Raw genomic sequence first — 254,926 nt, forward strand, 5'->3', positions numbered from 1 at the left:
TTACATAAGGCAAAGTATATTGGATAAGATTTTGTTCTGATTGTCATTTTCAATTTCTGAACCATTAACATCAAGAAGACAATTCGACTCTTATTTTTTTTCTTTAAGTCGAAAAAATAGATTTATAGAAAATATACTAAAATGGATATTAAATAAAAAGTAGTTTCTATTAATTTGAAAGTAGTCCGGTTATTTACACATCAAATGTTATACATTATTTTTGTGCTTTTCTGCGATAAATAGTTACATGTAGTTTATTAAAAAAATCATATTTACATAATGTACTATATATATTTTATAGTTTTCAATTAATTAATATTTAAAACATGAATTTAAAACAAATAATTAATCTATTAATCAGGTTCAATTGTATTTTGATTCTTCTAATTTAGTTTATGCGCGCATTTGGTTTCTTACTTTTTCCAAATTAATTAAGTCTATTTTTAAATAAATAAATATGATCTTGTTATCAATTTTCTTATATTTAAAACCTTCTAATTCTCTTTTTTTTATTCAAAATGATCATAAATTGAATAGTTTAAATTGTTTTTAACATTCTTTACTTAAAATTAACTAGCAACAACTAAAACATTTAATTTCGCTAAAAAAAACTTATTTCAAATTTATGACGTAGAAACTTTTAAAATTATTAATTCCATATCTCAAATTCATTATAAATTCCAAATATTTAAATACTTGAAAATCGACAACAAAATTAAATTTACTTAACTTTGAAATAAAGAACTTAATTAATTACTTGGAAAAACTTGGGAAATAAAAAACATATAAATTCCAAACTAATTAAAAGGATAAAAAACATAGCCAAACCTAATTAATTTAGGAATTTCAACTAGTTTTAGTAAAAGAAAAACTAAAATGGTGTATGCCATGCACAAAACATTTTAATAATGGAAATACTTAAAAATATCAATAATTGTTACAAAAGAAAATTGAATATAAACTAGTTCAGTATATACTTTTTCCAACCTGATGGGCGAAATTATTCTCATGAATTATCACGTGTTCAGCAAAACAGTTTGGTAGCAGAAACAGGGTAAACCAATATTTTTGGTCTCTAAAACATTGAGATTAATTAGTTGCATTCTTGAAAGATGTTCTTGTGTTTGTAAAGGATAAATAACAACATTTATCAATTTAATTATGTTTAGAGTCTGAATCGATATTAAAAATAAAATTAAATAATCAACCTTTTAATCTTTCAGAGACAAAATGATGTTAACATTTATTAATATTTTTTAAGAATTAATATAGTCAATACTAAAAATTTAAGCACAAAAGTATTATTTTCCTCGTTGGAAAAGGTTAAGAATATTACTAACGTATACTGTTGTCAAAAGACTGAAAACATTAGCTTCTGGTCATACTCACATAGTCATACCTGCTAACTCGTTTAAATATATACATATTTTGTTTGATTCTCCAATAAGTCCTTTGACTAAAAAAATTCTTAACCTCAAAATTAGTTCATACAAAAGGCACTTAATCGATTTCAAACTATATAATTTCCTGTTATTTTAAAATTAAAATTTATTTTGTTTGTAATTTTTAACAAAAAATAACATTTCAATATAAATTTAATGAATTTAATTTAAATACGCTATCCTAATTAATTATAACAATATAATATATATATATATATATATATAATAATCATGCAAGAAAATTAAACTTATACATACATAATATAAATTGATTTAAATATAAAGCTCTATCAAACTTTGGAATTTAAAGTTAACTTTATTCAAATAATTTCACTCAACTTTTAATTAAGCCAAACTTCTTTGAGCACATAGATCATATAATATAAAAGGATTATTCTAACTTAATGATTTTAAATTTGAGTTTCAAAATATATAGTTATATAGAGTTATCGTTTATAATGATATATTCAACTAAAATAAATAAATTTCCTTCAAAATATATATAACTTTTCAAAAGAAGAAAAAAAAGAAACATTTTTTTAAAAGGAAAAAAAGTTAAACCGTACGAGCAGGTACATTTTTTAGTTTGGAGACAGAAGCGAAAACCGAAAAGCCAAAAGCAGCCACATTTCATCGTGGGGTCCATTTGACCACAACTTTTCCACGTAAGAACATGGAAAGAAAGAAACACAAACACAAACACACATACACCTCCTTACGTAGAATAAATTAGGTTTGACTCTTTCTCACGTAACCATCATCTTTCACCACCCAACTCTTATATATCATTCAACTCCTTCAACCCCCTCTCTCTCTCTATCTTTCTATCAATTTTTTTTCTAAACTCATAATCTCATATTCATAAATTAATAACAAACCTTACTTGTCTCTCCCTCCTCTCTCTCTCTCTCTTTCCCTCTATTTTGCATAACCACACTCAAGCAAGCCTTTTGCAAAATGGGAAACTGCTTGAAGAACCAATCACCCACAAAGTACGATGGTGGTAGCGACGATGACAACGACGATTGGGATTTTCTGACAGGTGAGGAGGGGTCTTTTGTCACCACCAAGGCCGCCACCGCTGCCAAAACGGTGACGGAGGTGAAGATCAAGATCACGAAGAAGCAGCTAGAGGAGTTGTTGAGCAAAGTGGACGTGAGGGAGTTGAGGGTGGAGCAGGTTTTGTCCCAGTTGATGAACCATAGTAGTGGAGGGTTCCAATCACTTCAAAGACCATGGAGGCCTGCACTTCAGAGCATCCCTGAGGTCAATTGAACTAGCTAGCTAGCTTGCTTCTTCTATATATATATATATATATATATATATGCACATATATATGCAGCTTAATTAGGTTGTGTTAGTGGTTATTGAGTGCATGATGGAGTTGATGATGATGAAAAAGAGAATTGGCCTACTTGGTCAATCCTGATTCTTGCTTTCATGCAAGAGGGTTTGTGATTCTAGGTTGGGATTTTGAGGGTTAATTGTATGTTTATTGTATTTTGTAAACAAGGGTGCATGCAGTTTTTGTTCTTTGTACATACAAAACAAGGGAGTACCCTTTGTGCTACTTTGAGGCTTATTGTTGGTTAATTAATTTTCTTCCTCTCTTCCCTTTTTCTTTTATTTTTCTTCCTTTTTTAATTACATATTCTCATTTTGGAGTTCTCGGATGTCAATTCTAAAAAAAAGTTTCTTGGATGTCAAATTGTGTGAGGAAATGGACCTGTGAACGTTAAAAACCAACAATTTTATTTTGAACAAAACTTAGACACAACAATGTTGTTTGTACCTTTTCAAATTAGAATGGAAATCTCTTCAATTCATTAATTTGCATAATTATTTAATTTTTTTTATGGTGACTGATGTGCTGCATATGCTCCTCCTTGTGGTGGCCAGGGTGTGGCAAAGCTACCAATATTTCATCATCAGGTTGAATGGCATATGGATATGGACCCCCTTTGGGATCTGCTTTGACTATTTTGCATTAAAAATCTAAAAGCATTTAGAATTTTTAACTGATTTGGAGTTAATTATTCCCTAGCTAATTGCGCGTTTCTTGTCGAAATGTTGGATTACCAATACCCATCTAGCTAGATTGATGGATTTGATAAAGGCATAAAGCAAATTTACTTTAGTAACCTTTCTTTAATAATTAGCTGTAAAGTTTGTGAACTGCCATGCTCTTTAGAGATTCTCCAATCTATGGGAAAAGAAGAAGGAAGATAAAAATAATACACATGCTTTTGTTATTGTAATTGACTTGACCATGCATGCTTACCAAATTCGATTTTGGTTCCTAATAAATCTTGATACTCATTTTTAATTTAGACTTCCAACTAAGCTCTGTTATACATTTTTGTATAAACACTTATACAAGAGGATTGCAGTCATGGATCGAATTACGTGGCAGGGGTGTCATATTTTGTTGCTTATGCTTATGGGCAAATTAGCTATGCTGTATTGCTCTTGGCTTGGTATGATCATGTGGTTATCCAACGCCTCTATTTTTTTAATAAATTTTTTGTCCTTTTAAGAAAAAACTTACAAAACAAAAGAAGAAAAATAAAATAAAATAAAAATTATTCTATAAATTAAAATTAATCTATACATAGGTTAAATTTAGCATATAAAATATACTTTTTTTGTAAGTATAGAAAAATTCGTCCGATGAGAGGGCCTTACTCCTTGATACTTGATCATATAATTGTTTGAGCCTGCTGTTAGTCGTACATAATATCATTTTTTAATTGATTGATGACAATGAGTATTTATGCCTATTAAACTAATTATATCAAATTAAATCCTGTTTTGTTTTAATGAAATCCTTCCAAGTTCCAACTATCCTTTTGTAACATGACGTATCGTTTGTATGTTTCAAATGCTAGCTGTCTCATGATCAGGTGGTTTAGGTGGTCATAATTGATTTTCGGATTTCAACCTTGTGTATAGAAAAAAAAATCTGTAGTTTATTAGTTTGTGTGTGTATAGAAAAAAAATCTCCTGATCGAGAGGGAATTAGTCTTGCAATATTGTAAATGTTTCTAATTCAAACGGATCTATATCAACTCATCAATGAAAAAAATCTGTAGTTTAGACAAAAAATGCAAGCTATCTCTATCTTAACTTATCAATGAAAATAATAATAAGATGCCATTAATATAAAATTCCTTTCAAACATACCGTCACTCGTATTTCTGAATATACATGTATTATTATGTTTGAACTGGTTAAACATTCCACAACATTTTGAATAGTATATATATATATAAAAGTAAGAGAAATAGTAAGATATAAGATGTAGCTTGAGACGCGTGATAACACTTTTTTTAAGGATTTATTAACCTGGTAGATGTAATTTTGAAATTATAACATTCCTCAGAATATGATATATAAGTTATTCTGGACGAATCTAAATGACAAAACATCAAAGCTATAAATTAATTAATTCGTTAACACTGGTCAGATATATATGACTCGAGAGAAAGAGAAAGAAGTGTAAGCAACACCTATAAATATAATGCTTAGAGAATATATATATATATATATATATATATTATAGCCGAAATAACACAAGACTTGTTTTTGTAAAAGCTTTTGAAATCTCTTAACTATTAACGTAGCAGTAAACATAGAAAACGCATTCTTCTATTACGTACAAAGAAGCCTAAAAAGAGCATAAGTTTTTCCTCCCTTCTTCTTTGTTGTTCCTTTTGAATCTATATGTGCTCAGCTGCAACTCAAGACAAGATGACCTAAAATCGACCTCTAGTAGTTAGAGCTATGTTTAGAAACCCATTGCTTCCTCCCTCAACGTATGTTGAATCCAAGGTTTAAAAAAATAGTATTGTGATTTGTTGAGTTTTTTTGGACTCTCTCCTTATATAAAGTAAAGGCTCAAATGAAAAGACTTATTTTGTCTCATTTATTTAAATAAAAAGGCCCAAAAGAGTCTATTTTGAGAAAAAAAAAACTAGTTACAAATCATTAAGAGAGATGAGAAAAAATTATTGTTATTTTTGCACACCTACTGAGAATATCTTTTAGATTGCAACTGCGAATTCGCTCACCATTAGATCAGGATGATTTTTGGATAACAGGTTCTACACACGTGATACTTCAAATTGTTTGGTTGGATCATCAAAAAGATTTTTGGAGAGAGAGAGAAGTGTTTCACATTCTCTGTTCTATATTTTGGAGTTTTATCTTTTGGTGTTTATTGTACCAGCTGGGGTCTGTTTTGATTTGGCTGTTTGTAACACATTTCAGTGCATTTGTTGGAGACTCTCTTATATCTTTATTGATTATAATGAAATTATTTCTTAGTTCTGGGCGATTCGTATTTTTTACCTTTATATTGAAGGATTTTTCATGCTAAACAAATTGTGTTTCTTGTGTGTTTTTTTTTTTTAATTTCTATTTTGCATTCTATTTTTATTGGTACTTCTCACATGTTTTTGCAAGTTTGTGGAAAAATTTATTTTTGCTGTCTATTGCTCTGTTACATTAGAGAGTTTGTTATTGTGTTGACATGTTTTCCCCTCATTTAGACCATAAAATCAAGGTTTTTTAATTGCCCGTGATAGCAATACGATCGCAATTATGACCGCATCGGTCACATTTATCCATAATTTGCCATGACATTAGTAAATACGATGAAATCACAATATGACCACAGTGATATTTAGGATTAAAAAAAAAAGACTTCCTTCTGCAATCGTTGATTCCAACGACACATCGAACATGCATTGGTTTGTCTTACAAAAAATCTCTAACAAGCTTTGTTGGAAAAGAAAAAACATTTAAGTTTGCCACTGCATTAGAAGATTGGGCGAAGTGCTACGTTAATTAATAGTTAAGAGACTTGTTGTAACTTTGTATATGGTACTTGGATTAGGTACCTCAAGATACCAAGTCAGAATTGCATCTCCGGTGAGTAAAAACGTGTGATGAATAACTCAAAATTGTTTGTTAGAAAGGTTCATCTGGCAACTATATTTAAATTTGCTCACCAATGCTATCAAAATTTAATTGGTAATTGATCAACAAAGAATTATTATGTAATGTGTGGATTGGTATACATATACAATGTTGTTTGTTAATTTAAAGTCTATTCTTTGTCAAGAAGTCTTGTTTAATTGGTTGAACAAAGAGTATGAGTTATGGTAAAAAAAAAAATACAATCTATTCTTTTTGCTTATATTTATTTTTGATTGATTTCTAGGATAAAAAAAAATACAATTTGTCCTTTTTGCTTAAACTTACTATTATTCATTAAAGCTTGTTCCAACTAAAAAGGATATAAAATAAAGGATATATAAATATGTATAAAATAAAAGATTTGAAAAAAAATTCCCATAATATTTTGAGCAAATTATAGAAATGCCCATTTTGTTTTACTTAACTACATGAGCCACCCTCCTTTTTTCAAAATACAAGAAATTTCTTTAATTTTTTTGTTTTCATTACAATGGCACCTTTGTATCACAAACATCATTAACTTGGCTTGATCATGTGATGTGATTTTCAAGTATTTTTTTTTCCAAAACACCCCATCATCATTATCATTGCATTCTCTACTTTGTTGTGCTCCTTTCTTTTCCTTCTCTTCGTCGACACAACATTCCTCCTCTACCTCTTTGTCCTAAAGATTTGCCTTGCCTGGATCCAACTAAATCACATTAAAATTTGAACCAACTCAAGGCCATTCTTTACCTTTCATTCTTCTTCATCATGATGGCCAACTCAACTCCATCACTTGAGGTGACCATCGTATCAAGGCGCATGACTCCTCCTATCTATATTGGTAGGAACAATGGTAGTTAAGATTGACAATCTAGATCCAAACAACAAATAATACATGTGTAATATGTAGAAACATAAGAGTGCACATGTAATTGTCATGTGAGAATTTAAATGTAATTCAATTCTTAAAACTAAATGTAATGTAATTTAATATCATTATACGAAAGTTGTCAAAATAATATTTTCAAACGGAAGAAGAATGTCTTGTGTAAAACATATGAAATATTATTGTAATTTATTCTTATATTCTTTCATTTAAAATTTAATTATCACGATATTATTTTAAAATATAAAGCTAATCACGGTATATTATTTAAAAAAAATTAGTTATTAAAGTCTTGAAGGAGAAATAAATAACACTAACATTTTTTGACGCAATAAACAACTAAATTAGAATAATAGAATTGTTAATTATTCAGTCCTATCTTATCATATCTAACTAATCAAATAGGGCCTTAAGGACTATTTTCTTTTAATCCGTAGGGCCTTAGCCCTTAAGGACTATGTAGGGATTAGGAGAGAGAATAATAATCAAATACTTAATTGATGATTTAATGATTAATATTTAAATTACTAGCCAAAACGAAGCCGTTTGATGACTTAGAGTTTAACCTATGTCCCTGCCCGCTTTCGGCGCAAGACGCAGTCCCACACAACACTAGACGTTAGTGGCGGGTGCGAAGTGGCGCTCCAACCTCCCTCACTGCGCCGCACTCACTCCTCCGTCTTCCGCCGTCATCCATGGCGGAACCCGCCGCAGTTCCAAACTTGCAACCTAAAGTCAGCCACGAAGCGAAACTGAAAGAACTGCTCCACAGAATCACCTCGCTCGAGATAAAGCTATGCTCCGATGCCGCCAAAGAGTTCGCGAAGCTCCTCAGGTCCGAGACCGGCGCCGACCTCCTCCGAGAGTACGTGCGCGGCTCCCCGAAGTGCTCGGAGCTTCTCGAAGCGTGGAAGCTTCGCGAAGGCAAGCAGGGCATGCACTACGTCTTCGACCTAATCTCCGCCATTCTCAGCCACAGAGAAGGTAAGCACAACCCTAGCGACATCGAAAGCGTGAATATCACTAATGATTTGGATAAATTCGCGCGGTTACTTATTTCCGAACGGTTGAGTGATATCCACAAGGAGGTGAACAGCAAAGAGTGGCGGAGACAGAAGGCGGCGTTGTTACTCATGGCTTCGATTGCGCGGCGTGGCGCGAGCTTGGCGTCGGAGGTGGCGAAGAGCTTCGATTTCAAGCTCGCCGAGTTCGGGAGGATTGCGTCGGCGAACCGGAGAAGGAAGCCGGAGGCGAGGGTTGGGTTGTTGAGGAAGCCGTTTGTCGGATTTGCGATGTCGTTTTTGGAGGTCGGGAAGCCGTGGCTGTTGCGGTGGGTTTTGCAGCAGAGAGAGATGTATTCCGGCGTTCTGAGAGGGTTAGGGAGCGATGATGATGAAACTGTGGTGTTTGTGTTAACGGTGTTGAGAGATAGGGTTCTTGTTGAAGAGTCTCTGGTGCAGCCGTGGCTTCGGAGTGTTTTGTTTGGGAGTGCCACATTGGAGCAGTTGGTTGAGGTTTGTGCAAGGGAAGGTGGTGGTGATGCCGCTGAGGTGGCGTTTGGGGTGCTTTTTAGGGTTTGTACTGATCCTAGTAATGGTTTGATGCCGGACTCAAAAATGCGGTTGAAGGGTAATACGAAGAGAATCTTGGATCTCATGAAGAAGCTGCGGGTTACGGAGGTTCAGTATCATAAGGATTTGCTTTTGGCTATTGTTGAGGCCAAGGCTTCTTTTGGGTTGTCGTATTTGAAGGAGTTTCCTTACAACATTGATAATTTCAAGTCTTCTTCATGGTTAGTATTGTTTATGTGGATCTTTTTTGTTGTTGCTGTGGTAATGCTACTTTGTTGGCAATGCAATATTTGACACGCTTTTCAATACTCAACCATAAAAATTAGATGAAAACTGAAAATACATAGGCCAACCCTATAGTAGGAGGGGATTATTACATGGTCGGGATCACCCTGGTCTCAATCAACCTCCACATAACACGTAATCAAGTGTTATTAATTCTATCTCGTAAATTAAAATACTCGATTACGTGTGACTTAGCGATTGGTTGGAAACATGGACACGTTATGGTCTAGAACTATCTAATAATCTGATAACTTCTCCTAAAGTAGGGGGGCTAGCATGAGATTTTGCCCAATAATAATATTGACAGTATTAAAAAGAGTGAGTCAGAAGATGGTGTTGCAAGCAATTCTTTGATATGTATGTTTTTTTTTGTTATTTGATTCATTCTCCCTGTTTTCGGCTGGTGACTGATGTATTTGCAGGATTTCTGCAATATCTGTGGCAGCTCAGTTGGTTTCATTGGTGGGTAATGGCATTTCCAAAGAATCTGTCAATTTTCGATCAAATGGTCCGCACCTGTTTGACAATATGGATTTGCACAGTATTGTGAAGTGCTTGTTTCCTCGTCCATTCAGCAGATCATTGTTTAATAAGGGAATGCCTCACATTGAACCTTATGTGAAACATGGTACTCTAAGGCTTCTTCTGGAGTTACTGAAATTGCTGGACTCTATTTTTGGTGGTTTGAATCGTAATTCTAATACCAACAATCCATTCATGCAACATATGATGTCTATCAAGGACGAAATCCAGAATTATGTTCAAGCTTTTATTCCCGATCTGCAGGTTTTATTAAATCTACTTTCCTCTTTAGATGTCAATTCTGAAGCCTGTAACTCAAGTTTAAAGAGAAATGCATGCCATCATGAACATAATAGCAGCAGTAGGAAGAAGTTAAAACTTGACATTTCGGAGAGTGGTGATATAGATATAGTTGTTGCTGGGATAAGTTCTACTCCAGATATTGATTTAACTGGCAACAGTGGAACAGTTGATGGTGGACCAAGAGCAGATGCTTTGGATGATGAGGAGGATCTCATGAATAGCATAGGGGAAATTTGGGGCGTGGACCTTCGTTCAATGGAAATTAACACATTTGAAGATGTGGAATCATACTTGCTGTCTAAACTGCTTGATGCTCTCAGATATTACCGCGTATGTTCATTTTTTTATAATCTTAGTTTTATTGAACCTATTGGGTGTCATTAATACTGTTAAGTAATAGAAAAAATATCTCATGATCTAACCAAAAATAAATGCTTCTACTGAATTATTTTATTACTTAGTTCCTTTAGACAATTTTCTGTTTGTTTAGCATTTTTGCTATTTTTGTTATGTCTGGAATACTATGTTGTTGGATTAACTAAATTAAGGATGTCTTAAGCAAAGGTTTTGATGGTGGCTTGATCCTCAAGTTTCTATGATGATTGTAAAAGAGTGTTGTTTATTTCAAGAACTTCATTTGTCTCCATGCACTGGAAATCAATTTTTTCATTTGCTTTTGATCTATTACACTCAATGATTTAGAGACAAACTAGTTTTTGGTCTTTCACCTACCAATTTAAGCCATTTAAGTTACAAACTTTATCCATCAGAAACTGTAAACTTCATAGATATTGTCTTTATTCAGTTATTCTTTTTTCTGTGAGAAATTCCTAGTTGGTTTCTTGGCGACTAGCATCAACTTGTGCGTCCTCTTATGCATTTTTTGCTGAATGGTCCTGATTAAACCAGTTTAAGTTGTATTCCTTTGAAGACCTAATAAATTGCTACTGTCTAGGGGTAGTTGGCATGCCTTATAGTTATCTCATTTTCTTTCTAAAAAAAATGCATTTTGTTTTTAAAAAATAAACATTTCCTATGATGGTTTTGTTCTCTTAAATGCAATTTTATATTCTAGTCTTTTGCTCACTGTATTATAACCATTCTTGGTGCATCATTTGTTTTAATCGACTCGCTTATTTGAGCTCTTAGCTTTTTTATACATCTTTGTGGTGTTTAGCAATGCTTAATTTGATTCAGACAGACTCAGCATAACAATAGTAAACTTACTGTTTAAACTAGGTATGCGTTGGAATTTAGTTTTTCACTTTAAATGTCTGTGAAATTATATTTTTTGTGTTGACTTTACTCTACATCTATAATTCTACAGTCATTTTAGAAGTAGAAGAATAGTTGAATGTGAATTGAGGTAAAATCTCTTCTGTTGTGTGAAATGTACTTGTTGCATCTAAGGACGTGTCCCTAACCAATGGGTTAGCATCTTGCTAAACCATCCTAATGAAGGAGGGAAAGGAAATCTGTTGTAATTGTTACTTTGTTTTTATAGAAATTTATAGTTTTACTTAAGTAATTCAAATATATATGATGTTATCTTAAATTCCTTTTCTGTTTTTCTTGTGCAGCGGGCTCTGCCTTTTTCTTTGGATAATTCTTTTGAAACATTCAAGGGTCTTCTCAAAAGCCCATTGGAATTAACAAGTCATCTGCAGGTCTCAGTGTTGTCCTTGCTTGTGGAATACATTGAATGGTGTCCTGATGATGAAATTCCTATCAGAACTCCACCCATGTTGTACAAATACTTACAACCATTCATTAAATTGTTAATGTTTTCTCCATACAATGAAACAAGGGAACTGGCTTACAAGCTGGCCTTGGCAGCTATGTTCAGTACTGGTGCTTTTGATGGGAATCTTCACGAGATAGAAGCATGGTTTTTATTTTTACCAGGTTATCATGGAAAGAAACCCCCTGTCAAAATCTCGGAGGTTGATGTATTACAGAGTTTGACTCTATTTGTCATATCATTCTTTTGCGATGCTGTTTCTACACTTGGAAATAATTTGATTAAATATTGGGATATTCTTAAGAGTCATGCCCATTGTTTGGAAGGTGGTGAAGGTAATTAGTTCTATATTCTCTTATTTCAATTCTTTGTATACACTTCACTCTAAAATCACTTATATCATATACTGCTTATTTTCCATTTTGTTCTACTGCACAAGTTTTTGATCTGGCTCTATAAATTTCATATGATCAGCATAATGCATGAGCTCATTTTGTACGGTCATAGTATCCAGTTGGGGTGCTGTTTTTTTTTTTTTTGGCATTTCTTTGGAAATGTTACTATCTGGTATTGCCAAAATTGTTAGTAAGTTTTGGCTCGTTATTGCTGATTTAGTGGTTTTCCTTGCAGATTTATCACCTCAATTTAGCCCTTTTATCATATGTGTGCTAGAGAAGTGTCTAAAGGTGATCCGACCTAAAACAGGATCCTGCTCGTTGCCTAAAAAATCAATGGTATTATTATACACTTGCAATACAGTCAAGTATCTCTTGCAAACACAGGTACATAATACATCATTGTACATTTTTGCTTAATTTTGTTTGCAGTTTGTGTGCATCTAATGCTAGATCTGTGTTTCTGATAGGTCAACGCAGGATTGTTATCTGCTTTAGTTCATGCAGACTTGACAGAGAGACTTGGTGGAAGTTATGAATGTGATGAAGTCTTTCCTGAGTGGAAGCCACTGAAGGATTTATTGGACTTTGTGGAGAGCATATTACACCAAAGGAATTATTGCATTTTCTCTAAAAATGAAGAATCTGTCCTTCCTGATAGTTCTTTAGGAAGTGCGCTTGGTAGTGTAAATAGATTGTTGAATTGTGGGTCTGGTCATGGTATTGCTGAAACAACCATAGCTTTCATATCCTCCATTATATTGGAAGGCACCAATAAAATATTGACAAATCTGCCATCACATGTGGTCATACCACGTGACTTAGTTGGAGTTCCTTTCTCACTCTTATTATCAGTACTTTTTCTTGATTATAGTGTTCTTCACCATGCTTCTAAGTTGTGGCCTGTAATGTTTTATGCTGCCTTGGATATGGCCATGTCAGATCTTGGTATTGATGGTCAAAATGCAGCTCCTGTTGAGACTTCTGATCTTACATTGCATCCAGATTCTCTAACTTGTAGCCAACTTTTAGATGCTTCTGAAGTTGATGCTGTTACATTTAGTATCTTTCTAAAACAGGCGCCTTTCCATGTGATATTTCCTGCGATGATGTGTATGAATGGTCCTTACATATCAAAGCTATCTAAAATACAAGAGTTTTTACTGCATAAATTATCTGAGTCAAATGATAGCTTGCTCCTTACCAATCTGCAACTCATTCTGTTCTGGACTCATCGGATTCAGTTATGTTATGAAGTTAACCCAATAGCTGAAGTTGAACAACTTTTGAATCTGTGTGTTATACTTGTAGGGAGCTTGTTAGCTCAATTATTGGTTCCAGAAAGTGGTTCTGACTGGTCTATAAACTCTGCCTTTTATTCATTAAGACATAACATTCAAGAAGTGATTAAAACCATTTTTTGTCATCCTTGTGTTTTGATCTCATTATCCTTTTCTTTGGGAAGTTGTCAGAATCTTTCAAATGGAAATGTAGAGAATGATATCAATATGCTAAATGTAGTATCCAATGAGGGGTTTCACAACTTTGGTAATCCAGTTTTAAAGATATTAACAATGACTCTAGAGTCCATGTGGTCTTTATCTGGTGCCCACCTTTGTGTGTCAACAGCTGAAGATGTTGCTAATAATATTGTGAAGGCATTTAAACGCCTTCAACAAAAACTATTTCTGGATGTCAGAAACAGATTTGAGCTGTACATTCGTACTGAAGATGTGATGCCTCTTCTTCCAACATTGTATGCTTTACATTCTTTGCATCGATTTTTATCCCCTTTTCAGCTCCTTGAATTAGTGAATTGGATGTTCAGTAGAGATGAGTTTGATGATTTGCCAATTAAGAAATCCTCAATATTTGTTGGATGTTCCTTAGCTGCTGATGCTTTCAGTGCTTTATCCATTTATTTTCAGCAGTCAACTGAAAACAGGGCACCGTATGATTTGTTTTGGGAGATGGGTGAAAAGAATATGAAAGCTGATATTTTTGAGCAGATTTACCTCAAGGTAGTTGACTTTTCTGTATGTTATGAAATAGATAGTGCAGATAGATGCTTGCTTGAAGCTGTCAATCTCTTGTATAAGCAGAAACATTTGCAACAAGAAACGTTTCATCCTTTGCTGTTGGTCATGTGGAAAATTATAATGGTTACTCCATTGAAAGTGCTTTCCCATTGCATTTACAAGACTAATGCTAAGAAAGCTACGTTTTTACATATTCTTTCTGAATTGAGTTCCCTCCATTCGTTGATCTTTGGGCATTTATTTTTGGGTACAGTGAATAGAAGTTTACATCATGGTATTGGTGTGATGGAACATACCTTTGATCCTACTCTCTCAGAAGATCAGTTTTTGCTGCTTCTGCCGGCCTCTTTGTCATACTTCAGCTTAATTTCTAAGAGACTTAGAGAGCAGAGTCACAGAGATTTTGAACATTTACCTTACTTTTATTCAAAAATTCTCTTAAAAGGTTTCAGTCAGTGGAAGAGGTTTTCCTCAAAAGATATATTTCAGGAACAATATGGGGAATTCTTTCCATCATCTGCTCAAGAACTTCTGTGTCTTACTGATCTTAGTCTTCTTGGGAAATCAATTCATATGTTAAAGTATCACTTTGCTAATAATGGGGATATGATGAAACTGAAAAAGCGATTAAATCTATTCAAATCCATTTTCCCAAAATTTGATTCACATGATGATCTGATGAACTGTGATTGTCAAGTTATTGATAGTTATTCCCTGCGTCAGTCTTTGAACATCATCAATTGTGTTGTTGCAAAGATATCACTTTGTAAAATATTATTGTTTCATGAAGCAGGTGGGGATTTCAAAGATGTTGCTGTGAAAATGCAAAGCAAATTAGGTAGATGCAGGATACATTTCATAAATATTTTGGTGGATATTTGGCAGTTTATTGTTAAGAAATTTTCGTTAGCTTCTTATCAATGTAGAACTGCAAAAGGCACTAACATTTCATTGCTATATAATCACTTGGAGGGTTTTTTGTTGAAGAGTATTCTTGAATTGGCTGGAGAAATGCAAAATGATCTTATTCAATTGCAAGCCATTTCCTTCCTTGAGCAATTAATCAGATCTGCTCTTCTCTATAGGTTTGGTGATTTTACAACAATGAAAACTGTCCGGGTTATATTATCACAGCTTAGTGAGGGGAGGCTATCATATGATTTATATCTTCAGTTGTTGCTTGCTCATTCTCAGTTTGCTCCCACTCTCCATTCAGTGCGCAAACAAGCAGGTTCCCTTTTGAAGCCTGTATCCAGCATTCTGAAATGTCTTGTGATTCCTTCTCTTGATCATTGTGAAAATGATGTGAAACACAGAGGGCTAACGACTGAGCTCTCTAGTGGACCATTGGAAATTGTTAAAATACTTTGGATACTTTTATTGGTTAAGGCTCGTCAAATTGACTCAGATAATGGAAATGACATTGATGTAAATTTAAAAGAACTGCATGCACTGCTTCGTCATTCTTATGGTGCAACAGTCAACTGGATTGATTTGGAAATATACAATCTGATGCAACAGATTGAGTCTATGAGTGGCCTGCTGTCTCAAAATGCCAAGTTAGATTCAGAAACAATTGAAGAATGGTACAAAAGCCAGCATAGAGACAACTTTCCAATTGACCCTGACATATGCGTGTCAACAGTTCTCTATTTTCCGTATGATAGAACTTTCTCTGATGAGCTACCATCTATAAACAAGATTGAACCAGATACTCCTAGGAAAAAGGTTCAAGCACATTTTAAGCTACCTGCCTGAATCTGTGTTTCCTGTCTGTAGTTTTGTACCTGTTCTAGTTTATTTATCATTATGTTAACTAACTGCATAAAATCCTATACAGGTACTTTATTCTCATGTTGAAGATAAAGAACGTTATGATCCTGTATTTATATTGCGATTTTCAATTCATAGTCTCTCAAAGGCTTATGTAGCGCCTGTGGAGTTTGCTGGTTCAGGGTTGCTTGCGATTGCATTTGTTAGCTTGTCTTCCCCAGACCAAGGGATAAGAAGATTAGCGTATGGCACTCTTGATAAATTTAAGAATGCAGTAGAGGTTGGTAACATGTGTATCAGTTTATGTTTATTTTTTTATCATATAAAATTTCATTTTGGAAATACCAGATTATTTTCCATAACTCAAAATTTATTTATTTATTTCTATATTGTTGATACTTTTTTTATTCCCATATGGAGAGCTATTTTTTTTTTTAATGGAATAATCTGATTTGGGTTTGTGAAAATGGGTATGTTGGCTGTTCGTTTTCCCTGAGGCAGTTTCTCATGCTTCTTTTCAGATGTTTTGGCAAAAACAAGGATGTTTTTGTGAGGTCTTTTGTGTAATACTGTATTTTGTATGTTGACTGTTCAATTGGTCATTTTCCATGGGGCCGTTTCTCATGATTCATTTCTGATGTTTTAGCAAGAAAAAGAATGCTAAATATCTGCCAGTATGTTTTTTTGTTAATTCTCTATAGTATTACTGTAATTTGGTAAATTGGTTAGATAAAAATGTCAGTATTTTTATGGGTGTTTTATTTCTCTTTCATCTGCTTTGGGATTGAGTTGTGTTTATAGTGTCTCTTTGTTGTTTTGCTCATGTTATAGTGGGAAAACTTTTATTATTGATATGGAAAGAGATTAGACAACTTTGCTGTTTCTTTTTATTTTGTCCAAAAAATGCCTGTTGGGAAAGTTCAGCTAGAGAATCTTATGAGACTGTAAGGTTGTGGAAGCCTCTAAAACCGTTTGCAAGCCAGGGCCAAAGTGAATATTTGTTGAATTTTTGGGCTTGGACTTTTTCCTGGGGCTGATTTGTAGGGGTCAGTGCTCTCTGAATGAGGCATTATTAGAGAATATAATAGTGTATTGGATAGGATTCTATGGAATTCAAATATTATATCATATTAATGACTGCCTTTCTGTTTTTGTGTATATACATATTATTCCTTGTTCAAAGATTATGTTTGATTAGCAATCAAAATGTCTTACAGAAGTGCCAAAAGAGGAAGGATGTAATGGGACTTCGGCTTCTATTAAATTCTGTTCAAAACAGCATAGAAGAGCCATGGCAAAGAATCCCATCAGTTATTGCTTTATTTGCTGCAGAGGCATCTTGTGTATTGTTAGATCCGGCACATGATCATTATGCAGCTATAAGTACATTTTTTATACATTCATCTAAGTTGAATATGAGGGTATATATCTATGGCCTTGAAATTTCTTTCACAATTTGTTGACTTTTTTTAATGGAATTTTTTGCTTTTTATTGAAAAATCCATTTGCTTCAATTTTGTAGGTTATGTTTGATAACTTTTTTTGGAGTACCTCTGTCAATTTCAAAGCAGAGAGGTCTTGGATGCTTCGCCTAGTATATGCAGGGATGAACTCAGATGATGATGCTGCGATATATATCAGGAACTCTATCCTTGAGAAGCTAATGAGTTTTTACGTCTCTCCTCTTTCAGATTTTGAGTCTAAGAACCTGATTATTGAGGTAAATACACATACTTAAAATTTGTTTTTATTTTTTAAAGTCTATCCTACTTTAACTTATTGTTCTCTTATCAGCTTGAATGTTTCATAGCTGTGATGACATCCATGTCAAGGAGTTTCTGATTTTGAACCCAATGGTTTGAGATGTTGATGAAACATGCTTTTTTCCTATGTGTGATTCTCACTGTGACTACTCCTTTTTCCTCTACCAATATAACATTGGGCTATTTTATTTACTTTGCAGGTGATAAATAAATCTGTTAAATTGCATAAGATTACCCGTCATCTAGTGAAGCATTGTTCTTTATTTTCATGGTTTTCGTCTCTCATCTCCGTTGCCAGACAGAGGCTTAATGGAAATGAAAATAAACTTTTCTTGAAGCATGTGTTGGTAGCATTGAAGGTAAGTAAGCGCTTGATTCTCATTCGGTTTGTATTTCTTGTTGGATGCAGGAAGGTCCTCTTTGATTTTCCTTTGAAATGTGTTGGGGGTTTTCTAAAATTATGACTTGTCAGCCTGCATATTTTTTTAGCAAGATTGTTCATTGATCATTGTGCTGAAGAGGGTAAAAGAGAAGCAGTTTGATAATGATGGAATTATCAACACATGCACCTCTCTGACCCTCTACCTCTAGAGTTAAACCAAACTACTAGATCTCACAGCAATTCACATAACAGAGAGAAATTATCAATTCACAATGCACACACCAAAAGAAAGAGAGACTGTAGAATAAAGATTAGGATCTGAAGTGATATACCTCTCAGATCCCAGAGCTGCAGGTGCCAGGCCCCAGGCCATTACTCACAATTTCTGAATATCCCCCCTCCCAAATATTCCTTTTTCAATCATAGCTTCAGCTGCAACAGAATCTCCACTTTGCATAACTGCCTCCTCTGCCATGTGTCCCTCTTCTTCTCTTTCCTCTGTAGACTCTCCAAATCCTTGGCCCCATAATGTGTTGAGCCAAAAGCTGATCCCTCTGGTTTTATGCCCTATAAAATAATCCAAAAGTTTTTCTAAAAACAAAAATGAGGAAGTTCAAATCATAAAACAATAACTTGTCTTCTGTGATGTTAAATTGTATTTGTGAGCTAAAACTGATCACCTAAACTCCCACCTAATTTTCTTGGCATGCTTGATCATTTAGCACTTATCTGAAGGGTTACCTGTTATTGTCTACCTATGAGCTTGGATTAGCTTCAACACCATAAAGGTTATTACCTAAAATTGTTAGTCAAGCTGTCTTTTTGATTCCTTTGACCGGAATTATATATTTACTGATTTGCTAATGATATTTTAATGTAATGTTTATTAAATTTTGTAACCTTGTTTATGTTTGAGAAATGTCCATATTTATTAATTTATTTTTTAACTTTCAGTTTTCTTTTTCCTTTACACTGAGTACCCCTATTATTATTTAGGTTGTCAATGATGTTATTTCATCAGGAGGCATCTCCAAGTGGTTGCAAAATCATGGCCTTGAGCAGCTTATGGAGCTTTCATCCAATCTATTTAATTTCTTATTCCAGGATGCAACATTGACAAATGAAACTGTAGTACTAGTTAATCCTTTTCTACGAATGATAGCATCAGTGTTGAAATTATCTCAAAAAAGGAAAATATATCAGCCACATTTTACCCTATCAATTGAGGGCTTGTATCAGATGTACCAGGCTGGCAGTGTGTGTAATCAAGCCATAAAAAGCATTAAACCAGAGCTTGCACTTGAAGCCATACTTATGAATGCACCTCCTGTTTCCATTTTCATGATGGTACTTTCTTTGATCCCCTCATTTATTACTTTTTTTATTATTAAAACTTGATCACTGATACTCTATTGTATATTTTATTAAATTGAATTGTTCAAAGGCATACAATAAAATCTTGGCTTGCTTATATTTTTATTTGACTTTAGCTACACCAATGCAATTGATTTTCATGCAATGTATTGGTTATTTATTGTGAACTGACTATGATACCTGGAGATGAAAATAATAAACAATTCACTGTTCATGCTTCGTAGTGTTTAAAGTTGTACAAATGTTACATGATTATGTTTTGATTACACTTGCGCTGTATATAATAAATTATTTTACTCTATCGAAAGAGTTAACTTTGAAAATAATTTTGGCATTTGTAATTGCTGTGGGTTTTAGATTTGGCTTGTTTATTATGGTTTTTCTTACTTTACAATAAAGGTTCATTGCTGAGCAAAAAAAACAATAAAGGTTCATTCCTCCGAGAAATCCTGTTCATCAGGCTAAAGCTCTAATTCTGATTAAGCAATTACTTCCTCTATATTTTGACCAATTTGCTTATAATTATGGATTTAGGCAAATGAGTGGGTGGATCCTATCATGCAATGACTGTCATACAGATACAAATGCTTGCATTTGTTTGTTATATTGACTTTTTTTGAGTGGGTATGAATAACCACCTCATTTGTATGTACACAGAATCAGGAAAGGCTACAAAGCTTTCTTATCTGGGCAACTACAACTGCTTTACAGTCCGAGTCTTTACAAAGGCTGGGGTCCAATGAGTCTCAGTTCTCAAGAAATAATTCAAGGGAAGATTTTCGAGAGAACCCAGTAGTTTCAACATTTCTACGTTGGTTAACAGCATCAGTAATCAATGGGAAGCTCCATAAAAAATCTTATAATTGGGATTCAGAATTTGCTGAAACACACAACCTTGAATCCCTGCATTCTTTGCTGGTGCATGTTGAAAATACCTCTGGACAAAGAAATGATATTGATATTGGTGCTGAGGAGGTACTAGCTTCAACAATCTTCCATCTCCAACTGCGTCTTGGTGTCAATCATGAAGTGCTACCATCAGTTGTATGTGCTCTCTGTCTCCTGATGTTTGGTGCCTCTAAATTTGCAGGTATGCTCATACATTTAATTATGGTTTTCTGAATGCAATTATCGACACTCTTGCTTTTGGCCAGTTATTTATGCTTTTTATTTCATTCTATAGTCAGCAGAACTGATTTATTGAAAGACTACAACACACTAATATCATCATACAGTTCAAGGGTACGGTGTCCTCCTGAAGCTAATCCAACTTGGAGATGGTAATTTTTCTTGGTCTTCTAATTTCTCATCCTTTTCTTCTTTATATGGTCTGTAGTCATGATGTTAAATAAGGAAAACGTAATTTCTTAGCTTAATTTTATAATTCTTGGTCACTTCTAAATTTTTTTGGAGACTATGGGGGAACATTTTATGTGTCAGGCTCAAAGCACTTTAATTATATGGATTTTTTCTAACAAATTATTGGATTTGAGTTTCGATTATCAGCATCTGATCTGGTGAGTGGAATTGGGCGAAATTGATTCAGTAAAAAATTTGCCCACCTAAAATTAGCTTTGGTTTTTCTGTAGGTGAACTTAAATGAACTAGAATGTGTATTTTACTGCTATATCACAACGAAGTTTAATGGGATTTTAGTATTTATCTATGCTTAAAAAATTATCATATTGGACCGGTTTGTTGTTTAGGTCGTTTTATCAGCCATGGAAGGATGATTCTCTGGAGCTCACTGACTCGCAGAAGATGGAGGAATATCATGCTTGCCTAACTTTGTTAGTTATTATCTCTAATGTTCTTGGTGCAAAGAAATTAGAGTCGGCTAGTTTATCCCCTGTAGATTTAGAGAGATCTGGCTTATTCCAATGGGAAATAAGTTTACTAAGAAACTGAGTTTATACAAGAGTCGTTAGCTTTTTATTTTTTGTACGTTAGTAAGTGTACAGCTAGTGTCAAAGTATCGATATATTTGAAAATGCAAATTTTGCCAATGAAAACAGGCCATCTTTTATGTATTTGATGGCATTATATAAGTTAAATTAAAATTATGGTCCTTATATATACTAAAAGGTGTGCAGAAAAAATCAATCCGAACTGATCGAAAACTAAACTGAACTGAATCATTTTGAAAAAATCAAACCATTTTGGAGAAAAAACTAAACCGAATTACTTGAAAACAGTTTGGTTAATCGAACAATTTTTAAAGGTTTGGTTTGGTTCTTCACAAAAATCAATCCATATATGATAAAACATGGATAACTGAATTGAACATAACTTTTTTTTTTTTATATAAAAAATCACTTTATAAAATGGTTTGGTTAACAGAACCGCTTTTATAAAGTGAATAAAAAGTGGAAGGGTTTGGATTTTTAAAGAAATCCAATTTTTGCATAGCCTTAACTAGCATATTTTCGGTCAGGTGAATACACTGACCTGTCTATTTTTTGCAATTACATATTGGGTTGGTTACAACTTTATTAAATTACTTCATGGACAAAAACTCCTTTTTAGTCTCTTTTTATCTCTCTTCAATCTAGTTGTGGAAGGAAAATATTTATGCAGTGAGCAAGAGAATTTACATTGAAACATGTAGTAGAAATGGTTTTATTGGAGAGTTGACATCCAAACATGGTCCATGATAAAGTGAAACGGCATTACAAAAAGCTGCAAACCTTTCTCATAATTTCTTTCAGATTTAATGGAAACAAAATCTTATGAGAGAATATGGGAATTGGAGTCCTTTCCAGTGGGTTCGCTTTGTAAGGACATGAGCATCATCATCCAACAAGATACAAACAATCCAATTTGGTTGGATATGTCCCTCCCGTATTATTTACCTGAGTTTGTTGAAGACTCATATATACTATTAGAATGGTGCTCAAAGTGCGGCTATGCACTCAATTTCAATCTTGGCATCCATTGGCAAGCCAGCTACTTGATAGGTTGACCGAGCCGGGGGAGGTGAAGGGAAGTCTGAAACCATTTGAGCCATAATTAAATGATTATTGACACCAATACCAGCAAAAGTTTAAAAAGTATAAATTATAAAAATGGGTAAATTGTAGCACTAAACAAAGATCTTGTCACTCAAACAAGAGTAGAAGAGTGGATTTTCTTGCATTAATAATGTTTTATTTTTTCAAGATAAAACATAAACAAAGCCATCACAAGCCAACATATGAATCTTCAATTACAAAATCTAGAAGTTAACATATGGACCAAGGATTAATTTTTACAGTACAATAAAATTTATTATCAGAAGTGAAATTCATTGGTAAGTGGCAGTGTAGATTGTAGCACAATATAATTTATTTGTCTGCAATATTAAACAGATGGCTAATTACTGTTATCAAAAGAGATAACAAATAAAAAAAGTTTAGAATAGAGGTACTTGTCATTACAACTAGATAATCTATTGCTAGCTTTAAGCAAGAATGTGAGCTATTATTATTGTCAAGGAAACATCAAAATCACTACCATAGAACTCACATTTAGCATAGATCTCATTAACTTTCTTGAAGTCCTTCAAGTCAGCCAACCTGGAGGAAATAAGCAGTATATAGTCAGCTTGCCAGCACTCAATACAATTCAAAGTAAGGAAGAGCACATGATTCATACAAAATAGTTGTCTTAACAACTGATGAATAGCTGGCACCCCCAGATTTTAGGATCTCTCCCATATTTTTGAGAACCTGCAATGTGCAATTATTTTACAAATGTTGGTGACAAAATCAGCAAAGTGCCATTTTACAACAACGCAACAATATCAAGACACGTTACTAGCATATGTTACTGTAAAAGTAAGAGGAATTTAAATGCATCTACCAGCCAATGATTAATGCATCTACCAGTCAATGATTAATGACGTTCAAAGAATGTACTCAAGTTGCAAAAATTATCAACATTATCAGGCATATGTACCTGCTCTGTCTGATCTTCAACATTATCAGAGATGAACTTCCCTGTCTGCATTAGAGAGCAAAACATATATCAGGCAGCCAGAATAAATGCACAACTGCACACACGTACAGAAGAGTGAACTTCAGATGGAAGATATCAAACCTCAGGAATAAGGCCAAGAACACCTGACACAAACAGAAGGTTGTTGGCTTTGATTGCTTGAGAGTATGGCCCCAATGCCGCTGGGGCCTTTTCAGTTTGAACAGCTTCCTTTAAACCTGCAATCAATGAAAAAAATGATTGGCAGCATAAGATTTGGATAAAGATAAAGGAAAAAACAATTGGCAGCAGAAGATTTGGATAAAGATAAAGGAAAAAACAATTGGCAGCAGAAGATTTGGATAAAGATAAAAGAAAAAACAATTGGCAGCAGAAGATTTGGATAAAGATAAAAATAGAAATGCAAAGGTTTTTCATGAAAACAATATAATCTTTCTCCCTTTGCATCTCTCTGCCAAAATACAAAAGGCATCTCAACTAGGTCCAATACATTAGTTCAAACAAGCAGTAACCATACTAGTTTGCCAACAGAGAACATGAAAGTCTATCAAAGGGTAAATACACTTCAATGCAGTTAACTAGCTAAGCAATGCAGTACCCCCACTAAAAGATCCTATCACAGATTACCAAGTACAGTAAGTTTGTTAACTTTTACAATAACTATCATACTATAAGTCATATAAATGATGGTTTTTGATTCGTCTGACACTCAACAATATAAAATTGTGTTATACTGAAACATCTTGTTCTTTCAAGACATTGGAAAACAAAGAAATAGTGAATTTTCTCAAGATAATAATGTACTTACAAAATTCCATTTCAATTCATCCTATTTCATCATCATATCCTGGATGTGATATGGTTTCGAAGGATGAACTTGACAGTTCAAATGAGATTTCCATTGGTGTGCATCTAATAAGAATTGAACCTACGAATTCGCCATGGCTAAAGTGAGTCGGTGACTCATATCCTTTCTTTAAATAGAAATTCTGTCTTATGATCTAACTTTTTATTATATGCTAAGTTTAGATTTACTTTATACATTGTATATAGTCATGAAGTTCTAGTCAAACGTCAAAATTATAACCCAAGTGGTCAACTCGTTAGCAAGGTAAAACAACAATTTCAGCAACCAAATTGCAATTTCATATACGCTAAAAACTTTGGGGAACAAACAAAGCAATGCAACTACCATCTTCTCACACTAAATTGAATATTTTACTCACCCACAAAATTAAAAAGATAAAAAAAGATTTTTTTAAAAAAAACTGCAATAAATAAATTTCAGAAAAAAAACACGCATAGAGAAAATGATCGGAACTTACCGGTATCAGTAGAGAGGCTCATGCAAGCGAATGGCGCAGAGCGCTTAGACGAACAAGAGCGCAAAAGTGCAGCGCCGGCCACCGAGGCTCCGACTATTCCGGCGGCCCACGATGCCCGGCGGCGAAGAACGCCGGCGTTCATCGCCGGAATGTTGAAAGTCCTTGCAGCACAAAACGATGCCATCTCTCTCTCTCTTAGACACACACAAACACTGTCAGTGACTCACTGTCTGTGACATTATAAAAAATTCCCAAACACTGTCTGTGACTCATTGTGCTCTGCCTCGTAACATTGGTGAGATATCGGTTTTCCGAAACTACCCTTGCCATTCTCACACCCCTTTTCTCTATTCTTGCACTTTGAAGTTTGATTTATTTATTTATTTTTTAAATATTTCCAACGGAAACATGTTTTGCCTTTATAAATTCCAATTTTTTAAGTCATTCCTTGTAAGTTAAGGCAGGGAGTGTAAGTTGATATATATATCTATATATTTTGAATTATGTAAGTTGATACCTGATAACCATGTTTATTTTTTTGAGTAATGCAATACATAATAGAAATAAATTTTTATTATGTGGTAGGTTGAGGTAGGTTATCATTTTTCAATACATAATGAAAACATGTTTTATGTGTTAATTCTTTAATAAAAAAATTAAAATAAAAAAAAAACAAGTTTATATTGTATTATTTTAAAAAAAAAAGAACAAAAAAATATATTTTTATTATTAAACGAACAATAGGAATAAATTTCTGTTGTGTTATTTTTTTTATAGGATATGGATGAGAGAGAGACATCAAATTAAAATAACAAAAACAAGTTTCTATTGTATTATTTTTTTTAAAACAAAAATATATTTTTATTATAAAAGGAACAATAGGAATAAATTTCCGTTGTGTTATTTTTTTTTATAAGATATGGATGAGAGATAGACATTGCGGAAACAACCCTTCTACAAGGCTTTGTTATTCTCACGCCTCTTTTCTTTTAGTTCACACCAATACCTTTTTGTGTTTCTTTTGAAAAAAAAATGCTCTTAACGAAAACCTTTCTCCATTCTAAATTCAACACAATGAAAACATGTTTATGTTGTAATCAGGAAAGGAACCTGAAAAATTCATTAGTGAGGGGGCATGGAAAAAACTTAATACATGGTAAGGAAAATCAACAATGACTTTCTATGCATAGTTCTAATAAATTCAATACATGCATAAGTAAGTGCACATACAATACAAAGCTTTCCTTAACTTCTATTTTGTAGGAATGTGATACCAAATCTAATTCATGAAAGTTGTCTATGATTACATGTGACCCATAAGAAGTGCAACCAACATACATAGAGATGTTTGTAGAGTGATTTAGTTTGGTTTTTGCTTAAAAATATTCAAATTAAACATAAAAAATATATATGGTTTGATTCAATTTGAATGTAATATCAAATTCGAATCTAATCAAACTAATCCAATTTTCTACGGTGGGTGTTGTTGGTATGGGTTTTGTGATTTTTAATATTTTTAATTTTACCTTTATATGATTTTTTAAAAATATTTTTTAATTTATTTAACAAAAAATTAATGTAATTTATAATAGTACCTATATTCAGAAAATGGTTCAAGCATTTTTATTAAAGATTGTAATAAAAAGATGTCTATTTAATAATTAAGTGCAACTTTGGTTGTTCGTCTGACTTACTGTTCGTGCAAAAGGAAGGATGTGGATGTTTTTGCCAAAGTCCGTTTGCAAATGCAAATGATTACCCAAACATACCCTAACAATACCTCGTATTCAGAACTTGATTTTTGGCATTATAATAACCCAAACATTTAATAAAAAATTAGGCTTAAACATATTTAAAGCCTATAATAAATGATGGAATTTTGTTCTGAGTCCCTAATAATTTTTGTGTTGTTTTAAGTACATAATATATTAAATTTTTTATTTTTATTCCTTGGTGTGTTACCCAAATCTTGAATTTACATTAGGTGACAATTAACATAATGAAATGTGTTTCTCATAAATTAAAGTGCTCCTCATGAATTTGATTTTCTTTCAAAACTACCCTCACCATCTCCTTTTATATGTCAAAAATATCCCACCCTTCTCCTTTTATATATATATGACATATCTTTTAAGAGGAAACATATTATATGAGAGTGAAATGATTAAATTTGAATTATATAATCATATATAAAAAATTGAGATTTAATGTCAAAAAGTCACATGACTTCTTAAGGGGTCAAATGACATTAAATGATGATGATCAATATTTTAGTTATACGGATTAGATTTAATTTTCTCACTCTCATATAATATATATTTCTCTCATATGATATGTCCTGTATGTATATAAATGTAAAGATAAACATAAATATGTGATTAATTTTCTAGTCAAAATTCATTCTTAAAAAAAATATTCTAGTCAAAATGAAATAAAACTGAGTAATTAATAAGCCTTATCATGTTGAACCTTGCAACGGATAGAAATCATAATGACTAAACAAATTCATCTATAAATAACACAACATATAATATTATTGTTTTCCAAAAAAACAATAATATTGGACCTTGCCATTTGTGTGATCTAGAATGGCTTTTTTATATATATATATATAAATAAAAATGTGATTAATATTTTAGTCAAAATTCTTTCTTAAAAAAATATTCTAGTCAAAATGAACTAAAAGTGAGTAATTAATAAGCCTTATCTTATTGAACCTTACAAGATAGAAATCCTATTGACTAAACAAATTCATCTATAAATAATACAACATACAACATTATTCTTTTCCTAATAAATTCAATAATATTAGACCTTGCATTTGTGTGATCTAGAATGGCTAATTCAACTATCATTACTTTCAACATAATTCTCTTCTTTGTCCTCATTTCTCAAGGTATGAAACATAAATTTTTATAATTTATTGTTGATAACTTCTCTTATGCTGCATGATGATGTTAGGTTGCAGCCAATGCTCGTTGAAGGATCTCCATGTAGGCCAATTTCTATCAGGAAATATAGTGAACGGAATGCCAGAATGGAATGTGCTTGTCTCCAATTGGTGTCGATGTGTTCAAACAAATGTGATGTTGAATTGCACTGGATTTGAATCCATTGAACCAATAGACCCAAGACTTTTGAAGTTTCAACCATTGCAAGGTGTTTGTCTTGTTAATTCCGGAAAACCTATTGGAAAAGATGTTTTTGAATTCCAATATGCATGGGACGTTCCATTTCCATTTAGTCCCATTTCCTCAGTCATTTCTTGTTCTTAAATGTAAAACCAATGAGTTTTGGCTTTAGCTTAGCTTTGTTTACAAAGCTCGGTAATTCTTCAATAAAATGTGATTTTAAGTACGTTGAGTTTGCTTCACAATTCATTTATGTCATTTTATATTATCTAGAATACAATAACTTGCAACTCATGGGATTGGACCTAGAGGAAGCGGTTAATCTCCCATAAAGTGATGAATCAAGGTTTCAATCTCCAATAGTAGAAGTGTCCATATTTAATGTCCAACTATATTTTGTATAAAATTTCTTATAAAGGAGAAGACGCGTGGAAAAAAAATACAATAACTTGCATTAATAGATCTTGCTCTAAATACTATTAAGGCCACTTAAAACAAAAAAGAACTTTGCCTCCCTAATTATGCAATTTTGTCTACTAGTTTTCTATTAAACATTTAACAAATTTTATTAATTTGGCATTTGATGATGATGTATCAATAATTTGTTACCTTGGAGATATAAAATTGGTTGGATAGTGAACAAGAAAGAGAAGGAGAGAAAAGTAGCGGATTCGATCTTTTTACTAAAACAACTAACAAATTAATTATTAATATTTGTTGAAAAAAAATAATGAGTTACTTTTTTAACGATGGAATTACTAGATTTTATTAAGGCTGATAAACAACAAAAGGATGAGATACATCTTCCAAAATGATCTGGTCCAACTGAATAAGGACCTCCTCGATCAATCCAACAATTATCAAGATAAGGAAAAGCTAGTCATTATGAAATTAGTCGTTGCATAAGTAGTCGTTATAAAACTAATCGTTGCATAAGTAACTGTTATAAAACTAGTTATTGCAAAACTAGTCGTTGTATAATTTGCTATTTAATTTTTCAATTCTCATTCATTCTTGCACGTCTCCTTTAAACAATCTTCTTCTTTCACTCGTTTATGCAATCAATCATTCATACAATGAATCAAAATAATGACTTTGAAAGATTTTGGAAACAAATTGTTTATGGAACACTTGATGACGATAATGATGAACAAATCATGAGCTATTTACGTGCGACACAACAACAAGGGACCACATTTGTAAAGACCATACCAATACCACAAGTTCCTAAAATAAAATTATTTGTAAAATGTCAAGAAGCAGTTAGAAAGGATGTGGAACGAACATTTGATGTGCTTAAATCTCGATTCACAATTATATGTGGTCCATTGTATGCCTAAAATATGAATACAATGAATGATATAATGTTGACATGTATTATATTACATAACATGATTGTTGAAGACGAACGATATACATTTAATGGTAATGTCGATGTTGATTATGATCACGTAGATAATGACATTTCAAATGTTGAAGTGTCTCTTGGTTCTCTTCCTAACTTTGCTACGTACTTGCAAACAAGACCTGTTATGCATTCAAGAGGAATTCATCAACAACTTTAAACTCGCGGGACATACTTGGGAACTTATCGTCACAACAATAATGAAATTTAATTTTTCTTTGGCATTAATGTGTTGCATTTTTTATTATCAAATTATATATTTTTCATTTGCTTAACATTTAGTCATAAATAAAAATTAAATTTATGTTCATTTTCCTATTTCTAAATATTTATAAATTTTTCCTTTCATATTTTATTAAATTTAATTACTTAATTAATTATGTTTAATTTAATAAATATTTAAAAGTGAAGTCAATGTGAGACCTTTTACAAATTATCTAAGATTACAAAATGAGATTTACCACTAAAAAAAAATGAGAGAAATCTTAAATCTTACGTGGTGTGTTATGAGGTTCACAAAAAGGTGATCAAAGATTTCAATTTGATATCTACTAGTAAAAATACTCTAAGAAATGAGAGTGAAATAGTCATTATTTTTACTTAAAAAAAAGAGAAAATGTATGAAACTAAATCTATAAGAAGAGAGGTATTTTTTTATTATAAAAAAGTGATTAACATTCTAGTCAAAATTAATAAGCCTTAATGTTGAATGACCTTGCATATCAGCAGGGGCAGAATCATGGTTTATGGACAGGTGCCTCCGGTTAAAAAATATATATTGAACGTGTACTAATATAATATATCTTTCCACCTTCTTAATTTTTTACAAAAATAATTTTTAATTATATTTTATTTATATTTTAATTGAATTTTAGATTAGTCAAAATTTATTTTTCCTTGATAAATAGGGTTAAGATAAAAAAAAAAATGATCCCCTCTTCTCATCTTTTGCTTTCCTGATTCTCAGCACCATTTCAAACCTCCCAACAATTAAGTTTCTATAAGTTTTATCTATTAAAACTCAAAATACATAAAATAATAAATTGTATGTACTAAAAATGTTTAGCATACGTTACAATTTGAATGGCTTATTTACTTTTTATGGATATATGTTATAGATATACGTTTTTAATTATTATTACTTTTGTTTACATACGTTTTTAATTTTAATTGTTTATTTGCTTTTAAATTGCTTTTTCATTATAATATACTTTAGTGATTTTGTTTCAAATTGCTTTTAGTTCATTTTACCGATAATTCCATTTATTGTTAACTAAATTTTTTCAATATTTGGAATTTGGTAGATAAATTAATTTCTTTTTCATTCTTTAATTTTTTTTAATCTATTTTAGCTTACTCCTGTATAAAAAAATTCACTAAGAAAAAAATGAATAATGTTGATTTTTTATAAGATACAAAACATTTTATTTTTTTATTAAACTAATTTTAGATCATTATTAATAATAAAAATGAATCATTTTTTTATTATTTTGGTTATCATGTGTTTACTTTTTGCTCCCTTAATAACTTTTTCTGGTTCCGTTCTTGAATATATGACAGAAATCATATTGACCAAACAAGTTCATCTATAAACAACACAAACATACAACGTTATTCTTTTCTTAAATAAATTCAAGAACTGTACCTTGTATTTGTGTTATCTGAAATGACTAATTCAACTATCAAGATTTTCAACATAATACTCTTCTTTGTCCTCATTTCTCAAGGGGATGTTTCCTCTCAATGTATAAAACATAAAATCTCTATAAATCGTTTTTCTTAACTTCTATGCTTTATGATGTTAGGCTATAGCCAATGTTCATTAAAGGATATCCATGTAGGTCAATTTCAGTCCGAATATATAATGGAAGGAAAGAAAAAATGGACTGTGCTTGTCAGCAACTGGTGTGGATGTGTTCAAACAATTGTGATGTTGAATTGCACGGGATTTCAATCCTCCGAGCAAATAAACCCCTTACTTTTGAAGGTTTTACATGCAAGGTGTTTATCTTGTTAATGTTGGAAAACCTATTGGAAAAGGATATTGTCGTATTCAACTGTGCTTGGTACAATCTATTTCCATTTCATCCCATTTCCTCAAGTATATCTTGTGCTAAAGCTTGGTACAATCTATTGACGATTTGGGCTATAGCTTGGTTTACAAGCATTGTAATGCTTCAATAAATCGTTGATTTTAAGTATGTTGATTTTGCTTCTTGATTCCTTTGTCATTTTATGTTACCTCTAAATAACTTAACATTAATAGATCTTGCTATAATAAAAACTAAGGCGACCACCAGTTGAACAGTTGAATCGTCAATAAATTAATTGAAACACACCGTTTCACTTTATATATATATATATATATATATATATATATATATATATAATAATAATAATAATAATAATAATAAAATAAAAACAATTCTCCCTTTTGTTTTTAGAGAGTCCTCTCTTCCCCTCTCCTAATTTCTCTTTTTTTTTTCTTTCAATAATCCACCCTCATCTCTCAAAACCTTCCTCTTCTTTCCATTTTTTTTAATCTTTCAACCTTCCAATCATTTTTCTCCATTGTTCCAAAATTCATCAAGTTTATTGTATCCTTGTATCACTCTCAAGCATGGGAAACTGATTGAAGTAAAAGGAAACACTACTCATTTTCTTAAAATTTTTATTTGATCTCTTTAAGGAATGAGTATTTTATAACATAGTTTAATTTAGTTATGGATTATGTGAGAAGGGTTATAAAACTAAGTATTAGGGATTATTGTGATTTCCTCAAAATTCTATGTATGCTAAAGTTGAGAATTTTGTCTAATTTATTGTTCTTTTTATTTTAAATGCTTAAATCCTGTGAAAAATATGGTGGTTGATCCTCCCAACAGCATTGAAAGACATTAATTATATTTTTTTCTTGGTGTGAGTAACTAATCTATTTAGTGGAATTTTTAAATTCTTTAAAGAGAAACAAGTAAACTCTAAAATATATTCTTTTGTGATCTTTGAAATTCTATGAGTACTTGAGAATAAAGTGAGATGCTTATTTTTACTTGATTGAAATTTATTTTGAGATTTTCGGTGAGATATTTAAGAGTGAATATTGGATTATATTTTTATTTTATTTATTGTGAGTTTATGATTTATTGTCGTTCCTTACAACGAAGAGATAATGTAGAGCAAATACTCATAGGCTACAACGATGAAATAATGTAACATATGAGTCGAATACCCATAGTATATATATACTTTCTGTTTGCTCCAACGAAGAGATGATGTAACTATGAGTGTCCGTTTGTTGCAACGAAGAAATAATGTAGTCTATGTGTACATAGTGGAATGAAAGTTTGTTTATAAAATTAATATTCTTGAGTACAAGTTTATATGTAATTGTAAAAGTTTTCAAGGGAGTATACAATAGTTTCTAAAAGTAATTTGTATTTATTTCGCTTTTATTTAATGTCATTTAAATTCTTGTTGAATCTAAAGACTCATGTTATGTTGCATTTTCCTTTCTATTCGCTTTATATTTTATGCTCTCACTAAGTCTTTGTGACTTAGCCCTTATTTCATTTTATTTTTCTCATATACATAGATAGTGGGAGTAGGTGACTTCGTGGGATTTGCTAACTTGAATTTGTTTATCTTTTTAGTAAACCTCCATTATGTTTGATAAAGAGTATTTTTGTAACTCTAGTATAATACAGTTGTAAAAATAAGGGTAGTCATAGATATAAGAAAAATCACTTTATTTTGAAATTTTGATGATCTTATCTTATAGATATGCTTATGGTGTAATAATCATATTTTAAGACATCTTAATGATTAGTATGTATGACCAAAATCCCTATTAGTTAATATATATATATATATATATATATATATATATATATATATATATATATATGATATGTCTTTATAGGTTATTCAATACGAGATTTATTCTATTTTTGGGAGAAATTCTGCCAGATTTTGGGTTACTAGATAGTCCATAAATATTATTTTTTTATCATGTGTGCAGAGAGCAATACATAGATTTATAGATTTACCATATAAATTTTCCTATTTATAGATTTACCATATAAATTTTCCTATTCCATTAAAAATTATTGACTATTTGATTCTCATTATTTTAAAATTTCATTTTTTTTCCCTATTAGTCTTGCTATTGTGACTTTTTCTCTCTCTAGAAAATAATGCTTTCAAATCCTATACAGTAGAAAAATATGATACTTTCATTTGGTAAATATAATTCTCTTTTTTTTCAAAACGTAGAAAATTTCAATTATGCAAACACATGAGAATGATAGAATGCAGAGAGCAATATATATTTTTTCATAATTAGTTATTAGTTTGAAGATTTAATTGTATTTTTTATTCTTTCATGTAGCGTAATTGTGTACTTTCGATCTTCCCATTAATCTTTTTTCAAATATTTAACAAATTTTACTGTTATCACTCTAAATGATGATGTGTTAATATTGTGTTATTTAACACATTTTTTTTTTTTTGTGAATAAAGAGGGCTAACAGCCCAGAAAAAACTAAGGTCCACGTACGGGAAACATGGTAGACTGTATATCAGCCTGATGACATTATAAATAAAAGAAGGAACAACATCATAAACCTTGAAATCATCGAATAAACGTAAACCAAAATATAGAAGTGAGAAATTTCTCACTTGGTAAACAAATTTTTCACTTATATTATTTGGGTAATTTTTTAAGTTTTTCTAATAATTGGGATGAAAAACTCTGTGGTCTTTACTATAAAAATGGGGATTGGAATATTTATTCGTTCTTTTGTTTCCCAACTATGTATATTCGGAGAATGAAATGCATTATTTTTCATAGTATTTTGGAACAGAATAACTAGAAAAAATAAATTTATTAATTTAAGTTTTAATTAAAGGATTTGAAACATTTACTACACTCTTCTATTTATGTTTTACGCACATTTGGAGAATGAAGAAAAATATATATCAATACTAAGTTAATTGATAAATTAAATTTCTTAAAAAATCAATATATATGCAGTGTAAATTTTTATAAATTGAAAATCAAATTAAAAATTATTTTTATTAACTTTTTAAAAGTCAATAACTTTATCACTAATAGTGATAATTAGAGATTGAGTACAGTATTAAAAAACTAGTAACATTGTCAAATGTATATTTATTTATATTTATTCTTTTAAAAATATCACATGAAAATTTATTCTAAACACTATATTATATAATAGATAATAGATAACAGAAAAAAATAGATTATTAACAAATAATAACACTAGAATATTACGTGCCCAATTTTTTCTTTGAAAATGTTAAGCGATATCTCCAACTACAATTCAACTGCAAACTCATAAATCTGAAACAAAAATTCTACACATGGGGCATGATCCTTGTTGGACTAGCCATTTGTCTATGCAGACTGAGTGAAAAAAGTGGCCACATTTGGGAAGTGTCCTCACAAATTCCTCATACTCAAAATCCTGCAGAATATAATTTTAAGATAATGTGGTTAATTTCATTGTGTATGGCAAGGTAATGATAAACTAGTCACCAGAAATACCTGACCAAAAAATGAAGGAAAATTATATACTATACATGTGGGTATCTGTATGTTAAATTCAGAGTTTAGGAACATCTTAAATTTTTTTTTAACTTCTTTTGGTTCTTAAACTCGTGCATTTTCACAGGCTCAGAAAAAAAATTCTCACCTGGAAGCAAATTGAGCAGCATGAGTCGTTGTATAATTTGAACATTTTACTGGAATTAAATTGTTGAACAGGAAGCTTTTGAATGATATTCCAAGCCATCCCTTTGACTGTGATTCCCCTGACAATATCGTCATTGTAAATATCTGATTCTTCTCCGTAAGATGTTGCATGTGCACTGATCTGAAAAAAATAATTTAATCAAAGCTTTGTTATCATATCAAGAACTCTAATGGGGCCTACTGATTTGACATTTATATAAGTTTTGTCTACTTATCCTTACATGACATTGATAGGCTTGTGCAACAGCTGGACATATCCATTCCACAAATATCTTTCCATTTAATAAACTTCTCAACAGGGCAACCTACATATCAACATCAAATTTAAGAGTTCAGAAATGGGAGGATGTTATTGCTAGTTGGCATAAGCCTAAAACATTGATTCTATGATATATATTTTTAGGATTTTTTTGTAAGTTGTTATATTTAGAATATGTTGAGAAAATCTTTTTTTGTTATCTTCATTTCATGTTTCATAAATAATTTCTTAAGTATCACATATGTACTTTATTTAGACTTCATTTCAAGTTTCACTATATTCTAAAATGTTACTTTAATTATTGTAATTTTTAAAACATATCTTTGAGTCAAATATTTGCTTAAACAAACAAAATATGTAAGTAACTTTACCTCAGACCTAACTATTGAATCAGTAATATGCAGAAAGTAGAAACAACTAGAAAAGGCACAGATCAGAGAGCCCTTGGACTTAGACTAGTGAGTGATCAATAGCACAAATGAAAAGTGTGTGTAGCTACTAGCCATTGGTGAAATAATATGATATTATATGAATATATCCTATTGCCAAACCATGGAACTTGAATGAAGTATTACACCTTAGAAAGTGGCTCATCACAAGCAGCAATGTTTGGCAATTCTAGTGCTGCAATGGCCCCTGTGACAGCTCCTTTGCAAGCTCCATCAAGAAAACCAGCTCCTCTTGTATGGCCTTTGATAGCTCCTGCAATTATCCCCATTATGGACCCTCCTGTACCAAAGATCAAACATTACTACTTACAACACCATAGAATGTATTATTTTCCGATGTTTCTATGATAAAGGTTGCATGGAGGAGAAGGAGATCAAGAATGACACTAGAGGAAAACGGTTAAGGAGAATCTAACCATAAATAATATCTCTGAAGATTTAGTCTTTAATTGAGTCCAATAACATTGTGTGATCCATATAACCGAATTCACTTAATGAGATAAGACTTTTTTGTTGTTGTTGCAAGGATTGATGCTAAGCACTAATTATTATCTTATAAAGCAAGGTTGTAAGAATGATATAACTGAATGTTTGATTTAGACCTCAACTTACATGCCTAATTTATGAAGTGTGCAACATAATATAACAATGTGTTAGTTAGCCAGAATTCTCTGAATCAGTAATTTCTCAAGACAAAGGCTAAGATAGCTAGCAATTCAACACATTACCTAGTGCCAGAATGCAAGTAAATTCAGCAATAACAACTTTTATGAAAAGATCAACTGCATAACCGACACTGCCAGCTAAAACCCTCAAAGAAAAAACTTCCTTACACCATGTTGTTGCGCCCATTATCCCAGAAAACCACTTGGTCATAGTTGATGAAAGGATGAGATTGAGAAATACACACTTCAAATTGAAAAGATAAGAAAATGCTAGAGTTATATTGCCTTAAAAATAATGAAGCTACACGGTGGCAATTAAAGGGTGAGAGAAGACACGTTGATTAGCTTTCAAGAAGGTACATATTTGCTGCCAGAATCTGAGGACTATATATAGTATGTAACGGCAAAGCATTGATTACATTTATGCCCCTTTAATGAGTAGATGGAACATCCACATGGTTTTTGAGAAAAAGAGAGGTTACTGCAGGGAGCACTACAAAGTGATCTAGTTGAGCTTTAGTATTCAAAGGCCCACAGGCCCCTCAGTGAATATAGGGTGAGAATGTTAGTCCAATGAGTTAGTGAAAGTGAAGATATCTACAGACACTCCAAATTCCAAAAGCAATATATGCAAAAAGTTTATGAAATAATGTGCAAAGTGTCTTTGCTTACATGGCTCAAATGAGGCCGAGTAACATTCCTGACACCAACCATGAGATAGTTTCTGCATGGATGAGTCTAAAAATTCTACCACTCATGTGAGATTAGTGAGTTAATGACCTAAACTATGTTTGTTTTGCCATATATTTCACTGCACAAGTGACACATGAGATGCTTCTCAAGACGTTGGTGGGAGCTAAGGCACCGGTGAAACAAACATGCACTTAGATTTTCTACTTTTGGGTATAGAAAATCATGTGTTGTGCAAACATCTATTGATGTATTAGACTTCCTATGTGTTTGGATTTTCATTGGATTATCTAGAATTAGGTATGTGGTTTAAAATAAATATATTTATATGCTTGTTTTAATTTTGAAGAATTAATTCTCAATCCAAAAATTAATTTTGAGTTACAAACAATTATGAAATATTTTTTGTGTTTGATAAAAAATATTGTAGTGAATATTACTATTTATTTGCTTTTAAAATAAAAGTATCCAAACATAGCAAAATCAATTTCAACCAAAATTATACTAATGCACAGCCACACACTCCTTTCAAATTACAGATTCAAATAGTTTAACTTTTTCATGGGTCAGGTTCATGTCCCCTCCCTCCAATGCTCTTTGTATCTACCTCTCGAATAGTAGATGATTATTAGCGCTTGAAGTGTCTATAGTTAAGATTTCATTCACTGATGTGATGCTTTTGCCCTTCAATTTAGTCTCTCAACTCATAAGGAATTCGGATGTTTGAGCTGATATTCTAGTTATCAATATGATCACAATCAAGTATGAACCAATATAGCCACTAACAAATTAAGACATGTGAATTTACACTGTCATCAAGAACTTATTTGTGTGATTCGCAAATCTTTCAATATATAACTTGTTCTTCCCAACTATCATTGGGACAATAGAACTAACAAGCTTTTAAGTGAGAATCACCCATGAATTCACAAAGAAAAAAGAGAATGAAAAGATGCAAGGGAGAAAACTCTTAGAAAACCTTAAGAACTATTGATATTTACAACAAAGAAAAAGTAGCGTTCATAAAACAACTTGAGAAAGTCAAGGGGAGTAGGTGAGACCAAATCTAAAAGACCAGGTTAACAAGACCATACTTAATTAGTTGCTCAACTATATGAACCAAACTTACACTAATAGGACATAACACATACTTAATTAGTGCTGAACACAAATAGGGAACTGGGCTGTTTGAACTTTCTTGGGCCTGCCAAGTTGGGCTTGCTGGGTGCAGGCCTAAACACAGAAGTATAAAGTATAAACTATTCCATTAACTCCAAAAAAAACAACAATTAACATTTAAGCACTATGGGCAAAATAGCCGTTAGTTGATCTCTAAAGGGATCTACATCTAATAATTATTTTTCACTATTACCCTGAATTCTAAATCATGATGTGGAATGAAGTTTTGCCTATTAAACCAAGTTTTAGTACTTCACTGGACTCCCCAATTTCTCATTGGACTAATTGAGATTCAAAGTTCAAACCTGTTACATTGAATTTGTTGTGATTCTGTTGTTGTCAATAATTAAATCAATACCAGTTCGAGCTTAGCAAATGCCATCACATGGAGAAATTCAGCAATGCATGTTGGAATTGACTATTTTACTTTTTCCGGTTGTCATTTAATGTCATTTCTTTGTAATATTGGAAACTATGGAATTTCAGTGGCTAATTTTAGGTAGTTTCAACACTTAGGACACCACAGAGAAACAGGATGACAAAACAAGGGCGCTGGAAAGGTGGTTCCTCCTGGTGGATCAATAAAGAATAAGTGATTTAATTGCATTAAATGATGGGTAGATCCGTAGATACATGGCTTTATACTTTTTAGCCTAATAACGTGGGTTTCTCTGTTTATCTACTCTCAATTTATTTGATTTGCTAAAAATATCTTCTCTTCCTCTCAGATTACCTACTCTCAATTTTTTTTATTTAAGAAAAATACTAATGCAGACAAGGGTTAGGTCAGATGTCAATGAATGAAATAAGACTCTTTAGTTTTGACTCCCTTCAGCTAATTTGAATACTGTGTGAGATTTTGATATCTCTAAGTTTATTTTCACAAATTAGGAAAAATCAGTAAATAGATAAAAGATCATAATAATTTTATAAAATTAAACTCATTATTAATTGTCTTGTCTAGAAACAATGCAAGACAACAATAGTTCTAAAAAATGTTACGAGGGGTATATGTAAAAAAAATTAATATTTATTTTAAAATGTTAAAATGATACATATTTTTTCTTCTAACAAAATTTATAATGAAAGAAAGAGTATCAAAATCATTTCCTTTTTAAAGTTCCCTTAATTAAATCCATTATTTCATTAATGATGTGTTTGATTAGGTGCATCATGAGAGGAAGGAATCATAAAAGATAAAAAAAAAAATATATTTCAAATTCTTTTTATCATGATATTGATACGAAATTATTTCATTGAAAATAATAACAAATTTTTATTAGAGATCTTAAACATACATAAAATATATATTTTTCTCTCAACATAATTTATTAACCTAAGATTAAATTAGGATTCAAATTCTAGATTATTTGTTGAAGAACACAAATTCCTACCACTTCATCTGATCGTTATTGGTATTCTTTTTATCCGTTTGATTTATTGAATAAAATAAAGTAAGAGGATGGAAGACAAATAGTGAAACTATACATTGGTACAAAAATAGATAGAAAAGTAAAGGAAGGTTTTGATTTTTGTAAAAAGATCAAATTTGTCTTTAATTTTTTACACTTCTTTTTTTTAAGGATATTTATGTCAGACGTAAAAAAAAAGGATATTTATATCATTTTTCATATACATGTCTTTTCTTTTGTTTTACTTTTTATACAATTAAATAAGAGAAAAATAAATTTTTTAATCTTCATTCCTTTCATTTTATTTCTTATAGAACAACTTAAAAAATCTTTTAACTTTTTGTTTTTATTTCTTTCTTCCTCTTTCTTTTCCTACTATCTCTTCTTTAAACCAAACATACCCTAAGTCAACATAATGCTTTTGCTACTTATATTTATGTTTTAACATTTTCTTTTGGTTTCAAAACTATTGATATTTTACAAATTCAAAATATTATTATATTTTTTTTTACCTTTACCCCTTTTTAACTTAAATAAGGGTGTTTTGGAAAAAAATTGTTGATATGAGTGTTTAGATAAGTTTCCAAGTTTGAGTCTTATGCATAAAAAAAATATGATTAAAAGAGTAAACACACAAAGGTGATGAGATAAGTTTTTTGCCAAAAATTAATAATCAACAATGTCAATAAACACTTCACAACTATAATATTAAAAAAAAGGTCCAAAAATAATAATAGATTACTTCCCTTATATATTTTTAAATTTTTTTATCCGTTGAAATTAAACATGATATTAGAAGATTTATAACAATCACATATCCTGTTCAACCAATTGAATTAGACCCCTTGATAAATATTTCTTTCTCTATATACATATGATCCTTAAATTTGAATAGATATGAAATGAAGGTAGTATTATGCAAGAATAGCATTGTTAAGATCATGTTACAAATTAAAAAACGAGTTATACAATAAACTTAGGAGAAAAATTAAAAACAAAAAAAAATTGAAAATAAAAATAAAGTTAGAGGAATTATTTTATAATAAATCCCTAACCAAAATACGATGGGTTTTGATTAGAGCGTTCTAAACAATTTTTTTTATTACAAAAATATAATTATTTTTTACTAATTTCACAAAAGAATTTTTAATTTTATTTTTTGTCTCTAATAAATGACCAATTTTTTGTTTTTGTCCCCAATATATTTTTTTAATTTTTTGGTCCTAATAATTTTTTTTTATTTTTTTAGTTTCCATATTTATTTAGATAGCGCTTTAAAAACCTAATTAGGTAGCGCTTTATGGAAAATAAAATAAAATAAATATTTATTATAGACAAAAAAATATTTTTTATTAATAATCAAAACAAAATATTAGTTATATATATATATATATATATATATATATATATATATATATATATGAAAGATAAAAAATACATTTAGTCTAATTATTTTTAAAAATAATTATTTACCAAACATACACTACCCTCAATCTGTGGGTTCACTCTGGGATAGGGAAGCTTAAATGTGAGATTGAATCATAGCTTCAAAAAAACAACACAAAAGCTTTTATCATTGATTACACAATGACAGACAGCATATATCAATCAATTATGGCAATGAAAGTGAATACTATCAGAAATTTGATTCGAGAGAAAGAACCTCAAGAATAGTTGTAGACTTCGTTTTTTTTTTTCAACATTTGTTACAAAGTGTTACTATCTGACAGCTCGAAGATCTCCTTTAGCAATTGGAGCCAACGATGAAGACATGAAGAGTGCACGTTCTCATATATGCAGTGTTTTGAAGGGGGGAAAGAATTTTAAATAACGTGTAGGAAAGAAAACTATGTTTGGTTTATAACAGGTGAAGAGAAAAAGTAAAATACTACAAATTATTAAGAGTTTAATATTAATGAACTCTGATCTGGAACATATGCGAAACTAATAAATTTATAAAATCTTCCCCTTCTCACGTTTCTTACATATTCATATCCAACTAAACAGTATATCCAGTCACGGATGGTCCAGCTCTATGTTGCTTTTTATGATGTAGTTATAGTGAATGCGTTTCAGTTCCTGGTCTTTGATTCAATAATATTGTTTTAGTGTCACTGATGAAGTTGTACATAAAGAGCATATATGCTATTGGTAAGCTGCACTAAAGTTTATTGTTATTGGATGCTGCTGCAATATTTGACTTATATAAGAAGAGATGGATGATAGAGTTTGGATTGGTTTTGACTGTATAAAAAAATGGACATTAAATATATTTAATTCTGCATATGCTAATGTAAGTCATACCAGCCATTGAAACTATTAGAACGGTTTCACTATCTCACTTCTGCTAATTTGTTTGTTGGTAATTGGATCTCACTGTATGAGTCTATTCTTATTCACAATAAGTCCCAATGACATGGACACATTAATTAATTAAATATGACATGGCTGCTTGACTATATATATATATATATATATGAATGCACCACTTCCCACACTATGTGGTCCGGTTCATGGGTTATGGTGTTACACTATGTGGGAGCATCAAATTAGGTATAGTCAAGATTCATCATTAATATGAGATGGACCCTTTATATATGCATCAGATTAGAGCACTTTGGTGTACATGTTTTAGCATGTGGTAGTGGTAGTTGATCAGCAGAAAGTGATTTTAGGAAGGCTGGTGAATTATTAGAAGCTACAACTAAAGTAGTTGCAATGGCAGGGGCATTGATTGTTTTGGATCATCCCTTCTGAACACAAATCATTAATGTTGCTATTACTTTAAGAACATAACCACAGCACTAACAAGGGATATAATATAGTAATATACATTATAGCGAGCATCATATCACATGGTAGATGAAATGCACTTGGACAAAGTAATAAGTTGAAAAATTATATTATCCTCAAAACCTAGCTACTTAATTTGGGTGCACATAGTGAAAGTTAGGGAAATTGAACACCAATTCTTGTTTATCCATGTTGATAACTGTAAAACTGTGATATGGAAACTTTCTATAACTTACCAAAATGGAAATGCGTGTTATATCATCTACAATAACATGCATTTGCTAGCGTATGCCTATAACTAACATAATGACATAATGAAATAATATAAAGAAATATGGAAGATCTGCAAACAACACTAAGGTCAACTAGAATGCAGGTAGACATTTTAGTTAGATTTCCACTCTTAATTAACAAACATGCCGATCTGGGTTTTGGAATAAACAATTAAATATCAAATAAATTTATGTATCATAAACATTGCTGAGCATAGTTAAACCAAGCTACTTTTTGCCTCTCTTTTTTTTGGCATAAACGTTTTTCCTGATTGTAATTAAGTAAGTACAACAACCACTTTTGCTAATTCATTTTTCAAATACTCAAGTAACACTCCAATAATAATAATAAAAAAAAAGCACCATACAAAAGTGCCATCTCCACAAAAGGACAATAAACAAAGTTGCTTTAGAACCTTAGTGGAGTCGAAAAAGTTTATTATGACTTGAAAGCTATGTTCTTCTATAGTCTCTAAGACATAAGCATTTCATGGACGCAAAAGAGTTAGACAAAGTAAGAAGAACTTTTGTCTAAGCCAGTAAAAAGGCCAATTCACCCAAATCACGCGATAGAGGATTGATCGAGTAACACTTGCTTCTAAAGAAACGAGTTTCTTGTATTAGAGCTTTATGTAAAGCACAAGTAAACTACAGATTCGACTTGAGTTTTATTTTTTCACAATCGATTATAATAATAAAATAAAACTTATCCAAAGTGTTTTCTATCTAAAGAAAAACAAGTTTTCAAAAGGTTACTGTCAGATTACCAACATATGATTAAGGTCGTATTTAATATAGTTTTAAAAAAAACAAAAAAAACTAATTAACACTAATTCTTAAATTTAAACCCTACATTTCACCTCTTACTTGTGTTTATTCTAGCCTGTTTGGTGAAGACAAAGGGCAACAAAGGGATAAATGACATCGATAATAATGCTGGACCTATGAAGTGAGCGTGGAGGCAATGATTCTGGTTCTAACATTTCAATGAATCACACAAGAAAGAGAGATCTAGAGACTTTACAGATTTAAGACTATATAGTTGAGTATATGACTTAAAGATATTAATTGGTACTACCAACATGAAGCATTTATATTTGGATAGTCTATTATTTAAGAATTTTATAGTTAAGCATGTTTAGCTTGGAGTAATTATGGAATGAGTGAGATTCTGAGAAGTTCTTTAAAGGAAGTGTGTAAGTAAAAATAAAACATGTTGAAAAATTTCGTATTAGTTTATGGGATTAGTCATTGATCTTAGAAGCAAATAAAGCTGATTGTCGAAATCTCAAAAATGACTACTTACGAAAGGATTTTGACTAGTGGAGGGTTCTCACCAACGACAATATTAAGTGAAGTACCACCATGTGAAGTGTCATAGTGTCTGAGTCAATAAAAAATTGTCAATCATGGACATTACAAATAATATCAAAGCAAACATCTTTCTCTAATACAGTGTGATGGTTTAAGGACAAATTAAGTGAAAAGTCTTGTATTGATTTATGGAGTCAATCATTGATCCTTGAAACAAACAAAGTTAATTGTCGAGATCTCATAAAAGAATACCTAAAAAGGATTCTAACCAATAAAAATATTGAGTAAAATATCACCTATAAAATACATTTAACATTATTAATACTACACCAATTTTTATAAAATCAATGTTAAAAGAGATGTGATGACATTTTTAAAATTAAATATAACTATTGTATTATACAATGTCGATTCAAGAAGAAATAGTATTATAAACTTATTTCAACATCAATTTTTCATAAAATGGTGTTAATCAAATATTTTAACATCAATTTTTATTTAAATTGATGTTAAGTTCTCTTTCTAACACTGCTACAAGAGTCTTTTAACCACATGTACATTAGACTTTAAACATTACTTTATTTATAAATACAAAACTTTACACATAAAGAAATAATTAATTTCAGTTTTTCACTCATAATATATATGATGTGTCTAAAAAATTAACATGGTTTCTGTTAAAAGTAAACTAGTAAACTTTAGAGATATTAGTAATACATATTATACACGGGAGTCATATATCTAGAAATATTTTACTCAATAATATTATTCTGATGAAAATGTCTGTACGTACTGTACACGTATAATTTTCTCAAAAGATTTTTTTTTCTTTTTTATTTTTTGAACACAAAATTCAAGGAGGCGTAAAATTTTCTCAAAAGAAAATGTGGTTTTTTTTCTTTATAGTTTTTGAACACAAAATTCAAGGAGAAAGAAAATGGCTGGCGTATAGTTCAATCTTAAAGGAAGAAAAAGAATGAAATTCCAACGAAAAGCGCGTAAATGCCAATTGTTGTTTGTTGCTGTTAAAAGCACAAAACAACACAACACTTGTTGTATACACGCTTTCTCTTTGGGTTCTACCTTTTTTTCTTGTATCCTATGGCTCTGAACGCACACTTCACTCTTATATTTGATGATCCAAATTTAACGTCATCTCAACAACTTTGTTTTTATAAAAATAAAACACAATTTTGTTTTGACCACTCCGTCACATGTTTTTCCGTGTGCCCTGACATGGCGATGATCAAGCAAATCTTGATTTGTTTCTGAGTCAATCAATAGATAGATAAACACTTGACCTGTTCAAGTTACCACGAGTACTCAGAATTTTCAAATAAAAATATTTATTGATATTTTATAATTTTCCTTTATTAATATTAATACTCTTGAAAAACCCTAAGAAAATGGTAAAAAGTAAAGGAGAAACTGAATCAGAAAAAATTTGGATATTAGACTTGATACTCTAGTTATTAATTTTACTCATTAAGCTACCCTTAATTCATAATTAATTTATCAAATTTATTTTTACAATTATCTTGTTTGATTATTTGATTTTTTACATGTATTTAACTTAAAAAAACAAACATGTTCAAAACATAGACGATTTTTTCTTCTTTTCTCGTTACCATATCAATTTTCAAAACAACGTACAAAATTATGTTATGCACATGTTATAATTTTGTTGAATTGGGTAAATAGAAAAAAATTGGTCACCACTATTTGAAATTGAGAAAGTTTAGGTTGGTATGCTGAATACATTTTGCGTTATAAGTAATTAATATGTAGGGTGTATGTCTTATCCATGATCCATTCCCGCTGGCTTTGGATTAATTTTATTTCCTTCTAAAAAAAATAATAAAATATTTTTTCCCAAATTTTAAATGCAAAAAAAAAAACAAATAGGCATTATATCATTCAGTATATATTTAGGAGATTTAGTTCATTAGTTAAAAAAATTACGTGAATTATTGTAAATTATTCTTGATATTTATTTTTTATTCAATCAAAATATCATTCAATACATGACAAAAAAACCATGTAATTTATATACATTATGCACACAAAAATTAGTAAAAAAAATCACATGATCCCAAAATCAAAACCTTGGATATGGAAAAGGCTAAAATCTAAATGTTCATGTTTTTCTCTTTGATGAAGCATATGAGTGGTGGTGAAGATCTAATGTGGAAAAAGATGGCAATCTTATTGTTATTTTTTCTATTTTTTGTTTGTTTAAATGCATATGATGCATTAATTAGGTGTATGGGATGACTAGAAGAATAATGTACCATTGATGCATTTCTAAACAAAATTTAGATTGATATACATTTTTCTCTCGAGAAAATCCTAATTAAAACGGATCAAATATTAAATATGAATATTTTTATCATAGATTAATTTTCTTAAATTTATGATTTTAACATAATGATATAAAATTCTGTTATACCTTAAAAAAATAATTTATTTATCAGAAAATTCTGTGTTTGATTTTTCTTTTGTACAAAATTTATCTGACTCACTTACGGTGAGCAGAATTAACCTATAAATCGTGTTGGCAATATTTGAATTTGGTGCAGTCTTTCATTCGGTCATTAGCAGCTGCCAAGGAAGCTTCTCTATCTTTCTTGTGACCGGTTGCTTCCTGTGAAACCCAAGACTTCCAACTTTTCACTCGTTAACATATATGAAACAGTTGACCAATTATATACCTTTTTTGTTGTTTATTTTCACTAATCTTTTTTATCACATTTATTTTCCATTAATATATTACTTACCCATAAAGTTTCTCCAAAATAGGTATAGGTATCATCTCAGTCGTCATCATTCAATTTTTTTTCTCTTTTATTTGCCAACATTAATGTTCTACAATCATCCATTCATATAAAGTATGTGAATGAACTCCACCTTATGTACTACTAGCATTTATCCCTTTTTTTTTTTTATACATTCTTTCTCTTTCACCCTCTTTCAAGGCTCCACTTTTATAATTCCTTGTAATTTCTTCATCAAAGTATCAAACTTGTCTTCTCTCTCTCTCCTTTTACTTCCTCTGCATATATGATATATTCTTCCAAAATCCTCATCTAAGGGTTAATTTTGTTCCGGACAAGTTTTTATTATTATTATTATTATTTTTTAAATTTCAGAATGATTTACTTATAGGTTTCTGATCCAAGGTTTAAGATGTTATAGTTTCCTTGAATTCTCATCTGGGTTCAACCTGTTTGATGTTTTGACTGAATCAGTTTGAAATAGTGGTGATTATCTGATACCAAACATAAAAGATTCAGCTCTTTTTCTTGTTTCTTTGTCACAAGACTTGGATTTTGAGAATCTGGAGACATGGGTTGTTGTGCAAGTAAAGAGTCAGAGCCGCAACACAATGGTTACAGACATGCTGGGACTGGTGGTGTGCACAACCAGAAGACTCATGAACCTTTGGTCAACCAATCAAGAGCACCTGCAAATCAACCTTATCATTTACATGAAAAGCATGCTGCATCCACTGCTCAGACAGTGCCTCAAAATATGCCATGGAAGCCTCCTGGTCCAGCCCTTAGTCCTAAACCTGTTGTTGGTGTTAGGCAAGACACAATTCTTGGGAAGCAGTTTGAGGATGTGAAGCAGTTCTACACACTTGGGAAGGAGTTGGGTAGAGGGCAATTTGGTGTGACATATCTTTGCACTGAGAATTCGACCGGATTGCAGTATGCCTGCAAGTCCATTTCCAAGAGGAAACTTGCGAGCAAATCTGATAAGGAGGACATAAAGAGGGAGATTCAGATTATGCAGCATTTGAGTGGTCAACCCAACATTGTTGAGTTCAAAGGGGCTTATGAGGATAGGAGCTCAGTTCATGTTGTGATGGAGCTGTGTGCAGGTGGGGAACTTTTTGATAGGATTATTGCCAAGGGGCATTACAGTGAGAAGGCTGCTGCTTCAATTTGCAGACAAATTGTAAATGTTGTTCATATCTGTCATTTCATGGGTGTGATGCATAGGGATCTGAAACCAGAGAATTTTTTGCTATCTAGTAGGGACGAAAATGCACTTCTCAAGGCAACCGATTTTGGCTTGTCAGTTTTCATTGAAGAAGGTAAAGTTTTGATTCATTCAATGGTCATTAGTTCTAATTCCTCTGGCATCTTAATGCTGTGGAATTCCAGTTTAACCAATAGATGGAGTCTTCATTGGAAAATATGCTAGTTTTATTTTTAGGATTGAAATATTAATGAATATGCTGCTAAGTTTTAGTGAAAAATTTTAAACGTTTCTATCTCAAACTTTACCTTTGGATTATGCTTTTTAGAAATGTTTTTGCAAATTCATGAAATTTTAAAATTAGAATTTTAGCTGTATTGGTTCCAGTGTTTTACATACAACAACTAATAGGTAGGTGTGGTAGGTGAGGGAGCCTTAGTACAAAGAAGCTTTATTGTCCTTACTTGTTGGCAGCCCTGTTTTGTCAAAACCTGGGCTAGAAAGTTTGAGAACCATAGCATGTGCTTTACAGCACAATTTTCTTAAAAGATGTAGGTTGGAATTAACTTCCATCATTTAATTTAACTAAAGCTTCATATCATTGTTCTTTTTCCTCCATCTGTTTGCGATTATGCATTTGGTTTATAGCATTTCATCACTATACCTAATTGTGGTGTCTTTGATATCCAGTTTGGTCCATGATCTATCAGATAAGCTTTGGCTATACCCAAAAATCACAAGCATGCAGACTTAGTATTTGCAGACAGATTTTCGTTTCAGATTTCACTTAATTTGAGATGTTTTGTCAAATTTTAGGAAATAAAGTTATTGCTTGTTGGTCCATTTTACTTCTGTAATTAGCTTTGAAGTGCTTCACACATTTGTAATCACATCATTCACGGGCAATACATGCACTTAAATATCTATTGAAACTACTTATCATTCAATCAGATGATTTATTGAAATTAAATAGAAGCAAGATTATCTTCCTTTTGGAATGTGTACTTAAATTTCTCTGATTAATTATTTCCAGGAAAGGTATATCGGGATATAGTTGGTAGTGCTTACTATGTTGCTCCTGAAGTTCTGCGGCGCAGATGTGGGAAGGAAATAGATATATGGAGTGCAGGAGTCATATTGTATATCTTACTTAGTGGAGTCCCTCCATTTTGGGCTGGTAAACACTGAGACTTTGATCTTCATAATAGAATAGAGGAATTATCAACTTATATTGAAAACTTAAAACATACATTTTCTTTTTGTTTTCTATTCCCTTTTACTTGTTAGACTTGTCTAATTTGTTTTTATCAAATATGTTCTGTAGAGACTGAGAAGGGAATATTTGATGCCATATTGGAAGGTCACATTGATTTTGAAAGTCAACCATGGCCTAACATCTCAGACAGTGCCAAGGATCTTGTTCGTAAGATGCTTATACAGGATCCAAAGAAACGCATTACCTCTGCTCAAGTTCTTGGTATATAACTTTTTTCATGTGTTTTCTCCTTAATCTTATTAAATACTTGAAGTTTATTAAAATGTATCCAAAACTCCTGATAGTATCTTCCTGCTTACTGGTCAATTTTATGTGTACTGGTAGTGTAAGATTTAGAAGATAAATTATAAGAGGAGTTTGTGAGCTATTGTAGTATGTACAAATAACTATTGTTAATTGTAATGCATGAAGAAACTGAATTCACTTAATAGCTTGTAGATTTCAAAGGCTATTTCATATCTGTATATTATGCTATATCTATACAGGTATGCCAACATACTCTGCAAGTGAACTTACTAGTTGTTAAGACTGGAGATTTGTCAGACAAGATATATTACATCACAAAACTGTATCCTCAGTTTATCACAAATATACAAGTCCTTCCGTTATCTTTAAGGATGTAAATTATTTATTTGTTAGGTATTTGTTTGATAAATAATAGTGTGTGTGTGTGTGTGCACGTGCGCGCATGTGCTTTTGGGAACATAATAACAATGTTCTGATATAATCAGCAGCTGCTGCTGTTTGCAACTGTTGCTGACTGATAACATGGGTTGAGCATCCTTATGAAATTTCTTGGTTCTTGGATTTTATTCTCTCTTGTAACTGATTTATATATTGTATGAATGATTAGAGCACCCATGGATTAAAGATGGAAATGCTTCAGACAAGCCGATAGACAGTGCAGTCCTTTCCAGAATGAAGCAATTTAGAGCAATGAATAAGCTAAAGAAACTTGCCTTGAAGGTATGTCCATCCACAATCTGCATGAAGAGATACCAAAGTGATCTTTAATACTTGTTTCCCTAGATAGCATACTAAGTACCTCTATGTCTATGGATTGCTAAAAATTATCAAAGGTTAACTTTAAACCATAACTTCTTTAAAATGTCTATTAAAGTAGTTACAACATTGAGATGTGAAAAATTTCATTCTAGTGTTCCTGTTATGACTGAGTTAGACCAATCTATGTAACTTTATAGTGAAGGATTATCTAGGTCTTGCAATTCAAAAAACTAACTTGATTTTGAACATTCTTTTAGGTCATTGCTGAGAATATGTCTGCAGAAGAGATCCAAGGTTTGAAGGCAATGTTTACAAATATGGACACTGACAAGAGTGGTACAATCACCTATGAAGAACTTAAGTCAGGATTGCATAGACTTGGCTCAAAGCTTACAGAGGCTGAAGTGAAGCAACTTATGGAAGCTGTAAGCTGTTCTTTTGTCCTCTATATTTTTTCTTTTACCTTGTTTGTTTGGGGAGAAATAGAATGGATTGGGAGGAAATAAGGAGGGAGACAAGTAGAAATATTAAATTTTCACTGTTTATTTGAGAGGGGAAATAGGAAGGAGGGAAATTATTTATGTGAGATACACTATAAAACATCCCCCAAAAAAAAAGAATGAAATGGGAAGGAAATTATCTTTTTCTTTCATTTTTTGGTTTAATTTTTAAAAAAAAAATTATAATAAATTTTTTTCAAAAATAAGAAATAATTTTATGTTAAGAAAAAACAATCATATTAAAAGTTAAGTTTCTTTATATAATTCATTTATTTCCTTCCACTTTCTTTTTCACCCCTTCAAATAAATAGATAAATTCTTCCACTTCCTTCCTATTTCTATTTATCCATACAACATATCTTTGTTTCTATCATTCGTTTTTCTTTTCTCTCTGTTTCACTCCTAATCCAAACAAAGCATAAGGATTTCCAAACTTATATTTCTTGGCTCAAAATTATAGGCTGATGTAGATGGAAATGGCTCAATTGACTACATAGAATTCATCACTGCTACAATGCATAGACACAAATTAGAAAGAGATGACCAACTTTTCAAGGCCTTCCAATATTTTGATAAAGACAACAGTGGGTAAGTCCTTCATCATCATGATTTCTTGTCCAACCTAGTCTTTTCCTCCAATTGCATTTGACTTTGCATTATGCCATTCATATGAATCCTTCAACTACTGAGTCCAATTTTTAAGTTCATTGTCAATGTCATGGTTATCAACTAAGTGTCATGCATTTTGTTTGAGAATTTAATAATAAAGCACAGTGGCCAGCAACCTCATTAAGTGTTTGCTTTGGTAACGTCGGCAAATTGATTTTTTAAATGAAATTGATTTTTCAAAATTGATTATACCTAAAAATTGTTTGAACTCAAAAATCCATTATGGACGTGAAATCAATTCCTCAATGTGCAAGCAAGCATGTGAACATTTATCTAAAATCCAAGCTTACTAGTTTTTCAACATGATTCTCAAAAACTTGACATGAAGCCAAACATGCACTTAAACAATCATTAATTGATGATTAGCATTACTAGGATAGAGAGTCAGGGGCAATGACATATCTTCTCTGGTTTTCATTTGATTTCATTACAGGTTTATTACAAGAGATGAATTGGAATCAGCCATGAAAGAATATGGTATGGGTGATGATGCAACAATCAAGGAAATCATATCTGAAGTTGATACAATTATATCTGAAGTGGATACAGATCATGTAAGCTTATTTTCTATTAAGTGAGTTGCTACAAGTTTCTATTCTAGTTCCATATTCGATACTCAATCTTGTGGTTTCACAGGATGGTAGAATCAACTATGAAGAATTCTCTGCGATGATGAAGAGTGGGAACCAACAACAAGGCAAGCTATTCTAAATCACACCATCTAACCAGTCTGAGGGCCTGGTATCCAAAACCCCTCTAGAGAAAAGGTTTATACCTCTGAGAAGTACTTCCAAACAGTTTGTATCACTCATAGGCATGTAAAGCTTCTATTTAGAATGTTTTTGAGTTACTATGCTCCTCATGACTGTTAGTCAACTCCCTTTTTTTCATTTCTGGGACCTTTTTTTGCTTTTCACTGAGATTCCATTTCCGAGTCCTCTTTGAATTTGTTTTGGACACAAAGTATAAACTCACATAGAAAAAGGTGATATCTCAATAAGATTATACAAGTTTTTGCGCTTGAAATTTGTGTGAAGTTTTCATGCTACAAAGAGAGTGGTTTAGTGGTCAAATCAAACCTTGTTTAGTTAAACCACATTATCTGATGACAACCCCATTATGGCACAGCAAGATTGATTGGAGTTAACAGGATTGGATTCTGACCATGACAATGCCTTCTCATTTTCCTTGTATGAACATTGAAAGTGAGATTGTGCTTGCATAATGCTTAGTACATCTAAGCGACAATAAACCTGGAAAAGACAGAGAGTGAAAATCCAATACCTATTCAATCCATCGTGAATCAGCAAGAAGAAAGAAAACATTTTTTTTGCAACTACATCCATATCAAATCGTCAATTTACAGTTTTGCCTCTTTTTTCTTAATTCATTAAATTGAAGATACCTTTTCCTTTACCGAGTATTTCAAAGTCATATTTTAAAAATAATCGAACGTTTGAGCTGAATTGTTCTTTTAAATTATAAATTTTTATTCTCAATTCAGGTTTTAAAACTTAGACCGTATCTCTCTCTTTTCAATTTGAATTTTCATTTTATTTTAGCGGTTTTGGTTTAAATGATTCTAGGTTGGGAATGGCAGAATACGTCTATCAGCCTTCATAAGATTTGTTTTCCATGATTTTATCATATTCAAATCACTTGAATCCTTGTGTATTAGTCACAGGTGTGGTTGAAAATATTTGGAGTCTGATTCTCCGCGCAAGTTGTAAAAAAGAAGTGAAAGAAACAAACTCAAATAGTTCAATCAATTTAATTAAAATGCATTTATCAATGTAAATGTTTTTTTTTGGGTTATATTATCATCCAATAACATATTCCAATGGATAGTAATATTGTTGAATTTTGTAATAATTAGTTTACAAATCATATCTAGAATGATTTCTAATTAAAAGCAGAAAAATCTTATCACGTGTCAAAATTAATCTATAGCTCAATTATGCCTGCCATGAATTTCATGTTTCTTTTTCATCTAAAACATCATGAATTTGGTTCATGATCTTCTCAAACTGTAATCCTCGATCCTGTTTAAATTAAAAAAAAAAAAAAACTAAAGAAACAATATAATGTCAAGGAGCTTGAAACATCCTTGCAAAACCTTGCATAGAATGCAAGTATAATTTTAGGAGTGTTTATAAGTTGAATTGGGTTAGATATTAAATTTGTTATTCAATTTGATGAAATTTTTATGAATTGAATTGAATTTGTATAATTTTATTAATAAACTCAAATCAAATTAACCTAATCATAAATGGATTGAGTTATCTTGGGTTAGTTGAGCCTAAAAAAATTTAAACTATTTAATATTAATTTAACATGAGAAAACATAGATTTTTATGATAATAAGTCATATTAAAAAATTATAGGTTTTTGTATTTAATAATTTAATTTATATTATATATATATATATATATAAATTAAACTTAATTAAAAGCTACGGGTTGAATCAGGTCATAAATTAAAAAAACAGAACTTGTTACCCAGCTTGCATTAAACAAATTTGAAAGAATTGAGTTGAATATGATCCAAACTCTCAAAAAGAACCAAACTAATTAATAATTTTTTATGAGTTTAGGTTCGCGGGTTGTTCATAATTGGAAAGACAACCTCTAATTTAGTCCATGCAAGTTCTGATCTATAATATTTGCAAAAGTTTTACTATGATACATTGCTCTTATTTTATATTTTGTGATATTTAAGCAACTCTTCACTTAACTCTAAAATAAAAGTTTACTAAATGATTATATGTATATGAAGTTTACCAAATGAGTCTCACAAATATTTTATATCTTCATATGTCACTAATATTTGTTTTATTTCAACTTGAAATTATTAACTCCTTTATATTTAAAGTTTATGACGAAGTTTTTATGAAATGTTTTTGAAAAATAGAAAGAAAGAAAACAAACATCAGACTTCGAGAAATAGTTGAAGAAAGTACCAAAATTAACGTTTATTGCTGCAAATTATACAGTTGGGCATATTTCACTTGGTTAGAAAGTAGCAACATTGCCTAAGTAAGAAGAGACGATTCCTGGACAAAAAGAAAATAATGAAACGGTTCTTAAACTTTGCCTGTCACGTCACACTATTCCAGTGGTGATACTTTAATGTGGTACTATTACCTAATTGTACAAGAGCGTTTGATTTTTCTTTGACTATAATATCATCATCATAATAATGATAATAATTAGTTTTTTAATAGAAGTATATCCTGACGAAGAATCAAACCGAGTCACTAAAAAACAAGTTTTAATTGATCTTCATCGAGTTGGTTGGAAAAAACTAATGTGGAGGTTGCAAATTGCAATACGTGTGATTTGAATCAGACATAGTCATGTAATGTCCGTATAAGGATTTGTTTCAAGATTATCGAGAATGATCCTGAAACGACAACAATGTTTACAGAATAATGGAATACTGGTTAGAGAGCAAAGGATTTGTTTCAAGATAATCTCACGAAAGCATATTTATTTGTTACAAATTGACCAACAAGATAATAACACAAATGATAATAATGTGTTATTTAATAAATGATTTATAATTTAAATTATGATTAATGTTTGGATATAAAATAAATTATATTAAAAATAAAATATTCAACTTCTATCCATTCGTCTAAGATTTATTATCGTTTCTAGCAAAAATTATTTGGTATCAATAAATTTTTACCATGATAAAAAAATATTACAAATTGTTAACCACTTGCCCGCATAATAAGTAATAATTAATGAGTTTAATTTTTATTATTCTCATTATGATCGACAAATAAAAAATTATTATATTATTATAAATTATAGCATAATTATTGTAAAAATCTATCAAATTAACTTACATAACAATTATTATTATAGTGTTATAAAAAAATACTTCGCACTATTAGTACACATTTATTATTATTATATATATGTATATTGAACGTTTGGTTGTACTTGCACGTCAAGAGACAATTACAAAATACATCAAAAGAAAGTAAAGACTTGAGTTACTTTAGAACCAAAATGAACAGATCTATCATTAATTCCAAAGTATATTCAAAGCATGTGCATACGAAGAATAAAATATTTAAAACTGAACATTCAAATAATAAAATCATTCACCATTCTAACACTTGTCTCAACATTTATTCTTTGATCATGTTGAGAAATTTATATATGTTCTATCATTCGTTATTATTTGTCTATTGTAGTCATGTTTTAATTGATTGTTGTTATCCTAACCTAGCCTCGTAATTACGACCATTGAGACACTGAATTGAATCACAATTGTAGCTAAATAAGCTCAAAACAAAAACACACCACCATCTTCTAAAAACCAAATCATAAATTCTTGTGTAAATTTGCTTAGAGCATGCATTCAAGCTCAACAACAACATCCATGAAATCCGATCACTCATCAAACGGAGAAAAATCCAAACTTCAGGACTCACAACCCCACCAACAACAATTTCAAATTATAGCACTAGCAAGCCACTACTACAACATAAAAAAGACCGATGAGTTACTTTTTTATTGGTGTAATTTAAGTTACAGTTTTGATGGTCGATTGGTTATCTAGTCAAGGAAAAACAGTGCCAACCATTGAGACATTGAACTGAATCATATTGCAGCAAAATCAGCTAAAAGTAAAAACATAGTAGAAAAGGTTCCACCATCTTCTGAAAAACCAAATCATCATTTATTATATTCAACTTGCTCTTGAGCAATTCAAGTTCACTAACAACATCCATGAAATCCAATCATTAAAAATTGGAAAACCAAACCAAACTTATTCCAACACCACTCATCAAACAAAAGAAACAATCCAAACTTTTCAAAACTCAACAACTTCAAATTACTACTACTACTACCACAACATAAACAAGACCAATCGTTAAATCAAAAACCATGAATCTTGACCTGGTCCTTCCGGACAAGACCGGCCTGAACGAGGAAATGGGATACGTTCTTGCGCTGGTCGCCTTGGAGTTGGATAATCTTGCCAAGCTCCTTGTCCTGCACCACAGTCCCGTTGCAGCAGAAGTCCTTCTTGAGGTCCTTGAGGATCTTCTCGTAGCTGAACTCCTTCTTCAGCCCTTGCACTGTTGTCAGACTCTTCTTTCCATTCCTCTGCTGAATTCGTATGTGCACATACTCCTTTGCCCCGGGGGCATCTGATTCTCTCGCCTCGGCAAACGGGTCGAATGCGCTGGGGACCTGGATTTCCAAATCAACCATGTACTTTGCTTGTTGGAGACTTGGGAACAAGTAACACGGATAGCTTCTGCAAAACATGCCAATTTTAGAATACAACAAGAAATCAAGATTTCATAAATTGACTCTAGTCAACAACCATATTGGGCCAAGATATAAGGTTGGTTGGGAGATTAAGAAAGAAAAAAAAAGCGAGAAAGATTGCTCCATTCTTTCTGCTAACAAAAATTAATAAAGCAGCTAATAATTAACATTTACTGATAAAAAAAATGGTATTCGGAATCATGCATCAAACTTAACACTCTCCTATCAGGATTAGAGTTTCATTTCGGTATCTGAAGTAATCACGTAACCTTAATTTTCTAGATTACCAGTGTGAACTCCAATTTTGATTGAAAAAAGCACCAAAAAACACCTAGGAATAGAAGCGGTATCTAAGTTCTATCCATAAATATAATTTATTCATATTTGTTGTAAGAAATTATTATCATATTCACAAATTATAACTTAATGATGATGGCCAATCATCAAATACCCGGAATCAGGAATCAATGGGAAGGTGTAATTTGGTAATTCCTAATTGATCCATACAAAAAACAAAAAATCAAAACCAAAACCTTAACAAGAAAATAAAAAATGTCGAGGGACCTAACTCAGTGGATGATTAGGTGCATGAGTTAATGAGTTATTGTAGAAAACAGAAAATAAAAAGTTCACTGTTTTTGTTATGGTATACTAAAATCACTAACAAAATCCCATACTTTTTACACCTAAGAAATAAATCATAAGCAGATTCACGATCCACAAACAAAACCTTAACAAAATTAATCTACGAACTCACAAAACCATCTAATATCTATCTATCATTTAAATAAACAAGACATAACAACATAGTAAAACATAGTTCATTAAACGTATTTCAAACTACTTAAAACACACGACCACCGTTTAACACAAAACAGAAGCATAAATCACCAAAGATCACAACCAAATCCTAAGAAACAAGAACCAAAAGGAGAGAGAAACGAACCTGCAGGAAGAGAAAGAAAGATGCTTCGAGAGACTTGGGAAGCAAACAAGAAAGATATGTATGAAGAACGTGAAGATGGGTTTACGCATGTATATATATATATATATATTAGTGCGTGGGGCAGAGCCGGTGCAAGTGTGTGAGGGCCGCAAGTTTTTGAACGGCCGAGATGACTTGGAGGATACACGTGGACGGCGATTAAGTGATTTGCGCTGACGTGCGGAAAATCGGGAGGTGCTTTTGGGTGAGAAGATAAGAGGATCCTATTCTTATTCCGGATAAGAATATGGCACACGCGTGCCTGCGATTGCGTACATTGAACGCGGAAGTGGTGAGTGACAGGGGAAAGTGCATCCAAACAGGTAATAATATTTGGAGAGCGCGAAGTGGGGCCCATAGAGTGAAGGGAATGGTAGAGAAAGATGCAGAAGAATCCAGAACGAGAAAAATGACATAATCGATTATTGTTAAATTAGTTAACTTTCCTTAAAGTCATTGGTTTGTTGATTCTGTCACCTCTCTGGTCAGATGCTGTGAACTGGCAGTTATTCTACGTCCATAGCCGTATTTGGAATTTGTGCGTTTCATTAGTGTTTGGTGTTACCCCTTTGATTAGAAGAAGAGATATGGACTAATTTGAAAGTGAAATAAAATCTAATTAAAATTTAATTTTGGATAATTTTTAAATGATTTAATCTTAATTTTAATATATTAATCATTTGTATTTAATTATTTGATTTGTGTAATATTATTTTACTAGTTCTTTAACATGTTTTGCTGATTTAAAGTGACTTTGATTGGTGTGAGAGAAAAAAAAATAAAAAATAGATGAAAGAGAATGAAAATATTGTTGAAACATTTATTGCGCCTACATAATTAAATAATGAGAGTTTTGATAAAATATAGAATAAAGATATATAAATAATAACTAGTCTGAAGTTGTTCAATAAAAAAAAATGAAAAAGTTGAATTAAAGTAATTTAGTAGGCATAAAAATAAGTATTTTTACAATTCGAATTTTATTCATGTTGTCATTTTTTTAGAACAAAATCTTCTTTTTTTTACTTTATGATTCTACATTGATCTTCAATTATTAAAAAAAAGGTACATAATCAATTATACCAAAATGCATAATGGAATATGCCCTTGCAAGAAAATGAATTTGACATAGGTGTTGTGTTATAAAAAGATTCTTTGATTATGTTTTCAATATCATTCGATTATAGAAAGAAACACATTTGATTATGCTTAGCATACTCGAATATGTATGTAGCATAATAGATTTTTAGTTTTTTAGGGTATATGTAGAATTAATTATCATTTTGATAGTTAGATTACAACAATCTATTTCATGTCACGAGATAAAGGACAGTTTCAAAAACAAATAAAAATAACATATCAAGTGTATAATTTTATCGTATCTGCTGTCATTTTTAAAGTGAAATTAAAATATGTGGGATTTTCATTTTTCGATAACATTCATCCCTCATTTAACTCGTACTAAACATATATGAAAATCCCATTTTCTACTTATTTTATTGCATTGCATCCCTCATTTTCACCTTTCACTTTCACTACCGAAAAACATAGTTAGGATAATTAAGTCGTTAAAATATTCAATTAAAAGTTTTTTTTTATAATAATTAAAAGTTATGGAATAGTACATAGTTTTTTTTTAACAAAATTACAGTAAAATTACATAGTTTTTATAGGAAAAGTAACATCAATTAAAATCTACGAGTATCCAATACTACAACTGTCTGCTAACCACAAAAGAGAGAGAGAGAGAGAGTAGGGAATGTGTTTAAAATTTCTATCACTATCAATCATTTCTAAGCTAATTTAGCTTCTCTGAAGATATGTCATTGAATTAATTGTCTTCCTTTATTTTAGTCATATATTTTTTCTCGTTTCACTCTCCCATTTCTCTTCTTAGAACATTTGATTCAAACATAATATAAAAATCATATTTAATACTATTTGTAATTAGTTGCTGGTATAAACAAATTTTATACTAAAAATATATCACAAGTAAACTAAAAAAATTACATTATTAATTGATTAAGTAATTCTATTAGATTAACACGCTATAAGAAAGTTATGGTCCCAATATATTAAGTTATCACATAGTTTTTCCTTTATCAATTTGAAGAATTATGAAGGTCTAATTAAAGAATAAATAGGTTCCGATTAAGAAAAAATCATTCAATCATCGATAAGAGTCTATTAATCAAAAATCACCTATGAATTTAGATTTTATTAACTTTGTTTGATTAATTATTATAACTTAATGTATTCCTAAAACTCTTTTAAAGTAATGTGTACTTCATAATTATCGATATTTTATAAAAATCTCTTAAAATTTCAACAAGTGGTCATGATTAAAAAAACTATCTTAATATTATATATTTCATTTAATATTTCTTAATGTATTACATTAAAAGTTAAAATAATTTTATTAAATTATGACTATTTCAATTACAATTAAACTACTTAATCTTGAATCATTGTCTTCAGAATTTAATGGCCGACCAATTTAAAAACCCTTTTTCTAAATAAAGGGGAAGGACCCCTAACGTGGGACACATTCTGATTTATTTTGTTCTCAGATCGGCATTTTTTTTTATAAGTTAGGCATAATGTCTTTGTAAGATAGTATTAAGTCACAAATTAAATTAATTGAGTATGATAAATATTATATAATTAATATAAATTAAAAATGATTTTTTTAATCAAATGGTTAATATTTTGCTCTATTTCTCTCAAAATTAATAATATAAACATAACAAAAGATATTTTGGTCAATCTAACTTTCTAAAACTCATCAATCATGAAGCAAGCATCCCACCACACAACATGTATATTTGATGACACACCTCCAAAAGTAATAAAAAAAAAACTTCTAATGTAATTTATTATATAATTAGCTTTAAAAACTGAAGCAAGCACGATTTTTTAATTCCCTTAGTGCATGTTTACTTATACATTGCATCCACCCATATTTGTGTCATTCAGAAGCTGAGTATTAGAACCTACGCACACAAAAATACTTTGATTAAATACAAAAGAATAAAGACCTCAATACTATTTGACATCTTAAACTAGCAGAAATAGCAGGTTTTGGAGTTTCCTTTTTCTCCTCTATCAGGTAAGGTAATGCAAAATAATCCAAATATTTTTTATTTTTTTAAAAAAAGCTCACAGATTGAATGTTAGGTTAATTGAGGGTGATGCCTTTAATACCATTTACAAAAAGAATTCAAACCAAGAACAAGGAGACAAAGCATAAAACTTCTATGTGCTGGGTTTATCTGGCAAACGTTTCAGATCCATTTCAACTTGGTGGATTGTCCATTGCATGTTCTCCAATTTCTGCACAATATCATCAACATATTAAACTCGAAAAAAAAAATAAACATGCCTAGGAAATTGAAATGATAAATCTGCGCCTTTTCCTTGAAGTTCAAAGAGTTTCACATTTATTCGACTAGTATATTTTTATATCCATTATTATATCCTCATATTCCTTCATTTTTGTCATCCCAAATGAGGAAAGCTTCAGGACAAACAGAATAGAAACATTTGAGAGAATTAAATGGATATTGATATCTATATATAAATATTTGGTACGAATGAGGTAAATATTTTAGTAAAGCTGGTGTCACCTGCACAATATCATGGTACTGCCTTGCAATGTTGTCAAAGTGAGGATCAACACCCTGATACTCCCGCAGGCGGGTAACCTGTTACAAGGGTCAAAATATAACTAGCACAAACATGATGAATGATTGAAATAATGGAGGAAAAGACAATCATAAATTTATGCTCTATTTGGATAAATTTCTCCACAACTATTCCATAAGTGTATATTTGGATGAATATTTGGAATAGGAACATACCGCTTTGTTATATGCAATAGAAGCTTCTTCTGTTGCCTCAACAAGATATTTCCTAAAATTAAAAACGGAAAAATGGTTTATTAACACGAAAGAAGAAAGTGCTTACAATTACAAAGGTTTTGTCATTCATACCTTATCTTATGAAGGGCAGGTATAGAGTCCTTAGTGTAAGTTTCGAGCAAGAGAACGTGCTCTAGAACACTGACATGTAATGGAAAATATCACAATTATGATAGAACCTGGAAAAATTAACAAGTTGAGGCTAATATAACAGAAAGCAAAAGCCATGCAACTATGTATGAATAAAACCAGCTAATATCTAAACTTATAATCTGAGTATCTGACTATCATTTTGGACAACAAATCATGCTTCCCTCTGCTTCAAGGTGGAGGTACAAATATGTTGCAAATCATAAATGAAAACAGTTGACAATAAAAGAAACTTGGGCGTTAGAAACTTATTAGAATATAAATCCAGTCATCTTAATTTAGGACAAATTAATTTCAAGAATTATGCCTTGAGTTTCAGATTCAACCCCCTCTGTTTAGGCTCAACATCATCCAATTCTTTTGGTACTTTTTCCTTTTGTCCTCAATAAAATATAACGAAGGTCCATTTGGATCAACGGAGAAACCCAGTTTAGCAGGAGAAAAAATGATTGTATTGTAGAATGTAGACTGTCTCTCACTCTCTGGGATTCTAGAAACTGGTCTCTCCCTACCACGCATTAACCAACTAATTGCCTCAACCCACCTCCACCGCCTTTATTTATCACAACATAACTAATTAACTACTCTAACAAATTACAAGGCCTACACTCCACTGACAAGGCTAACTAACAGTGACTGCCTACATGATTTCTAGGGCCAATCCTCAGGTCTCCTGCTGCAAACCTTCCTAACTAGCTAGGGGTTGGGTGCTAACAATGTGTCACAACAACAAAACTATGCTCAAGCCAGTCTTACATTGTCTAGATGTTATACTATACAAAATTTAATTTATTTTTTTCTATTATCTTAACCCATAGGTAGAAGCAATGTTCTGTATCCAACTTGTGTACAAGAAAACATCCATTTTGGAATTTCAAACACAACCTATTAAAAAAGAAAAGCAAAGTTATCTTCTTACCAAATGAATCTCATTTGAGATTTTCTATTCTCAATTATTCAATTTATCATCTCATCTCTTATTATTTCAAATTTCAAAACCTCAACAGTATATTTATAGTGAAGAACAATGAAAATATATAGCAGATAAGAAACAAACCTCAATTTCACACTCATGGTCTCACACCTTTTACAGAGCCAAGTCTTCTGCATCTCATCCTACAAATACGTGGGGTAAGTGAAGATATATGTCCATAGCTATCAACATAGTGGAATAATTAAATAATAAATACTGACATATTTATGTTGATGCTCCAACTTCAAATCTTTGACAAGTTTAATAAGCACTGCAAGTATCTGCTCCAAGACCTATTTAAACATCATGACATTCAGTATATACACACCACCATGGGAATATGTTACCAAAAAATAAATACAACTTGAAATGCATGATACATCCCACATGCAAACAAATTCAGTGTGGGTTGAAATCAATTATATGTGTTATCCAAACACACTATCAGTGTGGGAGTTTCAGAAAATGTTTGTGTCCACGAGAAAGATGGTTATTGTACTATATGCTTGTGCACATACATTATAATATTCAGCAAACTTTCTATCTGCAGAATAAAGGTCATCCCGCAGCGCTGTTTCTTCTCTTTCAATCTCCTCAATCAACAGTTTCACCCTGGTAAAGTAACAGTATGAAAAGCAAGTAACTTTAGTCTACAGATATATTTCAAGTGCAAATATTTTTTGTTATCATAGGATACAAGCAATGCAAAATATAAGATAGGACCTCACTTAGAATTCAAAACAATAAGATATTATTTTTAAAAGTAAAAATTCCCTCCATCTTGTGGAGCTAAAGAAACCAGAAATCAAATCAGCCTTGACCCATGTCACTCAGATCACCAATAATAAAGCAAACTTTTAGCCTATTAGTCATATCAGTAACATTTGTCATTTTCATCATTACACTGATCTAAAATTGTACAAATACAGATCTGACTCATCCAAGAACTTTCACAAAAAATATAGGCGTGATTTTGAGGGTCATTAAACTTTAGTAGTTTACTATATGTATAAAAAATCACATGTCTAATCTCCTGAGAGTTGAGACAAAAAATTGAAACTGGGTAGTAGCCTTTTTGGCCTTAACCTCTCATGTAGAAGTCTAAGTCGCAAACTTCAACATAAACACAATCTGGAGGATTATTATGTTATAACTTACAAGTGAATATATTGCCAAAAATTTAAAAGGATTAGGCTACTCAAATGAACATAAACCTTTCTGGAAGCCGAGAACTTGAACTATGACTTCCCGATGATGAAGAATCTGAAACAAGAAACAAGGAAATGAGAAATCAGCTAGCGCATAAAATCAAAATGGTAACCAAAGAAAATCAACAATTCTCCATCACAATTCCATATTATATCAGTAATAAGCAGTTCACACTTACCATTGTCATCCAATACAAAGGCTTCTGATAATTTTTCACATTTCATCTTCAAGCGAGCCTCTACCTCCCGTGAAACAGACAGGCGATATTCAGTCATATCCTAAAGATATTGTTATTGTATCAATAATGAAAAACATAACAGTTAATCACATAACAAAAAATCCATCACAGAAAAAGCATGCTTAGAAGCTGACTTTCATATGTTGTTACATAGTATACCACTGACAATGGTGCTTTTCGATGCTGAGTTTGCCACAAATAAGAAGGTGTAATTCCCAAAAAACAATTGGCAACACCACCAACTCCGACTTCCACTGGATCCGAAGCAGCAAGGGCAGAATTAGCCCCACTAACAGAGCTGCTTGGTGTGTTATAGTTAGAAGAATTAGCCCCACTAACAGTACTGTCAAGGGAGCTTCGAGACACTACACTTAGCTTTTCAATGTCTTCATCATGAACCTCCCCATCTTTGGAGATAAGAGGTAGTCTCAATCGTTGAGCTGCTTCAGCAACAACCATTTGATGCTCTAAAGTCTGATAAACCTGACATTATATATACATGTAAGTTATGTTTAAAACAACGTAGACCAATGTGCCAAAGAAAAAAGCATTTAAGCACATGATACGCAGACTCAAAGTTTCTAAGACCAAAATCAACAGCATTTTCACAGAGGTCTCATATTTGTTCATTAATCAAACTAACTTTCCAGTAATAATAATTCAAAACCTGAGGAGAGTTCTTCAACCCAAGCTGTGGATAAAGATTGCCAGTATCTCTGATTCCACCAAGGTTAGACACAGAAATGGCTTGCTGATACTCCTCCACCATTGCAATAGCCTCAGAATATATAGCCTGCAACCGTACCCCGATATGAGAAATACAAATCATTAAGTACAGAGAAAGTCACTCAAAGCACCAGTAAGGAGAATACATTGCATGACTTTTAATCCAATGAAAAGGGGAAGAAGGAGACCAAGAAACACAGCAGAGGACGTTGTTAAGAGGAATCTTATACTCCCTCAATTCCTTTTTAATAGCTGGATTTTTGGAGAACTTTTGTTCCTATTTATCTGTCGTTTCCAAAGTTCAAGATCACATTAATTACTCTTTTATCAATTATACCTTTACTTATTTCCTTATCTTTTTTAATTAATTTATACATACATTTACCGTGGAGTGAAAAGAAGAGAAAGGGGATGAAATAGGAAATTCCACAACTATTTTATTATAATCATGAAAGTTTATTGCATTTCTTGGCTTCTACGCAACAATATTAAAAGACAGATAAAAAGTAACGAGGTAGTAGTAAACAATATTTCTGAAGTTTTGGTCTTTAACTGACCCAAATGACAGCATATGATCCATGTAACAGATCTCACCTAGTAGGACAATTCTTTTATTTTTTATTTTTTGTTGTCATTGTTGTTGTTATAAGCTAGCAATTACACTAACTTAACCAACACATTTCATCAATACCAAAAACTAAATATTCACTCCCAGATCATAATTCTCAATCCAAATATCACATGACATAAAAAAATAAAAAATAATATATATATATATATATATATATAAACAAATATCTATTTATTTCTACAAACGCTTATTATTATTACTACTCATTGTATATAGATAAATAAGCATTTACCATGGCTTCCAGGTAACGCAGTCTTTCCCTGCACATTTCCTCTCTGGCCTGCAAATCAACACAAAATTCAACACCCAACTCGAGTTTATTCAAGTTTTTTGGAAATTTGCCAAAATGGGTCTGAGAAAGTTCAAATTTTTAAAACAAGAACGGAGGACCCATTTGAAAATTGTGGTGAGAGAGAGGGATACGAGTTGGAGATCGTTGAAGAGAGGCTTGGAGATGAGAGATCCATCGGGAGCGAAGCAGTGGCGCTCCAGCTGATCAACCAGCTGTGCCACGTGGGCGGGGAGGTTCTGCCCGTGCAACCCCTTCACCATAATAGATCAAAAAAAGCTGTCGTTTCAGTCTCTGTTGTGTGTGTTTGTTGTCTTCGACTTGAAGAAGCGGCAAGTTCAAGTGGAAGTTGAACATTTCAATTTCTCAGACCATCCAATCATACGAATATGAAAAGCAAAGATAATCCCAACCGTTGGATCCATACACAATGATGTTTAATTATAAATTATAAAAAAAATTATATAAATTTGAATGGGATGCTTTTAACTTTTAAGTGTTTTTAATGATAGAGTAAGTTAGTAATTTAACTCTTTTGCAATTTATTTTTATATAATTAAAATGTATAATAAATAAATTATGTTGTAATTAAAATTTATAATAAATAAATATCTTTTAAATATATATACTATTTTTAAATTATAATTATTATGTTCGGCAAAATATTTTAACTAACTTTTAAATTTTTTTTATTAGCTGAAAAATTCATTTAGTTATTACATAAGTAAATTTTTTTAAATAGTTTCTATGTAGCTTTTTTAAACATTATTTGACTAGCATTTTCTAATTTTTAGTTTTTTTTTATATTTTTTATCCTTAACATATTTATTATGAAATATATATCTAGTGAGATAAAAGAAGTGTGTAACAATATTACTAATTTAATGTGAAATAATAGGTCATTACTTTAGTTTATTTTATTTTTTATATTATGTTTTGGATATTTTTATATTACACTCTTAATTTAATGATTATATTATTTATTTTATTAATTTAGCATTATAAATTAAGACATTAATAATGATAGATGATAGATTTTTTTTTTGTTATTATATTTTACATTTTTTATCTTGCAATATTTATTTTAACCATTATACCACTTATAATAATTAATTTAGTATTTCAACACTATATTTTGTCTATTATCTTTTAAATAATTCTATATAAGATGATTTATTTTGACTATTACGTTAATTAACATAATAAACGTTTAATACCTACTTAAGTGTATTTTATTATATTATTTTAAATTTGACTAAAAATATTTTAAGAAATAATATAAGATTAATAATAAAATACTTAAAATGAAAAAATATAACATAAAATAATAGAATATAAATATATTCATTTATATCATTTTAAACTTTTCAAATATTTTAATAACTAATCTTACTGAACACTTCTAATTTAATATCCAGCTACTCACTTTTAATTTTTTCAACTTCCACCTAACTTTTCAATTAATTTTACCAAACATATCCTTAAAGTATCATATAAAATTAAGTTATTAACAAGTTCTTTTTAAAAAAATGTAGAAGTTTGTTTAGATATGAAAATAAAGGAAGGTAAATTAAAAGAGATAATCGTTAACAAAATTAAATATATAAATAAAGATAAAAGTATGAGTTGGAGATGTCTAATATATGGTTTTTTTGGCTAGTAATGTAAATTACACCTCTAAAGAAGAATAAAATATTGAAAATGTCCAATTGAAAGAATACGAATTTCACTTTCACAATTCAGTATTCTAATTTACAAAATAAAACTATTTTTTTATTATGAGTTTCAACTGTAATTTCAAAATTATTATTTGAAAATTTACTCTCCTTGCTGCCTCATGAGAGTAATTTAAAATATTATTTGAAAAGTTCATTCATTTGAAAATTTTCGTGTTTTAAGATTTGAGAAAATAAAAGACATCGTCAACCACCCCTATTTACAGTAGGTACTTATCAAAGTTAAATCATGTCATTTAGCATCTGTGCATTTTGCCAACAAAAGTACCACATTTGTTATGTAGATTACTATGTAAGTACCACATTTGATATGTAGATTACTATGTAAGTACCACATTAGCGCTTAACATACCACATCAAAAACTTCATGGTAGATATTTGAAACACATGAACACTAGGAACCAAACTAAATTTGCTTTTCAGAAATCAAATAGATATATTTTACTATTTTAAAATCTACTTAATAAATTCCACTGCAAGACTATCTTGTGTCCCTATATTTACAATTGCAAAGCAATGACAAACAATAAATAAACAATACATGCAGCAGAAAAATGGTTTAAGCAACGAATATCACTAGCATCATTCACGTAATCAACCGTGTCAAGAATCAAAATCCTACTATAAATCCTTAACTATTTGCTTCCCATTTTCATCACAATCAGAACTTTCTACAACCTTCCAGAAACATACATAGCACAAAATGACTTACATTTAACTGAATAGTTAAATGCATGTCTATTATTAATCTTGAATCTCAACAAAAAAAAATGAGATCTCTTTTCATGTACAAACAGCAGAGAGACTGGTCCCATCTCAATGACTAGGTGAAGAATACTAAGATAAAGAGGAAGATGAACAGGGCCAACAAACCCAATATCATCATGATCTGACCCTTTGCACTAGCCTTCTTCATAACCATTGCCACTTTTTTCTGCAAACATAATAGAAGAGCAACATTTCACCTCTTCAAGATATATAATATCACAATCAACTTTACAATATTTTTTTCCTTTAAATATTATTAATCAATAACAGCAATCCTAGAGGTGAAATTTTTGCCTTTCAAATAATAAATTTCACAAAAGAATGAAAAGATAAAATCAAACTAGAAGATTTGAAGGAGAAATGATAAATAGACACAGAAACTTACTTGGACAAAATCAAGACGATTTGTTGTACTGTCCATCTCAGAACCAAGCTCATCTAGAATCTTTTCCTGAAGCATTAAGATTTTGACAGTGTTAAGAATCAGAAATTTCAGACAAATAAAATTGATTGAGTTAGAAAAAAAAACAGAAAAAGAAAAATACTTTTATTCAAGAAAATTGAAGGAAACACATAAAAGACCAAAGTGCTACTACCTAGTCGTCAACATTTTTGAAGCAAAATAGCAAGAATCATGGAGGTAAAACCTCTCAAACCATTACCTGTGCAGTGAGTTCATCATGTATTGTGAGTCCAACACCTCCGATTCTTCGTACACTTTCACTGAGCTCATCCAATTCCTCATCCTGTCTCCTATCACCACAATAGATATAATATAAATCAGAACAAAAATAGCAACCAGAGGCAGATTGTATTTCCAGAAAGGATAACCATGGGAATAAGGTTTTCTAATTTCTTGAGCAGTGTATTTCATGATTTTGCCTTTGTTAAGGTTACCTACAATTGGCTTTATTCTTTTTTTCTTTTTGGTTCCACAAGAAAGAAAAAAGGAATCAACCATTTCAGTAATTAATTAGTCTAAGTAAATACCAAGAGTAGATCCAAACATTGCTCTAATTCTAAAAAATGATAATGAGAAAATTTCTTCACAAAGAAAAATCTACAATGATGAGAGTAGAAAATTTGCATGCAATCATACAGACACAGAATAATCACTTAAATTTAACATCAAAGTTTATTCAATAGGGGTAGCTCAAAAAAATACTTCTGTACAAGTTTCATCTAAATAGAAAGCATTTCACTCATGTCTTAGAAAGCATGTGGGAGGACTGACCGATATAATTCAATCCACTTAAGAGGTCTCAACCAAACAAAAAGTCATTCTTGTCCACCAAATATTGAAGAAAAATGGCTACTATTAGAGCTTAATCTCACAAAGATATGCAAAAGTCGATTAAAAAAAATAGTGTTATGCCATAGTTGAACAAAAGACATGCAAAATCCAGTTCTATAAGCAAGAGAGAGGAGGGAAAGTACTTTATAAGAAGCGTCTGTCTATCTGATTCTGATTGTATGAAATCATCATTATCTCTGGCAGCATACTGGTTGGAGCTATCAGTTTGATGAGAATTTGGTAGCCTCATCAGTTCTCGGCGCATCCCATTTACACTAGCATGGCTTGTGGTACTTGAGCCCTTGCCAGATTCCATTGCTTTCTTCATTGTGCCAACCTAATAATGTCAAAAAGGAATCTTTTATGCATGATGTCAATAAGGAAATAATGATAATAAACAGCAGCTGTATGTTTAGATTCAAAAAAATTACTGTCTTCCCTATAAAACTTTTGGATACCTGAGAACGAGCACTGCTTGCCCATCTCCTTCGGCTTTCAACCTCAGCTTCATCAATCCCATACCAAGAAGGATCTCTAGACGCTACAGCAATTGCTTTATCCAATTCATCTACCTTTCTATCAAAAAATCAGACTTCAGCAATTGAGGGAATAATAGACTGAGAGTATGCTTGTCAAAGCAGGTAAAATTTGGATGAAAATCACTTTAAACTAGCTTAGTACTACAAAATAATAAAATAGTTGAAAGTGATTGAGGGAAAATCATTTTTGCTCCACTCTTACAATCATCGGACTTTTGTATAGAGCATAAAAAATACTGAAGTGACTTTCTATCCATTTTCCACTCCTTACCAAGCATAGATGTGTGAAAATCAAAATCTTCCCATCCAACTCTATTTTAAGGGGATTGCTTTTGGCACCTCCCCCCCACTTTTTTCTATTCATACCCCTTAATTTTTTGTATTTTTTCCCAATAATTCCCTTTATCAACAGGTGTAGTTTCATTGTTCTAGAATTTAAATTCCGGAACAGTAAAAAAATGACTGCCAGAATTTAAATTCTGGAACTAAGAAAAAACAAAAAAAATTCATAGTTCCAGAATTTAAATTTTGGAAGTTAATATTTTTATACATTCTGAAAATAAGTTTCTGGAACACGATTTGTTCTCTCCACCTCAACTCAATCTGTTCTCTCTCCCGCATTTATTGTTTATAAAGGGCAAGGAAAAGAAGAGTTAAATGAAATTAATTAATTAACTAGATACGATAATTTTTACAAACTTAATATTCATTAACAATCAGATATATTAACCTTATAAAATATAGTATTCCAAAAAATGATATTTAGATTAAATTTAGAAACATTTCCAATGGCATTCAAATAACCTGGTTTCTTTTTCCTTCAAAGTACCCCAAAATCGAGGAATTCCAAAAGGTAAGGATTGAAGTATTTTAGAGAGTTAAACGAAATCATTCAAGTCCTTCCAGCCAAGAAATCACCAAGTATTGAAGCACCAAAAGCCACCAAAGAGCATGTCTAAAGTCTAATAATTCTGAATTCATGCAACTTATGGCAAGAACATGTTCGAAGAATGAAAAAGCTCATCTAACAATAATCCATTCTGTCATTGATTCTGCATATGCACACAATAGGTCTACCTGCCACTCTATGCTTTCGCATCCAGCAAGAACCTCCTTTGTAAGATGTCCTTGTTCCGCAGCTCCAGACTTGCTTTCCCATTGGTGAAAAGTAGATTGCAGCTTATCAATCTTCACAGAAATTAACAAATAATCAGACAATCAAATAAACACATTCCCACTTCAAAAAAAAAAAAAAAAGAAGAAAAAAACTGAATACTGATCCCATCAAAACACAAATCCTAACACCACAACAATTCATCAATTCACATTTCTGTTTAGCATAATATCCTGTTTCAGTTGCAGATCCCACTTCAAATTTTAATCAAAACCCCAAATCCACATATAGTAATTTTTTTTCCAGTGCTCTCTGCTCCAATCACATATACGCCCACAAGAAATCGTGCAGTGTACACACTATAAAGCCACAGATCGGAATTGGGTTTCCTTAAAAAATCCCAAATTTACGTAGGAAAAAGCCTAATCAGATTAATAACCTAAGAGACAAGAAAATGAAATCTAAACAACTATAACACCACTAAAGCAAAATTTTTTTTTTTAAAAAAATAGCATTCAATCAATCAAATATAGAGCACAAATTATTCAAGGAAAATTGAAAATTTCTTATCCGAATTAGACTAAAAGCGAACCCTAGGTGAATTGAGAAAAAGAAAGTTACAGAATCTTGAATCTCGGCCTTGACAACGTAAAATGGATCCTGAGCAGAGGGCATGTTATGAGAGAGGAACGAATGGTTCAGACTTCAGAGAAGAACACACGCACTGCGTTTGGTTTTGCCTTCCAAAAAATTTGCGTTTGGTTTTGCTTCTTCCTTTTGCCTTTGATTATTCAACTTATTAGTTCTTCATGCTAAGAACACAAATTAATTTTATAAATAAAATACAAAAATATAACAAATAAACTATTATATTAATAGTTTTAAAATTAGAGTTTAGTTTTGATTTACAGAATTTAAAAACAATCTTATATATTTTTTAAATTGCTTAAATACTTCTAGTTCTTGTAATGTACCCGTTTTATGATTTTTGTTCTTATAAAAAAAAAAACGTTGTTTAGCTCCTATCAAATTTTGTGTTATGGTTTGATTCCATAATGGTCGTTATTTTTTTTACTGCAATAATAGTCGTTATTTTAAGTCCTTATTAAACTGTAAATTTTTTATATCGACCTCTCTTATTTTAAAAATGTTTTTTTAAAGGAATTATTTTTAAAATGCTATTTGATACGGCATCGGTAAATAGTGACAAGGATTAAAATTGCAAAATAAAATTGTATAAGGACCAGAATTATAAGAAAAATAATAGGAATTAAAAGCATAAAATATATTATAAAAATTAGAAACATATTTAGTTCTTAAAAATTATTATAATTCAATTTAGAAGTATAAATAAAAGACGATTATTAGATAGGGTCAGAGACCGTTACCAATATGGGTATGCATATTTTCAGACAAACCAATTACAATAAGACGTAAAAAAATGCATTTGGGTTTGAGAAAAGATCTCTCAAATTTGGATAGTCGTTGTTACACCTAGAAAACACTTTATAAAATGGGTAGAAAGGCCTAAAAAATAATAGCATATATAATGTCTATAACTCAATTCATTATTTTAAGATAATAATTAATAATTAAAACCAAAGGAATGAGACCTATAGGATTTGTAGCCTTTTTTTTTACACTGTTTTTTTACTCCAATCTTTTTAACTCTTTGAAATAATTAAAAAGTCACATGAGTTTTTAATTATTTATATGTAATTAAATTTTAATGGTTAATATTTTATTATATGATCAAGATTTAATCATCTTATTTTCATATATATATATTTTCGTCCTTATAAAATGTTATTGTTTTTTCAGTTCTTAGAGTACTTTTGTGTTTTTTTTTTTTTACTTTTCAAAATATTTTTTTTACTTTTTAAAGTTTTATCTAAAATATTTTAAGGATAGAAAATAAAGCAGACACATTTTACTAGGACAAAAATGAAAAAAAAATTACATGAACAAAAATTTTAAAAATATATTTAAGCCTTTTTGTAATGATAGTGACATGATTTTTATAATGTATTATGTTTTCTAAATCATGATGGTTTTGGGAGATAAGAAATAGAATGAAAAGGAAAATAAATTTTTAATATTAGTGTCTGTCTCACATCTATACTTTTATTCAAATATTTCTTTAATATTTTTTTTTCTTTCCACTATATAAAACTCACACTTAGGTTTGAACCCTAGCACAACTTCTATACAGATACACAAGACATTAAGTGAAAGACATGGACGGATACTCATGAATGAGGGGAGTAAATTTTTTTTTCAGAATTATTAAATGGGATAAAATTTAAATTAATATATAAGTCTAAAATAATCTATTACTTTTGAATTGAAAGTCATAAATCATATTACAACTTTCTTTTTTCATTAAAGTCGTAAAAAATTTTCCAACTTCAATTTTTTATTTTTTTTAAACACGACCTTAAAGTTATAAGGGAATATTTTTTTTCATTGAAATAGTAAAATAGTTTATGACTTTATTTTTTTAACACAACTTTAAAGTCATATGATATTTTTTTCCATTGAACTCATAAAGTTATGACTTTAATTTTTTATTCTCCTTAGCACGACTTTATATTCGTAAGGATTGTTTTTCTTCAAAAAATCATAAATATTTTTTTATTTTAATTATTTAGTGAATTAATGTATATTTTCTTTTTAAATTTTAATTAATATTTTCTATATATTTTTTAATGATGTTAAGAATTATTATTTGTTTTATAAATTAAAAAATAATGCAAAAGACTTAAACTTAAATAAAAAATATTAAAATATTTTGTTTAACAAAAGATTTAATTTTTTTTACTAATGTTTTGTGAATAAAAAACATAAGGTTGTGTCATGTGTTATTACTTCTTTGTTAAACATTAATTCATTAAATAATTAAAATAAAAAATATTTATGACTTTAAAAAAATCCCTTACAACTTTAAAGTCGTGTTGAAAAAAAAATCTAAGTTGTAAATTATTTTACAACTTCAATGGAAAAAGAAAAAAAAAACTCCCTTTTAAAAAAAATTATGACTTCAATGAAAAATAAAAAAATCATAACACAATTTATGACTTTCAATTCAGAAAGTGTAAGATAACCTAATACTTATCTCTTTCGAGTTATTAATTTAAATATTACCTCCATTTAATAATTTTGAAAAAAAATTGCCCTCTATATGTCGTTTTGCCTAGTGTAGGATTCCCTTAATAAGAATTTTAGCCGTTTTTCGAGAAACTTATTTTATTTTTTTCTACGGAAGTGCTTTTTGAGAATTTCACTAAAATGGACTCTTAGTAATTTAGTACATGGTACAGGGGGAAACGTCAAGAAAAGGCCTAAATCCATTCACTTCAATTCCAAAGTTAAAAACTAATCCATGAAATACCCGGTCTAGATACAGATTCATGGACATTGCAGGAATTTCCACTGCGCCATGCTCTACACATTCTCAAAAGAAATATCTGAATAAAAACGTTAATGTCTTGGAATCCTAGGATTCAATTGACAGAACAAATAAGATGATGATCCTAATGCTGCCTACCAGCCTTGTCTCTTAAAAAACTCAAGTCCACACTAATAGAAGAGCAACAAACTGCTCTTTAGGATCTGACTTTTCTGTTGTCCCTTTTTAAGTTGTCCTGTCTAATCAAAACGACGTATAACAGTTGTGTTAATATTTAATGATGAACACACTCCATGAAAATCATAAAAACGAATGAAAAACTTAAAAAGAGACAATAGAGAAGCTAATTTCTTGCTCTCTATACACATTATACCTGTAAAGAAAATAGGTACAATGATTGAACACGTAGGAAGACCACTCTTCCCTGGTTTTTATCTATTTGATCTTGAGAGTAAGAGTTGAATCTACGATCAGAAAAGTACTACAAGATAATAATGCATCATGGTAAAATCAAGTTAGAACTAAATTAAATTGAATGGTCAAATTTAAGAATCATGGTAAGAAAAATAAGAACTGAATTACATACCATCTCTAGGATCGTAGATTTGTTGTGTGAGATAATCTTCTTTTTCTTTTATTTATCTCTTTTCTAATTTACTTAATTCTCCTCTTCTCTCTTTCTTCCCTTCTCACAAATCCATTACTCATTTTCACACACGAGATCACACACATTAATGAAAGTGACATCTCACCCTCCAACGCAAGTGATCGTCTTTGATTTCGCATCATCCTAGACATGTCTATCCACTATATAATTTGCATAATATTTAAACTATAAAACTTATTACACCAAATCCATTTTTTACATACAACCACATTATTTCATTCATGAAAAAAAATTCTATAATATAAGAATTGAGATGAATTTTGAGTTATGTTTTTACTGTGACTATATATAATTATATTATTCTTATTTTATAACATTTTACAAACGTTTATATTATATGAAATAGAAAATGTTGTCTTATGTTATCTTTATTTCCTATTTACATAAGTTTTGTATATAATATTGAAAATAAAAAAGAAAAATAATAAAAAAGTGAAAGCAAAAAATAAAAACAAAAGCCATTTTTTCTAACCAAACGACTCTAAGGTAACTAATCTTGATTTGAGTTAAATACCTTTCTCTTAATGAGATGCAAGGTTAACAAAACTGAGATTTGAGGGCAATTCATAATGCATCCAAACCCAAAGATTATTTGGGAAGAACTAAGGGTGTGTTTGGTTTGTATTTTCATTTTTTGTTTTTATTTTTTGAAAACTATTTTCATTTTCAAAAGATTAGAATTCTGAAAACATGTTTGGTTTGACTTCTTGTTTTCTGCTTTCAAGAAATAAAAACATTATTTTTAGATTTGCTTAAAATTACATTCCTTGTCACCGCGTTTTCATTTTACCCAAAATAAGGTTTCTGATTTCAATTGAAAACGAGATTTTATTGTTTCCAGTTTTTGGTTCGTTTGAAAAAATATTTTCACTAAAAATGAAAACAGAAATCCAACCAAGCACATTTCCATCATCATTTTTTATTTTTAGTGAAAATGAAAATAGAAAACAACCAAACCAAACATCCCCTTTACTCACTACAGTAAGCAAACTCATTGCAAATGCATAAAGCAGGTTGTTTTATTGGCCATATTCTTTAAGCAAAGGTTTATCAATGAATTAAGATTTCTAGAAACTTGATAACACATGAATTATATCAAAATTCTTGAGGGAGAAATATATATCACGCCTGGATTTTTCAAAACAGCGCATGGCTAATACAAGCTCAGCAAGGCCCTTGGTTGTGATGAAAGCTCAAGTTGGAGGTTGCCAAGTTCCTGGTCTAAAAGATGCACCAGATCCTGTTGGCTCTGAAGACCTGAAAATTTTACAAACAGATATCAGGGTTGAAAACTAGGGGAATGGTATTTCTGATAAAAACCATTTAACATAGATTTTGGTTTATTAACTAAAATTATTAAAATTAATAGAAGCTTTGCTCAATTATAATGTTCATTGACTGAAGAGTATGCACATCTGGACTTACTCAGACTCATCTTTTTCTTTCTCGGCTAAGCCATCCTGAGGATTCCTGCAAAACAATCACATAATTACTGTTAAGTTGAATAACTACACCTAAACTAGTTTTTGCAAAAGAAAAAAATATGGTTTCACAGCAAATAGAAGACATTAACAACAGTTGCAGGTTAAAGAACATCTAAAACAGAACAAGGCAACAAATATGGACTTCAAGACCATGACAATGAAGATCAAAATCCTTCAATCAAAGAAAGTCATTTCCAGATTACATTATCAGAAATGAATTGTTTTTACTGTATAACCTAAGAGTTTGTATACAGTCTCACTGGATTTACTCGCTAATTAGATTTTATTCCTCAAGTTATGTTTGGAAGTTTGTTAAAAATATATGTCATTGCGAATGATAGCCTTGAGAATTTGGTTTTTAACCAAGTCCAATGGCCTAATACAATTCATGCAACTCACTTCACCTAATGAGATAAGACTACTAAAATGTTGTGACAGTAATAAACAGAATACAGCTAAACGACTTCCTAACAATATTTTAATAAAAGGATAAATCGCCATCAAATTCTGGTAACTAAATTAGACATAAGAAAAGAATGAACGTTATTATGCTGGTCAGAGACTGCAAGATAGTAAGTACCACAAAGGCCATGCATTAAAAACAAAAAAACAGTCAATTTCAAAAGACTCACCTTAAGCCATCCATTGCACTAGGTGATTCTTCAACCTCTTTACCTAGAGTGGAGTTTCAAAGAATAGGTAAATTATAGATGTATAGCAAGAATCCCCTGTTTCTGGAAGGCATTATCTCTTCTTTTACAAGGGCTAGGATAAAAAAATCTCAGAATGCTATTTATGAACAAGCAAAAGTAAACATAATCATTTGCATGGAATAATAAAAATTCTATTTGTTTTATTTTGCTAGGGGAACATTTTACTCCCTCAAAATCAAGATAACCACTTTATATGCTTAATTTCAGTTTATCCAAATAGTTTTTGTTTCAAAAAGAAAACAAAAAGAACTCAATATTTCTGTCAAAAAGAACATAATACTATAATAGTAAGATAACCTTCTGAAGGAACTGGAAATTGCTGAATAAAACTTTTCAAGTCTGGACCACTGACTTTTCCTGTATGGCAATTATAAAATAATCAATAACTTCCAAGAATAAGTGAAGAAGAACATAGAAAAACCAATAAAATTTTAAGCATCTGACCAGTGCTGACACGTTTTCCTTTGCTTCCTTCTTTGGCTATCCTTTCTTCTTCTTTCTTGAGAACTTTGTGGGAAAAAAAAGAGTTTGTGTTAAGGTCTCTGTAAAGAACTAAACTTGGCCAATAATGTTGTTTCATTATATTTAGAATTAGAACTATCACATGAAATGCTGAGGACAAGGTTAAGTGAGAATATAACTAAATCAGAGCAAAGTATTCAATTCAAATTGATTTGCAAACGTGGAAGTATAATTGGCACATACGAGCAACATTCTGTCTAACACATTCACGTCTTGCTTCCAATTCCATCATTTCCTGAAGGGGAAAGTATTGTCAAGTAATACTGAAATAGCATACTTTGTAAAAAAAATCACTTCGCGGGAAAACATCCATAAAACATTACAACTTACAAGGGTTAGCTTAATAGTTTGGTATCCCATTGCAAATAGGGGTTAACAATCCTTGAATATGTTTTGCATAGAATTGATGCAAAACTAATCAATTAAATAACTAAATTTAAATGCAGCAAGTCAAAGATGCAGGCAAATTAACAAAAGATAATCACATAATTTAACACCCCCCCCCCCCCCCCCCCCGCCCCCCCAAAACCACCACCAAAAAAGTAAAAGGCAGATCAAGAAAAGTGGGGAAAGAATTGAAATATAATAATTTCCCCAAATGATTAAAAAGAGAAAGAAAACCAATAATAACAGTCACTATAATACCAGGTCTTTAAGTTTAAACTTCCTTTTTCTACATTCATCTGATTATACTATTAAAGTCACATAATTCCAATGTCAACAAAGCACCTTCTTCAGAACTCTTCATGGCAGAGTAAGTTATTTTTTTTACAATAATTAAGCTGAAGAAGTTAGTTTGGGGTCATTGGTGCTATAAAGATATTATTATCTTAGAAGCAATTTGATAAACAATGGACATATAGTTTCAATCAAATTGCCTATGCTGTTTTTAAAGTGACTGCACTGAATGTAAGGAATTTACAATAACAGAATGTTTCAAGAACATTGTCTTATCTGATTAGCTTATTCTTGCGACCTTGCCCTATTAAGGAAAACTTCATAAAACTACAAAATCTGTGATGTTGTACGGGACTAAGTTTTGGGCAGTGAAAAGCCAATGAGAGAATAAACTCAATGTTGCAGAGATGAAAAGTTGCATTAGATGAGTGGGCATATAAGACAAAATAGGATTAGGAATGAATCCATTACTGTATCATAGAGAAAGCTACAATAGCATCTACCACAGAAAAAATGGTAGAATTTCACTTTTTGTGATTTGGGCATGTGTGGAAAAAACCTATAGAAGCCCAAGTAAGGAGAATAAACTATAGGAGGATATCTCTATCGATAGAGGGAGACTGAAAAAAAAATATAGGTGAAACCATTAAGAAGGATTTAGAGGCCAATGTTTTGTTTATAGACATGATTCACAGTAGAACATTATGGCCTCTTTTGATTCATGTAAGTATCCCTGCCTGGTGAGAAAGGTTTTGGTTGTTGTAGTTGAAAGAAGAGTCAGAGAGTTTTGACAATAGATAAACAAAACTTATTAATTGCAAATCAATCCTTGAAGATAAACAAAAACTTTAAAGGAAAACCATTGTAAGCAACATAATGTTATCTAGCCTAGCCATGATCTGAAAATGTAAAGAAACATCAATAACTTTGTCTTTGGATAACTTTATGGTACTAGCAAAAGGATATACATAGATGTATTGCAATTTACCTCTGGAGTTGGAGCCTTTTTACGCTGCCCATTCAGCCAACATATCCATTCAACTAAAATAATCAAACAGTAATTATCTATTAAGAATGGGAAATAGGATAAAAAATCATAATTTTTTTCTGAATAAATTCAACATATAAAATAATTGGATTCATCCTATAATAATAGGCATACTAATTTAGCAGTTGAATGATGGCCAATATAAAATATATACCTGGAATAGAGGTAGGATCCTCCTCTCCCTTAAATATCACCCATCTTTTCTCTTTCACTAGTAAACCAAAACAAAATAGCAGAATCAGACAGATTCATTGTAAAATGAACTACAAAGCAAAACTCACACACAGAAGAAAAAAATAATAAAGAACCCGAGTTTTGAATTTCCAAATTCACACTCAAACCAAAATGATATCAATTCTTAAGTGGTTCAACCTACCCAAAGAAAATAGTGCCAAAACTTAGTTGCCAATAAATCAATTTTATTTATTTAATTATTTTACTTCTTAAAACCAGATCAGTCTCAACCTTGTTCAAAGTTTTCACCAAATTCTACGGTAGGCTATAGAATGTAGACCTCAAACAAGAACTAATAACCTCAAAAAACCTATGGCAATTGCACAGTTAGCTCCCACCTCGATCAATCTCAAAGACTGAGACTTAACCTTTCTTTTTATGTATAATCCACAGGTCGCCTCCTTTGGAAATATTCCGGAGGGGGTTTGTACCAATTCACCCCCTTCCCAAGGATTGTATTTTCACATGATTCGAACCAAAGACCTCCCACTTGAGGATATTCATATACACAATCTTTTTTTATTTTCTGATCAGCAAATGCTAGTTGTTAGTTTTTGTTAATGTGAGAATTCGAACCCACGACCTATCCCTCCCTTTCTCACCCTTTACCACCAAGCCAACCTTATACTCCACTCCTATACACATTCTTATCCTGCAGACTAGCTTGGTGACCACTAGACCAACCCCCTTGGCTAACACTAAACCTTTTTGGTTCATAACCACATCAACAAAAAAAAAAAGCAAAACAAATTAAAAATATCAGGTATATGGTATGAGTAAAGTGTTGACAGTGAGCTAATCATTGCAATGCAAAAAACAACCCTTTTAATCTTATATGGCACAAAAAGTTCATACAAGGCAAACTACACATGTACAAACTCAGAATCTCAAAAGACAATAAAACACAGAATCACAGTGATAACAATAATAACAACATAAAAAGGGTATAGAGAGAGAGAGAATGGAAAGAAAGACACTTACTGATACCATCAACCTCTTCATTTCTGGTGAAGTATTTGTTCCCTGTTTTGTCCACTCCCACCGTAGTTCGATTGCTCAAGAACCCAGAAATCTTCCCGAGCAGCCTTCGCATTTTTTTTTAATAAAAAAATTGCGTAGTATTCAAATGTGTTGCAGAGACAGCAGCATCGTCGTTGGAACAATCCAACGTTGGAGATGGGAACTAAAGAAAGTTAGAATATGATTTGTTCGTTCTATTCAACGTTGATTCCAGAGAGGGAGTGTGTGGGAGACGGAAAATGTTGAGTTAATAATAATGACTTTGGTATTTCTTCCTGCACCTCCTAGATTTGCTTCCTGCACTCCATAGAAAATGATACAGACAAACAAGAAAACAAATAGGTGAACACAAATATTTACTATTTAATTAAAAAATGTCTCTTTATTTTTAATTTGTTCGTTTTTTTTAAAATTGTACAAGAAACACTGATAAAAAATTTTTTCGGACAAATATTTGAAAATAGGAAACAAATTAAAAATAAGGTGACAACTTTGTAAGAAAAAATATTTACCTACAGGTTCAAAAAAATATTTATTTAGTATAACTTTGATTACAATATAATTGATAAATTCAAAAAAAATATTCATTATAAATTTTACTTATATAAAAATAAATATTCATCATTTGCATTTCATAGACTAAAATATTAGTTTAAAAAAATCCTGGAAGTTTTCTTGTATTAAACAATTATCCCATATCACCTCCTTAGAATCTAAAATATGAATTTAAGTTTAATTCAATTTTACAAAATTATTTTATAAGATGAAGATTAGTTTGGTCACTTAATTATTTATCAACGGCTTCTTAAGATTATTTCCTATTTATAAACAATTGGACAAAGCTTTCAGATACAAAGAAAGTTATTGGAGAATTCATCGAGGATAAAATGACAATACTTCAAGTTCCCGAGAGTATGAAACAAGAAAAAGATTGACATGAAATAAATTCTAAAAACTAATTTTTGAAACATTTACTCGTCAAAATGAATTTTCAATTCTTTTCTTTAGTTTATGAGAGGAGGTGCAAAAAGCCATTCTTTCTTCCCCCATTTGTAAAGCAAGAAGCCCCATTTTCAAAACCCAACCACCAAAATACCACATACACCCTCTTCACATTTCCCTGTCCTAAAAGGCTAAAACAGTAAAACTTTCCTCCGACACCACCACCGCCATCACCACGTTGACTTTCTACAATTCAGACAAACAAAACACCAATAACGAAAAAGCACAACCCAACATCACAACCACCTCTCCGAAAAAAAAAAACCCAACCTAACCCAAAACCTCATTCCCCAATTCAATTCAATGTTTTCCCTCTCAAAACCCATCCTTTCTCCGGTTCGCCCCACCCTCCCTCCGGTTCGCTGCGGGTCCCGCGAGCTCCGCGAGCGAATCAAGACCGTCCAAACCACTCAAAAGATCACCGAAGCCATGAAACTCATCTCCGCCGCGCGCGTCCGCCGCGCCCAGGAGGCCGTCGTCAGTGGCCGCCCCTTCTCCTCAAACCTCGCCGCAATGCTAAACGACATCACCCAGCGCCTCCAAAACGACGACGTCTCCACCCCTCTCACCCACGCCAGACCCGTCAGAACCGTTGCACTCGTCGTCGTCACCGCGGACCGCGGCCTCTGCGGCGGCTTCAACAAATCGGTTATCCGAAAAGCCCTCGTACGAATCGAGGAACTGGAAAAACTCAACTTGGGGTGCGTTGTGATCAGCGTTGGCAAAAAGGGTAACTCGTTTTTCACTCACAGTATAAATAAGAAACACCCTTTTGTGAAAGTTGATAGCTTTATCGAAATTGGTGGGTTTCCTACCGCAAAGGAGGCTCAGGTTATCGCCGATGATGTTTTTTCACTGTTTGTTAGTGAGGAGGTTGATAAGGTTGAGCTTGTGTACGCTAAGTTTGTTTCATTGGTTAGGTTTGAGCCTGTGATTCAGAATTTGTTGCCTTTGGGAGAGGTTTGTGATGTGAAAGATGAGATTTTTAGGTTGAGTAGTAAAGAGGGTAAGTTAGCTGTGGAGAGGGATGTTGTGAAGTTGAAAAAAGAGGGTGAGATGTGTTTTCCTCTCATGGAGTTTGAGCAGGATCCTGTTATGATTCTTGATGCCATGTTGCCTCTTTATTTGAATAGTCAGGTTTTGAGGGGTTTGCAGGAGTCTATGGCCAGTGAGCTTGCTGCTAGGATGGTGGCCATGTCAAATGCCACGGATAACGCAGTTGATTTGAGCAAGAGGCTTTCGGTTGAGTACAATCGGGAACGGCAGGCAAAGATCACCGGGGAGTTGTTGGAGATTGTGGCTGGAGCTGAGGCATTAGCAGAAAATGACTGATGAGTGGGACTTGGTTTTTGTTTTGCTTACCATTGTGGTGTTGAGAATTAGCTTGCATATACTCTTACGATGGATTTTGTTCGGTCGTGGTCCAAGTTGTTGAATTGGTCATTGCACAGCAATCAGGGAGGAGAGGAGAGAAAATGTGATCATGGGGGAGATTTTGGTTGGAGAGAAATCCTGCGGGAGAGAAATCTTACAATGTGAACATAAGAAGCGCTAATTGTGACTTGACGGTATTTTCAACTGAGTTTGGATCCTACCATGCTTGCCCTGCAAGATTTCTCTCTATTTGAAATCTTGACTGTGCATCACCTTTTCCTTCTCCATGCTTGTTGAGTAATGCCAAATTTAACAGCTTGGATCTCGGTTGGATGAAATCAAGTTGGAGAGGACCCAAGCTCAGCTGTTATTAACTTTAGTTCTTAATTTATGAAACTTTTACTTTAGTCTTAAAATTTGTAAAATGTTGCAAAGTGTTGTTCACTTTAGTCCTCATGCCAATGAAAAGTTGAAAACTAGTGAAAAAGGACTAGGAGAATGACATTTTGCAACATCAGTGATTGAAATTAGAGTTTTGTAAAGTTAGGATTAAAGTGAATGCTGCTTTCAATTTTGGATATCAAAATGAGGGTTTACACAATACGTGGTTGAGGAGTTTCCCAACTTTACTAATAGTCTTAAAAGTTGATTGAGAAATACATGTGGAGAGTTTTGACCCGTTTTCAAGAAAGTGCATTGCTTTTCTTTAACATCTTATCAATGCTAATGCATTATAGTTGCATGATTCTTGTTTTTTAGTAATTGAATTGTTGGTAGGTTGGTTGTCTGAGATAAAACTTCGGTTTAAAGAAAACTTACAAGATCAAAGCAAAACCATGGCATCTGATCTGTGTTTTCAAGAAAACTTGTAGGATCAGAGCAGAACTTTGGCCCCTCAACTGTCTATGGTTGTTGCCATGCATTAACACCAACGTAAAATATCACATTGATTCAAAAGAAACTCAATATTATAAAGTTACTTTTCTGTTTGAATTATTGATGGAATTAAAGTACGTGAATGAAATTGATTCATGCATCAAAGTGGTGCTGATTGAAAAAAGCGAAAATTTTTCCCATGAAGTGAAGTGTCTTTGGGGCCTATTATTATTGATGAATAGAAATATAGGGTACCTTGAGATGACAAGATCTTCACGCGTGCTTTGGTAATGTTTGGATGTCTATATCAACCTATACATGACCCACATTCCTTGGTTTTGGTTGGCAACTTGGCAGTTTGGGTAGGGCTCTTCAACTATAATTTGACCTTGGAGGTATAACTTAGATTTAGCAACTTGCAAGTCTGAAAAATACTAGCAATAATACATTTTATTATCAGTGTTGTTAAATGGTGGAGCCATGGTGATTTTTTTTTGCCAACCGCTATAGACAATTTGAGATGGAGTCTATTATGGAGGTGCCATAGGCTGCAATGGCGTGGTTATATAACAAAATTTTAGCCTTCTATTATATTTTGTCATCCGTCGTTGATATCAGTGATTATTATTGACTGAAATTTAATCATAAGTTTTGTAGGTTTAACTAAAATTATTGAGTTTCAATGATCATTTCATAGTTTTCAATAATGTTTTACTAATAGAAGAGTGTAATATGAATATATTAGAAAATATGTTGTTAGAATTTTTTAAAAAATTGAAAGGTTTGGTTTTTCTAAAGTGAGCAATTCACTTTAGAAAGTAGGGTAACAAATCTTAATTATTGTTGAGAAATCAATGGTTAAAATTTTAATATATCCATGATTTATTATGCACATGCATGTAATATTGACAATTAAAATATGCTATTTGCATGAAATTGAAATCGGTGGACCAAATTAACTAGAAGTTATGCTCTATTGAATGGAAGAGTAACGAAAGAAAGTTCCAGCCTCACGAGACATGCACTAATGTTGCATTTCAGAATATACTCGATCAATTCATTGAGTTCTTGTACGACAAGTTTTTACCAAATGAATGCTTATTTCATATTGTAATATGTGTTAATTAAAAAAATATTTTGATAAACTTTTGGGTAAATGAAATAAGTTAAATAGAATTTATAAAAAAAAAGTTACAAGTTAACTGAGCATCTTATTCTTCAATATCTAGTGATGGATTTTCCCTGCTAGGATAAGTCCCAGGACCACAAGTACTACAATTTCTGAATTATAACCTTGTAACCTTCTTGGATCTTCAATGAGGATAAGTGAGAAGCACAATTCAGGTTTCACAACAGATAAATATTCTTTAGTTGCATTAGAATTGGAATAACGTTGACTTTTCTTCATGTTTTCTCACCCACTCTTGTATAGATGATACAATACATAAACTGCTAATGGTAGGAAAAAAAAAGGTGAAAAATAAAATTGGTTCATTGCACATGGATTATAATACAACATATATCAGCCTCCGCCAAAATTGACTCAGATGATAATGGTCTCAGCGTGAAACAAATCTATCTTTCTCGATTCATGTGGTCTGGTGATATATTCTCATCATCAAATTAAATATGAAGTTTTGGCTGAATGTGGGAATGGCTTCCACCAGTAACTAATTATACATGGCAGCTATCTTGTCATATGCATTAACCCGATATTTTATGAACATTTCAGGAAAATATGGCATCTTGTTCATAGGGTATTATTAGTAGAGTTTAATTTTAATACATATGGTTAATATAAAGATTTTGAGAAAATAGTTTATTTATTGATAATATAATTAAAATTATTTATACTGTTATTCAATTATAAATTATTATATATGAATTTATTGATTTTTACAATAATCATTTTAAAAGATATATAAATAATAATATTTTTCATTGTTTGATATTGTATTTTTATTTTGTATTAGTACATAGTCATTAAATTCAAATGTTTTTATACCTATTAATTAAAAATCACCCAAACATTTTCTTAAAGTAATCATTGCAAAAATTTAATTAAACTATGATCACAAATATTTTTATATTATCATTTAATTATAAATTATAATATTAATAATTAGTTTAAAAGTTAAAGTCTGTGCTTACGTAATCATCATTTTAGAAAACAAGACTTCAAGATGATGCTTAAGTAAGCATTATCTTAGAATGCTTATTTTCAAAGATGCTGCTTACTTAAGACGGTGTGTTTTTATCCATCATTAAAAGTTAACACTTTCAATAACATTAATTTCAATGATGATTGACAACCGTCTTTATATGTTGTTTTGGACCGTCGTAGAAAATCAATTTTTTAGAAGTGAATAATTTTTAATTAGTTGAAAATGTAAAAATCTTTATATTGTAAAAATTAAATTCTTGTTATAACATTCAATAATTTTTAATTACATGGCCTTCTATGATATACCATGAGTATTTGATAGCAATAACTCTTCTAGAATATTTACTTTGGGGAAGAAGAAAAAAAAGAACACATGGTTGAAAATGAAATGCTTGTATATCACCTCTTGTTGAAAGAAAAATTGTACACTTCAAGTATAATAGGCCATAATTCAGGGGGGAGGCTCCAGAAATCAGGCTGAGATGTCTGTATCCGATTCCATAATGCACATCTTTCAATAATGGCTAGCCACATTGCCCTATAATTCACATTAAGTTAACACCAACTAGCAAAAAAAGTGAGTGTAATATAAAACCCCATATGTGTCAAATTTTCTAATCTTTGTTATAAAGTTTAATTAAGATATCACAAAAGAAAGTTTTCCACCTTAGTTTGTCTACACCAATAACAAACGAAATCAACCTTAACATGATTATTTTAAGTATGCTTACACTCCTTAACGTCAGATAAGTACCAGAACAGCACTGTACTACTTGTTTGGTCCACGTTGTTCACTTTTTACTGCCGCCACTCTAATATGTTGCAGGATGCAGCTTGAGAGTTCAGCTCAGCAACATGATCCTGTTCCACCTTTGGAAATCTTTTTGTTTTTCAGATTCTTTGGTTATAATTATTCTCACTCGAATCTTATATATTGAAGTAATCTAAGACTGTTGTTTAGGTTGGTGCAAGTCTACAACCACTATCTCTTGTTTTTTCTCCAACTTTGGCCATAGGTGTATATCTAAATACGCTGAATAATGGGTTGGTAATTGATGCATGTGGGTCACGTTGTTGTGCAGCATCAGGAACTTCCAGGAAGGACGTCATTAGTAATTAGGTTTTAACTATCATATAAATTAATTCTGATTTTTAATAGTATTTCATTTTTGTTTCCCAAAATATCTTTCTATCTGCTAGTTAGACTAATCTATTTTTGTTTCCAAAATATCTTTCTATGTCTTTAATTTGACCAAATTTAAAATTTTAGAAATTAGATCAATATATTTTTAGGACAAATTCAAGTTATATTTTGAGTCGTCTCAACCTAAACTAGTATGTATTTTGTATTATTTTTAAAAATAATTAATATTAATAATAAAATTTCTTGATATAGTGAAAAATATTTTATACAATATGATATTATCTTTATATTGTTACTAGTTCTTAAAATATATATCGTAAAATATATGGTAATCATATTTCTATACTTATATAATTCTATGATCTAGTGTTAAGATTGAATGATAGATCTAAAAAATTTTAAGTTGTGAGGACAAAAATACTCTTATACATAAATTAGTGGGAGACAATACTCATATTTTTTTTTTTAACTACACTCAAATTATATGAGCAATTTATAAATGTATATAAAGAAAAATTAAAAATGTTGCGGAGTCAACTCCAAATTAAACCATCTAAGCTATATCTGTTTAAGATTAATATATTATGTGGGCAAATCACATCGATCTAATCTTATCTCTTATATTTTGGATCTTAACTAAATCGATTAAATTCATTATTTCACACAAATATCATATCCAAATTTTAAGCTAAAAAAAGATAAAGACAAACTCATCTCACGAATAACCGTATTTTAGGACACATGGCACTAAACCTAGGATCCCTCGTATTTTTCCTTACGTATAATCTCAAAGTTGAATCGAAGACCACATGTCTTAAGAGATCTAGGCCACTTCCAATCAAAACCACATATGGTGACTTGGTGTTTTGTTTTTAATATTGTCAGATCCTTTTTTTAAAGCCACGTCAGAGAATTTTCTGTGTGTCAATTTTCTTTCTTTATTTCTGTACGTCCACAGTATATGCTTTTCTGATAAATATTATTATTGTTTTTTAATAAAGATATTATAATTGTTATTTTTATAGATAGTGGTATATCTTGCTCCACTTGATGTGCTCTTACCACATAAAAAAATTGAAGGGCAGAAAAAACAAAAGATGATTGTGTGCCTATTTATTTTATTATAGTAAAAATATATTGCATAGCATTTGTATTCTTCCGTTGCAAACTTGGGCACTTTGTCTGCTTCCTTGACAATAACCATTCTTTATCTATTAGCCGTCCATTCACAAGGCAATGGATGTACCATGTACCTAAATACCATAATTTCTGTGTCCCTTATTTACCATAGTTACTGCATATTTTAGCAGAGTCTAGGATCTAGAAATTTGCCACAACCAATAATTATCTCAGTTCTTTATCTATTCAGTGCTCCATAAAAAAAATTATCAAATGGCGAATTTTTTTGGGTGAATCTAAGTTATTTTTCATCTGGAAATCAATGACTAATTTTTTGATGTACTAAAATTTATTTCTTATAAGATATTTTTTTTTGCATGCAGATCTAGTCTTAAGAAAAAAACACCTAATTATATATTTAAAGGATAAAATTATTTATCAATTAAGTAAAATTGAAGTGCTAAAAGTGTGACATGGATGTGGTCATGACAAGTGGCCTTGTGAAAGCTATAAATGGAGAAGAAAAGGAAACCTGAGTCTTGAGAATGCCACAAGGAAAAGGTAAAGTTACACACCTTTTTTTTTAATTATAATTTTAAAATGATGAAAAAACAACTAAGCATCCACCACTATTCAGGACTAGGACTATGTCACATGAAATTCAACATCTCTTGTTCCTTTCCTCTATTTTGCATTAAAGATTCCAACAGATACAAATTTCAGATAAAGTGAGTAAAAGGTTTTTACTGCACCCTTTACCTTTCCTTGTCAAAAAGTTAGTCCCCTCAGGTCTGAAGAGTTAAATACATGGAGAGATTCATCATTTAGAGGATCTCTACGGGCAGAAGCAGAAGTGGGTCTGTCTTATTCTTACCCCTTGGGGCCTTGCTGTTGTTGTGAAGCTCTCTTGTGGGGTTCCCTTCTGCTTCATAAGATAGACTCCTTCAAACACTTAGAGGTATGTAATTTTAGGACTTGGCGAATATTATTAGTATTTTTGTCAACCTCAAATTCTGATATCAGAATCAAAAGAGACTCATCTCTAGTTTCAACTTATATATATATATATATATATATATATATATATATATATATATAAATATATATATATATATTGCATATTTCAGGGAAGAAGAAAAAAAAAACGTCTAGAATCAACATAAAGTCAGGCATCTGGAGATTCTGATTCCAAGGGAAGGTATATTAATGTTTACCTTAATGCAATATCAAAAATATCCTTCTTCATAATAACATGCTTTTGAGATTTCTCTTTATGTGTATGCATCTTTGAATCTCTCTCTCCTCAACTTCCAATTCCTCTTCTTTTATTTTTCAATAATGTTAAATAATCAGAGTTTGGATAAAGTCAAATTCTGATTAAATAAATAAAATTTTAAGTGAAAAGTTTCTTCTGATTTGCACTATGTAGGAAGTGATTGATGGAGAACAAGTATAGTCTAAACAGGCAGAGGAGTGGAATATGGAATTGCTTGAGAGATGGAGACTTTGAAGAAGAAGAAGTTTGGGCTGTTTTCAAGGAAAAACCTGATTACAACATTTCTGGAGTTCACAAGACAAGGGAAAAAGGGTCTTTTTCTCCTCTAGCTGTCCCTAGGACTCTCCCAAGTGCAGCAAGGATGATCCCAAGGACTAGTAGTGGCAATAGTAGTGCTAGTTCCTCACATGAAACCAAGGTTATTCAGCAATCAGCACCTCTCAACATTCCTGATTGGTCACAGATTTATAGGAACAAGCCAAACAAGACCACCCCCAAGAGTGTTTCAAGGTTTGGTGAGGACTATGATGATTTCTATCATCATTCTGTTAATGATGAGGGTGATGGTGATGGTGTTGGTGTTGTCAATTATGGTGGAGGGTATAGTGATGATGAGGAAGAGGAAGAGAATGAATATGATACAAAACTACCCCCTCATGAGTTTATTGCAAGAAGGCTTGCAAGGAGTCAGATATCCTCATTTTCAGTTTTTGAAGGTGTTGGAAGGACCCTCAAGGGTAGAGATCTTAGCGAAGTGAGGAATGCTGTTCTCTCAAAAACTGGTTTCCTTGAATCATTGTAATAAAAGGGGTTTCCATGAATCAATGAATCAAATTTGTGATGTATAGGGGTAGGGGGTAGGTAGTGGTTGCTTAGTTATTGAGATTGTGTGCATGTTGTGTATGAAAGAATTCGTTTAGGCATTTACCATGAAAAATGCAATGATTCAACTTGGTTATGGCAATTGAAAGTGCTTTTGTTTGAAATTTATGGCATGTGGTATATTGTTCAGAGCATCCATACAGACAAAATGATGGATGTGTTGAGTGAGTATTGAAATTGAATCGTAAAGGCATTAACCATTTAGAAGTACAGAAGTGTTTTTGAGACCAACGTCATATAGATGTCCAAGTTATTCCCTAAATCTTTGATAAAAAGGATTCTGAAGTGAATTTGTTTCAATTACTTTTATACACTTTAGCTGGTTAATCATGATGCATTTAAAAAAAAAATGTTCTTATATTCATACACTCTTTCTCTTCCATCTTATTTCCATCCTATTTTATTTTTACCTTCGTTTTCCATTAAATTATTTGTGGCATCTATAACTTCTCTCTCTATTTCTCTCTTTCTTCCACTCATGCACCCAAACAATAGGGGTGTGTTGATCTTTATCTTTAAATAAAACTAAATCTAAACATTCATTTGTGAACTTTTTTCGTGCGCTAAAAGTAGTCTTATTCAAAATTTTGACACCTATTATGCTTTCCATTTCTGTTTTCTCTTTTATTAGAAGATATAATTGAATTGAAAGAATGTTTGCAACACACTTTTTGATCAACTTTTTTAAATATATATTTTTATTATTAGTTGAAATTATTGAGAATCTCATCATTTTGAGTATCTTTAAATTTAATGAATTACATTCATGATTTTGTAAATTTTTTACAAATTTTATTCAATAACAGAAGTGTGTTAAACAAGTGTTGGTAGCACTCTTAGTTGAATGAAATCCACATAACGAATGTTAGTTGGTCCAATGAGTAACTCGTGACCCAACTGAACTGGAATTAATAGTACTGAACTAATTTGTGTAGTGCCTATGCGCTTTATGACTTAAAAAATAATTGATTTTAAAAGTACGAGCTCTAGAAAGAATAAAAAAAATGCATGAGTTAGGCGAATTTTTAAATAATGAAAAATTGAATAAAATTCGGTGTGATGTAAAGTTGAAACACTAGTAAATCCAATTTAGATGAAACACGCATTACTAAGTTCACAAATAACTTAACCTGATTGCACTTACTGTTCTACAATTATTGAATCATACATAATGTGGGAATTGAGAGAGACCTGCCACCAACTTATTGTCTTCAATTAATTTTGAAAAGAACAAATGTTTATTATCTAATGATATGTGATAAGGGAGGGACAGAAAAGAGTGAGTAGTCTCTATCAACTCCAAATGTTGATCCAAAAAGAGAAATATCAATTCCAAATAAACTACGTACGTGAAGAGTTGGCTTTCTATAAACTTTCTCCAATTTAATGATGTTTTATCTCTTACACCTACGCATTGTATAAACACTATTGACTTTCAAAGTTCAAATTTAGTGCTCATTACTTCAATGTCTAAATAATTATTAAACGCAAAGGCACTTATGATTGGCTAGAGTTTTGGATGAACTTTGTAACAAGTACTTATAGGAGATATATATAAACTTGTTTTTAGAGAATTTTAAATTTAACTCTTAAAAGCTGACAAATATAAATTAATTTTTAATTTATACTTGAAGTTTCATTCATTTTAGGATAGACAGTCACTTTTGTCTCTCAATGTGTAATTTGCTGACAAATGCGTTCCTGAAAGATGAAAATATAAAATTTAGTCATTAAAAGTGTAAAAAGTGCGACAAATATATTCTGCCATTAACTTCCGTCCGTCACCTTTAATAAGATCGCCTACGTGACACGGAGGGACAAATTCGTCACTGAAATGATTGCCAACATGGATTGCCAACATAAGAACCTATTTGTCATAATATTTTTTTTTTTTACTTTTCATCTTTCCATTCCGTTGACAAATACGTCCGTGAAAGATGAAAATGCAAAATTTAGTCCCAAAAAATATAAGAAGTGCGACAAATATATCCGGACGTTAATAATGAATTGTATAGAAGAGAAACTATGAAAAAATGGATTAAAAACATTAAAATATAGCTTCAGATTTAAATTCTTATACTTTGATTATCTATCTATTTATCCATCTATCAAATTGTTAATTAGTTTTTTAATTAATCAATATAATACTTATTTTCCAAAATAAAATAAAATTCTTTAGTTTTATGATATAAAAAATTTGAGTTACCATTTAAAAAAATGAAAGCCTTTTATTTCTTGAATTTTTTTGTTTGTTCAATTAATTATTAATCTTTACTACGTACTTTGTCACAATATGTCAAATGGAATGCAAGGTTGCTGTAGCTCCTAAATCAGCGAGAGATACAACTCTACGTCTCTAAGGCAAATAACAAATCTCTGTATTAGTTTTTTTTTTCAAGTTAACCTCTGTATTAGTTTGAACATTATTGTATTTTTTATTTAAATTTATTTGAGTTCTTTATTTGTTAGTAATTGTTTTTATTTCATTCATATTATGTATAATAAATGACACCTATTATGCTTTCCATTTCTGTTTGTTCAATTAATAATAAATCTCTGTATTAGTTTTTTTTTTCAAGTTAACCTCTGTATTAGTTTGAACATTATTGTATTTTTTATTTAAATTTATTTGAGTTCTTTATTTGTTAGTAACTGTTTTTATTTCATTCACATTATTTAAATTTTTTGTTTGTTCAATTAATTATTAATCTTTACTACGTACTTTGTCACAATATGTCAAATGGAATGCAAGGTCGTTATAGCTCCTAAATCAGCGAGAGATACAACTCTATGTCTCTAAGGCAAATAATAAATCTCTGTATTAGTTTTTTTTTGTTTTTTTTTTCAAGTTAACCTCTGTATTATTTTGAACATTATTGTATTTTTTATTTAAATTTATTTGAGTTCTTTATTTGTTAGTAATTGTTTTTATTTCATTCATATTATGTATAATAAATGTTGTCTCGAATGGAAGCACATAATGTTTGTTCAAGGGATTCTTTCATATTTGATGTGTGTGTGTGTATATATATATATATATATATATATATATATATATATATATATATATATATATATATTATTGATTAAGGAAAAAGACTTATAATTCCACTTTAATTTTATCTAGTTTAAATTTTGTGAGTTTTTTTAAAAAAATAATTGATTAAATTCTTTTTTAAAATAAATAAATAAATAAATTTGGTCCCGCGACCGATTGTGTTTTTTCTACTCAAAACTCTCAATATATTATTTTCAATCTAAATAGGAGGACACTTAAATTGGAATTGTGATATAGAATAATTTTAAAGATTAAAAATGAGAAATTTAGTAGAAATTTGATAAAATTATAAGATATAAGATAAAGTTCTTTTTTAACAGCAATGATTAAAGTTTGATAAGGAAATTAAAATAATATATATATATATATATATATATATATATATATTAAAAGGAAATTTAAAAAATATATTGCATAAGTAGTAAACAAATAGGAAAAGTAAATTATAAACACATAATAATAATAATAATAATAATAATAATAATAATAATAATAATAATAATAATAAGTCACAATCTATAATTAACATCCGGATATATTTGTCGTACTTTTTATATTTTCAGGGACTAAATTTTGCATTTTCATCTTTGAGGGACACATTTGTCAGCGGAATGAGAAGATGAAAAGTCAAAAAAATATTATGACAAATATGTCCCTATACTGACAATCCACGTTGACAATCATTTCAGTGACAAATTTGTCCCTTTGTGCCACGTAAGCTATTTTATAAATGGTGACGAACAAAAGTTAATGGCAGGATATATTTTGTCGCACTTTTTACACTTTGAGGGACTAAATTTTGTATTTTTATATTTCATAGATGCATTTCTCAACGAATTACAAATTGAGGGACAAAAGTGACTATTTATTCAAAATTTTATAACAAATTCGTTTACAGTTAGCTAGAGTCGGTTAGAGGTTTTTTCTTGGGTCAAATATCTTTTTGGTACTTTGGTACTTGTAAACAAGATATTGTTTTAGTCTCTATTTTTTTAGTTTTGTATTCAAGGAAATATATTACATACGATGATTAAAGTAGGCTAGTCAAAAGTCTTTTTAGTGACACTATTAACTAATTAAGTTGAAGGAAAAGATAGAGATTACAACTAACACATTTTTATGAATAAGAAATTGAAAAGATAAAGATTACGGAAGATTTTGACCGGTAAAAAATTCTAACCAATGAAGTAGTTGAGTAAAGTATCACCATATGAAATATCCGTGTGTGAGCTGTCTAGAAATTGATAATCAGGATCATTGCAAAAGGTTATTTTAAATTTGTATGTGTACTTTTGAGTAAATCACTCAATGGCTTAAATAAATATTAGTTTGATATTTTTTTCTTATGTTAAAATATTTTATCTTTATAATGTAAGTATTTTTCTATAGTTAGTTTGTAAAAAATCATTTTTTAAATTCATGTGTTAAAAAAGTTTATTTTTACTTAATAATAATAGTATCAATAACTTTCAATACATATATATTTACTTATCGTTTCATTTAGATACCCACACCTTATGTCTTTGAATGACATAATAATGGACTTCAAGTACAATTTCTTTATTAGTTAAGCAATTTTGGTCCTGTATATTTCATTATTAGTTAAGTAATTTTTGAAAAATATTTTTATTTTACACGTAGAAAAATGCGAAATAGCGACTGAGACATTGATGACAAACAGCGACTACTTTAGCAACTGATACAATTCATCATATGTTCAAGATAGCGACCACATATACGACCGAAATTATAGCACAAGGTGGTTTAAATTTTGAAATTGAATTCTAAATATTATAGCGACTGATTTTGAGACAGGCGTTTGTTTATTTGAATCAGGGACCGAATATGTTTGGGTTGCTGACATAATTAAATGTATGAACTAGCCACCGAATAAGTTTTGTTATTTCACTCTGAACAATTTTGAATTAAATAGACATTGAAACTCATGCAATTCGGTTCTATTTAAAATTTTGAATATTGATTATATTATAAATATTTCATACATAATTATTGTTAAAAACACTAATAATATTAACCTACAATCATGAAATAATTTACAATGTGATTTTTAGAATGAAAAAAAAGAGTGAAGAGATGAGAGAGAAAATTATACAGAGGGAAAGAGTGGTGGTGAGGATGAGGGGGTCAGTAGCATTGAGAGTGAAGAGATGGAAATTAATTAAGCAAGATGATCAAGATTGACAAGACACAAGACTGAGCATGTGAGTGTATACGAAAAAAACATGGAGAATGACAAATAGTAAGATATTATTTTACGTATATTTTTGGACAACTTTTGGAGTTGAATTGATGAGAAAAATATTTTAAAAATGGAGAAAAAGTTGGAGGATGTGTTTTGGTTTTGTATGGTACTGTGCAGTAAGGGATTCAGAGGAAGGTTGAAGCACAATTGGACAAGGTATAGATATAGGAACATACAAATTAAGGGCCAACATGTCAAGAATTATAGAAATAAAATAAGAAGCAAGGTAACAGGAGAAAATAATGCGAAACTACTTCAAACGAACATTAATATTATGACAACATAATGAACAAGAGGACTGAAATAACAACAAAAAATAGAAAAGATGGAATAGATAGAAAAGGGGAAAAAAGGCGCTACACTCTTAGAAAGTGATAAGTTAAATAGGAATTCACAACAAAGATATTGAAACCTTAGATGAGAACCAAAAAGAGGGGACAATGGTCTACTCACACTTTAACAAGAGTAACTCTTCAATTTATTCAAGTTTATCTATTAAATGAATAATGACATCTCTATTTTTGAGTTTATTCCAAGAGGTTAACACTAATTTTAAAGAAAAGTAAGAAAAGATCCACGTAAGCTTAGCTTAAAGCTCAAATTACAACTTAAATTAAATTTGTAGAATTTTTTTCTTCATTAAACGACAACTAAAAAAGTATGATAATCATATTAATTACATTTAATAATACTAATACTACTACTAGTCTACTTATTATTATTATATGGAAGTTTTTTAATATTTAATTTTAAATACCTTTTTTAAAAAGAAAAAAACCTCTTTTGACAAAAAAAAATGCTTTTTTGAAAAGTTATTCTCTCTTGATCCTTCTTCGTCAATGATAGGGAAGATATATTCTGAATTAACTAATATGTATATCCTTAATTAATGGAAAATATAATAAAGATGATACTTTCATTAGTAATTACCTTGGTATGAATACATTATGTGAAAAATTAAATTTAATTGTTCAACTATATGCAATGGTATACAGTTACAAAAATCACAATTTTCTTGTTATAAATTTACCCTATAAATTTCCTGGTAAATAAAGCTTGTAATGCTTTCATTTTAAGTTTCCTTTTTTTTTTTTTACTTTTTACTTTTCAGAATAGTTTTAACCATATGTGAAAATTTTAGTTTTAATGACAATTTACATATATAATTTAATATGATTTTTTTTACAGAAAAGGGTCAACATTGGATCTATTGTCTTCGAAGTGCTTAAAACAATGGACCAAAATTGTATCCATGAGACTCCAAACTAAAAGGCTTGCAATTCTCTTCAACTTAGGTGATTATTGGTTAGACTTTTACAATGAGGGTTTACTTGAAAATAAGAGAGTAAAAAAGTGACGATAATTCAGAATTGGTAAAAGTATTTGTAGAATGAGTCATTGATCATTAAATGATTGATAAAGACCACAGAGTGTTATTTCTTTAGAAATTGAATATAACCAAAAAGGCATCTTTATAGAATAAAATGATCGACATCTTGAAATTGGAAACGATATCTATATCATAGCTGCTTTAGGAAAATGTTGCATTGTTAATTTTGTTACAATGATTTTAGTGTAGTAAATGGAAGCATCCACGAGAAAACACTAGCAGAGGAAATTTTAAATTTTATCAAAATTAAAAGAAATAAAATTCTTCTCATCCAGAAGTTATACAGAGTTATACAGTGACAAATTGTTTTTCTCCACATTCACAAATAGAAAACAGATTTCAATGTATGGTAAGACCTTATTCATTGAAAGAGGAATTCTCATAACATGGTGCAAACATGATGTATCTAAGAAGGCATTGAATAAAAAGCCAAATGTCTCACATCACTACCATTAATTCAGAAGTTAATTTTATCACTTTGCTAAAGAAATTAAGATAGGTCCACATATTCTGTTTATTTGGAGACTTGAAGGAACAATGCTGAATTCCAAGGCAGTTTTCATGATGATTCAACGCTGTTGTTGCCAAAGTACCAATTCAAGTAGAAGTCCGTGACACTTAAATTAATCCCAGAGCCTACCAATTCAAAAACACTTATATTATGAGTAATCTTGAAAAGGAACATGCAGAACAAACAAATAAAAAAAATTACATATACTCCAAATTAAAGAGAGGGTATGAGAAGCAAAAGCATACAAAATACTTTAGGAATCAATAAAACTTTTATGTTAAAAGCTAATATCATTTTGAATGAAAATTCTTGAAGAGTTTCCTAAGTAAAGAAATCATTTCTTGTTGTTTCTTCTTTATGGGAGTAAATTTATATAATAGAATGAATTTTTTAAAAATAAAATTTATATTTTTTACAAGAAACTATTTCTTAAAAATAAAAAATAATATTTATATTATACATAGATAACAATGCCAAATAATATCATAATTTAGTAAAAATAAAAAAAAATATAAAAAAAAATTTCTTACCTTAAAGTAAAATTTTATATAAATTTTTTACAATAACATAACTCTGAAGATCACAAAAAATATCGTGACAAAAAAAATAACTTAAAAAAATCCACTTAATAAAATTTCATTTAAAGATAGGGTAAAGAGTTGACAATTGCAATAACATTTATATTCAGCATAAGAATAACAAAACACTCACTTTGAAAGACGGACTTTTTTCATTCCCACTATCATTCTATTATCCATTGACGACGTTGTCTTCTGTTGAGATTAAAGTTTTCTTTAAATTTATATGACATATCAAAACAATGGAAAACCTTAAGCTTTGGTAACTTGTCAATACCACGAGGCACCTCTGTCAGTTCCTCAATATTGTCTAACTCGAGCTTTTCGAGAGAAGGCAATGCTCCATCTTCAATAACGATGGATTTCAAATGATACAAATCTGCCAGTAGTATTTGCTATAGGTTCGGAAACCCCCTGTTTGGAAACTGCAAAACTTCAGCATTGTATGCAAAAATGGAGGATACAAAGGTGCGTCAAAATTGGTACATCTTTAAGTAGTGGCAATGGATCATGTGTCAACTGGGTGAATGACAAGGACAACGTAACAAGATTTTGGAGCTTGGCAACCCAGTTTGGGAACTTCTTTAACCGCCCCATAAGACGAACCTTCTGAAGTACAGGTGCAAATACATCAAAATGCAAATCCATCTTCATATAGTCACCATGACCAACAATATATAACTTCTCCAGGTGTTGCATCTTGTTTATCAAGGAGCACAGAAAACTTTTGAATCTTGGCTCAAACTTTGTCAAGCGCAACACCCTCATGTATCAACGATGCTTTATCCATTGTAGAATAAGCACTCTGCGAAGGATCCTTTCCTTTTTCTGCTTCCAGAAACTTGAGCAGCAATCCTTCTACGGTATATGACTGAGACACTGTGATCCAGACATGGCGAGTGAAGTGTGTCTGGACTTTGTCAAAAACTTTCTTGGCAAGAGTAGTTTTTCCACTTCCTCCCATTCCTACCACAGAGACAACAGTGAGCTTTTCCCGCCCCTCTTTCAACCATCTTTCCAATGTGTCTCTAGGGCTGTCAAAGCCCACAACCTCAGCCTCCTTAAGAAACATAGGAGCCATTCGAAGGTTGTCAAACGTGATGTTTTGGGGTCCTCCAGAAGATTGAATTTGGGAGCAATCCTCACTTTTGTTCCTCTCCTTGATCCCTCGAAATTCTGATATCACGTCCTGGTTCATGTATGCAAATTGAAGGTAAGGATGCACATCCAGGATCATCAGCAAGCTGCCTTTCCTGATGGATAATGTATTCATCAACGATATCTTCCATGCAAAAAGATGTTTCCACCAGCTGCTTCACCTTTGCTTTGAGAGCATCACGTGAGTTTCCTTCTTCAGCTGCTGCCATCTTGTCGACATCATGAATCATGGCTTGAATCCCATCAAGTTTGTCGTTCATGTCTGCAGCATCTTTTGGAACCTCCATGACTGAATTCACTGCTTTCTTTAAGGGTGGAAGCAAATAATCAACAGCCAAGGACACTGCAATTTCTTGCAATTTCTTCATCTTAGTATAGATCTAGTTTCTGCTATTGTTATGTGTTGAGAGTGAGATGAGAAGAAAGTAAAGTGTGTATTTCAAGAGGAAGAAGACTTTCACTTTCCCTTAGTCATTCTTTAGTGTTCAATTATTGAGCAAGTTGCGTGTACGGGCATAGCCAATCAGATTGTCTTATTGCTGATCTGTCAATGTAATTAAACAAATAAAAGAAATAATGAGGGAGCAAGTTGCAGGAGCGTACCCAATGAGATTGTGATTGTAATTTACCAATAGAAAAAAAAATGTCACACTTTGGAAATACATGTAATTCTGAGCTTCTTTTAAAAAAACTTTTCTAAGATGTTTCTTTGCCGATGGATGTAATTATTTTGCTTACTTTTGTAGAATTTTACACTGGACAAAACTTAGGAAGAAAGGAACTAAAATATTCAGAAAGGAACTAAAATCATTTTATGACTTATTTTTTCCTTTTCTACTTTACGAGTTCTTAAATAATTTAGAAAAAGATTACCCTAAAGGTTCGTTTGCCCCCAAACTTGTATATAATTTCGCATTTTTGGTATTGCACTTTAATCAGAATTAGAGTTTTAGTTTGATAATCTATGTTAACTTTTAATGCAAACTTTTATTATGTTTATTATTGAAATAAATTATAATTTTGATTGGAAGAGAATACGACAAGTACCTATATACTGCATCAACTTGTCCTTTTGCTGAATAGGTATATAGTATGAAATTACTACGATTGCGTAGTCCTAAGCCAAACTAATATCTACGTGCCACCAGAGTTTTATTAACTCTTGTCATAAATTGAAAATCTTTGGCTGATTTGTATATATATTGGCCGGAATCATAGACATGTGAGTATGTGACATCAGAACGTACAATATATTTTTTTATATTAAAAATATTTTGAGTAGTGTCTCGTCATCTTAAATATATACATAGCAAATAACCATAACCAATATCAAACCCACAAGAAACATCACACACTATACCATACAGGTGACACATGAAACAATTTTGTACTAACAAATGGTCAGAGTGATAGTGCTGCTTATTATGAAGTGCATCTCAAAATTTTACCACTTAAATGCTTATGATCAAATTTGAACTTCTATGCCTTCCTTCAACAAATGCTCTTTTACCGACTGAATAGGCACCTGCAATTAAAATGATTTGGTTTGGGGAAACGTTTTGTTATCATTTTTTGAAATGTTACCTTGCTTTCACTTTGTTCATTTTAAAAAAAACAAATTGCATAAAAAATAGTGAAAACAGGAAATAACAAGTTGTTTTTACTGTTTACCGTACAAACTTTTAAAATCAACAAAACAAAGTGAAAATAAAATAGCATTTTTATAATTTAAAGTGAAAGCAAAAACTGAAAATAAAAAACATTTTCTCAAACCAAATGATCCCATAGTTGTTTGTGGTATTTTTAAAAGACAAAGGGTTTTCTAAAACCGAAAATTGCCTAAAAAAATTTCAGATAATTAGACAAGTTATTCAAAAAGTAAAGTTTTGGTACTTTCAAGAAAAGAAACAGTATCTTCTCAAAGAAGCTCTAAAAAATCCATATCATAGAAATTTTTGCTTCAGAACTATCCAAACACACACATGATAATAATAAATGAAAATGAATCAATACAATAATTGATCCGTAGCATAACATGGTTAACAAATCAAAATCATTCCCATCAGCATTAAGAAATTACCAAAACAGAAGCAATACCGCTTTCCTGTGAAAAATGCCGGCAGCAAGTGCTACTGTTTCATTTGTTTTATAGAACACCTCAGAGAAGTGTTGAGTCATCAAATCCTTTTCCTTGACCTGAAACATTGACAAAAGTAAAATGAAATTAGAATAAAAGAAACATTTTATTAAATATATAATCAAATTACCCCAAAAAATCTTACATTTTTTCAAATAGAAAAATGTTTATAAGAGTAAAAAGAGGGAAAGTACAAATAGGAGGAAGAATAAAAGATCATACAGAAATAGGAAAATTTAGACAAAAACATAACAACGAACAAGAAAAAAATTCATGAATGCAACAAGACACTCCAATCTCATTGCACATAAGAAATAATTAAAACAGCCTTAAGAATGAATCAAATAGAGGACATACCCATACCTATACTGATAATATTAATCCACAATTCTGCATAACAGGTACAGGGTCAAGGTAGAGGGCATATATCTTATTTTACTCTCCCTCAATTGTGAAGACTGGACTAGTAATGAGTCATCACTCATCACACCTTTGAAAATAGTTCAAGAAAAGAGAAAGTCATTTTTATTCCCCTTTAGTGTCCATATATTGAAAATAAGAAAGTCATTCTATTTTATAAAATTTATGGATGATGAAAATGGTCTAGACAACAGTCAAAATTCTGAAAATAATAAATAATTTTTAAAATTAATTAAAAAAAACTGCTCTTACAAGCAAACGACAAAAACCTTATTCCATTAGGTAAGGCCAATTACATGAATTACACAATGTCATTTGGAGTAGTGTTCAAAGAAAAAACCAAACTGCACTTAGTGAAAAGAAAATATAGTGAAATATAGTTAAAGGATACAAAATTATATTTACCATCGCAATCAATGCAATTACGTAGTATTTCACCGGCGCCAAACTCTTCAACTGCTTTTGCTAGTTCATAAGCACCAACTGGCCGGCCTTCTCGTTCCCCATTAACCTTACAATAAACATAAGTAATGAGATAAGAAAAAAAAATTAATACTGCAGGAAGTAAGAAGTCAAATGACTAACTATCTTCATTCTTTCACATCAAAAGAAATTCCAAGAGATCCATGAATTAGAATCTCATGATAACCATTGACTAAAAAAATAGAAGGCTAGATGCACGAGGAAAGTGATGATCGTAGTCCCCTTCTAGTATTGCAAACATAACCAGCAGCACTAATTACATACAAGTAGAGATAAAATAAACTTACTGTACATTGATACCATGCATATTCTTCTCCATTTGGACCTGAAACAACATAAAATGGTTTTTGAATATTTTTAAATTTAATATATTTCACATAAAAGAGCACTATCAGACCTTATTTACTTTAACTAAAAATCGAATTAGAAACTAATTACCCTACTGCACACTAGAGCACATTTCCTCCCCCACCCTCCACCCCCAATACCATAATAGAGTACTGTATACAGCTCAATATGATAGAGTACAAACATAAGAAGTCCCTACTTCAAATTCAAACAATTGGTAGCCATAATTCTTTAGGACCACCTTAAAAGAGGTCAGATCAGCCTCTTATTAATTAGACTCTTATTAGAGTAAGAATTTAGATAATTCAGAGCCATAAAATATAAAATAAAGGAAAAGAAAAAGCAAGCTCTTCACCTGAATTTGAAACCCTTATGGTCTTCAATTGCACATCATTATGATCCTTTACATACACTCTATGGGGATCGATACAACCGACCACTGCCTGCAAATTGAAAATTAATTGGAATGTAGACAATTGATTCCATATATGCATACACACTGATGAACTATTGTTAAAGAATAATGCCAATCATTTACATATCAGTTCAGGGAAGAGGTTCTTTAACATCTCCCTGAAAAACATTAACAAATGTCAAAATATATGCCCTACCTCTACAAGAATCTTAAAAGAAGATACAGACATCCAACACTTGTATTTGTAATCACTCTTTTGTCATCATTCACATTCACAGAAACTTTAAATTCATTTTTTTCTTGCCAACATATAGTGATGATGGAACAAATTGCAGTTGGTGCAAAGGAAAAAGGGATAGGAAATTTAGATGCCAGATGAAACCAATTTGAAACAAAAGCATGACAGCAACTATAACTGGTAAATAATTGGCCTGTCCTCATCCCCTTTGGATTAGTATAATCTATTATCAATAGACACTGAACCCAAAAAAACTTAATACAATACTAGAGTACAATGAGTTTGACGAGGTCTAATTTGAATTTAGTGAATTATTTAACAATTTACTTTCTCCTAAACATAAGATAAGAGCATGTACCACAGTTTTCTAAAAGATAAACTGAAGTGCTTATCCCAATTATCAATCCAAGCTACCCAATAGCTACATCTAATAAAGCTGATCGCCAAGTGGAGTACAACACTTCCTAATTTTTGTCATGTGATGTGGTTATCCCCAAGACAGTTAGTGATACGAGTACAGAGAACACAGAGTTTGGGAAGGAAGACGCTGAGGAAGAAGATGATCTGAGTAAGATGGGAGAAGAGGATAGAGGGGTGCAAAGAGAAGGAAAGCCCAAAAGGAAGGTTCTCAAGCCCAATTATCTAAAGGATTATGTTTAGGAGAGAATACTTCATCATACTTAGCCTTATGCCTAACAAATAGGAAAATTACGAATATATACTCATTCAAAGGATAATGACAAGCAATTCTGTTATATGCATATTCTAGAATTATTCCCGAAAAGACAGCTCAGCATAATTCTGTTACTAGACCATCTATATAATATCATGTAAATAAAGCATAAGGCAATGAGAAGATATTTTTCCTTAATTACCTTCTTCTTCTTCATCTCTTCTGTGGAGGGTCTGGACCTCGAAATCCAGAAGCTATCAGTTAGTTAACTAGTTGTATCAAATATATCCCTTGATTATAATAATTACGTACAATAAGAAATTTGAATCAAATATGTCCTAAGTTATAAGCTGTAATATAGAAAAAATCAATGGCTAGTCTAACGGTTTCAAACAACGACATATATCATTTGCATCAAACACGAAACTTCTTCATTAACATTATAAAATAGGTTCCAAAATTATCTTGGTACACAACTTTGGAACCATTTCAATCCGGATCAACCTTAGCAGAGACCAGGTTAATTGTCCCAAGAGTAGCATCCATTGTTTTTCAAAAGTTTTTAAGATAATATTAAGAATAATCATAGAAGAAATTAATAATAGTACTGGCACATGTAGCAATTAGGTAGACTAAAAAATAGTACATTCCTTGTTTTCCACAATAAAGTAATGTTTTTGTATTCCAACATGCCGAAGACTACCATCCATTCAGCATGTATACAGCTAAAAGGAATAGTTAATTAAACCAACTTCATTCCAATTTTAGGATTTCTTTGATTCTCCGTCTAAACTAAACTTGGCAGCGCAAATTAAAAATCAATTCACCACACAGCACATTATTGGTAGAAAAGGTTGTTGAGACTAAAAGAAAATGAAAAGCAAAAATTAGCGCAATCATTTTCTATGTTAGATATCAGAGCCAAACTACTGATTAGTGTGTCAAAGACAAGATCTGAGTACAACATTCAAACTCTCAAAGCAAAGTGTAACATTAACAATGCATCATAAAAAAAACAAGTAGAACATAACAGGGTAGTTTCTTAGGTGCTTTAGTACTAGTCTTCTTGTATAAATCAGAATTGAAGTTTCATCTTTATGACTTACATTTTATTAAGTGGATTACCATGATGAAATTCCAATTCTGATTGGAGAACACTACTACAAAACATTTAAGTAACTGTGGTTCAGTTTGTCCAAAACAAATAAATGAACTCGAATAAATCAAACAACAATAAAAATAAAAATAAAAAGAATGAAGCAAAGATACACAAAGTAGTAAACTAGTAACTATCTATCAAGAAACCAACCAGAAGTTGAGGAAGGTCCATAAAGAGAGCTAGATGGAAAGTCCTCAAAGCTTCAGCATGCATTAAACACATTATTTCCCTCATTCAAACTCAAGTAGCCTCGTTTCTTTGAGTTCTTGCCCGAAGCCATTGCCTGAGCCTCGAAGAGAAGATCCCCCATCAAGCCACTACTACTACTTTGAAAAGAAGGATCATTGAACTCAATGTCAAGTTTAATGTCTTGCTCTTGGGATGGTTTATAGTACTGGCTTAAAGGGAGCTCCAACTTGGGTTGGAAAGCCAAAGAGGAGGAGGAAGAAGAAACGCCTCGATCGGAGTCTAACACAGAGGGCTGAAAAAACTGAGAGAAGCCTGAAGAAACAGGGAACCTGAATCCATCAAGGTGAGGGAATTGGGTGGTGAGAGGAGGGTCAGAGAGGTTGTTGTTGTTGTTGTAGCTTGGAGAGGCGCAATAGCGCTTGAAGCGAAGAGGGGTGCTTAGCATTGGTGCTGGTCTTTGGAAGGTGAAGGAGAGAGGGGAAGGTGAATAGGATGAGGAGAGTGGAAGAGGTGAATGGTCTAAGAAATTGTGAGGTGATGAAGAGGTGAAGGGTTGTCTATGTTGGAGAGGGGAACTAAGAGGGGAATGATGAGATGCAGTTGGAGACAGAGGGTGTTGTTGGTATTGGTATTGTTGTTGTTGTTGATGATGTTGTTGTTGGTTTTGATTGAACAACTCAAAACTTGTGGCAATGTCGGGGTTTGATCCTGTTGGGGTGAGGCATGGGAAAGGTGTGGTTGGAGGGGTTGGTGTTGTGGAACGATTGTGTTGATCATGCTCATCTGAATAGAGAGGGAGACCCTGCCTTTGGCGGCGTTTGATCCCTGTGTTCCAATAGTTCTTGATTTCATTGTTTGTTCTCCCAGGCAACTATGTCACAAACAACAACAACAAAACAAACCACAGTTCAAAATCTAAATTCAAATATGATTTCGCATGCTAACTTTTAACTTGATGTGTTTCAAATTTTCAACTTATATGCATATCTTTTTTCTCAACAGATGTTAAACCAAATGAAAGAGACAGAAACATAATTTGACCATAACATGTCAGGTAAATGAAAGAGTATATTTAATCAAGTTACATTAAGGATCACTTTAATATGACAGGTCTAATATTTAAACATGTTATTACCAGCCATCACTTTAATATGACATGTCTAACATTAAACATGTTACACCAGCCATCACTTTAACAAGACATATCTAAATAGATGTCACATTATTAGTAAATGGCAATTAAATTACCAGAATCAAAATTAACAAAGTTTTTTTTTTTCTTCTGAAAGACTAATATTAAATTTCACCAGGTTCCCATGCACTAACAAACATGTTAAACCTTTAACATAACATGTCAATAAATAATTCATAATTTTATTGTATCTCGAGTTTTTGATTAATTTAGATATATTTGTAGATACTATATATTCATTAAAAAAATTGCTTTCTGGAAATGCATACCAAAGCAGCCATTCTGGCCCATTTGTTCCCAAACTGTGCATGAAGATCAACAATGAGCTTCTCTTCCTCAGGTGAGAATGCACCCTTCTTCAAATTGGGCCTCAAATGGTTAGCCCATCTAAGCCTACAACTCTTGCCACATCTATTCAACCCTGTGTTCCTCTGAACTGCATTCCAATTCCCTTCACCATTTTGCCACATAATCCATGAGGATAACATCCTCTGCAGTTGTCCAAGGACCCTTCTTCAGAGCCACATCCTCCACATTACCACCACCCTGATCACCACCGCTACCGACACCGCCACTGCCACCACCACCACTTTCATCGCCACCAAACATTGCCAGGAATCCATTTTCACCATTGCTTGCATCATCACTAATGTTTGCCATACCCTCCATCAAACTCCAACTCTCCTTCCAAAATCTTAATGGTGGCAATTAGAGAAATTACTTGATCAACTTCTCCCCTCTTGCTAAAATTTTCTCCCCATAGGCCAATTGCTTAATTTTTTTGTCCACGTACGTGGTAGATAATAATACTCTATGCATATACACGTTAAGATGGGGTGTGTGTATCAAACTCCTTGATGCACAGGTTAATTATTCCTGAGTTCCAAATAAACTATACCATAAAAAAAATTGTTACCGTGTAGTAACTAGGAAGTAATTTATGACGGTGGTGGTGGTGGCTGCGACGGGGGGTGGTCGAACTATGGCAGCGAAGAGTGGTGGAGTGGTTGCTAAATTTGCGGTTCCGAATAACTCCAAGAGCCAATGGTTCCTCCTAAGTCCTACCTGTTATGTAAGCTCATAACAACTCAGATATTTGCTGCTACAAAAGGACATTGTGGAAATTGAACAGAAGGGACAAGCATTTTGGGCAACACGGGTTGGTGCTCAAAATAGCAAATCCATCACACAACACTTGGGTGATGAAGAACTTTAATTTGCATTTGCATGTGAAACATGTGGCATGCGTTGTGACTACTTTTGAGTTTACTACACAGAATAGTACTGGGTTGGTTTTAAGGTGGCATGAGCTGAGTTGGAATGCTTTAATTATAGAAAGATTTTGGCACACCTCATGCCTAAAATACTTTGTGGTTCTTGTAATACTTTTTATGGTTCATCTGTCATGTTATTTCTAAAAAAATTATACATAAATTTTAATCCAATGCTAAGAAATAGAAAGAAATTTTAAAAAAATCTACATATTTATATATATTCTTATTAGAACTTAATTATTATTCAAATAAAATAACTAATTCATTTTTTAGTTTATATATATATAAATAATAAATATGAATAATTAAAGAAAATTTTAAATATCAATTAAAAAAATTGATTGAGATCCATTTTAGAAAAAATAAAAAAGATTGAAGCTTGATAGGAACAAGAAAAAAAAAATAGGAACAAAAATATTGTGAGCAAAACTCCATTAACAAGACTCAAATTTATAGGAAAGAGTATGTAACGAATTAAAAAAAAAAATAGTCTTAGAACGGTAATATCCTCATTGACAACAGTAATATCCACAATTTTAAAAAAAAATTGTGATAAAAGGGTTCATATCCTTTTGCACTACTGTTTTCTTTTATTCCTTCAAAAAGCTTTTTTTTTTCGGAACCTGGACATACCGGCATCGACCTCTCTCTAGTCTCTTTTTTCTCCGAAACCTTCCCCTCCCACTCCTTCTCAAACTTTTAATGCCACCCCACCCCACCATCTCTTCACTTTCCTTAAACTTCTCATCGAGCCAGAGCTCACTCCGTCCTCCAACATCGTCGTGTTCCCTCATCGCACCACCACCCAACCTAGACCCCAACTTCAGTCACGTGCAACGCCACCCACTGCCTTGCCACCCAACCCATGATACCGGCATGCGCAATCCACGATGTTCGAAGTTGGTCGAAACGACATCGTTGGAGTCATGGTTACTATTCATACTTTGTTCACGGTCATGGTAGGTACTCTTTAATTTGATTTGTATTTTATTCTGAGATGAGATTGCATTGAGTGATTTGATCTGTTTGGAAAAAATGTAATTTTTTTGTGAAATTTCATCTCTGCGTTTGCTTCATCTATTTAATCTGGTTTATTGGAACTATTCACCTTCTTCCTTTGCTTCATCACTTTGTTGTTCTTGTGGTTGGAGAGTACAAATTCTATGAAAATAATGGTTTTTTTGTGTACGTTGAAGAAATCAATTCTACCACGTCTCTTTGCTCCAACGTCGAAGAACTCGAAAGAAATCGTTCCTTAGACTAAGAAACCAAAGAAGCATGCTTTAACTAGATATAAAGCTCACAAAATAGATCTGTGGGTTCAGAGTGTGAAAAACGAACTGAGTTGAATTAGTCCATATTCTATATAAACCTTATTTTTAGAAGTCCAGTGAGGGTTGATGGTTGATGGCCTATTGGACTGTTTCAAATTGGGTCATTTATTTTACTTTTTTTAGACTAAATTTATATTTTTTTTAAAAAAATATTGGGTCAAAATTATATGTCCGTTTGAATTTAGACCCATGATTTTTTACTCCAGCATGATGGGTTGGCCTAAATAAGTATGATTTTATTCGAATCAATATTTTATCAGCTCAATTCGACACAAGTTGATAGACACGATTCATTCTTTCTGCTCTAGCTAAATACAATACCCGTGAGTTTTACGAATTCTCATTTGAATTTATTAAAAAATGTAATTTAAATTTATAAAAAAAATATGTTAAGAAATAAAACTTGTATTAATTTGTAGTTTTTTATATACGATTTCTTGTAAATAATATTCTTAAAATAATGTGTGTATTTTGTTAAGATAAATAATATCAATTGTCAATATTTATTAATGAGATTATGATTGAAAAATAAATATATATAAATGTTTTATTTTACTGAAGTAATTTAGTTAGCATTTTGTTGTAGACTAAATTTTCAATGTACTTTGCGTTTCATTTTGCTCAAATAAAAAACACAACTCTTTTTGATTGTGTATATCTTGATAACTTAACATATAATTAATTGTGTAGGACAACATCCACATAATATTATTAGTTATTTTTGTTTAAGTTTCATTGCTCTTTTATTAATCCTCCAATTAATTACTCCAAGAATTAATTGTCAATATTAACAATATTATCATTTTTTTAAACGAGTGGTCATTGTTCTCTATGTGATATCTACACAGTAACATTCCGAAGATGAATCACACTAAAAAGAGAGGAATCCAGCAACTATATAGGTATGAAATTATAAAGTTAAGAATGATTTAAAGGAATTAATTGATATAATCTATATCAAGAAGATACATCTATTTTTTGGTAGTTTATCACTTAAAAACTCCAAAATTGAATGTGTTTGATTTGAAATAGTAATGAGATGTGTGACTTCCAAAAAAAAAAATTTAGAAAGTGTGTAAGTGAGGATAAAATAGGTTGAAAATTCTCGTGTTGATTTGTGGGGACAATAATTAATCTTGAAAGCAACAGAAGCAGATTGTCGAGGTCTCGAAAAGGATTACTTACGGAAGATTTTGACCGGTGAAAAATTCTAACCAATGAGATAGTTGAGTAAGGTGTTACCATATGAAATATTGTGTGAGCCGTCTAGAAATTGATGATCAGGAACAAAAAGGTTGTTTTAAATTTGTATGTGTACTTTTGAGTAAATCACTCAATGGCTTAAATAAATATTAGTTTGATATTTTTTTCTTATGTTTAAATATTTTATCTTTATAATGTAAGTATTTTTCTATAGTTAGTTTGTAAAAAATCATTTGTTAAATTCATGTGTTAAAAAAGTTTATTTTTACTTATAATAATAGTATCAATAATATAACTTTCAATACATATATATTTACTTGTCGTTTCATTTAGATACCCACAGCTTATGTCTTTGAATGACATAATAATGGACTTCAAGTACAATTTCTTTATTAGCTAAGCAATTTTGGTCCTGTATATTTCATTATTAGTTAAGTAATTTTTGAAAAATATTTTTATTTTATACGTAGAAAAATGCGAAGTAGCGACTGAGACATTGATGACAAACAGCGACTGCTTTAGCAACTGATGCAATTCATCATATGTTCAAGATAGCGACCATATCTGCGACCGAAATTATAGCACAAGGTGGTTTAAATTTTGAAATTGAATTCTAAATATTATAGCGATTGATTTTGAGACAGACATTTGTTTATTTGAATCAGGGACCGAATATGTTTGGGTTGCTGACATGATTAAATGTATCAACTAGCCACCGAATAAGTTTCGCTATTTCACTCTGAACAATTTTGAATTAAATAGACATTGAAACTCATGCAATTCGGTTCTATTTAAAATTTTGAATATTGATTATATTATAAATATTTCATACATAATTAAAAACACAAATAATATTAACCTAAAATCATAAAATAATTTACAATGTGATTTTTAGAAGAAAAAAAAAAGAGTAAAGAGATGAGAGAGAAAATTATACAGAGGGAAAGAGTGGTGGTGAGGATGAGGGGTCAACAACATTGAGAGTGAGGAGATGGAAATTAAGCAAGAGGATCAAGATTGACAAGAGACAAGACTTAGCATGTGAGTGTATATGAAAAAAAAATGGAGAATGACAAATAGTAAGATATATTATTTGTTAAGGCTCAAGTTTATGATCTTCTCCTCACTTATATGGTGTTCAACCTTTTCACTTCTATTCGATGTGGAATTTTCCCTCACACTTGTATCTCAACATTATTTTATGTATATTTTTGGACAACTTTTGGATTTGAATTGATGAGAAAAATATTTCAAAAATGGAGAAAAAGTTGGAGGATGTGTTTTGGTTTTGTATGATAATGTGCAGTAAGGGATTCGGAGGAAGGTTGAAGCACAATTGGACAAGGTATTGATATAGGAACATACAAATTAAGGGCCAACATGTCAAGAATTATAGAAATAAAATAAGAAGCAATGTAACAGAAGAAAATAATGCGAAACTACTTCAAACGAAAATTAATATTATGACAACATAATGAACAAGAGAACTGAAATAACAACAAAAAATAGAAAAGATGAACAGATAGAAAAAAAGGGGAAAGAAGGCGCTACACTCTTAGAAAGTGATAAGTTAAATAGGAATTCACAACAAAGGTATTGAAACCTTAGATGAGAACCAAAAAGAGGGGGCAATGGTCTACTCACACTTTAACAAGAGCAACTCTTCAATTTATTCAAGTTTGTCTATTAAATGAATAATGACATCTCTATTTTTGAGTTTATTCCAAGAGGCTAACACTAATTTTAAAGAAATGTAAGAAAAGACCCATGTAAGCTTAGCTTAAAGCTCAAATTACAACTTAAATTAAATTTATAGAATTTTTTTCTTCGGACAACTAAAAAAGTATGATAATCATATTAATTACATTTAATAATACTAATACTACTTCTACTAGTCTACTTATTATTATTATTATTATTATTATTATTATTATTATTATTATTATTATTATTATATGGCAGTTGTTTAATATTTAATTTCAAATACCTTTTCTAAAAAGAAAAAAAAACCTCTTGACAAAAAAAATGCTTTTTTGAAAAGTTATTTTTCCTTGACCCTTCTTCGTCAATGATAGGGAAGATATATTCTGAATTAACTAATATGTATATCCTTAATTAATGAAAAATATAATAAAGATGATACTTTCACTGGTAATTACCTTGGTATGCATACATTTTGTGAAAAATTAAATTTAATTGTTCAACTATATACAATGATATACAGTTACAAAAATCATAATTTTCTTGTTATTAATTTTTCCAGGTAAATAAAGCTTATAGTAATGCTTTCATTTCAAGTTTCCTTTTTTTTTTTTACTTTTCATAATAGTTTTAACCATTTGTGAAAATTTTAGTTTTATTGACAATTTACATATATAATTTAATATGATTTTTTACAGAAAAGGGTCAACATTCCATCTATTGTCTTCGAAGTGCTTAAAACAATGGACCAAAATTGTATCCATGACACTCCAAACTAAAAGGCTTGCAATTCTCTTCAACTTAGGTGATTACTGGTTAGACTTTTACAATGAGGATTTACTTGAAAATAAGAGAATAAAAAAGTGACCGTAATTCAAAATTGGTAAAAGTATTTGTAGAATGAGTTATTAATCATTAAATGATTGGTAAAGACTAGAGAGTGTTATTCCTTGCAGAAATTGAATATAACCAAAAAGGTATCTTTATAGAATAAAATGATCGACATTCTGGAATTGGAAACAATATCTATATCATAGTCGCTTTAGGAAAATGTTGCATTGTTAATTTTGTTACAATGATTTTAGTGTAGTAAATGGAAGCATCCACGAGAAAACACTAGCAAAGGAAATTTTACCAAAATTATATATAAAAAAAAAATTCTTCTCATCCAGAAGTTATACAGTGACAAATTGTTTTTCTCCTCATTCACAAATAGAAAACAAATTTCAATGTATGGTAAGACCTTATTCATTGAAAGAGGAATTCTCATAACATGGTGCAAACATGATGTATCTAAGAAGGCATTGAATCAAAAAGCCAAATGTCTTACATCACTACCATTAATTCAGAAGTTAATTTTATCACTTTGCTAAAGAAATTAAGATAGGTCCACATATTCTGTTTATTTGGAGACTTGAAGGTACAATGCTGAATTCCAAGGCCGTCCGTGACACTTAAATCCCAGAGCCTACCAATTCAAAAACACTTATATTATGAGTAATCTTGAAAAGGAACATGCAGAATAAACAAAAAAAAAATAAAATGCGTATACTCCAAATTAAAGAGAGGGTATGAGAAGCCAAAACATACAAAATACTTTAGGAATCAAATAAATTAAACTTATATGTTAAAAGCTAATATGATTTTGAATGAAAATTTCTTGAAGAGTTCTTTAGGTGAAGAAATCGTTTCTTGTTGTTTCTTCTTTTTTAGGGAATAAATTTATATAACAGAATAAATTTTTTAAAAATAAAATTTATATTTTTTACAAGAAATTGTTTCTTAAAAATAAAATATGGTATTTATATGATACATGGATGACAACACCAAACAATATCATAATTTAGTGAAATAAAAAAATTATAAAAATAAATTTCTTACATTGAAGTAAAATTTTATATAAATTTTTGACAATAACAAAATCCTGAAGATCACAAAAAATATTGTGAGAAAAAAAAAACTTAAAAAATCCACTTAATAAAATTTCATTTAAAGATAGGGTAAAGAGTTGACAATTGCAATAACATTTATATTCAGCATAAGAATAACAAAACACTCACTTTGAAAGACGGACTTTTTTCATTCCCAGTATCTTTCTATTATCCATTGACGACGTTGTCCTCTGTTGAGATTAAAGTTTTCTTTAAATTCATCTGACATACCAAAACAATGGAAAACCTTAAGCTTTGGTAACTTGTCAATACCACGAGGCACCTCTGTCAGTTCGCGAATCCTGAATAACTTGAGCTTTTCGAGAGAAGGCAATGCTCCATCTTCAATTACGATGGATTTCAATGGAAACAAATCTGCCAGTAGTATTTGCTTTAGGTTTGGAAACCCCCTGTTTGGAAACTGCAAAACTTCACTAATGTATGCATGAAGGAGTATACTAAGGTGCGTCAAATTTGGTAGATCTTTAAGTAGTGGCAATGGATCATGTGTCAACTCGGTGAATGACAAGGACAACGTAACAAGATTTTGGAGCTTGGCAACCCAGTTTGGGAACTTCTTTAACCGCCCCATAAGACGAACCTTCTGAAGTACAGGTGCAAATACATCAAAATGCAAATCCATCATCCCATAGGTACTACCATCTCTTGCAGTAATATATAACTTCTCCAGGTGTTGCATCTTGTTTATCAAGGAGCACAGAAAACTTTTGAATCTTGGCTCAACTTGTGTCAAGCCCAACACCCTTAATTGTGTAAGTTTTTCCAACCCTTTTACTACTTCTTCTGTATTATGGCTGATGTTCACTCTACGTAGTGTTTGTAGGGATGTTAGATCTCCAATGCCACCATCCATTTCAAACCCTTCAAAATCTCTCAGAAGGTGTCTTAACTTTTTAAGCTTGTAGATCTCCCTTGGCATCACACGCACATAAGTTTCTCTTAGATCCAATGTTTCAAGGTTGTGCAGCTCACCAATTAATTTTGGAAGATGGACTATGCTTGACCTTCTGAAGCTTAAGTACCTCAAAAATGATAAGTCCCCCAAACTTTCGATGCGCGGAAAATCGTCCATTGGAGCACCTGCAAATTGAAGCACCCTTAATAGCCTGTACTTTGTAGGCATACTCTTTACCAAGGATTCTGACAATTCTTCATCACTGAAAACATGAAGTGATCGAATGTTCGAGCTTTCAACACTTCCCGTCAAATTGTTGGAACCAGATGCTATTGTTAGGCGACGAATCATCCCACTTCTGGACAAGTTCCCACGCTCACTAGCAGAATGGCAAAAGCTTAAATCTTGATTCTTCTCGCGGATCATTTCACGTACTACGTCATGAACACGACACCTTTTAATTTTGCCAGACCATGTAAATGAAGATACTTGAACCAAACTTCTTTGGATCAACTCATTCAAATATTTTTCTGCCACTTCTTCTAAAGTTTGTGCCGCTTCATCAGATTTGACAAACCCCTCAGCTACCCATTGTAGAATCAATCTCCCGCACTCAACTTCATAATCTTCCGGATATATTCCGAAATACAAGAAGCATGGTTTGAGATGGTAAGGCAAATCATAATAACTTAAACCCAAAATCTTTGTCACGGGAGTTAATTTGGGATGCTTTCCTAATTCTGAACTTAGATTCTCACTAAATCTTTGCCATTCGCGTGCATCTCTACTTTTGCGAGATAAAAGGCCACCAGTGGCCACAATAGCTAGTGGTAAACCTTCACACTTTTTAACAATTTCAGTTGATATGCCCTTAAGATTGTGTGGACAATGCCCATCTAATTCAGATCTAAATGCTGTTTTACAAAACAATTCGAAAGATTTGTCATCAGTTAAAGGTTGCAACTCATGCACTTGAACAAGAGAAGATGTCCTACAAGACTCTGCAACCTCACGGTGCCTGGTTGTGATTATTATCCTACTTCCATTTTCAACATCAACTAAAGCAAATTTCATTTCCTCCCAAAAATTTTCATTCCACACGTCATCAAACACGACAACATACCTATTGCAGCTCAAGTGATTTCTCACCTCATGTATCAACGATGCTTTATCCATTGTAGAATAAACACTCTGCGAAGAATCCTTTCCTTTTTCTGCTTCCAGAAACTTGAGCAGCAATCCTTCTATGGTATATGACTGAGACACTGTGATCCAGACATGGCGAGTGAAGTGTGTCTGGACTTTGTCAAAAACTTTCTTGGCAAGAGTAGTTTTTCCACTTCCTCCCATTCCTACCACAGAGACAACAGTGAGCTTTTCCCGCCCCTCTTTCAACCATCTTTCCAATGTGTCTCTAGGGCTGTCAAAGCCCACAACCTCAGCCTCCTTAAGAAACAGAGGAGCCATTCGAAGGTTGTCGAAGGTGATGTTTTGGTTTCCTCCAGAAGATTGAATTTGGGAGCAATCCTCACTTTTGTTCCCCTCCTTGATCCCATGAAATTCTGATTTCACGTCCTGGTTCATGTATGCAAATTGAAGACGAGAGGCCGTAGTTTTGACGAAATCAACAGCCTTACAAGGTAAAGATGCACATCCAGGATCATCAGCAAGCTGCCTTTCCTCATGGATAATGTATTCATCAACGATATCTTCCATGCAAAAAGATGTTTCCACCAGCTGCTTCACCTTTGCTTTGAGACCATCACGTGAGTTGCCTTCTTCAGCTGCTGCCATCTTGTCCGCATCATGAATCATGGCTTGAATCCCATCAAGTTTGTCGTTCATGTCTGCAGCATCTTTTGGAACCTCCATGACTGAATTCACTGCTTTCTTTATGGGTGGAAGCAAATAATCAACAGCCAAGGACACTGCAATTTCTTGCAATTTCTGCATCTTAGTATAGATCTAGTTTCTGCTATTGTTATGTGTTGAGAGTGAGATGAGAAGAAAGTAAAGTGTGTCTTTCAAGAGGAAGACTTTCACTTTCCTTAGGTCATTCATTAGTGTTCAATTATTGAGCAAGTTGCACGGGCATAGTCAATGAGATTGTCTTATTGCAGATCTGTTAATGTAATTAAACAAATAAAAGAATTAGTGAGGAGCAAGTTGCAGGAGCGTACCCAATGAGATTTTCATTGTAATTTACCAATAGAAAAAAAAAATGTCACTTTTGGAAATACATGTAATTCTGAGCATCTTTAAAAAAAAACTTTTCTAAGATGTTTCTTTGCCGATGGATGTAAATATTTTGCTTACTTTTGTAGAATTTTACAATGGACAAAACTTAGGAAGAAAGGAACTAAAATATTCAGAAAGGAACTAAAATCATTTTGACTTTTTTTTCATTTTCTACTTTACGAGTTCTTAAATAATTTAAAAAAAGATTATCCTAAAGGTTCGTTTGTCCCCAAAACTTGTATATAATTTCACATTTTTGGTATTGCACTTTAATCAGAATTAGAGTTTTAGTTTGATAATCTATGTTAACTTTTAATATTAAAAGTTTTATTGCAAACTTTTATTATGTTCATTATTGAAATAAATTATAATTTTGATTGGAAGAGAATACCACAAGTACCTATATACTGCATCAACTTGTCCTTTTGCATATAGTATGAAATTATTACGTTTGGGTAGTCCTAAGCCAAACTAATATCTATGTGACACCAGAATTTTATTAATTCTTTTCATAAATTGAAAATCTTTGACTGATTTGTATATATTGGCCAGAATCATAAACATGTGAGTATGTGACATCAGAACATACAATAATTTTATTATTTTTCTTGACAAAATTAAACATTTATCTTTAAAAATATCTTCAATAATTGTATCTCGTCATGTTAAATATATATATATATAACCAATATCAAACCCACAAGAAATATTACACACTATACCATACAGGTGACACATGAAACAATTTTGTACTAACAAATGGTCGGAGTGATAGTGCTGCTTATTATGAAGTGCATCTCAAAATTTTACCACTTAAATGCTCATGATCAAATTCCAACTTCTATGCCTTCCTTCAACAAATGCTCTTTTACCGACTGAATAGGCACTTGCAATTAATAGAAAACTCGATTTCACTGCCTGAATAACATCAATCAAAATCAGCTTAAGTACATTCTAAATATGCTATTGATTACTCCAGAAATATCCGTTTGGTTTGGGGAAGCGTTTTGTTTTCATTTTTTGAAATGTCACCTTGCTTTCACTTTGCTCATTAAAAAAAAAAATTGTATAGAAAATAGTGAAAACAGGAAATAATAAGTTATTTTTACTGTTTACCGTACAAACTTTTAAAATCAACAAAACAAAATGAAAATAAAATAGCATTTTTATAATTCAAAGTGAAAGCAAAAACTGAAAATAAAAAACATTTTCTCAAACCAAATGATCCCATATTCGTTTGTGGTATTTTTTAAAGACAAAGGGTTTTCTAAAACCGAAAATTTCCTAAAAAATTTAAGATAATTAGACAAGTTATTAAAAAAGTAAAGTTTTGGTACTTTCAAGAAAAGAAACAGTATCTTCTCAAAGAAGCTCTAAAAAATCCAAATCATAGAAATTTTTGCTTCAGAACTATCCAAACACACACATGATAATAATAAATGAAAATGAATCAATAGAATAATTGATCCGTAACATAACATAGTTAACAAATCAAAATCATTCCCATCAGCATTAAGAAATTACCAAAACAGAAGCAATACCGCTTTCCCTGTGAAAAATGCCGGCAGCAAGTGCTACTGTTTCATTTGTTTTATAGAACACCTCAGAGAAGTGTTGAGGAGCACCAGCACCGCTACTTGCAATAACTGGGATACTTACAGCATCTGATATCAACTTAATTAAATCTTCATCAAATCCTTTTCCTTGACCTGAAACATTGACAAAAGTAAAATGTAATTAGAATAAAACAAACATTTTATTAAATATATAATCAAATTACCCCAAAAAGTTTTATATTTTTTGATTGGGTAAGTCTTCAAGATGTATTTTGTTTATTTCTGGAAGTTCAATTGCAGTTGGTGACTTCTTTGACATCTTCAAGTAGAGTGGATGTTACCTGTGCCATCCAAGGTAATTCGTCAACATATATAAGACAATTCTTCTTGGGATTAAATGTTCTAAACAAAGTTTAAGGATTAAGGAAAGAGAAAAAATCAAGAGAAAAATAAAATAAAAAATTAAAGAATTATAAGTGTATTCAGGACATTAACTAGAAAATAAAATGTACTTTTTTTTATTAAAAGATATTGGCATCAGGGTTTTGTTCTTAAAAGTCGCCAACAAATTGGACGAGACTCTTCCATCTCTTAATTTTAATTCATTTCTCCAAAGCTTATTATTAAATTTGTTTTCCATATACATCCCTCTCCCATGGCCAGAAATAAGGAACCGGAAAACACCGAAAAACCTGAAGAATATGCCTCATTATTCTTCATGGAAAAACCAAATTTCCTATCAGAAGAAAAATAATGAGCTTCATCCATATGAATGACCTGATTCTTCTCCCTAGTTTCAATTTCATAAATGAAATATGACGATTCTGAGACTGCTTGCACATATAAAGCTATGTTTGCAAACTCATTCCTCTACCTCTAAAAATACGTTCAATTAATGCAAAAATTACAAAAGAATTGCTTCCTAGAATTTAGGTTGAACATACACAAGCATCACCCAAATATACTGCATGTTTGGATGCGGATTCATACTTTCATAGTACTAGACGTGGAAGTATTGATTACACCAGCTTCTGTCTGGGTCGAGGTAATTCACAAGGGATCAAGAGTAGGAGGAGGAAGGATATATAGGGCTTATGTGGTATATCAAAGATTAATCTAAGGGTTAAAAAAATTATACATATTATACACAAATTTACATACTTCACCATCATCGTGATTCAGTAGATAGTAGATAAATTAGGTATAGTTTCTTAATATTTATTTCTCTCATTTATTAATTTGACATCTTGTAGATTATTTCTACCTCTCTTTTTATATGAGCATAATCAAAAAAATAATATTGTTTTGCTACAATCAAGAAAACAATAATTAATATTATCTTAAAATTTAAAATAACAAATAAATCGAAATAAATACGTATATAAATACATGGTGGTTGTAATTTGTCTCTATAAATTAATAAGTTGTCTTTTTTTAAATAATATATTGGTGTTTGCATTCAAGGAATGTTATTCTATTTGAAATTCGTATATAGCCACGCAAAAACATTGGAACATCATTCTTCAGTTATAGGAGTATGCTATGAACAAATTATGTGTCTTTTCAGATCGCATAGATTAATAATTATACTCAATATAATTTAAAATCATATAAAGCTTAATATGTTATGAAAATTAAAATTAGTGAAGGAAGCATTTAAATATAGTTTTTTTTAAGAATTGTTGATAAAATTTAATGACTTCATTAGAATTAGAGAATAAAATTCTGTCCCTAAATTAATTTAATTACCCATTCATGAATGTAAGGGGGCAAATTCTCATTATAAGTTGTTCGTCTAAGTATTATTATATTTAATTTTTTTGAATAAGATTTTAGATTCAAATTTTGTCAATAAAAAAATAGATTAAAATAAAAAAAATTATAATGATCAATCCGATTTTTAACTGAATAAATATCAGTAACATCAATAAATATTTTATATTAATAACATGATTAAAAAAAAAACTAAATTCTTACCGGCAAGTCATCTGCCTCTGTGATATCCACATAGTGGTATCCACATATCTTGACTTATCCCGCTCGGTGATCGAAGCCCTTCCGTGTAAGCCTTGATTGTGTCTTAGCAGATTAATCCTTTCGAATAAAAGCGAGAAAATTTCCATATATATAGATGTTGATATGTCTGGTTTTTTTACTTCAAATGAAACTCCACTCAGAGAAAGCTGAAGCAGTGGTTCTTTTATTAGCTTCTTAAGTAACACAAGGAGACAGAAAAGTGTTTGGGTTTTTTATCTCTCTCCTTATATGGAGTAAAAGTCTAAATGAAAAATTTGTATGTGTCTTTTATTTAAGTAGAAAAAGATCAGATTAGAGAACGAGATATAATAGGAAAGATTTATTTAAGAGGAAAAAAATAGTTACAAATTTGAAAGAGAGAGAAAATCATTATGATTTTTGTATACCCAAAGGACATTCTTTAGATTATAACTACATATTCGTTTCCTGTTTGATCAGACTTTTGGGCAAAAGGTTCTATACATGTGATATTTCAAATTGTCGGAATTTTGTTGGATCGGACTTTTGGGCAAAAGGTGCTACACATGTGATATTTCAAATTGTCTGGATTTTGTTAAGTGTGTCGTATTCTCTGCTCTATATTTTGAGATTTTATTTTCTTGTCTCTATTATATAAATTGAAGGTCTGTTTTGATTTTGCTTCTTTGTAGCACGTTTTAGTGCACTTGTTGAAGGTTCTTTTATATCTTCATTGATTATAATAAAGTTATTTTATTTTTTTGGTCTGGACGATATGTAATTTTTATCTTGCATTGAAAACTTTTTCATATTAAACAAATTGTGTCTGTTTTCTTTAATTTTTATTTTGTGTTCTATACATTATTGGTGTTCCTCACAGAATTTATTATTATTTTGGCCTATTTTCCCATAAAACAAAAAGAAAACTTATAGAGTCTACTTTTCAAACTTACCCACTCAGACAAAGGGTTTTTTTTCCTGCTGCATAAAAAAGAAACAAATGGTTTTTATTTTTAATAAAAGGATCTACCAAATAAAAAAATAAAAAACTTATAGAGTCTACTTTTCAAACTTATGCTTGGTTTTCAAAGTTTTGTAGAAAAAGAAAAATCACCGAAATAACCCCCTAATGACGGAAAAAATTCACTGATAGTAGTAGGTTCATTTTGTAACTAGATTTGAGAGGTCAAAACTTAACATTTTTAAATGGAATTGGTGTCTAAAAATAAATCTAAAGAATTTTAATTAGTTTCTAGATTTATAATTACCTTTTCAAAAGTCATTTTGTATAATATTGAGATATGATTGAAATAATGAAATAGCATGTTTTGTGTGAACAGAGAAAATGCTTGACAAGGCTCAATGACTCATCAAGCAAGAACATTTATCCAATCAAAACAAACATATCATTTAAACATATTAATATTTGGTGGAAAATAAAAACAAGACAAGCATCCCTTACCCTTGTAGATCTAAAGAAAGGAGTGAACTTTGTAAAGAAATATGAAGCTTTTTGACTTGAAAATCCTCTCCTTGATCCATAGACAAAGCCACCACCACACCAATGGTATTTTCATGAACCAAATATAAAGAACAAGATGAGAATGTGAGGAGAAAAGGATGTGTGCAGTAGAAAGGGTTAAGTCATGTTTCTAATCGAATTATAATTATAAGGTGGATTTGGTGATAAAAGAAAAAAGGAGAAAAGAGAAAGAAAGAAAAAAGTTCTTAGTTTAATTTTTTCTGCTTAAAAAAATTAATAATTAAGCCATATTTCTAATTCATGAAAATACATTTTGCGTGGAAGTATAATCCGAAATGAAATAGATTATGGCAGTATGATAATTTAAGATAGAAAATGTTAGAAATATGTTTAATAACTGTTAATTACCTGGCTGAGACGCAATTGAGACTGTCTATGTATGTTTTTGTCACTCTATTTTCTAGATATTCGAACTGCTGAAGAAAGATAATTTCATACCCATCAAATCAAAACATGTATCGGTGGCACTCAAAGTTTACCTCTAGTGTGCAGATTGGGGGAAGGAAATTGGGCATTATATATATCTCAATTTGAATGAATGATTCAATTTTTTTATTTATTTATTTATTGGATCTGAGACTTTCAACACACCCATCTATCTAAATTCGATCATATTTCTTTTCACGCTTAAAATTTCTCTCTAGAGCTTGACAAACATAAGGATTTATTTAGAATAAATTCTGATACCATGTCAAAAAATGGGTTTGGGTTTTAACTCATTCCTACAAAACTGACTTGTAAGGTAAGGATTACTCCCCACTAATATAGTTTATCTCGACACTAACTTCATTAGATGTGAGACTTCAACATACCTCATTCTTTCCTCATGACTACCCGTCATGTGAGATTTTCAACACACCTCTCTATTTAGGTGTGACCACTTGAAATTTTCACGTAACGGATAGCCATGAGGAAAAAATGGGACATGTTGAAGTCTCATATCTAATAAAGATAGTGTCAAAATAAATTATATAAGTGAGGAGCAATCCTTATCTTATAAGCCGGTTTTATAGGATTAGATCAAAGCCTAACCTCACTTTCTGACATGATATGACCGTCTATCATGACATAATCTCTTACTTAAAACTAATGTCAAATTAGGAGTATCACAAATTATTAATTAGTTACCTTGTTAAAGTGGAAGAGTCATGCATTTTTTAATACTTAGCATTTGGTAGTTTCTGGTGGCTGAAGATGCTGTAGGAGAGAATAATCTGAACAAGAAACATGGCGTGAAGCATGTGATTGGCCCAAAATCATGATATGATTCCATGTCAGCCATGTAGCACAACCAAAGAACAATAGAAAAAGCTACATCCTTTTAATAATTAATTAAATTAAAAGTATTCAAAATAAAACAGTAGATGAAATGGAATATATAGCCAAACTTTGCTTGTCACCATATTATCAAAGGCATGCTTTTCAAGTAAGCAATTAAAAAGAGTAAAGTGAAACAATAATGATTTTTTTTTTATATTTTGCTTTTAACAGAAAACTGAAAATTATTGCAAACTCAATGGGACTCTGCCTCTCACACACATCCATCATTCAGATCATTAGAACAGTCTCAACTTTTGTTATGAACACATAAATGATAGAAAATAAGAGACAACAAACAAAAGCACAAGTGACTGATCACTAACATGCTTTAGACATACTCTTCAACCAAAACATGGGGGGCTGTATCAAAACCCAGAGAGGAATCAACAAATATATCATTGTATATGCTTTCCTCTATAGAAATTATTCAATGAGTTCATCTTTATTGATTTATCCATAAAGAACTTCATTGGCTGTCCACTTCTTTTTATGATAATATTTATTTTTATTTAACATTATGTTTCATTATAAAAAAAAAAGTTGATATTCCTGCCTCATCTTTATAAAACAACTTTAGCTGACCAGTGGTCAATATCTTTTTAAGGCTTCATTTTTTCTCTTTAGCTCTTCAATCCTTCTCAATAATTCAAAGCAAAAACGAGGACCATGCAACTCTACCCTATGTAAATTGTTTTCTTTATTGCTATTATCGTAAAAAAAAAGTCAAGCAATGGAATAGATTGGAAATTAATCCACTACTTTTATCCTATTAAATTCAGCAGGTAGGAGAAGAAATAAAAAAAAAAAAAAAAGGAACCGATCACTGCAGACTACATTATGGAATAGATTCATAATTAAATTGTCTTGATCACTTGAATGACTTTTTTTTTCGGTGAAATTGATCACTTGAATTACTGAACTGAGGATTTAGCAATTTTGAAACAATATAAAAATGGTAAACTCAAAGAGTGGCGTTAATAATGACAAATAAATTAATTTCATGCTTTTGTGTGTGGAAGTATAATCCGAAATGAAATAGATTATGGCATTATGAAAATGTTAAGATAGAAAAGGTTTGAAATATTAAATGTTACCTGTTGAGACTGTCTGTGTACGTTTTATCATGTGCATCAAATTAAAATATATATGTAACGCAGACACTCAACGTTTACCTCTAATCTGTAGAAGAAAAAAATATTGGAGCTTTTATAATTCTCCAATTAGAATGAATGGTTCTATTTTTTTATTCTTTTTCAATATCAATATCCAAAGCAGCAAAAAAAAATTATTAGAGTTAGATTCAACATTTATCATCAACTTCAAACATATTTAAATCTTTTTATTTTTGCAACAATGATATTATCACTCAAATCACACGTGTTAAACACTTAAACTAATGTAAGTGAGGAATTATATTTTCAAGAACTTTTTTTGTGAATTTTCTTTGGTTCACAGATTAATGTAACAGCATGGATCCACTGTCTTCAAGGAACAAAGTGGTTATTTTATTTATTTACTCCTTCATTTGACATTCAGCTACCATGCCAGTAGTCCAACTGCGTTACGTGGCAACTACTCTTGTCCCTGACAAGTTGTCAACAAAGCAACAAGACGTGTTTTCATTGCTGACACTGACAGATTGTGCAATCTTTGACCATTATTTTAATGCTTTTTCATATGCTACTTGTCACCCACTACATCACAAAAATGTGTGTTCATGACTTCATATTATAGTATATTATAGCACCATCACGAATGCAAATAAATAAGCAAAGCCACTTTGTTATTCTTTCTTTCTTGTACGTGGCTTCAAGCTTGATCAGTCCATGGCTTTGTCTTTCTTTCGCTGTTGCTGTTTCTCTGAGTCCTCAGAATCCAAAGAGTTTATATGCCATGGTGATGTTTGCATGCTCAGAGATAGGAAGAAGTACAAAGCCAAAAAATCCAAGAGCAACAAGCATTAGAAAAGATGGTGTTATGCAAGTTAGAACTATATGTCATATGTATGCTGTTTGATTGTGTGCAAGTTACTTTTGGTTTTATGGTAAAATCTTTAAGGTTGTGTTTGGTATGAAAGAGAGAAATAATACATTAAAGAAATTTTGTATTTTATTTTATGAGACTTGCATTTCTTGCATTTTATTTTAATTAAATTTTTTCTCCTCTAAATAAACACACCCTAAGGAGATCGGAGAAAGAATTTTTTGTTCCACTCATATATCTCCTTGATTACTTAGAATATATTCTCATGTCTATGTAGGACACAGCTGAGAAAGATTCTGGATGAATATTTGATAATAACCGGCTAATACTTCTTGTGCAAAATAAAATTTTGTTTTGGGTATATTGTGCCTATTAATTTCTTGCTTCATTCTATGACTTTTATTCATAAATAGTTTATTATTGAATATTCAATATGTTCCTTAATGATTTTGTCTTGACTGATTGACAAAAGCAAGTGATTCTTTCCCACGCAGCAAAAATGTATACCTCAATATTTTACAAGTTATTATATACGAGATAAGAAAAGAAAAGAGAAAAGAATACTTGTTTTATGCATCTGATTGCAAGGAGTATCTCCAATCGTTCATCAAGACTTAAAGCTGTTGCGTCTCTTTCAATCTAATTTTCTCCATACACCAGGGATTTGTACCCTTTGATCACTTGATTAGGAGAAAAGTATACAATAAATTAAATGAGAAAAAAAGTGAATGTGTAAGAATTGTTAAAAAAATTATTGTATAAATAACACTGTTTTATGAAGAATATGAAAATTGAAATAAGAAAATTCGAAACTTCAATAGATTTTATTTATTAATAAATTATTGTTATAAAATAAATAAAAGTCCTTGCTCTATATGTTTCCCATTTCTACATTCATTTAAGGTAAGACTTGAAAAACTAACAAGGATATCTAATTTTTTTTATCAAATACTAAGTGAACTGTTTTTTAATTCTATTAATAGTGTAAAATATTAATTTTCTTCTAATCACATTTTTTTTCATCCATAAGACTCAACTTTAAAATCTTACTTAAAGAATTTGAGCTCAATTCTATCCAAACCAACAATTTATTAGTAAATACTACGTACTTTATAGCATATAAAATTCCTTTAAATGGTTGACAAAGAATTATGAAATTTAATTTATATTCAATTTATTAACATTTTGTGTAATTTTTTTCAAAATTATCTTTCACCTAATTAATTAATTAATCCATTTGCACTCAAGGATATTTTTATAAAAAAAAAATATACATTAAACAATTTAGAAAGGATCTTATAAAAAAGATGACATTTTTTTTCAAACGATTCCCAATAAAAAGGACTAGAAGTAATAATTAATGGAATATATATAGAAAATAGCATCACGTGCTACCGAATTACAAATACAAGAGAATGCCATGACATAACGTTAGAACTTTTTTAACGTGGCATTGATCCCACTGGTTGGAGTCTAGGAGCAATATGTTATAGGAGCATAAGATGATTTCAAGAATCTTGTGGCCCTCACCCTGTCAATTTGGATCACCAAGTTTCTAAAGAGTTGCCTCAATTCTAGGCTTCGTGCAACCACACCAGTGTGACATTATTTTGCATTCCAACAAGTTCAATGAGCCACATTGTTTTGCAAAATGTGGCTTATAATAATCAACCAGAGGGCAAGCAGCAAACAAAGGAAATCAACAAGCAAATTCTTCTTCACCTTGGAGCTAGAAAATTTCATGGTTTTGTCATTCTGAAACAGCTTCTGTTTCTGCCCTGAATCTTCAGGATACAATTGACTTACAGTGATGGCATGTTTTTGACGGATCAGAAGAAACACAGACGAAAAGAATCTAAATCCAACAGAAAGCTGCAAAGCACAACCAATTTTGCATGTCCTAAGAGTGTCCAAATTTGTTTGTAGCTTCCATCAAATACCTTAAAGCCTATCCTATGGTTTCATGTGATTTATAATTGCTTCAGCGTGTCTAAGCCTATCCTTTGGGGAAAGGGGAAAAAGAGAAATGGGCATTTTTCTCTTTCAATTCCAACATGTACATCCTTATGTAGTTACCAAAAAAGGCATCCTCATGATTGTGAACAGGTGATTAAGAATGGCAGAAAAGAATAATTGGCTAGTGTTTCAAAGAGAAGAAAAACTTTATGGGTGCCATATGTTAAATTAACATGGCTCAATAATATATTTTGCTAACCTTTCAAAAAATACCTTATCAAGGAGAAAAAATCTTTGCTTTATAGGCCTGGAACTTTTGTACAAAACAGAGTTAAATAAAGAAAAAGACGCAAGCAATCACTTTCCATTAGTAACATGTTAATCTCATGTACAAAATAATAAGTGATGCCCTACCACCAATTCAGATACATAAGTAGTCATCAATGGAACGAAATATCTAGGCAACCAAATTTAATCAATTTGTGAACAATATACATACAAGGCATCAACAATATATTTTGCAATTTTCCTGCAACCAATATAATCAATCAACTTGCAGACTTTTTCTACAACTCCAACCCTAGGTTAACAGAGACATGGTGCATGGACTCGGTAATCCTCATCAGGAAATTATGGTGAATCATGAAGTTATTTCTGTTAAATCCACAGAAGTCTCCGGCACTGATTTCGACTCAGGACTACCTTGTGCAAAATTCCAATCTCGGTAAATTTTGGCATTTTCACATTTATTATGCAAGTCTTCAAGGATCAAAATTCAACATTCAATTACAGGAGCTGCAAATTCCATGACCAGTCCAATTCAAGTGGAAACACCCATACCAAGACAGCAATGCCTCATCACAGTTGCAAAGCTAGGTCTGGTTGCTGTGAGTCAACAAGGACACCAGAAGATTGTTTTACAGGTGACCCTGGTGATTCAAAATCAATATTCAAGTCAGGTGGAAGGGTTTCCTGTTTCTGCCTTGACTGGCTACGAGGACTAAGACCTCGCCAAGGGGGCTGCATTTGAAATCTAGATTGATCAGCAGATGCTAACTGAGGGAAAACCATAGGCCGGTTGGGAAACTGGGAAACAGTGCCTGTCTGAATAGGTTGAGGAGCAACTGCTTGAAATGGTTGGAAAGGCATTCCACCAGAGGGAAACTCCCCCCGAATTCTTGAAATATGCTGATGCAACTCTCTTGTTGAGTTGTACAAAGATTCTACAGATATCTTATTTTTGGGTGAACTAGAATTATCGGGTCCTTGTTTAAACCCTCCAGCCCCAACAGACATCCATGCATGGGCAGCTGTTGCTGAAGCATTGCCCGAGTCATTTCTCTGTTCAGATGGACCTGATAATGTCACTGGCAGAGTATCAACAAGGGAATGATTGGAAGAAGTGTGTTGCTTTTGAGCCCTTTCTGCAAACATTCTCATTTGAAAGCTAGCTTGGTCAGCAGATTCTAACTGAGGGAAAACCATAGGCCGGTTGGGAAACTGTGAAACAGCGCCTGTGTGAATAGGTTGAGGAGCAACTGCTTGAAATGGTTGGAAAGGTATTTCACCAGGGGGAAACTCCCCCTGAATTTTTGAAATCTGCTGATGCAACTCTCTTGTTGAGTTGTACAAAGAATCTGCAGATATCTGATTTTTGGGTGAACTAGAATTGTCAGGTCCTTGTTTAAACCCTCCTGCCCCAACAGACATCCATGCATGGGCAGCTGTTGCTGAAGCATTGCCTGAGTCATTTCTCTGTCCAGATGGACCTGATAGTGTCACTGGCGGAGTATCAACATGCGAATGATTGGAAGTGTGTTGCTTTTGAGCCCTTTCTGCGAACATTCTCATCAACTGACCTGGGTCGCTAAGACCCTGCTCCTGCCCATGGACAGCACCAGGAGCAGCTCTTCTTGATTGATTCGATGTACTTTCAGGTGATGATGAACCAGTCACCTGTCTATTCAAACTTGTATTCGTGACTTTTCCATTAGGCAACTCTCCACTAATAACTCCATTAGTATCGGGCTGTTTGAACATGTTCCTTGGCACCATCTCTCTGGGCTTGGACTCTACTGCAGGAGCATTAGCTGTAGAAGCATTACTTGTAAACTTTGCAACCAGACCATTATTATTCTGATTACTTGAGGTTAAAGAATTCAACTCCAATTGTTTCAAACCCTTATTCTCACACTTGCCTAATTTCCTGGATTGGGCGTTCTGCTCCTGATTGAGGATGTTGACAGGAGCACTGAGCCTTACTCCAGCAGAACCAAATAAAGGTTTTCCTTTGAAATCAGGCATTGAAGGACGTTTTCCCTCAAGCATCTGTCCATTTACAGGATGCATGATGCTGGATTCCACATTCTTACAATTTTGGTTACCCTTTGGTAATTCAGTAGTGGAATGCAACTTCATAACCAAACTATTTTCTTTTTGGACACGATTATTAACCATTAATATTGGGGTAGAAAGCGGTTCATACTCTCCAACCCAACCACGACCAAATTTACATCCAGCTGGCAGTGCGTGTTGAATCCTGTGGGAAGCAATTTTCCAAGCAATAGGTCCTAGAGATGCACTAAAACGGGCCAAACTCCTAGCATAGGAATATTCTGCATGAAGTCCAACCTGTATCCAAAAATTACAAATTGTAATGTTTTATGTTGAAAATGTGAGTAAAAGCAAGCCAACTATACAAGAAAAAAATTCAGTCCTTTTGATACATACAGTAACCAGATGCTTCATTCCTCTCTCAAAGGTCATAAATATTGAATCTGGTTTAACAATTGGTTGATTGGACATATTGTAAGATGCACGACGACTTTCATCAAGCGCAAAGGACTTCCTTCCCCACTTAGAGAGAAGACCTTTCCCTGAAACAATATAGCAACACAATAAAAAATGGAACAACTAGATTTTGACATAAGTATCCTCCTTTAACAGTATGTATAGGAATAATGAGGGCAAATGTAACGGGAGAAAGATAATAGCATGATCTCATTACTGACATACCTAACAAAACATCTTCAGCTTTCTCTTGATTTGCATCAATCCAGAAAGCATTTGCCTCCAAAATACCATCAAGATTGCCAGACCTCTCACATCTACCACCTTGCATCAGATGGGAAGTTGGCTGTACATCTGTAATAGTAGCAAGAGTTGCCCCTGAGGAGAAATCAGAGCCAACAGGTTCTTGTGAGGCACGTGCCAATGGCTTCTTTGGTTGCTTCTTAACCAAATAATTGGATCCTGCTTTTTGTTCAGATTTCAGTTCAATCTCAGAGTGCTCAAAGCCAATCCTTAACTTCTCAAATTTCTTCCGTCCAAGTTCTTGTATTGATCGCGCCTGTGAAAAATATAGGGGTTACACAGTAAGCACAATAAAAGTATAAAACAATTATTGATTTCACAATTGTTGGGAGGGTAACACAGGGAAGCATTGAGCTTTATACCTGTTTGTGGTATATAGTCTCCGGTGCATTGTATTGCATTGCATTTGAGCAAATTAAAAATACATCACTCTGCATTCAACAATTTCATTCACAGGTCAGAGTAATTATCATCAAATCTGGTCATCCAATTTTTACTCAAGAAGACTAATGAACAGTTAAGATGATAGAAAGGAAACAATATTCCAAGCAATAGGTCCTGGAGATGCACAAAAAATAGCAGAGTAGCAAGTTCATTCTCACATTTCTTGAATATCATTCATCATAATAACTGCAATTGTTTAAAAAGCATCTCCCCAATACAAAGAAAAACCATACTAGTCAGAGAGAAAAATAAATTATAAAAAAAATCAATTTCACCCCAATACAAATTATAGTACTTTGTGAAGCAAGAACCATCTTTTATCAGGGAAATCTTCAACTAGAGTTTTTAATAAATCTAATTAAAAATCAATATTGCCATAGGTATTGCCAGAGACACTACCTCTGTTTACCCAGAAAATCAAGATTTCCAACCCAAGATCTAATCCATCATATCATTCCAGGCATTAGCACCTGGGTAACACCCATGAAGAACAGGAAGAAACAGAAACCATATGCAAAATACCAGTTGCTTTTTAGACTACTCACAAATGATATCTAAATGGGAGGCATAGATGAATAAATCAATAATTAGATGAAGATGGTGTCATTGACAATATTAAATAGACATTTTTTAAGCATGATCAAATCAAACAACATTTTTTGCAATAAAATGTTTTAAGGTTCCACATTCCTAAGAGCTAAACTGTAATTTTAACACCAAGTTAGAGTGTTAGACTATCACAATTCAATGCCAATCAAGCAGGTTACAATCAAACACAAATGAAAAGATTTTCTTCCACGCTCTTGGTTAATGTAGATCCTTTATAGTTGCAACGTAGAATGTGCCATTTTCAGCATGTACTTGGCAAAATCCTGACAGACTTCATTTAATAATACAATAAACATGGGATGATGCATCAACCAATAAGAAATTAAAATATGCAGCATAGTTAGTTGCCTAATAAAATGATGCAATGACCATTTGTAAGTAATACTACAGAAAGAACTGTTGAAACATGACAATATGCTGAATAAATCAAGAAATTAGTCATTCCAAATATCTTCATTCATGCTTAGTACTAACTACATGAGGCTGACTCTTGCTAACAACCACATTTTTTTGCCGATAGTTTGATACATCATTGACAACAGTCATCCTTGCTGAATCCATCACAGAAAAGCAAAGCAGGTTATGTTATGCCTAAATTTGAGTCTCAGCTCTCAAGTCAGAGCATCGTAAGTATATCAAGTTCAAACACATACAAGTAATATCTCAGTAGAAGAGCGCAATCAACAACCAAATTCAGTACCAAATTGCAAAACAAATAAAATCTCAAAAAAAAAAAAAAAACTCCTCCAATCATGACCAGCTGAGACAAATTTTGCATACCTCAAATTGCTCTAAGGTGGTATAAGATCCATTTGCCAAGTTCTTCCTCACAGTGGCAAAGTCCATGGGATGCTCGATCACATCGTGATAATCAGGAAGCTGCATGTCAAAACAGAATTTGAACTTCCAACTCAGGGGTGTCTTCCAAAAGCAAGATTTACCAACTCACAGGAAGAAAAATCGACACACCTCTTCTGGATCAACAGGGTCCGCAAACACACCATAAGTGTCCTTCCTGCCATCATCCACACCCCCACAATAGTCCCAAGTCAGAAAACAAAATAGCACACAAAAACATTCACCCTCTTGCTCATCACCATAAACAGTTAAACTCCAAACCCAAAGAAACATTGAAAAAAGGAAAACGGAAACACGTACTTCTGAAGCTTGTCAAGGATCAATTCCAGAGTCCTCTTATCAGGCAACGGAATTCCAGATTGAAGAATCACTGGAGCTCCTAACAGTTAAAAACAAAAAAGGCAAATTGATGAAAACACACAAAGGACCATGCAGAAACACAACCACTAGTACCCTTTCAGCAGTCATCACTTTTTCCTTTTCAAATTATCCATATCCATATATAATATAAAAAAAACTAAAAAAATATCACGCCCTAAACCTCAAAACAAAGTACCCCAATTAAAATCACACGAACCTGAAGCAGAAACAGAGTGGAGCCCTTTCGATTCCACTTTTCTGCCCTTTACCTGTCATCATTAGAAACAAACACACGCACGCACACACAATTAATTGTTTCCAAAGGCCAAATACTTCAGTCATATATAATAGAGAGTGTGATAGAGACACAAACAGGACAGACAGAGACAGATATATATATATATATATATATATATATATATATATATATATAGAGAGAGAGAGAGAGAGAGAGAGAGAGAGAGATCAGATTCTGTGTATGTTAGTTTTTGACAGTTGACTTGTTAGTTAATCTCTCTCTAGATCCCGACACAGACAGACAGAGAAATCTAGAGAGAGAGAAAAAAGAGAAGTTTTATTACACCAAAGAAGAATCTCAGTGACTATAATTTTGGCCACAATTTAAAACCTTACACACAGAGAGACACTAATGCATTACCACACTTTCTTCGTCTTCTTCGTTCTCTTCCTCTTGTTCGTTTTCGTTCTCTTCCTCTTGTTCTTTTTCGTCGTCGTCGTATTCTTCTACCGGCGCGTGCTCCTCACGCGACTCGGCACGAGTGTGGTGCGGTGCAGTTTCGTTTTCTTCTTCTTCCCGCTCTTCCTCTTCTTCTTCTTCTCCGCCGTCCTGGTTCAACTTCGCCATGAGCTTGAGCTTCTTCTTCTCGCGCCTCCTCTCGTCCTCGTCGTCGTCGTCAAGGTAATCTCCGTCGTAATCGATGATGTTGTACCTCACGCTCCGGCGCCGGAGGCTCCGCCGGGGATCGGATTGAGACTCGCCGGAGCGACGAGCCAGATCCGCCTTCGACGGCCGTCCCTTCTTCCTCCTCGCGATCTGAACCATCGCGCGTGTGTGCGTCCTCCGCTCTTTCTCTCTCTAGAATCGGTTCCTTCTTTCTCTCTCTACAAATGCGCTGTGTTTTGTTTTCTCTCTCTTGCCCCTTTTCGTATCTCTTTCAGTGGGGTTTTCGAGGGGCGCAGCTTTGGAATCTTACCGGAGCCTCGGGTCCCGAACCTGGGCGCTGAACTTGCAAAGCTGAGGCTCGTGTGAGCAGGGGTGTACCTAATAATAATTAGACTTAATGTTATTTTTTGTTCATTTATGTTTCATAATTGTTTAATTATGATACATTTCATTTTAAAACAAAATTGTGTGACATGTTTGGTACTCATTGAGTGGGATGCTGAAGTAACAATCAAAACAACATCGTTTTGAAAGATATCCTAACATGAGAAAAAAGTGGGGGAAAATTAAGGATTTGTATGAGGAGACTTAGATTGATGTCATCAATAAAGATACGTCTTTTTGTGGTGTTTTATTTTTTCTATTTTTGTTTTGGCTGCTGGGTTTATTGGGTGTGTAGTGCAAAATGAGATTTTGTGGTCACTAGTGATGATTGCTAAGTTTTTTGATTCAAGGTTTGGAATTGTCTGTGTTTGCTTAATGGTGTAATAAAGGAAGGGTTTTTAGGGTTATCTTTTGATATTTTGTTTTGGAAGTGGTGCTTTGTTCTTTGACAGCATAATACAAAATGGATTTTTGAAGTATTTGATTGTGTTGTGATTTGTTATTTGTTTACTTTGGGATATTTGATTGTGTTGTTTTTCATATTGAGTAATTATATAAATATGAATACAAAATTGTTTTAGTTTGGTCCATTAAGTTTTCAAAAATATGCTAAATAGTATTGTCAATACTAACACTAGAAGAATGGAATTGTAAATCAAAACATTGTCAAATTGTAAACCAATACATTGTAAATCCAGCCAAACTCACTTTAATTAGGATAAAATATTGCCAAATTACATTGTAAATGAAGACTCACATCCTACTTCAAGTACTTTTGTATGTCATTAGTAAATTGAACAACATAAACACAAGAATCACAATTATCCCTAACATGGCAGCACACCCAATGACAACCATCTTCAGCCATTACCTACTAGAAGTTAAACTGTTCTGGAGGATCACAATTCTTCTCCTATGCCTCATAATAATCAAATGTGTCATGCAAAGTTTCTTTGTTATGTCAATAAAAAAAACTACAACCATTGTTCTTCTACCCTTTCTAACATGAAAACAAAATAATAAAATAAATTCATCACAACCAAAACATCCAACATAAAGCTTCGAATATGGAAAATATAAAGAAAAAAATTCCCTTATTATATAGTTATGACAACCCTAGAATCTCCTTCCAAAGTAGTCAGTTGTTGTAATAATACGCAAAATAACATACTCTTTGCAGTCAGTGAAAGGAGTCCTGAATCTTCCAGAATTTCATGAAAATCCTTTTGACTCGAGCCCTCGATGGGTTCCCTCTACTTCCTCGAACTAAAACCATGTGATTTCATGATTGGAACTTCAAAATCGACCTTGAATCCCTTAAAAAATTACACCTATTTCACCCTAAACCCAAATATCCCTCAATACAAAATCCTAAATAAGATGATATGGGCAAAAAAAACCAATTAATTGCAGAAATTTGAAGTTACAACACAAACCCTAAACTCTAATTTGGGACTAAAAAAATTAAAAATGAAGAGGAAGAACCCATTTGAAGAAGAAAAGCAATGTTGCCCCTACAACGGAAAAAGAACAATGTTCAAATTTTCAAAAAAAAATTATATTAAGTTTTTTATACACAAATCTTTGATTAATTATATACTCTTCCTATTAGTTTTTAGTAATTACATTCTACCTTTGACTCCCTAACTTTTTCTCTTCCACTAACGATTTTTTTTTTAATCTGAATTATACTCTTATAATTCCAAATACACAACTGAGTCTTCCACAATAAAACACGATCTCTCCAAATTCGGTGGTAAAAAAATATGTTTCACCATTATTGAACAGAAAACTATTCCTGTGTTTCCTCTTTCTCATCATCTAATATCTACTACATCATTCTAATGTTTAAATTTCACAAGTAAAATTCAATGAATGTGTTTGTCTCGGTAAATAGAGTATATATAGAAAATAGCATCATGTGCTATCGAACTACAAATCCAAGAGAATGCCATGACATAACGTTAGAACTTTTTTAATGTAGCATTGATAATTTCAAAGCCCTCACCCTGTCAATTTGGATCACCAAGTTTCTAAACAGTTGCCTCAATTCTAGGCTTCATCCAACCACGCCAGTGTGACATGTTTAGTTGGCAACCGATTTTGTCTTACAAGTTCAATTGCTCCATTGTTGACCATTATTTGCTTTCCAACAAGTTCAATGAGCCAAACTGTTTTGTAAATGTGGCTTATAACAATCAGCCAGAGGGCAAGCAGCAAACAAAGGAAATCAACAAGCAAATTCTTCACCACCTTGGAGATATAAACTTTCATGGTTTCGTCATTCTCAAACAGCTTCTGTTACTGCCCTGAATCTTCAGGATCCAATTGACTTACAGTGATGGCATGCTTTTGACAGATCGGAAGAAACACAAATGAAAAAGATCTAAATACATCAGAAAGTTGCATAGCAGAACCAATTTTGTACGTCCAAAGAGTGTCCAAATTTGTTGGTAACTGCCACCAAATGCCTTAAAGCCTATCCTATGGTTTCATGTGATTTATAATTGCTTCAGTGTGTCTAAGCCTATCCTACGGGGAAAAGGGAAAAAAGAGAAATGTGCATATTTCTCTTTCCATTCCTACATGTAAATCCTCATGTAGTTACCAAAAAAAAAAAAATATCCTCATGATTGGCTAGTGTTTCAAATAGAATAGCATGATTAAGAAGTGATGCCCTACCACCAATCCAGATACACAAGTAGTCGTCAACAACAACAACAACGCCTTATCCCACTAGGTGGGGTCGGACACAAGTAGTCGTCAATGGAATGAAATATCTAGGCAACCAAATTTAATCAAATTTGTAAACAATATACATACAAGGCATCAACAAAATATTTTGCAGTTTACCAGCTACCAATATAATCAATCAACTTGCCGACTTTTTCTACAACTTCAACCCTAGGTTAACAGAGACATGGTCCATGGATTCGGTAATCCTCATCAGGAAACTATGGTAAGTCCTGAAGTTATTTCTGTTAAATCCACCGAAGTCTCCAGCACTGTCATTTCGACTCAGGACTACCTTGTGCTAAATTCCAATCCGGGTAGACTTTGGCATTTTCACATTTATTATGCACACCTTCAAGGATCAAAATTCAACATTCGATTACAGGAGCTCCAAATTTCATGACCAGTCCAATTCAAGTGGAAATATCCATACCATGACAACAATACCTCATCATAGTTGCAAAGCTAGGTCTGGTTGCTGTGAGTCAACAAGGACACCAGGAGATTGTTTAACAGGTGACCCTGGTGATTCAAAATCAATATTCAAGTCAGGTGGAAGCGTTTCCTGTTTCTGCCTTGACTGGCTATGAGGACTAAGACCTCCCCAAGGGGGCTGCATTTGAAATCTAGATTGGTCAGCAGATGCTAACTGAGGGAAAACCATAGGCCGGTTGGGAAACTGTGAAACAGCGCCTGCTTGAAATGGTTGGAAAGGCATTCCACCAGAGGGAAACTCCCCCCGAATTCTTGAAATATGCTGATGCAATTCTCTTGTTGAGTTGTACAAAGAATCTGCAGATATATGATTTTTGGGTGAACTAGAATTGTTGGGTCCTTGTTTAAACCCTCCTGCCCCGACAGACATCCATGCATGGGCAGCTGCTGCTGAAGCATTGCCCGAGTCATTTCTCTGTCCAGATGGACCTGATAGTGTCACTGGCGGAGTATCAACAAGAGAATGATTGGAAGAAGTGTGTTGCTTTTGAGCCCTTTCTGCAAACATTCTCATCAACTGAACTGGGTCACTAAGACCCTGCTCCTGCCCATGGACAACAGCAGGAGCAGCTCTGCTAGATTGATGTGATGTACTTTCAGGTGATGAACCAGTCACCTGTCTAATCAAACTTGTATTCGTGACTTTTCCATTAGGAAACTCTCCACTAACAACTCCATTAGTATGTGGATGTTTAAACATGTTCCTTGGCCCCATCTCTCTGGGCTTGGACTCTACTGCAGGAGCATTACTTGTAAACTTCGCAACCAGATCATTATTATTCTGATTACTTGAGGTTAAAGAATTCAACTCCAATTGTTTCTTATTCTCAGACTTGCCTAATTTCCTGGATTGGGCGTTCTGCACCTGATTAAGGATGTTGACAGGAGCACTGAACCTTACTGCAGCAGAACCAAAGAAAGGTTTTCCTTCTAAGTCAGGTATTGAAGGAGGATTTCCCTCAAGCTTCTGTCCATTTACAGGATGTAGGATGCTGGATTCCACATTCTTACAATTTTGGTTACCCTTTGGTAATTCAGTAGTGGAATGCAACTTCATAACCAAACTAGTTTCTTTTTGGACACGATTATTAACCATTAATATTGGGGTTGGGAGTGGTTCATACTCTCCAACCCAACCACGACCAAATTTACATCCAGTTGGCAGTGCATGTTGAATCCTGTGGGAAGCAATTTTCCAAGCAATAGGTCCCAAAGATGCACTAAAACGAGCCAAACTCCTAGCATAGGAATATTCTGCTTGAAGTCCTACCTGTATCCAAAAATCACAAATTGTAATGTTTAATGTTTTGACAATATGAGTAAAAGCAAGCCAACTATACAATAAAAAAATTCAGTCCTTTTAATACATACAGTAACCAGATGCTTCATTTCACTCTCAAAGGTCATAAATATTGAATCTGATCTAACAATTGGTTGATTGGACATATTATAAGATGCACGACGACTTTCATCAAGCGCAAAGGACTTCCTTCCCCACTTAGAGAGAAGACCTTTCCCTGAAACAATATAGTAACACAATAAAAAATGGAATAACTAGATTTTGACATAAGTATCCTCCTTTAACAGTATGTATAGGAATAATGAGGGCAAATGTAACGGGAGAAAGATAATAGCATGACCTCATTACTGACATACCTGACAAAACATCTTCAGATTTCTCTTGATTTGCATCAATCCAGAAAGCGTTTGCCTCCAAAATACCATCAAGATTGCCAGACCTCTCACATCTACCACCTTGCATCAGATGGGAAGTTGGCTGTACATCTGCAATAGTAGCAAGAGTTGCCCCTGAGGAGAAATCAGAGCCAACAGGTTCTTGTGAGGCACGTGCCAGTGGCTTCTTTGGTTGCTTCTTAACCAAATAATTGGATCCTGCTTTTTGTTCTGATTTCAGCTCATTCTGAGAGCGTTCAAAGCCAATCCTTAACTTCTCAAACTTCTTCCGTCCAAGTTCTTGTATTGATCGTGCCTGTGACAAATATAGGGGTCACACAGTAAGCACAATAAAAACAATTATTGATGTTACATTTATTGGGAGGGAAAGGGAATGCAGGGAAGCATTGAGCTTTATACCTGTTTGTGGTATATAGTCTCTGGTGCATTGTATTGCATTGCATTTGAGCAAATTAAAAAGACATCAGTCTGCATTTAACAATTCACAAGTCAGTATAATTATAGTAAAATCTTGTCTTCCAATTTTTAGTCAATTAGGAAGACAATTAATGCACAGCACAGACAAAATGATAGAAAGGAAACAATATTCTGGAACTTATGTAATAGAGGGATCTATTAGCAGAGAAGCAAGTTCATTCTCACATTTATTGAATAGTGGTATCATTCATCATAACTGCAATTGTTTTAAAAGCATCTACAAGTTGTTAGTAGAAAGAAAAACCACACTAGTCAGAGAGACAAACAAATTATAAAAAAAATAAAATAAAATCAATTTCTTCCCAGTACAAATTTTTGTACTTCATGAGCAGGAACTATCTTTAATAAGGGAAATCTTCCACTACATTTTTAACTAAAAATCAAGATTGCTGTAGGTATTCCCAGAGACACTGCCTCTGTTTTCCTAGAAAATCAAGATTTCCAACCCAAGATCTAAGCTATCATATCCTCCCAGGCATACGCACAAGAGTAATACCCATGAAGAACAGGAAGAAACAGAAATCATACGCAAAATATCATTTGCTTTTTAGAATTCTGGCAAAAGACAAAAAAAATCAATAATTATATGAAGATGGTTTCATCAATTATATTAAACAACATTTTTTGCAAGAAAAAGTCTAAATAAAATGATGAGGATAAAATGTTTTAAAGTTCAACATTCCAAAGAGCTAAACTGTAATATTAACACCAAGTTAGAGTGTTAGACTATCATGATTCGATGACAATCAAGTGGGTTACAATCAAACACAAAATGAAAAGATTTTCCTCCACCCTCTAGGTAAATGTAGAATTGTAGATCCTTTAGTTAATGTGTAGCATATGCCATTTTCAGCACGTGTTAGCAAAATCCTGACAGACTTCATTTAACAATACAATAAACACGGGATGATGCATCAACCAATAAGAAATTAAATTGTGCAGCACATACTTAGTTGCCTAATAAAATGATGCAATGACCATGTGTAAGTAATTCTACAGAAAGACCTGTTGAAACTTGACAATATGCTGAATAAATCAAGAAATTAGCCATTCCAATTGTTTTCTTTACATGCTAAGTACTAACTACATTTGGCTGACTCTTGCTAACAACCCACATTTTGAGTCTCAGATCTCAAGTCTAAGCATCGAAAGTATATCAAGTTTGCATACCTCAAATTGTTCTAAGGTAGTATAAGATCCATTTCCCAACTTCTTCCTCACAGTAGCAAAGTCCATGGGATGCTCAATCACATCATGATAATCAGGAAGCTGCATGTCAAAAACAGAATTTGAACTTCCAACTCAGGGGTGTCTTCCAAAAGCAAGATTTACCAACTCACAGGAAGAAAAATCGACGCACCTCTTCTGGATCAACAGGGTCCGCAAACACACCATAAGTGTCCTTCCTGCCATCACCCACACCCCCACAATAGTCCCAAGTCAGAAAACAAAATAGCACCCAAAAACATTCACCCTCTTGCTCATCACCACAAACAGTTAAACACCAAACCCAAAGAAACACTGGAAAATGGGGAACGGAAACACTTACTTCTGAAGCTTGTCAAGGATCAATTCCAGAGTTCTCTTATCAGGCAACGGAATCCCAGATTGAAGAATCACTGGAGCTCCTAACAGTATAAAAAAAAATTGATGAAAACACACAAAGGACGATGCAGAAACACAACCACTAGTACCCTTTCAGCAGTCATCACTTTTTTCTTTTCAAACTATCCACAAAACAAGTACCCCAAATAAAATCACACGAACCTGAAGCAGAAACAGAGTGGAGCCCTTTCCATTCCACTTTTCTGCCCTTTGCCTGTCATCATGAGAAACAAACACAATTAATAACATCCAAAGGCCAAATACTTCCCTCATATATAATAGAGAGTGTGATAGAGACACAAAGAAGACAGACAGAGACAGCTATATATATATATATATATATAGAGAGAGAGAGAGAGAGAGAGAGAGAGAGAGATCAGATTCTGTGTATGTTAGTTTTTGACAGTTGACTTGTTAGTTAATCTCTCTCTAGATCCCGACACAGACAGACAGAGAAATCTAGAGAGAGAGAGAAAAGAGAGAAGTTTTATTACACCAAAGAAGAATCTCAGTGACTATAATTTTGGCCGCAATTTAAAACCTTACACACAGAGAGACACTAATGCATTACCACACTTTCTTCGTCTTCTTCGTTCTCTTCCTCTTGTTCGTTTTCGTTCTCTTCCTCTTGTTCTTTTTCGTCGTCGTCGTATTCTTCTACCGGCGCGTGCTCCTCACGCGACTTGGCACGAGTGTGGTTCGGTGCAGTCTCATTTTCTTCTTCTTCTTCTTCCCGCTCTTCCTCCTCTTCTTCTTCTCCGACGTCTTGGTTCAGCTTCGCCATGAGCTTGAGCTTCTTCTTTTCGCGCCTCCTCTCGTCCTCCTCGTCGTCGTCAAGGTAATCTCCGTCGTAGTCGATGATGTTGTACCTCACGCTCCGGCGCCGGAGGCTCCGCCGGGGATCGGATTGAGACTCACCGGAGCGGCGCGCCAGATCCGCCTTCGACGGCCGTCCCTTCTTCCTCCTCGCTATCTGAACCATCGCGCGCGCGTGCAGACTCCGCTCTTTCTCTCTCTAGAATAGGTTCTTTCTTTCTCTTTCTAGAAATGCGCTGTGTTTTGTTTTCTCTCTCTTGCCCCTTGCTTCGTATCTCTTTCAGTGGGGTTTTCGAGGGGCGCAGCTTTGGAGTCCTACCGGAGGCTCGGGTTCCGAACCTGGGAGCCGAACTTGCGAAGCTGAGGTTCGGATGATTGGGGTGTACCTAATACTAATAATGAATGATGGCTCTTTCTTTCGTCTTAAGGGTCTGAACTCTGAAAACGGCGCCTAGTGCTGCCCGTTGCCCGGACGGCCTGCGTGTTGCTTTGCTTGCTGCCCGGATTTCGTTCTTTTTTGTCTTTCAAGTTTCGACTTTGAGCTGCGTCTCTCTTGGTGTCGCGTAAAGTCACGCGCCTTTTTTTTTTTCTTTTTAAACTCAAGACATGTTTGGATTTTTGGTTAGTGTTTTAAAATTATATTTGAGAATAAAATCGTTTAAAAATTATATTTGGTTACTTTAAACAGTATGTTTTAGAATAAAATTTTATTTGAAAATGTAGTTTTGGATAATTAAAATTTGTTATATTTTTCAAACTAAATTTCATTGGGTGTGTTGAAGGAGTGTTGTATACATTTCCTTTTGTTATCATCCAAAACAAAAGGCACAAGGTACAAGGGTACCCCATCCTCTTACACACATAAAAGAAAACTATATGGCCAAAAAGCTCAACTTACCCCACCCCTTCTAATTGCATAAGGGCTGGAATCATAGGTCATCGTTTCATTGTCACTGATGCCAGAGAATGACCCCATTTTTGTTTGTATAACTTGCTTCAAGTTTATATAACATTATTCTGAGAATTTAGGGAAACTTAATGAATTAGAAATTTAGAATACCTAATTTAGCAAGGCTATGATACATTTATACGTGGATAAATTATCTATTTAGTCAAAGATTTGTATTCAATTCTTATTATGTATTAAAATTTTCTTGTGGAAGTCATAGTCATGCATAACAATGATTCAATGAGTTGAAAGAGACTCTCATCTTTGGCACAAGACAAAAAATATCTATTTTAGCTATAATGCTCTTGTTGATTTATTTTTTAGTTTTAAAATCAGTTTTCTAAATTTACTCTTACACTACAAAATTGATCCAAAATAAACCACAAAAACTGTTCTAATTTGATGTTAGTTTCAAACTTGAAAACATATAATTTTTATATTCTATTTCGATGGTTTTTTTAACAAAAATTAAAACAAGCTAGACTACAAACACCCTCTCTTCCCCGAAAAACTTTCCATGGGAGAGGTGAAATTTTTTCTTTTTTAGGATTAATTTTTTTATTACAATAAAAATACCACATTAGTCTTATTAATGTGATGAATAATTAAAAAGTTAAATTGATTTTTTGGTTCTCTAATTTATTATTTAGGTTCAATTTTATCTTCTAATTTTATTTTTTTTGAGTTTGATTTGATCCTTTATTTTTTTTTTCAATTTTGTCCTCCAATTTTTTAAATTGATTTTGTTTTTGGAAAATATGTATTTTGTTGTGGTTTAAGACTATTTGGTGATCATTTTGAACTATTACAAAATTTGATTTATTACCATTTAGACTGAATCATCAAATTGAATCAATTTGTAAAATTAGAAGATTAAATTGAACCTGAAAAAAATTAAAGGATCAAATTAAATCTAAAAAATTAATTTAACCTAATTAAAATAACTAGTAAAAATCATAATTTTTTAATTCCTAGAAAAATTATCTAAATACTTTTTATGGTGAACCAGACATATTTTATTTTATTTTTTCTATAAAAAAACGTGAATCCAACCATGAAAAAACTTTTCCCTACCAAACACCCCTTAAGGGGATGTATTCAATCAAGATTTTTCAATAATAAAAATATGTCTTGTTGTATTCAATCAAGGTTATTAGGATTTTTTTAAAAATTTAATAAAATTTGTTGATTGTTATTTATGATTTTTTACAACTTAGAAGAAGTCTTTTGTTATTCAAAAGTATATAGATTTCAATGGATTCTTTTTTATGATGGATTTTAATGGATTTTATGAGACTTTTATGAAAAAATACACATTAAACAATCTCACCAAGATTCAAGATTTTATGAGACTTTCTTTCTTTTCTTGCAAATTGACATATTTTTCTTTTTTCATTATACATAATCTTTGTTTTTTTATTGAAAGCGATAGACATTCATGATTTTTTCATTCTTTCAACCAATGGTTAACCTAGAATGTGTGATGTGAGATTTTTCAATTTTTTGAATTCAGGAACATCTTGATTACGTGCTTATACATACACACATATATATATATATATATATATATATATATATATATATATATATATGTGTGTGTGTATGAATATAATAAAAAAATTAATTCATATATAAGTGGATAAATATATAAATGAGATTTGAAACAATTATTGAATATTTTTTGTTTGATGGGATTAAAATGACCACAAGTAATCTTACGATTGGAGACATTGTAGTGTATAAATTTTATACAATTATAATATGATTGATGATTAAAGAGAAATAAACCTATTGTTAATCATAAAATATGAACTACAAAATCCTAATCATAAACATATTTTTTAAAAATTTTAAAAATCATTACATTCTTGTATATTTTTTAAAATTCACGAAATTTTTTTATACAAAAATAATCTTTTAAAATTATAATCCATTAGAACTTTCCACCTTAAGATCACTCCTAGAATCTGTAAATGATCCTGTTAGGGTAGGGTGAGGCAAAAAAGGTCCTCAAAAAATGAAAATGACAAGAAAGAAGGAGAGGAAGAAAACAACAGACGTTGATGATGGAGAAGTTGAGAAGAGTGGTAAACGAGATAGCCTATGCTCAAACACTCTCTCACCTTCCTCCTCTTCACCGCTCTCTCGTCCCTTTCCTCTCCATTGCCTCATCTCTCTACAAACTCGCTGTCTCGCTTCGCTGCTCACTTTACCAACGCCGCTTCTTTCAACTCCACCGGTAACTAACTAACTAACATTTTTTAGAATTTCAGACAATTCCTAAAATACGTTCCCCTTTTTTTTTATCCAAACATAACCTTAGTTAACTACCTAACCAACTATAACTATTTTTTGTGTGTATAGGTTGCCGGTTCCGGTGATCAGCGTTGGTAATTTGAGTTGGGGAGGCAATGGGAAGACGCCGATGGTGGAGTTCATCGCTCTCTGCTTTTGTCATTACGGAATTTCACCCCTCGTTCTTTCTAGGGTATTCTTTCCTTTTTCTTTATTTTTTTTATTACTTTCCCCTGTTTTCTAGCTGTCACGGTTTCTTCTTGCTTCAAATTTCGAAAGACAAGTGACTGTTCTTCCCAAAATGAGCTGAAAAAGCATACGATTTGTTTGACCAATGATGAATTTGATTAGATGAATATAAGGTTGGTTGGATGGTTAAGGGAGAAAGGAAGAGGGGAGAGATCGCGGGTTCAATTCCCTTTGCTTGCAAAAATTAACATTTGCCTATAAAAATAAATTTGTTTGTACCTTTGTGATTATGTATTAGTTGATTACTATGAGCAATTTTATCGAACCTAGACAGGTTGGAATCATTGGACAAAACGTGAGTCGTAGCTTGAATAGCATAAAAAGCATATATTTAAACTTTTTCAAAAAATTCATGACTAGTATTTTTTTTTTGTTAGAGACCATAAATATCTTCCAAGAGAGATAATTTTATTTGAGCCGGGCAGAACAATTGTCAATGGCAAAGCCAGTATTTAAGACAATTGCATATTCACAAATTCAATACTACTTGTTAAATTGAAACAACCTTTTAATGTATAAAATCCCAATTTTTTTTATAATGTATTAGGTTACTTGAAAACCTGTTAGATTACCAGTTCAGTAAGAAAAAAATTGTCTGTATTACACCAAGTCACACTGGTTCCATAACATTTCCAATCCAACCACCAGTTATATCATTGATTCTTAGTCAGATCGGTTTGATCAGCTACTCAGCTAGTCCGAACTGGTTTTGATAGCTATGAATGCAAGTGCATGAGTGCTTAATTTAGTTTGATAATTGGTTAATAAGTAAATGTTACAATGGCCGAAGTGTGTATTGTTTTGCGATACCGTTAGGATTTGCTTCCATGTTAAAACAATGACAATTGGTTATGACTTATGATTGATTTTCTTGGTTTTTCTTGCTCTTTTGAGTTATTGCAGATATTGCACCCTCATGTCAAATTCAAACTGAATCAATCAATGCCTGTTCATTTAACATTTTGATTTTGCTAAGTTTCCTAGCTTGATTTATTGTGTTTCTTCTTCATGCAGGGTTATGGTGGTGGGGATGAAGTCAACATGCTTCGGAGGCATTTACTTGGGACACCAACTAAGTTTGGTGTTGGTGCCAATCGAGCTGCTGTTGCAAGTCGTTTGATCCAAAAATATGGCTACGTTGATATTGGTAAGAGTTCATGGCATGAGAAACAGTACCTTGATGAGAAGGTCCAGGATTCTGTTGATTCAGAAAAAATTGGAGTTGTAGTTCTTGATGATGCAATGCAGGTAATGCAACTCTTCTCCACCTGTTTTTTTTATTTCTTTGTTGATATACTATTCCATGATTTTCTTCTTAATGGCGATCCATGATCCTGAAAACACCTTGTTCCCCTATTGAGATCTGCTCCAATAGTTATGTTCATTTTCATTTCATTAGCTAATGCTTTGCTGCTTGTGACACAAATGTTTGAAATTAAGATTTTTTTTCCTGGATATGGTATTTGTTCTAAACCATATTTATTTGCACGTAAGGTAGCACTGGAGCTTGTGGCGAGATTTGGATATTGTAATGGTTAATGGATTGACTCTTTGGGGTAACCTTCAACTGCTGCCGCGTGGACCTTTAAGGGAACCTTTGACTGCACTTAGTCGAGCAGATGCCGTTGTAATCCATCATGCAGACTTGGTATGTTAAAACAATATTTGTTGTTCCTTTTTCAAGTAAAAAATTGGTTAATTTTTTGGGCTAGTTTTTCTTTCGTCAGTGTGGGTTTGCTCATTTAGGTGACATGTTACTGAGTTTTAGAAACATGGCATATTACTGAAAATTGTACTTTGGGTGAACAGGTTTCTGAGCATACTCTCAAGTATATTGAATCTATGGTCCTAGGGATTAAAAAGTCTGTTCCTATTTTCTTAACAAAATTGGATCCTACTTACTTATTTGAGGTGGGAACTATCAATGCCGAAATACCATTGACGGCTCTTCATGAAGCTAATATATTATGTGTTTCTGCTATTGGTTCTGCAGAGCCTTTTGTGAAGCAGATTCAGAAGGTATTCCTCCTTAGTAATCTTTCATTAACTAAATGAAATTTATTTTGATGATAATTATTGGAGATCAATCTAGACACAAACATATTCATTGCCTGTTTTGTTTTTAGGCTTAATTACTAATTTGGTCCCTAAATTATTAAAAATGGATTCAATTTGGTCCCTAAATTTCAACACTCCAATTAGGTCCTCTAATTTTTAAAAATGCTTCAATCGGGTCCTTTCCACTAAATTCTGGCAATTTTTACTTACGAATAAGGACGGTTTTCATTAACGGTTTCAGTTTCAATTTGACGAAAAGGGCTTGATTGAAGCCTTTTTAAAAATTAGAGGATCTAATTGGAGTGTTTGGAAATTTAGAGACCAACTTGAGCCATTTTAAATAATTTAGGGATCAAATTAGTAATTAAGCCTTGTTTTTAACATGTTTAGGCTTATCTACCATTTTATCTAAAATTGTGAAATTTCTTAACATTGGATTCTAGTATAAGTAAAATAACAATAAATAATAAAATGATTAACTAGGTGGGTGAGCTTCTTGTCACAACTGTTTAGTGTTTAATATATTATATATTATAGTAGTATATACTAGAAAAGTACTTTCTATGGAATTGAAAGACATTAACGGTTAAATGGGTGTCCTAGACATAATGAGTGACACACACGAACCCCTTTTGTCTGTGTTTATTATCTGGACTCTAAACTGCAGATAACTTGATGCAGATGGGAGCACTTTATGTTGATCGAATAGATTTCAGTGATCATCACATATTCCATGTCAGGGTACATTTTTCTCTCCTGAATTTGAAAGTACTAATTTGTTGACCGATGAATACCATGTCATGCGTTCTTTTTGCTGCTGTGCTGTTAAACTTGACAATAGTTTGTGTTTGTGAGAAAATTGCTTGAGGATCATATTTGAATCCTGCATACTTCTATTTATTAATTTGTTTTGAATTTTCTTATGGGCTAAAATATGTTTTTCATCAAAGTTTGTTTTTTCGTTCCTGCAATTTTTTTTTGTCCGTACTTTCATTTTTGCAAAATTAAAATGTAATTTTTTAGTCTAGAGTTAGGTTTGGACGAATCCAAACCTACGTGGCATTTTTCAATTTGAATTTTAAAATATAATTTTCAATTTGAATTTTAAAATATAATTTTTTGGTGGTTTAAAACTGTCACAAATTACATTAGAAAAAATCAAAACACAATTTGTTGGGGTTAAAAATTGCCACAAATTGCAGGAAACAAATTATAAAAAAGTGCAAGAAACCCCTTTGGCCCTTTCTCTAACAGCGCCTTACCACTCACCTCCAGGAAAATCAACAAATTAGAATCAATCTAGATCAAGAACAATAAAAAAAAAAACAAATTAAAATCAAACTCAACTCATTCATATGCTCAAACTATTCAAGGCATCATCTCCATTGGTGTTATTTGCAAAGTCGTGCATCATCAAGTGCCAATAATCCATATTCCTGTTGGGCATATGATCGAACACCCTATGTGCATCAATCATGCTTTTACAATTCCGATACATTTCAATCACCATGTTGTTCAACATGAGATCACTCCTAAAAGCAACTAGCACCAGCTTTGACCCCTTTGTTCATCCATTCAACTACCTCTTTAACTTTCCCCTATCTGCACTTTTACACCAGTATCAAAGATTCCCCTCCCATCAACAAAAACCTCAACGTTTCAACCACAGACCCATCTCTCCAACCCTCCTCCTTCCAATCAATTTCCTCACCATAACCATCAATCTTGCAAGCACAATGTTGCGAAGACGGAGACGGAGACGGAGACGAAGCAGATCTCGCAGTCACATGGAAGATCATGGCGGCAATGGCGACGACGAAGGAGCAAGAGACTACAATGATGGCTGTTCGGGAAGCGCAAGGGAGGAACAAAAACGATGTTATTGAGGGACAACAGAGGGTGGCGGTGGAGAACTGGCCGACGGTGAAGGAGCGGTGGAGGAGTTGGATGACGATAATAAAAAAGAAAAGAAAAATAGATCTGATGAAGAGAGAGAGGGCACTAGTGTTTAAAACGTGTCAGTGTATGGTTGGGTAATGCAACTTATGTGCCTAGTCATCAGACACAAGTTCGGATTCATCCGAAACCTAATTCTCAGCCAAAAAATAGTACACTTTAATTTCACAGGCACAAAAAATAGATGAAAATTTTTACAGGGACAAATCTGAATTTTATGTATTTTATAGGCAAAAAAACATATTTAAAGATTTTCTTATGTGGTTTAGTTTTACATTGACTAAGATGCTAGTATACCATATTCTCAATTAATCCAGGATATTGAGATGATGAGAGCCAAACTTGGAGAACTAGATGGGAAGTTTGTTCCCAAACCAATTGTTGTAACGACTGAAAAGGTATGTAGACATACTTCCCATTTTCGTATTCTTGTGTATGTAACTATGTATTTAGTTAAATATTTTTTTTAGTATCGGGAATCACGACCCCTTAATTATATCTTCTTTGCAGGATTATGATAGGGACCCAGAAATTCTTAAGCTATTGCATCCATTTAAAGTTTTTGTTCTCTGTTCTGCATTGAAGGTTCTGCCCTATAGAGGAAGCACAGAGGATAGCTTTAAGAAATTTCTGAAGGACCATTTAAAATTAGAATTGCCTCCAGCACTACGTCACTAGTCCTGGATATTTATATGTTGTTGATGGTAATTGTTTTCCTAATTACATAAGGGGCCTTACAAAGTTGATACGTGTTTTTTTAGTGACTAATTATGTAATAGAAATATCTCAAATATATAATATCGAGGGATTATTTAGTTACTTTTTTTGTCTTCTTTAATGATCAAATTCAGTAGTGATTTTTTTCAATACCCGATCTTACTTTATATAAAATTTCTGTTAGTATATGAAATTGAACAATAAGGGGCCTCATTTGGTAGTATTTAGAGATTAGAGTGACTGATTTCGGTAATTTTATGAAATAAGTTGAACAATACTCATAACTTCAAGGATTAATTTAGTGTAAAATGTCAATTTTTAATCTTTTTGGTACTTGATTCAATTATATAGGACAGACACTAACCCTTGGTTTGGTTGAGATGAAATAGGTAAAAAAGAAGAGGAAATTTTCAAGATTGTGTGAATTTTAAACCTTTATTATACTATTTTAATTTAATTATTTATTCTCCATTCTTTTTTATTCCATTCTACACAATCAAATGAGGTAGAGTTCAAATTCATATCAAAATCTAATCCCCTTTCTTGTTTGAGTGTGAACAATCTTTTCTCGTAATTCAATAGTTCTGAACACATGTCTTTAATAATATCTTTCCTTGAGATCCTTCGAGACCTCAAAAGCATATTCCATCCAGAGTACACATTGTAATTGTAATTGATGAATTTAAGGCCTGATTAGTCTATGATAGGACCATAATATTGCACCTGTCCCATGATGCAAAAAGTGGACCCTTAGCTGTAGGTTTGCGAAGAGTTCGATCTATATAAGCTAGATGTTATTCTTTGACTTCAAAACAAGAATCATCGCTCTTGACCAAGAATGATAATTGCCCCTGATGAGAGATGTTGAGACTACTATCAAGCATAAATTCTTATCAGGACGAAGAAAATAAGGGCTCAAAGATTCTCAAGATTTAATGGCTCATATTAACATAGCAAAACTTTAAACATTCAAGCTTTGACACCATACTGCAAGAACTCAAGGTAGAAATAATAACAATTATGTATAGACAAGTGTACCTGTTGTATTTACTTTATCATCTTGATATAGGTCTTCTTGTATTAGGGAGGTTTTTAATTTTTTCTAGCCGCGGGGTATGTCCTATTTATTATTATATCATTTTAGGATTAATATAATTTATATTTTTTTCAAAAAAAAGAAAGGATAGCAATTAGGACTTATCGTTGAACATTCATTCAGACTAACTTGAATATTACAAGTTTGTGTATTTATATACCAATACATTACACGATAACTTCAACTAAAGTTACAGAAAGTAATTGAATAAACATAAGTTGTAGAAAAACGAACTTTAAGAGAAAGCTAATTAAATAGCTGTAACACCATGTAAATCGCATCAACAACAAAACATCATTATTAGCAAACGTTTATTTTATGAGTTTTTCTTATTTATTTATTTATCAACCAATAAATATTTTTTTTCTTTATACTAGTCGCAAAGTCAAACAACGCGGAATGTGTCATTATAAACCTCCTAAATTGTCAATTGGGACAGAGAGGGGAGTAATGTAATTGACCACGAATAAATGCGTCCTTAAGGTCAGATATCACAATATTTATACACATCAAGATAGATATCACAAGTTATAATAAATAATACGTTAACATTGGGTTTAAAATATGATAGTAACACGTATCCAACTGATCGATAGTGATAGTTGTGACAAGATGGGACATGTTTTAACTTTTTACTATATTTAATTAAATAATTATGCGGAATTTCAATTAAATAAAAAGTATCGTGTTAGTAGCAACTAGCAACAATATAGTTTAGCTTGCAGTATAAATTGAAAACTTTAATTTTGATTTACATCAGTGTGAATTTTTTAGAATATTAATTAAAAACTACCTTAAATGTGACTTTAAAATATTTACTATAAAAATCAATAATTTTCAATCATATAACAATATTACAATTAAATAGTTCTCCTTCTGCTTCTATTAATATCGTCAATATTGCAATATTACGGGAGTTTTGTTAAATGGGTCTATTAATTTACCCAGTTGAATATTAGTGATTTATTTATACTTAATTTCTTTCATCTATTAACGAAAATTATATATAAAAAAACAGATAGAATAATTTTATCTATGTTGAAAATGATAAAATAAAATCCATATAAATACCGATACTTATTATGTGTATAAGAAGAATAAAAATTATAAAAAATTATTGGAATAAGTGATTTGGTATTTAGATTCCTTAACCCAAGATTGGGGGTTTGATTTCCGAATATAAAGTAGCAATCACTTTACTTTCAAAATGGACCAATTGAATGAGAAAAAAATTAGTTGAATCTTAAATAAGAAACTCAAAATATAAGTATGAGTTGAAGTTAATAGAATATTAAATATTCACTGATCACATCAAATTAAATACGAAATTATGAATTTTTGAGAAATAATATGAAATTATGAATTATGAAAAGAAGACTCTGCAAATTAAAAATAATTATTTTCTCAAAACAAATCATCATGCGTATCCAAATATACGTCTTTAACTCCTGGTCCATTTACCTCAATTCTTTCGCCACTAGATCAATTTTAGTAGGTTAAATCATAACGTGTTTAATACAAATGATGCAAAAGCTTAACTAAGTAGTATAAAATAACAAATTACTCCGGAGTATTTGAAACTTTAAAAGTTGAATTTAATTTGTAGTTGAAATGGCATTAATGATGGCGCGTCATAATAAACAGTAGTGTAGACTATAGAGAGACTTTGTATTAAAACTTGTCCTACTTGAATTTGAATTTTGGCCAGTAGATGACACGTTGCTGGAGGAGTCAAACATTAATCAGGAAACATGAGTTCCACTTTCCTTTTCGTCTTCTATATGTACACATGTCGGTGGCTAATATAGTGGGTTGGTCTGTCCCATTATCATTATGGCTTCACATTTCTCACTGTTCACTTCTATACCTCATTAACAAGACCATGCTTCCCTTAAAATGTTAAGGATATATAAATAAGAATATGAATCATATTTTTACACCCCTCCATTTCTATATATAAAAGGTTCAATTACCAAATTTATTAAAATTAGGAAAAATGGTTAATTTAGTTGATAGTAATAAATTTGGATTAAATTTATAATTTTTTTAAACTATAATTATCATTAATGCTTCTATCTCTTTTAATGGTTTGTCAATATATTTTCTTCTTTTAATGAGAAATATTTTTAGTCTAAAAATAATTAACACAAAGAACATTATAAATTGAGTTTTATAAAAAGGAACAAACACAATTTTAAATTCGAGTCTTATAAATAAAAACAAAAATGACATCCTTTTAATTAATAAATAGAGTAAATTTTAAAAAATTCATGAAGTTTGCTCTGAATTGGATTGGATCAGATTATAATTTTAGACAAAATTGATTGGATGATGAATTAAGAAAACCAAAGTGATTGAATAAGATGATTTTTCCTTCAAAATCAATCTAATCCAATCCGTAAACATCCCTAGCTAGAAGTCAGGAGATGAGATTTTCCAAGAAAACAGAGTACCAATTACTCCCTTTGTTCCAAAATAAGTGTCATAGTTGAGAAAAATTATCCTAAGATTAACATTAATAGCTCTTTCCCACCAATACCCCTAATAAATATCACTTTAATTTTTTAATCTAATATTAATACTATTTTCTTTCATCTATTTAATAAGATTAGTTTTTTAAAATACTATTCTCTTTGATTTATTTATTAACTTTTCTTGATTTCTGTCAAATATAACTTAGGATGTCACTTATTTTAAGACAAAAGGAGCAAGAGATAACTCATCTATTCATAAGTGTTGCTATATAAGCTTACCTAGGGATTAAATCATATAAATTTAATTGTTGAATATGTAGACATTGATTAATGATCATGTACATTAATAAATCGAACATTTATAGTTATGTTATCTTTAAAGTTGTTCACTCCTTCCCAAAGATTATTTTATAGGATGAAATATAGATTCTCTTCTATGAATTTAATGTATGTTGTTAATAAAGTTACATCAATTAAATTATGTTATTTTATAATTAATTTTTACTTATAAAAGTATATTACGTGTTAAATCAAATTTATTTAATTAAGTGTCAAATATATATTTAATTTATTATAGATTTATTCTACTCAATAAATACTTTTCATTTAGTAGTTTAATTAATAACATTCTATATGTACAAAGAATAACTCTATCAAGAGTTATTCACGAACTAACTTGATCATTCTCCATATTTTATTAAATATTTTCAATTATTAAAAAATGTTAAATAAATTTATATTTTAATATAAGTACGTTTTTCTTCAACTTCCGGGATACCAGTTAATGATTTCCTTTTTTTTTAGTGATTGGAATTCTAGTTATTTTCCCAATGATGTCCCAGGTTATCAACCAAAGTCATTCAATTGCCACATAAAAAAAAAAACAACCACATTCATTCAATTAAACCATAAAAAATAAATTAAGTAAAGGTACTCACTTATCTGTACCTAACTTTGGCCAATTGATCAATTTAATGTATCAAATGATGCATTGGGTGCTTTAAATGCTTTATTTATGTACTTAAAAGGATTTCCAACTACATAGAACCATAGAACATTAATTAGGATTAACTTACCCAGAACTTGAGAGATTTCAGCAACAGAGAAAGTATACAAAGATTTTTTTTTCCATATGACAATGACAATTTATATTTTTGCCTATCACCAGTTTATAACAATATGAACCAAAGTTGGTTGACATTGAATATCTGGGGTAGTCTTTGCTCCACAATCTGTCACTATAGTCAGTGTCACTTCTCAGTTCTCACTAGCCTTCAATAAAAATTCTTCTTTTCACACCATCGTCTACACTTGTCAAGTTTTTGATTTTTGCATCTTTATATCTCTAGCCAACCCTTCTCTAATTCCACACGCTAATTCTAATCAGCAGGATCATTCCAATATGGGCAACAGAATTGTTATGGGAAATTCCCTTCTCTTTATCTCTTTCTTCATCTTCAGCTTTAGTTTCTTGGAGGCTCAAAAGGCTCCAGCAGTTTATGTGTTTGGAGACTCACTTGTTGATGTTGGCAACAACAATTACTTGAGTCTCTCCATTGAAAAGGCAATTCTTCCTCACTATGGCATTGATTTTCCAACTAAGAAACCCACTGGGAGATTTAGCAATGGCAAGAATGCTGCAGATTTAATTGGTAAGTTGATTCAAAATTGGCTATATAATTGTTTTTCAAAACTTTCATACAATAAATTGTTCACTTTACTGTAGGTAAGTACCTTTAAATATGATAATCTTTTTAAGAGCATTCTTGGTCTTTTGCAATAATCTCATATTTAGCTTCTCTTCTTCTCTATTTCAATATTAAACTTTGAGAATATCATCACTTTTCTTTTTTAAAGCCAGCTTAAGTGAGATGTTTCTTCATTGAAATCTATCTAATCTCATTTATTTCTTAGTATTGTACGTCATTAAGTTGTATAGTTTCTGCATGTTTCTCCTCTACTACATGTTTAGTAAGTTACAAGTCTTATAATTAGGAATCTTTAATTGGCTACTTTTTTTTTTGGAATTAAATATCTGCCATGGACAAAAATTTGTGAGCAACACTTTAAGCCACATATTCCTTATTTTCTGCAATGTTTTCTCCTGTAAGAAAATCATGGTTGGTGGGATGGCTCTCAAAAGGCATAAAAGGGTCATCAACATGGGAGTCATTAGTACATGTTTTCGTGTATTGACTTCAGAAAAGTTTATATAATTTAAATATATATGCTTTATGGACACAAGCAAAAGGAAAAAAAAGAAGGCACTTTGTGTATAGAAAGGAGGGAAATAAAACATTGACATTCTTTCTCCTTGATTAGGAGACAAGAGGTTGGAGGCAAAGAAAACTTGTATTGTACATAAACAACCAAAAAAGTTAATGTGATTGTCTTATTGTTGTTTTTATTGAGGCTTGCATAATTGCATATTGATAATAGTGATACAAAATTACAAATTGTGTTTTACTAATATTTGCATCAAATGAATGGTTGGGTTGCAGCTGAAAAATTGGGCCTACCTACTTCTCCACCTTATCTCTCCCTAGTATCTAAGGTCCACAACAACAACAAGAACGTATCTTTCTTGGGTGGTGTTAATTTTGCCTCCGGAGGTGCTGGAATATTTAATGCCTCAGATAAAGGATTTGTAAGTAGAGTTCTAATTTTCTGTTTTCTTCCTCCAATTTTTGTTTTTACTGATCATGTCCTCATCGACAAGAGATTATTGTATGGTCCGGACTATCACATGTCTATCTATGGTTTTAGTCATTTTATTGGCTTATTGTGATATGTAATTGGGTTTTTCAATTTACCAAAAATAGTCAATAAAACTTAATCACATGTCATGCGAAAATTGACTAGAACCATAAACATGAATGCAATGATCTTAGATTATATAATATTTTTTTCTCATTCATTATTTAATTAGTTAGGTCAATATGAAATTCATCCAAACAATAAACAACATATCAAAGATTATGTTGCTAACTTTTCTTTCAACCTAAAAAGAAAGTACACGACCAAGAAAAAGAACATATGTTCCCAGAATGATAAGAAAATGACAAAATTAAGAAAATCTTCCCCCAGCTGAGCTATCCCTTCTGGATGACAATTCTTGCAGAGGCAATCAATACCTTTGCCAAAGCAAGTGGACTACTACTCACAAGTGCATGAACAACTGATACAACAAATAGGAGCATCTACTCTCGGGAAACACCTCTCAAAGTCCATCTTCATTGTGGTGATTGGTGGCAATGATATCTTTGGTTACTTTGACTCAAAGGATCTTCAAAAGAAAAACACCCCTCAGCAGTACGTGGATTCCATGGCTTCCACATTAAAAGTGCAACTACAGGTAAACAAAATGGTTGTAAATAGCAAGCAGCTACTTAGATTGTGTTTGATTGAGTGCTCTAACATTGATTTCGAATAAAATTGATTTTGAACTAAAATGATTTATATTTGAATGTTTTTATTTAAAATCAAGTTAATAGTACTGTAATACTTAAATATTTTTTTATCTAACCCAAAATTACTTCAACTTACTTCAACTCAAAATTAATTTTGGACGCATAATCAAATTTTTACTGTGAAACCATTCCTAAAATCATGTTAACTTGTGTTGTTTATATATTTTTTCCTTTTGGTTTGGCAAATTTTTGGCAGAGATTATACAACAATGGTGCAAAGAAATTTGAGATTGCTGGTGTTGGTGCAATTGGGTGCTGCCCTGCATACAGGGTCAAGAACAAAACAGAATGTGTTTCTGAAGCCAATGACTTGTCGGTTAAATATAATGAAGCTCTTCAATCCATGTTAAAGGAATGGCAATTGGAGAACAAAGACATAAGTTACTCTTACTTTGATACTTATGCTGCCATCCAAGACCTTGTTCACAATCCAGCTTCTTACGGTATATATTAACACATTGTTCAACATCCCTTTACATTGTTAGCCTAGACATTGGGAGATAGGACACCATAACACAGACAACTTTTTTTAAAATACTTGATAAAAAATAGGTTTAATATGTTTGTTACTCCTTGTAAATATGATATATAAAAAATAAATTTATAGGAAAAAATTGCTAATTTTTTTCAGGAAATAAAACAAACTTTTGTCATATTTACCATAATTAAAAACATATTTAAACTTAAAAGTTACCACAACAATTTTAATGTTAAATTGTATATTTATAATCAGTTTACAAAACTTGTTATAAAAACTAATCCTTATTGTTGATTTCATGTTTCTGATAATTTCTAATTTTAGAGAATATATCAAGTTTAGAAAGTTGCTAAGATTGAAATGAGGAGAAAGAGAATTTTACAAGGAATCTATGTCCCTTTTTTCAGGATTTGCTAATGTGAAAGCTGCATGTTGTGGACTTGGTGAGTTGAATGCCCAAATTCCATGCCTGCCAATTTCGAGCATTTGTTCCAATAGAAAAGACCATATTTTCTGGGATGCATTCCATCCTACAGAGGCAGCTGCTCGCATCTTTGTGGATGAAATTTTTAATGGACCTTCAAAATACATATCTCCTATTAATATGGAACAGTTACTGGCCATCTGAATTGGCAAATAAATTAGTCACTTAGTCCTTTGTAATGTGCTTTCCTTTTTTGTGGGGTTACTTGTTATCAAGCAACACACTGGAACCCAAAAATGAAAAGAAAAAAAAACATCTTATTAGATTAAACATTTGGATTAATCTAATTGTACGAAAGAGTGAGTTTATGAACTTTTAGCTCAAGTGATTTATTTTATATTTACTAAAAATGTCTTGACGTACGCTTTAAATTCTGCATCCTTGGTTCTTTTTTTATATACACTATATTATTTGCGTCTGATTTTGACAAAAATATACTTCTGATTTAACTGACTAAAAATATAATTAAGTCTAAATTTTAATAAGATCCAATAAAATAAGCAGTTCAAAGGTTTCAAAACAAACAGCAAATATGCCTTTTTTAAGACTGTTGACTAGTCACATGCAATCAAAAGGAGATTACACATTATACAGAACTTTTATATTAAAAAAAAAACACTCATTTCTAGTATTCTATAACTGTAACAAAAGTTTGAAATATGCTAGTTTACATTAACACAAACAGAATGTGAAACTTTTCTTTAATATTACTTGAGTAGAATGTAAACTTCAAATAGCTAGCATATCCAGTGATTTTATAGGCAGTCACTTTATTGACAAACTCATGCTTAAATATTTTCTTGTAAGCATCACAGGATTAGTGTTAGTTGTGAATGTGCCACTGAAGGTAAAAAGGAAAAAAGAAAACCTCTCTATCCCTATAGATATTTGTGAAAATGTGTAGTTAAATTGGTGATAACAAGTATAGAATAATCCCCAACACTGTACCTTCACAAGATGTTCAAGTACTGAGACCAATTTGTGTTCATTTTAAATAGTAAAATTTTTATTACTAACTGTTTTGTAAAATTAAGTTCAACTTTAAGAATGTGAGTGGAAGCAGAGAAGGACTATAATCCCAAAAGATTGTAGCCAGGAGAAACCCAATCCAGTATCCAAAAACAAACTGTATAAATGATGACATTAGTGAGGCGTCTCAGTGTAAAATAATCAAGGAATATGACAAATTATTCCAATAACATTTCAAAAAGAACAAATAAACTACATTATTAACACATACATGTTGCATAATGCATATTATTGAAGCCAGTTACATAATTTATCATAAAATCAAGCTTATGAAACCCCTTACATAATTTAACATAAGTTCTTATATGCAAAAGTCAAGTTAGATAGATAGTATTTTTCTTTTAAAAAGAGAATTTATGTTAATATAACAAATTTTATAAGTAAATAAAAGAAAGAGATAGATTTCTATATAAAAAAAAGACATAGATAGATAATAGTAATTTTATTTTTTTAATCTTGTGTAAAAAACATTTATACTAATAATATTATGGTATAAAAAATATTGCTTTTTTGAAAGAAATATAACATAACTAAATATTTTTTTTATAGAAACATATATAAATATATTATACTTAATAAAAAAAGGGAAAGGTGGCACGTGCCACGTACACGTGAAAAAGAACCCTGGTCTTTCTGCCCCTCTCCAATCTTCCCCGCCACCGCCGAAAACTTTTCTTAATCAGTCTCACAGTGAAGTTGATCGGAGCCACATACATTCACGCACTGACGCTACTGTGTGAACGACGATTAAGGTTTTGGTCTCTTCTCTCTGCCAATAATCAGAAAGCACTCGCTTCCATTCAAACGAGTAATGTGTAATAATTTTCATGTCTATATATTCTCTCTGCCAATAATCATTCTTTGATGGTTAATGATTAATTATTGTAATTGTGTGCTGTAAAAATAAGCGTTTGGTGTCCATGATGCCTAGTGTTGCTTAATGTTCTCTTGTAAGTTGTTTTTTTTTTATTATTATTAATCTCACACCATGCTCTGTGATATGAGCCTGTAAAATATTTTAAGTTGTTGCTGCTCGTTAAATTGCAGTTCTTTTGGTTCTGTGTAACTTGTAACTTGGTGTGAGTGATGGACTCTGTTATGCATTTACTGTTTTAAGTAAATTCACTTGAGTATGAATTTCATGTTTTCTTGTGTAGCTTGGTTTAAAACCAAGGCGGATAAGTGATTCATTCTGGATGGCAGGTCCAGCAACACCTTGCTAAATTAAACCCTGATTTTAATAGTTACCTATAATTAGACTGTGTTCAATTTCTTTGCTTAGGAGTGAGGAGATAGAGTATTGGAGTTGTTGACTAGTTTAATTTGTGGTGCCCTGACATTTAAAAAGACTCTTTATGTATCAAAATATTTCTCTAGATTACCTCCAATGTGGAAAACAAATCCATATGGATAAATAAAGAGAAATATATATTTGAATGGTTAAGATTAAAAGATAAATGCACGTGACTTTCTTAATTGGTCATGTGACCACTAACTTTTAATTTTAACCATATACCATCCATGTATCATTGTATGACCTAGATTTATGGTTCTTACATTCTTAAAATGAGAACTATTCTTACTATGTATGCTCCTTATAAACTATATATAGGTTGTTTGCATCACCTATGCATGAATCATGATTAATTTACTTTTGTTTAATTCTAGTAGCTATTGACCTATGCGTTGGTTATGCCTCATTTGCTTGTCTATTTCAATTATAGACATGACTGTTTTTTATGTGATTGCCTTGTAATGTGCACTAATTATTAACACTGAATTAAGTGCTTTCTTGTTCATTCTTAATTTCTTTCTGTATGAATTAAAATGTGAATATTCATTCTCGTTTTTTTTCTTGTTAACTTGGTTGTTTGTGTCACTAATGCAAGAACCATGTTTATTTTGCATGACTTTAGATAGTAATTGTTGGATGAACTTGAAGGGATTCAATGGATACAGAATTCAAAACAATTGAGGCAAGCATAATGTCTATGCTTGGCCAACTCCAATCTGAGGGTGGCATCCTACAAAGAATGGTATACAAGAATAAGAACCAGCACCGACGCGGTTCCTATTTCCAGCGTCTTTTGAAGGTTCCCCACTACACATTATACATTATAGTTTCTCTACAGTCGCTGTTCAATATGAGTTTTCTTAATGCTTGGCATTTTCACAGTTTCATGAAAGCTTTCTTTCTTTTTGTAATATACAAATTTTAAAAGTAATTGCATTTGTGTGGAAATTTGAATGGAAATGTGTATTTACATTTAAGTTTTCATGATGCAATGTGTATTTATGTCCTTTTTGGATTTTGTGCTGTGCTGTATTGTAATTTGCAGGTAAGGAGGGATTTAAGGCTGCTGCAATTGGCAAACTTGGAGGAGCTTGTAACATCATGTTTGCTTGTTATCAAAGAAGATAGACCAAAACAGAAGCTTCATCTTTTAGAGAGGTAGGTTTAACTTATTTCTAACAAGTTTTTGGTTGATGTTTTTCCAATTCATGTACAAAGAATCAATTCAGATATAAAATTATTATAGCCAACAAGGTAACATGATTGAATGCTTAGTGCTTACAATATGTAGTGTTTAAAGTGCTGATATAGTCAGTGATATTTCAATTATGACCTCTCCAACTCTAACCCCTGATTTTAGTAGCAGTATTCCTTAATGACTGAATTTTTATTTTATTTTACTTTTTTTTGGGACTGGGGAGGAGGGAGGAGGGGGGGATAGTATGCCTCAGGTGCGTATAGCACATTGACATGGGGATCCTTCTTTTTTTCAATATGCTCAATTCAATTTTGTTTGGCCTTTTCTTTTGTGTAGTATGTGCAAGGCAAAGAGAAAGGAATTGGAAAACTTTGAAATTCTAATTTTACATCTCATGAAAATGGGAAGTGACAATTTTTAATCTTCATGTCAAGAGAAGTGATACAGTAGACCATTATTCTGACCTGCACATTGTGGACTTATGGTTAAAGAATTTGTATATATGGATGTGGCAACATTATTATTCCAAAATACGATTTCAATTTTGTGAGATGGCTTACTCTCTCTTTGCATAATTGAACATCTCAGTCATACTTCATTGTTTGAATTTATTTTTGGTTTTCAAAATATATTTGTGATGAAATTTCCCCTTTGGTATGTCTTTATGATAATATTGCAAGTCCTGTCTTGTTGATGATGATATTGTTCTACTTACTGTTTCATTACAGCTTAAAAAGGAGAAAATGTCATAATGAAAAGCATAATTTTATGGAGCGTCTGTTAGGTGTTGCACACTTACTAGTAGAGGTGAAATTGCTGATAAATATTATTGTTGCTCTAACTCTCTTTCTTACTTTGTACATTAAGATCAGTGTGTTCATGCTGTGGTAACTCACTTGCCGTCCTCTTTCCATTAATAGTATGACTATAACGAGTATTTCTCACTAAAATCAAATTGTTTATGACTCTAATATGAATCATTTTCCCTATGCATCATTATAGATTTAACATTGGATTGCTTATTTTTATGGAACCCATTATCCTATCTCAATTTGTGTTCTGTTTCTCATGCAGATGGTTGAACCAATACTGAAGGCTGCATCATATCCTTCTGCTTCTGCTAATAGTCTAATTTGATTTGTGTTTTAATGGTTAGCTTATTTATTTATCCTATATGCTCATAGTTTACTTAATTGGCCATACTCTGATCAAAATTTTAGACATATAAAATCTTTTTCTTTCGTTTCATACATGTGTACTGGTTGATTGGTACTTGGTGTTGCCAAATGATATAACATGCTCCATAATTTGCTTGTATTAATCTTTTTTCTTTGGCTTTGTTTTTTTTTCCCTGTGTAACTACAATACCATTTGTAAAACATTAGGAGTTTGCTTGCATACACAAATTGTATATAATAATTTTATGTTGGAATTTTTTTTGTTGCCCATCTTTTGTTACTCAATTATGTTGATAATTTGCCCTTTGCATGTCTGTTGGTTGCTATTGATCTTCATTGAAACATGGACTTCTTAGTTCACACTTGCCAACTTTGATGTCATCTTCTTCCCTTTCCTTTCTAAAGCCCTAGATTATGTTTATTTCAGTGTTCTACATTTTTGGAGGCTATTTTCAGATAATGATTGGTTATTGTTAATGTCATATTTTGGTCTGTTATTTTATCCAGGGATCATTATTTTACTTTATACTTTGGAAAAGTAGAATACACAAAGAAATTTTTATCATTGTTACTGCTAGTAGTGTCAGACTGCGAGTGGCCGTAGTATTCTTCTTGACCATTTTATGAGTAGTCTGTTTAAATATGCTACATCAAAGTCCTTTCCTTGACTATTTAATAGTGAGGTATCTGTATTGTTTGCTCAATCTTTTTTTATGGGATTTTCTGTGACAATTATGGCTTTGCTTGCACGTCTCCGAGTTCTGGTTCAACAAGTAAGTTTCTTGAGTTAATGTATTTAATCCAGGTTGTATCATTTTTAAGTTGGAATTTATTTAATGTGGAACACTGATGCTGGCGTTGTTTCTAAAATTTAAATTAGGTTGAAAGTAAACGTGATATTATTAGGATAGCACTAGATAGTATAACTCTGTGATCGTGAATTGATCTTCTAGCTCTATTGGTTTAGTTACTCAAACCTTCTTTCCCCCCCTTGTGCAGATATTACTTGATGTTGTTTCATTGTTCAACATGGTTTCTATACTCTCTATAAAGAAGCAATCAATAAAAACAACTCACAATGAAACCGAGGTTTGTTTGTATGACAAAAATCTCTGTTGTATACATATTTATGCTTAGACATGGATATGAATCTAAAGTGATATTCTAATTTCTACATGCTAATATATTCTTTTTTTATATATATATACTATTGATGCAGGTTTTTAGAGATTTCTACCCTGTTAGTGATGATTTTGTTACATTAGAATGTGTTTGGAAATCAGACAAGTTTATATTACTCGAGAGGAAGCATAAAAGGGTGAATGAAAGTCAAGCTGTGGACTCTGGTGGAATTGTTTTTGTCCAAACATCAAATGTTAATTATAATTGTATCGTGTCTTTTCTTGGGGGTAAGAATGGTGTGCTTGTTTCTGCTGTTCCATATTTTCCAAGTCTTATTAGTTTTAATATTTAATTTTGTGATGGGTATTTCAGTTTATGACAATTTAACTGTTTTATAACAAATGTACTGCTAACGATTTTGTCTTTTTCATATTACTATATGTTCGGACTCAACAATTTTATATATGAAAGTACCAAACTCAATCACTTGTTAAGTTTACTTGGGAGCCAATAACCTGTTCTTTTAGTTGTTATTGTGATCTCTGGATCTCAAACATGCAAATGCTGTTAAATGCGACATAAAACTAATTAGTTTGATTGAATTGATCTTGTCATCCAAGAACACTGGAAGAAATTAGTATAAGGGATTTCATTGTGATTTTTTTTAATCTCATTGTGAATAATATCCTTGAGAATTTGTTTTCTAACGGAGTCCAATGTCATTGTGTGACCCATGAGACTGATCTCATCTAATGGGACAAGACTATTATTGTTTGTTGTTGTTAATTTGATCTTGTCAATTTTGTTTGTTTTACTTTGGTTTCCTGCGGCCTCTTTGCATATGCAAGGTTAAGGCTGCGTACAACATCCCTCCCCCATACCTTCGCATAGCGAAGAGCCTCTGGGCAATGGGGTACGAAGTTTTTTTATACTTTGGTTTCCTGAGTTCTTTTGATTAGGATTAAAAATTGGCGTATCAACATTTGACAGTTTTTGCAAGTGATTAGTGATTTGTATTCATGAAGCTGAATAGAAACCACATAAATAAACTGCTTCTTTTCAGGATCTGGCCTTGTTGCTTTGCAAAATATAAAAGAAATACTTTTCTCTCACCTTTACTTGTGACATCACCATTTTATATCCAAAGTTAAATTGTAATTTGTTGTTGTCGTTAGTTTTAACAAGTCTTGGTAAATTGTCTCTTGCAGATGATCGGTTAGTCCCAAAGAGAGTAGCAGATGTTGCTGCCAAAAAAGATCCCTGTCATATCAATGATAAGAGTACTGATTTGTTGATTGGCTCATCACCAAATGATGATAAGGAGACTATATATAATGATGAAGGAGAAAATCAAGGCATCACGAAAGCCTCCATCAACAAATCTTTACCAGAGGTTGGTTTGCATGCATTATCGCCGTCTACTACCAATGATAAACTTCATTCTTGTCGAAGAAGGTGGCATTTGTCTCAATCAAGAATCTTACACTAACGTGACACAAATCTTAAATTGAAGTAACCAAACAAAGGATGACATGGGGGATTCACTTGCTAGTTTATTTACTGATGTAAATGCAAAGGGTAATTTCAAACATGACTAGCTATTGTAGTTAAACTTTTGGTGGTAACTTTATCCAAGGCTAGGAAATCTTGATTTAATAATGGTAATAACTAATAAAATTCTCTAGGGCTCTTATTGAGGATGTGATCATGAAAAGTATTAAATGATTTTATTTTTTTTTATAGATTCTTAATGTCTCAAAGGTCGTGTGTGTTTTATTGTTTTGGTTTCTTAGCTTCTTAGCAAGTCTCTTGAGGCATACTACTCCCCACGATAACACACTACATATTGTAAATATCCAACTAAGTAGTTAGTTATCTTAATTTAATATTTGAATTAATTATCTGAACATGAATTGGGAAAACATCAACCAAAAAGATATAACTATCCCTATAAAAGATGTACCTTTTAATTTGATCTATATTCTTTGATAAAAAGCAAAACAAGTTACAAACTCATTTAAGTTTTTGCCAATTGCAGAAGACTTAAATTTCTCCTCGCCTACAAATTACAATATAACAAAGTTCAAGGAGGACATAAATACACAATCCATACATGGAAACTCAAATGTAAATACACATTTTTCATCTAACTTTCCACACAAATGCAATTACTTTTAAAATTTGTATATTACAAAGAAGAAAAAAAAGCTTTCTTGAAAGTGTCAAAAATTAAGCAAAACGCTGACTATTGGAAATTATAATGTATTACATGTAGTGGTGAGCCTTCAAAACGAAAGACTCTGGAAATAGGAATTAAGCCGAAGTTAGTCTTTATTCTTGTAAATCATTTTTTCCATGACGCCACACTCTGGACACATGATTCAAAAGACGTTATTGTTGCCTTAATTGTTTCGAACTCAGTACCAATCAGGTCAGCCATGGAAACGGGGTGAGTCCTAGGCAGGGTTTCCCAATCCCCATCCCTGCAAAAGGCAGGATGGGTTCTGCTTTGGGTTCATAAAAGGCAGGGGTCAAAAAATGGAATCCAACTTTATTCTCATCGGGTTTGGAGGAATCCAAGGTGAATTCATCTCACATTTTTTTAAAATATTTGTTCAAATATTTTAAATAAATCATACATTAAATTATCAATTACATTTTAATTCAATATATATATATATATATATATATATATATATATATATATATATATATATATATAATTTAATAAATAATAAATAACGCAAACATATTTAAAAAATAAATTATATTTAGTTAAATGTATAGTTTTTAATTTTGTTATAATTTTGCTATAATTACAATATTATTTATTTAATTATTAAAATAATTGTTCTATATTTTTTATAATTATAAAAAATAAAACATGAAATAATGATATGATTAATAATTACATATAACACGTATAATAATAGAATTATATATAAATATATAACTATATTATTAATAATTCTAAAAATATATGTAAAGGGGCAAGTACAAGGGAGCACAGGGAGTGGCATACCTGCCCCAACCCCCGCTATTCCAAGTCGGGAAAAATCCCAACCTCGGTTAAAGTGGGTTTTTCCCCTCAAAGTTGAGACAGAGTTAGACAGGTGTTTATGGGTCAATTTTTATTTTGATTCCTTTGAGTCCTTCCAAATTTACCCAACAATGACTATCTAAAGAGATGCAAAATAAACATGATTCATGCATTAGTAATACAACCTATATATTTATAAGTGAGATATCTAGGGAGAGCAATTTTTAACCCAAAATTTGAATGATAAAATTTGTGAATGTTGAAATTTGGATGATAAATTTCGTGGAAATTTTTTTTTAAATAATAAAATCCGTAAAAATTTAAAAGTTGGTAGTAAAATTCATAAAATAATTAAATTTTAATGGTAAAATTTACAATTAAGCTTTGTTTTAAATGATAACATATATAAATATCATATAATTTTTCTTCATTAGAATATGAGATAGAAGTATCATATTTATAATTTTAATTTTTATATCAATTTTTCTTCACAAAAAATTATTATATGGTATTCTTTTTAAAGTAAAACATGTATAAATATATTATTTATATATTTTTAAATTTTTAAAAATTATAACGTATATTTCTAACTTACCCTAGGACCGGCCTTCACATGAAGCAAATGAAGTCTTTGTTTTAGGTCCCAGTCATTTAACATTAGTATTTTGTATAATTTTTATTATTTGTTTTCACTTAGAAAATAATTACTCTGAAAATCAAAATAAGAAATAATAATTACTCATTAATTTCATTTCAATTAGTGAAAATATCTCTTAATTGACGAAGCCTCCTCAATATTCAATTCTCACCAAAATCAGCTCAAAAGTCACTATCTATATTCTTTTAATTTTGAATCTCTTATCACTTATCTCAATCAAAATATAATTATTTTATTAAAATATTTTCTTTTTGTAAAAAAACTTATTATTACTTTTAGACATACCTCATTTTAAAATTAGCTTTAGGCGTAAAAATATGTTAGGTTGATCCTACCTCACCCACGAAATCCACTCATTTTTAAATCCATGTTTCAAGAGTGTTTTCCAAAATAAAGGGTAAAACTTGATTAATTTTAGTATCTGAACTTCAACTTTGATGAAGATGATCATTTTGATATTCTCCTCGGATAAGAAAATAAAACTTTACAAAGGATTTTCCAAAGGAAGATGAAGACAAAGATGCTCCCTTTACTACGCGATGATGACTTAACTATGACGCAGTTAGTAAAGTTAGTATTAAAAAGAAGTCAATTTGTTATTTTTTTTACCTAATGTTTATTTCAATTTCAAAAATACAATTTGCAGTTATTGTGTTTCTGCAACCAAATTAAGTAACATACTTACGTGTATGCATGGGGCTTAATCAATGGTCAAGGAGTTCCATGGCCTAGGGCATACTGCTCAAGGAGAGCTATCCATGTTTGTGTTTGTTCATAAATCCTCTCACTCTTTCTTACTTTAAAGATTTCCTCTTCCTTTATTTTTTTTTTCAATGCTCTTCCGTATATAAAAGTAGGCTAATTAATTGCATTGATGCCCATAATTCACATTTTATTTAACACAAAAAAATCTTAAGTTTCAACAAATTAAATGTTGCTATCAGTGTCACAAAATGATAAAAAAAAAATTGAAATTAAAAGTCTGCATTATTTAGGTGTTTTTTCGTAGTGGTAAATAACTTGGTGCTTCCCAGATGATATAAATAATCTCAGGAATAAATGAGTTTTATGCATGTCATCTAAATTGAGCCTGGACCGTCCAATTCAACAAGCATGGATCACATTTTAGTTTAGAAAAAGATTATTAGGCGTTGGTACTATTTTAGTTCAAATGTTTAAGCTTGTACTAATATGGTACTCCATAATATTCCCACTCCACGGTGTGTCTCAAGAGTATTCAAATTTATCGATGAAAAATAAAATTAAAAAACTACTTAAAAAATTGAATCTAACCTTTGTTTGGATTTGTTTAAATGATTTTGTGCTTAAATTACTAAACCACAATACTTGTATTTTTTTTTAGTGTTTTTTTTAGGATAGTGTTTTTAGTGTTATGCATTTTATATAATGTATACCACTTGCGTTTTAATTATAGTGCTTTATAATATTTTACTTTGTTATGTATACCATACTTATATAATATATATTATTTTCTTTTTTAGAAGACTTACATTTGGTGTTTGGTGTAGAATGGATAAAAAAATTGGTAGATTTTTATTATAAAATGTTTAGCAGAGTAACAAGCTTTGTAGATTGTTATTAGCAAAATAAATTATTATAATTTAATTTAAAAGATCAAACAAAAGTAAATTTTTTTAATAGAATAAATATTTTAGTAAAAATGCAAAACTAATCGAAATCATATGATAATTGGATGATTTGGTCTCAACCAAAATGAATAGTATATCATTTTTATATTTGATTTAAATGACTTTAATTTTAATGAAAAAATCTAACCAAATTATTGCGCAAAGACCCCTAAATCCTCATGTCTCCCAAATATCTCGTGGTTCAAGTTCAAGTACACTATCTAACAAACGAATAGGTTGAATTTAAACCAAGATTTGAGAAATAATGTGATTCATTCAAGTAAAATCAAACACGATTCTCACTTCATCCTATAGTTTTGTTACCCATGGAACTAGAATTTATATATGTTGGGATAAATATGTATACTAAAGATACAATTCATGGTACTATCAATTTTAGAAAAAAAATATTCTTTATTTTATTATCATATTTATTATTTTATTAAATTATTAATTTGACACGTCCTAAAACTAAAGGTTTGTTATCATGATAGAGATTATGACAATAAGACATAAGTCTTTTATAATTTTAATCTATATTGTTCTTGATCATATGATTATTGTAAACAAAACATTAATCATCTGGATAGATTAATATATATGTAATGATCATTATTGGATAACGATTAATAGATCTCATTTATCAAATTACATATATATAGATGTTGTATATGTAAAGATCATCATTAACTTACATAATTAGAAATTCATAATAGTTAATATTACCTTGATATGTCAATGAGAAATTCTCAAAAAGAAATACAACCGTTTTGTTTGACCTAAGATTACTAGAGTAATTAACAAATTATTTGTTATATTTTAATTTCGGACACTTAATACCTTAGGACACTTAATAATAGTTAATATTACCTTGATATGTCAATGAATATTGGATATGATCAAATATTTATAGAATTAATAATTAATCAAGAAAGAATTCATCAACTCTAGATCATAAGTAATAAGTTAAGTGTGAGCTCCGTGATAGAATTAAGACCTTGACAAGTCATTCATAAGATGTGTTAATTTATTAAAGCTTGACAATAACACTACACTCTAGAGTTAACCTTGAGGTATAAATGATGGAAGAAAATATTACACTATTCTTCTTGGTTGGTTTGTTCTCGAAAGTAAAAAATGTTATTTCATGTTATGCGGACGGACGGACACTCAGTAGTGTTGTGTTGTTAGATGACTATCTTGATTACTAAATTAATTAGCATTGAATTACTACGAATTTAGTATGAAACCTACCGGATCACACACATACCAGTGTTCTAATCTTTACAAAAGAAAATAATTTATTTGATAATTAAATTAGAGAATTTAATTTAATCAAATAAATATTTTAGTGAAATATTATTATTTGTTTGCTACCACCAATAATATAATTAATATATAAAGGAATTATTATTTCATAAATGTGAGAGTTGTTACAAGGGTAATATTCTATTGCTACCTCCTATTATTATGGATGTGAGTGTGATTAATTGTGGATTAGATCTGTCTCATCTCCAAGGAACTCCTTACACTAAAATACATGAGGCAATGTTTATGTTTATAAATAAAAGATTCAAATTATTTTAAATTATTTATTTTTTTATAGAAAAGTTCAAATCCTTGTTTCTTTGACATTATAAATATAAATAGAAACATCTAGTTACCTGACACAAAATACATAATCAGAAAAGTTAACACCTAATTTTACAAGTAGGAGGAAAGAGGACCTGCTCTTTAAGATTTCATTCATTAAAGAGTTAATAACAAATATTGGTCTCTTGGTGGTGGATACACACAAAGAGGAGTCTTCCAACCCTTGTAGGAAAGATTTGTTGCTTCAAGAACACGCCTTCCCCCTCTCTTTCCTTATTAGTATATACAAGGTATAAAATAGTTTTATATCATCATCTAATTATTTATTTATGTATGATAAGTTCGTTAACTTTCATAATAATTAGTTTGAAAGTAATATCAATAATCATTTATAATTAATTTACTGTGTAAAACTATTCTACTGTGACCATTAAAAGAAAATGAGTTTTTTTTTAACAAAAATTAAAAATATAAGTGATAAAGTTATGAAAATAAAACTTAAATAATAAAAAATTAAATAAATCATATTTAGTAATTTTTCATGTTTTCACACGTTAATGTAATGTCATTGAGATGATATTAACGTGGTAATGTTCCCCGAGAGATTAGAAGGACAAAAAACTTGTATAAACTGATATAGGTATTTTTATTGCTTGTTTCATTTCTCGTTAACTTCTATAATAATTAGTTTAAAAGTAATATCAATAATTATTTATAATTAATTTATGATATAAAATTATTTTATTATCATAACTATTAAAATATAAGTTATTTGGTATAAAAGAAAATAATTTTTTAAACAAAAATAAAAAATATGTGATAAAGTTATCAAAATAAATCTTGAATAGTAAAAATTAGATGAACCATATTTAATAATTTTTCATGTTTTGACATATTAATGTGTGGTTAAGATAACATTAATGTGATAAAGTTCCTAGGATGCTAATTCCTGAGTGTACACAAAAAACATAAAACATGGTGTTAATCTCTTTATCAAATACAATATTTTTCTTTTATCTTTCTCCTACTTTTTTATGCTACTATTGCTGTTTTTATGTCCTATTCTTGTACTTCTTTTTCATGCAATGTCTTCCTTGGAAATCTTCACACTAATGTAAGGGTGATTCTTTTGTTGTGAGTCTCTAATTAGGTAACTTCCATTTCACACTAATATCATGGTTCCGAAAGGTTTTTTCACTTGTTTATGTTGAGATAAAAAAAATGTTGTTTTTTATGATGAAAAAATATTATTAAATACTTCATGTCATTTAAAAAATAAGTTTTTCATGGAAAATGAAATGCTGTTAATATATATTTTTTTAATAATGGATTTAATTTTTTTCGTATAATAGGAGAGATTATATTTGTGAATGAAGTGCAAAAAAAATTGCAAAAATTACGAGATTTAACTAAAATAAAGGACTAAAGGTAAAGAGTATAAATGAAATAGGAGAGAGACATTAATCACTAAGGGTAGTGAGAAAAATATAAATAAAAATTAATAATTCAAATAAATAATTATCTACTATGTTTCACAAAAGTAAATAAAAGTTATTTGGTAGCTAATATACATTAGAAATTAATGTAATTCATTATAAGTTTTAAATGACAGATTGCCTCATCATCATATTTTAATTTAGTTGGTAGATAGAAAAATATTTAACGACTAAATATATTTAAAAAGGTTGTTTGAATTATAAATCAAATTGTACGAATGTCACAGATGTTTTAATATCAAAATTTTATACATAATATGAATTAGTACGCACAATTATAAATCATTAATTAAATTATGCATAATATGAATTGATGTAAAAAAGTATAATTTTGGTATAAAAAAATATTTTTTTGTCATAATTTTATTAAAATTCTAAATTAAATAGTGTATAATACTAATTGATATAAAAAAGATATATTTTGTCAAAATGGATTGTTTGGGGCTAAAGGGAAGGAACATTTGTTTGAACTCTTTTGCACAATCTAACTAATAAAAGAAGAGTAAGATATTTATTTTGACACTGAAAATGAGTGGTAACAAATTGATTTTAAAAATATAAAAATTTAATTTAGTTCTTGCGTAAAAAAAATATCAAATTAATTTTATGGATAATTTAATAATAAATTAATCCCTAATTTTATAATTTAATAGCAGATCAATCTTTAAAAATTATTATTATTAAATTAGGTCCTGAACGTTATTAGTTAATAATAAAAAAGTTTATCAATTTGTCATAGTTTTTACAAGATTAAATTTGATCTTTCCATTTTAAGTGGCCAATTTGTCATTGGCTCTAATTTTTAGGGATCAAAACTTACCTATAAAAGAATGACTGTTGCTTCCCAAGTTACGTCCTACACTCTTTCAAGAATATCTTTTGACCTAATTGGTCATTCCGAAAATCAAAAGGGAGAACAATATTTTCATCAGCCAGCCCAAGTGCGAAAAACCAATCTGATTATACAGTTGCTCAAATAGAAAGAGACTTAAACTAGGAATACACAGTTAAAATCTAGAAACAGAGGCTGACACGGGCCAAATCACATAAACTAAACCTTAAAAAATAAAGCCAAAGAAATCTCCGGTTTAAAATAGTTAGGTGCCAAACAAACGATAAACATAACCAACACACAAAAAGGAATCATTACTTCATATGACCAAGCAAACGTAAAAACAAAATTTTAAAAAGGCCTTTAACTTTAGGACTTACATAGGAAAGGGCCGCGCAAAACGCAGGCCCACACTCACAAATTATGATGTAGGCTCTGCCACTTGGGCAGGCCTTAGAACAGCACCCTTCCAAAGTGCAATGAAAGTCACTGCTCTAGGCCATGGATCTTCTTGATCATCCATTGACCCCATCCAGGTATGTAATTTTAAATATTCTTTTATGCATCTATTTATAGCCCATCCTCCAAGTTATATTTCCTAGTTTTTCCGATGTGGGACACATTTAATAAGGCTTACGCGAGTAGCTTCAAGTGGATTTTTTTTCCTTCAAAAATACAAAAAAACACAACAAAAACAGAGGTTAATAGTTTTAAGGCTATGATTGAAGGAAATATAAACCAGAGGTTAAATGCTTCTTCCGAACTTGAATAATCATCAGCTAGACATGCTGAAACTGGTCATGGAAGCATAATTGAAAACGTTCACTTGCTCTTGTATCTTGTTAGTCTGTAATGGTTTAGTGTCTGTGTTTGTTTGTGTTTTGGACCCCTCAAACGGATGTTAAAAGCAAAGCTAGAAATCCTTGCTTCTCACAAAACACTGCTACCTTGGAACGTGCGCCAACTGAATGCAACGCGTACACAAACATAGCCTTAATGATACATATTTTGTGTATTCTTTTTGTGATTTGTATTGTACCTTAAAAGACAAAAGTTGTATGAAAAACATTAAGAATGAAGCTATTTCTCTAGCTTTTATATCTTGTATGTCAGCTGTGAGTTACTTCACCTGTGTCCACTGGCTCTGATAATGATTGAATGAGCGAGTTTTTTGAAAATTATTAAACTTTACAGAGTTTAAATCTGCAATTACAAGAACCCTTGTAATACATGAAAGATTGTTCATATACTGTACATCAGAAAGAAAGAAAAAGTGTCTAGCCTGAGAACCTTAAAATGAATCTAAAAGATTAAATGAAACTCATTTCAATCCTAGAAGGCAAGAAGAGTAAAGTCTAACAACATTTCAATCCCTAATTCACTGTCAAGAGGATAATGCTGCTCAACTAGAAAAAATTTATTTTGATATGAAATATGATATCAAACATCAACATAAATAATGAAACTTATATACACAACTAAAAATCTTTAAAGTAGGAAAAGGAAGGGATCGCAAGGACCCAGTTTGTGAGTGCTTCTTCAAAACTTGAATCATCATCAATAAATGTGTTGAAGGTGGTTGCAGAAAGAGAGTTGAAAACAAAGTGCTTCAGGGGATGATTTTTTTTTTATACATATATTCTGGGTATCCTTTTGTAATTTGTATTGATAAAAACCAAACATACAAAAACATATAGTAAGCCTTCTTGGTCGAACAACGTTATTTGTAAGTTTTATTACATTCATTTTAGCATCATGACCAAACCAAAATGAAGAAGCAACAAGTAGCAATTAAAGCATAGTTAAGAAATATTGTATTTCACTATTTTTTTTTCATAAGTCAGAAATGAGTTATTTCACCTATGAACACACTTTTAAAACAGGAATTCAAGAATAGTTATTGCAGGGTATGCTGAATGAATTTCAATCCCTTTAACGATGAGTTATTTTAATGGTACAAATCACACAGCTAGTGATGTTATTCTTTCAAATTTCCGTATACTTTATAATTTACACCATTTAAAAACAAAGATAATACAGAGTTAAGTTATATGTAGGTTTTTCCAGATTCATTTTAGCATCTTAAATCTGTTGCGAGACCAAATCAAAATGAAGCAGCAACAAGTAGCAAATAAAGCATCATTAAGAAAGATGCTATTTCACTTGCTTTTAATTTTTGCAAGCCAATGATGAGTTATTTCACTGGCAGTCAAAACATGGATTTAAGAACTATTACTTCAACCTATTTATTGATGAGTTTCAAACCCTTTTAATAAAGCAAGAAAAGTAGGTTTTAACTCTAACTCCACGGGCAAAAAAACTATAAGCACGGGGCTCTGATATGTGATTTAATTAGAATGAATAACACAAAACACATAACACATTGGATTAATTTCACAGCCAGTTTATTTTCCCAGTGAATAAACAACTTCTTCTACTCTTATGGTGTTATTCAAACAAACTACTACAAACTAAGAAAACAAGTTTAGCACCCTGAAAGGCAGTGTCTTCAATTATAGGCAAAATACCACTGCATGCTTCACGCTTAACAGTACACATGTTAGAGTTCTTTCATCTTACTGTATTTACATTTAATATCATTTGGTCTCAATCACTAAGTATCAATTTCAAGATAATAAGAGTCCTCTCTTATAATCTCATACTCACTAAGCACTTAAATTAAAATTGAAGGGGCCTGCACAAACACAGGCCTCGAAGTGCATTGTAAGGTACTTCCCTAGGTCATGGAACTTCGTGATCAAGCATTGATCCCGTACAGGTAAGTATGCCAAAATACATTGCACATCCACTTTTTTATGTCATCCTCCCTGGCTACTCTGACAAATCATTTCGATGTGGGATTTATTGAGCAGAGTGCTTCAAAAGTTACAGTAAAATGGTCTCCAATTGCTGTGTGCTTCGTCTAAACAGCTGCAAGAATAACCCTGTCATGACTAGTAAAGTTTTGTGTAATATGTATTCAACTTAACATGTCTTGTATTGACACAAGAAATTAAAGCAGAGTCCAGTTATATCCCATGAGTCTACCATATGGGAGACAAAGTTTGAAGCGGGAATTTTAGGACATAATGAAATCCACACTCATAATAGCAAAAGGAGGCAAAATTAACACTACATAACATAAAGCCAATTAAATACTACAGAAAATTATGCAGATTCCAACGGTGAATCTTAGTAATCTTTGAGCAATGTGCTGAACCTGGTTGCAGAAACATTCAAAAAGGGATGATTCTTAGTTAGGGTGTTTTTGCATCTTGTTTGGTTTTTAGTGATACAAATTACATAGTTCCTTGTCTAGTAAATGCTACGTAGGTCTGAATTACTGCATACTGGTTTACTAGGTAACCACAATGTTACCTAAAATCTATTAAACCATAAATAAGGATACCCAAATCAAAGAAGATATATAAAAAGTAATATCTTGTCTAAATTCCATGAAAAACATTTTAGAAAAGAGATGACGCTTTTTAGAATGATCAACCATGTGTTTAGAAGTGAAAATCTTGAACAAAAAAGTGGAAATCTTGTAACATTAAAAATTGTGTTCTGAGATAAGTGAAAAGCTAAGAGGAATGTGTGGGCATCAAGGCTTGTAATTTTGGTTAAATAGCTAAAAGAAAAGGTCCCCCAACATCCTACATCCTCTCCTCCAGCACCATGAGAATTCTATGGTTTTTTCCCTTTGGCTTCACCTCTTTTGTAAATAATTGAACTATCTTTGGGTGGGATGTGCCAGGCCCTTGCAGTAGTGCAAAACAAGAGCGACACTTGAGAGCCTCAGTAGCAAGCTACCGTAATAGACCCTCCCCTCAAAAAATAAATTTAATATCGTGTGAACCAATGGTCCACATATCAGATATTAAACTGATAAGAACAGATACTACACTTGATCTTAGCCAAAAGGCCGAGAAAGGTATGCTTTGTACATTGTAGGTATTCAAATTTTATACTGGGAGCTTCAGCTGCCTGACAAAGTTCTGACAAATGTGGGACTAATTCATCCCAACATCCTAGCCAAGAGCAACATGGTTAAAAATTTAGATCAGCAACATAAAAGTTCAAACCTGAGACTAATAAAAGTTCAAACACATTATAATCTTCCCGTTGATATTTTACTTGGATATGTTACTATTACCTACTATGTTGATTCTTCAGACTTTGCTAATCATCATGGATTATTAGAACTGATAGGACTGATTCCTGCATGGAAGAGGGTTATTTAAAATTCTACTAATAGAAGAACAAGATCTCTTGTATGTATTTCTTAGTGTTCAGATATGAATTTTTACACAGGTTGTGAATTAAAATTCATGCTAGTTATTTCTGAACAATCTCAGTCCCGGCACCTGAGCCCATCTTGTTGCTAAATAACACTAACGTTGACGAAAGAAAAGACAATGAAAACAACACAATTTTCTCAGTTTTCATTGCCTATTAGAAGGAAGAAAAAAAATCTGAGTTTTCAAAAGTTATGGATATATATTGACCCTCGTGCATGGGTCCATAGAAAAATTTAAAGGTGGTGTCAACTTCATAATGAGAGTTTTGCTGGATGTTTTGATTCCTTTTATTTTCAAATTTAAAGAAAAGTAGATTTTGCAAGAAAGTGTCGTATCGCAGGGTAGGGCAATTCATCTACTTGTTGGCATCCAGCAAAATCGGCTAAAGCTAGAGTGTTACTTTTGGGACTGATATTTGTGTCTATGTTTGTAACAACAAAAAGTTGGAATTTATATTGTTAGTCACTGTTTCTCTCATTTGTATATGCACATCCATTTCATGCTGTTTATCCTATTTTCTTTGGTTTTTGTCTTGAGTTTATATTTGGCAACAACTTCCCTATCTTGCTGTCAATATCAGGCTTGCTTACCTAGAACGATGGGACCTTGCTGGGTCAATATATTCATGTTCACTTGCTTCCATGTGTTGGAATCCAGAGAGAACAGAAAAATTTTCGTCTATGTTTAATTTCATCTACAACTTCCATACAAATCATACCAAGGAAAAGGGTACCTTTTCCATCCCAAAGATAAGGAAGTAAGGAACCAACAAAAATAGAAAAAAGGCCATACTGAAGAAAGACAAAAGAAACCCAGCATTTCTTAAATTGTGAGACAAGTAATAATATGTAATACTAGTATAGTAGTGGCCATGGGATGCACGATTATTTCATTATATTTTAATTATGTTTATTACATACATTTTTTAAGACTTGTGAAATATAAAATTATTTTATAGCAGTGTGTAACATTTTTTTTCTCATTAAATAATACACACTTCAATTATTATTGATTCTTTAATCCTAATTTATATCAATGCCTGTGACAATTGATTTTCCTATTTCTAATTATTTACTTTTCATATAAATTAATTTATATTGGTTGATATCTTTTATTTATTCAGTCACCTTCCTCACAATATTCCGACCTATCATTATTATTATTTAAATTTTTGCACATTTGATTGTTTCTTCAAATTACTACAATCTACTTTAACATAGACACAGAATCAATAACAAAAAACTAGCACACTAAGTTAGTTGAAGAGGTCAGCTCAGCTTTTCATGAAGCCTACCGCCACTTTGCCAGAGTAAATACAACAATTAAAATTTCAGAAAAATAAAGATAAAAACAAAACTTTAAGTTGCATTGATAGGGAGCCGCGCGAACGCAGGCTCCCCCTACCACAAATTATGACGTAGGCTCTGCCACTTGGGCAGACCTTAGGAAAGCACCCCTCCAAAGTGCAATGGAAGTCACTTCCCTAGGCCATAGACCTTCTTGATCATCCATTGACCCCGTCCAGGTAAGTATGTTACTCAATGCCATACACTTCACTTTTATAACTCGTGCGTCAGACCACTCTGACTCATCTTTTCGATGTGGGGCTAGCTCTGAGGGATTTGGCTTTCGAATTAATCCATGGTCTCTACTCTCAAGTTGCAATATGCTCCCTCCAAACTTGAATCATTATCAGCATGTGTTGTGCTGAATCTTGTTGCAGAACCATAACTGAAAACAAACAATAGTGGCTTTGAGAGGGGTTGACTACTGGTTTGGCATGTAGAACTCTCTTCATATATGCTCTTGTGTCTTCTTTGTTTTTAATGGTACAAGATTACACAGCAGGTGATGTTGCTCTTTCGGTTTTTGGATTGTACCTTTAAAAGCCAAAAATGATATGGAAAAGGTAGCAAACCTTCTTGCTGAACAGTGTAATATGTAAGTTTTTCTACATTGATTTTAGCATCTATGAATCAGTCAAGCCAAACCAAAATGAAGCAGCAACAAGTCCAAATGATAGCATCAATCTATTTCACAGGCTTTTGTTTCCTGTAAGTTAATTAGGAATGAGTTATTTCGCCAGCAGTTAGGTATGAACTACATAAATTCAATTGATTCTGTTGTTAAAATAACTGTTCCCTTGAACCGGGTGTTATGTGGGAATCATGTGCCCAATTTTTTAACTAAAATGTGATGCAAGGTTCTTGAATTGGATAGTGCAGGCTCCATTTTGATTTCATGCATAAAACTGGTATTTATTCTTGGGATTATTTCTACAATCTAGGAAGCTTACTACAAAGTTTACCCTATTGAGGTATTACATTACATTGAAATACTGACAAAATATTGAATTAGTCAAGTTCCGCATTGAAGGAAATGATGCAGATTTCAGTTAATCACTTAAATCTATTTTGTTAGTTGTCAAACATAACAACACAGTGTGATAGCAACATTTGTTGAAGCTGAAGACTTTGTGTTGAATGAAATGTGAGTTTTGTGCATCAATACAATCAGCCTACATTTAGAGAAAAGAGTGAGGAAGAGATCATATAATTGTCTGCAAAGGCAGTTCTATAATATCTGCAGAGATCTTAATTTCATTTTAGATCAGGTTGTATTTTAATTTTTTCATAGTCTTCTTTTTTCACTATACAAGTTTATGTAAACTTGTTAAGCATATTCATTTAATAGCATTTGTGATCTATTACATTCCTTTTACTTAGTAGCAACTTGCAAGAGTTCTCTGAAAAATGTTATGCCACAAGGCCCAACCCTTACCATGCTAAAATTTTGAGGAAGTTAACTATAAAAGAGATTATGTTTCTTAAAATTAGTTATTCTAATTACACTAAATATTTAAAGAAGTTATTCTAGATACCCGAGATATCAAGTTTCTATAAAGATTTTGGATATCATTTTAATCTCTCGGTGTTTAAAATTAATAGAAATCAATATAGTCTCCTGCAAGGTACCCGCATTCAAACCTGAATCGTGTTGGAAATTTGTTGAACAACAATTACCATACACTAGGAAAGCTGCTTCAATATAGTCTTCTAATATATATTTGAACAATTTAATTTTTCAAGTGATGTAAAAATGAAGGCATCTTGTATATCTTTCAAGATTATTTATTTTACTGTTAATTTTAATTTAATTTTAGACAAATTATAATACTATCTATTAATAATATACTGATTAGATAAAGAATTTTTATTTTGTCATCTAATCACAAACTGATGTATGGTAAGTTTGTTAATTTTTACACTAATTACATTAAAAATTATACTAATGTGATTTTTGATTGATTGGTAGTATAAAATTTGAAAGTATATAAAAATTAAACTCTTAGATATTTTGTATGTTTTATTTTATGCACCTTATTATTATATAATTTGATAATTGAAATATGCTACTCAGAAATGATTTAATCTTCAAACGTTAACAGAACAAACGTCAGCTTCAATGCTCTTTGCCTTAGCTTAACATCAACATTCCTCTAGCATCTTAGTCAAATAAAAAAAAAATGGCCTCAACTTTGCCAAATATGAGGCTTTACTTCGACTTCCTCCAGCAGAACCATAAATTTCCCAATGACAATTTGCTGCATTTGTCAACAAGGAACAGAACTTTCTGCAACAATGCAAAATCTATGGCTGGAGGTGAAGCAAGCTTGCAGAGGTCAAAGCACCATCAGCAATTGCAACCAAAGATTAAAAGAGCCAGAAGCTTCACCATAAGGCAATTGAAGAGCAATGATTCACCATTTCTCTTTAGTCGTTCCTTCATCAGACATTAAATATAGTGACACTAACAAATGTTGACTTTCATTATACACTGATGTTGAAACAGTTTCTAGTAGCAAGGACTGTGCAACAAATGATCGACACAATGGAAAGGATTGTGGAGCATCCCTTGGTTTACAGTTACAATTCACCTTGCATAGTTGCAGGTGATGGTGAATACAGCAAGGCAAAGATTCCATAGGCAATAAATGAAGGCCACACCAATTCCTGGAAACCAAAGCAAGACAGGCACAAGCATAAACCAAAATAAAGTAAAACAAGGAAATAAATGAAAATAAGCATATCAATTACTGACATGAAACAAACGATAGGGTTTATCATAAATGAGAGATGCACTATTTAATTTATTTATTTTCTCACCCTTAACTTAATAATAACAAGAAGGATCACCAAAAGATGTGAAGTTACCTCTGAAATTCAAACTAAAATTGATGTTCTATTAAAAAATGTTTCCAATCAATGATAAAAACTCAATTACCTTTCAGCTTTTGAATCTATATGACCCTGTAACAAAGAAAAAATTGATGGTTTATTGTATAGTTTCATGAAAAGTTAGGAATAAAAAATGAACTAAAAAGAAGGTCTAACTTGAGTGGAACACAAAACTAGGCTAAAACGTTAATAGTTGTTTTGTAATCCATTAAAAAAAATTAATCACCAATATATATTTAAAAAGGAGGTAGCTAGATAAAAAGAATTAAAACACAGCATGAACTTACTCTTTTAGCTCAAGTGGAAAAAATAAAAAATTAAGCTTTTGATTGCTTCAGAAAATAAACCAAGTCCTTAAACTTTCACATTTCCATTCTATAATCCAATTTCAAGCAATTCAAATAACCTATGGGAACAAAATGAATCCTTCAGCAAATAAAAAGGAGGTAACTACATAATAGAACTAAAACACGTCTATTAGCTCTCAATTCCCATTTCTCAAGTAAAAAAAATGCAATAACCTATTAATTAGTTCAGGCTATGAACCAAAAATCCTAGAGAGATTGATTTCTATTCAATGATAATCCAAACAACCCAGGATTAAATCCAATCAAGTTGTCACCATAAGAAAAATGGGAAATTCAATTATTTGGAAAACAATGAAAAATTCAATGAAAGATAATTATTTTTTATAATTACGCAGTCATTGTGTAGAGCAGGTGAAGTTTAAGAAACCCTAGTGAGCTGTAGATCATAACAGCGGAAACAATGCAAAACAGGACCAATGATGATACCAAAGCCATATCATCTTCATTCTTGCATATTCTTCTTGCTACCTTCCAGACAAACATGAACCAACCAGCTATGATTTAGACAATTTAAAGAATCAAGAACCATACAGATCACTTAAATGATTAATATATCAAGCTGGATACAGTTTGTAGTAGGAACCTCATTTGAGACATGTTTTTAGAGTATAAACAACATTTGGGGAACAATGTTTAAATAGAAAGAATGGTATAAATAACAAAAAGAGACTTAATGAGCTTTACTGTGTGCCTTTTCTGGAGTTATCTATAACGGCAGACCAAATGTGACAAGTATAAGGTTTAATAACATCATAATGAAGACTTTCAATGTCAGTGTTAAGCAAATAAAATCTCGCTCAGATGTGCTTGAAGATTGTATAAGTTTGTGAAATAAGTAAATAGTTTATGCACTTTAAAGGATTTTTAGACTGCTATCCGTCACAATTTTTCATATATGATAAATTTGTTGACTTTTATCATGACTACCTTAAAAGTCATACTTACCATCATTTTTTATTGGTTGACAGTGTAAGAAAAATTATACTAACAGTGCATAGAAACTAGCCTGTTGTTACCTAAAATCTATTAAACCATAAATAAGGATACCCAAACCAAAGAATATATATAAAAAGTAATATCTTGTCTAAAATCCATGAAAAATATTTTAGAAAAGAGATGACGCTTTTTAGAATGATCAATCATGTCTTCATAAGTGAAAATCTTGAGCACAAAACAGTGGAAATCTTGGAACATAAAAAATTGTGTTCTGAAATAAGTGAAAAGCTTAGATGAATGTGTCAGCATCAAGGCTTGTAATTTTGGTTAAAAAGATAAAAGAAAAAGAAGCCAGCAAAGGTCCCCCAACATCCTACATCCTCTCCTCCAGCACCATGAGAATTCTACGGTTTTCCCTTTCGGTTCGCCTCTTTTGAAAATTATTGAACTATCTTTGGGTGGGATGTGCCAGGCCCTTGCAGTAGTGCAAAACAAGAGCGACACTTGAGAGCCTCAGTAGCAAGCTACCGTAATAGACCCTCCCCTCAAAAAATAAATTTAATATCGTGTGAACCAATGGTTCACATATCAGATATTAAACTGATAAGAACAGATACTACACTTGATCTTAGCCAAAAGGCCGAGAAAGGTATGCTTTGTACAATGTAAGTATTCAAATTTTATACTGGGAGCTTCAGCTGCCTGACAAAGTCCTGACAAATGTGGGACTAATTCATCCCAACATCCTAGCCAAGAGCAACATGGTTAAAAATTTAGATCAGCAACATAAAAGTTCAAACCTGAGACTAATAAAAGTTCAAACACATTATAATCTTCCCGTTGATATTTTACTTGGATATGTTACTATTACGTACTATGTTGATTCTTCTGACTTTGCTAATCATCATGGATTATTAGAACTGATAGGACTGATTCCTGCATGGAAGAGGGTTATTTAAAATTCTACTAATAGAAGAACAAGATCTCTTGTATGTATTTCTTAGTGTTCAGATATGAATTTTTACACAGGTTGTGAATTAAAATTCATGCTAGTTATTTCTGAAAAATGTCAGCCCGGCACCTGAGACCATCTTGTTGCTAAATAACACTAAGGTTGACGAAAGAAAAGACAATGAAAACAACACAATTTTCTCAGTTTTCATTGCCTATTAGAAGGAAGAAAAAAAAAGAGTTTTCATAAGTTATGGATATATATTGACCCTCGGGCATGGGTCCATAGAAAAATTTAAAACTGGTGTCAACTTCATGAGAGTTTTGCTGATGTTTTATTAAATAATGCACACATTTCATTTAAATTAATTTATATTGGCTGACATTTTTTATTTATTCAATCTCCTTCCTCTTAGTATTTTGACCTATCATTATGACTAATTTGTTTATATTTGATTGGTTTCTTTAAATTACTACAATCTTCTTTCAAATAGGAGAAAGAAAAACTAACAAATAGCACACCAAATTAGTGTAAGAGTAGCTTTTCCTGTAGCCTAGCTCCACTTTACCAGAAGGAATCAAATTAAGGAAGTTTCAGAAATCTAAATATGATAACAAAACTTGTAAGTTGCATTGATAGGGAGCCGCGCGAACGCAGGCTCCCACTACCACAAATTATGACGTAGGCTCTGCCACTTGGGCAGACCTTAGGAAAGCACCCCTCCGAGGTGCAATGGAAGTCACTTTCCTAGGCCATAGACCTTCTTGATCATCCATTGACCCCGCCCAGGTAAGTATGTTATTCAATGCCATACACTTCACTTTTATAACTCATTCGTCAGACCACTTTGACTCATATTTTCGATGTGGGGCTAGCTCTGAGGGATTTGGCTTTCTAATTAATCCATGGTCTCTACTCTCAAGTTGCAATATGCTCCTTCCAAACTTGAGTCATTATCAACATGTGTTGTGCTGAATCTTGTTGCAGAACCATAACTGAAAACAAACAATGCTGGCTTGAGAGGGGTTGACTACTGGTTTGGCATGTAGAACTCTCTTCATATATGCTCTTGTGTCTTCTTTGTTTTTAATGGTTCAAGATTACACAGCAGGTGATGTTGTTCTTTCAGTTTTTGGATTGTACCTTTAAAAGCCAAAAATGCTATGAAAAAGGTAGCAAACCTTCTTGCTGAACAGTGTAATATGTAAGTTTTTCTACATTGATTTTAGCATCTATGAATCAGTCAAGCCAAACCAAAATGAAGCAGCAACAAGTCCAAATGATAGCATCAATCTATTTCACAGGCTTTTGTTTCCTGTGTAAGTTAATTAGGAATGAGTTATTTCGCCAGCAGTTAGGTATGAACTACATGAATTCAATTGATTCTCTTGTTAAAATAACTGTTCCCTTGAACCGGGTGTTATGTGGGAATCATGTGTCCAATTTCTTAACTACAATGTGATGCAAGGTTCTTGAATTGGACAGTGCAGGGTCCATTTTGATTTCATGCATAAAGCTGGTATTTATTCTTGGGATTATTTCTACCATCTAGGAAGCTTACTACAAAGTTTACCCTATTGAGAAATTACATTACATTAAAATACTGACAAAATATTGAATTAGTCAGGTTCCGCATTGAAGGAAATGATGCAGATTTCAGTTAATCACTTAAATCTATTTTGTTAGTTGTCAAACATAACACACAGTGTGATAGCAACATTTGTTGAAGCTGAAGCCTTCGTGTTGAATGAAATGTGAGTTTTGTGCATCAATACAATTAGCCTACATTGAGAGAAAATAGTGAGGAAGAGATCATATAATTGTCTGCAAAGGCAGTTCTGTAGGAATAAAAAATGAACAAAAAAGAAGGCCTAACTTTAGTGGAACACAAAACTAAGCTAAAACGTTAACAGTTGTTTTGTAATCCATTAAAAAAAATGAATCACCATTATATATTTAAAAAGGAAGTAGCTAGATAAAAAAAATTAAAACACAGCATGAACTTACTCTTGTAGCTCAAGTGGAAAAAATAAAAAATTAAGCTTTTGATTGCTTCAGAAAATAAACCAAGTCCTTAAGCTTTCACATTTCCATTCTATAAACCAATTTCAAGCAATTCAAATAACCTATGTGAACAAAATGAATCCTTCGGCAAATAAAAAGGAGGTAACTACATAATAGAACTAAAACACGTCTATTAGCTCTCAATTCCCATTTCTCAAGTAAAAAAAAATGCAATAACCTATTAATTAGTTCAGGCTATGAACCAAAAATCCTTGAGAGAGATTGATTTCCATTCTATGATAATCCAAACAACCCAGGATTAAATCCAATCAAGTTGTCACCATAAGAAAAATGGGAAATTCAATTATTTGGAAAACAATGAAAAATTCAATGAAAGATAATTATTTTTTATAATTACGCAGTCATTGTGTAGAGCAGGTGAAGTTTAAGAAACCCTAGTGAGCTGTAGATCAAAACAGAGGAAACAACGCAAAACAGGACCAATGATGATACCAAAGCCATATCATCTTCATTCTTGCAGATTCTTCTTGCTACCTTCCAGACAAACATGAACCAACCAGTTGTGATTTAGACAATTTAAAGAATCAAGAACCATACAGATCACTTAAATGATTAATATATCAAGCTGGATACAGTTTGTAGTATGAACCTCATTTGAGACATGTTTTTAGAGTATAAACAACATTAGGGGAACCATGTTCAAATAGAAAGAATGATATAAATAACAAAATAGACTTAATGAGCTTTACTGTGTGCCTTTTCTGGAGCTATCGATAAGGCCAGACCAAATGTGACAAGTATAAGGTTTAATAACATCATACTGAAGACTTTCAATGTCAGTGTTAAGCAAATAAAATCTCGCTCGGATGTGCTTGAAGATTGTATAAGTTTGTCAAAGAAGTAAATAGTTTATGCACTGACAGTTTAAAGGATTTTTAGACTCCTGTCACAATTTTTCATATATGATAAATTTGTTGACTTTTATAATAATCATCATTTTGTTGACTTTTATAATAATCATCATTTTTAATTGGTTGACGGTGTAAGAAAAATTATACTAACAGTGCATAGAAACTAGCCTGTTGTCAAATATGCCGTGGACATTCTTTTGGCTCCTTTGGTACCTTTTGAAGAAGGTCTGGAGTAGATGCTAAAGGGAAGGAACATTTTTTTGGGTTTCTTTTGCAAAAATTAGGTGATAAAAGAATCTCAAATATTTGCTCATAGATTGGTGGGATGGGTAGTCCGTTTAACCCAATAGCCTGAGCAAACAACTTTAATGTGTATGGCAAAAAATCAGTAGCATTGCCAGCCAGCATTATCCCAAACCTTAGTTCCAGTCCAGAACATTGTGAAAATTTGGTGCAGCTTCCTGAAGCATAGGATAGTCACTCACTTTAATAGCCCGTACAATTTGCTACCAAAAATCCATGCAGGAACAAGCTCCATGCTTAAAGTGATGAAAGCGATGACGATCCCTTACCACAATTTCACGATCAAATGCTTTGGAGATTAACTTTACAACAGTGTGGCAATCATTACATATGCGCAAATTCTTCGTAACTCTGATTGGAGTTGGCAGAGAAATAGTGATAAGTCCAAAGGCAACTGCAAGTTTCTCACTGTGCCTGAAAAGTGCAGTTTCCTTCTCTTCTTCATCTATGTCTAGTGAAACCTCACTTGTAGTTAGTACATAGCTCTCAATCTTTAATTTTGCAGCCACTACATCTAACATGTGCTTAATATCATTTATTTCTTGGTGTGTCTTATCTCCAGCCAAGAATTCATGAACTGACCCATTTGCTTCAATCATGCTACAACCAGGTGTCTTTACCACCCGATGTTGTGCCATAACTCCCCTCTAATTTCAAGAACATTGCCCCAATGTCCTTTTGAAGTACACATGTTTGACAACAATACATGAAAACCATCATGGCCAGGCTGAAGCTGAATGAGTTTCCTTCCCAACATCTCCCCCATTTCATTGTCATGGTGGTTTCTACAAGCCCCGAGCAAAGCACCCCAAGTGGCAACATCAGGTGCCATTGGCATACTCTTAATCAGTTCCTCTGCTTCTTTAAGCAAACCTGCACATCCTAAAAGATCAACCATGCATCCATAATGCTTAATATTAGCCTCTATTTTGTGTTTGTGGATCATGGGATTAAAGTAGTGACGCAAACATGTTAAGTGACTGTTCTACCAAACCATTCATTGCCAACCCAAGAATGACAGCAATATTCCAGGTAGAAACTCCCTTTTTCCTCCAATGCATTTTCCACACACCCAAATTTCGTATACATATCTATAATTGTCGTGCTCAGAATAACATTAATCTGTAACTTATTTCTACTTATGTAAGCATGAATCTATTTTCCCAAGTCCAAAGAAGCCAGATGGGTGCAAGACGAGATGACACTCACTAAAGCAGTCTCGTCTGGTCTAACTCTTTGAAGCTGCATTTCTTGGAACAATGCCAAAGCCTCCAAGAAACATTCATGTTGAGCATAACCCGATATCATAGCACTCCAAGACACAACATCCTTCTCCGACATGGTTAGTGTCGTGCTTCATGCTTAGTCATATATCTACCGTTGCTGCATAAGTGCATGTTATGAAACTAAGGTTATTTGTCATCCTAAATTTATACATCTTCTAAAGTTAAGATTGATGTGCGAACTGCGAAGGATGGCAAATAAGTCAATAACCTTCATTTTTTAACTTGTTTTGGTATTATGGTTAGTAGGAACTGGGAAAGAAAATACAGAGAAAAGGAAATTTCAAGGAGAGATTTGTTTTTTTAGAAAATTATACTCATTCTTTCACTCCATTTTTTTCTCTATCACTTGTTACATTCATTACTGTTTCTCTCTACTTTTTTTACTAGACATGTTATTAAAGTAACATTGCTTTTTCCAAACATTAAAGTAGCAATATTATAATAAAAAAAAAAGAAGTAACAAAATTAAATAAAAACACATAATAAAATTAATGAATAAGTTTTGGTATGGTAATTTTTTTACAATTTCAACTAAATAGAAATGTACAATTCAATAATTTTTAATTTTTAAGATAATTATTATAAATCTCTAAAAAAGATAATTACTAAGTAAAATTATTTTATATTATATAGATTATGATCGAAAGATAACATAAAACTAATTGTATCAGTTGATTGCATAAATTTAAAATTGGATTGGCTCTATTCAGTCAAGATGATGGGTTGATGAGTTACTAATTGAACTGCATGAATCGGTATGAGCAACATAAAATATAAATATATGTATTAATTATACTATAAGGTTAATAATTAATCATAATAATTTGGTGGTAACTTGATTGACTAAATAAATTTTTGGTTTAATTTTTTAATGTACCATATTTTTTTGTATTTTTTTTAAAATAATTAATTTCAATTCAATTAATCTAATCAAACCAATTCACTAGTTCAACCGGATCAAGTTATCGGTTTAACCATAAAATAAGTCAGATCACATCAAATTAATTAATTATACCATTTTGATAAATAATTAGACTAACCAAATCGATCCAATTTTAAATGTATGATTGATTAAGGAGAGCACTTAAATTATTATAAAATTGTGGTAGCTGTTATTTTAATAAATTCTAGTAATTTTCTTTAATTCCTAATTGCATGGCCTATATTTTTTGCTTAAAAAAAAGCTTTATTTTTTTTTAATAAAAAGGTAATAATGCTACCAGCGTGTCAATTAGTATGACAATCACGACTCACCAGAGTACCAACGAAGACAAATTAAACAAATTGTATTTATTTGATAGTTTTTAATTAAGTTTTTCAACTAGTATTTATTTTTCATTATATATTTTTTATATTCTTCTATATTTTTATATGAACTAAATTAATAGTATAAATATGTTTTATATTATCATTTAATTATAAATGATTTTAATATATACTAAAATTCTGAGTTTTATAATAATTATATATATATATATATATATATATATATATATATATATATATATATATATAAAAAAAGTAATTTCTAATAAACTATACTTTACCACTCCGGTTGTATTGTACTGTGGGTGGCTCTTGAATCGGAGCAAGCGGTTGTATTCTTGTTTTCCTTTCATCTCTAGTTATGCTGATAATACAAAACACAAACTCACTTTCGAGAACTATGTTGGCGGCGATTCGGAGAATGACCACAATGCCAGAAGAAACTGCGCGCCTAACCAGATTCTCTCTTCACGCCCCAAAATACGTTTGTTACTTACTTTTTTTTCTCTCTTTACTCCCCTTGACCTTTCTTTTTTCAATATTTGTTCTTAAATTTTATTCCTTTTTTTCTAAAATCTACACATGTTTAGGTTGCAATTGATAGGGTTAATATCGTTTGAGCATGCCTTAAATTGATGGGGGGGGGGGGGGGGGATCAGGTTTATTGCAACTTAAATATTGGTTGATGGAACTGTGATTTCCTCGGTACATAATGGTTTCAAATTTGAATCTTTTTGTTGTTTCAGGTAGAGGTAGAATTTGGCAATGGTAGTGTGTTCAAGTTATCAGCTGAATTTCTCAGAATAAGTAGTCCTGCAGTTGATGGAAAGATTAGGTCAATTGGAGGTCAAAAGGTATTGTTACTTGCTGTAACATTTGGAATTGGAAATTTGGAATGTTTTTCAGCTTCACCATTAAAAAATTATTTGCTTTGATCAACCAGATACCAATTTATAGTTGAATTAGGATGGTTTTTTGTATAAGAACATGTAGAAGGGATTGAGACAGCTTGTAAAAATAGCTTTTGATGTGTCTCCTTGCTGTTTTCTTCAATAAGCTCTCTAGGACAACTTATAAAATAGTTTAATCCTATTTTCTCTTCGACTATAGAAACTTATACATAAGTGCTTTAATGATAGGCACTTAGGCTCTCTTTGGATAAACTTTCCCGTGAGTATTTATAGAAGAAGAAAAGTAATAAATAAGCAAAATAAATCAAACTCCTTTAATAAGTTAAAATCAACTTATGCATTTATGTATTTAGAAAAGTTTGACAAGAAAGTTTCTATAAAAGTTGAAGTGCATAATGTTGATTCTAACTTGTAGAAGTCTAACTCAATTTACCTACTTATTTTCTTTTCCTATGAGTGCTTATGGAGCTTCTTCAATAAGCACTTAAGTTATTTACCCAAATTAACCTAGTTCCAATGTCTTTTCTTCATTTTTGAGATTTTAAATTGAATTCTATTGATTCATTTCTAATGATACTTCTTTTAACAAATGACTTCCTTGAACCAGGTGATATCTGGGAGGCGCCATGTGGGAATCATGTCTGCAGAACCAGTAGGAAACTATGGGGTGAGGTATTACCACAAGCTTTGATATTACATCTAAAATTCAGTGTCAATATTTAATTGCCCATCTGAACTAGAATGTGATCCGTGATTGTTGAATCGGATGGTCCAGGCTCAATTTTGATGACTTGCATAAGACTGGTATTTATTCTTGGGATTATTTCTATCATCTAGGAAGCAACAAGTTTACCCTTATGAGAAATTACATTAAAACTTTGAAGAAATATGGGCTTAGTCGGGATCCACGTGGAAGGAAATGATGCAGACTTAAGTTAATCACCCAAATGTAATTTGAGATTTGGTGGCAGTTGTCAATTATCAACATGACACTCTGATAGCTTCATTTGTTGAAAGTGAAACCTGTAATGTTGAAGGTTTTGAATTAAATGACTGGTGAATTACGGGCACCAATACTATTTGAGAAGAGAGGGGGAATAGAGTAATGTTTTGCATCCTTTCTTTTTTCCTTTTTTTATGAGGAAAGGATAATTTAATTATCTGCAAAGGCAGTTCTGTATTTTCTGTAGAGCTTTTGACTCCATTTTGGATCATGTTGTATTTTAGTTATTATACATTTATACCGTGTCTTTCTTTTTCACAACTTTTCGTTAGCCAAATTCATGTACTATTAGAATTTGTAATCTTTTAAGTCCTTTTTACTTAGCTGCAAAGTGCTCTGAAAATGATAGGGCAAAACCTTTATTTCTTGGCTTTTGGTCATTCTGCCAAAACCCGTATAGTGTTCATTTTCTTTCAGCTATTAAAACTTGGATAATACACTTTACAATGCCCAATGAACATGATTGAGAGGAGAAAGCATCAGTTTCTTTTTTTTAAAAAAAATAGTTCTGCAGAAATAGTTTTTTTTTTTTATCTTCTATCAAGAAGCTAACACAAAAAAGGCAAATATTTCTACAAAATAAGTCGATTCAATCACACTAAACATAATTAGCTTTAAAGATACACGATTTGTTATACTGGTAGTATAAAGATTTTGAACATCAATTTAATCCCTTAATGTTTAAAATTAATATCAATTTAGTATTCTAATGTTTTGATCATTAAAAATAAAAATCTTCTAACCTATATTTGAATAATTTGATCCCTAAAAATGATGATTTAATTTACATTTATAAAAATTGAATTGGTGTAAATTTGTAAACAATCTTTGAGAATCTGGCAATGACACCCTGTATATCTTTCGACGACTAAATTGAAATTTGACTCGTAATGTTAATTTATTTTTATAAAAATATATATTATAATAATTTGATGTTTATTTATTTCTAAATATTCTTAAAGAGACTTATAGAAGATCAAAATTAAACTCAAGATACTTTATACTTTTGCTTTATTTCTCTTTTTTAAGTGTTTCATATATTTACGAGTTAGAAGAAATTAGAGGATGCTTATGGCCTTCTATCAAAAGGATTAGAAGAAATTATAGCTTCCCCATAAAAAGATAAGAAAGCATTAACGGAAAAAATAAACACGCATTAAAGAAATGACTCCCCATGTATTAATGTGGAATTTTCAAGTTCAATTCTTGGTGAAAAATTCTTTATCAAGTTTGACTTCTCTCTTGAACCAACTTTGAATTAGTCAGAATCTTTTTTAACTTATAAATCAAAAGGTTAAGACAAAAAAATATGAAATTAAGACACTAAGTATATATTTTTTACCCCTACAAATTTTACGACACCTGAATATAGCTTAATTTACACCTAAAACCATTCAGAAAGTGTTAGTAATATTACCCTTTTCGGTTGGAATAAGGAAGGGATTTGTCTTTGTCCCCTTCTTTCTTTTGTGGTCCAGACGGTTTCGCTTGCCATTGCCTCAAAAAGACAACTAAATTAGTTGTAAGTTGCATAAGGACAAATAAATTGGATTTTGGAATATGTTTCCAAATCCCCATCCAAATATGGAAATAGGATAGGCCACTAAAGAATTATATGGAAAACTCTAGATCTCACCAAGAACCCAAGTCACAATCATAAAAGATAAGATTTTTTTAATGCTTACCTGGGTCCAGAAATGTCCAATGCCTCCTATAAATTTTAATGCAAACATCAGCTTCTCAATGTCCTTTGCCTTATCATAGCATTGACATCTTTCCAACATCTTTGTCTAACAAAAAAAATGGCATCAGCTCTACCAAATGTAGGTTTCCATGCCCGCACTTCATCTAGTAGAATGAACAAATTTTCCAATGTCAAATTGCTACCATTGACAAGCAAAAGGAATAGAACTTTCTGCAGCAATGTAAAGGCTATGGCAGGAGGTGAAACGAGTTTGCAGAAGTCAAAGCAGCAAGTGCAACCAAAGATGAAGGTGCCACAAGCTTCACCTAAAGGTTATTGAAGATTAATGTTTCACAAATTCTTTTTATTCCTTCATCAGACATAATATAGTGACAATTGACAACTGACAAATAATGACTCTTTATACAGTGCTGTTGAACCAGTTTCCAGTAGCAAGGACTGTGCAGCAAATGATGGACACAATGGAGAGGATGGTGGAGGATCCCTTGGTTTATGGTAGCACTTCACCTTTGATAGTTGTGGGAGACGATGAATACAGTAAGGGGAAGATTCCTTGGGCAATAAAGGAAGGCCAGAAAGATTACAAAATGAGATTCAACATGCCAGGAATGAACAAGAATGATGTCAAGGTATGGGTAGAACAGAACATGCTGGTGGTGAAGGCAGAGAAGGCACTCCAGGAGAACCATGAAGGTCAAGCAGACGGCAACGAAGACTGGCCTGCCAATAGCTATGGTAGACAGGATAGCCCTCCCAGAAAATATTGAGTTTGATAAAATTAAGGCACAGGTCAAAGATGGGATTCTTTATGTAACAATTCCCAAAGCCAGCACTTCTTCAAAAGTAATTGGCATAGATGTACAGTAACTCTAAGCTCATGATAAAGTTTGTTCACAGCTACATTTAAGATTTTGTTATCTAATTTTTTATATGAGGGATAAAATGAGACCTTATTCCCTCTACACAACCATGCTGACATAAAATTCAGAAGAAAATTCTCCAAAATTATTTAAAACAAATGACTTTAGATGATGTGAAAAGAAACATGATAAATTCTGATCAAGTCAGTAAAGAAATTGAGAGAATACATTGCAAATGTTCATGTTATTTCTCTTGTTAGTGATGTCATGCACAATCAAATGCAAATAGCCAACTAAGGTGAATTCAGTCATGCAGCCCCCCCTTTTGTTTACAAAGATTACAAGAATTTAGTTTACAAACTAGCAGATCACATGGGAGTCATTTTTGAAGTTGACAATCTCTTTCTGCCTTCAAACGAACACTTGCAAATAGCAGAATGCCGTAAACTGGATTCCAAGTGAAGTTCTGACTGTATCCATTAGTTACACATTTAATTTCTGAAAATGTAGGTTGATTTCACATGCAGTTCACACTCTATCCATTAGAGACACCTTTACTTTCTGAAAATATAGGTTGAGATCTTTTTGTGGAAAGAACAACCAATTAAGATGGCTTTTTCTTTCTGCTGGCTTGTGAGATGCGCTTCAGCACTTGAGTTTCTCTTTTCATTCCTCTGTAATACAAAAGACCAAACCTTATCGGAGCCATTATAAAGATTCCTAAAATAAGGTCGTGAGTCGTGACTGGGAAGTTTTGAAGTAAATACCTCTGATATAAGTAAATGTAGAGATAGTATAGTAGCAGCAGTATCACAAGCAAAATAGACACAAAGATGTAGAACACATTTGTCTTCTTCTGCACATATCAAGAAACCAGTTAACAAAAAATTCTCTTAATTTTGACCCTACATCTTGGCATCAAGGGAATTGCATCCTACAGATATATTTCCACCACTCCACCACAAAGTTGCAAATATCATGTTGACCTTTATTGCCTTATCTTCACTGAGAGATCTATTTCCTAAGTAAGATCCCTTGTAACAAGTAAATGGGATTTTTTATAATTTTCTTTCCAGTTAGCCATACAAATTTTCAAATTACATTCTCCACAATTTCTGAATCCTTTACCACAAATAAGGATTTCTGAAAATTGAACGTGGCTCATACAAGATAATGTATAGAGTTGGACAAATATCATAAGCACCCATAAAAGTAAATCCAAAGTTAAGTGATTTGAAAAAAGAAGAGTTCAATTAAAGATTTTAGAATTACCCTGTGCCCTCTGGAGAAAGGTTTCCTACTTCCAGTGCAGCTGTGTGCATCACAGAATTGGTGCAAGAAGAATTCTGCCAATTGTTAACATAAGAAAGCAATTTCACAAACTACCATAAATACACAATACAAAGTATAAAATATTTTGCAACAATGAAGAAAATATTATAATACCATGAAGTTGGCTTGCTGCAGGGCCATCACTGACAGGAAAACAACTATCGGCTAAGCTCTATGAAAAACAGGTAAATTAGAAACAAAAATAAATTTGGTTACATTATAGCAAATGAATAGACAGAACAAAGCATACCTCACATAGATGTTTATGTTTTGCAGCAGCAGCAGGATTGCACTTTGATTTTTTAGATCCAGAATTCATTTCATGGTCACAGTGCAGAGCACCACAAACATCTGCTAAGCACTGGCTTTCACTCTGGATTGAACACAACTATCTCATTTCAGTAATTAATGCTACTGTATCGCAATTTGAGCAGAGAAAGCAACCAAAATTCTCATCTTTTGAGTTACTATTAGAATCACAGATCAATTAAGTGCTGTAAAATATTATTTACTTTTGGCAATGGAAGTTAAAGAATCAAATCAGCCACACAATACCAAGAACTGAAACTGCCAATGTGCGTACAGTACCAACTGCCAAGAACCGGAACTATACAAAGAATAGTGAATTCCCTGGATATTGGAGAGATCCAAGACTCTCCCTAGCCACAATACCAACCGATCAACCAACTAACTCCTCTTTTCAAGCCCTCTTCCTCGTTATAGGCAACATGCCTTATTTCTCTAATCTCTAATTATCCCAGCCCTAACTAACTCACTAATATAACTGACAAATGAATAACTAATTTTTTGTGGTGCTTCTGAGTCAAGAGAGGATAACTCACAAAACAGAGAGAGATAGAGCTTAAAGAAACTCATCTCAAATTATGAGCTTTAAAACTTGAAAAATAAAGCAAAGATCTGAAGGTGTTGTTATTTTTGGGAAAGTAAGGTCTCAAGGTTTGGTTGAACTATTTCAGTTTGTTTTACTACCAACCCACAACCTTGTTTCAGTTTTTTTATTTTGTCCTGGACATGAATTAAATATGTTCTTAAATGTTAGGCATGGCCACAGCTAGAGCTCAGACAAGTCTGAAACAACCATGTTGCACGGCTTGATCAGCAGTATCTTCTCAAGGCAATGGTAAGCAGTCACGGTTACGGAGCTTAAGTTTGGCACTATCACAATTCACAACTCCACATTCCACTAACTAGCCATTTTTCCACTGAAAAAAAATAAAAATTGTATTGAACAAGAAGCATCATACCAAATTAAGCAAATTGGAGTGTCTGTTGTCAAAATGCTGATCAAGATGTTTCTCTTCATAGAAACTTTTCTTACAGTACCTACACTGCCATTCGTTTATATCTATATGAGACTTATGTTGCTCCTGATCTCTGTATATGTCATTGTCAGGGTGAAGCATACACCTTTTTGAGATGTGGTATTTTTCTTTCTCCACAAATGGCATCAAATACTGCAGCAAAAATTATATATCAAGAGAATGCACACTAATATCATTGAGAGAGTTATTTGCTTGGATATATTCTAATACCTCTTGAATGATCTTCCAAGCTGTTCTACTTCTTTCTCTAGAGCAATGTATTTGATGATCACCACCCTCCTGATTCAAAGTTCTGAACATTGACATTATATATTAGCCACATCAATTCCTGGAACAAAGAGCACGAAAGGAAGAAAACATAGACTAAAAGAAAGTAAAAGAAGGAAACAAATAAACAAAGCATATCAATTGCTCACATGAAACAAATGATAGGAGTTTATCATGTACAAGTCACAGTGTCAAACACCATTTTAAGTTATTTATTTCCTCGCTCTTACTAACAATTGGATAACCAATAAGTGAAGCAATTAACTCTAAAATGCAAACTAAAAATGTTCTCCTAGTTCAAAATACCTCCAATCAAACTTTAAAACTCACTCACCTTCCAGCATTTGAACCTGCATGACCCTGTAACAAATAAACAACTGAAGGTTTAATTTTATACTGTCATGAAAATTAGAAAAAAATAGGTGCAGAAGTTTCGAACCAAAAACAAACAAAGCAAGGACCTAACCTTGTAGCAGAAGATAATTCCAAAATAAATAAAAAAAGCACACAAAACTAATTTAAAGAGTTACTAGCTCTGTGGTTTTTCATTGAAAAATCATACAGATCAATATTAACATCGAAAAAGGAGGTAGCTAGATGATAAGAACTTCTCTTCTCATATTTCTAAAATAGAAAAATTCACAAATTAAGCTATTGATTGCTCCAGAAACTGAACCAAGTCCTTACACATTCACAATTCCATTCTATGGCAATCCAAATTCAAGCAATCATAACAGCCCATGGCAACAAAATGAAACTTTCAGGGAAGAAAAAGGAGGTAACCACATAATGAGAAAAAGAAATACAGCATGCAATATTCCTCAAGTAGAAAAATCACACAATAACCTACTGATTTGTGCAGACAATGAACCAAAAATCCTCAAATACTTGGATTTCCACTCTATGCCAAAAATAATCAAAATCCAAATTCACACAATCCAAACAGCCCATGATTGAATTCAGCAAAATCCTCACTAGAAAAAAAAAGGGTATTTTCAATAATTTGAGAAAATTGAAAAAAACACATAAAAGAATGATTTTTTTTTTTTATGATGACATGGTCAGTGTGTGAAGCAGGTGAAATTGAAAGATACCGTTGTGAACTGCAGACAAAAACAGAGGCCACAAAGAATGCAGAGAAGAAACAACCTATGATCCGAAACCCACATCTTCTTCATTTCTATTGGATTCTTGTTCCGTTCAAAGCAAATTCCTAACCGAAAAAAATTGAAACTTGCACCGAAAATGTTCTTGTGCAGTCTCTGCTGGGTACCAGAAACCCCCTGTGCAGCCACGACGCTATAGCCAATCGGATTTTGCCACGTGGCAAACCACGGAATAATTGGCAAGCCCCTTTCTTTGATTTCTGGGGTCTAAGCTTCGATGACTTTAATTTTCTTTTGCAGTGGTAACTTGTGAGGTGATTTTATTTATATTCAGAACATTTCAGTTTTTAAGTATTTAATAAAATATAATAAAGTAATTTATATACGGATGATAATGTAAAAAAATTATATATTATTCTCTCCGATCTCAATTATAAAAAAATTATATATATTTCACAAGTAATTAGTTTTCATATTTAAAAAATAATAATTAGTTATATTGATTAAAAGTGAGTCCCAATTAAAAATTGAACATTTTTTAAATCATTATTTATTGGAATTTAATATTAAGTATAAATTTTTTTATCTTATTAAATAAAAGACATTTGGAGATAGTTATTAAATAAAAATATTAATAATTAAGATTTTTTTATATTTGAAACTAAAACACAATAATTTTTTGTTGCTTATATTTGAGACTAGAGAATTATTATTTATCATTATAATAAATTTATTTGATCCCTAGAAGATTCAAATAATTCCATCTCCAATAGATTGAAACCATCAATCTAATATCAAAATATACAAATGTTGCGATAATTCAATCATGTCGTTAATTTTTAGCCTTTGAGTTAACTTGAGTGCACATGGGGTATGTCGTTGTTGACACCTCTGGAAGGTGGATGAAACATGCTTGCCAAGTAAGAGGGATTAAGTTGGCACTAATATGCTTGCATATTTTGCGTTTTCGCATTCTCTTAGACAAAAAATCAACAATGATAACTTCTATACAAACAATGACAATGCTTTTTTTTGTTGTTGTTTGAAAATGAAAAACAATCATTCTTGGTAAAAAAAACCTATTTATTAGTGTTCGATGTATATTTTGTTTCATTTTAAATATATATTTATCTATAACTTTTTTTTTTATTTCTTTTCATTATAATGATCATTTTATCTCGTCAACGTCTGTCCCAATATAACTAAATGAGTTGCTAAAAAATATCTCAAAAATGTGAATTATTTGTTTAATATTCTACTCGATTATGTTGATCTTATTGTTAAAGAAGAGAATGTAGTAGTAGTAAATGTAATGATTGACTTCTTTGTTAAGGAGGATCATGATAGAGATAATGATGAATATGTTAAAGAAGAAGGTGATGTTTTATTTTTATAGATAATAATGAAAGTGATTTAAATTTTGTGATGAATCTTTTATTATTTATGTTATAGAGTATTTTGTTAATAAGTTATAATGTTTGAGGACCTTTTTAATATTAAGTGTAAAAAAATATGAATCATTTTGATAGTTAGTAAAAAATGTTTAGGATTGAATTGTGAATTGGTTTCATTCTACTAAATCTACTTGGTTCATATCAAGTTTTGCTTTATGAAAAAAACGATTACAACAATTTGATAAAATCATCTATATAATTTACCAACTAGTACAAAAACACAAAAACAAGAGAAATAACGATACAAATTGAGGCAAACATTCTGCAACCTTTGGCAACGAGCATGTGTATAATAGATTCATTGGGTTCTTAGTTGCCTTTAAAGTTTGATTCACACCCTTCCTTTCACAATAACAATAAATAACACTACCACCATTGGATCCTATAGAGTCAACTTCAACCAATTTACTTCACATAGATGTGTGAACTTGTTTAAACTTTTTGATTTACTTGAATGGTTGTATTTAAATTGACACAAGGTCAATCATGTGTTTTGCATTAGTTCCAACAAAATTTAATGGGTCACTTGAGTTTTTTCTTTTAGTTTTCATCATTGTGTCCACTATCAATGAGATTTTTAATTTCTATTATTTTTTATTTATAACACTTGAATTTAAAATTATTTAAAATATTCAAATTTATTATCACTTAATCAATTTCATGGTTGATATATTTTATTAATTATCCGTCAATTTTTTTTAAATGTAAATTTACCGGCATACTCTATTCCTCTCTAATGATGCATTACTGTATAATAATATTTTTTATAATAATAATACACTAAAATTAAACTTGGTCAATTAAGTCATGGTAAACAAAACTTGTTCAATTAAGACAAAGTCATTTGATTAATTCCATTGGTTGAAGGCTCTATACCCATAGGCTATACAATTTCTTCCCAACATATTGTAACTTATTTAAATTTAAATGTCACTGACCACGATTTTGACAAGTTACACAAATTGTAAACATTTTATTAATCACGATTTTAATCAACATAATTTATAGCTAGCAAGTAACAAATGTGAAAGAAAAAAAGTATCTTTTGACAGAAACCGGACACACAATAAAAGCACGACTTATGGTTTTAGTTCATGATAAGCTTACTCAAAAATTAATTTAAAATTATTACAAATATTGCAAAAAAATTATCTAAGAATCATGGACTGAAATCTTGTAAATTAATGAATCCAGTTCAACAAAATTTGTTGCTTCCTTTCTTACTCTAAATATTTACATAAAATTTTATAATATTTACATAGCCTTTAGGTAGGTGACATATTCAATTATTCATTAGAAATTTTTGCACCAATGGAAACATTATAAAACCAATAGCAGTACAAATATATTATAACATTATCAACAACTAAGTAACAATTATAAACTGCTTTTGTTTCCCAAACTTTTATTTCTAAAAAAATCTTAAAAAAGCACAAATAGACCCGGCTATGTTACAAAAAAATAGAAGGTATGATATTTTGCTCGAACGTATATGTCATTTATTATATCCTACATTATTGATTTAATGTTTTGTTTCTCTATGGGCCCGGTACAAATGCTAGTTTATCCGTTTTTCACTTTATTATAATTATAATAAAATAATAATAGGCAAGTAAAAGTCAGAGACTTTTTGGTGTGCTGATCCGGAACTATACAGTAAACTATATTATACTAGTATTATTCATTATAAAAAAAAAGAAAACAGTAAAAAAAACCATAAGACTTTTTGAATTTATAATTTAATTTGACATCATTTTGTAAATATAATTACATGAAATCCTTAAAGATTATAAAATAATTATAACTCATTCAAAAGCAAAGAAGTTGTTTTAGAAGAAAAATAAATTCACGAGTTCAATTTAAATACATTAAAATTATACAGAATTTTTACATTTTTATTTAATTATAAATTACAGGTTGAATTTGTTGATTTTATAATAATAATTATCTAAAAAAATTTTATTTAGTATGATTTTTAATTATTTAATAATAGGTTTTCCATCATTTGCATTTTTTTTATAATTTTAATTAATTAAATTTACTTAATAAATTTTATTAAAATAATTAAATTATAAAACTAATAAACTTAACTTATATGAGTAGTTATAATTCAATGATATATATAGAGAAAATAATATTATAAATTGATTGTAATTAAATTCATTGACCATTTTGATTTTATTTTCCACCATAAGAAAAGGTGAAGTTTTTGAAGCAGCATCAGCATCAGCATCTACCTGGTCATCACCATCACCCAACACTTTCTTCTTATTCTTGGACTTGTTCTGTTTCTTTCGCACTACAAATACTTACACACACATTCTCTCTATATAATCTATCTATCTATGCACCTTCTTCTTCTTCTTCTTGTGTTAGCCGAGAAAAAGAAAAAGAGTGTTTTGTGTTGTGTTGTGTTGTTGTTGTACCTTAACGTGCGCACCCCCGGTGCAGGAAATGGAGGCTCACGCGAGCTCCTTCGTGTCCAAAGCGCGAACTGCGTTCCATTCCGCAGCCGCGAAAGCGGAGCGTGTTCTCATGGACTTCAAAATCGATCTAGGTGGGTAATGGTAATTGCGTGTTTTTCCCTTCTTTTCTCTCTCGTTCTCGTTGCGTGGAAATGAATGCGTTTCGTTCCTTTTTTTTTTTCCTGTTCTGTTTCGGAATTTTCGATTTTTTTATTATTGAATTTTTGGGGAATTAGCATTGACGTGGTTTTTTGATCGGTGAAGATTCTGATAAGCAATTTCACGACGAGTTTGGGAGGCAGCGGGGCGATGAATCTGCTCGGAGTGAGAAGGTTTGAAGATGCATTCATTTGCTTGTAGTGTGTGTTTTTTGAGTAATTGGTATTATTGAAAAAAAAAATAGATTTTGAATTTAATTTTAACTATTTGAATCTAATTTGCGTTTGCGGTTTGGAATTATGGGGATGTCGTACTGATATATTCCCTTCTGTCTGTGGTGCTGATTTTATTTTTTTTTAATTATCAAAGGGAAGTATATTTGTTTGGTTTTAATTGAAGCTAAATTGTGGAAATGAAAATTTAGATCACGAGTGTTTGTTTGGATTAGCTTATTTTAGAGATAGTTGTTGGTTGAAATGCAGTTTTGGTTTTTTTTGGCTAAAAAATATATACACGTGCACTAGGTTCTTAAGCTTTGATGTGTGTCACTCTATGAAACTAATGAAAATCCGTAGTATTTGTATGTTACTTCCCTTGGGGAAAAGTTGTTTACTCATCACTAATAAAAAAAGTTGTTTACTCATTTCTTATACAAAATTTTGAATGCAGGAAATAGAGTGAAAATTAAGTGACATTATTATGATTATTGAGAAAAATAAATTTTGTTTTGTTTTGAACCAGACAGGTGCTTACAGTCCGAAATGTGTCTTAGTCTAAAGATGATTAGCATAAGATCACTTATTTGTTTGTGTTATGTCTGGGTACTTATTAGGCAAAATTGATTTTATTTTATTTTTGTAATGGGATGTTTCAGTTTCTTGATGAACTGAAGCATATAAAGTGGAGACCTCCACATATAGGAACAAAGCAGGACTGGCAAGATAGAATAAACAACATGCGAAAAGGGAGAAAGGAAGTCGAAGTAACAGATAAAGTTGGCGATGTAAGCATGGCCTCTGCTCCATTTTATGATGAAAATATGTACATCCTCAATGTGAAAAATGATCTTGATGCCAAGGTAAGAAGTTCTGGAACATTTTAATTCAATGATTTTATCTTCCAATTGAAAGTTTCTAAACCAGGCAGTTTTTCCAATATATTAGAAATTCTGATAATGAGTGCCAAGTGTCAGCTATGAGCATAGTTTTCAACAGTGTCTTTCTGAATGTGTCACTTTCATTATTCATAAGCTAGAAAAATATTTGATGTGTACATGGTATGCTTGTGATGAGTTAATACTCCATGCTTAATAATCTCATGGTTAACTTCCCGAGAACTCTTTCCAGTAAATTGAGCATGTTTTTTGTATTCAAATACACAAATTGATTTATTTAATGATGTGTGATATAAAATATTAATTCAGGCTTCAGAAGCAATTCCCTCGGTTGAAGGCTTAACTGCTGCGACCAAATACCCCATTCCTCCATCATCTGTCCTGAAGCAGTTGGCTATAGCTATTGAGTAAGTTATCCTCTCCTTTTTTTCCCGTCAATTCCATGAATTTCTTAAAGATTCTTTTTATCGAATAAGGCAAGATTCTGTTAACCAAATTCTCGCAACTGAGAGGTCTATTTCTTACTCTCAATTGGTTAATGCATTATTTTTTCAACCCAACACTAATAGCTGTTCAAATTTTCTTCATAATGACTAAAGCAAGAGTAGTGTAAATATTTGAGTGTCTTGTTCTTGTTATTCAGAATGATTTTCAGCTTAATGAATAACGATACAACTAGCCTATTAAAATTTTGGGCTTTTTGACCAGGTCTGGAAGGCAAACAAACTCGATGAAAGATTTTGTAGCTTCATCAAGAGGTTCGTCACCTGCCAGAGAGAAGGCAGGCTTAAGTCTCTCTTCAGTGAAGGCTTTAGTGTTGCGTGAAAAGGAGGACAAACTCACCTCTGAGTTTAGTAGTGATGAGAAAGTTGTGTATTTGATTAATTCATTGTTTGATCAAGGTATATGAAATTTAGGTGGCTTGCTTATGATATAATTACATCAATCTTTATGTTTATACTTTTTGGGCACTTTATTCTGTGATGATCTTCCACATCCTTTGTAATCTTTGCAAGATATTTGCAGAGGGAGAGTTCCTTAAAAGGAACTCTGATCCAGAGGAAACTTTCATATCATCTTTGCCAAGAGATATTCATGGTGCACCTCTTGAAAGCCTAGTTGTTAAGCTAGCTGAAGTAATCGGAAACTTCAAGACGCTTCGAGAAATGTCTCTTTTTTGGTCCAGGGTTGTTGATGAAGTATGTTTAACTCAATAAGAATTTCTAGTTTTAATACTATTTAATATTTTTATTAAGAACCTAGAATTTTAGATTTCATTTAATCTCTAGGTCATTTTTCAGTTTCTACAAAATATAAGTTATTGTCTTTAGCTCATTTAACTGTTAGTTAGATGGATGATGTTGTTGATGGATTGTACTATCTTAATCAATTTAATATTTTTATCCAATTTTTTGGTATGATTTTGACCACTATAAATATACAAACTGATGCGATGCCATATCGAGAAAGAGAAAAATAGTTTTCTCTTTGTTTTGATCTTGTTTAATTTTATTTTTTGAAGTTTGGGCCTTTTTTATAATTTTTTTGGTGTAGGTTTTTTCCCCCTTGTTATCATCTGATTTTTGACTTTGGTATAATCAGTCTCCTTCCTCCTACTCCCTTCATTTCCCTTTTGCAAATAATTAAAAAGAACCAAAAAAGAAAAGAAAATCTGTAAACTACTTATATGCTGTATTATCGGGAACTTTTAGAGTTCTACAAAACCTCTGAATTGCCAAGTTATTTACCTAAGTTTATATTTTACATCTACTCGTTTATGGAAAGATCCTACATGAATTTCTGTTCTAGAATTTGTAACCTGAACTAAAGTAGTATATGGTAATGTCAATGCATTACTTTCTTAATTATTACCTGCTAAGCTAAATGAGTGTGCTTTGAATTATTTTTTTTACTTATACAGCTGAGAAAACATTGGTCCGAAGAAAAACATTTGCCTGGAATCCCCCCAGATGACATTCCAGATCTGAAGTCATGTCTTCTGTATCAACAATTTCAAGTAATTAATTGTTGCATCTCTCGGAAAAAGCGCCATATTATTGCCACTGAATCTCTGGACACTATGGTGATGGAAGCCAATTCAAATGCATTAGAGTCAGCAAACTACACGGGCAAAATTCCTACAGGCCCTTTATTATATGCAAGATTAAGAACTGGAGAGCTTGTTCTCCGACTTGGTGCTGATTGCCCATCTGGAGATTTGACATTACTGGAGACTGGCGAGCCGGCATACTCTCCTGTCACCCAGGTTTGATAGCTATTTGTATTATACAATTACTTATTTGAACTTGCTTCAGTGCTTGATGTGTCATGTCTGTGGCAATTTCATGTAGGAGGGACCCTTGCTTACAGAAGATCTGATCAAAGAGACAGAGGAGTTTGTGCTGCGGACAGGGAGGTATGTAAACTATTTGAGATATAATTGCTTTTTGTAGTGAGCTTTCCATGAGAGCTTTTGAAAAAAGGCAGTTATTTCCCCAAAATGAATCTTTTCCTAACATGCACTTATCGGTGATGTCCAATTTGATCTTTTTTTTGCCCCTCTTCAATTTCTAGATTTTGAGCTGATGGACTAGTTGTATATTCACTAAATTTTATTTTTGCAATATATTGATGACTATGTATTTGTATCTCATGTGTCTGGTATGCAAATGACAGCTTCATTTCACTGCTTATCTGCATCTACGATCTAATAGGTTCTAGACTTATAGTTACTATTGGGTAGGCATTTCATGATAGTTTTCTTTACCTTGTATGACCAGTGTTGGTGCTGGATGCTCTCAACTCCTCTCTGATATGCAGGCTTTCAAGGTCAGATTTTCCCTTGAAGAGAACTTTTCTTACTGATATTCTTAATTCTTTTGGAATGCATCTAATGTAGTGATGCTCTATCTAAGTTAGTTCTGTTTTGCCTCATGATTTAGGCTGCAAATCCTGGTTGCATTTTGGAAGATTTTGTGAGATGGTACTCTCCTCCTGATTGGAGTGAAAGTGAGGGAAGTACTGAGGATAGAGATTCTTCTTATGGTGGGGAGTCAATGTCTACCAGAGGTCAACTAAGTTTGCGAATGCAAAAAGAAGGTAGGTGTACTAATCTCTTGCCCATGGTCATTGATTAATCCAACAAAATATTGTGGTCAATATCCATATTAACTGGTCCTTTGCATATGATAAAACTACAGTTTTATTTTGGCTTGAAAAGAATAATTTATTCCCTGTATCTCATAACCAATTGTGACAACTTTTGCTATATTTTAACAATGACAAACATTTAAATGTTTATTAACTTGGCTTGTCAAAAAAAAGGTTGTAGTTTGCTGAGGTGTGTGGAAGGAAAGCATGAGATCCACATTATATATGGCAGAAATTGTTTAATGCAGGCTAGTGAGGGAAATTTTGTGCTTTTAAAAACCCTAGTGAAAGAGAGTATTAAAAGAAAAAAAAATCTAATCTTTCTCATATATAAGGATCTATAATTAAGTATATGTATTATATATGATCACCAGATACTGTTGAGAATTTGTGAATACAACTGACATGTGGTTATGTCTCTTTTGAACTCTTCTATAATGCTCCTTATCTAAATGGTAAAGGAATTCTATTTCTCCATGTTTTCTTCAAGTACTCTAGGGCTATGAAATCCTATTTGTTTTCTCTGGTTCACTAATTTCTCTTGAACTTCCTTTTGCCTTCATTGCCTGATGTATAAAAAAACTGTTACATAGTATTTGTCCCATTTTTAAAATTTTAAAAAAGTTGTTTGATGCTTTTCATACCCTCATTGTTAGATTTATTTGGATTGTGACAATTTTTGTCTGTTAAAGTTCATTTATTTTCGTGAATTATTTCTTTAACCCTTTGTTTCTTTTCTTGGATCATTCCAAATTATTTCTCAAAGTTTCTTTGTTTGGATATGCTCAATGATCTAAATCATATGCATCGTCATGTTATCCATTTTTTTTTTATCAGCCCCCATGTTATCCATAAAGTGTACTCTGGCTTATTTCTAAATTATTGTTGAATCATGAATGATAGATTGGTTTATAAACATTGGATTTAGTATAGAAAGCACTTGTTAGATTGCTTTTGGGCCATAGCCTAAGGTGTTTGATGTTTTATTGACCATGGGTGGTTAATCATTAATGTGTTCCTGCTGAACTTTTGTGTAAATTCACTGAATTGAAGGCTGAGTATGGTTTAAGTGTGAAATGGTAGGATTAGAATATTTATTGAATTCGTAATCTCATCGTCAATCAATTGACGTTTGCACTTTGTATAGGTCTTCAGGTTTTATATTCCTAACTTTCTTGGGCAAGCCATTAAGTTGAAAGTGTAGGCATGTTTCGTCTCAATCTTTATAGCATTTAATAAGATATATAATGCCCGTACTGAATATCATATATGGGGTAAAAGCTGTCCAGATAAATGAATCTTGACTGTTATCTCGGTTGAATTATGATGCATATTTTGGAAGAAACATGGGCATTGTTATGGCGACTTGCCACATTATGTCTTTTTGATATCATATAAGGGAACTTTGCTGAATTCTCCATTACATATTGGTAGGTAATTTGTGGCGTGAATTGTGGGAAACATCTAAACCAGTTCCAGCTGTTAAACAGGCACCTCTCTATGATGAGGATTTGGCAGTGTAAGTGTAAATAACCATTTTTGTGAACTGGGATTTTACCCTTAAAGCCATCTCTCTTGAATGGCATTTTACATTTATTTGCAGGGAGGACATTCTAGATGCATTTGAGGACATCCAGCCTTCAGAGCTTTTTGGACAGCTGTTTGTTTCTCTTGTAAGTTCTTTCTCACCCTCTCTTCTTTTTATCTCACATAGGTTGCTTTGGTTTTCAGCCACTAATGCTCTTATTCTGTGACAAAAATACCCACCATAACTTGTATTTGCCATCAATATTATTTTTTGAAAAATTTCCAATGCATAACACATTTGTTATTATAAATACAAAAATAGTCTATTTTGTCGGTTTAAAAAGGAAAAAAGAAAAACAAGCAAAGCATACCTTTGAAACATACATATCTGCCTAAAATATAATATGCATGTAAAGGATGAAAAGGAGTATTCCACTATTCCTCTTATTGTATTGATATGCTGTGGATGTTATCTCACATAAGAATAATACCATCGGACCTTCCGTCAATCGAAGAAGATATAGTCTCCACTGGAGTTAATTTACTGTTGATTATTCGATGTTAAATGGACAAACATTTAATAGAACATGGTTGCTGATTAAAGTAAGAATCGCTTCTTATCATGAACTTGTATGTGCCCATTTGAGTTGTATGAAGATTAAACCATTTCCTCTTATCTTTATAATCAATTTCTGTTATAATTATAATTGCTCTTAACTTTTAATCATTTGATTTTTTTTAAAAAAGATTATGTAGTATGTTAGCTAATTGATTAACCGAGAAATTATTTATGATCTTACAATTATTTATAGTTTATTGAGAGAATTTCAGCTCGAGTTTGTGACTAGATTTCAATGGTAGATGACTGAATAATAATTGATCAATGATTGTACCATTCTCACTCCTTTCTAATCATAATTTCTGGTCTTAAATATACAGCTCAGTTTTGGATTTGCAATTGCTGAAACTATGCTGTATGGCGACCTTGATCTCTCAAAGTTGTTCAATGATTGCAAGGAGTACATAGTTACCACGTGTCAGAGTGACAGATTCAATGAGAAAATCGATGAACTTGTTCAGGTGGGTACCAATACAATAAAACTAAAGTGACTTTGTGAAGTTATATGTAGCTCCTGATATCCTTTTGAAACGTCTCTAACATTGATTCTCACCTTAAGGAAGAAATTTTTTACAGTCCTTCTGTAGTACATACTCCTCCCACTATAAACTGACACTTGAGTTTGTTTGGTTAATTTTTTTACTGTTTTAATTTCTTTTAAAATAAAAATAAAGAAAATTTTCTGAAGTTAGAAAATTGGTACTTGGGAGTGCTGAAAATTTGCTCCTTAATTAAATGGTCAAAATTTAACCAGTGGAGTCAACTGCAGTATTATTGCTTCATCCATCTATTTGAAGAAGCCATTAACTATATAAAGGAAGGGAAACACAACTGATCAAATTTTGTGACACTTTGTACCTTTTACTTTAATCAATCCTACCTTCTGGGAATATTTAATTTGCCCCTTTTAGTGTTTGAATTCATTCTGCTACTTAAATTAACGCAGCCTGTGCCCGCACGAGGATGAAAAAAATAGTTACTTTGGAATGTAGACAGACTATAATTATAATTAGTGGTGGGGTCTTGATAGTTTCATTTGCAACTATTTAATAATTACTTCTATCCAAGAAAAAAATAATGGTCATGTCTCTTTGTAGATGTATGAAACAGTGGAGAAAATGTTGCTGAATCCAGATGAGGCATTGAAGATGAAGCACATGGAAGAATCAACTATGACTACTGATGAATCAAAGCGCCGGTTTTCTACTGGTGAGCCAAAGCACCGGTTTAAGAGACTTAGCCATATCTTTGGTGGCAAGGATAAACTGTTGACAAGGCCGGTCTGTAAAAACGAGGTAAACGATGAAGAAACGCAGATTCGACATTCTTTCTCGAGTTTCTTTGACAGCAAGTCATCTTTATTTTCAAAGAAGCCACCTAAGCCTGGAAACCTATACCCTGCTGAGCAACCTCTCTCTCTGGAAAGTGACAGGACAGTTATTTAGACAAGTTCAGTTTCACCCCATTTAGGATAAGCAACATACTTTTTTTTTTCTCCCCCTTTTCTGCATCCAGATAACTGTAAATTGATTCCTTTATTCTTTTTTCAAGTCTTAATTTGTGAATAGAAAATTTTAATGTATTATGAAATACCCCAATTATTCCTACAATCCATTTTCTTGTTTAGCTTTGCTTGTTGGGGAGGGCTTGTACAAGGATGATCAATCAAAATAATAATATATAGTGTTCTTCATTGCTGCTTTTGCATCATGGTCATATTCTCAAGGTGTAATACTTGCTTTCGTTTTCTATGGTAAACATTGGTTCAAAAGTGTTTTTTCTTCCTTTTTAGATAAACTAATTATAATTATTGATAAGATCTAATAATCAACTCCTTGTGTCTACGATAATCAAGATAAGATGACCAATCACTTCCCTTTATTAATAAACAATCCTAAAGAAGCTTTTATGATTTAGCTAATTAATAATGTCAAATAGCTCTGTCAAAATGGGTCACTTTAACCCACAAGGGTTGACTTACCATGGGTTGAACTAGTCCGACTCACCTTTAAGTTTTGGTGAGTTATGAAAATACCAATTCAGTTTGAGTCCGATTCTAGTCTATCATAGGTTAATGAATTGACTCATTAAATTGTCAAAAATAAAAATAAAGTAAAAAAGATTAAAAAAATTAGTCTTCTGTTTTTTTTTTTTTTAAAATAAGTGACATTTTTTTCATCAAAAACATTCAAATGATTGAAATACAAATATAATTAACAGACAAATGTTTTAAAAAATCATTCAAGCCTCTAATATTATCATTAAAGCATTTATTCAAATGTTTCAAATACATAAATATCATTCAAAAATCTTAAAAGAGTATCATAGTCTTAAAATAAAATAAAATCATCCAAATATTAGTCACACTTGAACAACATTAAAGTTTTAAAATTAAAAATACCTAAGAAAACATGTGGTAGAAAGATATGTAAATAAAAAGTAATAAATTATGAATAAAATGCAATGCATTACATGTGGCATGCATGGTTTGAATTTTTTAAGGATAAATATGAATTTAGTGCTCCAAATATTTACCAAATTGATTTTATTCCTGCAAAAATAATTTTATTATATTTGTTTCATGAAATTTTCAAAATTCTCCTTTTAATTATTTTATTTAACTTTGCAAAAAAACTTTTGTTAAAAGTTTACAGCAATAGCTGTTCGAACATTAACATTTTCATTTCCAACATGGCAACATCAGCTAGCATTAAGTGTACGTGCCATGTAAAAAATAAATAAAAAAGTATATTATAACACTATTATTCTCTAACAATTACAAACAATTCCGTAAAAAAAAACGATCGAGTACAAACAATTAAACTTACATATTACCTCTATTATTGGTGAAACTTGATTATGAGAACAAAAATTAGTAGGTGCATTGATGGTAGCAATTTGAATCTTATCCACATTGTCTACAGCTGCTGGATATAACTTACATTTAATAGAAATTTTTTAATGAAGTTAAATAAAAGACTTAACCGGAGAATTTTGAAAATTTTAGAGAACAAATTTAATAAAATTATTTTTTAGGAATAAATCCAATGAGTTAATATTAAATATATTATTTTATATTATTATTTAATTATAAATTATTATATATAATAAAATTATTAATTTTATAATAATTTAAAAGTATATCAATTTATAATAAATTGTGATTGAATAATGTAAATCTATTACAGTGAATGCATCACCAATGCTAATATTTTTGTCAGCTAGAAACCGTAGCTATCGGTCAATGACTTTTACCTACGAATCCAAATGAAGCATACACCTTAAATTACAATTAAGGATATATGCCTTTCTTAATGGATGAATACCTACAGTTTTTTAGCTTTTAAGCTTTTAGTGACAGTTTTTAATTGTCAGTGCAATTAAGTCAAATTTCTTAGTGATATTTTTCTTAAGTGAAATATATGATTCTTATAATATTTATAGTTAAATATTATAACTGATCCTTAAAGTACAATATAATAAGCACGAATTTAAAGAATCATAAGAATTAAAAAAAAAACATTTTCTAAAAGTAAAGTGTGTCAGGTAAAAGAAGAAATATAAGCCGTCAATTATACAATTTGAATCAATATAAGCTGTTTATAAGCAACAAAAATTTCTTATTTTTTTTCTCAAATATGAATAAAATTTTAATTAACAAAGTCTTATTTAATAAAATTATTCTCAAAATACCTTTCATTTAATAAATATCAAATATTTTTTTATATTTCATGTCAAGTTTTAATAAGAGATCATTTAGGGAAAAAAAGATCTTTTTAAATTGGGAATAACATAGTTTAACCAGGTTAACTAATTTTTTTAATAAGTATGAAATATTTTTTTTTTTTTATATTTGAGACTGAAATCAAGTCATGACCCATCTCACAAATTTTTGCTCATGTAAGTTTAGTTTTCAAAATTATGCATAGTCAAAATATTAGACATTTATTTTCGTTTATAATTTACCCATTTATTGCTGTTAGTACTCTTTTATACTTAATGGCAAAAAAAATAAAGGATAATGTTGTCTAACATTTTTTTTATGTATACATTTATAGAGAAAAAGTATTACACTCAAGAGAGTAGATTTTTTACAATTATTTGATCATAATTTAACTTTAACGTGGATAATAAGTTTGTTGACTTTTAAAATAATTATTTTAAAGTAATTTAAATATTTCTTTTATTAAACGAGACTGTACAACTATTTTATATTATCCAATCATAATCTAGTATGTATGATAAGTTTGTTGACTTTTAAAATAATTATTTTAAAGTAATTTAAACATTAATTTTTTATTAAATAACATTGTACAACTATTTTACATTATCAATACACAAACACTAAATCCATATTTAAAAATTTTTCTATCTTCTTTTTATAAGTCAAATTAAATGAACTCTTATTTAAAGTGAACTCCTAAAGGCCCTGATTATACAAATAGCTCAAAGGAATAAAAATAGAAAAAAAAATTGTGTAAAAAACAAGACCAACATCTAATCTATTTTTTTTATCATCAATGATCTGAATTAATTCAGTAGACTCCTCTCTAAACAAAACACAGTGAAATTGTCCTACTAATATGGTTTACAAAAGAATAATAATATATGAATCTCTCTTTATTTTAACATCTCGTTAATTTTTTTTTCTTATCACGTCATAATTCTTATCGATCATTTTTATATATATATATTTTTCTTTCTCCGTAGTTGTTATGTAACATATTGATCAGTGTGAATAAAATATTTCCCTTTACAAAATCGGTTGTCAGAATGTATTTATGAAGCTCCACTTATTTTAATTTCTTCCCTTTCATTTTACAAGTTGACTTTAGAAACTCAAACCCCATCAATCCTCTTTTTTCTTTTTTTAAGTTTCTTAAACTTGAATATACTACTATCATTTTTCTCTGCATACGAGTCAAACAACAACACTTTAATTAATAATCATTTTTCCTACTCTATGAGCAAAACAAGATAAAAATCACATTGAAAAACTAAAGAGACATTCCAAACATCCAAATAAAGGCCATCTTAAATTTTTTCCCTCAAAATGTTATTCTTTTAAAGGTTGCCACAAAATTAAAAGCCACGCTCTTTCTGGTAAAAAAGTAAATCCTGAGTTCGGTCCATGATCTCATATAACCCCAACAACATTTTTTTAGTTGAGACTTGAGAGGCCCGTTCAAAATTTGCGCTACAGTTATGTGAATCACAAAAAACTCAGACTTCAAGCATCAATTCACACGAAGTCACTAGAAACCCATGAATATATATATAATTGTATTATTATATATGTATTCATATTTATTTGTCAGAGTTGTATTGAATATAAAGAATATTGCAACTCAAAAGCTGCATGTTGCAAGGTCAGGCCCATGCAAAAACAGATCAAAAGAGGAGTCTGAGCAACGTGAATGAGAAAGAAGATAAACGAATAGTGGGACCCTAGAGATATATGAGTGGTTGAGGTGTTTCTCTTTTGTCAAATAGAGGCAGTTGGAAGCATTTATGTACCCCAACGCGTTTGCATGGTTAAGAAGATGATCCAATTTAAAGCATATGTTCGTATACATCATAATAATTTAGTAGCTCTTAGTTGTTTTAACCCTTACGTACCCTTTGCCCTTTGCCTAGCTATATAAACCCTACTTTCCTTCTCTTAGTCTTCATCAATAACCATCTTGTCCAAGTTAATTACTTGGTTTTTCTACCACAAGATGGCTTCTAGGTTTCTTCTTCTTGCTCTTCTTGGTGCCCTTGTTTGCACCGTTATTGATGCTAGGAAGCTTGGGAGTGAGAAGGGTTCGTTTAGGGATGAGAAGAACTTCTTTCATCGTCCAGGGTTTGGAGGAGGAGGTGGAGGCGGTTTTGGCGGTGGCGGAGGAGGAGGGTTGGGTGGAGGTGCAGGAGGAGGGTTGGGTGGTGGTGCAGGAGGAGGGTTTGGTGCTGGTGCTGGTGCCGGTGCCGGTGCCGGTGCCGGTGGTGGAGCCGGAGGAGGGTTTGGAGGAGGCGGTGGTGGAGGATTTGGCAGCGGAGGTGGAGTTGGTGGAGGATCAGGGTTTGGAGGAGGAGCCGGGTTTGGTGGTGGTGCCGGTGCTGGTGGCGGACTTGGAGGAGGTGGTGGTGGAGGGTTTGGAGGCGGCGGTGGCGGTGGACTCGGCGGTGGTGCCGGTGGAGGATTTGGTGGTGGAGCTGGAGCTGGAGCTGGAGCTGGAGCTGGTGGTGGATTTCCATGAAAACATTAATATTGTTGCACTCTCCATATAAAGAGGACATTCTAGATAAGCAGCTATTCTTTGTGTTTAGCATTAATAACATGTAACTTTCATAATGTTCACGTACTTATTCACTTGTTTGTTTCAAGCATTTATGTTTCAAGTGAAAATAATTAATTCTTAAATTGAATGTTATTAACTCTTGTTTAGCGTTATTAGTTTTCCTTCTCCTCACTCTTCTCTAACTACACCCTTTTACTTCTATTTCCTAAATAAAGGAAGGACGTACACACATTGGTGAAAATTGCATGCATGTACCAATATTGGTAAGGGAAAAATAAAAAGAAAATTCATAGATTCTGTAAATATGATAACATCTGGTAACCCTTTTATTTTTGAATCTGTCCTCAAATGAAAAAGAGTCACTTGCAACCGTCACAACTTGAAACACATAAACGGTTCTTGGCTGGAAATGTTTGGCTACAATACATTCTTTGGCAAAAAGCAGGTAGAAAAGAAATTAATTAAAGGATGAAAAGGGAAAAGCTAGGGAAAGGACACAGTTAAAAAACAAACAAACAAACAGAGCAACGATAATGTCGTTTCATGCTTGTAGTACGAATAAATATTGTAACTACAGCTAACATAGTTGAATGGACGTTTATCTTTGACTTAATTAGCTGCAAACTTTCTACTTCCTGGTCCTAGTTTCATTAATGAACATGTGTCTATATTGAAAGAAAATTAAAAAGTTATTGGTAACAGAGCTACTGTCTTATTCATAAAAAAAAATATTGAAAGAAATAATCAATTAAATTATTTAATAAAGATTATTTATAAATAAAACTGATAAATATTTCATATTAATGTTATCATAAAAAAATGTAGAAAGAAAATAATGATGTGTTCACTTTTTCACAAGTTATATTTCTGTAATTTATGTTGATCATAAATTTAACTTTTTATTACGTAAATTATTGAAGTAAAATTTCAATTCATCAGGAATAATATAAAAAAACACAGTTGTTTATAAGTTTTATATGTTTTTCTTAAAAAAGTGATGATTATACACTTATTATATATGCATGCATGTATACACTTAAGGAGAGAGAAAATATATAAAAGAGAGAAAAGCCAAAAGTATCACAAATAATTTAAGTTAATAAAAGGAAAACTAGAAAGAAATATAGGATTAAAGAAAAGTACAAATCTTGTATACATGTATGGATATTATAAAAGTTTAGGGCAAGTTTCTTTTTTTTTTTCTCCCTAGAATACAATAATTTTGTTGACTTGCATTAATTTAGTGTAAATGTGTTGGGATACCTTTTTTTTACAAAGTTACAAAATAATCTATAATTGAAATGTATCTGCAGTAAGTTAATTAGTTGATTTTATAATAATTATTTTAAAAAGATACATTTATCTATAAAAAAATTATACAATTTAATAGTTTGTTGTGCATGTGAATATATTTAATCACAATTTCAATCACTCATTAGCACGGAATCACGGTTAATTAACTTTCCCTTCGTTTTAATTAAAAGGAATCAAATCAAAGAATCAACATCATGCTCAATTTGAAAAGTAAAAAAAAATGTCCATCTCATGTTTTTGCCATGACATTCCTTCAGGTAAAGGCGATGGATGGAAGCATCAAAAGATGGTTGTTGGTGTGACAGAAGTCGTTGGCATCAAAAGATGGTTGTTGGTGTGACAGAAGTCGTTGGCCAAACAGGAGGATTGACCAACCAAGAAGAAATCATATAAAAGATTGTATAAGAAAATTAAGAAAAAGAAATCATATAAAACAATGATTAATGATTGGGAGGAAGCATTAAATTAAGGCAACCAATGCTAGGAGCATAATCCAGTACAGAAAAAAATTGGAAAACTATTTTTATTATTTATATATTATCAACTAAAATTTGTAATTATACTACTATATTAAATTTTAGTACATTAAATAAATTTTTATTTTCAAAATTTAGATCTTAAATATAAACAATAAAATTAAAATTGACCTTAGAATTTTATTTGTACCTCTTATTTATTTGCTTAACTCAAGCATAAAATCTCTATATGTAAACTAATTATAGTTCTCATAGAATTCTTATGGAAACCATTTCACTAATAAAAAAAACTAAAAAAAAAACAAAATGTTGATGGTGCGTTCGAGAGAATGACTACCGAGAAGCAAAATAAACAAAGGAAATTGATGCACAAAACTAGTACTAATATTTGTTTTGGTAGCACATGCAACGTGAATGATTGAGTAGCAAAATGCGAAAGTATTAACTATTAATGTGAAACAATATTTATGGAAACCATTTATTCGAAGGCATCAAAATCACCTAACCATCATAAATTTTTAGAATGAACAGTATATATGATTGGCAAATCATTAACTCAGCACCGACTATGTAGATACTTCTCTTTCTAATTGCAAAATTCATTGACTAATTAACAAGCATCGTGTATCTCTCTCTCTTTGCGCAGCTTCCCCTTGCTTTTGGCTAACTCTTCAATGCTTCTTGCGTTAGGTTAATGAAAATGTGTTAGGTTAATGAAAATGCATACAATGTAGTCCTTGAAAGGTAAACAACCATGCAATTTTTATTGCTTTTTATTTCATTGATGTGCTCTCTTGCAGAATAGCTAGAAATAATAACAAATTCAATGTTTTTTTTATACATTATAGTATAACTGAGAATCATCCTAAAATACAATCATTGGTAAGTCTCCCAAAGAAGGAAGACTTAATGATTACAGAACAGTGTTATAGATAAATAATGTATTTTCTTTAACTTTTATGTCAACACACTTATGTGCAGTTTAATATATATATAACTTTTTATTTGTCTGTGTATATAACAATTACATTTCTTTATGAATTATTACCCATGCAATGCATAACAAGATAAATTGAAAGAATAATAAATTTTAGTAAGAAGAAATATAATAGCACAATAGATATGTGAAAATATACATACATAATGACACCTGGATTTCCGCTAATTAAGAATGATATTTACTTATTTCACAAGTTACTTTTCTATCATTGATGAATGATAATCAATTGAGTTCGATCTTCGAACAAATATTTGAAATAATATTTTTAAATAATTACTTTGAAATAATATTAACATTAAAAATAACAACATCAACAATAAATGTAATTAAAATAAATATTTGTAATTTGTAATTTTCAGTTAATGAAAAAGAAAGAAAAGTTTAACAAAAGTAAAAGAAAAATAAATTGAGAAAAAAGGAAATGTTGAATAAAGTGTTTGGTTAAATGGGAAACAAAAGTCTCATTTGCTTTACAATTAAACTCAATTTTTCACATGGTGTACAATGAAAATGTACATAATTCCTAATAGAACATTAACTTTTCCCCAATTTTTTGTTATCAAGTATAGAGGTTAGTCAATTATAATTAGAAGTTATCTTTGTATCATAGGTGAAGGATGATCAATTGAGCTAATTTTTTTGAAAAAGTATTTGAAATAATTTTCAAACAATTATCTCATAATAAAAATAAATAAATTAAAATTATATTTTATCCTTTTGTCCCTTAATGAAGAAGAAAAAAGTTAATGAGAGTAAAATTATCTTATAACAATAATATTAATAATCAAATATAATTAAAATAAATATTATATTTTTGTTGTTTTGTCCCTTAATGAAGAAGGAAGGAAAAAGTCAACCAACGGGAGTAAAAGGGAAATGTATTTGGAAAATACATTGGAGAAAAATGAAATATAAAATAAGATTTTTGATTAGATGAAAAAAATAAAAATCTCATTCATTAAAAATTAAAACTAATTTTTGACAGCATGTTTGCATTTTAAGGTAATTCCTTACTAAAGCAGCAAATTCACACTAACTTTTTTTGTTAATTTAGAATAATTAAAGGTTAGTTAATTTAGAGGTCATTTTTCAACCATTGGTGAAGGAAGATCAAGTGATCTAACTATTTGAAAAAATCATTTGAATTAATTTTTAAGGAATTACCTTATAATAATATACTTAATATAAATATTATACGTTGCCATTTTGTTGCTTAGTGAGAAGAAGGAAAAAATGTCATTGAGAGTAAAATAAATAATGTATTTAGACAATAAATTGGAGAAAAAGCTAATATTAATACATAATAAGATTTTTGGTTAGATGGTAAATTAAAGTCTCATTTATTTTTTAATTAAAATCATTTTTTTTGTGTAAAAATTTCAAGGAAATATATAATACATATCATTAATCATTAACAATTATTACCTGAAAATTATAAACAAGTCAATTACCTTATATATGTGTTGTATATTTTGATTAGATATTTTAAAAGGTTAATTTAGTACTTACAAAAATAGATATTTAATTTGATTGAATATTTCAAAAGTTTCTTTTGTTCTAAATTAGATATCACGGGTGTCCCCAATCCATTAGATCCAATACTAATTTCATTCGCAAGGCATGATTTTCATTGATCTATTTTTTTTGCATATGGTAAAAATTGAACATGGATTCTCACACTAAATAGATCGTTCTCTTACTTATGAACACAATGAGATTTTATACTACTATACCAACCGTATGAATTTTTCAAAAAGTTAATTAAAACAAGTCAATGACCCTCTTATAATTAATTTGAAAAAATCTTTTAGAAATTAATTTAGTTCTTATCCAAAATAAATATTTATTTTGACTTTGACTCACCATATCATTTTGACTTGGTCTCACACTATTTTTTCTTTATAAATATCTATTATTGAAAAAAATTTCTAAGGCTGGCTTTCTCCCACATTTTTTGTCTTTGAGCTCATATCAAGAATAAACCTTGTTATCTGGTTTTGTTCTCCTAACCATGTTGGGATAATCCTTATCAAAAGTAGATATTTATTTTGAAATTAACTATTTTTTCTTTGCAATTATCTATTCTTGAAAAGTTGTTAGACCTAGTTTCTCCCACATTTTTTTCTTTTTGCCTTTTCTCTGAGTTATTGAGTTCATATAAAAAATAAATCTTGCTTTATAGTTTTGTTCCCCCAACCATGTTGGGAGGGGCTTGTTATATCTTAAAAGACTTGAGCACCATGTAGATTAGTCCTTCAGGATAGTGCTATCACATGTCTTAGACTATTTTTGTTTGTTATTATTTTAACTCATGAATAAGAAAACGAGTCATCATTCATGATCATTTAAGTTTGTGGCTCATAATATTGATTGAGATTATTATTATGGACAACTACAACAATAATATAAGTAAGATCGATATGCATTGCCTCCAAAATTGATGAATCCTTCTAAGAAGCATTGCAAATAGCTAGGTATAGCGTTATGCTTAGGGGACAAGGTAATGATGTGATTTTTTTCTCTCATCATTGTAACAATTTTATTTTACTTTTTCTTTTTCATCTATTTTTTCCAGTACTTTGTTGTCCATATGTTTATTTCTATCCTCATATATTTATCCATACTTGTAGGAACTTAATTATTTATTATTAAATGGGTGAATAAATCTATTTCTAACAACACTATATATAAGCATATTATGGTAAGAAGTCTTCTTAATTGTGGTCACCTCTAACTTGTCTTAACTACAACCTATCAAAATTAGTTGCCAATGTTTTATAAAATGTTATATACAAAGCTATTGGAACTAGAAAGATTGAGTGAAGTTTTGTAGACTACGTATAGTCATCAAGATATCAACTCTTAAGGGATTGATACCTAACATAGACTACAGATATGCCCGATATAGTCCTATAAAGCTTGACCGGTCTTCACCTTTCAACCTAGATTTGTGGGGAGTTGAGTTAGGCTATAAACCCAAATTCTAAAAAGATATCAAAATCTATCCTAGATTTATTATTAGGCAACCTGCATTGCCTTGCTCCATGCTTCATACCCATAGCCTTAGGCATAGAAAGTGTATTAAAAAGTTGTTTGGACATTGGCTCTTAAGAGGTTGAGACCCTACATTGACTAGAGACATGACTAATGTAGTCCTTATAAAGTTTTGGTAGTCCTAAATACTCACCTTACAAATAGGTTTTGCGAGATTAAATTAGGTCTTAAGCCTAAATTTTGAGACATTGACTCAAGTTTTGTGGCAAAAACTTTACTACTCTAATAATTTCTAAGTGTACTCATAAACTAACTTCTTGGATTAAAGTGAAAAGTGAAAGGGATGTATAATTTTTGCTAGTCTCTTCCAATATGAACAATCCCTAAGTTTAAACCCTTTTTAACATAATTATATGTAAAATTTCAGCAATTATGACATGTGTGGTTAAATTCATTAGGTATTTAATTGTTTTGGAGGACAATTTTGCAACATAATTGGAATTTATTGTGATGGATTTGTATGGTTTATTGAAAGCATATATCATGTCTTTGAAGGGAGTATAAATATGAGTCATGCATGTTCAATTTTCCATAGCTTTTGAAAATATTGTTTTGTTTTGCTAACATCTCAATGCAATTTACAAATAACTTCAGTGTGCAACTCTCCTTTGAAAAACACTTTATAATGGACGTAAAGTTGTCAATGTAAATCTCCAGGTATGTCACCCCTATTTTTTCTCTTAGCTAGCTTCTATACATTAATAAAGTTTGACATCATATCTTAACTTCTAGAGTGAAGTTATGTTTGTTGATTTAAGAGATGGAGACCTCTTATTTTCTATTCTTATTTTTTTGTGATTAAATTTTAATAGTTAAAAAATGTTAAATTTGTTACTTTTGATTTGATGCAACAATAATGACATTGAAGGGAGTATAAATATGAGTCATGCATGTTCAATTTTCCATAGCTTTTGAAAATACTGTTTTGTTTTGCTAACATCTCAATGCAATTTACAAATAACTTAGGGTGTGTTTGATTTGTATTTTCATTTTCTGTTTTCATTTTCTGAAAACTGTTTTCATTTTCAAAAGATTAGAATTCTGAAAACATGTTTGGTTTGACTTCTTGTTTTCTGTTTTCAGGAAATAAAAACACTGAAATTTTTTGATATATTGACTTCTTGTCTTTTTTGTATTTTTAGATTTGTTTAAAATTGCATTCCTTGTTATCACATTTTCATTTTACCCAAAATGAGGTTCCTGTGTTCAATTGAAAACACTGGAAATGAGATTTTATTGTTTTCATTTTCTGGTTGTTTCCTATTTTCATTTTCATTGAAAATGTTTTCAAAAATCCAACCAAACACATTTTCATCATCATTTTCTATTTTCAGTGAAAATGAAAACAGAAAACAGTCAAACCAAACACCCCCTTAAATGTGGAACTCTCCTTTGAAAAACACTTTATAATGGACGTAAAGTTATCATTGTAAATCTTCAGGTATGTCACCCCTATTTTTTCTCTTAGCTAGCTTCTATACATTAATCAAGTTTGACATCATCTCCTAACTTCTAGAGTGAAGTTATATTTGTTGATTTAAGAGGTGGAAGCCTCTTTTTTTCTGATTAAATTTTAATAGTTAAAAAATGTTAAATTTTTTACTTTTGATTTCAGACAACAATAATGATAATGAAGTTCCAATTACTAGATTAGCAATTGAAATTTCATGGGTAGAATATGTAAGTTCCATAGTCTTAAGTCAATTTTCTCGTATGAACCATTGAACACGTGAATTAACTATAGCGAGATTGTTTCAACTTAACAAATGATATTGAGTTTGAGTCTTTAGTATGTAGTTACATTAAACAGTCAAATAGAGATATTTACTACTCATAGTGGTCATACCATGCACAAATAGGATTGCCTCTACTATAGTATACTTGTGATCTATACAAAAAAAAAAAACTTTGTTTATGACAAAAGTGGGTCATTTGGTCCAAAGGGTTACTTGATACTTTAGCTAGCGCATGGACTTAAGGTTTGGAGAGTTTATATTAGGAAGAATAAAAGGAGGAATTGGTAGAATGTTGAGTCGCTAGAGAGAAATATAAAAGAAAAATAAAAAATGTTGATTAAAAATTAGGTATGTTAATCAAAGTTCTAAAAAATAAGTGAATATACATTAACATATAAACAAACACATAGCCTTCCTATGCCCAACATATTATATATATATATATATATATATATATATATATATATATATATATATATATATATCATGTATATCCAGAAAGCCAACTAAAAAAAGGAATTTTACAAAATAAATGTAGTAATGTCGGTTGAAAATGAAAAAAAATAACATATAGGTATTTAAGTTTGTAAAAATATATCAATACAAAAAAAACATCTCTATTAATGTATAACAAATTTTGTGTTTTCTTCTATTAAGTGCTTACCAAAACTTGATTTTAAATGTTGGTCATTGTGAAAGAAAAAATCCTCATGCTTCATAGCCTTTGAAAACACATAACTAACTAGCTACTTTTATTTTTAAAAATCTATAAACGTAACTCAGATTTTGAGGTTGTATTCTTGAATTTGATACTTGAATGTATCCAAGTCCAACTATTGAATTTATAGTAAGCGGAGAATTGAGGAGAATGATAGAGTTTGAGTGCATAATATAATGAGTTACAAAAAAAAATTAGTTCGCCTAAGAGTCACTTTTTAGATTTTGATGATTAAAGTAATACATCTAATATTAAATTGATTTTTTTATTTTAATAGTTTTTTGGTTAAATTTATTATTAAAGTAAACAAACTAGAGAACTTTTCTTTGTTTTTTTAAAGCTTTTATCATAATAAGACATCATTTATTAAAAATATTGTAATAATTTCACTTATAAATCTAAATATTTTTATTAATTTATTTTTTAAAAAATTAAATATTTGACTCCTTATCTGATTTGTAGATTAGCATTATTGAAAGCAAAAATTAATTCACATACCAAATTTTGCTTTGTCTAACTTTGTAAATTTCTCTCTATCTCTCTCTATCTATGTATTCCTAAAATTAAATTTATGTTGAATGCATATCTAAGAAGGATTTTTTAAGAAAGAATTTGAGTCATTTAAAGTTTAGCAAGTTCATATTTAATAGAAAAAAGGATGTTAACTATTGAAAGAAAAGGAAGTAATTTAATAACTTAATTTACTATATATATATATATATATATATATAGTAATATCATGTTGTATAATACTAAAAAATTACTTATTTATTTTTCTAAGATCACGAAAGAAATTTTCTTTTTACTATATATTGGGATTGATGGTTAAAAGTAAATAGAGGTTAAAATAGGCGAGATTTTTGCAGGGCAGAGTTTGCCTTAAGTTATAAAAGCATAGCATATTTTACTTATCATATGCCTTTTTTAAATGACTAGTAATTAAAATAAAACGTTCACATAGTGTATTCATTTGAAGGTAATTACTAAAAAAATATATTTTTGTCATTTTTTATTAATTAAGATAAAATTTAGTTAAATTAGAAGATATGTTTCTATCGATGGTGAAAGATGGTCAAGGGAGTTGACTTTTTTTTTAAAAAAAAAATTGTGAAGGATATTTTTTTAAAATTATTAAAAAATTGCCTTATAATAATAATATTTATTCCTTTCATTAAATTTAATTAATATAATATTAAAAAATTAGTTTTGTCCTTTAATGAAGAAAAATGTCGATAAAAGTTAAAGAAGAATGGATTTGAAAAATAAATTGGGAAAAAAGAAAATATAGAAGAAGTTGTTTGATTAAGTTGGAATTACTAAAGTCCCATTTATTTTACAATTAAAGTTCATTTTTTATATAAAAAATTGATAGTGAAATTGTTATTATCAGCAAAAATTGTTGTGTTGTTCAAACTTATACCAAAGTATTATGATTTATTTGATTTGGAATTTCATGTGTAATTTGAATGTTAAAAATATTTTTTAGTTTCTAGTTTGTGTAAAGTTATGATATTATGCTTCTTTAATATTATTTTATGTATTATTAAATTGTTATATATTAATATACTAAGACTAATTACACATAATAGTTTAATGACCATTGAACCTTAAATTAATGTCTAGAGTAATTCAATAACTGGTCCAATTTAAAAAAATATTTTAATTGTAAAATAAGTATAATACTTTAGTGTCCATTTAATCAAATAGCATGTTCTATATTTCCTTTTCTCCTGTAATTTATTTTTCAAATTCATTCTTCTTTTACTTTTGTATAATTTTTTCTTCATTAAAGGACAACTAAAAAAGTATGATAATCATATTAATTACATTTAATAATACTAATACTACTACTAGTCTACTAATTATTATTATTATTATTATATGGCAATTGTTTAATATTTAATTTCAAATACCTTTTTTAAAAAGAAAAAAAAACTCTTGACAAAAAAATTCTTTTTTGAAAAGTCATTCTCCTTTGACCCTTCTTCGTCAATGATAGGAAAGATATATTCTGAACTAACTAATATTTATATCCTTAATTAATAAAAAATATAATAAAGATGATACTTTAACTAATAATTTCATTGGTATGAATACACTATATGAAAAATTAAATTTAATTGTTAAACAAACGAGACTTTAACTTTTATATAACCAAACACCTCATTTCATTTTTTTCTCGTTTCTTTCAAATTCATTGTTTTTAACTCTTTGTTGAGTCACTTAGACCACTCTCTCCAATAGTAAAAGTGAAATCATTTCCATGATCTTAGAAATAAAAATTAAGTAGTTATTCTTTAGTGTTATAAAACAACATGATATTATAATATATATATATATATATATATATATATATATATATATATAATAGTAGAGTTATTAAATTATCTTCTTTTCTTTGCAATAGTTAAAATTTTCTTTATTCTTTTAAAAAATAACCCCACATATTAAAAAAACTCGATTCTTTCTTGAGAAATAATATAAAAAATTCATCTTAGATGTACATTTAACATTAAATTTAGGAATACATCTACATATAAAAATTTACAAATTTAGACAAAGTAAAATATAGTATGTCAATTAATCTTTGTTTTTAATAATACTAATTTAGAAAACAGATAAGCAATTAATTATTTTTTTTTAAAATAAATTAATGAAAATATTTATATTTATAAGTGAAACTATTACAATATTTTTGATAAATGTTAGCTAATTTGATAAAAGCTGAAAAAAGAAACAGGCAAAAAAAGTACCTCTAGTTTAATAAAGCAAAATTGTTACTTTAATAGTAAATTTAACACAAAAAAAAGCATTAGAAGAGAAAATAAATTTAATATTAAATGTGTTACTTTAATCTCCAAAACCTACTAAGTGACTCTTAAGCCAACCAAATTTTGTGTATCTCATTACTATGCACTTAAATTCCATCATTCTCCTTAATTCTTCACCTACTATGGTTAGAAATAGTCATATGGACACATTCAAATGTCATATTTAAGAATCCAACTTAAAAAATTTGAGTCATTTTTATAGTCTTTAAGGAAAAAACGTAGCTAGTTGTGTGTATCACCACATATTTATATTTACAATCATATTTATGGCCCATTGATTTGTACAAATTTTGTTTTCAGGTGATCGATGATGAATGTATATATAACCAACTATACCTATTCAAATAATTAATGTTTGCACTTTTTTTAGAGGATGTTTGCACTTGTTAGTTTCTAACTTTTAGCAATTGTTCAACTATATGCAATGACATACAGTTACAAAAGTCACAATTTTCTTGTTATTAATTTACCCTATAATTTTTCTCATAAATGAAGTTCCTAGTAATGTTTTCATTTTAAGTTTCCTTTTTTTTTTTTCTTTTCAGAATAATTTTAACCATCTGTGAAAATTTTAGTTTTATTGAAAATTTACATATATAATTAATATGATTTTTACAAAAAATGGTCAACATTGGATCTATTGTCTTCAAAGTGCTTAAAAGAATGGACCAAAATTGTATCCATGAGACTCCAAACTAAAAGGCTTGCAATTCTCTTCAACTTAGGTGATTACTGGTTAGACTTTTACAATGAGGGTTTACTTGAAAATAAGAGAATAAAAAAGTGACGATAATTAAGAATTGGTAAAAGCATTTGTAGAATGAGTCATTGATCATTAAAAGATTGATAAAGACTAGAGAATGTTATTTCTTTCAGAATTTGAGTATAACCACAAAGACATCTTTATAGAATAAAATGATTGACATCTTGGAATTAAAAACAATATCTATATCATAGTCCTATTAGAAAAATGTTGCATTGTTACAATGATTTTAGTGTAGTGAATGGCAGCATCCACGAGAAAACACTAGCAGAGGAAATTTTAACAAAATTAAAAAAAAATTCTCCTCATCCAAAGTTACACAGTGACAAATTGTTTTTCTCCTGATTCAGAAATAGAAAACAAATTTCAATGAATTACAGTCTGTGAAAGAGAAATTCTCATAACATGGTGCAAACATGATGTATCTAAGAAGGCACTGAATCAAAAAGCCAAATGTCTTACATCACTACCATTAATTCAGAAGTTTTATCACTTTGCTAAAGAAATTAAGATAGGTCCACATATTCTGTTTATTTGGAGACTTGAAGGAACAATGCTGAATTCCAAGGCAGTTTTCATGATGAATATCAACGCTGTTGTTGCTAAAGTACCAATTCAAGTAGAAGTCCGTGACACTTAAATCCCAGGGCCTACCAATTAAAAAACACGTATATTATGAGTAATTTTGAAAAGGAGCTTGCAGAATAAACAAACAAAAAAAAATGCATATACTCCAAATTAAAGAGAGGGTATGAGAAGCAAAAGCATACAAAATACTTTAGGAACCAAATAAAACGTATATGTTAAAAGCTAATATCATTTTGAATGAAAATTTCTTGAAGTGAAGAAATCGTTTCTTGTTGTTTCTTCATGGGAGTAAATTTATATAAAAATGAATTTTTTAGAAATAAAATTTATATTTTTTAAAAGAAACTGTTTCTTAAAAATAAAAAATAATATTGATATGATACATAAATAACCTTTAACATCAAACAATATCATAATTTAGTGAAATAAAAAAAATTATAAAAATAAATTTCTTACATTGAAGTAAAATTTTATATAAATTTTTGACAATAACATAATCCTGAAGATCACAAAAAATATTGTGAGAAAAAAAAAACTTAAAAAATCCACTTAATAAAATTTCATTTAAAGATAGGATAAAGAGTTGACAATTGCAATAACATTTATATTCAGCATAAGAATAACAAAACACTCACTTTGAAAGACGGACTTTTTTCATTCCCACTATCATTCTATTATCCATTGACGACGTTGTCCTCTGTTGAGATTAAAGCTTTCTTTAAATTCATCTGACATATCAACACAATGGAAAACCTTAAGCTTTGGTAACTTGTCAATACCACGAGGCACCTCTGTCAGTCGGGGAATAAATTTTAACTTGAGCTTTTCGAGAGAAGGCAATGCTCCATCTTCAATAACGATGGATTTCAATGGAAACAAATGTAACAGTAGTATTTGCTTTAGGTTCGGAAACCCCCTGTTTGGAAACTGCAAAACTTCACCATCGTATGCAATATGGTGGATACAAAGGTGCGTCAAAATTGGTAGATCTTTAAGTAGTGGCAATGGATCATGTGTCAACTGGGTGAATGACAAGGACAACGTAACAAGATTTTGGAGCTTGGCAACCCAGTTTGGGAACTTCTTTAACCGCCCCATAAGACTAACCTTCTGAAGTACAGGTGCAAATACATCAAAATGCAAATCCATCTTCCCATAGGTACTACCATCTCTTGAAGTAATATATAACTTCTCCAGGTGTTGCATCTTGTTTATCAAGGAGCACAGAAAACTTTTGAATCTTGGCTCAACTTCTCTCAAGCCCAACACCCTTAATTGTGTAAGTTTTTCCAACCCTTTTACTACTTCTTCTGTATTATGGCTTATGTCCACTCCACGTAGTGTTTGTAGGGATGTTAGATCTCCAATGCCACTATCCATTTTAAACCCATAATAACCATTCAGGTGTCTTAACTTTTTAAGCTTGTAGATCTCTCTTGGCATCTTACGCACACCAGTGTATCTTAGATCCAATGTTTCTAGGTTGTGCAGCTCACCAATTAATTTTGGAAGATGGACTATCTTCGAACTTCTTCTGAAGCTTAAGTACCTCAAAAATGATAAATCCCCCAAACTTTCAATGGGCGGAACATAATCATACATTGGAGCACCTTCAAATTGAAGTACCCTTAATAACCTGTACTTTGTAGGCATACTCTTCACCAAGGATTCTGACAATTCTTCATCACTGAAAACATGAAGTGATCGAATGTTGGAGCTTTCAACACTTCCCGTCAAATTGTTGGAACCAGATGCTATTGTTAGGCGACGAATCATCCCACTTTTGGACAAGTTCCCGCGCTCACTAGCCGAATGACAAACGCTTAAATCTTGATTCTTCTCGCGGATCATTTCACGTACCACGTCATGAACACGACAACTTTTAATTTTGCCAAACCTTGAAAATGAAGATACTTGAACCAAACTTCTTTGGATCAACTCATTCAAATATTTTTCTGCCACTTCTTCTAAAGTCTGTGCCGCTTCATCAGATTTGACAAACCCCTCAGCTACCCATTGTCGAATCAATCTCCCACACCCAACTTCATAATCTTCCGGATATATTCCGAAATACAAGAAGCATGGTTTGAGATGGTAAGGCAAATCATAATAACTTAAACCCAAAATCTTTGTCACGGGAGTTAATTTGGGATGCTTTCCTAATTCTGAACTTAGATTCTCACTAAATCTTTGCCATTCACGTGCATCTCTACTTTTACGAGATAAAAGGCCACCAGTGGCCACAATAGCTAGTGGTAAACCTCCACACTTTTTAACAATTTCAGTTGATATGTCCTTAAGATTGTTTGGACAATGCCCATCTAATTCAGATCCAAATGCCGTTTTACAAAACAATTCGAAAGATTTGTCATCAGTTAAAGGTTGCAACTCATGCACTTGAACAAGAGAAGATGTCCTACAAGACTCTGCAACCTCACGGTGCCTGGTTGTGATTATTATCCTACTTCCATTTTCAACATCAACTAAAGCAAATTTCATTTCCTCCCAAAAATTTTCATTCCACACGTCATCAAACACGACAACATAACTATTGCAGCTCAAGTGATTTCTCACCTCATGTATCAACGATGCTTTATCCATTGTAGAATAAACTCTCTGAGAAGGATCCTTTTCTTTTTCTGCTTCCAGAAACTTGAGCAGCAATCCTTCTATGGTATATGACTGAGACACTGTGATCCAGACATGGCGAGTGAAGTGTGTCTGGACTTTGTCAAAAACTTTCTTGGCAAGAGTAGTTTTTCCACTTCCTCCCATTCCTACCACAGAGATAACAGTGAGCTTTTTCCGCCCCTCTTTCAACCATCTTTCCAATGTGTGTCTAGGGCTGTCAAAGCCCACCACCTCAGCCTCCTTAAGAAACATAGGAGCCATTCGAAGGTTGTCAAACGTGATGTTTTGGGGTCCTCCAGGAGATTGAATTTGGGAGCAATCCTCACTTTTGTTCCTCTCCTTGATCCCACGAAATTCTGATTTCACGTCCTGGTTCAAGTATGCAAATTGAAGACGAGAGGCCGTAGTTTTGACGAGATCAATTGCCTTACAAGGTAAAGATGCACATCCGGGATCATGAGCAAGCTGCCTTTCCTCATGGATAATGTATTCATCAACGATATCTTCCATACAAAAAGATGTTTCCACCAGCTGCTTCACCTTTGCCTTTAGACCATCACGTGAGTTGCCTTCTTCAGCTGCTGCCATCTTGTCCACATCATGAATCATGGCTTGAATCTCATCAAGTTTGTCTTTCATGTCTGCGGCATCTTTTGGAACCTCCATGACTGAATTCACTGCTTTCTTTAAGGGTGGAAGCAAATAATCAACAGCCAAGGACACTGCAATTTCTTGCAATTTCTGCATCTTAGTCTAGATCTAGTTTCTGCTATTGGTATGTGTTGAGATTGAGATAAGAAGAAAGTAAAGTGTGTCTTTCAAGAGGAAGACATTCACTTTCCCTTGGTCATTCTTTAGTGTTCAATTATTGAATTAGTGAGGAAGATGAGATTGTCTTATTGCTGATCTGTTAATGTAATTAAACAAATAATAGAATTAGTGAGGAGCAAGTTGCAGGAGCGTACCCAATGAGATTGTGACTGTAATTTACCAATAGAAAAAAAAAATGTCACGCTTTTGGAAATACATGTAATTCTGAGCATCTTTTAAAACTTTTCTAAGATTTTTCTTTGCCAATGGATGTAATTATTTTGTTTACTTTATGGGTAGAATTTTACAATCGACAAAACTTAGGAAGAAAGGAACTAAAATATTCAGAAAGGAACTAAAAACATTTTATGACTTTTATTTTTTTTTCCTTTTCTATTTTATGAGTTCTTAAATAATTTAGAAAAAGATTACCCTAAAGGTTCGTTTGCCCCCAAAACTTGTAGTATATAATTTCACATTTTTGGTATTGCACTTTAATCAGAATTAGAGTTTTAGTTTGATAATCTATGTTAACTTTTAATGGAAACTTTTATTATGTTCATTATTGAAATAAATTATAATTTTGATTGGAAGAGAATACCACAAGTACCTATACACTGCATCAACTTGTCCTTTTGCTAAATAGGTAGAGTATGAAATTATTACGTTTGCGTAGTCCTAAGCCTAACTAATATCTACGTGACACCAGAGTTTTATTAACTGTTTTCATAAATTGAAAATCTTTGGCTGCATTTGCATATATTGGCTGGAATCATAGACATATGACATCAGAACGTACAATAATTTTATTATTTTCAAAGACAAAATTGGACATTTATCCTTAAAAATATCTTCACTACAGTCCCGTCATCTTAAATATATGCATAACCAATAACCATAACCAATATCAAACCCACGAGAAACATCACACACTATACCATACAGGAGACACATGAAACAATTTTGTACTAACAAATGGTCAGAGTGATAGTGCTGCTTATTATGAAGTGCATCTCAAAATTTTACCACTTAAATGCTTATGATCAAATTCCAACTTCTATGCCTTCCTTCAACAAATGCTCTTTTACCGACTGAATAGGCACCTGCAATTAATAGAAAACTCAATTTCACTGCCTGAATAACATCAATCAAAATCAGCTTAAGTACATTCTAAATCTGCTACTGATTACTCCAGAAATATCCGTTTGGTTTGAGGAAACGTTTTGCTTTCATTTTTTGAAATGTCACCTTGCTTTCACTTTGTTCATTTAAAAAAAACAAATTGTATAGAAAATAGTGAAAACAGGAAATAATAAGTTGTTTTTACTCTTTACTGTACAAACATTTAAAATCAACAAAACAAAGTGAAAATAAAATAGCATTTTTGTAATTCAAAGTCAAAGCAAATGATTCCATTTGTTTGTGGAATTTTTTAAAGACAAAGGGTTCTTTAAAACCGAAAATTACCTAAAATAATTTCAGATAATTAGACAAGTTATTAAAAAAGTAAAGTTTTGGTATTTTCAAGAAAAGAAACAGTATCTTCTCAAAGAAGTTCTAAAAAATCCATATCATAAAATTTTTTGTTTCAGAACTTATCCAAACACACACATGATAATAATAAATGAAAATGAATCAATACAATAATTGATCCCTAACATAACATAGTTAACAAATCAAAATCATTCCCATCAGCATTAAGAAATTAACAAAACAGAAGCAATACCTCTTCCTTGTGAAAGATGCCGGCAGCAAGTGCTGCTGATGCATTTGTTTTATAGAACACCTCAGAGAAGTGTTGAGGAGCACCAGCACCGCTACTTGCGATAACAGGGATACTTACAGCATCTGATATCAACTTAATCAAATCTTCATCAAATCCTTTTCCTTGACCTGAAACATTGACAAAAGTAAAAAGAAATTAGAATAAAAGAAACATTTTATTAAATATATAATCAAATTACCCCAAAAGGTCTTACATTTTTTCAAATAGAAAAATGTTTATAAGAGTAAAAAAAGGGAAAGTACAAATAGGAGGAAGAATAAAAGATCATACAGAAATAGGAAAATTGAGGCATAAACATAACAAAGAACAAGAAAAAATTCATGAATGCAACAAGACACCCCAATCTCATTGCACATAAGAAATAATTAAAACAGCCTTAAGAATGAATCAAATAGAGGACATACCCATAGTGATAATTAATCCCCATAACAAGTTGAGGGTCAAGGTAGAGGACATATATCTTATTTTACTCCCCCTCAATTGGGAAGACTGGACTAGTAATGAGTCATGACACCTTTGAAAAGTGTTCAAGAAAAGAGAAAGTCATTTTTATCCACCTTTAGTGTCCATATATTGCAAATAAGAAAGTCATTTTATTTTAAAAAATTCATTGATGATGAAAATGGTCCAGACAACATTCAAAATTTTGAAAATAATAAACAATTTTTAAAATTAATTTAAAAAAACTACTCTTACAAGCAAATGACAAAAGCCTTATCCCACTAAGTGAGGTCAATTACATGAATTACACAATGTCATTTGGCGTAGTGTTCAAAGAAAAAACCAAACTGCTTTTAATGAAGAGAAAATATAGTGAAATATAGTTAAAGGATACAGAATTATATTGACCATCGCAATCAATGCAATTAAGTAGTATATCACCAGCGCCAAGCTCTTCAACTGCTTTTGCTAGTTCGTAAGCAGCAATTGGCCGGCCTTCTCGTCCCCCATTAACCTTACAATAAACATAAGTAATGAGATAAGAAAACAAATACTGCAGGAAGTAAGAAGTCAAATGACTAACTATCTTCATTCTTTCACATCAAAAGAAATTCCAAGAGATCCATGAAATAAAATCTCATGACAACCATTGACTAAAAAAATAGAAGGCTAGATGCACATGGAAAGTGATGATCGTGGTCCCCTTCTAGTATTGCAAATATAACCAGCAGCACTAATTACATACAAGTAGAGGGCATCTTATATACCAATGACTTAGACAGACTGGACAACTTGACAATTACAAGTTCAAGGTCACATTAGTTATGCATTTGCCCATAACCAATCTAACACCTCTGCTTACTAGTTATGCTTCTTTTAGCCTCTCTAGAAGTTGTCACTCTAGTACTATCTACTATTTCATGGTAGAATGCTTAAATGCAAGGAAAACTAGATTAAGAGATCTAGTTTAATGGACATGATAAAAAAAATTAAGCAAAGAGATAAAATAAACTCACTGTACATTGATACCATGCATATTCTTCTCCATTTGGACCTGAAACAACATAAAATGGTTTTTTAATATTTTTAAATTTAATATATTTCACATAAAAGAGCACTATCAGAACTTATTTACTTTAACTAGAAACGAATTAGAAACTAATTACCCTACTGCATACTTGAGCACATTTCCTCCCCCACCCTCCACCCCCAATACCATAATAGAGTACTGTATACAGCTCAATATGATAGAGTACAAACATAAGAAGCCCCTACTTCAAATTCAAACAATTAGTAGGCATAATTCTTTAGGACCACCTTAAAAGAGGTCAGATCAGCCTCTTATTAATTAGACTCTTATTAGAGTAAGAATTTAGATGATTTAGAGCCATAAAATATAAAATAAAGGAAAAGAATAATTTATGACCTTGATAGTATTATTAATTTGATTTAACAAAAATATTAAGGTAAAAAATAATTTACTCATAAAAAATAATTGTTAAAATTTGAAAACAAATAATAATTCATAATATCAAAAAGAAAAAATAAATTCACCATTTTCTAAAAAAAAATAAAAATTGCATCACAATTTTTGTAAAACAAACTAATTTAAAAAAAAAAATAGGTAACAACACTATTATCAAATATTAACAAAACACTAAAAAAAGAACAAGTCGTGCTTAGTCAATAAAAAAAATAAGTCACAAATTGAGTCACACCTTCAACTTAATTGAAAATAAAAATTTAAAATCATAAACCAATATACTACTTTCAAAAAATAATCGCAAAAAATAAGAAGATAATCGATCCAATGTTTGACGACTTTTGTAAATGAAGACGTGATATTTTTTTTCAACTTACCTCTAAATGGATATTTTCTTAAAATTTGCCCCCATTTTATAATTTTGAAAATAAAATTATCCGTTTTATATCATTGGTCTAAGTAGAACTTAGACCTGATCTCCTAAGCAAGGTCTTTGCGCTCAACTACACCCTAACAATCCCTACACCAACGTAATAGAGTCTTTACAAGTATCACCACCATCTTAATCAATGGTCATACTAAACCCTTGCACCAACAACCGCTTGGAGTACCATATGAAGAACTATCTAATCTGAGCATGGGTCCCTTCTCCCTAGCCTTGCAGACCATCACATGTTGGAAAAATCAATCTTAGTTTCCAAACATTAAGGCAGATAGGTGAAAAGCCAAGAGGTGCATTTTATGAGGTGATGAATGTATCTTGACTCTTGAAAAACTTCATTATTATGAGGGGTAAGTGAAGAAAAGGGATAATTAAAACTCATTAAGTCTAAATTATAAAGGAAGTCATGGACCTTCCCTGTATAAAGGGATCATATGAAGATAGAAGAACCACCTAACTTGAAGATGCAATCACCACCCAAGTGAGGAAGTCTTGTAATTGGAAGTTTTTCAAGTTTGTTAAGAAAACTTATAATAGTGAAGATTTTCTTAAATTTGTTCAAATAACGGGTAATCTTATTCGAGATAGTAAATATGTTTTAGATGTTCTGTAGATGTTAGCAAGAGATGTCAGCCATGTAAAATTTGTGCCTTTTGCTATTTTTATTTGTGATGTTTGTGTAATCATCATACCTTTGATCTTCATATTTGCGTGTAAGAGAAGTTTCACCAATATAACATAACTTCAAACTCTTATAATTTGGAAAATGAGCAAGATTCTCTTTATTTCATGGATTGATTACTAATAGGCAACAACAACACTAATAGATAGATTATTTTGAGGAAGAACTTAGGAACAGCAGAGAAAGTGAACCGCAATTATTAGCAGCCAAAGAGGGCGAAGTGGAAACAAGGATGAACTGAAATTCGAGACATATTTTGAGCATGGTCAATGCAACAGCTCTTAAAACGAAAATTTCGGAGGTCATGAACAAATCTAAAAGCTTAGACATTTCAGTATGTCCTCATACGAATATACCATGTTCAATATTGAATAGAATACAAGTTTAGAATAGTCCAAAACATGTCTCAGCTCTATACAACTTTATTTTATTTTCCAGGAAGAACTATAGAATTAATACATACTACATAGAAACAAAAGAAGATGTGTGCATTTTGTTCCAAAACCATTTGATGTTTACATAAAGTCCCCAATCCAAATATAGAAAGAGGATAAAGTCAACTTACAATTGGATTGATGCACTCAGTGAAAAACAGATCCCCTTTATCTTTAATTAATTTTCCCAAAAAAATGAAGTCCAATATACAGTGTACTTACAAATACAACCAACAAATACCCCTTTGGCAATAGAAGGGCTATTTCTTTGAATCATTTCTTTTAAAGAAATCCACTTTTAGAAAGAAATCTTGATCATGTATCCTTTGCTTTGGCACTGTTTAAGTTGCTTATGAGAGACCAATGTGTTTGAAAGTCAGGCTAATAGCCACTTTCCTGCATGGCTTGCATGAGCTCTGATGCCTTCCTAAGATTATTTTCCATGTCATAACTCTTAATTACAGTGCAATACATTTTTCTGATTAGAGTTTCACCTGCATGAGTCATGTCCACTAGGTATTGTTCTGCTAGTTCTGTCTTCCCATCGTGGCAGAATCTATGGACAAGCATTTCCACTGTGTCAATTATTGGTTTGAGATTCCAATTCAACGTCTCGGAATAAAAATTCAAAGCTATGTCCAGTTTATTTTGTGCACAGAACCCATGAATGAGAAAATCATAACTGGTGGAAATTGAAATATTATGTTTCTTCAGCATTGTGTTCATAAGATGAACTGCCTTGTCAAGTCTTCCATGCTGGCAAAAAAACTTAATAAGGTAATCATAGTTGATAGTAGAGTTAGAGATTCCTCTCCCATCCATTCTAAAAAGGTTTCTGCTTCTTGTACCTTACCACACAAAAGAAGGCTTTCAACAATAGATGTTTGAATGGCAGAATCATGTATCCAGCCTCTGAATCTCATTTCTTGACTCAACTCCAAGGCTTTTTGCAGATCTCCCGCATCACACGGGCTGCTTATTACCTTCCTCAAGCTGCGGTTACTTGGTTTGAGTCCCTTTGAAATCATGGTAGTTAGATAATGCAGAGAACTAGACAAATCTTTACAATGCAAGAAACCATAGACAAGAAAATTATGACCAACTTCATCAAGTCAACTTTCTTCTCTTCAATTTCAGTTAGTATCTTATTAACATCCAAACTGTTTCCAGCAGACAAAAGATAGAACATAAGAATGTTATATATGATAAGCCAATCAAGTGGACATAGTGCAAGCATAAGGTTCTTTAAGCTCAGCGTGAATTGGACTCTACCTTTCATACAAACCAATCGCACTAAATTCCTGTAACTTGTGAGGGTTAGCACCCAACCCTTTCTTATTGCAACGCCAAGTAGCTCCCCCACGTTTCTCAAGTCATTAGCTTGGCAATGGCCCTGAATAAGTATGTTACACAGTTCATCATCTGGACTTAACCCTTTAGACAACATATTACGGAACAGAGTGTCAGCTTTCCTTATGCTCCCCACAATGCACAATCTGCAGCATGAGAAAATGAAGGCTGCTGCTTGTCATGTCTATGAGCCTTGCACAATTGACGGATTAACAAGACTGAAACATCCAAAAAAGGTGCCAAATCTCTATCCAGCATTTCATCCAATACTGTAAAGGCTAGACAAAATTTTCCCTCATTACATAAGCCCCTTAGAAGATTATTATAACCAGCTTGATCCAAGATGAAACAAGGTTGCAGTTGTTTTAAAACTACAAGTGTGGTGTCTGTAAGACCCCTACTAGAAATTACTTCTAGAAATACATGACATATGTCTGATTTTTTATAAGGTATGATAAAAGCAAGATTTCAAGAAACTGTGATGCTTCCTTGAGCTTTTTCTGTTAGCAGACATGGACAAGATGTTTAAAGTCCTCCATGCCTGGTAACCATTTCTTTCTACAAGCAACACCCCTGTAATAATTAAAGTCATTCATGTTTCCTTTCTTACATAAAGGCATTAATATGGCTGTATATGTCTCATTTTTTACATGAAATTTATTTCGAAGAATTTCATCCAGTATAATTTTCACTTTGGACAGTAATCCTTTCTTGCTGTATGCCTGTACAACCAAATTGAGAGTTTCCGGGTCAAGTTTATGGGCAGACTTTGGCATTGTCTCCAACAGCTTGGTCACTGACTTGGTTTGTGACCTAGATGAACAAAGTTGTCTCACTAAGTTCAAGGATTCAGGCAATGGCAATTCTTGTCCCCAGCAAAGCATTTCTTCCACCAAAATCAATGCATTTTTCAGGTTACCATTGTTACATTCCTTCCTTAACAATGAACTGAAGTTGGGTACCATGGATTCTTCAAGATCCAAAGTAATGTGTTTCTCATACTCATCAACATCTATCCAAATAAAGTCCATTTCCAACCTCATCAAAGAACTCCATTTTCTAAAGTCTCCCATCATTGTCTCGTTTCAACTTCACACTAAAAGGGTCCAAGCCCAAAATCAGAAAACCCTTCTAAATCGGATTCTCCATCAAAGAATGTTTAACCAATCCACAGTTCCCCATCTCATGAATCAATTTTTTCACTTCATCAAACCGCCTAGACTTACAATACCCTGCTATAAGAACTCTGAAAGTCGAAATATCAGGCAGTGCCCCCCTCGCAATCATCTTGTCAACAATGTCCCGTGTGTGGTCCAGCATACCAACCTTATAAGAGCATTATAAGTATACACATGCGGCACAAGGCTTTTCGATAGCATAACTGACAAACAACTCAACGCATTTCTCATCTTCGCTTCGCGACAACTCCAACCAATCCAACCAATCAACATCCCATAGGTTACTTCATCAGGATGAAAACTAAACCCTCTAGCTCTAGTAGAAACAATAACTCCTACACAACGAATTCACAACTCTATTAGCAGCCTTCACACTAGGGGCACACTTCACCTCAACAAAGAAACTAACCAAATCTTTGAAGTCCCTCCTCTCACAATATCCAGACGCAATTTCATCATAAACCAAACTACTAACCTCAGAATTAAGAACCAACACCTTCTTCACCATATTCCTTGCTTCCTGAATCTTCCCATCAATTCAAAGCAGCACCATAACCTTCTCCAATGCTCTCACCTCATCACCAGTCAATGGGACACCCAAATCCACCAAATCAAAAGCCACTCTAGATGCAAGACCCGTCCTCTTCACCTTCACCAAGAGATCAATCAAAAAATCATAACAATCCCTCGCGAAGGAACCTTCTCTCGACCCTTCATAACATCATAAATAAAAGCACCCTTTTCCCAATCTCTCGTAGCAACGTACCCTTTTACGAGATCATAAAAAATCTCGTTACTTTCCACCGTGAAGAGCAAGTCCTCGGCTTCTTCAAACAACCCCACTTGCAAGAGCAGCGAGGCCCATGATTTCGTGGGACTGTGAAGGGTGCTTGAAGTTGAAAGCTTCCTTTTTGTGAGCACCCCATTTGAAAATTTTCCACAAAGATCGAACCTTTTGGAGCGTGACGCGGTGGCACTGGAGAGCCAGCAGGAGTTGAACCTTCTTTCATTAATGTTAGATCTCTCAATGTATTAAACAAACGTGTATAAACAAAGAAATATTTTCTTTATACAAGCTCTTGATTTCTGACCAAAATTAATTTATATCAATATTATGATCAACTATAAATAAATATATATTATATTATCTCATTTTTAAATATAAGATTCTTTTAACTAATTCATATCCTTTAATAAAATTTGACTAATATAATTATTTATATTAAACTTAATAACAATTTATATTATTTTACCAAAATTTCTCTTTAAAACATTAGGACTCATAATTTGGCATAATTTGTATTAGGACTCATAATCTTCATACTTAATCCTTATAAGAGATAATACATTTATTTTTTAATACATAATATTTATTATAAAGTAACTAAAAATATTTGAGTAAAAAATAATTAATACAAAAGATCAAATTATTTTTTTTATAAAAAGGATATTGGTTAAAAAATTATTTTTGATAAAATATTTCTCTTTTACCTAGACAACATAATTTTAAGCATCTCAATAAAAATATTTCTATTTAGCTCGTTAATCAATATTATAAGGATGCTGGTTAGCAAAATCCTATTAAAAAAAAAGACAAACAAAAATGAAAAAAATTATATTTACGGATGGAGGTAGTATTATGCTTGACACGGTTCTCCTGCTAAAAGTGTTTGGTTGAAGAGAATTAAGAGATAGAGTGATGAGTATGTGACATTAATCAACCACAAACACTAACCACTGAATAAGGCTCAAAAGAACAGTTATTAAATTGTATTTCCACATAGATCACGACGGACAATCAAGCACCATACAGCGAGTCCATTATAAATTAAATACAAACCACATAATTTTTTAAGTCCTTAAAACATGCATATAATAAATACTTCAAACTCCAGTAACTGAACCCAGGTACTACAGGTATTAGAACTGAAACGTAACATAACACAATATATATCCATAATCACTACGAATTTGTTCATCATAGCCTTGTTACTGGAGAACAAGGCATTCATGTGAACCAGCCACCATGGCACGCTGAGTGCTTGGGCTAACAGCATCAACTTCCTCAAGTAATTGAGGCTTGACATTCATCTCAACCGATGCAATGGCTTGAAAAACAAGAGCAGTGACTTTCTTGGAACCTCTCTTCAGAGAGGGAGACCTCAGCAAGAAGCCTGCAAGCATTGGCTTCAGATGCCTCCTCATAGTCCTTCTCCCTCTTCAGCACCAAGTGACCACTGATTTCCCACACAGCAGGATTCACTTGTGTCTCCAGAAGCTCGGCACTCACTTCTCCAAGGGCTTGTTTCTCTGCATAACACTGTTTGACCATTTGCATTTTTGAGTAAGTGGCCACACATTTTATGCTTAAACATGTTTTGGTCTCTATCATATATCCGTTTTATGATTTTAGTCACTGATTTTTTGTTTATTTTGGACCCTATAAAATTTTGCTTTACAGTTTTAGTCCCAGATGTTGTTTGTTTAGTCCTTATAAAATCACAAACTTTAAATAAAGATCCCTCTTATATTGGAAGATATTTATTTTAGTCCCTATTATTTAAGCAAAACATCAATCACGCTTGTTGTGTCCAATTAGATAATAGTTGGCATGCCATCAGTGAACAGCACAACAAGTACCATTGTAAACAAAATTATAGGAACCAAAACCAACAAAGAAATTCTACAGGGATTAAATCTAAATCCATAAAATAGGTAAATTATAGGGACCAGAAACATATTTAAGCCAACATAATTATTTTAAGCAACTAAGGAATTCGATTTTAGGGAGGGTGGGGAGTTGAAAACCAAATTTACCTGTGGTAAGAGAAAGATTTGCCTTCCACAGTCTGAAATAAGTATATTGTAAGGTATGTTGTTGAGCTGAAGGCAGATGCAGGCTTCTGAAACAACATTTGCTAAACCCTCTAGAGAATGACCGCCCTCAAAGACAAGGCCTCTGACAGGATAGTTTAACAGTTTAGATATTTTCACTCCACCGCTTAACTTGGCAATTTTCTTAGTAGGGGCCTTCTCAATTGGAAAAGGCAGAGCCAAGTAATATGCCTGAGTTCGTCAAAATCAAAAAATGTCAATTTGAATACTGCTAGAACACTAGATAAGGATTCTAACAAGCCAATAATCAACATAAAGAATATTGCATTGCAGTGATCTCGAGTTGATTGGTAATGCGTACCTGAAAGTGGAGATGGTTAATGGTTGCAAATGCACCCAAGCTGTTGTAACCCAACCTAAAATATGGATTCCTAGCTTCAGCGGCCATTTGAAGTGCAAGCAAGAAGCTTGCATGGTCAATCCTTTGAGGTAAACACTCAAAAATCTGTGGAATCAGCAGCACATGCCCATATTCAATAGGACTCACCTGTTAAAAAAAGGTACACAGAAAAGTATCATATAAACACCTATTTTACTAACCCTCAATGACAAAGACTGGAGGAAAAAAATTCAAGAAACTTACATTGATGGCAACAAAACTAGGAGAATTCTCAACATCAATAGGCACATTGGGAAAGAATTGAGCCTCCCCATCATTGCTAGCCTCAAGCTGAAACAGGACCTCTTCTTGCCCAACTTTAGTGAAGTTAAACTTGTTTTCATCAAAGGGTTGGAGGACCTTATCAACACGGAACTCAGTTGGTCTCTTCTTGAGGTGGCGACCCTCATTCAGCTGAGCAATGAAACCATACTTCCCAGGAATCACCTAAACCCAAAACAAAACACATCAAACAATATCCATGCAAACCCAAGAAAACCAAAATCACAACTAGAAAGTGAATCAAACCAAATGGGTACACAAATCAGACCTTGGTTTCACATGTTGTAACATCATAGCGGAAAAGCCCTCTCTGCATGCGATCTTCCCACTACACAATCAAAACTCAAAATACTCAAAAAAAAAAAAAATCTTGGCACAGCTACACAGAAAAAAAAAAACATAAAACACTTGACATTATATCCTTCCACACAATTTAAAACATCAAGTCTTACATAAACTCAACACATAACATAATGACACACCTACACATATACTAAAACATCAAATGTTTAAAAAACTCAAAACACATACCATAATGACAGGCCTACTCACAAACAAAAACATCAAGGCTTAAAAACTCAAATCGCATGACATGACATAATGACACCCCTACTCACAAATTAAAGCAGCAAACCTTAAAAAACTCAAAACACAATGCCACACCTACACACACAAACAAAACCATCAAAAATCCATAACTACCTCTCCAAGGACAAGCGAGTCCAGAAAGTCCACAGGGTGCTTCTTGCATCCAAGCAAAGGCAACTCCTTTCCACCAACCTTCTCACCCCTCTTGAAAGCATACAAAGGCAGCCTCGCATCTGTCCCACAAAACACCACATAAAACACAAGTGAGCCAAATCCAAAACCTATCAAACACATCACACAAGGTTTTAAATTGCGGTCACAATCACATTTTCAACACAATCCTTAACATTGCAGACAAATACAATCACACATCTTTGATTTGCAGCCAAAATTGTGATCGCGGACCGATATTTAAATTAAAACCTTGCATCACACATTCAAACCAGAAAAACCAAAACCAAAACCAAAGAAAACCACCTTGAATGCAACAACTTTTGAGGCAGTTACGACCACATCCACCGGCAGCAGCAGCCTCCCCTGTCTCTTCTTTTTGATAATTTGAAACCACAGTAGGAACCCTCTTAATGCTCAACATGTTAGCCCTCACCAAACCTAACAACTACCAAAGAAGAAGAACAAAAAAGGAACAAGAAACCTCTAATAGAGAACTTTAGAAGGTGCTGTCTTCTATTGTTATGTTAATGGCTAATACTACTTCAGAATCCTAATAAGAAGAACCACCGCCGGCAAGAAAGAGGAGGTCAGAGGGGCTGCCACCTTCGGAAGGCAGAGCGCCACGCCCGCCGTGCGTTGAAGGATTTCTCTCCGTCACACTACCCTTGCGTCGGACACAACGGGCATGAGAAAGAGAGTGGCGAACTCCTTGAATAGCCGTGATGTCTGCAATGCTTCAACCCCGGGTTTTAAACCAACACCCCCAAAGAACAAAAGAAAACAACAACTTTTCTTTTTCTCTTTCTCTCTCTGGGTGTTTCTCTTCCGCTTCGCGTTGATCAGAGGAAAAGGTCACAGCTTTGGGGACCCAATTGGCCAAATTGCAAAACCCAGAAGGAAATTGGAGGGAAAATGAGATAGGAAGGTTTCGTTGATGGTGGTGGTTTAGGGTTTTGTTTTATAAGAAAGGAGAGAGTTTTGGTTGTGGTCGTACCTTTTGATTGGGTACGTATATATACCCAAATATCATAAAATCGAAAGGAATGGTGTGGCTTTCGTGGAAAGGGAACGTTACCACTTAACAAACTTTCTAGTTTTTTTAAAAAAAAAAAAAAAAAAAAAAAAAAAAAAAAAAGATGTTTAAGAGTCAAGAAAAAATATTGTTATTATTAAAAGAACATAATGAAATTGTCATTTTTTAATGGCTAAATGATTATTTTTCTCATTTTATTTTATTTTTTAAAATTATCTTTTATCTTTAAAAAAATTATTTTGATCTTTAATTTTTAAAAGGTTCATATCTTTTATCTTTTAAAATTTTTACTTTTATATCTTATCGTATATTCTTATTTAAAAGATTTAAAATGATTTTACAATTATTTAAATATCTTTAATTTTATCCTTTGAATAACATTAAGATAAAATGATTATTTTGAATATATTTAAATAATTAAATAATTATTTTGAATCTTTTAAGAGATAAATAAAATGTCAAAGTAAAATTTAAAAAAATAATAAAAGATTATTTTGAATCTTTTAAGAGATAAATGACTAAAAGTAATTTTTTTAAGAGATAAAGATCTAGACTAAAAATAAATAGTAAAAATTAAGAGAAAGGATCAGAGTTTTTAGCCTTTTCTAATTAATATTTTCTAGAAAAAAGACGTTTAGAGTAATTGGGTAATTTGAATTTCTTATTCAAACATTTTTTATTTGGTAAATATTATAAGGAAATCACCAATCTATTTATTAATTGAAAAAAGACTATTCGGGAAAAAAATTAAGGGTCAAGAAAAAAAAAGAAAAATAATGAAACTGCCATTTTCTAATTAATTTTTATTATAGAAAGAGACGTTTAGAGTAATTGGGACTTTGAATTTTTCATTCAAATATTTTATTAGGTAAATTATTATGAGTAAGATATTAACTTAGTTTCTAAAATTGGTATTATTAGTAAAAAAAATAATTTTATTTATGTGTTAGAGACTATGAATGTCTTGTAACTTATTGAATTAAATATTAATTATGTCTCTATGTGGTGCATGACTATAGTTGTTCCTATAAAATTATACATAAGGATATAATCTAATATGAGTTTTTAATATTGATTTAGTTTGAAAATTTAATAATTATTAGATTATTTTACCTTTTAATTTTAAATTGAAAAAATAATTTAATTCTTGATTTTGACGATTTAGAAGTTGATTTTGGTGTGTATTAATTCATTGTTAAAGTTAGAAAAAAAATCACTTATAAGAATTAAATTAACCCATTAAATTTATTTTTTCATGGTATCAAAAAATAAATTAACCTATACTAATAATTTCAGTGGAAAAATTCACGTTTTATTCAAACATTATCTTGAAATAAAAAGAAAATGAATTTTGAGATTAAACTAGTAAAATACTACGTAGTAGAAAGGATGTGTATTAAGCTAAGACAATAGTTGAATTGTTGTCTTATTTTATTTAAAACCAACATATAATTAAAATTGCTTTTTGTTATTAAATTTTGGAATGAAATAAACTTAATGAACGAATTAATGTCGTTAATTACTTCAATTGAAAAAGAAAAAAAAACCACGGTTTAGGATTTCTGTTGGAAAAGAAGACAACAATAAAGAGAGAGATATAAGGTTTGCTCTTTGATGGTTCCTTCCTTTTTTTTTTCCTCCAGCGTTGCGGTTTGACAGTACACAAAGTGGCCTCCATTGGTGCCATAATCGGAAAGATGAAAAACCCACAAATTGGGGCAGAAGAACAGGGCTGCTTGTACCCTTTAAGAATAGGTCAGTTTTGTACCAAGATATAGATATCATAAATCAACTAGGTTTTAAGTTTTAACCAATAAGTGCATGCATCTTTTCCTCTTGAAGCAAAAAAAATGTGTGCATCCAAACACATAAATAGTTTTATTATATGATTAGTTTAGAATTTTTTTAATTTTTTATCTCAATCTTAAAAGTTAATTTGATATTTTTAATTAAAAACAAATAAATCACCACTTTCATTTTCTTTTGTCTCCCAATTATCTTACTACATTATCCTTTACTTTTTTTAAAAATCATATCTTTTAATTAAAATAAATAAATTAGTTTTTAAGATTAAGGCAAAAATAAAAAATTTCTTAAACAATGTATGTAATATATAAAACTACTAACATGTACACGCATGCACATGTTAGCTAATCCAATTAACTATCATATTATACGTAAAGCCAAAAAAAACAATAGTTTATTTTTTTAATATTATATATTTTAATTATAACTTAAATGTTCAGCATAAATAATTTTTATTTTACAAAATTATATTGTCATAATAAAATTGGTTTAAATAATTACTTTATGAATATCATTTTTTTTGTTTTTCTATTACAATTACAGGAATCAAATTTTTTCTTTAATTAGGCATGCCTCATTGCCACTCTTTCAACGTTTTATAAACTGAATTTGTACCCCCAAAACAATATGCAGTCCCAACACGTGAAGCATCCTGATGAATGGAGAATATATAAGTTACAACTTACAATTAATAATAATAATAATAAAGTTACAACTAGAAGCACCCTTGACCTATCCTCAATGGAATGTGGTGTGTGTGCCCTAGTGGAAAGTTCATGAGGTCCACCAGCACGGTCATACTCATATCAGAGTGAGCATGCATGTGCTCTTCTCTACTCCCTGCTCTTATTTTTTTTTCTTTCTTTCTGCAGTGGCATATATAGCCAGAAAATTTATGTGTCACTTGTTAGTCCCATATATATGTCTTGTCTAACTAATAAATTTATATGTTTTATACATAACATTCATATGCATTGGAGTGAATATAAAACAATTTGGTGTACATCATCATATTAATTTATATCCAATTCCAAGTAAACACTACTAGCTAGCTAGTGGTAACTTTTGGAATGTTCACATGTGAACCGTAAAATCAAACATGGACCAAATATAACCACTCAAACTTTCAGATGTGAATAAGCAGACACATACAACATATACCAAGTACCAACCACCAGCCACAAAATTAAACCACAGCAGTACATAGTACATGGACGTACATAATGTTTGTTGCATGATAATGTTTGCCCCACCCCACACGAGCCTGCATGTGCCCAACATATAGCTGCAACCTGCAATTTGCCTTGTGACTCTTTCCTCGGTTCACATGGCTAAGTAACTATTAGTTAAACGTAACTGTTTTACCTGTTTCCTATGAACCACGACACTGCAAAAGCTTATATTGTCTTTATCTTGTGTCAGGACTTCCACACCACGCGCGGCTGCCTGTGAAAGAAGGTAGAGTTTAAACCTTATTAATTTCATTAAATTAAGATAAAAATTAAATTAAAGTAGAGTTTAAAAACGTGGGTTCTAATATTAGAGGTATTTATAATTGAACCACACCAAATCAAACATGAAATGAAAAACCAAACCAAAAAACCGCAAATCACATAAAATTCAAGGACATTTATTTGATTTGGTTATTGTTTTTCTGTTACGAGCTGGGATTGGCTCGGTGAATTTCCTAGAGTTGGAGGCCTAGGAACCTCCATGAAGAGAAAGGTAAGGAAAGAGTTTTGTATTAATTTTTTTAATCCTAAAACTATGATTGAAAGCAAGTATTATGAATGTTGTTTTATTATTTTTTTTCTAAATTTAATCATTGTAACTTAGATTAATTATCATTCAAATTTTATTTAATTATAACAAATTTTTTAATACTTACAGAATTTTTATAAATCACAAATGAACCAATTTAAATTAAAAAAATTGATTTAATTTAGTTTGAATTTCATAAATAAAAATCAGTCCAAACTGCAAGACACTTAATTTTTTTGTTTCGTTCAAATTAATTTTAACCTAAACTCGTATCAAATCGCACCACAAATACCACTAAATCCTATATCATTTTAATGTTTTTTTTTTGTTTGCTTTCTATCAACTGGTACGAACGGATCCTAACTTACGACAAATTGCTCAAACTAGGTCCCTTTTAAAAACTAATTCTCAAAAGGGGGCTGTTTTGAAACTTTTTCCAGGGGGGGTCTGTTTCTGAAGGGGACTCGCCAGTGAAGTTGGCGAGTTGGACGTGGCGGCGCTTGGTGGACTCGCCAGTGGAGTTGGCGAGTTCCCAAAAAATGCCTCTAAGTAGCTCAAAAATAGGATTTAAGATTAAAAAAATGGGTAGTTGAATCTTAAATCCATTTTTTGGGAAAATGAGTTGACCAAATCCCCTTCGGAAATTTGCCAAGGGATTCTTCATTCAATTTCGAGCATTTTGACATATTATGGGCCTCAAAGGGACATTCCTATCAAAAGTTATACCCATTTGAAGTTAAAAAAAAAATTTCCGTAAAAAAGTATTTCGCCAGTACGAGTGGCGGGACCCGCCACATGGACAGCAACTCGCCAACTCCAGTGACGAGTCTACCAGGCGCCGCCACGTGTCCAACTCGCCAACTCCACTGGCGAGTCCCCTTCAGAAACAAGAAACAGACCCCCCTGAAAAAAGTTCCAAAACAGCCCCCATAATTAGTTTCTAAAAGGGACCTAATTTGAGCAATTTGTCTCTAACTTACAACCTAATTAGTTCCATCTTTCTTCGTTAGAGAGGAATTATCCTTCGTACTAATGCAAGGGAAAAATCAAATGGAGAAAGTAGAGTTAAAAGGAAGAAAACTAGGTGGAGCAGTTAGCACCGTGCATACTATTTACTTGGGGTTTAAGTTGTGTGATTTAATAATTTAATGATGATTATTAAATTTTATTAATCCAATAATTCAATTATTTTTTCTACATAGATAAAGACTATAAATACTTACTTAATTTAAAAATATTGATTATTATTTTGATTTCTAATAATTTAAAACATAATTTAGCCCAACTTTTTTTGGCATTAATAATTTAACCCAATTTCATTAGATTAGTTTGGTTTAGATTGGCCGGAAAAATTTCAAAACCAGAATCCAATCAAACTAATTAATATGATTAATTCGAATTTAGTTTTACCACAATCCAACACACGAATTTGATTAGATGCAGATACTTTTTAACAAATATTCCTAGTTACTCAAAATAAAAAGTATTAAAAATGAGTTAGATAAATATTCTTAAATTTTTATTTTTATTCCTTGTAATTATTTTTTTTTACCAATTGTAATCTTTTTTTTAATCTTTAATTATATAAACAGTATATACTTTGTTTTTGAATGAGTATATATACTTTTAGTTCATGTTATAGTTTTGTTCTATTAAGAGGTGATGTAGTACACGTACGAATCCTTGACACGAGATATAACCTAATTTTGTCCCATCATTTCTTAACACTTAAAATTTTTTATTATTTTTATAAAACTGAGGACTAAATGATTTTTTTTATAGAAATCAAAATAAAAAAGGACTAATTTTCTAGGGGTGAAAAACTATGTAATATTTTTCTTTTTTTTTAGATGTAATATTTTTCTTTAGATAATTTAGAGGAGAATTATAGTGATACATTAAGGAGATTTACATTTTTCTTTATGTTTTTTTTTATCGGCATTTTGCCAATCAAAATGGTCTTTTGCAGCCATGGTTGCCTTTGCTTGGATGGTCTCAGGGTATGTTTGGGCCAACTAACTTGCTTAGTAGTCTATGAAAAAAAAAATTGGTGAGGTGGCCTCTTTTAGGCAAATGTTATTATATCCACTGCCAGTTTTTTTCTAAGTAGACTCTCCTTTCCTATATTTTAATTTGATTATGACTTAAATGATTTTTTTTAAACCTTATTTTTTTCCCACACTGTGTCACACTCCTTTCCCGTAACAATACGCTCATTCCAAGGTGATGAAGTAGTCCCTCCCTTTCACTGTGTTTGTGACTTCTGATTTAATACCTTATTTAATATTTTATTCTGGTCTTTCTTATTTGTTTAGTTTCTTGGTTTAACATTAGGATTTTTTCATCCTCCAAGCTCTCAAACACGTGTCTTTGTGTCTTTTTTGTGATTTATGTATAATTAAAAGAAATAAAATTGTAAAGGAAAGAAAATTAAAAATTAAATTCGATATAATTATTATTTTTTTAATTTCCAAAAAGTAATTTTTGGAATTTTGTATTACAATTTGTATTCTAGAAAGTACTTACAACATTCCGGAAACTATTTTTTGAAACACTAATTAAACAACGTATAGGAATATTTTGGGTATAGAGAATATTAATGATAATAAAAAAATTTAAATTAAAATAAAAGGAGAGTGTACTTACAAAAGGAAACAAATACTTAGTGGGTTATTGCTCTTATAGATAATAACACTTAGAATGAACTAGAATTTCTCTTTATAGATAATAACATTTAGTGGGTTATTGCTTCCTCACTTGCTTTCTGCATTCTCTTTCGAAACATAAAAAATCATTCTTGAAAGAGTGCATGAATCAACTTGGGAAATGTATGAAATATCATATATCTTTTATCCCGACATAAATATTTATATCATATCATACATAAAAATATGAAATAATTAAAATGATTTTATTCAATAAACATAAAAGAGCTCACATGAGTAAAAGGTTTACATTCGCGTTAATCACCAAATTAAAATTTTATCAAATAAGGGTATGAAAACATTTCTGGCCCAAAATAAGATCATTCAATTTTTTTACAAAAGAAAATAAGTTAAGCAGCGAAATAAGATAAAGTAACATGTTCAAAATATTATACAAATAATACAAAAACTCATGTCTCAGTGTTAATTACATCCTATCAAAATATTTGTGTTTCAGTGTCCTCTATCATGAGGTTCTCCATAATTATCCTGATAACCATCTAGTCCTACAAACACAAAGTTTAAGATCATCACAGGATCCAAACACAAACCGTACATGAAGAGTGAATTATCACATTCATAACTAATAGAGAGAAACATGACAACATAGATATACATATCATATAAATGAAATGAAACTTATTTTAACACAACTCATGTCATTCCACCACTTATCACGTAACATCACATCTCAACACTACATGTCTCACACATTTTCACATCATTCATGTACTCAAGGATCAAAACACAATATCACTCAATCAATCAATATCGATCAATACAAAGTGTTATGCAACAAATATACTAAAACTCAATCAAATATGTAATATGACACCATGTCAGTGAAAAAACCACGTCGAGTGCCTAGGAATACATGACAAGACAAACCACATACTGGTAAGTCAAGTCACTCTCACTAGGTAAAATCATAGGGATACCAATTAGGGTCACTCTGTTTTGCGAGAACGCTCAAACCATATGAGATCAGCATAAACTTCAAGGAACATTCAAACCAAGTGTATTTACCCCCAAGGCCTACACTCCAAAGAGTCCGTCAGGGCTTCTCCCTCCTGATTCAAGTCCAACTCAGAAAACATTTTAGTGTGCAGACTCTATCTATGAACTGTATAAAACTCACAACTCCTCATTTGTTCTCAAAATAATTTTAACTTGTCGCCTTTAAAGGGTCTTACAGTTGTGTAATTGTACGATTCATAGTTCACAACTTAATGCACACAATATTTCAATGCACATGTGTGATCTCACAATTTAACACATACTCAACTTGTCACTTACACATAATTCGTCACACTTAAGACAACACGTTATCATGCCTTATGCATTATATACATGTCACACAATAATAATATTAATATGTTATATTCATATAATTAAACCCCTTAAACAATTTAACATAATCATATCAAAATCAAAGAAATTAAAATCATACGTCAAAAACATGAAAACACCAAGAGCACCAAATTTTATTTAACCAATTCGCATAAGGGCATCAATTGTCCCGTTAAACACAACAATCTCATAACTATAATCATAAAGAAAGAATCACAATACAATAAACATTCCAAAATAAATCTCAATTTGATCTTCTAAGGAACTCTACAAATGTTCATTTTAACCTTAATTGCGATAAACTCACCTCTTACTTCCAAGTGGACTCACATGTATAGTCCGATAGTGATAACGGTTTATTAAGATTCCTTGAGCTTTTTCTTTGATTGCTCTACTAGGATTTTCAAGCATTTCAGAGAAGGAGAAGGAATTAGAACCTCCATTTCACTATCTTCATGCAAGGGATATTTCTCTCACCATAGACATTATTTATCAAATCCCAATGGTGTGGATGTGAAAACATGAGTTCCAAACCTGGTTTTCAATTTTCACAACACTTCAATGGTTAACGAGTTTGATATCATAGTTTTACTAAGATAGGTTTGAGTATATGCGGGAAAAAGAGAGCTACGTGCGAGAGACATTTCTCTTACCAAAGACATTATTACACATATATGAATGGTGGGGATGTGAAAAAAATGAGTTCCAAACCTTTTTCTCAAATTTTACAACAATCCAATGATTAACGAGTCTGAAATTGTAGTTTTACTAAGACAGGTTTAGGTGTATGCGAGAAAAGAGAGAGCTACATGTGAGAGATATTTCTCTCACCATAAACATTATTTCGTAAATCCCGAAAGTGGAGATGTGCAAAAATGGGTTCCAAACATGTTTTTTAGATTTGATGTTGACCCAACTATTAATGAATTCAAAATTATAATTTTACTAAGATAAGTTTGAGTGTATACTGAAAGAGAGAATTTTGGGAGAGGTAAACGAGAAACAATGAATATGAGAGAGGAAGAAAAAGCATTAAGACATACCACCATCTATCTGTGTAGATCTTATCACAATTTAATTTCATTGATATGATATAGTGTTTGATTCGTAATGATAAAAAAAATAATCCTAATTAATCATGCAATCTATTTTTAAAATGTAATGATTAATCAATTGTGTTTTTAGATATTAATTTATTGTGTTAAACTTCATTGAAATGTGAATGGGATGCAAATTTCTATATTGAGTGTGTGTAGATCTTAGCACAACTCAATTACATTTTAGTGGCGTTTGGGGTGATGGCATAATAGAAAAAAAATTCTAATCAATAATTTTAGTTTATTCATATGAGTGAGAATGATTTAAATGATTTATTATTTAGTAAGAAAATTCATATTCAATTTTTATTATGCGTAAAATTTCCTTAATTAAAAAATCATAAATGAGATTATAGTTCGTGATTTAATATATTGGAAGATATTCTTTGAGAAAAAAGACACACCTACTCTACACTGTTTTTTTTAATCATGTTTCAAACTACTTTATGTTTGTTAATATCAAGTCTGCAATCCTTATCCATCCCATTAATTAAAATTGATTCTGTATACATGAGAAAAATGACTATGTAGGGTGAGAGACAGAGGGAGTGCATTTTACAACCTTTTCTTTTTTAAAAAATATCCGTTAGTTATCTATCCCGTGGACGTATAACTTTTATTGACCTTAATAGGGGTGAGCCTACGTGTCATCCATCAAACTTTTGAGGTGAAAAAGCGACGGTTAACGAATTATGATAATTAATAAAATAACCATTGCTCTTGTCATTGGCCATGCTTAGATGACAATTTATTAAAGGATCCTTTCTTTTTCTGCTAACCTGGAAATCCTTTTGTAGATATTCTTTTATTGTTTTCCTTTTTGGAATGAAGATAAAGAGGAAGGAACCAGATAGCAATATATGTTTAGGTTGATATTTATTTTTGAAGCTTTACAAAGAAATTCCATCAGATCCTTGCTGGATGATTTATTTTTTAAAAATGTAGCTATCAACTAGCATCTTGTATATTATATTAGTTAATGCAAATTAGTAGTTAGTTCGGCCTCAAATTATTATTATTTATTTAAGATTGGTATAAATACTTAATTATGATTTTTGTATTGAGTTAAATCAAATTATAGTTTGATTAAGTCCTTTTTCAATTTTATTAACATGTTTAAATATTATATTTCTTTTTTTAATAAAAAAAATAGACTATTCTAGTTAGGATAATCCCAACTAAGTTGACATCACCTGAACCAATAAGTCTAAACAACAAAGCCTATATTCATTAAAATAGTTAAAAGGAAAATCAGATAACAAAACAGCATGGGGCATGAACCAAACCCATGGCAAAAGCAAAACAAAACTCT

At 31.4% G+C, this 254,926-nt stretch overlaps 25 protein-coding genes, 1 long non-coding RNA gene, 5 other non-coding genes and 3 pseudogenes across 45 annotated transcripts; 13 read left to right on the top strand and 21 right to left on the bottom strand.

The window, feature by feature from the left end:
- The first annotated feature begins 2,262 nt into the window (after positions 1-2,262).
- LOC114424391 lies at positions 2,263-3,061 on the top strand. Its single transcript, XM_028391232.1, has one exon. It carries the CDS (start codon positions 2,400-2,402, stop codon positions 2,715-2,717), a length of 318 nt encoding a protein of 105 aa, XP_028247033.1. The 5' UTR covers positions 2,263-2,399; the 3' UTR covers positions 2,718-3,061.
- A 4,789-nt stretch (positions 3,062-7,850) lies between these two features.
- Positions 7,851-21,519, top strand: LOC114423412. 2 transcript variants are annotated; one of them, XM_028390166.1, is made up of 13 exons: positions 7,851-9,085; positions 9,572-10,304; positions 11,555-12,050; positions 12,346-12,497; positions 12,581-15,877; positions 15,990-16,202; positions 17,140-17,343; positions 17,445-17,642; positions 17,886-18,044; positions 19,064-19,414; positions 20,099-20,531; positions 20,625-20,721; positions 21,148-21,519. In XM_028390166.1, the coding sequence occupies exons 1-13, from the start codon at positions 7,989-7,991 to the stop codon at positions 21,347-21,349; spliced, it is 7,632 nt and encodes a 2,543-aa protein (XP_028245967.1). In that variant the 5' UTR covers positions 7,851-7,988; the 3' UTR covers positions 21,350-21,519. The 2 variants fall into 2 exon arrangements, with proteins under 2 accessions (XP_028245967.1, XP_028245968.1); XM_028390167.1 differs by having other exon boundaries at positions 8,981-9,085; positions 9,595-10,304.
- Positions 21,520-22,009: 490 nt separating this feature from the next.
- Positions 22,010-25,006, bottom strand: LOC114423413 (reactive Intermediate Deaminase A, chloroplastic-like). Its single transcript, XM_028390168.1, has 6 exons — positions 24,742-25,006; positions 23,519-23,634; positions 23,378-23,422; positions 23,075-23,148; positions 22,946-22,995; positions 22,010-22,429 (listed from the first exon to the last, which is right to left on the bottom strand). The coding sequence occupies exons 1-6, from the start codon at positions 24,923-24,925 to the stop codon at positions 22,335-22,337; spliced, it is 564 nt and encodes a 187-aa protein (XP_028245969.1). The 5' UTR covers positions 24,926-25,006; the 3' UTR covers positions 22,010-22,334.
- Positions 25,007-27,539: 2,533 nt separating this feature from the next.
- LOC114422839 lies at positions 27,540-28,091 on the top strand. The gene is made up of 2 exons (XM_028389380.1): positions 27,540-27,637; positions 27,703-28,091. The coding sequence occupies exons 1-2, from the start codon at positions 27,577-27,579 to the stop codon at positions 28,014-28,016; spliced, it is 375 nt and encodes a 124-aa protein (XP_028245181.1). The 5' UTR covers positions 27,540-27,576; the 3' UTR covers positions 28,017-28,091.
- Positions 28,092-34,566: 6,475 nt separating this feature from the next.
- LOC114424600 (NEP1-interacting protein-like 1) lies at positions 34,567-36,786 on the bottom strand. Its single transcript, XM_028391467.1, has 5 exons — positions 36,487-36,786; positions 35,887-36,038; positions 35,272-35,355; positions 34,992-35,171; positions 34,567-34,763 (listed from the first exon to the last, which is right to left on the bottom strand). The coding sequence occupies exons 1-5, from the start codon at positions 36,632-36,634 to the stop codon at positions 34,632-34,634; spliced, it is 696 nt and encodes a 231-aa protein (XP_028247268.1). The 5' UTR covers positions 36,635-36,786; the 3' UTR covers positions 34,567-34,631.
- Positions 36,787-46,934: 10,148 nt separating this feature from the next.
- On the top strand, positions 46,935-52,543 carry LOC114423414 (calcium-dependent protein kinase 2-like). The gene is made up of 8 exons (XM_028390169.1): positions 46,935-48,182; positions 49,101-49,244; positions 49,392-49,544; positions 50,197-50,309; positions 50,606-50,773; positions 51,309-51,436; positions 51,951-52,071; positions 52,154-52,543. Exons 1-8 carry the CDS (start codon positions 47,429-47,431, stop codon positions 52,226-52,228), a joined length of 1,656 nt encoding a protein of 551 aa, XP_028245970.1. The 5' UTR covers positions 46,935-47,428; the 3' UTR covers positions 52,229-52,543.
- A 3,647-nt stretch (positions 52,544-56,190) lies between these two features.
- Positions 56,191-57,919, bottom strand: LOC114423415 (protein translation factor SUI1 homolog 2-like). The gene is made up of 2 exons (XM_028390170.1): positions 57,758-57,919; positions 56,191-56,797 (listed from the first exon to the last, which is right to left on the bottom strand). Exons 1-2 carry the CDS (start codon positions 57,844-57,846, stop codon positions 56,413-56,415), a joined length of 474 nt encoding a protein of 157 aa, XP_028245971.1. The 5' UTR covers positions 57,847-57,919; the 3' UTR covers positions 56,191-56,412.
- Positions 57,920-60,914: 2,995 nt separating this feature from the next.
- Positions 60,915-66,295, bottom strand: LOC114423880 (AUGMIN subunit 4-like). Of its 2 annotated transcripts, XM_028390789.1 has the most exons (13): positions 66,067-66,293; positions 65,876-65,923; positions 64,954-65,079; positions 64,446-64,769; positions 64,227-64,326; positions 64,054-64,102; positions 63,358-63,451; positions 63,061-63,132; positions 62,924-62,982; positions 61,789-61,857; positions 61,657-61,708; positions 61,423-61,500; positions 60,915-61,129 (listed from the first exon to the last, which is right to left on the bottom strand). In XM_028390789.1, exons 1-13 carry the CDS (start codon positions 66,193-66,195, stop codon positions 61,052-61,054), a joined length of 1,278 nt encoding a protein of 425 aa, XP_028246590.1. In that variant the 5' UTR covers positions 66,196-66,293; the 3' UTR covers positions 60,915-61,051. The 2 variants fall into 2 exon arrangements, 1 of the variants encoding a protein (XP_028246590.1); XR_003668948.1 differs by lacking the exons at positions 60,915-61,129; positions 61,423-61,500 and having other exon boundaries at positions 61,789-61,895; positions 66,067-66,295.
- A 1,919-nt stretch (positions 66,296-68,214) lies between these two features.
- On the bottom strand, positions 68,215-72,182 carry LOC114423416 (syntaxin-61-like). Its single transcript, XM_028390171.1, has 7 exons — positions 72,005-72,182; positions 71,347-71,457; positions 70,189-70,302; positions 69,874-70,067; positions 69,099-69,189; positions 68,822-68,887; positions 68,215-68,602 (listed from the first exon to the last, which is right to left on the bottom strand). Exons 1-7 carry the CDS (start codon positions 72,056-72,058, stop codon positions 68,492-68,494), a joined length of 741 nt encoding a protein of 246 aa, XP_028245972.1. The 5' UTR covers positions 72,059-72,182; the 3' UTR covers positions 68,215-68,491.
- A 4,226-nt stretch (positions 72,183-76,408) lies between these two features.
- On the bottom strand, positions 76,409-81,470 carry LOC114423417. Of its 2 annotated transcripts, none has more exons than XM_028390172.1 (9): positions 81,120-81,470; positions 80,059-80,115; positions 79,845-79,897; positions 78,362-78,413; positions 78,101-78,208; positions 77,954-78,013; positions 77,576-77,618; positions 76,885-76,929; positions 76,409-76,716 (listed from the first exon to the last, which is right to left on the bottom strand). In XM_028390172.1, the coding sequence occupies exons 1-9, from the start codon at positions 81,229-81,231 to the stop codon at positions 76,653-76,655; spliced, it is 594 nt and encodes a 197-aa protein (XP_028245973.1). In that variant the 5' UTR covers positions 81,232-81,470; the 3' UTR covers positions 76,409-76,652. The 2 variants fall into 2 exon arrangements, with proteins under 2 accessions (XP_028245973.1, XP_028245974.1); XM_028390173.1 differs by having other exon boundaries at positions 78,101-78,163; positions 81,120-81,458.
- A 599-nt stretch (positions 81,471-82,069) lies between these two features.
- On the top strand, positions 82,070-84,239 carry LOC114423419 (ATP synthase gamma chain, chloroplastic-like). The gene has a single exon (XM_028390174.1). It carries the CDS (start codon positions 82,464-82,466, stop codon positions 83,490-83,492), a length of 1,029 nt encoding a protein of 342 aa, XP_028245975.1. The 5' UTR covers positions 82,070-82,463; the 3' UTR covers positions 83,493-84,239.
- Positions 84,240-89,494: 5,255 nt separating this feature from the next.
- LOC114423420 lies at positions 89,495-91,103 on the top strand. Its single transcript, XM_028390175.1, has 3 exons — positions 89,495-89,795; positions 89,965-90,035; positions 90,267-91,103. The coding sequence occupies exon 3, from the start codon at positions 90,277-90,279 to the stop codon at positions 90,913-90,915; it is 639 nt and encodes a 212-aa protein (XP_028245976.1). The 5' UTR covers positions 89,495-89,795; positions 89,965-90,035; positions 90,267-90,276; the 3' UTR covers positions 90,916-91,103.
- Positions 91,104-98,002: 6,899 nt separating this feature from the next.
- LOC114423423 lies at positions 98,003-102,953 on the bottom strand. Its single transcript, XR_003668841.1, has 4 exons — positions 102,916-102,953; positions 102,034-102,149; positions 98,929-101,478; positions 98,003-98,342 (listed from the first exon to the last, which is right to left on the bottom strand). It is a non-coding gene; the product is annotated as an uncharacterized LOC114423423 (long non-coding RNA).
- Positions 102,954-104,972: 2,019 nt separating this feature from the next.
- On the bottom strand, positions 104,973-108,364 carry LOC114423422 (annotated as a pseudogene).
- A 5,587-nt stretch (positions 108,365-113,951) lies between these two features.
- On the bottom strand, positions 113,952-123,370 carry LOC114423421 (disease resistance protein RPM1-like). 2 transcript variants are annotated; one of them, XM_028390176.1, is made up of 8 exons: positions 123,247-123,370; positions 122,818-122,887; positions 121,338-121,543; positions 119,585-119,701; positions 119,329-119,513; positions 118,615-118,722; positions 114,780-117,688; positions 113,952-114,187 (listed from the first exon to the last, which is right to left on the bottom strand). In XM_028390176.1, exon 7 carries the CDS (start codon positions 117,517-117,519, stop codon positions 114,799-114,801), a length of 2,721 nt encoding a protein of 906 aa, XP_028245977.1. In that variant the 5' UTR covers positions 117,520-117,688; positions 118,615-118,722; positions 119,329-119,513; positions 119,585-119,701; positions 121,338-121,543; positions 122,818-122,887; positions 123,247-123,370; the 3' UTR covers positions 113,952-114,187; positions 114,780-114,798. The 2 variants fall into 2 exon arrangements, with proteins under 2 accessions (XP_028245977.1, XP_028245978.1); XM_028390177.1 differs by lacking the exon at positions 118,615-118,722 and having other exon boundaries at positions 119,346-119,513.
- Positions 123,371-128,488: 5,118 nt separating this feature from the next.
- On the bottom strand, positions 128,489-142,981 carry LOC114423424. 6 transcript variants are annotated; one of them, XM_028390181.1, is made up of 10 exons: positions 142,386-142,981; positions 141,977-142,028; positions 141,759-141,837; positions 141,570-141,615; positions 141,380-141,478; positions 140,132-140,200; positions 139,694-140,027; positions 139,409-139,554; positions 138,236-139,307; positions 128,489-129,281 (listed from the first exon to the last, which is right to left on the bottom strand). In XM_028390181.1, the coding sequence occupies exons 1-10, from the start codon at positions 142,794-142,796 to the stop codon at positions 129,016-129,018; spliced, it is 2,574 nt and encodes an 857-aa protein (XP_028245982.1). In that variant the 5' UTR covers positions 142,797-142,981; the 3' UTR covers positions 128,489-129,015. The 6 variants fall into 6 exon arrangements, with proteins under 6 accessions (XP_028245982.1, XP_028245981.1, XP_028245980.1 ...); XM_028390180.1 differs by having other exon boundaries at positions 128,489-129,695; positions 142,386-142,980; XM_028390183.1 differs by lacking the exon at positions 128,489-129,281 and adding an exon at positions 137,446-137,894 and having other exon boundaries at positions 137,990-139,307.
- Positions 142,982-145,606: 2,625 nt separating this feature from the next.
- Positions 145,607-150,956, top strand: LOC114423426 (probable tetraacyldisaccharide 4'-kinase, mitochondrial). The gene is made up of 8 exons (XM_028390185.1): positions 145,607-145,818; positions 145,944-146,067; positions 147,138-147,371; positions 147,622-147,771; positions 147,933-148,142; positions 148,863-148,922; positions 150,455-150,535; positions 150,648-150,956. The coding sequence occupies exons 1-8, from the start codon at positions 145,643-145,645 to the stop codon at positions 150,813-150,815; spliced, it is 1,203 nt and encodes a 400-aa protein (XP_028245986.1). The 5' UTR covers positions 145,607-145,642; the 3' UTR covers positions 150,816-150,956.
- A 4,730-nt stretch (positions 150,957-155,686) lies between these two features.
- LOC114423427 (GDSL esterase/lipase At5g55050-like) lies at positions 155,687-159,227 on the top strand. Its single transcript, XM_028390186.1, has 5 exons — positions 155,687-156,076; positions 156,926-157,071; positions 157,546-157,779; positions 158,091-158,337; positions 158,780-159,227. The coding sequence occupies exons 1-5, from the start codon at positions 155,827-155,829 to the stop codon at positions 158,998-159,000; spliced, it is 1,098 nt and encodes a 365-aa protein (XP_028245987.1). The 5' UTR covers positions 155,687-155,826; the 3' UTR covers positions 159,001-159,227.
- Positions 159,228-160,469: 1,242 nt separating this feature from the next.
- On the top strand, positions 160,470-166,437 carry LOC114423428. Of its 4 annotated transcripts, none has more exons than XM_028390187.1 (9): positions 160,470-160,693; positions 161,802-161,978; positions 162,225-162,337; positions 163,106-163,184; positions 163,452-163,480; positions 164,235-164,328; positions 164,555-164,644; positions 164,775-164,964; positions 165,886-166,437. In XM_028390187.1, exons 2-9 carry the CDS (start codon positions 161,835-161,837, stop codon positions 166,164-166,166), a joined length of 1,020 nt encoding a protein of 339 aa, XP_028245988.1. In that variant the 5' UTR covers positions 160,470-160,693; positions 161,802-161,834; the 3' UTR covers positions 166,167-166,437. The 4 variants fall into 4 exon arrangements, with proteins under 4 accessions (XP_028245988.1, XP_028245990.1, XP_028245991.1 ...); XM_028390189.1 differs by having other exon boundaries at positions 160,486-160,700; XM_028390190.1 differs by having other exon boundaries at positions 160,486-160,700; positions 161,806-161,978.
- A 7,892-nt stretch (positions 166,438-174,329) lies between these two features.
- Positions 174,330-174,489, bottom strand: LOC114424794. The gene has a single exon (XR_003669094.1). It is a non-coding gene; the product is annotated as a U1 spliceosomal RNA (small nuclear RNA).
- A 3,199-nt stretch (positions 174,490-177,688) lies between these two features.
- Positions 177,689-177,883, bottom strand: LOC114424834. Its single transcript, XR_003669129.1, has one exon. It is a non-coding gene; the product is annotated as a U2 spliceosomal RNA (small nuclear RNA).
- A 1,735-nt stretch (positions 177,884-179,618) lies between these two features.
- Positions 179,619-179,779, bottom strand: LOC114424849. The gene has a single exon (XR_003669140.1). It is a non-coding gene; the product is annotated as a U1 spliceosomal RNA (small nuclear RNA).
- Positions 179,780-184,246: 4,467 nt separating this feature from the next.
- On the bottom strand, positions 184,247-184,441 carry LOC114424829. Its single transcript, XR_003669124.1, has one exon. It is a non-coding gene; the product is annotated as a U2 spliceosomal RNA (small nuclear RNA).
- Positions 184,442-185,376: 935 nt separating this feature from the next.
- LOC114424771 lies at positions 185,377-185,537 on the bottom strand. The gene has a single exon (XR_003669072.1). It is a non-coding gene; the product is annotated as a U1 spliceosomal RNA (small nuclear RNA).
- Positions 185,538-188,095: 2,558 nt separating this feature from the next.
- LOC114424216 (pentatricopeptide repeat-containing protein At3g62890-like) lies at positions 188,096-188,578 on the bottom strand. Its single transcript, XM_028391067.1, has 2 exons — positions 188,249-188,578; positions 188,096-188,182 (listed from the first exon to the last, which is right to left on the bottom strand). The coding sequence occupies exons 1-2, from the start codon at positions 188,576-188,578 to the stop codon at positions 188,096-188,098; spliced, it is 417 nt and encodes a 138-aa protein (XP_028246868.1).
- A 2,240-nt stretch (positions 188,579-190,818) lies between these two features.
- On the top strand, positions 190,819-192,716 carry LOC114423433. The gene is made up of 4 exons (XM_028390194.1): positions 190,819-191,015; positions 191,278-191,385; positions 192,050-192,114; positions 192,218-192,716. Exons 1-4 carry the CDS (start codon positions 190,893-190,895, stop codon positions 192,363-192,365), a joined length of 444 nt encoding a protein of 147 aa, XP_028245995.1. The 5' UTR covers positions 190,819-190,892; the 3' UTR covers positions 192,366-192,716.
- Positions 192,717-194,130: 1,414 nt separating this feature from the next.
- Positions 194,131-195,103, top strand: LOC114423432 (annotated as a pseudogene).
- Positions 195,104-195,179: 76 nt separating this feature from the next.
- Positions 195,180-199,345, bottom strand: LOC114423431. The gene is made up of 9 exons (XM_028390193.1): positions 199,047-199,345; positions 198,287-198,312; positions 197,896-197,977; positions 197,608-197,817; positions 196,593-196,715; positions 196,457-196,514; positions 196,283-196,356; positions 195,778-195,866; positions 195,180-195,684 (listed from the first exon to the last, which is right to left on the bottom strand). Exons 1-9 carry the CDS (start codon positions 199,128-199,130, stop codon positions 195,615-195,617), a joined length of 816 nt encoding a protein of 271 aa, XP_028245994.1. The 5' UTR covers positions 199,131-199,345; the 3' UTR covers positions 195,180-195,614.
- A 3,373-nt stretch (positions 199,346-202,718) lies between these two features.
- LOC114423434 (rab3 GTPase-activating protein catalytic subunit-like) lies at positions 202,719-211,253 on the top strand. Its single transcript, XM_028390196.1, has 14 exons — positions 202,719-203,069; positions 203,242-203,309; positions 204,011-204,214; positions 204,560-204,657; positions 204,959-205,152; positions 205,277-205,449; positions 206,172-206,516; positions 206,602-206,666; positions 207,031-207,079; positions 207,193-207,349; positions 208,835-208,919; positions 209,004-209,073; positions 209,867-210,007; positions 210,644-211,253. The coding sequence occupies exons 1-14, from the start codon at positions 202,967-202,969 to the stop codon at positions 210,989-210,991; spliced, it is 2,100 nt and encodes a 699-aa protein (XP_028245997.1). The 5' UTR covers positions 202,719-202,966; the 3' UTR covers positions 210,992-211,253.
- Positions 211,254-215,165: 3,912 nt separating this feature from the next.
- On the top strand, positions 215,166-215,982 carry LOC114424538 (glycine-rich protein 5-like). The gene has a single exon (XM_028391397.1). The coding sequence runs from the start codon at positions 215,267-215,269 to the stop codon at positions 215,783-215,785; it is 519 nt and encodes a 172-aa protein (XP_028247198.1). The 5' UTR covers positions 215,166-215,266; the 3' UTR covers positions 215,786-215,982.
- A 12,002-nt stretch (positions 215,983-227,984) lies between these two features.
- On the bottom strand, positions 227,985-231,853 carry LOC114423437 (disease resistance protein RPM1-like). The gene is made up of 2 exons (XM_028390199.1): positions 228,943-231,853; positions 227,985-228,369 (listed from the first exon to the last, which is right to left on the bottom strand). The coding sequence occupies exon 1, from the start codon at positions 231,683-231,685 to the stop codon at positions 228,974-228,976; it is 2,712 nt and encodes a 903-aa protein (XP_028246000.1). The 5' UTR covers positions 231,686-231,853; the 3' UTR covers positions 227,985-228,369; positions 228,943-228,973.
- Positions 231,854-232,543: 690 nt separating this feature from the next.
- Positions 232,544-235,382, bottom strand: LOC114421274 (imidazole glycerol phosphate synthase hisHF, chloroplastic-like). 2 transcript variants are annotated; one of them, XM_028387124.1, is made up of 4 exons: positions 234,992-235,382; positions 233,939-234,489; positions 233,475-233,641; positions 232,544-232,851 (listed from the first exon to the last, which is right to left on the bottom strand). In XM_028387124.1, the coding sequence occupies exons 2-4, from the start codon at positions 233,988-233,990 to the stop codon at positions 232,792-232,794; spliced, it is 279 nt and encodes a 92-aa protein (XP_028242925.1). In that variant the 5' UTR covers positions 233,991-234,489; positions 234,992-235,382; the 3' UTR covers positions 232,544-232,791. The 2 variants fall into 2 exon arrangements, with proteins under 2 accessions (XP_028242925.1, XP_028242924.1); XM_028387123.1 differs by lacking the exon at positions 234,992-235,382 and having other exon boundaries at positions 233,939-234,977.
- Positions 235,383-237,397: 2,015 nt separating this feature from the next.
- On the bottom strand, positions 237,398-239,442 carry LOC114424217 (pentatricopeptide repeat-containing protein At5g15280, mitochondrial-like). The gene is made up of 3 exons (XM_028391068.1): positions 239,089-239,442; positions 238,302-238,409; positions 237,398-237,772 (listed from the first exon to the last, which is right to left on the bottom strand). Exons 1-3 carry the CDS (start codon positions 239,440-239,442, stop codon positions 237,398-237,400), a joined length of 837 nt encoding a protein of 278 aa, XP_028246869.1.
- Positions 239,443-241,282: 1,840 nt separating this feature from the next.
- Positions 241,283-244,861, bottom strand: LOC114423438 (annotated as a pseudogene). The gene is made up of 7 exons (XR_003668842.1): positions 244,166-244,861; positions 243,803-243,921; positions 243,369-243,428; positions 243,023-243,265; positions 242,741-242,926; positions 242,362-242,610; positions 241,283-241,864 (listed from the first exon to the last, which is right to left on the bottom strand). The product of XR_003668842.1 is annotated as a GDP-L-galactose phosphorylase 1-like (transcript).
- Positions 244,862-254,926: the final 10,065 nt, after the last annotated feature.

This window comes from Glycine soja, chromosome 8 (assembly GCF_004193775.1).
Source record: "Glycine soja cultivar W05 chromosome 8, ASM419377v2, whole genome shotgun sequence".
Taxonomy (NCBI): domain Eukaryota; kingdom Viridiplantae; phylum Streptophyta; class Magnoliopsida; order Fabales; family Fabaceae; genus Glycine; species Glycine soja.

What these genes read in the sequence shown, in the direction of transcription:
- LOC114423414 (XM_028390169.1), top strand. Translation starts at nt 47,429, where the DNA reads ATGGGTTGTTGTGCAAGTAAAGAGTCAGAGCCGCAACACAATGGTTAC. An exon ending in AGTCCCTCCATTTTGGGCTG is followed by an intron (nt 49,245 to 49,391) that starts GTAAACACTGAG and finishes TATGTTCTGTAG; the next exon opens with AGACTGAGAAGGGAATATTT. An exon ending in CTGAAGTGGATACAGATCAT is followed by an intron (nt 52,072 to 52,153) that starts GTAAGCTTATTT and finishes GTGGTTTCACAG; the next exon opens with GATGGTAGAATCAACTATGA.
- LOC114424216 (XM_028391067.1), bottom strand. Translation starts at nt 188,578, where the DNA reads ATGATTGAAGCAAATGGGTCAGTTCATGAATTCTTGGCTGGAGATAAG. An exon ending in CATTTGATCGTGAAATTGTG is followed by an intron (nt 188,183 to 188,248) that starts GTAAGGGATCGT and finishes GATTTTTGGTAG; the next exon opens with CAAATTGTACGGGCTATTAA.
- LOC114423419 (XM_028390174.1), top strand. Translation starts at nt 82,464, where the DNA reads ATGTTTTCCCTCTCAAAACCCATCCTTTCTCCGGTTCGCCCCACCCTC.
- LOC114423426 (XM_028390185.1), top strand. Translation starts at nt 145,643, where the DNA reads ATGATGGAGAAGTTGAGAAGAGTGGTAAACGAGATAGCCTATGCTCAA. An exon ending in CGCTTCTTTCAACTCCACCG is followed by an intron (nt 145,819 to 145,943) that starts GTAACTAACTAA and finishes TTGTGTGTATAG; the next exon opens with GTTGCCGGTTCCGGTGATCA. An exon ending in CACCCCTCGTTCTTTCTAGG is followed by an intron (nt 146,068 to 147,137) that starts GTATTCTTTCCT and finishes TTCTTCATGCAG; the next exon opens with GGTTATGGTGGTGGGGATGA.
- LOC114424391 (XM_028391232.1), top strand. Translation starts at nt 2,400, where the DNA reads ATGGGAAACTGCTTGAAGAACCAATCACCCACAAAGTACGATGGTGGT.
- LOC114423424 (XM_028390178.1), bottom strand. Translation starts at nt 134,584, where the DNA reads ATGGTTCAGATCGCGAGGAGGAAGAAGGGACGGCCGTCGAAGGCGGAT. An exon ending in AAGAAGACGAAGAAAGTGTG is followed by an intron (nt 133,791 to 134,179) that starts GTAATGCATTAG and finishes TAATGATGACAG; the next exon opens with GTAAAGGGCAGAAAAGTGGA. An exon ending in CCACTCTGTTTCTGCTTCAG is followed by an intron (nt 133,541 to 133,738) that starts GTTCGTGTGATT and finishes TTTAACTGTTAG; the next exon opens with GAGCTCCAGTGATTCTTCAA.
- LOC114422839 (XM_028389380.1), top strand. Translation starts at nt 27,577, where the DNA reads ATGGCTAATTCAACTATCATTACTTTCAACATAATTCTCTTCTTTGTC. An exon ending in CTTTGTCCTCATTTCTCAAG is followed by an intron (nt 27,638 to 27,702) that starts GTATGAAACATA and finishes TGATGATGTTAG; the next exon opens with GTTGCAGCCAATGCTCGTTG.
- LOC114421274 (XM_028387124.1), bottom strand. Translation starts at nt 233,990, where the DNA reads ATGTCCTCTACCTTGACCCTCAACTTGTTATGGGGATTAATTATCACT. An exon ending in GGGATTAATTATCACTATGG is followed by an intron (nt 233,642 to 233,938) that starts GTATGTCCTCTA and finishes TCAATGTTTCAG; the next exon opens with GTCAAGGAAAAGGATTTGAT. An exon ending in GCATCTTTCACAAGGAAGAG is followed by an intron (nt 232,852 to 233,474) that starts GTATTGCTTCTG and finishes TATTAATTGCAG; the next exon opens with GTGCCTATTCAGTCGGTAAA.
- LOC114423427 (XM_028390186.1), top strand. Translation starts at nt 155,827, where the DNA reads ATGGGCAACAGAATTGTTATGGGAAATTCCCTTCTCTTTATCTCTTTC. An exon ending in GAATGCTGCAGATTTAATTG is followed by an intron (nt 156,077 to 156,925) that starts GTAAGTTGATTC and finishes GTTGGGTTGCAG; the next exon opens with CTGAAAAATTGGGCCTACCT. An exon ending in TCACAATCCAGCTTCTTACG is followed by an intron (nt 158,338 to 158,779) that starts GTATATATTAAC and finishes CCCTTTTTTCAG; the next exon opens with GATTTGCTAATGTGAAAGCT.
- LOC114424600 (XM_028391467.1), bottom strand. Translation starts at nt 36,634, where the DNA reads ATGACCAAGTGGTTTTCTGGGATAATGGGCGCAACAACATGGTGTAAG. An exon ending in TACTTGCATTCTGGCACTAG is followed by an intron (nt 36,039 to 36,486) that starts GTAATGTGTTGA and finishes TCTTTGGTACAG; the next exon opens with GAGGGTCCATAATGGGGATA. An exon ending in CACAAGCCTATCAATGTCAT is followed by an intron (nt 35,172 to 35,271) that starts GTAAGGATAAGT and finishes TATTTTTTTCAG; the next exon opens with ATCAGTGCACATGCAACATC.
- LOC114423880 (XM_028390789.1), bottom strand. Translation starts at nt 66,195, where the DNA reads ATGGTGAAGGGGTTGCACGGGCAGAACCTCCCCGCCCACGTGGCACAG. An exon ending in AGTTCTCGGCTTCCAGAAAG is followed by an intron (nt 63,452 to 64,053) that starts GTTTATGTTCAT and finishes TTACTTTACCAG; the next exon opens with GGTGAAACTGTTGATTGAGG. An exon ending in AGTTTGCTGAATATTATAAT is followed by an intron (nt 63,133 to 63,357) that starts GTATGTGCACAA and finishes ATGTTTAAATAG; the next exon opens with GTCTTGGAGCAGATACTTGC.
- LOC114423433 (XM_028390194.1), top strand. Translation starts at nt 190,893, where the DNA reads ATGCTGATAATACAAAACACAAACTCACTTTCGAGAACTATGTTGGCG. An exon ending in CTCTTCACGCCCCAAAATAC is followed by an intron (nt 191,016 to 191,277) that starts GTTTGTTACTTA and finishes TTGTTGTTTCAG; the next exon opens with GTAGAGGTAGAATTTGGCAA. An exon ending in GGTCAATTGGAGGTCAAAAG is followed by an intron (nt 191,386 to 192,049) that starts GTATTGTTACTT and finishes TCCTTGAACCAG; the next exon opens with GTGATATCTGGGAGGCGCCA.
- LOC114423416 (XM_028390171.1), bottom strand. Translation starts at nt 72,058, where the DNA reads ATGCCCTCTGCTCAGGATCCATTTTACGTTGTCAAGGCCGAGATTCAA. An exon ending in AGACAGACGCTTCTTATAAA is followed by an intron (nt 69,190 to 69,873) that starts GTACTTTCCCTC and finishes TTGTGGTGATAG; the next exon opens with GAGACAGGATGAGGAATTGG. An exon ending in ATCGTCTTGATTTTGTCCAA is followed by an intron (nt 68,603 to 68,821) that starts GTAAGTTTCTGT and finishes TTATGTTTGCAG; the next exon opens with AAAAAAGTGGCAATGGTTAT.
- LOC114423412 (XM_028390166.1), top strand. Translation starts at nt 7,989, where the DNA reads ATGGCGGAACCCGCCGCAGTTCCAAACTTGCAACCTAAAGTCAGCCAC. An exon ending in CAGATACTCCTAGGAAAAAG is followed by an intron (nt 15,878 to 15,989) that starts GTTCAAGCACAT and finishes AATCCTATACAG; the next exon opens with GTACTTTATTCTCATGTTGA. An exon ending in ATGTGTTGGTAGCATTGAAG is followed by an intron (nt 18,045 to 19,063) that starts GTAAGTAAGCGC and finishes ATTATTATTTAG; the next exon opens with GTTGTCAATGATGTTATTTC.
- LOC114423428 (XM_028390187.1), top strand. Translation starts at nt 161,835, where the DNA reads ATGGATACAGAATTCAAAACAATTGAGGCAAGCATAATGTCTATGCTT. An exon ending in TTGCACACTTACTAGTAGAG is followed by an intron (nt 163,185 to 163,451) that starts GTGAAATTGCTG and finishes TTTCTCATGCAG; the next exon opens with ATGGTTGAACCAATACTGAA. An exon ending in TCCGAGTTCTGGTTCAACAA is followed by an intron (nt 164,329 to 164,554) that starts GTAAGTTTCTTG and finishes CCCCTTGTGCAG; the next exon opens with ATATTACTTGATGTTGTTTC.
- LOC114423431 (XM_028390193.1), bottom strand. Translation starts at nt 199,130, where the DNA reads ATGAAGAAGATGTGGGTTTCGGATCATAGGTTGTTTCTTCTCTGCATT. An exon ending in ACTCCAATTTGCTTAATTTG is followed by an intron (nt 196,716 to 197,607) that starts GTATGATGCTTC and finishes TGTTCAATCCAG; the next exon opens with AGTGAAAGCCAGTGCTTAGC. An exon ending in TACATTTACTTATATCAGAG is followed by an intron (nt 195,685 to 195,777) that starts GTATTTACTTCA and finishes TTTGTATTACAG; the next exon opens with AGGAATGAAAAGAGAAACTC.
- LOC114423417 (XM_028390172.1), bottom strand. Translation starts at nt 81,231, where the DNA reads ATGCGAAGGCTGCTCGGGAAGATTTCTGGGTTCTTGAGCAATCGAACT. An exon ending in GGATCCTACCTCTATTCCAG is followed by an intron (nt 79,898 to 80,058) that starts GTATATATTTTA and finishes TGATTATTTTAG; the next exon opens with TTGAATGGATATGTTGGCTG. An exon ending in AAAGAAAAAGATGAGTCTGA is followed by an intron (nt 76,717 to 76,884) that starts GTAAGTCCAGAT and finishes TAAAATTTTCAG; the next exon opens with GTCTTCAGAGCCAACAGGAT.
- LOC114424538 (XM_028391397.1), top strand. Translation starts at nt 215,267, where the DNA reads ATGGCTTCTAGGTTTCTTCTTCTTGCTCTTCTTGGTGCCCTTGTTTGC.
- LOC114423421 (XM_028390177.1), bottom strand. Translation starts at nt 117,519, where the DNA reads ATGCAGAAATTGCAAGAAATTGCAGTGTCCTTGGCTGTTGATTATTTG.
- LOC114423420 (XM_028390175.1), top strand. Translation starts at nt 90,277, where the DNA reads ATGGAGAACAAGTATAGTCTAAACAGGCAGAGGAGTGGAATATGGAAT.
- LOC114423413 (XM_028390168.1), bottom strand. Translation starts at nt 24,925, where the DNA reads ATGGCATCGTTTTGTGCTGCAAGGACTTTCAACATTCCGGCGATGAAC. An exon ending in TTCTTGGCCTTATTCCTGAG is followed by an intron (nt 23,423 to 23,518) that starts GTTTGATATCTT and finishes TCTCTAATGCAG; the next exon opens with ACAGGGAAGTTCATCTCTGA. An exon ending in GTTGTTAAGACAACTATTTT is followed by an intron (nt 22,996 to 23,074) that starts GTATGAATCATG and finishes TATTTCCTCCAG; the next exon opens with GTTGGCTGACTTGAAGGACT.
- LOC114423437 (XM_028390199.1), bottom strand. Translation starts at nt 231,685, where the DNA reads ATGCAGAAATTGCAAGAAATTGCAGTGTCCTTGGCTGTTGATTATTTG.
- LOC114424217 (XM_028391068.1), bottom strand. Translation starts at nt 239,442, where the DNA reads ATGATGGGAGACTTTAGAAAATGGAGTTCTTTGATGAGGTTGGAAATG. An exon ending in CTCTCAATTTGGTTGTACAG is followed by an intron (nt 238,410 to 239,088) that starts GCATACAGCAAG and finishes ATACTTATTCAG; the next exon opens with GGCCATTGCCAAGCTAATGA. An exon ending in ACAGGAATTTAGTGCGATTG is followed by an intron (nt 237,773 to 238,301) that starts GTTTGTATGAAA and finishes TTTTTTTGCCAG; the next exon opens with CATGGAAGACTTGACAAGGC.
- LOC114423434 (XM_028390196.1), top strand. Translation starts at nt 202,967, where the DNA reads ATGGAGGCTCACGCGAGCTCCTTCGTGTCCAAAGCGCGAACTGCGTTC. An exon ending in CATACTCTCCTGTCACCCAG is followed by an intron (nt 206,517 to 206,601) that starts GTTTGATAGCTA and finishes AATTTCATGTAG; the next exon opens with GAGGGACCCTTGCTTACAGA. An exon ending in TTTGTGCTGCGGACAGGGAG is followed by an intron (nt 206,667 to 207,030) that starts GTATGTAAACTA and finishes TTGTATGACCAG; the next exon opens with TGTTGGTGCTGGATGCTCTC.
- LOC114423415 (XM_028390170.1), bottom strand. Translation starts at nt 57,846, where the DNA reads ATGCGTAAACCCATCTTCACGTTCTTCATACATATCTTTCTTGTTTGC. An exon ending in CTTTCTTTCTCTTCCTGCAG is followed by an intron (nt 56,798 to 57,757) that starts GTTCGTTTCTCT and finishes CATGTTTTGCAG; the next exon opens with AAGCTATCCGTGTTACTTGT.